This window comes from Schistocerca nitens, chromosome 1 (genome assembly GCF_023898315.1).
Source record: "Schistocerca nitens isolate TAMUIC-IGC-003100 chromosome 1, iqSchNite1.1, whole genome shotgun sequence".
NCBI classification, from domain to species: Eukaryota; Metazoa; Arthropoda; class Insecta; order Orthoptera; family Acrididae; genus Schistocerca; species Schistocerca nitens.
The window spans coordinates 1244930831-1245219188 of NC_064614.1; the positions used below are offsets into that span (position 1 = coordinate 1244930831).

At 43.6% G+C, this 288358-nt stretch overlaps 1 protein-coding gene across 2 annotated transcripts; it reads left to right on the plus strand.

The window, feature by feature from the left end:
* The first annotated feature begins 82900 nt into the window (after positions 1–82900).
* Positions 82901–232249, plus strand: LOC126201848 (leucine-rich repeat-containing protein 15-like). Of its 2 annotated transcripts, none has more exons than XM_049936818.1 (3): positions 82901–83045; positions 211735–211983; positions 229780–232249. In XM_049936818.1, the coding sequence occupies exons 2-3, from the start codon at positions 211735–211737 to the stop codon at positions 231724–231726; spliced, it is 2196 nt and encodes a 731-aa protein (XP_049792775.1). In that variant the 5' UTR covers positions 82901–83045; the 3' UTR covers positions 231727–232249. The 2 variants fall into 2 exon arrangements, with proteins under 2 accessions (XP_049792775.1, XP_049792774.1); XM_049936817.1 differs by lacking the exon at positions 82901–83045 and adding an exon at positions 128027–128159.
* Positions 232250–288358: the final 56109 nt, after the last annotated feature.

Sequence of the window (288358 nt, forward strand, 5' to 3'; positions counted from 1 at the left end):
ATGGAAATGACTTCAACAACAGGGTTCAATTTCGTCAGTGGGCTCAGAAACAACTTCTGACTAATCGTAATTTCTTCTCAGATCTTCCTTGTTCCAATTAGGCGTCATTTTCCAACAAAGGAGAACTTTCAATGTGAAAAATATGCATTATTGGTCCATCAACAATCATCGATGGCTCAGACAGGTGGAGCATCAAAGTCCATGGAACGCTAATGTTTGGTGCGGGATTATTGGGGATACCAATTTCATTGTAACTGGCAACTAAAACGGCAGACAATATGCCTGAATTTTAAGACACACTCTTCCTGTTCTCTTGTACGCCGTACCTCTGAATCAGAGGATGGTCATGTGGTATCAGCATGATGAATCCCCTGCGTACAACACCTTTCGAGAACAAGGAATTCTGAACTGCAAATACCGTGGAAGATGTACTGGAGGTGGGGGGTCAGATAGTTGGCTTGCCTGACCTCGGGACCTTACACCGCTGGATTTTTTCCTGTGTGCAGCATTCAGGGATGCTGTCTAGCTAAACGTTCCAACAACACCGGAAGCAACGCATTATTGATGCATGTTCAGCCATCATAGAGGAAGTCGTACCACGATGTAGGGCGTCCTTCATGCACAGAGTGACCCTATGTATGAATGCAAATGGTCACCATTTTGACCGTGTGACGTAAATGTTCTGTTTTTCATGTAGTGGTAGTATTACAGTAAAAGTTACTACAAAGGGCCATGGTCCTTCTATGTTGTCGTAAGTACTGTGATACTTTACTGTACAGTAACAAGATCCAATTACTGTGCAGTGTAATACTGTTGCATTCAATGTTTATCGGTAATTTCTAATATGTTCAAACGCGCTTTGAAGAGGTTAAATAATTTACTTAATGAAATGCACTGAAGTGATATTTAAATTAGCCATAGCTACTAGTTTCGTGGATAAAATGGTACAGTGTGATACATTGTTGAATACCTCTTGGAGAGGGTGAGTTTACTCTTGAATACAATGTACATGGTTCCATTTAAAAAATTTAACCTCTACCCCGTTGTTTTTTGTTTTGGTCTTCAGTCCAGAGACTGGTTTGATGCAGTTCTCCATGCTACTCTATCCCGTGCAAGCTTCTTCATCTCCCAGTACCTACTGCAACCTACATCCTTCTGAATCTGTTTAGTGTATTCATTTCTTGGTCTCCCTCTACGATTTTTACCCTCCACGCTGCCCTCCAATACTAAATTGGTGATCTCTTGATGCCTCAAAATATGCCCTACCAACCGACCCCATCTTCTAGTCAAGTTGTGCCACAAATTTCTCTTCTCCCAAATTCTATTCAATACCTCCTCATTAGTTATGTGATCTACCCATCTAATCTTCAGCATTCTTCTGTAGCACCACATTTCGAAAGCTTCTGTTCTCTTCTTGTCTAAACTATTTATTGTCCACGTTTCACTTCCACACATGGCTACACTCCATACAAATACTTTCAGAAACAAGTTCCTCACACTTAAATCTATACTCGATTATAACAAATTTCTCTACTTCAGAAAAGCTTTCCTTGACATTGCCAGTCTACCCCGTATCTCCTACTATTGAGGGGATACATAAAACGTATACCCTCAGTAAGAACTACCCAATTATGTTAAAAAATATTGAGTGAAACAAATTTTCATTTAATGTATCAGAAAGAAAGTTATTTTCGGTGAGCAAGATAAATGAGATAACCTGTATATTATACAGCCGCATGAGTGAGGGCTACTGCAAATTAGCTATGAAATGATATTGCAGTACCTTGTAGAAAGAATTTAAAGACATAGTTTTTAAAGAAAGAGCAAAATATTACGATGAACGACACACGGGGTTTATTGTTCAGTACATCAAGAAGTACTTCGCCCTAAGTTTGCAAACATGGAGAGCGTGATGGATTTGGTGGTACGAATAGTAAAATTTCTGAAGTCGCATGCTTTATCCACTGTCGGCCGCAACGGTTTTCGATAGAATTAAAGGAAGAGTATGGAGACATTACATACGTGGTGAGTCACGTAAGACGTAACACCCCTTTAATTTCGTGAACGGCTACACATATCGAAACGCTGTTTTCGATAAATGTTAGAGCGTCGAAGGTCACGTAATTTTTTAACGCCGGTATCAATTGAGGTATTGAAGTAAGTATTTTTTAATGGTACCGTATACTTTTAGTAACTGTATTCGGTAGCTCTCAAATGGTTCAAATGGCTCTGAGCACTATGGGACTCAACTTCTGAGGTCATTAGTCCCCTAGAACTTAGAACTAGTGAAACCTAACTAACCTAAGGACATCACAAACATCCATGCCCGAGGCAGGATTCGAACCTGCGACCGTAGCGGTCTTGCGGTTCCAGACTGCTGCGCCTTTAACCGCACGGCCACTTCGGCCGGCCGGTAGCTCTCGTGACGACAATTACAGTGATATAGCGTTTGTTAATGATGACGTTGAAACCTGTCGTAAAAAAATTCTAGAGATGTTCTAGAACGTGAAGCATTTTGGCCGAAAATGGTATTTGCGTCTCGGACTAGGCTGTTATATACCGTAAGGCAGTCCTGCGCTACGAGAATAAAGCTTTATTTCCCCTTGAACCAACCTACGACCTAGATGCTGGTTCACCTACGAATATTGTATGTGGAAATACGACGTAAGCTAGAATCTTGCGTATCACAAAGGTCTTAGGAAAACTGTACCCTCTCAGATTTAAGCTGAAACAGAGAAATCAACTGTTCATGCTTCAAAAATAAATTGGTCTTTTACGCTGCAAAACGATGAACAGATGTAATTACAGTGGATGATATGGGAGAACTTGTACTGGCAATTCGACGACACTTATCGTCTGATGTAGTTGGGGCTTCGACATGCACTGCATCACTGAGTGCTCCCGACAGAAATAAATCAAGAGGAGTCAAATCGGGGGACCTCGCAGTCCATTTAGCAACAGAATTCTGTCATATCCAACGTCCACAAAAGTTCTCATTCAGTATTTGCATTTCTACACGGGACGAGTGAGCTGGACAAAGGTCGCGTTGTAGCCACACACACTGTCGAATATCAGGCGGTACCCGTTCTAGAAAAACCGCCAGAATGTTCGCCAGAAAGTGTGCGTGCGAATGTCCATTTGGAACGCCTGAGATGAAATAAGATCCCACAGTGTAATTTCCTATGATGCAGCACCATACTTTTACGCCCACATTTATCGAAGAGTTATGAACTGCATCTGTACCATTGTAAATCACTTGCCGTTGTGTCTGAAATCATAGCACGCAGTTGCGTCGCAGCTTGGTTCTTTACCGCTGTTCCCTTCTGTCAATGATCCATCATCATCACTCAGCGCCGAAGTTGTTCTTGGTCAAACAGAATTGCGCTGGTGTGTGTCCAAGACTGCGATACTGTGCCGTTCAATGGGTCTAACAGACTCCGATGTGGAACTCTTGTACACTAGTCCTCATCCAGAATGGTATAACCAATAAAAACCAGTGATTCGGCAATAGCATCCAAGGATTCTATTACAACTTCGCCTGTAGACTGAATTAGTGGTACTACTCTGGATGCCACTTACGTATTCGAAAATCCTTGCGTCAAAAACTCACTGATAATGACAAATGTTCAAACGCTGCATTTGATATTGAAGTAGTACTGATTTCTAAAGGACTGGAGGTCTCCACAGAGGCTATGACGTCCGTGTGTGCCTCATTTGTTGTTGCTGTTTCTTCCGTCAGAACTGATATTAAACCACTTACCACCTTGAGTGATACCAACGAGAAGTTGAGACGTAAATCCTCAGGGTCGTCTGGAATCCTGCCTTGAAGGGGCAGAGTGGAAATGTAACTTACTAGGCAGTGTAGGCAAGAGCATACGTTGTGGGAACCGGTTGTATTGCTCCCTGAGGGCAGATGCTGGTATTGGGACGGTGAAAGCATTTCGGGCTCATTTGAAAGTCTGAAAGAAGGGCAGGGAATACTGCAACGGCGTCGATGACATCAAGGATTGAAACTTCCTGGCAGATTAAAACTGTGTGCACGACCGAGACTCGAACTCGGGACCTTTGCCTTTCGCGGGCAAGTGCTCTACCAACTGAGCTACCGAAGCACGACTCACGCCCGGTACTCACAGCTTTACTTCTGCCAGTACCTCGTCTCCTACCTTCCAAACTTTACAGAAGCTCTCCTGCGAACCTTGCAGAACTAGCATTCCTGAAAGAAAGGATATTGCGGAGACATGGCTTAGCCACAGCCTGGGGGATGTTTCCAGAATGAGATTTTCACTCTGCAGCGGAGTGTGCGCTGATATGAAACTTCCTGGCAGATTAAAACTGTGCGCACGACCGAGACTCGAACTCGGGACCTTTGCCTTTCGCGGGCAAGTGCTCTACCAACTGAGCTACCGAAGCACGACTCACGCCCGGTACTCACAGCTTTACTTCTGCCAGTACCTCGTCTCCTACCTTCCAAACTTTACAGAAGCTCTCCTGCGAACCTTGCAGAACTAGCATTCCTGAAAGAAAGGATATTGCGGAGACATGGCTTAGCCACAGCCTGGGGAATGTTTCCAGAATGAGATTTTCACTCTGCAGCGGAGTGTGCGCTGATATGAAACTTCCTGGCAGATTAAAACTGTGTGCACGACCGAGACTCGAACTCGGGACCTTTGCCTTTCGCGGGCAAGTGCTCTACCAACTGAGCTACCGAAGCACGACTCACGCCCGGTACTCACAGCTTTACTTCTGCCAGTACCTCGTCTCCTACCTTCCAAACTTTATAGAAGCTCTCCTGCGAACCTTGCAGAACTAGCACTCCTGAAAGAAAGGATATTGCGGAGACATGGCTCAGTTGGTAGAGCACTTGCCCGCGAAAGGCAAAGGTCCCGAGTTCGAGTCTCGGTCGTGCACACAGTTTTAATCTGCCAGGAAGTTTCATATCAGCGCACACTCCGCTGCAGAGTGAAAATCTCATTCTGGAAACATCATGGATTGTTTACTGTTTGCAGTACCACTGAGAAGTTCGTACGAATGAACGTAGGCTGCCAGCTGGTCCTTATTGTAAGTTCACTAGGTTTTACAGCTGGGTTAAGTAGCTGAAGACTTTTACATACCTCAGCACCAGTAAAACAGCTGTGTGACGAGTGTTACCTGTAATATGGCTACTAAATACTGTTCCAACTGTATAATGTAGTCACGTCACTGCACCAACTCCTCATAAAAACTAGGAAATGGTGGAGTCGGCGACATTCTTGCCTGGGTTGGGTAAGAACCCGGGTGGGACAACTTTCCCAAAAGAAGCTCCTGTTCCCGTTGTATTCTCTGTAACCAAAATAGTACGTGTCCTAGTTATGTGTCAGCATACTGAAATGCGAGAGCGTCCATTTAGAACAGTTTTGTAATAATGAGGAGAAAACAACTTATCACGAAAATTGGAATGTGTGGTATCACTTAAGTGCAAACAACCTCGTCGCCATTTATGTTGCGATGGCAGGCACTGAATGTGGTATCGTACACACAGTTGACAGTTACACTCCTGGAAATTGAAATAAGAACACCGTGAATTCATTGTCCCAGGAAGGGGAAACTTTATTGACACATTCCTGGGGTCAGATACATCACATGATCACACTGACAGAACCACAGGCACATAGACACAGGCAACAGAGCATGCACAATGTCGGCACTAGTACAGTGTATATCCACCTTTCGCAGCAATGCAGGCTGCTATTCTCCCATGGAGACGATCGTAGAGATGCTGGATGTAGTCCTGTGGAACGGCTTGCCATGCCATTTGCACCTGGCGCCTCAGTTGGACCAGCGTTCGTGCTGGACGTGCAGACCGCGTGAGACGACGCTTCATCCAGTCCCAAACATGCTCAATGGAGGACAGATCCGGAGATCTTGCTGGCCAGGGTAGTTGACTTACACCTTCTAGAGCACGTTGGGTGGCACGGGATACATGCGGACGTGCATTGTCCTGTTGGAACAGCAAGTTCCCTTGCCGGTCTAGGAATGGTAGAACGATGGGTTCGATGACGGTTTGGATGTACCGTGCACTATTCAGTGTCCCCTCGACGATCACCAGTGGTGTACGGCCAGTGTGGGAGATCGCTCCCCACACCATGATGCCGGGTGTTGGCCCTGTGTGCCTCGGTCGTATGCAGTCCTGATTGTGGCGCTCACCTGCACGGCGCCAAACACGCATACGCCCATCATTGGCACCAAGGCAGAAGCGACTCTCATCGCTGAAGACGACACGTCTCCATTCGTCCCTCCATTCACGCCTGTCGCGACACCACTGGAGGCGGGCTGCACGATGTTGGGGCGTGAGCGGAAGACGGCCTAACGGTGTGCGGGACCGTAGCCCAGCTTCATGGAGACGGTTGCGAATGGTCCTCGCCGACACCCCAGGAGCAACAGTGTCCCTAATTTGCTGGGAAGTGGCGGTGCGGTCCCCTACGGCACTGCGTAGGATCCTACGGTCTTGGCGTGCATCCGTGCGTCGCTGCGGTCCGGTCCCAGGTCGACGGGCACGTGCACCTTCCGCCGACCACTGGCGACAACATCGATGTACTGTGGAGACCTCACGCCCCACGTGTTGAGCAATTCGGCGGTACGTCCACCCGGCCTCCCGCATGCCCACTATACGCCCTCGCTCAAAGTCCGTCAACTGCACATACGGTTCACGTCCACGCTGTCGCGGCATGCTACCAGTGTTAAAGACTGCGATGGAGCTCCGTATGTCACGGCAAACTGGCTGACACTGACGGCGGCGGTGCACAAATGCTGCGCAGCTAGCGCCATTCGACGGCCAACACCGCGGTTCCTGGTGTGTCCGCTGTGCAGTGCGTGTGATCATTGCTTGTACAGCCCTCTCGCAATGTCCGGAGCTAGTATGGTGGGTCTGACACACCGGTGTCAATGTGTTCTTTTTTCCATTTCCAGGAGTGTATTTCCATGTGGCTACCGACAAATAAGCACATTTATTTATTGCTCTGTGCACATAAAAATGGTTCAAATGGCTCTGAGCACTATGGGACTTAACTTCTGAGGTCATCAGTCCCCTAGAACTTAGAACTACTTAAACCTAACTAACCTAAGGACATCACACACATCAATGCCCGAGGCAGGATTCGAATCTGCGACCGTCGCGGTACCAGACTGTAGCGCCTAGAACCGCTCGGCCACCCCGGCCGGCTCTGTGCACATACTAATAGCTCTTAGTGCATACAGTTACAAGTTCTGTAATCATGTTGAGGTGCAATTTTACAAGTAACAGAATCAAATTATCATTTTAATTGGGAATCTATGATCATTCTGACGGTAAGACCAGATGTGGAAGTAAAGTTCACATGCCTACCCAATCCAGTTCATGTACGTTAATTAATCATACGGAGGCTAAGTGTAATACAAGGTTAACTGTTCACCTGGAGGCTAAATACAAGTAGAAGATAACTGTTTACTTGGTGATTTTGGTAATTAAGTCTAACGAGGCATTGGTCGCTGATGAGAACGAGGGCTTCACACAGGCGACAGCTTGGCTGTCCACTGGCTTGCTGGAGTAGAGTGTTTCTGGGACTGGCTCCACAGTTTGAAATGGCTGGCTAGGTGCTGGGTGGCCCATTAAGTACCCAATGTGCGGAAGGTTACTATTTCCGTTCCAAGACGGCCTCCTTGTCAGGCGTAGAGGAACAGTCCGGTGGTGGTGGTGGTGATGGTGATGATGCCGTGTGACCTTCGGCAGGGAAACATGTTTTCTTTACCTGTGTTTAATACCTACTGGGCCGGCCGAAGTGGCCGTGCGGTTCTAGGCGCTACACTCTGGAGCCGCGTGACCGCTACGGTCGCAGGTTCGAATCCTGCCTCGGGCATGGGTGTGTGTGACGTCCTTAGGTTAGTTAGGTTTAAGTAGTTCTAAGTTCTAGGGGACTGATGACCTCAGATGTTAAGTCCCATAGTGCTCAGAGCCATTTGAACCATTTGAATACCTACTGGTGCGGCGACCTGTCAAGTCTGAGTGTGTTACACTGAAGCCGAGATCCTAGGGTACATCATCCCACATACAAGCGGTGGAAAAATATAGAAATACCAAAACCGCAACACATTACCATGTCCAATACAGTGCAGTGAAACAGCTGGCATTTAAAACAGCTTCCTGTCATATCAGAATGGATGAATACAGGTCCTGTACGGTTTCCAATGGTAGATCGTGCCATTCTTTCTGCAAAATAGTGGCGGGTTCAGGTAACGATAATGGAGGTGGACAGCGATTACACACCCTTCTCTCCAAAGAAGACTACAAAGGTCTAACCAGCCTTGGATTATGCGAGCTATGTGAACAGGGGCCCTGTTGTCTTGGAACACTGTATCACCATTGGGGAACAAACACTATGCCGTGCGATGGACCTGATAAGCCAAAATAGTCTTATAAGTTGAAACGTCTCTGTGAAGTTGTTTCATAAGACGCTTGTCGAATTCGGTACAACTTATTCACTTTACTACCTAATTTTAGCTCAATGCATGAACTCTTCCAGAAAGAATGAGCACTCAAACAAGGCCTATTGAATATTATATGTGTGTTTTAATGTGGGGTTTCGGTTTTGTTTTGTGGGAAACGCTGAAGTGGTCATCGTCTGCTGGGAGCAGGCGATGTTGCTTCTCGTTTGAAGGACAGCACAGCATGACCAACTTAGGTTTCCAATACCTGAACAGAGAGGTTTACCCATCTTAGTCGAAGGTTGTGTCGAAGGCTGTTTTTGTGTGTGAGGTTGGTGACGTAGGGCTACCCCTCTGGTAGCTTCCGCTGCACGGGGAGCTAGGTAATCTCGTGAGAGAAAGCGGCACTCTTCGATGAACGCTTGGTGAGTACGGATAGTAGCTGCTAAGGGGGGTTTCAGCTGATAGGAAGCAGGTTGAGTTAGGACCTCGTTATGTTTAACTGGTGAAATACTTAAGAACTTCAGCTTAACTGAAGCGTGTAAAGCGAGTAATTTTTAATGATTTTTAATCTTACATTTTGTGGAAATTGCTTTTGTCTTTGTGTATCGATTTTGTGCCACGTGTTTGGTAATCAGTGACGCTTCTGGTCCACCACGGCACCGCAATATGCTTTATTTTAACAGTTTGCTTGTTTAATGAGCTACAATTTCTGCAAGAATATCTGTTCTATCGTGCGCTTTCTACAAAGCAGCACAACAGTTTGAGTCACAATGCACCATGTGCTCTAGTTCGGCCGTTTGCAAGCAGCAGACGCAATTTGTATGTTAAATAATTATCGCACAGACTTGTGTACTGGTTCAACCTCTGTCCAGAATAGTGCATGCGTAGAATCGTAATGCCGGCCGGTGTGGCCGTGCGGTTCTAGGCGCTTCAGTCTGGAACCGAGTGACCGCTACGGTCGCAGGTTCGAATCCTGTCTCGGGCATGGATGTGTGTGATGACCTTAGGTTAGTTAGGTTTAAGTAGTTCTAAGTTCTAGGGGACTGATGGCCACAGATGTTAAGTCCCATAGTGCTCAGAGCCATTTGAACCATTTTTTGAAGAACCGTAATGCAAATCTCACTTAGATATTTTTATGGTATTAACGCAAAGGAGATGATAGCATAATTGTCTCCCACCCCCGTCTTCTGTTTCTTCTTGCTGTAGTTAAATTGTGCTCTATTTCATTCTCACGTAATTCTTAATTAAATATTTCGATTCAGGCACCAGTTATGTGTAGTTAGGATGTGCAACCAAATATTTAGTCACAATAAATAATCTATGGAAAGATAAATTCTTTGGTGTCGATCTTACCCCCTTACTCCGATTTCCAATCCTGAATTAGTCAAGTTGATTCATGCACGACATGGAGTGCTATTTATCTGGCTGCTTAAAGAAATTTCCGTACTTGTAATTAAATTATTAAAGTAATTAAACTAATAATTTTCCAGCTCGGTTTTTTTCTAAATGGTTAGGTAGGGCTTGGGCTGGTGGCGACCCTGTATTTCTGAATTTTTATCATTAATTGTGTGAGAGAAGCAGCTAGAAATGCGAGACAACGTATATGGCTCAATGAGCAACGTCGTAAACATAATAATACGTTACAAAGTCTTGACAGCAATGTGACCTTGCAGACTAATCGTGGGCCCATGGAATACCACGATAAGCCTGCCCAAATCATCACCGAACGCTCACGATGTTTCGCTTTTGGGATGCAAGGTCGGCCAGAAGTTGGAAATAGTGTGAAATAAGACTCATCTGACCCAATGGTTTTCTTTCATTACCCCACAGTCCAGGTTTTAGGGCTTCGACACCACGTTTTCCTGTTACAGACATTTGCATCGCTGTTGAGTGGTTTTAGAATTCCAGCTCGCCCTCAGTTTCCTGCTTACGGAGCTCCCTTTATGTTGTTTTGGTGCTGACAGGGTTCGCGAGTGCGACATTCAGTTCTGCAGTGACTTTTGCATCTGTCGTCCTCTTATTTTTCGTCACAGTCCTCTTCAATAAAAGTCTGTCATGATCACTCAACACACACTTTCGTCTGCCTTGTGACTTAGCAGACTACGTTTATCTGGTCTCTCTGTATGCGGTATACAGAGTGATTTTTTCCACCGTGTACGAACTCCAGGCACTGATCGATCAGACGATACGGAACAAAGAAGGCCTATACTTACGTCCGCAAATGCACGGTTTCCTTGCTAGAGACCAATTATTCAATAATACACTACTGGCCATTAAAACTGCTACACCAAGAAGAAATGCAGATAATAAACGGGTATTCATTGGACAAATATATTATACTAGAACTGACATATGATTACATTTTCACGCAATTTGGGTGCATAGATCCTGAGTAATCAGTACCCAAAACTACCACCTCTGGCCGTAATAACGGCCTTTATACGCCTGGGCATTAAGTCAAACAGAGCTTGGATGGCGTTTATAGGTGCAACTGCCCATGCAGCTTCAACACGATACCACAGTTCATCAAGAGTGTTGACTGGTGTATTGTGACGAGCCAGTTGCTCGGCCACCACTGACCAGACGTTTTCAATTGGTGAGATATCTGGAGAACATTTTCTGTATCCAGAAAGGAACGTACAGGACCTGCAACATGCGGTCGTGTACTATCGTGCTGAAATGTAGGGTTTCGCAGGGATCGAATGAAGGGTAGAGCCACGGGTCGTAACACATCTAAAATGTAACGTCCACTGTTCAAAGTGCTGTCATTGCGAACAAGAGGTGACCGAGACGTGTAACCAATAAGCAATGGCACCCCATACCATCACGCCGGGTGATACGCCAGTATGACGACGATGAATACACGCTTCCAATGTGCGTTCACCGCGATGTCGCCTAACACGAATGCGACCATCATGATGCTGTAAACAGCCATGGTCTCCGAGCTGATAGTCCATACTGCTGCAAACGTCGTCGAACTGTTCGTGCAGATGGTTGTTGTCTTGCAAACATCCCCATCTGTTCACTCAGGGATCGAGACGTGGCTGCACGATCCATTACAACCATGCAGATAAGATGCCTGTCATCTCGACTGCTAGTGATACGAGGCCGTTGGGATCCAGCACGGCGTTCCATATTACCCTCCTGAACCCACCGATTCCATATCCTGCTAACAGCAATTGGATCCTGACCAACGCGAGCAGCAATGTCGCGATACGATTAACTGCAATCGCGATAGGCGGAAACGTGATGGTACGCATTTCTCCTCCTTACACGACGCATCACAACTACGTTTCACCAGGCAACGCCGGTCAACTGCTGTTTGTGTATGAGAAATCGGTTGGAAACTTTCCTCATGTCAGCACGTTGTAGGTGCCGCCACCGGCGCCAACCTTCTGTGAATGCTCTGAAAAGCTAATAATTTGCATATCACAGCATCTTCGCGTCAGTAGCACGTCATCTTCGTGGTGTAGCAATTTTAATGGCCAGTAGTGTACTTTGTCACAGAGACTGCGGTCTAATACGCGCTGTACCATGTAGCCATAGCTACATTATGCATGGTTTCCTCCTAGACCCTAGCGCCCTCTCCTGTCATGGTAACAGGTAATGTCGTGTCTGATTCACTTCTCCTGCTGACTCACCTTGTAGTGGATGTGATACAGTACTGTACAAATTGGTTCTGTATTCGAATCGAGAGCTTGCCGACATGGTGTTTACTTACGGAAAGGCAAATGGCAACGGGCGGCAGGAAGCAAGGTTGGCTCCAATGGCTCTGAGCACTATGGGACTTAACATCGGAGGTCATCAGTCCCCTAGAACTTAGAACTACTTAAACCTAACTAACCTAAGGACATCACACACATCCATGCCCGAGGCAGGATTCGAACCTGCGACCGTAGCAGTCACGCGGTTCCGGACTGAGCGCCTAGAACCGCTAGACCACCGCGGCCGGCGAAGCAAGGTTGTATCATACCTATCCCCACAACAGTGTTTCGCCGTTTGTCTGAGATGGGTCATTTCAGGCAGCGGGAAATCATTGAGGACGTACCCGAAATGTTCTTATACGGGACTTAAGAAAACCGTATGGAACATTCTCCGCGACAGTTGTTACTACCCTCATCACTTACAGCGTGTGCAGGGTTTACTAGCGACAGATTTCCCACAACGGGGGCGGTTTTGTCTGGTTTCTTCGCCAGGCAACAACGGTTCCGGGATTTGTGTCCTCCATGCTATTCACATATCAGGCCACCTTTACACGGTATGGTATCTACAACTTTCGTAACAGTCATGTCTGGGGCAGTATACAGAACCCTCATGGTGCGGTGACACCGAATCATCAGCATCGGTGCAGCCAGAATGTGTGGGCCAGGATAATTGACAACTGTTTTTTGGGTTCCAGTTTTCCTTCCATGTCGCCTAACAGGCGGAACCATCGGCGTTTTTTTGAGGGTGATTTTGCCTCATCTGCTGGAAGAGGTGCCATTGATGACTCGAAGGGTTATGTGGCTGCTGCATGATGGTGCTCCAGCCCACTTCTCCGTTAACGTCCGGATGCAGTTCAATCGTGTCTTCCGTGGTCGACGGATCTGACGAGTGGATCCAGTTGCAAGGCATGCTCGTTCACCGGATCTCAACCCGTACGATTTCTGGTTTTGGGGCCATCTCAAAAGTATCGCGTTTGCAGGGGCCATTCCAGATGTGGAGACACTGGAGCAGCGTATTCATACTGTCTTTGACACTGTTCGGATGCAGTCTGGCCGATATGAACGTGTGAGACAGAGCATGCTACGGCGCGTACACGCATGTGTTTAGGCACATGGAAACAATTTTCAACACATACTGTAACTGTGACTGCATGGTACAGCGCGAATTAGACCGCAGTCTAACAATGTATGACTGAATAAATGGTCTCTAGCATGGAAACCACGCATTTCCGGACATAAGTTCATTAGATCTTTTTTGTTCTGTATCCTCTAGAGGATATAAAATGTAGACTGGCAATGGCAAGGAAAGCTTTTCTGAAGTAGACAAATTTGTTAACATCGAGTATAGATTTAAGTGTCAAGTCGTTTCTTGAAAGTATTTGTATGGAGTGTAGCCATGTATGGAAGTAAAACATGGACGATAAATAGTTTGGACAAGAAGAGACTAGAAGCTTTCGAAATGTGGTGCTACAGAAGAAAGCTGAAGATTAGATGGGTAGATCACATAACTAATGAGGAGGTATTGGAATTGGGGAGAAGAGGAGTTTGTGACACAACTTGACAAGAAGAAGGGACCGGTTGGTAGGACATGTTCTGAGGCATCAAGGGATCACAAATTTAGCATTGGAGGGCAGCGTGGAGGGTAAAAATCGTAGAGGGAGACCAAGAGATGAATACACTAAGCAGATTCAGAAGGACGTAGGTTGTAGTAAGTACTGGGAGATGAAGAAGCTTGCACAGGATAGAGTAGCATGGAAAGCTGCATCAAACCAGTCTCAGGACTGAAGACCACAACAACAACAACAACATCCTCTCGCAATCCCTAGAGCTAGTACATGGGAAAAAAACACCGATACAGTGTCTCTTGAGACACTGAACAGTTCAGGTACCTTTGTTACGGAAGCACCCACCACAAGAGCACCAACAATGTGCCCACGCTCGAATTCGCTTAGCTCCGGTGTAATACACTCCACAAAACGGTAATCTGATCACAATTGATACTTGCAACGTATTGAGGGCATCACTCCAGTTCCGTTCGTGGTCAAATACAACAGCGCAACTTGCAGGTTTTCCTAGCAACTGCATTTATGTCCAGGCATGATTTCCTGCTGTATAATTTTTTGACCACTTTCTGTAGTGTCAGGATATAGGCTCAAACGCACTCACTCGGCGGATTTAGATTGCAAGACTAAATCCGTCGTCCTCACAGGGGACGTGTTTCTCGTCGGTTAACACGACAGACGTACCTGTATCGTGACTAATGTAAGCTTAGAAATGACCTGGTACATCATACAGAACGTGCTCCTCATCATGATTTCCCACCGCAGCGTTTATCTGCGGTAGTTATCTGCTGTATTTGGCTCTGAAATCACATAATTTGTGTACGAAAACTGGCCACCGTAAAATTTCTGTGTTAGGTTTACTAAAAAGTACATTTCTCCAACTATCAATAAGCTAATCATATTCTACAATCTGAACTATGCACAAGTAAAAAGTTCACAATTCTGAACATGTTATAAGGCAAAACGAAAAGTTCCATGTCCACTCACTAAGGACATCAGCTTAGACATCAGCTTATAAAAGTTCCGAAACAAATAGTACCATACACATTTACAATACTCTTCCACATAAGACAGAAATTATTTCATCATTCTCATTTTTTAGAAAAATCCTTAGGTCATTCCTACTAGATCTCTGCTTCTATCCAGCATCGGAATTTTTAGAACGTGTGAAATACAAGACTTGAAACAAGGAAGTGCAAAATATCGTACTGCAAGTAGTGCACGATCTCTTAGAGATAGCAAATATACGTACAGGGTGTTGCTGTAAGAGCGCGCAAAAATTTAACAAGACATAGAGATTGCTCCAAGGAACAAGTTGAGGTAGGGAACTTGGGGTCGGGGATGCCAGCTTAAGGAGATAATAGGAATAAAATCACATTAATGTGAACTTTTTTTATTTACATTAGTTAACTGCAAACACCATCACTGACACAATTAACTTACCATTTGTGCTGTATCTTACAAAATGTGCTGAAATTGACGGCCATCAACCTCAATGCAAGCATGATATCGGCGAACAAGTTTCTGACGCGACCTGACAAATATTCCTGGTGTGTTTCGAATCACATCGCCGGCTGCTGCAATTCTGGCAACTAATTCCATCTCCGTGTACACTGGGGTCTCATAAGTGACTTTAGATATCTCCATAGGAAATAATCAAGAGTAGTCAGGTCAGGTAATCTCCAGGCCATGGAATAGGATCTCCCCTTCCAATCCAGTGACCAGGAAATGCCGGCCGGAGTGGCCGAGCGGTTCTACGCGCTACAGTGTGGAGCCGCGTGACCGCTACGGTCGCAGTTCGAATCCTGCCTCGGGCAAGAATGTGTGTGATGTCCTTACGTTAGTTAGGTTTAAATAGTTCTAAGTTCTAGGGGACTGATGACCTCAGAAGTTAAGTCCCATAGTGCTCAGAGCCATTTGAACCAGGAAATACTGTATCGGTACTGCTCCATCGCACTGTACTGTACGTGTCCGAATAGCATCTACATCTACATCCATACTCCGCAAGCCACCTGACGGTGTGTGGCGGAGGGTACCTTGAGTACCTCTATCGGTTCTCCCTTCTATTCCAGTCTCGTATTGTTCGTGGAAAGAAAGATTGTCGGTATGCCTCTGTGTGGGCTCTAATCTCTCCGATTTTATTCTCATGGTCTCTTCGCGAGATATACGTAGGAGGGAGCAATATACTGCTTGACTCCTCGGTGAAGGTAAGTTCTCTAAACTTCAACAAAATCCCGTACAGAGCTACTGAGCGTCTCTATTGCAGAGTCTTCCACTGGAGTTTATCTGTCATCTCAGTAATGCTTTCGCGATTACTAAATGATCCTCTAACGAAGCGCGCTGCTCCGTTGGATCTTCTCTCTCTCTTCCATCAACCCTATCTGGTACGGATCCCACACCGGTGAGCAGTATTCAAGCAGTGGGCGAGCAAGTGTACTACAACCTACAACCTTTGTTTTTGGACTGCATTTACTTAGGATTCTTCCAATGATTCTCAGTTTGGCATCTGCTTTACCGACGATTCATTTTATTTGGTCATTCCATTTTAAATCACTCCTAATGCCTACTCCCAGATAATTTATGGAATTAACTGCTCCCAGTTGGTGACCTGCTATATTGTAGCTAAATGATAAAGATTCTTTCTATGTATTCGCAGCACATTACACTTGTCTGCATTGAGATTCAATTGCTATTCCCTGCTACATGCGTCAATTCGCTGCATATCCTCCTGCATTTCAGTGCAATTTTCCATTGTTACATCGAGGAATGAATGTGTCTGTCATTGATTCATAGCACATTCTGCCATGGGACAATGTAAATAAGATACAACAGACCACCGTATGGACAAGTAAGGTAAACAAAAGCTGCATCATGACTTCCTGGCAATGGGGCTTATCCTTGTTTGTTTCCTTGCAGGAAATAAATAATGTACATGTGAATAAACAGCAATATAAAAAATGGTTCAAAGGGCTCTGAGCACTATGGGACTCAACTTCTGAGGTCATTAGTCCCCTAGAACTTAGAACTAGTTAAACCTAAGGACATCACAAACATCCATGCCCGACGCAGGATTCGAACCTGCGACCGTAGCGGTCTTGCGGTTCCAGACTGCAGCGCCTTTAACCGCACGGCCACTTCGGCCGGCTAAACAGCAATATATATATATATATATATATATATATATATATATATATATATATATATATATATATATATATATATATATATATATATATATATATATAGGGGATATTATATATTGCTGTTACATTTTATGTACTGCTCTTGCATTCACTGGCAACAAAGCGAAAATCTGGCTCTTCTTAATCATTCTCTTTCACGCTAAGGTATGCTGTGGAACGTGAAACTGCCCGCTGTGACGTCACAGAACTCTACTATCTCCTCATCCACAAACGCTTCCTCGTCCAGAGTGAAGAAAGCTTAAGGTAAGGAGCAGACAAATTTTAATTGCAGACTGTCTGTGAAAAGTGAGTAACAAACAAAATCATGCAAATAGTCAGTCTATAACTTTAATATTCGTCTTAAATGTCGTCAACCAAAGCATTAATAGTTGCAGACGGTAAACTGCAGTAAAAGCACGGCTATGTGAACCAAGGCATAGGGTCACATAATCAGTCAACTGCTAAACTCCTCAGTAAATTTTTTTTTTTGCTTATTGTGACCTTCTCCAAACTTTTATGTACTTTTTCTACTCATTTTAACAGTAATTAAAAAGAAGCGCTACTAATTATGCAACAGTTGTAAGATACGTATTGGTAAATGTAAACAGGGTAAGCAAATTGTTTGCCTCAAGGTAATGACCAAATTACAACACATAATTTTATCTTCATTGACTTTCCTCACCTACAGAAGAGAAAAAGAGGCCTACAGTTTCTCGTATTATTGCGTTTCAGCGTGGATGCAGGCTGAAATAAATGTGAAAGCTCCACACTTATCTTAGAGTAAACTGCTTCAGAAGTACTCATATAGATGACCCTATGCGCTTTTGAAACGAGTGCTCTTTAGCACGTGTGGCTTATCGTTCATGAAGTACTGGCGATATGAAAGGAAACGGAGAAATGACGAAGACAAAGTCCCTGGGTACCGTGCTACGTGACAAATGCACGTCAGTGAAGTTTGACTCTTTGACTCTAAGAAAAAAGTGTTTCTCGGTGACTTTGCGGCTCCGTTGCTGTCTACATACTCGTATATATACTTGACAACTCACTGTAGAGTACATGGTGGAGGATACCATTGCCGTAAACTTTCTATCCTGTTTCATTCACCTATGGAGCGAGGAAATAGTGAATACCCGAACACATGTGAGAGAGAAAACCATCACCCCTGTCTTAAAAGCAAAGAAGGATTGCACAAAACCAGGTAGCTATCAAAATGCGGCTCTCTCCAGCTGAATTGGGAAGACTTGCGAATGCCTGATCAACTGCCACTTAGTTTGCGCCGTTGAACCTAGGAAGCCTCTAGGCCAACTTATGTGTGGGTTCAGGAGGCATCGCTCAACACTGGACAACCTGACCCTTCTGGAGGCGGCAATACGGGAGGCCTTTGTACCCAAGAAGTAGTTATTAGGCGTGTTTTTTTTATGGTTTAGGATACAATCTGGACACATAACATCTTACAACAGGTAAACGTTTGGAGGTTTCGTGGTCGCCTCCCAATTATATTGCAAACTGACTTGCTGAACAGCGCTTCATATCTCGAGTTAGTAATGATTTTTCCTTTTGGGACCGATAGTCCCTAGTGTGTCACACATTCTGCCATACCAGTCGAGAGGATAGGTTCAGCTGTAATGAGTTGTGTCAATAGTTTTTTATTTGTGCACTTCGTCGCGATCAAATGACGCTGAGGAGATCTGAGATTTGTGGGGAAGCCAAATGTTTTATATCCTCTGCTGAAAAAAAGTTGTATGTTAATTCCAATCGTACGTATCATGTTTTCAATGAACCGCTAATGAGACTAGATGATATCATTCTCAGCTTTAAGGAAATAGTTAAATCCCTCGGTCACGTGTTTGACGAAAAACTTAGCTCGTTACGATATCGGAGAAATTTTAAATCAAGAACTTTGTAGTCTCCAAATATTTTTAAGTATCTCAGTGGCATGACTTGATGACCCCATAGGTCTTTCCTCTTCCTCTCTTGGAGAGCCTTCTTTCGATATCATCTTTACTACGACTGCATGATCTATGGATCAGCAAGAAATTATTGTGTAAGGTCGTTAGACAGCGTCCGCTATATCGGTCCTCTTCTGGCACAGAAAAAGTCGCAGACACAGCAAACGCGCTTTAGATGGTAAGACACCGCTCCCCATCAGCCGAAAATAGCTAATGAGGCGACATGCCCACAAAGTAACGCTGGTTTAATCTCGCTCCCTGGACGTCATCTGAAGCCTCCTTCCCAAATGACAGAGTAACAAACAGAACGTTTGAGAGCCGAGCAAAGGACCAACCCACAGATTTATGATGGGCAGTCAAATGAAAACCACACACACACACACACACACTTCCGCCATAAGCCTTAATTTATACGACCGGGGGCTCGCTCACCACGAACACAATAACTCTTCAGTATATATGTTAATTGAGGTGTTGTACACTGATAAGCGAGAATGTTATGATCACCTTCTTAATAGCCGGTATGTTCACCTTTGGCACGGATAACAGTGGGACGCGTCATGGCACAGCCTTGGTAGGCCGCTCGAAGGAGTTTGCACCACATCTCCTCAAACACGTCACCTAATTCCCGAAAATTCTGGGGAGGGGTGTGATGAGCTCTAATGTCACGTTCTATCGCATCTCGGATGTGTTCGATCAGGTTCAGATGTGGCTAGTTGGGAGGTACCTGTACATTAACTGGAGCTCGCCACACTGTTCCTCTAGCCATTCATCAGACTCCTGGCCTTGTGACGCGACGAATTATCTCGTCAAAAAATACAACTGCTATCGGGAAGCATGATCATGTGAGTAGTGGGGCGATGAAAGTACCACCCCAATTTTTATATCAAATGGATATCAGATTCATTATGCAAATTAATGAAATTGGTCAATTAATCGCCCTCTATCCCATTATGATGTCATGAGTTTTCCCCAGCTGGCACGTGGGTTCCGTCCTCCCCCCCCCGCCCCCCCCCCCACCCCTCCTGCCTGGAAATGATTGGATATTGAAATTTTTGCGAAAAATACAAATTTATTGCCGGGACTACGAAATTTTGTGTGTTGACCCTGAGGTTCAGAGACCAACTGATCTAATTCACATCATCACCACCAGAGGGCGCTCTAGGCCCATGGCCCCCTCCCCTCTCCTACCCGGAAATTGGAAGGAAAAGTACAAGTCTGTGCTGGTCTGTTGGATATGGTGGACATAAGTTTTTATGTTGTACAAAGTGCAGTACATTATTTATTTCAACAATTAGAGTTGCCAATGATCAAGCACTAGACAACAGCTTTTACAGTTTCGTGAATAAGTACTGCATGTGGAGTGGATATTTTCACTATTAGTCTAGCCCTAGAGGTATTCTCCAGCCAGTCTAGCCAAAGTGGGTGGAGGGAGTAGAGGTGCACTGTCACGGCGCAGTCGCTCTCATTCTGACGCCGTCAGTTTGCCTGTGTGTGTGTGTGTGTGTGTGTGTGTGTGTGTGTGTGTGTGTGTGTCAGTTCTTTTGGGGGAAAAAAGAACTGCACGAACAGTTGCATCAGCGTCAGCGGCGAGTGACATAGAATTGAAGAGTGCGAACTACCATGTAAGTACATAATAATTTGTTTTTGTAAATATGTGATTATGGCGTTGAAATCGTGAAAAAAATTTCGTTTGTTAAAAAAGTCGTGTCAGTAATTTCGTTTCATTTCCCTCGTTACAACGCAACTCCAGGATTTTATCCCGGAATGCAGGGAAAGACGGGAGGAGGAGCAGCGAACTCTCCCTATGAAAAGCCCACAACCAGAAGTGCCATGTGAGTATAAAAAATCTTCATGGTAGTAGTGTAATTTGCTCTTGTGTTGAATCGATGGTTTATTTCTTGTTCTTGTTATACTTTACGTAACTGAAACGGAAGCCAATCTTGTGGTGATGCTAGTGGTTGAAAAAATACATCAGTTACATGCTGTGGAACAGTCTCCAGCAGAGAAAACACAGCAGCAACAGTCGTGTAAGTATAGAAAGAAATATCTATGTAGTAGTAGTAGTAGTAGCTCTGTAATTACAAAAACTGTGTTCAATCTTGTTACGTAGCTCTACAGGCACTAGACAGACAGCCGGAGACTATTCACCAAATGCAACATTCTCCAATGAGACAGCCGAGCACTCCCGTAAGTGGAATCTGAATATATATATATATATATATATATATATATATATATATATATATATATATATATATATATATATATATATACAGGCAAAATGGATAGGCGGCACCACAGATTCTGATGAGGATGAGATGCCTAAATGGGTCGGGGAGATGGCTCTAGAGGAAGAGCTGCAGAGACAGCATGACCTGGGCCTTTTAGAGGATGATGACTTCTCTGAAAAGGGTGTTAGAGGTACCCGACAATGTTGATGAACTGCTCGCACCACGGACAGAGAGCAGGAAAAGTAATTACGCACTCTGCTTGTATATAACGACAATGTGATCGCACTCTGTTTGTATATAACGACAATGTGAATGTCTGTATTCTTGCTTTCCTTGCGGCAGCAGGCGATGTACTTAATTTTTTCGTTATTCTACTTCAGTCACATCTCCACAGCCGTGGCGCGGGTGCCAGTGGCAGTTATGTCTGCCTCGCCAAAGTGTGGCCCAGTGAGACACACCTCACTGGCAAGAGTGCCACTACTTGTGGTGCGAGAAGCTGTGGGCACCGCCACCAACGCCCCAGCACTGATACGGCATCCATGGATCAAGCAATGAACTACCATCCCTCAGGCTAGCGAGTCAGACATTCCAATACAGCAACATCGGGAGCCATCACTGCATCCAGGCTGCTCCCACTGGCATGACCCTGTAGCGCCACATCATCCTCGTCAGAATCGCCGACATCACAAAGTATGTGTGCCTCAGCGCATACCTCTGTGAACCTCCCTGACGCCATCATCCACCAGCTGGGCGTAGCTGTCGGCTACATCTACTAGACATAGTATTAATGATAGTGTTAATAATAATGAAACTGTGGCTAATAGAAGTGGTCTCTCCCTCCCTGATAGTGAAGGACATCAGATTAGCGGCGTCATGACCCCTCCAGCCGGCCGCGGTGGCCGAGCGGTTCTAGACCCTTCAGTCTGGAACCGCGCGACTGCTACGGTCGCAGGTTCGAATCCTGCCCGGGCATGGATGTGTGAGATGTCCTTAGGTTAGTTGCCGGCCGCGGTGGCCGTGCGGTTCTGGCGCTGCAGTCCGGAACCGCGGGACTGCTACGGTCGCAGGCTCGAATCCTGCCTCGGGCATGGCTGTGTGTGATGTCCTTAGGTTAGTTAGGTTTCCGTAGTTCTAAGTTCTAGGGGACTTATGACCTAAGATGTTGAGTCCCATAGTGCTCAGAGCCGTTTGAACCGTTTTGAACCTTAGGTTAGTTAGGTTTAAGTAGTTCTAAGTTCTAGGGGACTGATGACCTCAGATGTTAAGTCCCATAGTGCTCAGAGCCTTTTGAACCATTTCGACCCCTCTAGAATACTCAGCAGTTGCTTAGGCTTTTGAGACGTGTATCTCTTTCACTATAATTAAGAATCCGGCCTAGGGTATTGCGACTCAAATGGTTCAAATGGCTCTGAGCACTATGGGACTCAACTGCTGAGGTCATTAGTCCCCTAGAACTTAGAACTAGTTAAACCTAACTAACCTAAGGACATCACAAACATCCATGCCCGAGGCAGGATTCGAACCTGCGACCGTAGCGGTCTTGCGGTTCCAGACTGCAGCGCCTTCAACCGCACGGCCTATTGCGACTCAGTCGGGTTTCTAGAAGCATGCCTCCTGGTGCTGGACATGGGGCTACTCAAAGCCCTAGGTGATCCAAGATTTAATGCCGTTACATGTTATGCAGTACTCTGCTGTGAGTTGACTCACGCTCCCAAACAGCAGGGTGCTGGTAAGGAGAAAAGCCTGGAGTATATTTGGAGCGATAATGGCATTCTGTTTGTGAGCTCACCAGTCACTGAGTAGTATCATGAACCACCACAGTGCTTTACTGGCCCAGTTTTCTGAGATGGAAGTAAGAGGGTTGGATAAAACACTCAGCCAAATAGCAAACCCCAACATCCGTATTCATGTCTATGATCCTTTAAAAGGAAGGTCCAGTTATATAAAGCATCCTGAGTATATTAGCAACAGACAGGCTTGTATTAACATTGAAAATAAAAAGGACAGTGCTTGTTTTGTATGGTCTTTCCTGTATTTCCAGAGAAATTAGCATTATAGATACCATCCCAGGCACACATTCCAATACAGAATAGGCCTTAACATTACACCTAAATTTGGGGCACAAAATCCTAGAATATCCACGTTTATGGCCAGAAGAAGCACAAATTTAAGCCATATTAAGCTGATGATGATGACAATCAGAAACATAAATAGGACAAGGATACTGTAGTTCGATCACTCCATTTTTCGAAATACGTAGGTGAGCACGATCTACCTGTAAACATGCTGCTCATCTCCGAAGGTGATAATTGGCATTAAGTATGGACCAGAGACATGTCTTGTCTCCTTTCATTTTAACTGAGTAAACACACTGGTAAATGGTATATTTGCATCAGGTGTCTAAATGCCTTTTATCGAAGAAAAGTATTTGAAAAGGCATCTGAAGGGCTGCGTATTCAAGGAACCAGTATGTGTTGTTACGCCTACAGAAGAAAATAAGTTCATTAAATCAAGAATGCTCACCACTAGGAGCGATGCCCATTTTATGTATAAGCTGACTTCGAATGTCTTCATTGGCTGTGAAGGTGACCCTGTAGCCTCACAAACCACCTTCATGCAAAAGCACGTACTGTATGTGTCAGCATATCAGTTTGTGTGCTCATATGATTCAAGTCTTAACTGATATGAATAATCCTGCAGTTTGGTTGCTTACTGAGCTCAAACAGCTTTCATTGGATGTTGACAGGTTTTATCGTACCAACATCCCCATGACCGAAAAAATTATACAATGATGGGTTAACAGTCATATTTGTGGGCTTCTGTTAGATAGAAAAGCTGAAACTCCCCATAAAGATCAATGTCATCTTACAGGGAAATTCTACGATGCAGCTCACAGTGCATGCAACTTGAAGTTACCATGGCACACAGCTGTCGTCTTTCACAATTTGAGTGCAAATGATGCTAACTTCCGAGTTCAGCAATTGGCTAATTTCGGTATCAAGAAAGATTAGGTCAACGTCCTGCCTGAGAATATGGAGAAGTACATTTCTTTCTCGAAACGAATGATGCTTGCTTTGCTCTTTACATTTCATGCAGATTTCACCCCTGAAAGTTGACACTATAACTGAGGAGGGTATGCACATCACCTGTTCTGCATACCCCAATGGGGAAAAGTTTCAACTTGTGATTAGGAAAGGTGTTTTCCCTTATGAGTATCTAGATAGTATGGCAGAACTCGAAAACGTCAGGCTACCTGACAGATCTGCATCTACTAGTACTCTCACAGGCAATGCCATAACTAAGGCAGATTATGAGCATGCAGTGAATGTCTAGTGCGAATTTAACAGTTCCAATTTGGGTGAATATGCAAGACTATGCATGACCACCAACGTGTGCTGGCTTGCGGATGTTTTTGAAAAATTCCAGAGTTCCAGAGTGTATTCATCACCATATGCTCTCTGGACCCCATCTTTTATTAGAGGGCACTTGGGTCACACTAGGATGCAATGCTCAAGAAAACAAGGCACAGCATCACACTTTTGACTGATACTGATATACTTTGATCTACTGCTTTTCTTTGAGTGCAGGACCCATAGGGGACTTTGCAAGTGTGTCCATAGATATTCCAAGACAAATAACCCACTTATGGGTGTGGGATTCAGTGCATCACGCGATTCAAGTTATATGCTGTATTTGGGTGTGAATAAGTTATATACACACACCATGATGCAGGGCTGCTGGTTGGTGGATTTCAGTGGGTGTCCGAAAACGAATTGGAGGGATTAGGTGAAAAAATAATGGGTCTGCAACTGATTCTGATGTAGGGTAAGTGGTGGAGGCAGACCTCATATACACTGTTAGTATAGTATGCATGAAATAACAAGCTACTTGCTGTTATGTTTAGAGCAACAAATTCCACGAGGAAGCACTGTCCCTAAACTGATGACCACTGTTGGGTACAAGCAGAGGTATATAATTCATTGTCATAATCTCCAGTAGTGTCTCAGGGTTGGAGCTACTTAGAATCACCTGGGCTATCTCCCTCAGTCACTTCCCCAGGTTGAAGGAGCATATTGAATTAAATACCGAAAAGAGGACAGATGTGACTAGTGATCTTCAAAAAGATTTTTATAAGTTAATGAATAATTCCACATTCCGTAAAACCATCATAATGTAAGAAATGAACATGATGTTTTGATTAGGACCAACTGAGAGGGGCCATGGACATAAAAATGTGCATCACGAAACCAAATTTTAAGCAGATCACTCTTTTCATTGAGAACTTTGTTGCTGTGGAGATGGCGAAGGTTTCAGTAGAGTTTATGAAACCTATCTATTTGAAGATGTGTATACTAGATATCTTCAAATAGATAGGTTTCCTAAATTCTACTGAAAATTTCGACATCCCCACAGCAACAAAGTTCTCACTGAAAATAGTGACCAACTTAAAATGTACTGGTTCACCATGAATTTTCTAAAACTAATTCTGTGGAACAAAAGTTACTTTTTATGAGCACACCATGCATTTTCTAAAACTAATTCTGTGGAACAAAAGTTACTTTTTATGAATACAGATATGTAGTAATGATGTGTCACAGCAATGAATTCTACACATCTCCATACACAGCTGATAATGCTTATGGTATTGTTCCTCACAACAAGAAGGTTATCAGCATAATGAAAGATGAGGCGAATGGATTGTCGATTGTGGAGTTTGTGGGTAAAGATTCAAAATGTATGCAAATTGTACAATATACGGAGCCACTCAGAGGCAGGCTAAAGGTGTGTGAAGTGCAGCATCAAGTGTCCTCGACGTCAAAGACTACTTGCAGTAATTGTACATTGGTGTTCGTGGTGCTTCACCGCAACGTCTGCATATGGTACGCAAACTAGTATTTGATCATGGGGTCTAAAGTCAGATTGATGCCTCATGAAGATATTCTCCTGTACTCAAACTATTTACTTGAAACATGAGAGGGTTGGGGGCTCTGACAATGTGAATGAGAGAGAGAGAGTGAATGACTGGCTGAGTGAGAGATTGAGCCAAATAGTATAGCTCTTTTATCATAGTGTAAATACTGCATGTGTATGGTGTGCATACTTGTGTGACTGCTTATATGTATGTGTATGTATGCATGTGAGTGCATTTGAGTGTGGATGCTTGTGTAAATATGTATGTCTGCATGTAAATACACTCCTGGAAATTGAAATAAGAACACCGTGAATTCATTGTCCCAGGAAGGGGAAACTTTATTGACACATTCCTGGGGTCAGATACATCACATGATCACACTGACAGAACCACAGGCACATAGACACAGGCAACAGAGCATGCACAATGTCGGCACTAGTACAGTGTATATCCACCTTTCGCAGCAATGCAGGCTGCTATTCTCCCATGGAGACGATCGTAGAGATGCTGGATGTAGTCCTGTGGAACGGCTTGCCATGCCATTTCCACCTGGCGCCTCAGTTGGACCAGCGTTCGTGCTGGACGTGCAGACCGCGTGAGACGACGCTTCATCCAGTCCCAAACATGCTCAATGGGGAACAGATCCGGAGATCTTGCTGGCCAGGGTAGTTGACTTACACCTTCTAGAGCACGTTGGGTGGCACGGGATACATGCGGACGTGCATTGTCCTGTTGGAACAGCAAGTTCCCTTGCCGGTCTAGGAATGGTAGAACGATGGGTTCGATGACGGTTTGGATGTACCGTGCACTATTCAGTGTCCCCTCGACGATCACCAGTGGTGTACGGCCAGTGTAGGAGATCGCTCCCCACACCATGATGCCGGGTGTTGGCCCTGTGTGCCTCGGTCGTATGCAGTCCTGATTGTGGCGCTCACCTGCACGGCGCCAAACACGCATACGACCATCATTGGCACCAAGGCAGAAGCGACTCTCATCGCTGAAGACGACACGTCTCCATTCGTCCCTCCATTCACGCCTGTCGCGACACCACTGGAGGCGGGCTGCACGATGTTGGGGCGTGAGCGGAAGACGGCCTAACGGTGTGCGGGACCGTAGCCCAGCTTCATGGAGACGGTTGCGAATGGTCCTCGCCGATACCCCAGGAGCAACAGTGTCCCTAATTTTCTGGGAAGTTGCGGTGCGGTCCCCTACGGCACTGCGTAGGATCCTACGGTCTTAGCGTGCATCCGTGCGTCGCTGCGGTCCGGTCCCAGGTCGACGGGCACGTGCACCTTCCGCCGACCACTGGCGACAACATCGATGTACTGTGGAGACCTCACGCCCCACGTGTTGAGCAATTCGGCGGTACGTCCACCCGGCCTCCCGCATGCCCACTATACGCCCTCGCTCAAAGTCCGTCAACTGCTCATACGGTTCACGTCCACGCTGTCGCGGCATGCTACCAGTGTTAAAGACTGCGATGGAGCTCCGTATGCCACGGCAAACTGGCTGACACTGACGGCGGCGGTGCACAAATGCTGCGCAGCTAGCGCCATTCGACGGCCAACACCGCGGTTCCTGGTGTGTCCGCTGTGCCGTGCGTGTGATCATTGCTTGTACAGCCCTCTCGCAGTGTCCGGAGCAAGTATGGTGGGTCTGACACACCGGTGTCAATGTGTTCTTTTTTCCATTTCCGGGAGTGTACATTGTGCTTATTTTCTTCTTAATAAGTAGCATACTATGTATGCAAGATTATATAAGCACCATATGCTGGAGAAAGTTTTAAAAACTATAAAAAATTTTTTTAAAATAGGCAAAGTACAAATAAAAAAGTTAAAAAATTGTAGAAAAATCATCAAAAAGTTTAAAAATTGAAAATGGAGAAAAAATATAGTTTTACAGTATTTTTCTCTTTTGCACTTCATGTGTGTGTGTGTGTGTGTGTGTGTGTGTGTGTGTGTGTGTGTGTGTGTGTGTGTTGACTGTCTAAGTGCATGTGTAAATAGAACAGTTTTAAGTTTCACCTACTGCTAGCTGTCAAAGTCATACAAGTTTTAAGTTTGAGTTCCAGCCAGTTGATTTTAGTGCAGCTGTATGGGATAGACGTTTTAAGGCGCCCACTTCATTATATTATTGAATTATTTCAGCTGCTTGAGGTGGAAAATGAGCCTCTCAGTTCAACGTATAAATTAAGTCATCCGTTTGGGTGTAATTTCACTAGTAATAGTAATAGAGGAAGAGGAACTGTACCTCTGCAATAGCTGTAATAAATTACTGTAACGCAATGTAGAAAATTTCACCCATTACTATTAGTGATGTAGCAATATTCAGTCGGTACATCACTGTAAAGTAAAATTTTTTGTCAACCAATACTATTATTTGTAAAACCAAGAACTGTGAATGTGTGTAAGCAAATTTCAAAAAGTAATAATAGCTGTGAATTTAAAAGTAGTATTATTTCATGCATTGTGAAAACAACAAGATTTGTGAATGTAAAGCAGTATTGATAATGTGACTATCTGTGTCTGAATACAAAAAATTGTTATTCATTACCATACGGTTTTCCTGTTATTTCACAAATCCCTATCCTCACAAATGTATACAAAGGCTGTGCAAGATGCACAAGATATTAGTTCAAAGCATGTGGGAGGTGACATTTAAGCTTGAGAAAAACAAAATACATGAAATGGTGACATGGAACTTTGCCTATCGTGCTGCATGTACTGGGTTATGGGAGCAGGAAGCACGTGACGGTGTCCGTTTCCAGAGACATATACCAAACGTGTCTAAAATTATATCTCCTTTGTTTGAGGGAAATCACAGTTATAGTATTTGGGCTAAGCTACGTGGATCAGGGTGAAGAGAAATCAAATACAGGTTTGAGGTAAAAAATTCATTTATTTCTCATCCAACTTAAAAGTAATTTTACATTTTCATAAGCAGACACTGTCCTGGGGTAACCACAAACGCTGGAACGAAGATGCGGAATGCAAGAGCAGAGAAGGCTGTGGGGAAACGGCGGCCAATGGTGCGCGGAATTGGATAGCGCCGCTCCAGGCACGCCTCATGCAGCAAGTACATATAAATGACGCTCCTGATAGCCTCGTTCAGCTCAAATCGACCCGAGTCTGCAACGTGATTAATGCTACACTTGTCGTGTACCATAACAATTGTTTCCTTGGACTCTGTGTATAGCAAGAACTGTTCTGTTTTCATGTCGCCTCTCGCTAACGACATTTGTTATAGTCAAGTATTGTCAGTTTGCTTTCTGGAAGTAAAACTACTAATGTTACTTGTTTGAAATTGTTGTATAGCATTCCGAGAACGCTGCATCCCATAGGCACCCTATTAGCGATGAGTGGGCAAGACCGCACAGGCACACCACTGTTTTCGCACTTCTTTGCCTTGAGCCGATGGAGAGCAGGACACCCATCGAATTAAATAGCAGTATGCTTGAAGATTTGATGCATCCATGTGATCTTCTCCTTCCCCTTCACGTAAATGATGGTATCCATGTGGTCGAATAAGCGAAGCGATGTCACCATATCTTTATAGCGTATACCAGGATCATCCCAGTGAATTCCATGGTAGTAATGTGCTAACCACTTTGCACTCCTCTGTGTTTTAGCACACTTCACGTCCTTGAAAGACCTTGGTGGTGCAATCTTTGCTGAGAATGTCTCTACCATTCTGGCATCTTCTATGCTCACTATGAATGAAACATCTTTAAATATGAATTGGCTACACTCATCATCATAGAAACCCTGAGTATCTGCAATGATGTACGAATCTTGAGATGACATTGTGGAATGCTCTAATTATGGTGCAGCACCTGTTCATTTGCAAAGCTCGTTGCATAACACCAGTGAGCGGACAGTAGTTAATCACACAGTCATGTAGAACTAGAGCATGTGCTCCAGTATGTTCTGGGAAATTTACTGAAGATTCAAATTCAGTTCGTACATCTAGAGGTCCAGACTTAGTTATCTCGTTCTGTTTTGAGTAGTCTATTACGATGATTGGCGCCAGCTCCCTGAATTTCTGTGGACTGAATAGATATCCTTCCTCTTCATAGTATGAGACACGGAACCTTTCATACATGTCATATGGTAGACTGTATGCATTTTCATCCCACTGAGGTGTAATTTATTGTACGGGTAGAGTTCTGAGTTCAGGTAGACTCTGGCATTAGTTAATTTGCAATTATCAGATCAATTATCAAATTACCAAAACTTGCAACTATCAGGGACCACAGCACAACTACGATACCTGAAGATGGGCTTGTAACAGTCCGAATATCCCCCAGACCATAATGGCACCGCTGCCAGCTTGTCTCTGTCCTGTAACACAGGTGTCAAGGAAATGTTCCACTGGAAGACGACAGATTCGCGCCCTCTGATCGGCACGATAAAGAAGGTATTGGGATTCATCGGACCATGCAACACTCTCCCACTGTGCCAACGTCCAGTACCGATGGTTACGTGTCTATTTCAGTCGTGGTTGACGAAGTCGTCATGTTAACACTGGCACATGCACGGGTCGTTAGATGTGGAGCCGCGTCGTTAGAAGTGTTTGGAGGACTGTGTGTTCAGACGCACTTGTACACTGCCCAGCATTAATGTGCGATGTTAGTTCCACCAAAGTTCGCCGGCTGTTCTGTTTTACCAGTCTGCCCAGCCTACGACGTCCGTCATCAGTATGAGAGGTCCCTGCCCGACCCCTCGACGTCCGGACGTAGTTTTACCTCGGTTTCGCCACGTGTTGAAGGCCCTCACCACAGTACTCTTCGAACACCCGACAATCTTGTGGTTTCCGATATTCTCGTGCTGCGCCCAGTCCATCACAATCTGCCCTCACCCAAACCCCAATACACCACGTACCTTGCCCATTCTAGGTACTAACAGGCAGCACGCTCACTGATATTACGTGTACTGTGCGTGTGTCTTACTAAGAGTCATTCCTCGTCAGGTGACGCTGCTATCGCCTGGACGGGTTTATATCGATAGCAGGTCGGTGGTCATTGCATTCTGGCTGATCAGTGTGTATCAGCTTTGGTTGCAAGGCATTTTTTTCCAAAAAAAGTTATTATAGTTTGTATCCAGATAACTTTTGTATTCAGACGGTGACGTAAGCTTGAGAGGTGGCAGAAGCCCCCTCTCATATTTCTATCTTACTCTAATTCGATTTTCCTCTCTAATTGCATGTGGTGAAAAGTAGCTATTCCTTCACACGTGGACTTTCCACGCAGTGTCTCTCGTCACCCGGGTCGTCCGGTGACAGGCGGGCTCTGCTGATCTTGAAACGGTTAAGCCAACGGGTGTGAGGGAGTCGAGTGAATGCTTTCCAGACGCCGACATATAATAGCGGCGGAGACATGCCCGCAGGGGCCTGAAGGAGCGGCTGGGCTAGAGATTCCGTTACTTCGCAGAAACTTAGCGAAAACACTTTCTGGCGGGCTACCAGCGAGGCGTGGGAATGACTTGTGTTCCCAAGCAGTCTTCGCAGGCAAATTCCCGCGTGTTCTGCAAAATCGTAGCTGTGATTGGCTTGCTCAGGGCATAACTCCGTGACGTAGCAAAATCGGCGCAGAAATTGGCGCCAAGAATCTCCATTGGTGGAATGGTGGTGCTTCGGCAATAGAGTGGAATTTTCCGCCAGTTTTCAAGTTGCTGATTGGAACTTTTAACCACGACCACTGTCGTGGGGGCAGGAATGTTCTGTGTTCGGCTTGTACGGGTGCTCTAGAGAGGGTCGGCTCTCGCCTTTCCTCCAGAGTAGGTTACAAGACTGAGCTCTAGCTGCTCTGGACAGCCTGACTTCCGTTGGCTGTCTAATATACTTTTATTTGATTGTAACTGTTTAACGAAGTTGCTGAAGTTTCGACTTCAACGTAACTTTCTGAGTACAGTTGGCAATTGAGCGTTCTGCGTACAAGCGGCCTATGTTGTCTGTCTTGGGCAGTTTTGGCTAAAGTTGACTGTATCGGAGTTACTGTGTGACTTCGCTTGTGAAAATCAATCACTGTATCATCAGTGACTGTGTGGCGAGCCTTCTTCGTCTCCCTCAGAGGCGCATTTGTATTGATAGGAAGTCTTCAGTCTGGAACAACCAGACCAGGACAATTTGTTTCGGGCTATACTCGCGACATTATCATCACCACGACGGGACGTCGAAGCAACCAGCCATCGCTTCCAGTACGCCAGATCGTGTCCTTGCAGCTAAGAAGACAGCTTGGTAATGTATGTCCGCAGCACCGGCAAAGCAGGCATTTTTGCTAGGCAATAATCAGAGCTGAGCAGAGCGCGCCTGTTCGTCTTTTCTAACTTTGTTCTGTCTTGGATGTTCATTGTCTGAGTTCTCACTACTGTAGCAGCAATTAATGTTGGGTTGGCTGTGTGTTTCTCTTAAGATTTGAGTTGCAAGGAATTGGCTCCACATACCACTTCGTCATAAATGTCACAATCTAGTTTAGGGACAACTTCACCTTCACAGCATTTATTTGAGTATCCAATTTGAGCCAATTTGATGTATTGTAAATGTATCATGTGTTTTGTTTATTATTTTGAGTTTAGTAATAATAAATCAAATTCTTATTTTGGACAGAACTTTCATTCTGTTAATCGGTAGAGCAACCCTTTCATTTCTCACTACGTTAAATTATTGCAGGTGCCAAACTCTTTTCTACTCCACTTGCAGGGTCGATTACAGTCAGTTCGCGTTTCTTCTTAATCCATGTGCAACAGCAAAAGTAGGAGTTAGAAAAGGGGGGGGGGGGGCTTAGAGCATCATTTCCATATGAAAATTCGAGAATAATTTAGTGTTAAATACACTGCTAGCCCCGGCACCTCGCATAAAATAGCGACCCTTAGCTTCGGATCTTTCCTGTGAATCGCTGATAAGCAAGCAGTATTATCAGTAGGAACACTCAAAATTTTTTACTTAATTTTTTATTGATTAATACCCATGTTTTTTCTGGTAGTTTCGCGTTTAGTTTTTAAGTAGCGGCGCATGATTACAGTTTTTGTTGTCAGTGTATATATATTTTTTTGTTCATTGTTTTTTGTGTTTCTTTGATGTTGTGTCTGTATCACATCACACTTTGTCGGGTTTGTGTGCGGTTTCTGTACCACAACAAATCGTGCATATAATTAGAGCGTTGGAAAGGCGTTGTTCAAATTTTATGTCTATGTGCGAAAATACAGGGAATAGATTATTTTTAGTGTTCATTTTAGATAAATTTGTTTTTCATGAATGATCACGAGAAGTAAGGCACGACTATTAGCGAGCGAAGCTAAAACAAAAGAGGATTGCATAATGGATAAGGGGCAGGTTATTGCCGGGGATAGGTTCGGAGATGAGATGGGCACATTTTTAGCAGCACAGGGCGGCAGGTTCATTGATGAGGAAGGTGATTTGGACGCGATCTTAGAGCAACGTCGCGGCCGTGATTATGATAGTGAGCTAGAGGATGAAGCAGAGACAGGCACACAGGTCGAGACGGTAGCAGAAGTTTATAGTCAAACGAACGAGAGCAGACAGAGGCCAACTTGGTCACGTCAGAGCTCTAGCGCTCAGGTGTCCAGAGTTACATCGCCCATGTGTGACGAGGATCAAAAAGATGACATTAACCCAATACTGAGCTTGCTACGATCAATGAAAGAAGAGGCTGACGAACAACGTAAGAAGGAGAAGGAAGAAGATGACGAACAGCGTAAGAAGGACACTATAATTTCGCATATAGGAGCAATTCGTGGGGAATTACTAACAATAAAGAAAGAATGTGGAGAAGCAAAACAAATGTCAATGGTAGCACAAAAAGTAGCAGACCTAGCCAAAACGGCAGCAGCAGGGGCAATGAAAATCGCAAAAGTAACTTCTCAACTCGCAGGGCGCTTGCGACGTGCAACACAAGCTCACTCAAAATCCCTAGCGTTCTTAAAAACCCAAGGTAATATCGCGGTTACGAACATCGCGAAACGAATGAAAGAAGTAGAGAGTCGGATAGCAAAACTAGAGAGAAACGGGCACACGAGCACTGCGCGTTCGGATAGCAATGATGGAGTACACAGAATTGTGTCTCCGACGAAAAGCTCGCCGTGCTCTAGCCCAATGACCGAGTGCGGAACTAACAATGCACACGCAGAAACAGCGAGTAATAGCTCCAATAATTGTAGCCCACTTAGGAGAGTGTATTCTGAGTGCCACTTCCACTGTGATACAGAGGTAGCAAATCACAGTTATCAGCAAGATAGATCAGGACACTCAGCAGACGTGCAAGTATCGGAAACGAGTGACAACACCAGTGCGAGGATCAGACAGGATTTTGATCACAATCACTTCCTGTCGATACTAAAATTCCAGAAGTTCAAAGATAATGGAGGGTCGATGCATCCGAAGTACTGAGTGATGCAGTTTACAAATTCATTACCGTCTTCATGGCCAACCCAGGCAAAATTAGAATTCATGTGTGGACACATCGAAGGCCAAGCCGCGGAAAAGATGCGGGGTGTGGCAGCGACGTGTCGGACTTATCAGGAATTTGTTGGTGCATTCCTGCGGACCTACTGGTCAAAGGAAACGCAAGACAGGATTAAAGAGGAAATAATTTGTGTCCTGAACTGGAAGTGTCCGGGCATAGGAGCGCAACCAAATTTTTTGATGATTTACTCAAGAAGAATCAGTTTTTAGATAGTCCATATAGCAACGGAGAAATCATCAAATTTTGTTTTTCCAAATTGCCACTTAGGTATCAACAGACACTTGTCGGGAAGTGTGGATCTGACATAGAAGCATTCAAGAGTCTATTGCGCGAACTCGAAGTAGTCTTTGATAAACAAGACGCAAAGGGCAGGAAGAAGGCGCAAAATAACAAACACCACGGGCCAGCAAGGGAAGACAACAGATTGCATAATCGCACTGGTCAGTTAGGAAACCAGGGTTACGGAAATCAAGGTTACGCTGTTCAAGGTTATGGAAACCAGAGACACGAAAACCAGAACGTCAGGGAACAGGATCAATCTAGACAAGGAATCTGGGACAGGAGGAATAACGAACGGCAAAGCGACTGTAATTGGAGAGAGCGAAACCAAGGACAACAGGAGAACCAGGAGATTGAAATTAGACCTGCAAATCCTAATGCATGTCAGAGGAGGGGGAGTCTGACAAGGGATTGGCGCTAGTCCATAGGACTCCACCACGTGTCTCACACAAGGAAGTTCGTGGAATAGTAGTAGTGTAAGTGGTGTGCGTAGTAGAATGGGCAAATACATGAACCTTGCTATAGTAGCAGTATAAGTGGTGTACATAGTAGAATAGGCAAATATATGAACCTTTCTTCGGGGAACAATAATCGTTGCATTAATAGATTAAGATTGTTAAAGTATTAACACGCTGCGTTTTCTCGCATAAGACTTTACTGCTGCTAACTTTTTGTTTTGCTTATGTTCGCGACTTCCAATGTCGATAGAGTAGGAGACACTACATTTCCGCCGGCCAAAGTGGCCGCGCGGTTCTGGCGCTGCAGTCTGGAACCGCCAGACCGCTACGGTCGCAGGTTCGAATCCTGCCTCGGGCATGGATGTGTGTGATGTCCTTAGGTTAGTTAGGTTTAACTAGTTCTAAGTTCTAGGGGACTAATGACCTCAGCAGTTGAGTCCCATAGTGCTCAGAGCCATTTGAACCATTGAACTACCTTTCCATGAGCAATGTTTTTGTCCTTTCCTGTCTGGTGTCCATGTTGAGGGATAATGATGAGTGAGGAGATGTCGCACAAACGGGCGCATACAAGAACGTGCTCTTAGAAGTGTTCTGAGAAGTCGTGATACGCTCCATAGCGGCCACAACCAGTTCGTGAGACGTCCATACCAATGCTTGCAGGCACGCGTCAGTGCACTGCAAGATTGAGGTATATTGTGTGATTTCGAGGATGAATTTGGGCAGTATTGTTTTACAGTGATGCGCCAGCATCGTGTCTTGCAAGTCGGGGTGAACCTGTGAGCGTTTGACTCCAATGGTGCCCTAGACGGTAGAAATGCGGCCATAAAGTCTACCATGCCAATGTGCTGGTTGGGGATTTAGCGTGCTGCTTGTGACTGGCACAGATGAATAACCAGGGACTTATACTTGGATATTCGTGACATACTGTGTAGCTGATGTGTGGTGGGCGACGCAATCCTCAACAGGAACCAGTCCTGGCTTGGTCATATTACATTGCCTCTGGAAAGGTGTGCTTTGATCGCGAAAACCGCATGACATAGAAAAAGAAGTTGCAACTATAAATTTATTGTCTTGTATAGCCATGGCTAACCCAGTCTCTGGAATTTCAGTGAGGCGTAGTGAGAACTCGGAGGCCATGTCGTACGGCGCGCACATCACTGTCGTCAATAGCGGCGAGCAGCGAGACATCTAAGCGTAACAGGAATTATGTAAGAGTGTTGTATAAGGTAAAAAAAAAAAAAAAAAAAGGGAGAGAGAGAGAGAAAAGAGAGAGAGAGAGAGTACCATATACTAGGATAAGTTAAACTTTAGGATTTAACAATAACTAGATCCTTAATATTGTGGTGGTTTTCTACCACAAGTGTTTGGCGCGCGCCTGTTGGGATGCTATTTTTCAGGTCACCAAACCACAGACCCGAGATGGAGGGACGACGGGCGAGCGAAAGTAGAATAGTTGCGTGTTCTTTATAGCACAGTAAAACTTCGACCTGCATAACAACATAATTTAATCAAAAGACATAGAATGTAGATCGTTGGCAAATGGTAGATAATTCCTAAGCATGTCTACTGTCGATCTACACTCCTGGAAATTGAAATAAGAACACCGTGAATTCATTGTCCCAGGAAGGGGAAACTTTATTGACACACTACTGGGGTCAGATACATCACATGATCACACTGACAGAACCACAGGCACATAGACACAGGCAACAGAGCATGCACAATGTCGGCACTAGTACAGTGTATATCCACCTTTCGCAGCAATGCAGCCTGCTATTCTCCCATGGAGACGATCGTAGAGATGCTGGATGTAGTCCTGTGGAACGGCTTGCCATGCCATTTCCACCTGGCGCCTCAGTTGGACCAGCGTTCGTGCTGGACGTGCAGACCGCGTGAGACGACGCTTCATCCAGTCCCAAACATGCTCAATGGGGGACAGATCCGGAGATCTTGCTGGCCAGGGTAGTTGACTTACACCTTCTAGAGCACGTTGGGTGGCACGGGATACATGCGGACGTGCATTGTCCTGTTGGAACAGCAAGTTCCCTTGCCGGTCTAGGAATGGTAGAACGATGGGTTCGATGACGGTTTGGATGTACCGTGCACTATTCAGTGTCCCCTCGACGATCACCAGTGGTGTACGGCCAGTGTAGGAGATCGCTCCCCACACCATGATGCCGGGTGTTGGCCCTGTGTGCCTCGGTCGTATGCAGTCCTGATTGTGGCGCTCACCTGCACGGCGCCAAACACGCATACGACCATCATTGGCACCAAGGCAGAAGCGACTCTCATCGCTGAAGACGACACGTCTCCATTCGTCCCTCCATTCACGCCTGTCGCGACACCACTGGAGGCGGGCTGCGCGATGTTGGGGCGTGAGCGGAAGACGGCCTAACGGTGTGCGGGACCGTAGCCCAGCTTCATGGAGACGGTTGCGAATGGTCCTCGCCGATACCCCAGGAGCAACAGTGTCCCTAATTTGCTGGGAAGTGGCGGTGCGGTCCCCTACGGCACTGCGTAGGATCCTACGGTCTTGGCGTGCATCCGTGCGTCGCTGCCGTCCGGTCCCCGGTCGACGGGCACGTGCACCTTCCGCCGACCACTGGCGACAACATCGATGTACTGTGGAGACCTCACGCCCCACGTGTTGAGCAATTCGGCGGTACGTCCACCCGGCCTACCGCATGCCCACTATACGCCATCGCTCAAAGTCCGTCAACTGCACATACGGTTCACGTCCACGCTGTCGCGGCATGCTACCAGTGTTAAAGACTGCGATGGAGCTCCGTATGCCACGGCAAACTGGCTGACACTGACGGCGGCGGTGCACAAATGCTGCGCAGCTAGCGCCATTCGACGGCCAACACCGCGGTTCCTGGTGTGTCCGCTGTGCCGTGCGTGTGATCATTGCTTGTACAGCCCTCTCGCAGTGTCCGGAGCAAGTATGGTGGGTCTGACACACCGGTGTCAATGTGTTCTTTTTTCCATTTCCAGGAGTGTATATAATTAATAGTAATATTAGTGTGAGCCCGCACATTTAGTTGTTCATCCAATACATAGCATCAGTTGTCACACACCATATACTAGTGAGATCCGCCTCTACACAAATATCAAGATAAATTATTTCCATGTCTACATTAGATACACCAAGATTTTGTTATAATGAAGCCATAGATTAATAACTATAAAATAAGAGTGCCTGAAATGACAGACCATCAATGTGTCGTTATGTAAATTTATTATAACATAGAAGGTCATCGGAAAAAGTTAGGCATAAGATTTTTGTCAGAATTGTGCAGATGACGGGTATCGTGGCAATGCAGAGGCCAGCCGGAGCAAAAACAAGAGGTCTTTGGCTACCTGCAAGAAGGGGGGCGTCAGCGCGCCACCTAACGAGAAGGGCGCGGGAACGTCTGGTCCTGCAAGCTGACAGTCACCGGGCCGTATACCTGTGGGATTAGGCGGGATCCTTGCACAAGCGAAAGTGAGGCTGGCCGTTGACACTGACACGCGACCAGCCCGCAACAGCCAGCTAGCTCTCCAGACGCGGCAGCCGTTTGGAGGGATTCCCTGCGGCAGACCACGTTGTCGTGAGTACACGAAGATCACATAAGGTGCCAGAACCTGCGCCTCATGTGCCTCAGGACAGAAAGGGACGCTATATAATCACCTATTTGAGTTTTCACAACTCACTAGCATTGGCCGATCTGCATACACAAACCAGTATTGTGCCACAAACTCTAACAAATGAATTGTCTCTTTTCTAACTTCTCCTCTCACTTAGAGAGCAGTTGTAGCAATCGTCGCTCCTAGTTCGATCCTGTCTGGATGACCTCACACACTTGTAGAGTCACTCCAGGTGCCATCATCCCTCGTCGAACTGCAATATTGGGAAACGTAAAGCACTGTCCAGGGAGAGAAGAGACCTGGACTAGTGATGTATCCCAACTAGTAGACCTCAGAGACAATAATCGACGTGAGGAGAGCCTATCATTATGTCTTCTTACCGTACTGCCATGATCATATGCGTGGGTCTTGCTACAATCTCAACAGAGTACTGCAGATGCTCCAGCACACCCTATTGCTGTTGCAACAACGTAGCAACAACAGCCGACATTTAGCCGTATGTTAGGTCAGTACTGTGGCCCCATCCCAACAGCCCGCCTGCGATGCTCAAGACATGGAACCACGTGCATCAATGCATATGACTCAACATACCAACACCCTCAGAGAAACTAACGAATTTGTGAAGTGCTTCGAATATTTCTAACAATGTGATTTAGTGCCTCATTCTCAGCACAGTCATGAACATAGTGCAATGTGCAAGCACAACTTGACACACCATGAACCTTGTTTCTTTTCGTCAACTTCTTTCTCAAGTGTTGTTTTTGTAATGTATGTTATACCTTGTATGTGTTTGTGAATTTGCCCTGTAATTCTTATGTAAGTGATAGAGTAGGGCGCACAAATTACAAATTACGGTATTGTTCTCTACACCATGTTTTTTTTTTGTATTCTGAATTTTTTGTTGTGTGTATGCAAACAGTGTGCCTGAAGTCCCCATAAACTGAAGCAGATACCACGACTGTCATTGTGAATGGACCATCAGTTCAGGGAACATTTTGTAAAGATTATTCTTGCTGCAGGGAGACAGAATGAATCGGAGGTTGTAATTAGATTCTGAAAGCTCACAAAGAAATTGTTAACTTAAATATTATCATGTGTGATTGAGTTCAGGTTAGTTTAATGATTGAAATTGTTGTAACATTTGTGCATTTAACTGCGGAGCACTCCAAATCTGATTGTAAAGAATAAACTGCTCCATATTTGGCTCACATGCCCGGGCCATATTTAGAGCGTGAATGTGTGAATCGGTGTTTGGAAGGGGCTCCCTGGGTATGGATGTGTGATGTGAGTGTTAAAGTTCCATATTAAGAAGTTGAAGTTGGCTACATCATAAATAATCCTCCCTCTATGAACTGCATTTTTCAGTTGCAGTGATTTTTTTTTATAGAGTGCGGCATGTGGATTCAGTTTGTAAGATTGTTCTTGGGCGATTGACTCACTACCTTGCCCCTAAGTGAGCCAAACGCTCACCAATTACAATCTAAAATGGCGTAGGGGCTATGAGAGGTGGCAGAAGCCCCCTCTCATATTTCTATCTTACTCTGAGTAATTCGATTTTCCTCTCTAATTGCATGCGGTGAAAAGTAGCTATTCCTTCACACGCGGACTTTCCACGCAGCGTCTCTCATCACCCGGGTGGTCCGGTGACAGGCGGGATCTGCTGATCTTGAAACGGTTAAGCCGACGGGTGTGAGGGAGTCGAGTGAATGCTTTCCAGATTCCGATATATAATAGCGGCGGAGACATGCCCGCAGGGGCCTGAAGGAGCGGCTGGGCTAGAGATTCCGTTACTTCGCAGAAACTTAGCGAAAACACCTTCTGGCGGGCTACCAGCGAGGCGTGGGAATGACTTGTGTTCCCAAGCAGTCTTCGCAGGCAAATTCCCGCGTGTTCTGCAAAATCGTAGCTGTGATTGGCTTGCTCAGGGCATAACTCCGTGACGTAGCAAAATCGGCGCAGAAATTGGCGCCAAGAATCTCCATTGGTGGAATGGTGGTGCTTCGGCAATAGAGTGGAATTTTCCGCCAGTTTTCAAGTTGCTGATTGGAACTTTTAACCACGACCACTGTCGTGGGGGCAGGAATGTTCTGTGTTCGGCTTGTACGGGTGCTCTAGAGAGGGTCGGCTCTCGCCTTTCCTCCAGAGTAGGTTACAAGACTGAGCTCTAGCTGCTCTGGACAGCCTGACTTCCGTTGGCTGTCTAATATACTTTTATTTGATTGTAACTGTTTAACGAAGTTGCTGAAGTTTCGACTTCAACGTAACTTTCTGAGTACAGTTGGCAATTGAGCGTTCTGCGTACAAGCGGCCTATGTTGTCTGTCTTGGGCAGTTTTGGCTAAAGTTGACTGTATCGGAGTTACTGTGTGACTTCGCTTGTGAAAATCAATCACTGTATCATCAGTGACTGTGTGGCGAGCCTTCTTCGTCTCCCTCAGAGGCGCATTTGTATTGATAGGAAGTCTTCAGTCTGGAACAACCAGACCAGGACAATTTGTTTCGGGCTATACTCGCGACATTATCATCACCACGACGGGACGTCGAAGCAACCAGCCATCGCTTCCAGTACGCCAGATCGTGTCCTTGCAGCTAAGAAGACAGCTTGGTAATGTATGTCCGCAGCACCGGCAAAGCAGGCATTTTTGCTAGGCAATAATCAGAGCTGAGCAGAGCGCGCCTGTTCGTCTTTTCTAACTTTGTTCTGTCTTGGATGTTCATTGTCTGAGTTCTCACTACTGTAGCAGCAATTAATGTTGGGTTGGCTGTGTGTTTCTCTTAAGATTTGAGTTGCAAGGAATTGGCTCCACATACCACTTCGTCATAAATGTCACAATCTAGTTTAGGGACAACTTCACCTTCACAGCATTTATTTGAGTATCCAATTTGAGCCAATTTGATGTATTGTAAATGTATCATGTGTTTTGTTTATTATTTTGAGTTTAGTAATAATAAATCAAATTCTTATTTTGGACAGAACTTTCATTCTGTTAATCGGTAGAGCAACCCTTTCATTTCTCACTACGTTACTGAAACATTCCTTTATTTAATTAATGTCTATCAAATTAAATTATTGCAGGTGCCAAACTCTTTTCTACTCCACTTGCAGGGTCGATTACAGTCAGTTCGCGTTTCTTCTTAATCCATGTGCAACAGCAAAAGTAGGAATTAGAAAAGGAGGGGGGTGGGCTTAGAGCATCATTTCCATATGAAAATTCGAGAAGAATTTAATGTTAAATACACTGCTAGCCCCGGCACCTCGCAAGCTATCCAACTAAAGAGTTATACATTTGTAACTGAACACTCAGACGAAAACAAGCGCCTGACGCAAAACAAACGGCGGAAATGTGTAGTGGGACAGTGCAAAGGGTGGGAGTGTACACAACCATAGTACAAAAATATTCGCAAACTCCTTCTCCATTGCCCCTGTCTGCCTCTGGAACGAACTACCTTCGACTCACCACATAATTAAATATTCCGTTGCGTTTCAGAAAAATCTGAAGGACTTCTTTTTGTCAGCCTCTACCTTTTCCTTCAAAACTGGACATGGCCATTTTTCTCTATCAAACAGTGAAGCATACATTCAATTCTTCTCCCAGTTACGATTCTTCCCCTTTGCGTGTCTCAGTCAGTCACGCCACATTTTCCCCTCTCTCTCGAATACTGGTGTCCTACCAAGTTCCTCTTTATCTTGCTCCCCCATCTCTTCTCTCACGTTCATCGCGCCCACAATCCTAATCTACCAGCCCGTCAATTATCTTGATTATTCTACTTTTCACAATCTAGTACAATTTTTTTTTGCTTTTTTCCTATACATATCACCGTTTCTACTATTTCTGTCATTTCTTGTATTGGTTAACATATTATATGTTTACATGTAAGTCCTCTTGCAACATCAACTATTAGCGAAAACATTATGATCAGAGCTTAATAATGCGTTGGACTACCTTCGGAATGCAATAAACCAGCTACTCGGAGTGACACAGATTTGACAAGTTCTTGGTAGATTTCTCGAGGTATGTTGAAATGCGGCAAGCATTTTGCATGCCAGTTTCATTACTAATTATAACATACACTGAAGAGCCAAAGAAACTGGTACACCTGCCTAATATCATGTATGGCCCCCGCGAGCACACAGAAGTGGCAGAGCACGACGTGGCATGGACTCGACTAATGTCTCAAGTAGTGCTGGAGGGTATTAACACCATGAATCCTGCAGGGCTTTCCATAAATCCGTAAGAGTTCGAGGGGATGGAGATCTCTTCTAATGAGGACGTAGCAATAGATCTCAGATACGCTCAATAATTTTCATGTTTGGGGAGTTTGATAGCCAGCGGAAGTCTTTAAACTCAGAAGAGTGTTCCTGGAGCCACCCTGTAGCAATTCTGGACGTGTGGGGTGTCGCATTGTCCTCGTGGAATTGCCCAAGTCCGTCGGAATGCACAATGAAAATGAATGGATGCAGGTGTTCAGACAGGATGCTTACGTACGTGTCACCTGTCGGAGTCGTATCTAGACGTATCCGGGGTCCTATATAAATCCAACTGCACACACTCCACACCACTGAAGAGCCTCCACCAGCTTGAACAGTCCCCTGCTGACATGCAGGGTCCATGGGTTCATGAGGTTGTCTCCATAACCGTACACGTCCATCCGCTCGATACTATTTGAAACGAGACTCGTCCGACCAGGCAACATGTTTGCAGTCGTCAACAGTTCAGTGTTGTTGTTGACGGGCCCAGGCGAGGCGTAAAGTTTTGTGTCGTACAGTCATCACGGGTACGCGAGTGGCCCTTCGGCTCAGAAAGCCCATATCGATGATGTTTCGTTGAATTGTTCGCACGCTGATACTTATTGATGGCCCAGCATTGAAATCCGCAGCAATTTGCACTTCTGTCACGTTGAACGATTCTCTTCAGACATCGTTGGTCCCGTTCTTGTAGGGTCGTTTTCCGGCTGCAGCGATGTCAGAGATTTCATGTTTTACCGGATTCCTGATATTTAAGGTACACTCGTGAAATGGTCGTACGGGAAAATCGCCACTTCATCGCTACCTCGGAGATTCTGTGTCCCATCGCTCGTGCGCCGACTATAACATCACGTTCAAACTCATTTAAATCTTGATAACCTGTCATTGCAGTGGCAGTAACAGAACTGACAACTGCGCCAGACACTTGTTGTCTTACATAGGCGTTGCCGACCACAGCGCAGTATTCTGCCTGTTTGCATATCTCTGTATTTGAATACGCATGCCTGTGCCAGTTTCTTTGGCTCTTATTTCTGAGCCTGATAGCAGGGAAATTCGTGTGGAAAATGTTACTGATATCATAAAACACGGTGACTAGCAGTAGGGTGCCATGTGTAATTTTCATGTCTCTCCTTATTAACTCAGAGACGGTTTTTAATGAATGATGAATGCCTGGGGAGCGTGCGAATGCGCAGAGGACTCGAGACATAACGACAGGAAACGCTTTGGCCGAGCCGGTCGGTGACCGGTGCACTGGATCGCATCCTATGTGGCGTAAGATTCTGGGAAGCGATGTCGGGCCTGTACATACAGGGAGCGACAAGCATTGTCCTCTCACAATGGCTGCTGACGCCCGAGGTTCGGTCTCAGGCGGTACGGCGCCGAATGCAGAAATCGAGGACTACTTTTCCAAGTTTTTCTGACTTCTTTAGAAGGTTAGTATCTGCCGCCACCGGAAACATGCTCTAACCTGGTAGAGGTTCTCTCTGAATTTCTCGAACCAGGTTGCGAGGCCATTGACAATGGTGTAAAAGCCCCCGTAAACGATCAACCATTTTGTCGAACTTAAGTATGCTTGCCAAATATTTGACCGTACACGGTGCTGTTTGACGTATTTGTCAAGCGTAGATCCTATTTGTCGTGTTTGCCAGATTGACGGAAAGTTTGACAAGATGGCGGACGTTATTTGTGACGATGTTTCGTTGCATATGTTATTGAAAAATTGTTTTATTACAATGTATCTCATTATATCGCGAGTTCCCACAACCATGGAAACTGCGGTCAAGTATAAAAACAAAATATCACTGACAGTTACCAAAATGGTAGAGGTATAGTATCTTTCCCAGCCATATATTACGCATGAAAAGGTTATGAACAAAATCGATATTTTACGCATACAGTCACATACAAGCGGAAGTGGAATGATTTAAAACAAAGCGAAGTTCTCCGGTCCTTCCACGGACGATGCGGGCTGTGTGTTCCTACGTTGTGGTATTTTAATGAAATGTCTTAGAGGATTAAGTAGAAGAGAATAAATTTCCGCATTCTTGTGTCTTCTTTCTCAGTGTGAGGACGTAGTAACGTTAAACAAGTTATTGAATGTTTCACTGTCCATCCTCAGGAAGCTGATGTAATCATAAGGTTCTGACTGTAACATTTCCATTAACAGTTTTTCAGTTGTATATTTCTCATTTAAAAACCATTCCCGGGACCGGTGTATTGTTTTCTTCTTCTTTCAACACAATGTCAGAGTCATTGTTGTTGTTTCTGTGGTCTTCATTCTGAAGAATGGTTTGATGCAGCTCTCCATGCTACTATTATCTGCATTTGTAGCAATTCCCACTGACACCAAAATACGGCATACACGAAAAGCTTCTGCTTCAAAAGTAAGGTTAAATTGACAAGCTTTCTTGGTACTTGTACGGGCGTATTTAACACATCCGCGAAGTTTGATCCTTTAGGAGGGCTTTAACAAGTTCTAGAAATTTCACTGTCCATTCGAAGAAAGTTGACTCGCCATCGGGTTCTGAGGGCAATATTTCCTTTAGCAGATAGTCATGGAAAAATCTCTCATTTTAAGCCATTCATGAACCAGTCTTTTCTTCTTCTTTAAACACAGTGATAGAGTCAATGCCAGGACTGGTTTGTCTGCATTTGTGGCAGTACTCACTACTGTCAAAATACTTACAAAGACGACAGCATCTGCTTCAAAGTGTAGTTAAACTGACAAATGTTGCTTGGCAAATCCGTGGCTAGATAAGAGGGGATTTTGTCAAACACGTTTGATCGTTTACGTACAGTTGGTGTAAAGATGTGTGATTTCAGATGGCAGCGTTGAAATTACTTTCTGGTAGTAGGAGAGAGTTTCACATTGTTTTGGAGACTGAACAAAAAGCGCTACTTTTGGCGGGATTCCCTGTTGGTGGGAATCCTTGTCGTTGGACCGCAGTAGTTTGTAATTTTGTCATTGGCGACTGGACACGTTTTGGCGGCAAGGAAAATGCAGGTCGTAAGCAAGCTCGAGAACGGGCCGGTTGTGCGAGGCAGTATCCGTATCGCAGAAGCTCTTGCGGGTAGGAAGCAGAAGTGCCCGGATCGACTTAGAGTGACAGCGCCGTTGAGAGTGCCGCGTTTTGGAGTCCTACTCAGGAGACGATGATTCCGTCTTCACGAAGGGGCTTGCACGTCTGCACCGCGCAGCTCGGCGCATCGTAGTCTTACTCACAAGGGATAGGCCTTGAAAAACTGAACACAGATCAATCGAGAAAACAGGAAGAAGTTGTGTGGAACTATGAAAAAAATAAGCAAAATATACAAACTGAGTAGTCCATGCGCAAGGTATGCAACATCAAGGAGAGTGTTGGCTTACGAGCGCCGTGGTCCCGTGGTTAGCGTGAGCAGCTGCGGAACGCCAGGTCCTTGGTTCAAATCTTCTCTCGGGTTAAAATTTTAATTTTTTATTTTCAGATAATTATCAAAGTTCAGGCACTCACTCATAATCAACTTCGCTCTCCAAAATTCCAGGAAATGTTCAGATTTGCTTGGACATATACAGAATTTAAGACAGAGATTTAGGAACCAGGTTTTAAATTGTAAGACATTTCCAGGGGCAGATGTGGATTCTGACCACAATCTATTGGTTATGAACTGCAGATTGAAACTGAAGAAACTGCAAAAAGGTGGAAATTTAAGGAGATGGGACCTGGATAAACTGAAAGAACCACAGGTTGTAGAGAGTTTCAGGGAGAGCATAAGGGAACAATTGACAGGAATGGGGGAAAGAAATACAGTAGAAGAAGAATGGGTAGCTCTGAGGGATGAAGTAGTGAAGGCAGCAGAGGATCAAGTAGGTAAAAAGACGAGGGCTAATAGAAATCCTTGGGTAACAGAAGAAATATTGAATTTAATTGATGAAAGGAGAAAATATAAAAATGCAGTAAATGAAGCAGGCAAAAGGGAATACAAACGTCTCAAAAATGAGATCGACAGGAAGTGCAAAATGGCTAAGCAGGGATGGCTATATGACAAATGTAGAGGCTTATCTCACTAGGGGTAAGACAGATACTGCCTACAGGAAAATTAAAGAGACCTTTGGAGAAAAAAGAACCACTTCTATGAATATCAAGAGCTCAGATGGCAACCCAGTTCTAAGCAAAGAAGGGAAGGCTCAAATGGCTCTGAGCACTATGGGACTCAACTGCTGAGGTCATTAGTCCCCTAGAACTTAGAACTAGTTAAACCTAACTAACCTAAGGACATCACAAACATCCATGCCCGAGGCAGGATTCGAACCTGCGACCGTAGCGGTCTTGCGGTTCCAGACTGCAGCGCCTTTAACCGCACGGCCACTTCGGCCGGCAAAGAAGGGAAGGCAGAAAGGTGGAAGGAGTATATAGAGGGTTTATACAAGGGCGATGTACTTGAGGACAGTATTATGGAAATGGAAGAGGATGTAGATGAAGATGAAATGGGAGATAAGATACTGCGTGAAGAGTTTGACAGAGCACTGAAAGACCTGAGTCGAAACAAGGCCCCGGGAGTAGACAACATTCCATTTGAACTACTGATGGCCTTGGGAGAGCCAGTCATGACAAAACTCTACCATCTGGTGAGCAAGATGTATGAGACAGGCGAAATACCCACAGACTTCAAGAAGAATATAATAATTCCAATACCAAAGAAAGCAGGTGTTGACAGATGTGAAAATTACCGAACTATCAGTTTAATAAGTCACAGCTGCAAAATACTAACGCGAATTCTTTACACACGAATGGAAAAACTGGTAGAAGCGGACCTCGGGGAAGATCAGTTTGGATTCCGTAGAAATGTTGGAACACGTGAGGCAATACTAACCTTACGACTTATCTTAGAAGAAAGATTAAGAAAAGGCAAACCTACGTTTCTAGCATTTGTAGACTTAGAGAAAGCTTTTGACAACGTTAACTGGAATACTCTCTTTCAAATTCTGAAGGTGGCAGGGGTAAAATACAGGGAGCGAAAGGCTATTTACAATTTGTACAGAAACCAGATGGCAGTTATAAGAGTCGTGCGACATGAAAGGGAAGCAGTGGTTGGGAAGGGGGTGAGACAGGGTTGTAGCATCTCCCCGATGTTATTCAAACTGTATATTGAGCAAGCAGTAAAGGAAACAAAAGAAAAATTTGGAGTAGGTATTAAAATTCATGGAGAAGGAGTAAAAACTTTGAGGTTCGCCGATGACATTGTAATTCTGTCAGAGACAGCAAAGGACTTGGAAGAGCAGTTGAACGGAATGGACAGTGTCTTGAAAGGAGGATATAAGATGAACATCAACAAAAGCAAAACGAGGATAATGGAATGTAGTCAAATTAAATCGGGTGATGCTGAGGGGATTAGATTAGGAAATGAGACACTTAAAGTAGTAAAGGAGTTTTGCTATTTAGGGAGTAAAATAACTGATGATGGTCGAAGTAGAGAGGATATAAAATGTAGACTGGCAATGGCAAGGAAATCGTTTCTGAAGAAGAGAAATTTGTTAACATCGAGTATAGATTTGTCAGGAAGTCGTTTCTGAAAGTATTTGTATGGAGTGTAGCCATGTATGGAAGTGAAACATGGACGATAGCCAGTTTGGACAAGAAGAGAATAGAAGCTTTCGAAATGTGGTGCTACAGAAGAATGCTGAAGATAAGGTGGGTAGATCACGTAACTAATGAGGAGGTATTGAATAGGATTGGGGAGAAGAGAAGTTTGTGGCACAACTTGACTAGAAGAAGGGATCGGTTGGTAGGACATGTTTTGAGGCATCAAGGGATCACAAATTTAGCATTGGAGGGCAGTGTGGAGGGTAAAAATCGTAGAGGGAGACCAAGAGATCAATACACTAAGCAGATTCAAAAGGATGTAGGTTGCAGTAGGTACTGGGAGATGAAGAAGCTTGCACAGGATAGAGTAGCATGGAGAACTGCATCAAACCAGTCTCAGGACTGAAGACCACAACAACAACAATACAGAATTTGACGGTCTACGCACGGAAACATTTGAAAACGTAAAAAAACATATGTTTTGACAGAGCACAGGGAAAACTGTGCGACTCTGAAACTGTTGCATTCATTTGATGCAGTTTATGTGACAAACTCTTATGTTTTCATCACTTTTTTTGGAGTGATTATCACATCCACAAGAAAACCTAAATCGGGCAAGGTAGAAGAATCTTTTTACCCATTCGCCAAGTGTGCAAGATAGGTGGGTCGACAACATATTCCTGTCGTGTGACGCACATGCCGTCGCCAGTGTCGTAAAGAATATATCAGACGTGTTTTCCTGTGGAGGAATCGGTTGGCCTATGACCTTGCGATCAAATGTTTTCGGTTCCCGTTGGAGAGGCACGTTCTTTCCTCTACTAATCGCACGGTTTTGCGGTGCGGTCGCAAAACACAGACACTAAACTTATTATAGTGAACAGAGACGTCAATGAGTGAACGGACAGATCGTAACTTTGCGAAAATAAAGAAAGTAAAATTTTCACTCGAGGGAGGACTCGAACCAAGGACCTGTCGTTCCACAGCTGCTCACGCTAACCACGGGACCACGGCGCTCCTGAACTCACATTCTCCTAGATGTTGCCTATCTTGCACATGGACTACTCAGTTTGTATATTTTGCTTATTTTTTCATAGTTCCACACAACTTCTTCCTGTTTTCTCGATTGATCTGTGTTCAGTTTTTCAAGGCCTATCCACTGTGTCAATTTATAACTAAATCTGAGGGGGGTGCGATGGGGAGGTTCCCTTGTCAGGGTGAGCTTACTTGGCAGCACGGCAGAGTAGCTAAGCTGATTTCACACGTGGAATCCAGGACGATCGCCTGTGTCACTTCCTTTGCACTGGCAATGAATGTGTAGTCTTCTGGACTTCAGTCACCAACTTTCAGTCACTGTTCCGATCGAGCTTTATGAGATTCAGTAGAGGTCAGTTGTTACTGAATCTCAGGAGAGAGTAATTTCTTAGGCGGGCAAGAAGCAATAACTGATGGGGGACTGACACTGCTTTCCATGTAATCTGGTTAAAGATAATTAGCACAGTTATTGGTTATTCATTAAGTTTTTTATCTCATAAATGGGTTTAGGAATAAATAGTACTGAGTTTAATCGTTGTTCCTGTTCGACTCCTTCACATTGAAAGGGTCCTATAGTCCCCTTTCATTATAAATTTATTTGATTTCCAGTGCACTTTGCATCCTACAGAACAATTCAGGTGCTTTCGTTGCTAAATTTCCTACCAGAGAAGACTGAGCTATGATTCAATCTACGATTTACAAGCATCATATGGCTGTTATGTTGGTTCTTCTCATACTTGCAAATGCGTCTACAACGCCGTTATAAGCCTTCCATATTTTTATGTGTAACCCAACTCACGACTGTGATTCCATAAAACGTTATACCTTGTTCTCCTATTCCAAAACTCTCTGGCATGCGTGAGTGAATGAAGATGGGTGTGTTTCATTTTGCTGTCCGGTGGTTTAGTCTGTTGCAGAGAATTAGCGGTAGTCTTACAGAATGGCCAACCCTTGTAGTTTTCAGGTAGGCAAAGAGGTTTCTTCCCCTTGTGTGAAAGTTGCCAGTGTTAGGCTGGTGGCGGAAGCCTCATCTCTGGGTTCTCCTGGCCACAGGGTTGTGTGGGAGAAGTTTTAGTGTCAGATGGGCAGTCTGCTTCCAGCTCTCCGAAGGTCTGATGACGAGGTCTCTTCGAAGAATGATGTGCTGCTTTGTCTCATAGCGAGAGGGGAGCTTTTTGTAATTCAGTCTCACGTTTTGTCTTATAAAGATTGTTTTGCTGAGTCGCAGCAAGGAATGCAAGGCTTTTGAAGACTATCAGTTTGATTCCCAAAGCAGACTTTGATCCGCAAGAAGAATGTAGTACAACGGTGTTGCATATGTTGAAGTGATCTCACGTAGGAAGTGCGCCCTCGGTTCTGTGTGAACATTTGTGTGCCTGCGACTGCGTGTGTATACATTCTAATGTTTTCCGAATCTTGATAATTTTTGCCCCTCTGTGAATTTTCTTTGTTTCATTACTATATGTCCGTTGGAAACCATCCGCGTGGGTTAATATTAGAGTTTGTTGGCCCTCTGCCGTTACCCTTTGTCTATTCAAATGTGTCCTCTGTAAAATGTTACTTGTTCGCGGCTGCGTGGTTTAATATTGCTAAAATTTGGCCACGGTACGTAGAAATTGTGTCTCCGCGAACCATGTGACCACACGAGTTAACTGTGAGCTTACCTTTCCTGTGGCCCCCTGCCTCTGTCCTACAGTTTACTTACTGCTCTGATTTTGGAATATTAAATATATCCTGTCCGGATTATTCAGTTGTGATTGTGGTTTGTGATTTCATGTTAAGCGCGTAAGCGTGTATGTGTGGCCCTTGTTGAGGCCGTTTCTCCAAACCGGGGTTCAACTTTAAATGCAACCGTGATATTCAGATTTGCTCTTTTATTTAATCATTTCTCAATGCAGCGGAAGAAACCTCCTAGCTTCGTTGCATGTTGGTGTTGGGGCCGTCCTTTGAGTGAATGTGGGTCTGAATGCGAGTATTACACCTTTCCCGTCCCTCTGTAATTACGATCGCGATTCTAAATTAAGAGATTCTGTTGTGAATCATAAAGCGTTTCACAAGCAATCGTACGTAGTTACCAGGCATCAGCAGTTATATAAATGCCATATATCAATGTCTTAAGAAATAAATAATTTTGTTTCAAGTCGTATCCAGTGTACCAATGTTACGTCTCCTATACCTAAGCCATTTACCTTGTAGTTTCCTTTTTATCCCATCCATAGCGTTTCCATACGCACAGGTACAATAATTAGTGTTAGTTTTTTATTTAAAACTAATTCTTTTGAATAGATCTTATTTTCAGGAATGTAGCTGCAAGCAGTTCTTATGCACAGTGTTCACACACTTCTACTTTATTTTAATATTTGATTCATGTGAACAATCCCTGGATCATATTAATAATTGCATCCCATTTTTCATGAGTGACATTAGAATGAATGTTCCTATAGGTAAGTACTTTTCCAACTCAGTCGAACCTCCTGTTTGTCGTGTGGCTAGACTTGGCGGCGACCCAATCTTTTACTTTGATTTTAATGTGAGATAGCATTTCCGTGTGGCTCTTTTAGCCACCAGGATATACACTCCTGGAAATTGAAATAAGAACACCGTGAATTCATTGTCCCAGGAAAGGGAAACTTTATTGACACATTCCTGGGGTCAGATACATCACATGATCACACTGACAGAACCACAGGCACATAGACACAGGCAACAGAGCATGCACAATGTCGGCACTAGTACAGTGTATATCCACCTTTCGCAGCAATGCAGCCTGCTATTCTCCCATGGAGACGATCGTAGAGATGCTGGATGTAGTCCTGTGGAACGGCTTGCCATGCCATTTCCACCTGGCGCCTCAGTTGGACCAGCGTTCGTGCTGGACGTGCAGACCGCGTGAGACGACGCTTCATCCAGTCCCAAACATGCTCAATGGGGGGCAGATCCGGAGATCTTGCTGGCCAGGGTAGTTGACTTACACCTTCTAGAGCACGTTAGGTGGCACGGGATACATGCGGACGTGCATTGTCCTGTTGGAACAGCAAGTTCCCTTGCCGGTCTAGGAATGGTAGAACGATGGGTTCGATGACGGTTTGGATGTACCGTGCACTATTCAGTGTCCCCTCGACGATCACCAGTGGTGTACGGCCAGTGTAGGAGATCGCTCCCCACACCATGATGCCGGGTGTTGGCCCTGTGTGCCTCGGTCGTATGCAGTCCTGATTGTGACGCTCACCTGCACGGCGCCAAACACGCATACGACCATCATTGGCACCAAGGCAGAAGCGACTCTCATCGCTGAAGACGACACGTCTCCATTCGTCCCTCCATTCACGCCTGTCGCGACACCACTGGAGGCGGGCTGCACGATGTTGGGGCGTGAGCGGAAGACGGCCTAACGGTGTGCGGGACCGTAGCCCAGCTTCATGGAGACGGTTGCGAATGGTCCTCGCCGATACCCCAGGAGCAACAGTGTCCCTAATTTGCTGGGAAGTGGCGGTGCGGTCCCCTACGGCACTGCGTAGGATCCTACGGTCTTGGCGTGCATCCGTGCGTCGCTGCGGTCCGGTCCCAAGTCGACGGGCACGTGCACCTTCCGCCGACCACTGGCGACAACATCGATGTACTGTGGAGACCTCACGCCCCACGTGTTGAGCAATTCGGCGGTACGTCCACCCGGCCTCCCGCATGCCCACTATACGCCCTCGCTCAAAGTCCGTCAACTGCACATACGGTTCACGTCCACGCTGTCGCGGCATGCTACCAGTGTTAAAGACTGCGATGGAGCTCCGTATGCCACGGCAAACTGGCTGACACTGACGGCGGCGGTGCACAAATGCTGCGCAGCTAGCGCCATTCGACGGCCAACACCGCGGCTCCTGGTGTGTCCGCTGTGCCGTGCGTGTGATCATTGCTTGTACAGCCCTCTCGCAGTGTCCGGAGCAAGTATGGTGGGTCTGACACACCGGTGTCAATGTGTTCTTTTTTCCATTTCCAGAAGTGTAGCTCACGGCTCCACTCATTTCATGAACACCACTTAAGTGAACGTCACTTACAACATACATAAAGTTGCAGGCTTCTACATTATGTCCTGGAGAATATTAGTGATCAGCTCAAAATCATCACCACCATACTATTTCAGTCAGATAGCGTTAATCAGAGTAAGATATTTGTTTTGGAAATTCCCCAATTTAAGAGGTATACCATAATTTCCACGTGCACAGATATTTAGAGATTAGTTCTTAAAGAGGTGCCCTGCCAACACTTAGTTTTGGAGGGTTCAGAGAAATTCATCAGCTTGGCGTGTTGCCATCTGACGTCAGATGCTTAAGCACAGGTCGCGTAATTGTTGTAAATTGTGGGTCGGTGGTTTGTACGCGCAGAACCGATGTTCCGTAGCATCCTAGATGTGTTAGATTGGATTCATCAGGAGAATTTCTCGGCCAAGACATTAACATGAGTTCCCTACAACGATCCTCAAACCAATTTAGCATGCTACTGGCGTTGCAACAGAGACAATTGTCCAGCTGGAAGACAACATTGTTGTCGCGCAAGATATAAAGCATGAATGGATATAGATGTTCCGCAATAAGTTGGTCCACAGCTGTCACGGTGCCTCCGTTACTACTACTATTACAGAAAGTCAAAGTGAATGTCCCTCGCAGCTTTTTATTGCTCCCACAGACCAGTGTTCATGGCACTGCGCACATGTAGAGAAAATGTTTGACAGAGTTCGGCACGCAACCATCCAGCAGGTGTAAGAAGAAACGTGATTTGTTCCACCAGACAACTCATTTCCATTGATACACTGTCCAATTTCGATAATTCTGAGTCAATTGTAGTTGATGATGTCGTTGGGTCAAAATCTACATGTACATGGATACACCGCAAATCACGTGTCTGGCAGAGGGTTCATCGAATCACCTTCGCAATAGTTCTCTATTATTCCAGTCTCGAACAGCGCGCGGAGTAAACGAACACCTATACCTTTCCGCGAGTGCTCTGATTTCCCTTACTTTATTATGGTGATCGTTTCTCCATCTGTTGATCTGTGTCAACGAAATGATTTCTCATTCGGCGGAGAAAGTTGGTGATTGAAATTTCGTGAGAAGACTCCGCTGCGACGAAAAACGCCCATGTTTTAATGACGTCCACGGCAAATCCTGTATGATCTCAATGACATTCTCTTCCCTATTTCGCGATGATACAAAACGTGCTGCGCTTCTTTGAACTTTCTCGATGTACTCCGTTAATCCTTTCAGACCGCGCAGCAGTACTCCAAAAGAGGACGGACAAGCGTGGTGTACGTAGTCTCGTTAGTATATCTCTTAATTTTTCTAAGTGTTCTGCCAATAAAATCCAGTCTTTGGTTTGCTTGCCCCACAACATTTTCCCATGTGGTCTTTCTAATTTAAGTTGTTCGTAATTGTAATTCCTAGGTATTCAGTCGAATTTACGGCCGGTAGATTGATATAGTGTAACCAAAGATAACGGAGTCCTTGTAGCACAGACGCAAATATTTAAACAAGCCCAAACGAGTATTAACTACACACACTTTCTGAGAGTCTTCATCGTGCGGAAATCAATTTTTGAAAAGTAGCGACCATCGCCTAATTCGTCCATGAGATGCTCTGGGCGTGCCAACGGATAAGTATCAATCACAGTTTGTGGGTTGACTGTAGAATTAGTCAACACAGAGGCGAATGCGACCTGAAAGTTTGGGGAGCAAAACCAGTGCACTTGCCCGTTGACTAGCTTGCATGGGCGCAATAGCTCCGCTATCTTGCAATTCTCTAAGTTCAGCAGCGACGTTGTCCCGTAATGCAATGGGAAGTAGCCGGGCAAAATTTCGGCTGAGCATTGTCTTTCGTAGTAAAATGTGTAACAAAATTGTTAGCCTTGCATAAACCTTCAGAAAAGAGTTCTGGGAATTCTTTTAGCAAGCTAGCTACACTGTCTTTTGCATGGAATCCACACACTGACAACATGTTGTCCTGAATGTTAAAGCCAAATAAATCAAATGAATCAAGACGAAATATGCTCTCAAAATTCCGTGGTTGTAGCACAGTAAAAGTTACTGTTCGCATATGCTAGCGATACATGGGAGGCAAAGTACACTTTCAGGGTACGGGGAGGTCTTGTCCATTATATGCCGTCAATTACGTGGTTTTTTTTTTTTCGTGTGCTGTCTGATGCAGGACTGACGTGTAGACTGGACAAGTGTGGCTTTTTTAAACCTGAATTGCAGTATCTTGGTCATTTCATAAACAGTCAAGGTGAACATCCTTTTCAGTCGCATTTGTTAGCCATACGAGATTTGCCAGTTCCTCGCAATGTCACCGAATTGCTGTCAGTCTTAGGTAAAATGAACTATTGTATTCATACTGAATGATGCACACATCGCGGCTCCATTGCATCGCTTGCGTCGCAAGAATGTCCCTTTGTCTGGACCGACGGCTGAAAAGTAACCTTTCAAAAACTTAAAGATGCATTGCTGACAAATCATTTGTCTTGCAGGTTGACGCTTCCTCTTACGGAATCGGTGCAGGGCCTATTCCTTTCGCATCAAAAGTGTTGTCCAAAGCTCAGGGTAACTATTCTCAAATGTGAGATCCTGCCCACTCGTCTTTTATAGGGTGCCTAGGAAGCTGTTTTCTCGGATAACTAGACAACATACAAGCAAATAATATTAATGAAGTTTATTACAATAATTGAATTGACAATACTTAACTTTCATTTCGATATGATGGGTCGCAAGCAATTGGCGACATGTAAATAATCCATGTCATTTGATAGATACAGTTTCCATGCAAGCTAATCACACAAGTTCATAAGTCACTGCTATCGTTAATATCACTGCGGCTCTTCTAGTGCTCTCTTCTGTTGCGCGCCTTCTGCTGTCCGGCCGCGGCTAGGAGGCGCGTCGATTTTATTCTCTTTGTGTGGATGCCGCTCGTGTCGTGTTGACGTCCTAGTCAGCGTGCTACTGGCTGACGTCATCTCGCAGCCCCCTCTGCTGCATCGTTCTTGATCTTCGTGCCGGTGATTGTCGTTACGCCGGAACAGGAAGGGCATTACTGTATCCAGTTGAATGTAAGTCCAGGATGGCTTGCCATGAAGGGCAACAAAATGGGGCGTAGAATGTCACCAACGTACCCCTGTGCTGTAAGGCTTCCGCGCATGACGGCCAAAGGGGTCCTGCTGTGAGATGAATTGGACACAATCTGGCACGATTTCCCTCAGAAGAACATCCGACAACCGTAGTAATCAATGCCAATTCGAATGGCTGCTTGCGTACGGGCCAGAGGTGGAAGAACGCATTATTGACTTTCTCAATTTGTGTAGCTGTTTCGCTTGAATGAATCATACAGCTTTTTCTGAAATTGTAATTATTTGTTTGTCTGTATATTTCCGTTCAATTCGGAAAATTCCTTCGTGGTGCGTAGTATCTTTCTTTCTTTTTCTTAGAACGCCCTTTCACGTGCTTCAAATGTGATGTTTCTTCCACATGTGTGCCAAGTTTCGAACAGATAGCAGAGCCACAGTAAACCATCAAAATGGTGTCTTCACAAAACACTCATTACAGTTAACGTACTGTAATTTTATTCTTCTAGGTCAGAAAGGAAGGTGAGGTGAACATCCATAAACGTTTGTGGTAGTGATGTACTTTATACTGTTGGGTTATGGGTAAGGAGAGTTAAATGTCAGCAATTCCAGGGAGATGTCTCCATTTTCTCCACTGTGCAAATACTGTCAGCGTACAAAGGAGATTGCTTACAAAACACCCAAGAAAATCGCTGAAGTGTATGGGACCTATACCAGATAAGACTAAGGGGGGATATTGATTGCATACAAGAAATGACAAGCATATCGTAAGGAGTACCCTAGGGAAGTGTGATAGAACCGCTCTTGTTTTTAATTTTTATTTTTATAAAAAGTGGTCACGAACAGTCTGAAAAGCTTCTAAGGGTATTGGAGGGCAGGTTTTTCTGAGAAATAATTGTTAAGAAAGAAATTCGATCCACTGGGTCGTTTCCGAGTTAATTAGCATTGAAGTTAGCCAGTCAGGCCGTGCGCTAAGAAGAGAGCTGCAAAAAAAAAAAAAAAAAAAAAAAAAGACGGGGCATGGGACAGTACTAAGGGTCGAACCCAAACCAAAGACAGGGCGGTCTGTGATCTACGCTATGAGGACAACTAACACTGTATCTGGCGGGCCGCTTGAATTTGCTTACAGCGGTCTGGTCGGCTAATTTTAATGCTATTCAACTAAGAAAAGACGTAGCGTATCGAATTTTTTCTTAACATTTATTTCTCAGCACAACCCACCATGCAACACCCTTACAAGTTTCTCAGACTGTTTCGGACCAACCTGTATGAATTATCTGACCGATAGCTTACAAAGGAAATCGCTTACAAAACATACCAGAAAATCGCTGAAGACGACTGTTTGCCGATGACGCTGAGCTGCTGTAGATGGTTACAGGGTGACTTAGATATAATTTTTATCTGGGGTGATGAATGGCACCTTACTCTGAATGTAAGAAAAAAATGTAAGTTAATGCATATGAGTAGGAATAACAGTCCAGCAATGTTCGAATACGTCATTAGTGGCGTACATAGATACTCCGCAAGCCGCCGTACGGAGCGTAGCAGAGGGTACCCTGTACCACTACTGGTCATTTCCTTTCCTGTTCCATTTGCAGAGAGAGGGAAAAATGACTACGTATATGCCTCTAGCCCTAATTTCTCGTATCTTCGTGGCCCTTATGGGCAATTTATGTCGCCGGCAGTAGAACTGTTCGGCAGTCAGCTTCAAATTCCGGTTCTCTAAATTTTCTCAACAGTGTTTCTCGAAACGAACGTCGCCTTCCCTCCAGGAATTCCCATCTGAGTTCCTCAAGCATCTGCGTAACACTTACGGTTGTTCAAACCTACCGGTACAAAATCTAGGAGCCCAGCTTTGAATTGTTTCAATGTCTTTCTTATTGGTTCGGATCCCAAACACTCGAGCAGTACTCAAGAATAGCTCGCACCAGCGTCCAAAATGCGGTCTCCTTTACGGGTGAACCACTGTTTCTTAAAATTCTCCTAATAAACCAAACTCGGCCATTCACCTTCCCTACCACAGCTCTTGCGTACTCGCTCCACCTCATATCGCTTTGCAACGTTACATCCAGATATTTAAACGACTTGACTGTGTCAATCAGAACACTGGTAATACTGAATCGGAACATTAGAGATTTTTCTTCCTACTCATCCGCACTAACTTACATTTTTCCACATTTAGTGCTAGCTGCCGTTAATCACACCAACTGCAATTTTGTCTTTGTCGCACTGGTTGACACAGTTATGTCGGTCAAATACACTACTGGCCATTAAAATTGCTACGCCACGAAAATGACGTTCTACAGACGCGAAATTTAACCGACAGGAAGAAGATGCTGTGATATGCAAATGATTAGCTTTTCCGAGCATTCACACAAGGTTGGCGCCGGTGGCGACACCTACAACGTGCTGACATGAGGAAAGTTTCGAACCGATTTCTCATACACAAACAGCAGCTGACCGGCGTTGCCTGGTGAAACGTTGCTGTGATGCCTCGTGTAAGGAGGAGAAATGCGTACCATCACGTTTCCGACTTTCATAAAGTAGCCTATCGCGATTGCGGTTTATCGTATCGTGACATTGCTGCTCGTTTTGGTCGAGATCCAGTGACTGTTAACACAATATGGAATCGGTGGGTTCAGGAGGGTAATACGGAACGCCGTGCTGGATCCCAACGGCCTCGTATCACTAGCAGTCTAGATGACAGGAACCTTATCCGCATGGCTGTAACGGATCGTGCAGCCACGTCTCCATCGCTGAGTCAAAAGATGGGGACGTTTGCAAGACAACAACCATCTCCACGAACAGTTCGACGACGTTTGCAGCAGCATGGACTATCAGCTCGGAGACCATGGCTGCGGTTACCCTTGACGCTGCATCACAGACAAGAGCGACTGCGATGGTGTACTCAACGACAAACCTGGGTGCACGAATGGCAAAACGTCATTTTTTCGGATGAATCCAGGTTCTGTTTACAGCATCATGATGGTCGTATTCGTGTTTGGCGACATCGCGGTGAACGCACATTGGAAGGTGTATTCGTCATCGCCATACTAGAGTATCACCCGGCGTGATGGTATGGGGTGCCATTGGATACACGTCTCGGTCACCTCTTGTTCGCATTGACGGCACTTTGAACAGTGGACGTTACATTTCAGATGTGTTACGACCCTTGGCTCTACCCTTTATTCGATCCCTGCGAAACCCTACATTTCAGCAGGATAATGCATGACCGCTTGTTGCTGTTCCTGTACGGGCCTTTCTGGATACAAAAAAATGTTCGACTGTTGCCCTGGCCAGCACATTCTCCAGATCTCTCACCAACTGCAAACGTCTGGTCAATGATGGCCGAGCAACTGGTTCGTCACAATACGCCAGTCACTACTCTTGATGAACTGTGGTATCGTGTTGAAGCTGCATGGGCAGCTGTACCTGTACAGGCCATCCAAGCTCTGTTTGACTCAATGCCCAGGCGAATCAAGGCCGTTATTACGGCCAGAGGTGGTTGTTCTGGGTATTCTGGGTACTGATTTCTCAGGATCTATGCACCCAAACTGCGTGAAAGTGTAATCACATGTCAGTTGTAGTATAATATATTTGTCCAATGAATACCCGTTTATCATCTGCATTTCTTATTGGTGTAGCAATTTTAATGGCCAGTAGTGTATTTAAGCGTAACGTTGCAAAGCGATACGAAATGGAACAAGTACGTAAGGACGGTAGCAGGGAAGATGAATGGTCGACTCTAGAGCGTGTACAGAAAACTCGTGCAGACCATTCTTGAGTACTGCTCGAGTGTTTGGGATCTCACCATGTCGAAATAAAGGAAGACACCGAACCAATCCAGAAGCTTGCTGCTAGATTTGTTACAGGTAGATTCGATCAACACGCGAGTGTTACGAAGAGGATTCGCGAACTGAAACGGGAGTGCTTGGAGGGAAGGCGACGTTCTTTTCTCGAAACACTATTGAGGAAATTGAGAGAACAGGCATTTGCAGCTTGACTTTAGTACGATTCTACTGCTGCCAAGGTACATTTTGCGTTAAGGACCGCGAGACAGGTTAAGAGAAAATTATTATGGCTTGTACGGAAGCATATAGTTATTCGTTTTTCCCTCGCTACGTTTGTGGGTGAAATGGGAAAGGAAATGACTAGTAGTGTTACAGACACCTTACGGTGGCTGCCGGAGCAAGTATGTAGATTTAGAAAGTGGGTTAATGATCTCAGGTTTCTTTAACTCGCAGGAGAGTTGGCAGCATCTTGAACACAGACGCCAATAATTCCACAAAAACCTAATAATAAAGTTTCAAGAACCCAGTATTAAATGCAGAATCTAGAGATATTCTTCACTCCATTTTCTATTGTTACCGTAGGAATCGTGAAGACAAGATTTAACAAATTATAGCACCCACAGTGGCATTTAATCAATCGTTCTTCCCGTGATCTATGCTCGATTGGTACGGGAAGAGATTCTGAGTTGTGGTGCCCTTTTAAGTTCCCTCTTCCACGCCGTTCACAGTGGTTTGCAGAGTACGTGCGTAGGTGTAGAAGCAGGACCCGCTCTGCTCAAAGGATTCAGCCACGAAACCTTAAATAAGGGAAAATTTTTCTGGTGCACCTTTTGCCGGTGATCTCGTTGTCAGCCGTTAGAGCTATCTGGCGCTATCGGTCACAACACCTGGGAGACGGCCCACATCATGTCAACAGATAAGGTAACCCGGCGACAACCAGAGGCGGACAGCTGGGCTGGTGAACATCACTATACAGCAAACAGCACCAGAAGCTGCTGTTCATGCAAGTGACCAACATACGAGGGCAGTTCAATAAGTAATGCAACACATTTTTTTTCTGAAACAGGGGTTGTTTTATTCAGCATTGAAATACACCAGGTTATTCCCCAATCCTTTAGCTACACAACACTATTTTTCAACGTAATCTCCATTCAATGCTACGGCCTTACGCCACCTTGAAATGAGGGCCTGTATGCCTGAACGGTACCATTCCACTGGTCGATGTCGGAGCCAACGTCGTACTGCATCAATAACTTCTTCATCATCCGCGTAGTGCCTCCCACGGATTGCGTCCTTGATTGGGCCAAACATATGGAAATCCGACGGTGCGAGATCGGGGCTGTAGGGTGCATGAGGAAGAACAGTCAACTGAAGTTTTGTGAGCTCCTCTCGGGTGCGAAGACTTGTGTGAGGTCTTGCGTTGTCATGAAGAAGGAGAAGTTCGTTCTGATTTTTGTGCCTACGAACAAGCTTGTTTCTTCAATTTCTGAAGAGTAGCACAATACACTTCAGAGTTGATCGTTTGACCATGGGGAAGGACATCGAACAGAATAAACCCCTCAGCGTCCCAGAAGACTGTAACCATGACTTTACCGGCTGAGGGTATGGCTTTAAACTTTTTCTTGGTAGGGGAGTGGGTGTGGCGCCACTCCATTGATTGCCGTTCTGTTTCAGGTTCGAAGTGATGAACCCATGTTTCATCGCCTGTAACAATGTTTGACAAGAAATTGTCACCCTCAGCCACATGACGAGCAAGCAATTCCGCACAGATGGTTCTCCTTTGCTCTTTATGGTGTTCGGTTAGACGAGGGACCCAGCGGGAACAAACCTTTGAATATCCCAACTGGTGAACAATTGTGACAGCACTACCAACAGAGATGTCAAGTTGAGCACTGAGTTGTTTGATGGTGATCCGTCGATCATCTCGAACGAGTGTGTTCGCACGCTCCGCCATTGCAGGAGTCACAGCTGTGCACGGCCGGCCCGCACGCGGGAGATCAGACAGTCTTGCTTGACCTTGCGGCGATGATGACACACGCTTTCCCCAACGACTCACCGTGCTTTTGTCCACTGCCAGATCACCGTAGACATTCTGCAAGCGCCTATGAATATCTGAGATGCCCTGGTTTTCCGCCAAAAGAAACTCGATCACTGCCCGTTGTTTGCAACGCACATCCATTACAGACGCCATTTTAACAGCTCCGTACAGCGCTGCCACCTGTCGGAAGTCAATGAAACTATACGAGACGAAGCGGGAATGTTTGAAAATATTCCACAAGAAATTTCAGGTTTTTTCACCCAAAATTGGCCGAGAAAAAAATGTGTTGCATTACTTACTGAACTGCCCTCGTACATTACAGCAGTCGTCAGTTTCAGGTTACACTATGGAGAGATCGCGTGTGGAAAAAAAAAAAAAAAAAAGAAAGCACTAATGGGAAAATGAAAACCAACTAAATTATGGGGTCGCTTGCGCGATTACCATGTCCACACTATAAGATCTCATTTTGCACCAAGTCTATGTCTTCACAAATACTCTGAATGTCACGGTGGAGAGCGAGACGGACTTTATTTGGTTCATTATTAATCGATCAGTTTCCTGTTCCAGTCTCTACAAAATGTAAAAGGAAATGTCCTGATTGATTCACGGACTCACCATCGCCAGCCCCAAACCGCAATGGATAGAAACTTCAGATTTGGAGAGGGTATTGATTTTATAATTTAGGCACCGTTTAAGAAGGGGTTTTTCAAAATTCCATCCCTAAGAGGATGAAATGTAATTTTTAAAATATGTCGCTATGAAGGCAACTTCGAAGCTAGCACTCTCTACAACGTTAATTCAAGAGAACGGGCAGGTCAGTCCATTCGCTGAATGTCCTCTCGTGCCAAGAGCTCCTCCACATGCCTGTTCGATGCAGTATATTACGGTTTGTATTTTTGGCTACGGAGGTTAGATACGCCTACAAAAATCGAAGGCTCAAGTTAACATCAACCTCGTCCAGTTTACGTGCTCGGCAGAAAATTACAAGTTTTGCTTGCAGTGGCGCCAAGGTGAAAGGAGTTTCTTCTCGCCTACTTAACCGCAAAAGCAACTCGCAAGAACGCTACCATTCAATTTCTCTTCGTCAGGCGCAGGTGAGTCAGAAGGCGTGTTCAAGTACCCTCCAGCACACGCTTAGACGAAAAGAGCCAGAGTTGCGAACGTACGGAATATCCGCTAGCAATGTAGTTCGACAATGCAGCTATGGAAGTTGAATCGTAACAAACGTCCTGCAAGTTAAAATTCTATTCAGTTCACGGAATTATTAATTTAGCTTCTGTAAACAAATCATTCCAAGCTCTTTACGATTTCTCATATGAGTAATCTGAACTCTTCTGTCCTGAACTGAACTGCGTTATATACAAGACCCATTTTCTCATTTTGTCTTCTGCAACAGCATGGGTCCTTTGAGCTAATCCGATCCGATATACACGTGAACAAACTGTTAAGGGTCAAATGTACTTCCTGTTTTCCTTTTCCCTCGGTGCAATTAATCAAATCTTACAGTGTCAAATTTCATTGAAAGTTTTGAACCTTTTTATACAGCAGTGTGGAATGTAACTCCTGCGATGGAATTAATACATGACTACCTTAAAAAACACGCCTTGCTTCGACTTTTATTTCCATTTGTTTTCTGAATCGAAAAAAGTGCAATTAATCATCTCATTTGTAAGCACTTAACTTATTCTAAGTAGACTGTTATAAACTACATTTGATATTTTGCTTTCGGGTGCAAAGACGAATGATTGCTGTGCCTGTCTAAACCGCGAATACTCTACGTTTAGTTGTCCATGCAAGAAGCAAGCTTCATTCCATAACACTGGACTGTTTACTCTTGTGCTTTATTGATAGTTATTCCATACGCTAATGTTTTCCAGATAATATCTTCGCTTGTATGATGTTGTTTAGAAGTTTTTTGTGAGGGTGCACTGGTAACCTGGCGTGAATTTAGGAAATCTGGTAGAAAATTTACGCTTTCGTCTTGGTTCATCCTGACGTCAATGGATTTAAACACATTTTCTTCCTCTAGTATCGTGTTCTGTATTCGCTGATTTCTTTGTTGGACTAGGTCATTTTTTGTTATTAACATTGTTCGCTCTCACAATCATTCTTTGTTTTCGTAGTTTTTCACTGTAAGAGGATGCGCTTTTTTGAGGAATTGTTCCTTAGACTTTACTACTTGCTCAATTCATCGATAAAGACAATTTTGCCGGTGTGCAGATCGATGCGATATATGCGATTTTCAAGTTGTATTCTGTAATATTCGAGAATATTTTAGGACACATTAAAAAGTCGAATTTTTCACCTCAAAAATAAATCGACATAAAATATGTCCTCGGGACCACTATGATGTCATGGCGAGCACTTCAAACACTCATATCACCACAAGCACAACAGCCACCACCTCACAACCAGTATAGCGCGAAACATAGGACTCATGGGTATCACCAGACACAAACACTAGTGACTATCAGTGTCTTGGTTTTGGAGGTATGTTCAACTTCACCTAAAATCAATATACACACTAACTTTTTCGCCGTGGCTTCGCCTCACTCTCTGACCATATCTTCCTCCTCACCCCCCCCCCCCGACCATATCCCCCTCCCCCCTTCTCTTTCATCTCTGCCTAAACCTCTCCCTTGTCCACCTCCCACTGCTCCTCTACGCCTACAACTGCATCATATATTTCCCCCACCACCCCTCTCTCTGTACATTTCCTCCTTCCCCTCACACCATCCATCCCCTTCTCTAGCCATCTTTAAGCTGTCCCCATCCACGCTCATCAGCATGCGTAACTCCTGCAACACACTTCAATAAAGCAAGCGAATATTACTCACACAACACATCTGACAAGCAGGGCAGACTACACATCAGAGGCTTGAAAATCATTGATTTGCCACTGGCATACAGGATATCACGCAAAGCAGGTCGATAAAGCAGGCCGATACAACACAACCCACCTGTCATTCAAGACGTTGGGATCCGGAAAACCGTATCTTACCCTGCCCTGAAAAGCAGATTGATTTGGTGCTCCGATACTGTTCCCATACAACATGCCTATTGTGCAGAGCAACCTATGTGCCGAAGGCTCAAAAAACCATGTTTTTGCCCATATCTCTGCTGCTATTGGAGCTGGGAGGTTATAAACCTCACAGTGCTGGTGCTCGAGAGGCCTGCGGTTTCTGTGCCGGTCTAGGGATTTTGTAACAGGTCCCAGATATAAACGCATGCGTATCTAACAGACCGCTGGCGTGTTATGCTGGTCACACCACCTCATTATTCGATCACTCCATTTCATTAACTGATTCTTCCAGTTAATTGATTTGATAGGTGTTTCCTCTCACTTTCTGCCATTATTTCACATCTTACTGCACTGAATCCACGCAACCTACTGGTACATACACACCACTTCACTTCTGTGACTTACGCTACTGGTTGAGGGTCACATGGCCGCTTGGTACCAGTTCTACACCATCTGCAGCGGTATAAAGCGGTCGGTGTGAGCTTTTAAGTGGGTGTAATATTTCGTCTGGTGAGCTTACCATCAATGACAATATGTGCCGTTTGGTATTTCCACATCTATTTACAGGGCTATTACAAATGATTGAAGCGATTTCATAAATTCACTGTAGCTCCATTCATTGACATATGGTCACGACACAATACAGATACGTAGAAAAACTCATAAAGTTTTGTTCGGCTGAAGCCGCACTTCAGGTTTCTGCCGCCAGACCGCTCGAGAGTGCAGTGAGACAAAATGGCGACAGGAGCCGAGAAAGCGTATGTCGTGCTTGAAATGCACTCACATCAGTCAGTCATAACAGCGCAACGACACTTCAGGACGAAGTTCAACAAAGATCCACCAACTGCTAACTCCATTCGGCGATGTTATGCGCAGTTTAAAGCTTCTGGATGCCTCTGTAAGGGGAAATCAACGGGTCGGCGTGCAGTGAGCGAAGAAACGGTTGAACGCGTGCGTGCAAGTTTCACGCGTAACCCGTGGACATGCTGGAAAATTGGCTCATGCCACAACTGGAGACCGACAGCGCCGACTTCATCTTTCAACAGGATGGTGCTCCACCGCACTTCCATTATGATGTTCGGCATATCTTAAACAGGAGATTGGAAAACCGATGGATCGGTCGTGGTGGAGATCATGATCAGCAATTCATGTCATGGCCTCCACGCTCTCCCGACTTAACCCCATGCGATTTCTTTCTGTGGGGTTATGTGAAAGATTCAGTGTTTAAACCTCCTCTACCAAGAAACGTGCCAGAACTGCGAGCTCGCATCAACGATTCTTTCGAACTCATTGATGGGGACATGCTGCGCCGAGTGTGGGAGGAACTTGATTATCGGCTTGATGTCCGCCGAATCACTAAAGGGGCACTTATCGAACATTTGTGAATGCCTAAAAAAACTTTTTGAGTTTTTGTATGTGTGTGCAAAGCATTGTGAAAATATCTCAAATATTAAAGTTATTGTAGAGCTGTGAAATCGCTTCAATCATTTGTAATAACCCTGTATATGACGAAGAGTTCCATATGGTGATTGATAGCATTTACAGCCCTTTTGGTTTAAGAAAACGATAGCTGAGCAACTCAGAACTTAACGGCCCTTCCATTTTAAATAGATACCACAACGATTTTTTTATGTTCAGCAAAAAATCGGCTAAAGCAACTGCCCAATATCAGCTGCTACCCCCAGGAGTACTGTGAGAGTCTTGACTCCGCTTTTGATTCCCTAGAGGTGAAGTGTTTCCATTAAGACTGGTGGATGGATGAGACTAAAACAGAGTCAAGACACCCCACGGTAGCTGCCCTACCATACGAAACATAAGCCAACGCCTATCTGGAGTACAGTTTGCATTTTTACCCATGTGCTTGGACCCCATTAGTCTGTACTCGGCTATTGTAATGATCATGCAACCGGCTCTGTGAAGTTACTCAGATTTTCAGCATGTATACGTCAGTCGAAAAAGTGCATACAGTTTTCGTTTATGTCAAATGTTGTCGAACAGTTAGAGCAGCTGTGTGACCAGCTGCGAGATACCCCGATCATTCGAGGCCCTCACGAAACTGTCTTTGCAAACAGATTAACAATAGTTCAGGGAACTGGAAGAGCGGAAATTAAAATACATCAGTGAAAGAAGAACAGCAACTGATGAGAGGAATGCAACTAACACTTTAACAACACCGATACGCAATCTTCATATACTATGAGGCAGCCTGACCTTTCCAGTTGGATCAGCATAAGAACTGATCTATGAATACCACATTTCATCCTTTCTTCATTTGGCTCCATCAACAACTTCACTGCAATGGTTTCCCTAATCGGTTACAGTTATCTGACTGGTGTGTACGAAAACTGCAGAGTGATGTGGTGTTCCTATGCAAGATTTTGATTACGAATGAAACACCGTTTACAAATCAAGCTTCGCAATATGATGTATATTCACGCTGGCTGAGAGAAGAGGATGGGCCTTGGTCTGTCATTGTTTGGTGTAGGCATTTCAAGAATCACATCATTGCTCCCTGCCTTATTGCTGAGACTCAAATCAGCCACATGTATCGTCAGTTCCAAACAAATATGCAGCCGCAGTCAATTGGAAGAAATCCAACTGGATATAAGGCAATACGTGTGGTCCAGAATGAGATTTTCACTCTGCAGAGGAGTGTGCGCTGACATGAAACTTCCTGGCAGATGAAAACTGTGTGCCGGACCGAGGCTCAAACTCGGGACCTTTGCCTTTCGCGGGCAAGTGCCCTACCATCTGAGCGACCCAAGCACGACTCACGCCCCGTCCTCGCAGCTTTACTTCTGCCAGTACCTCGTCTCCTACCTTCCAAACTTTACAGAAGCTCTCCTGCGAAACTTGCAGAACTAGCACTCCTGAAAGAAAGGATATAACGGTGACATGACAGCCACAGCCTCGGGGATGTTTCCAGAATGAGATTTTCACTCTGAAGCGGAGTGTGCGCTGATATGAAACTTTCTGGCAGATTAAAACTGTGTGCCGGACAGAGACTAGAACTCGGGACCTTTGCGAAAGACAAAGGTCCCGAGTTCGAGTCTCGGTCCGACACACAATCTGCCAGAAAGTTTCAATACGTGTGGTACCTACATGACAGATATCACGCCCATTTCGCGCAGATAATTACGGACCTTCTCCACATAACATTTGGAAATTGTTCGATCAGTCGTTCGGGAAACGAACAGACTTGACAGGCTTAACACCTCTGGACTTTTATCTGAGAGGAAACTTACGTGAAATAAAAGTAACTAGGATGTGTGCTGTGGTACAGTAAGTCCAAGTGACATTCGATGAACAGTGTTGTCTGTATTGATTCGCTATATAGCATGTATGAGTGATCAAGGTCAATAATTTCAGTGCTTGATATGACAGTCATCATAATAAACGCAACAGCCGTACCTGAGTCACGTGTCTCATTACAGTTGGTACAGAACAGTAGACGTATGTGGGGCCTATTCTCATGGCGGGGGGGGGGGGGGCGTGGTTTGCGGTGAGTTTGTCTTGTTACTATGTTGACAACATCACATACGAGTATGCAATATCGTTCAAGTACTCTTAGAGCATTCATTTCAATGATACATAAAAAACTACGTGGCGCCATTAACATAAAGCTTGAGAGGTGGCATGAGCCCCCTCTCATATTTCTATCTTACGATTCTCCTCTCTAATTGCATGCGGTGGAAAGTTGCTATTCCTTCACACGCGGACTTCCCACGCAGCGTCTCTCGTCACCCGGGTGGTCCGGTGACAGGCGGGCTCTGTTGAATTGGAGAGGGTTAAGCCGACGGGTGCGAGGAAGTCGAGTGAATGCTTTGCAGACGCCGACATTGTCAAGAGACACGCCCGCTGGTGCCTGAAGTAGCGGCTGGGCTAGAGGTTCCGTTACTTTGCAGAAACTTAGCGAAAACACTTTCTGGCGGGCTACCAGCGAGGCGTGGGAATGACTTGTGTACCCAGGCAGTTGTGGCGGGAAAATTCCCGCGCTTTCTGCAAAATAGTAACTGTGATTGGCTTGCTCAGGGCATAGCTCCGTGACGTAGCAAAATCAGCGCAGAAATTGGCGCCAAGAATCTCCATTGGTGGAATGGTAGTGCTCCGGCAATGGAGTGGAATTTTCCGCCGGTTTTCGAGTTGCTGATTGGAACGTTTAACCACGGCCACTGTCGTGGGGGCGGGAATGTTGTGTGTTCGGCCTGTACGGGTGCTCTAGGGAGTCGGCTCTCGCCTTTCGGTCGAGGACGTCGAAGCAACCAGCCATCGCCTACGAGACGCCAGATCGTGTTCTGGCAGTCAAGAAGACAGTTTGGTAATGTATGTCCGCAGCACTGGCAGATAGGGATTTTCCTAGTCAATCAGAGCTCAGCAGAGCGCGCCTGTTCGTCTTTTTCTAACTTTGTTCTGTCTTGAGTAGCAGCAATTACTGTTGGGTTAGCTGTGTGTCTCTCTTGAGATTTGAGTGGCAAGGAATTGGCTCCACATACCACTTCGTCTTAAACCTCACGATCTAGTTTAGGGACAACTTCACCTTTACAGTGTTTGTATGAGTCTCCAATTTGAGCCAATTTGATGTATTATAAAGATTTCATGTGTTTTTTTTATTATTTTGTGTTTAGTCTTAATAAATCATATTGTTATTTTGGACAGAACTTTCATTCTGTTAATCGGTAGAGCAACCCATCATTTCTCACTATGTTAATGAAACCTTCGTTTATTTAACTTATTTATCAAATTAAATTATTGCAGGTGCCAAACTCTCTTCTACTCCACTGGCAGGGTTGATTAGAGTCAGTTCACGTGTTTTTTATCCTTGTGCAACAGCAAAAGTCGGAGTTAGAATAGGGGGGGCTTAGAGCATCATTTACATATGTAGATTCTAGAAGAATTTAGTGTTAAATACACTGCTAGCCCCGGCACCTCGCAAGCTGATGTCGTAAATGTCCAGTTGAAAATTACCCGTACTTAGGTACGTCCTAAAATTTGCCACGTCGTAGCCCGTAACTTAAAAACAGTACGTCAGTATACGGGGGACAGGAAAAAAAGTATGAAATCACCACATCACCATGCCTAACGCGATGTAGTAAAACCGTTGGCGTTCAAAACAGCTTCCAGTCATCGTGGAATGGATAAACACATCTTCCTGCAAAACAGAGCCAAGCTCAGGTAACGATGATGGAGGCACATAGCGATTACGCAACCTTCTCTCCAAAGCAGACCGCAAAGGCTCAATAATATTAATATCTGATGACTGTGGTGGCCAGGGGAAATGTAATAGTTCATCCTCGTACTCACAAAACCAGTCCTGGATAACGTGTGCTGCGTGAATAGGTGCCCCTTCGTCTTGGGATATAGCATTACCATTGAGGAACAAACATTGTACCATTGGATGTGCCCGATTAGCCAGAATGGTCACATAATCCATGGTAGTAATGTTACCTTGCAGATTAGCAACGGGGCCCATGGAACAGTACTATATAACTGGTCAAACCATCATGGTTCAATGGTTCTGAGCACTATGGGAAAACATCTGTGGTCATCAGTCCCCTAGAACTTAGAACTACTTAAACCTAACTAACCTATGGACATCACACACATCCATGCCCGAGGCAGGATTCGAACCTGCGACCGTAGCGGTCACGCGGTTCCAGACTGAAGCGCCTAGAACCGCACGGCCACACGGGCCGGCAAAATCATCATGGAACTCCCACCTTGTTTCACTTTTGGGATGTAAACACGGGCAGAATGACTTTCTCCCATTGTTCCATAGTCCAGTATTTATGGCTTCGACATCACTTTTTTCTGTTTCGGGGATTTACATCATCCATGAATGGCTTCGCAGCCCCAGCTCGCACTGCAATGCCCTCCTTACGGAGCTCCATTCGTGTTATTTTGGTTTTGATGGGGTTCGCAGGTGTGACATTGAATTCTGCAGTAACGTTTGCAGCTATCGTTCTGTTATTTTTCGTCACAGTCCTCTTCAATAACCGTTCGTCACGATCACTCGACACACACTTCCGTCCTCGTTGTGACTTAGCGTATGACGTTTTCCGCTTTCCCTGTAAATTGGAATATTTGTGCTAAGGTCTTATGGGACCAAACTGCTGAGGTCATCGGTCCCTAAGTTTACACACTGCTTAATCTAATTTAAACTGACTTACATTAAGGAAGACACACACACCCATGCTCGAGGGAGGACTCGAACCTCCGACGGGGGTGGGGAGGCGCGCGGACCGTGACAAGACGCCCTAGACCACGCGGCTACCCCGCGCGGCGGTTTCCCTGTATGCAGTGTAAATCTTCGATACGGTGCCTCTTGAAATACCAAACATCCCGGCTACCTAGCTCACGAAAGCACCCACCAAAAGAGTAACAACATATATAATGCACTCACAACTACAGAGAACACTATTCTGATCAGGCTGACACTTGCAACATACTGAAGGTACTGCACACGCCGAATACAACAACGCCATCTGTGGGCTTGGCTGGCACATGCAGTTATACTCAAACATACATTTTTCGCTGTTTTCCATATTGTTGTCCAATCCCTGTATTTGTTCGTCCTGGTTACACTTGGGAGGGCTTCCCCTCTCTTCCTCATTCTGCGTGCATTTTGACTGCTTCGCCACACCCTGATACTGGTTAGAACGCTGCTACTTCTCAAAAAGGAGTGAGTAAAATTTCTCAAGGTCATGCCCCACTACATTTGGATGTTGCGCTGCAGTCATCTCCCCACCTTTTTTCTCAATGAATTATCCTAAGATGGCGTTGAGAATTCTCACACCTAGAATCTGCTGTCATCTGGGAGTCACTATGCTGATTTTGACGGACACCAAGTCCCTATATCTTGTCTGCACGCAGACCACCACCACTGAGGCCTCAGATGCTAATTTAACGAAGGTATTTGCCACAGACGGTCTGCCACTTGATTTATTTACATGAGTGGGCAGCTGTGGACTCTTTGACAGTAGAGTCTTAGAATGAGATACTAGGGAGAGGAGTACAGGTGTGTGACTGTATAAGAATCATACAACACTCATTTATTTATTATTATTTAACAGTTTATGGTGCTCCACATTTCTTCTAAAATTTCTTAACTCTGTTAACTTCACTCAGTATAGCTTCTTGGCTGATAATTTTTCTTCACATGCAACAATAATGATCATAGAGCATTGCTCTATTCTGCACTTCTTTTAGTGATTGACGTTTATCTGCACCGAGGCAAGTAATACAATATCATACATTTCCCTCATGAACATGATGGGGGGTATCCTCCACGGTATATAAATTCTGTAATGATACTTAAAAGAATTACAGAATTTATATGTAATGACACTTAAAAGAACCTCCCACCCCATGAACCATGGACCTTGCCGATGGTGGAGAGGCTTGCGTGTCTCAGCGATACAGACAGCCCTAACGTAGGTGCAACCACAACGGAGGGGTATCTCTTGAGAAGCCAGATAAACGTGTGGTTCCTGAGGAGGGGCAGCAGTCTGGATGATTGACTGATCTGGCCTTGTAACACTAACCAAAACGGCCTTTCTGTGCTGGTACTGCAAAAAGGCGGAAAGCGAGGGGAAACTGCAGCCGTAATTTTTCCCGAGGGCATGCAGCATTACTGTATCGTTAAATGATGATGGCGTCCTCTTCGGTAAAATATTCCGAAGGTAAAATAGTCCCCCATTCCGACCTCCCGGCGGGGAATACACAGGAGGACATCGTTATCAGGAGAAAGAAAACTGGCATTCTACGGATCGGAGCGTGGAATGTCAGATCCCTTAATCGAGCAGATAGGTTAGAAAATTTAAAAAGGGAAACGGACAGGTTAGTTAGATATAGTGGGAATTAGTGAAATTCGGTGGCAGGAGGAACAACACTTCTGGTCAGGGGAATACAGGGATATAAACACAAAATCAAATAGGGGTAATGCAGGAGTAGGTATAATAATGAATAAAAAAAATAGGAGTGTGAATGAGCTACTACAAACAGCATAGTGAACGCATTATTGTGGCCAAGATAGATACGAAGCCCACGCCTACCACAGTAGTACAAGTTTATATGCCAACTACGCAGATGAAATGTATGATGAGATAAAAAAATTATTCAGATAGTGAAGGGAGACGGAAATTTAATAGTCATGGGTGACTGGAATTCGATAGTAGGAAAAGGAAGATAAGGAAACGTAGTAGGGGAATATGGAATGGGAGTAAGAAATGAAAGAGGAAGCCGTCTGGTAGAATTTTGCACAGAGCATAACTTAATCATAGCTAACACTTGGTTCAAGAATCATAAAAGAAGGTTGTATACATGGAAGAATCCTGGAGATACTGGAAGGTCTCAGATAGATTATACACTCCTGGAAATGGAAAAAAGAACACATTGACACCGGTGTGTCAGACCCACCATACTTGCTCCGGACACTGCGAGAGGGCTGTACAAGCAATGATCACACGCACGGCACAGCGGACACACCAGGAACCGCGGTGTTGGCCGTCGAATGGCGCTAGCTGCGCAGCATTTGTGCACCGCCGCCGTCAGTGTCAGCCAGTTTGCCGTGGCATACGGAGCTCCATCGCAGTCTTTAACACTGGTAGCATGCCGCGACAGCGTGGACGTGAACCGTATGTGCAGTTGACGGACATTGAGCGAGGGCGTATAGTGGGCATGCGGGAGGCCGGGTGGACGTACCGCCGAATTGCTCAACACGTGGGGCGTGAGGTCTCCACAGTACATCGATGTTGTCGCCAGTGGTCGGCGGAAGGTGCACGTGCCCGTCGACCTGGGACCGGACCGCAGCGACGCACGGATGCACGCCAAGACCGTAGGATCCTACGCAGTGCCGTAGGGGACCGCACCGCCACTTCCCAGCAAATTAGGGACACTGTTGCTCCTGGGGTATCGGCGAGGACTATTCGTAACCGTCTTCATGAAGCTGGGCTACGGTCCCGCACACCGTTAGGCCGTCTTCCGCTCACGCCCCAACATCGTGCAGCCCGCCTCCAGTGGTGTCGCGACAGGCGTGAATGGAGGGACGAATGGAGACGTGTCGTCTTCAGCGATGAGAGTCGCTTCTGCCTTGGTGCCAATGATGGTCGTATGCGTGTTTGGCGCCGTGCAGGTGAGCGCCACAATCAGGACTGCATACGACCGAGGCACACAGGGCCAACACCCGGCATCATGGTGTGGGGAGCGATCTCCTACACTGGCCGTACACCACTGGTGATCGTCGAGGGGACACTGAATAGTGCACGGTACATCCAAACCGTCATCGAACCCAACGTTCTACCATTCCTAGACCGGCAAGGGAACTTGCTGTTCCAACAGGACAATGCACGTCCGCATGTATCCCGTGCCACCCAACGTGCTCTAGAAGGTGTAAGTCAACTACCCTGGCCAGCAAGATCTCCGGATCTGTCCCCCATTGAGCATGTTTGGGACTGGATGAAGCGTCGTCTCACGCGGTCTGCACGTCCAGCTCGAACGCTGGTCCAACTGAGGCGCCAGGTGGAAATGGCATGGCAAGCCGTTCCACAGGACTACATCCAGCATCTCTACGATCGTCTCCATGGGAGAATAGCAGCCTGCATTGCTGCGAAAGGTAGATATACACTGTACTAGTGCCGACATTGTGCATGCTCTGTTGCCTGTGTCTATGTGCCTGTGGTTCTGTCATTGTGATCATGTGATGTATCTGACCCCAGGAATGTGTCAATAAAGTTTCCCCTTCCTGGGACAATGAATTCACGGTGTTCTTATTTCAATTTCCAGGAGTGTATAATGGTAAGACAGAGATTTAGGAACAAGGTTTTAAATTGTAAGACATTTCCATGGGCAGATGTGGACTCTGACCACAATGTATTGGTTATGAAGTGTGGATTAAAACCGAAGAAACTGCAAAAAGGTGGGAATTTAAGGAGATGGGGTCTGGATTAACTGACAGAACCAGAGGTTGTAGAGAGTTTCAGAGAGAATAATAGGGAACGATTGACAGGAATGGGGGGAAAGAAATAAAGTAGAAGAATAATGGGTAGCTTTGAAGGATGAAGTAGTGAAGGCAGCAGAGGATCAAGTAGGTAAAAAGACGAGTACTAGTAGAAATCCTTGGGTAACAGAAGATATATTGAATTTAATTGATGAAAGAAGAAAATATAAAAATGCAGTAAATGAAACAGGCAAAAAGGAATACAAATGTCTCAAAAATGAGATCGACAGGAAGTGCAAAATGGCTAAGCAGGCATGGCTAGAAGGCAAATGTAAGCATGTAGGGGCTTATCTCACTAGGGGTAAGATAGATACTGTCTACAGGAAAATTAAAGAGACTTTTGGAGAAAGAGAACCACTTGTATGAATATCAAGAGCTCAGATGGAAACCCAGTTCTAATCAAAGAAGAGAAAGCAGAAAGGTGGAAGGAGTATATAGAAGGTCTGTGCAAAGGTGATGTACTTGAGGACAATATTATGGAAATGGATGTAGATGAGGATGAAATGGGAGATAGGATACAGCGTGAAGAGTTTGAGAGAGCACTGAAAGACCTTAGCCGAAACAAGGCCCCAGGAGTAGACAACATTCCATTAGAACTACTGATAGCCTTAGGAAAGCAAGCCCTGACAAAACTCTACCATCTGGTGAGCAGGATGTATCAGACGGGCGAAATACCCTCAGACGTCAAGAAGAATATAATAATTCCAATCCCAAAGAAAGCAGGTGTTGACAGATGTGAAAATTACCGAACTATCAGTTTAATAAGCAACGGCTGCAAAATACTAGCACGAATTCTTTACAGATGAATGGAAAAACTGGTAGAAGCCGACCTCGGGGAAGATCAGTTTGGATTCCGTAGAAATGTTGGAACACGTGGGGCTATACTGACCCTACGACTTCTCTTAGAAAATAGATTAAGAAAAGGCAAACCTACGTTTCTAGCATTTGTAATGACAATGTTGATTGGAATACTCTCTTTCAAAACTTGAAGGTGGCAGGGGTAAAATACAGGGAGCGAAAGGGTATTTACAATTTGTACAGAAACCAGATGGCAGTTATAATAGTCGAGGGGAATGAATGGGAAGCAGTGGTTGTAGCCTATCCTCGATGTTGTTCAATCTGTATATTGAGCAAGTATTAAAGGAAACAAAAGAAAAATAATTCGGAGTAGCAATTAAAATCCATGAAGAAGAAATAAAATCTTTGAGGTTCGCCGATGACATTGTAATTCTGTCAGAGACAGCAAAGGACCTGGAAGAGCAGCTGAACGGAATGGACAGTGTCTTGAAAGGAGGGTATAAGATGAACGTCAACAAAAGCAAAAAGAGGATAATGGAATGTAGTCGAATTAAAACGGGTGATACTGAGAGTATTAGCTTAGGAAATGAAACGCTTAAAGTAGTAAATGAGGTGTGCTATTTGGGGAGCAAAATAACTAATGATGGTCGAAGTAGAGAGGATATAAAATGTAGACTGACAATAGCAAGGAAAGCGTTTCTGAAGAATAAAATTTGTTAACATCGAGTATAAATTTAAGTGTCGGGATGTTGTTTCTGAAAGTATTTGTATGGAGTGTGGCCATGTATGCAAGTGAAACGTGGACGATAAATAGTTTGGACAAGAAGAGAATAGAAGCTTTCGAAATGTGGTGCTACAGAAGAATGCTGACGATTAGATGGGTAGGTCACATAACTAATGAGGAGGTACTGAATAGAATTAGGGAGAAGTGAAATTTGTGTCACACCTTGACTAGAAGAAGGGATCGGTTGGTAGGACATGTTCTGAGACATCAAGGGATCACCAATTTAGTGTTGGAGGGCTGCGTGGAGGGTAAAAATCGTAGAGGGAGACCAAGAGATGAATACACTAAGCAGATTCAGAAGGATGTAGTTTGCGGTAGGTACTGGGAGATGAAGAAACTTGCACAGGACAGAGTAGCATGGAGAGCTGCATCAAACAAGTTTCTGGACTGAAGACCTCAACAACAACAACTTAAAATAAAACGGGGATCTCTTCATAGCAGGTGTAGGTAGAACAAAGTATATGCAATGACAAAAAAAACTTCGCAACACCAAAAAGAAGTCGCGGGACATAAACGATAGTTGGAAGGTGAGTTTCTACATCTGAAAGATGATATCTATTCAAATTCCACGTCAGTCGCATAAAAGTGGCGCTGGTAGCGCCACTGTGAGAATGCAATTCAGGTATGCTTTAAACGGTTGGGAGCGTTAGTTACTTTTTAGAACTAACGCGGTGAGTTGTTATCAGTCAAGAATTCCTTTAAAGCCGGCCGAAGTGACCGCGCGGTTCTGGCGCTGCAGTCTGGAACCGCGAGACCGCTACGGTCGCAGGTTCGAATCCTGCCTCGGGCATGGATGTGTGTGATGTCCTTAGGTTAGTTAGGTTTAACTAGTTCTAAGTTCTAGGGGACTAATGACCTCAGCAGTTGAGTCCCATAGTGCTCAGAGCCATTTGAACCAATGCCTTTAAGGCGACAAAGACGCTATTATCAACATTTCACTCACTGTGAACGATGTCCCGTAATAGGGCTACGAAAAGCTGGATGTTCCTTCTGTTGTGCTGCAGGGAAGACTTGGCAGAAAAGTAGCCACTGTATCTGATTACTGGCAGTGTTCTTCAGGAGAACGTACGGTCGCAAGAAGACTGGCACTATTGACGAGGAAAAGTCCCTATCGTAGCCCCCTCAGATTTAATGAGAAAATGGTCAAGTGGATAGTCCATCAGAAACTGAACACAGACCAAGCATGAAAACAGGAAGAAGGTGTACTGAAATGTGAAGAAAGATGCGAAATGCCGCAAAGACCTCTCACAGAAATGAAAAGAACAAATAAACGAGTCTAACTATGTTGCAACAAAGGGATTCATGAGTCAAAGCTTCCAAAACGGAATACAAGAGTCATAAGGTGTAGTACTTGTATAGAACAAATAGGAGGTACGTACGTCTGGAGGCCCCTTCTTTACAACTCGCTGTTGCAAATGGACGTTACACCACGAAACAGACACAAATTTGAATACAGCGAACAGACACACAGATGACCGGACAGACAGTTCATAATTTTGCGAAAAAGAAATTATGGAACACGAGGGTGATTTGAACACGAATCTCGCCTCCTCAGTCCAGCTCCGTGATCACAAAACTATCCAGATTCGCACGATGTTGCACGTCTTGAGCTTGGGCTGTTTACTGTTCCTATTTTGCTTCTTTTTTCACAGTTCAGTACACCTTCTTCCTTTTTTCATGCTTGGTCTGTGCTCACTTTTTGACGGGCCATCTACTGGGCCATCTTACCACAAAATCTGAAGGGGTTGCGATGGGCAGTTTACCGTGTGAGAGGAAAGTTCATCGCGTACGGCGTATGGCTGTGACGCATCGTACTGCATCTTCAGCAACAGCCGGAGCAGTAGTTGGCACCACAGTGATGCAACGAACTGTTACAAATCAGTTTCCTCAAGGACAGCTCCGAGCCAGATGTCTTATAGCGTCCTTTCAAAATTCAAATGGTTCAAGTAGATCTGAGCTCTATGGGACTTAACATCTGAGGTCATCAGTCCCCTAGAACTACTTAAACCCAACTAACCGAAGGACATCACACACATCCATGCCCGAGGCAGGATTCGAACCTGCGACCGTAGCGGTCGCGCGGTTCCAGACTGAAGCACCTAGCGTCCTTTCCACTGACCCCAAAACTACCACCATTTGCAACTCCAGTGGTGTCAAACGAGAGCTCTTTGGAGGGCAGGGTGGAGCTCTGTTGTGTTTTCTGATGAAAGCTGGTTCTGCCTCGGTGCCAGTGATGGTAGTCTGTTGGTTACAAGAAGGCCAGTTACAGCCTCCAATCAACCTGTGAGAGCGTTAAACACACTGGACCTACACCTGGAGTTAAGGACTGGTATGCCACTTCGTATGACAGCAGGAGCACTCTCTTGGTGATCTCACGCTTCTTCACCAGATATTTGTAAGCCAATCTGATGACAATACCTGGTGTGCTCTCATTCATGCACAGCATACCAGGGAGTGAAACTTCCTGGCAGATTAAAACTTTGTGCCGGACCGAGACTCGAACTCGGGACCTTTGCCTTCCGCGGGCAAGTGCTCTACCAACTGAGCTACCGAAACACGACTCACGCCCCGTCCTCGCAGCTTTACTTCTGCCAGTACCTCGTCTCCTACTTTCCAAACTTTACAGAAGCTCTCCTGCGAACCTTGCAGAACGAGCACTCCTGAAAGAAAGGATATTACGGAGACATGGCCTAGCCACAGCCTGGGGGATGTTTCCAGAATGAGATTTTCTCTCTGCAGCGGAGTGTGCGCTGATATGAATCTCCTGGCAGATTAACCGAGTCTCGGTCCGGCACAGTTTTAATCTGCCAGGAAGTTTCATATCAGCGCACACTCCGCTGCAGAGTGAAAATCTCATTCTGGATACCAGGGAGTGTTTTCCAACAGGATAACGCCCGTCCCCGGTACCGCTGTTGTAACTCATCGCTCTCTACAGAGTGTCGACGTGTTGTCTTGGTCTGCTCGATCACCAGATCTGTCTCCAATTGAGCACGTATGGGACATCATCGGAAGACAACTCAAGCTTCAGCCGTCTCTGTACTCACCGATCAAGTGCAACATACAACGAACTCCACCCCGCAAATTGACATCTGGCAACGGTACAACATCATGTATGTACGTTTGGATGCTTGCATTAAACATTCTGGCCATTACACCGGTTATTAATGTATCAGCATTCCACATTTGCAGTGGCTCATCTTGCGCTTAAATTGATCTGTGATCTTGCAAAGTTAACCACGGAAGCATGCTACCTAGAGAAATGTATTCTAGAAATTTGAGTACTCTACACTAATTATCTTTTTGGTGTTGAGATCTTGTTCCGTCAGTTAGTACATGTAGAGAGACAGGGAGAGAGATACGGTGAACGAAACGCGTTTGATTTTCAAGAGGCCGGTACATGAAGCCTTCAGTGTTAGCCGTAGCAGTGTCTTGTCGAAAGGCCTCTCATAAGATAAAAATATATTCCGAACACATACAACACAATGATCTTCTCCATGACAATCAGCACGTCCTCGTAATATGAAAACATCTATCATCCCATTCTCTCATGACATCGTGAAAACCATAGATCAAAACTGTCATGTGTATAAACTATTTCTTGACTTCTGAAATGGATTTTACTTTGTAACAGACCAAAGTTTATTATCAAAGTGCATTTATGAGGTATCAATCAAAATTTATGACTGGACTGAGAATCACGGTAGAGAAAATGAAACATATTATCTAGAATAGATGGTTATCGATAGAAATAGGGGTAACTTCAGGCTTGCCCCAGGGAAGTGGCATATGATAACGACTTAGAAACCTCAGAACTTTTGTAGAAGATGCAGTTATCTATAATGTAGTACCTATGTTAGAAAAGCTGCGTGAATATCGTCAGATTTACTTATATTTCAAGGTAATGCAAGGATTAACGACTTGTTTTAAATGTACAGAAATAAAATTTTGACTTCCCATAGCGAAAAAGCGTAGTATCTTATGATTACAAAATCAGTCAACTCACACAAATACCTGGGAGTAACAGTTTATAGGGATCTTAGACATGGCTGCGCTTCAGAAAATGTATAAATTTGAAGAGGTTGAAAAAATCAGCCAACCAGTTGCAAACCAAAGGTTAATTAACCCTTGACCTAGGTTTCGATATTTATAAAAACAAGAAGATATTTTTATAAATATCAAAGCCTAGGTCAAGGGCTACATAATCCTATGGTCTTTAACTAGTTGGCTGAGTTATCAATCTCTTCAAGTTTATAGGGATAATAAAATTAATGATTACGTAGGCTCATTCGTAGATAAGACAACTGTAAACTTGATTTATTAGCAGGATACTGCGAAAATGCAGTCAGCCTTCAAAGGAGACTGCTTACGAATGATCTCGCGTCCCATCCCTGAAGTGCATGTGCCCAGTATCAAATAGAGCAAACAAAGTATATCGAGCGTATGCAAAGAAGATTGGTACAAATGGTCACAGGATGGCTTGAGTCACGGGCGAGTGTCATGGAAATGCTGAAAAACTGAGTTGACAAGCTGTCGACGATAGACGCCAAGTCTTTGCTTTCTGTTTAAGCACGACAGAGATGGCAATAGCGGACATAAGTCCGCAATAGCACAGAAATTGTTATAGAACATCAATTATATCTATTGTGGACTATCTTGTCCGGACTAATAATTAATGAAATTGCGTAACTGCATGCCATGTTACAAGAAAATGAAAGAAAAAAATAACAACAGAAAACGACGATTATAATTTCACAGACAGCAGCAATATCGAATGAATACTCATTATCAAACTCTGTGTGTTTACAACATTAACGAAACGAAAACAAAAAGAGTGATAATGAGACTGCCTTAAGCTGAAATACTTAAGAGAAGATGACGATCTCAAAGCAGACTGAAATCGGGCATCAATGACAACTGTTTCCATGCATGCGCATGCCTGCAGTTGACTAGAAATGATTCGCTACGAAAAGCTTTTGAACTGTGGGGCAAGATACTTCATGAGTTAATGATTTGAAAATTTTTGATGGGCAGTACAAGCTGCGAGGAGAAGAGTATACAAATGGGCACGATCTACAGTCAAATACAAAATGAAGTTCAGATGACTGGCGAACAGCGCCAAAAGCTTTTCGTTAGTGGTTCAACTATTAATGACTCCGAAATCGACGGTGAGACTTTCTACGAAAAACAAGAGAAACAGGGGTATGAGGTTGTGACCAAACGAAGTGGCTAGGAAACCAGGGTTTAGGGAGTAGGGCTTAATTCAGGCGTCATCGTCAACCTCTGTGAGTTTGAAACTAGAGTTGAGATTTGTTAAGAAGTATTAACGTATTTAGGTGCTGCCTTCAACATGTTTGTTTTTATTTAGCTTTAGTTCCATGTCATTTTTGACTGGTTCTGTGGCGATAAGGTGTGAACTCGTAAGAGTTTCTTATATACCGCCGGAACCAAACACTGAGCAAAGATGCTAGCATTCTGAGCCAGTGCGCTATGCGTGATCATCTATGGTTTGAAATTCCCCTGCGTAGCCACGTCAGTAGTCACACTAGAAAAAAAAACCGCTGTTGACAAAGGAAAAGAGAGAAAAAAAACATCCTCTGTTGTGTTTGTTGCGCGGCGTGTGAAAGATGCGCTGCGTAATAGGAAATTGCGTCCCTCATAGCACGGCGGGCGGAGTGTGCAGTCTTTCCGCTGAAGGTGTTTGAAGGACGATAAAGGCAGAAGACAGGAGGGGGGAACCTGCAGCTAACCTTTAGAAAAGTTGTCAGTCGTGGAGAGCGAAGTGTTGTGTGGAGAGGTGTTTGTCTCCTTCCCGAACCTGGCTTTTGCGTGCATCTTGGAAATACTGCCAGTAATCACGGTAAGTATTTTTATCTCAGCCGACGCACTTTAAGCTACATCTTTGGTTAGATCTGCAAACAACAATCAGGTACAGCCATGCGTACGTCAGCGCGGTCCTGAGATGCTGGAAAGAAACGCTCAGATTACCTATCTTCCAAACATTTGGTGTCTTAATGTCTGAATCTATAAATTTGTCGCCTGAATCTCTCGCTGAGTTTCAAAAGCGTTGTCACTAATTTCCGAAGGATAGGGAAATAAATGTAGCTGCGGAGAGAAAATTATTTGCATTTGGTGATATACCATGCAATAATTGAACACTTCTGTCATACACCGAATTATTAATCTTATTTTGTGCGCAGCAAGCTCGTAATACTTGCATCAACAGTAGTTCAAAACTGTTAAGAAGACCGTCATTTTCATACGAAGCGTCTGTCTCAAAACGTTTCGAGATATTGCAGTGCGTTCATTAAAATTTCAGTACGAGATTCGCCCACCTTCACGTGGTCCAACAATATCACTGATGGCATAATTTTATAGCGCAATAGCGAGATAACATCAACGAGGACAATATAATTTCCTGGACACGTTGTCCACTGGAAAATAATGTTACTTTTCACTCAATACGTAGTTCAAAGCGAAAGCGAAAAAGATTGCAGTGACCGTTGTCGTGATTGGTATATCATCGGAAACATGAAATACGTGTACTTAAAGAATTGTATCCATCTACAGAATGTCAGCGACACATTATCATGATATAGAAACGTGCATTTCTTGAAATTGATGGTTAATAGGTCACTGCTTATCGAAAATGTTTGGATAAATACATGTTCCAATTGCACATATTTAATTATGTAAAATGATAAATACAGTTACAATTATTTCATCTGAATCTATTCGCTGCAAACCACTCTGAAGAGCATGGCAGAGTTTTTCTCTCATTGTACCATATACTAATGATTCTTCCCGCTCCATTCGCACATGGAGCGAAGTAGAATGATTTTTAAATGCCCCCTGCGCATCTAATCTTGTTCTTAGTCCAACCTTGTCCTCGTGAGCCCTATGGGAGCAATACATAAGGGCTGTAGTGTAATGTTATATTCTTCATTTTACACTGTTCACTGTAACTTTATGACATGCATTTCGCGAGGTAATTGGCATCTTATCTTCATACGTCTGCTACTTCAGGTTTTTCGGCATTTCTGTAACGCCCACCCTTGAGTCAAGCAGACATATGGCCAATTGTATTAGGATGACCATTGTATTAGGATGTTTTTATAGACCACCAGCATCCGCAACAAACGTCGCAAAACGTTTCAGGGAAAGTCTTGAGTATATAGGCAGTAAATATCCAAATTATCCATTAGTTATAGGTGGAGACTTTAATCTAGCATCTATTGACATACAACCTTGAGCAATTGGTTAGAAAACCAACTCGAAATGGGAACATATTAGATATCTTGGCGACAAACAGACCTGATCTTTTTTTGGAAGTTAATCTAGAAGAAGGTATTGGCGACCATAATGTCGTTGTGGCTTCTATGTCAGTGGAAGTTGCAAAAAAAGAAAAAAAATAAATAAATGAAATAAAAAAATTAAAAAAAACAATGAAACAGCGTTGAGTTTTTTTGTGTGTGAAAGCAAATAAAAGTGTCATTAATGAATATCTTCGTAGTCAGCTCCAAGCATTCACCGCGGGACACAAAGATACTGAACATGTTTGGTCGGAATTTAAAGTATTGTCCACCATGTGCTAGAGAAGTATGTGCCTAGCAAAAGTGTAGGTGAGGGAAAGGACCAACGTTGGTACAACAAACATATTAGGAAGTTGCTGAAAAAGCAGAGAATTTTGCACAGTCGTTTTAAACGTAGTCACTGCCCCACTGACAAACAGAAATTATGCGAAATGAAAACATCTGTCAGAAGGACAAGGAGAGATTCTTTTAACGAATTTGAAACCAATATTTTATCTGCAGATTCTAAAAATAACCCCAAAAAATTTTGGTCGTACGTAAAATCTATGAACGCTACAAATAATTCAATACCTTCTCTTGCTGACAGTACGGGTAATGTAACTGATGATGATAAACAGAAGGCCGAAATTATAACCCTAGCTTTCAAAAACTCGTTTATGGTAGAGGAGTGCAGCACCATTCCCCCTTTCAATTATCGAACAAACGAAAGGATGGCTGACATAGTGTTTAGTTTATCTGGGATTGTAAAACAGTTAAGATCCGTAGACGCCAGGAAGGCATCTGGCCCAGACGGTATCGCGGTAAGATTTTATGTTGACTATGTGTCAAATATAGCACCATTCTTATCCATCATCTGTATCTGTCAGAGATCACTGGAACAGCGGATGCACATAATTACCGGCCAATTTCACTGACATCGATTTGTTGTAGAATCATGGAACATATTTTGTGTTCAAACAGACTCTGAGAAGCTCATCCGCAGAAACCAGCACGGTTTTTGGAAACAGCGGTCATGCGAGACACAGCTGGCCCTCTTTGTGCATGATATACAACAGGCTCTAGATACCGGCTCCCAGGTTGATGCCATATTTCTCGACTTTCGTAAGGCGTTCGACTCAGTTCCGCACTGTCGCTTGCTACAAAAAGTGCGCGCTTATGGTCTATCCGATGACATATGCGATTGGATAGAAAGTTTTCTAATAGACAGGGATCAGTATGTCGTCCTGAACGGGGTGACTTCAACAGAAACAAGCGTAACTTAAGGTGTGCCCCAGGGCAGCGTAATAGATCCTCTGCTTTTTACGATTTACGTAAACGATCTGGTTGATGGTATTGACAGCTCTGTCTTAGACTGTTTGCCGATGATGCTGTAGTCTACAGGAAAATAGTGTCACACTAAAGTTGTGAACAAATCAATGAGGATTTGCAGAAAATAAATGCGTGGTGTAATGGCTGGCAATTATCTCTCAAATATTAGTAAGTGTAACCTACTGCGTATAACAAGGCGAAAATCCCCATTAATGTACAAGTACAAAATAAATGCCCAGTATTTGGAAGCGGTAACGTCCGTCAAGTATCTGGGTGTGGCTATTCGAAATGATCTCAAATGGAATGATCAGATTACACAAGTAACGGACAAGGCGGACTCTAGATTGCGGTTTATTGGTAGAATCCTGAAGCGATGTTCAACAAAGGAAGTAGCTTACAATACGTTAGTTCGGCCAGGTTTGGAGTATTATTCGTCTGTATGGGACCCTTACCAGTTAGGTCTGATTCAAGAGATTGAGAAGGTCCAAAGAAGAGCGGCAAGATTCGTGACTGGTGCATTTAGCCATCGCGAGAGCGTTACAAATCTTATAGAAAGTTTGAAGTGGGACACTCTTCAGATAGACGGCGCGCTAAACGGAAGGGGCTGCTCACTAAATTCCGAAATCCGATCTACACCGAGGATGTAGAGCATATATTATTACCACCAACTTTCAAATCGCGCAATGATGACCATTCAAAGATAAGGGAAATAGGAGCTAGTACTGAGGCGTTCAGTCAATCGTTTTTCCCTCGCGCGATCCGCGAGTGGAACAGAGAGGAGCAAATATGACTTTGGCGCGATTTGTACCCTCCGCCACACACCGCATGGTGGCTAGCGGAGTATATATGTAGATGTAGAATTGTTCTGTCTTTTCGATACCTTCAGTATCTCCTGTTATTCCCATCTGATATGGATTTTAGGATTGGACGCACAGGTATGTCTCCTTGAGTTGACTGGTTCCAGTTATGGCTTATTGATCTTATAGTCATAACTTATATTTTGAGAGGTATAAAAATTTACACTTCTGAACTTTGAAGCTAATTGCCAGTGTTTGCTCTGCTTTTTGAAAAAAGCTTTTCAAAGTCTGACTGCATATTTGAGCAGCTTTTTTTTTTTTTTTTTTTTTTTTTTGTTTCCAGATAGGACTTCATCGAAACTTGATGCGCAAGTTGCCGATGTGGCGTCAAATACAAAGACTTGCACCCGGCGAACGGTCTACTCGACAGGCGGCCCTAGTCACACGACATCGTAGAAACTAGCGGAACCTGGTGGTCTTGTGGCAAAGCGCTTGTCTAGAAACCGAAAGCTCATGGGATCGTCTGCTGGTTGGGGCAGGGAATTTTTCATTCCGCCAGTAACGTAGCCTTCGCCCACAGTGATCTGAGAATTCTGCGGGAACTAAACGTGGTTCGGATTTCACGTCTCACTGTAGATCCCCCGTTCCCCAGTTTTCCCCAGTACGATTACTCGGGTGGTATTAGAAAGCAACTGTCATATTTTTAATGGCTTGACATGTGCTGATGCACAATTGTGCAATAATCCACTTGATAATGGCCACGCGATCGAAGCTGCAATATTGGTTTTTAACAACATGATTTTACAGGAAAAGGCCATGGTTTCCTTTAAAGAATTTTACTTGACTGAACTTCAGCAACGAGACATTACTCTTATAGATAACTACATCGACTGCAGAATATCTTCAGGTTATTATTAATGTCGGTTAAACGACTTTTGTGGGAACATAATTGCCGGTTGGTAATACTGTAATTCAGTGAGCGTGATAGGTCCTAAACAAGATCTGTGAAAAACAGATAATACTGAAACGAAAGACTGCCCCAATATAATCAAGATAATATTGCCAGCTACAGGATTAATAACAACGGTGGAAAATTTTCATACCCATTTTCACTGAAAGGCACCACCTTGCTAGAAGTCCGGACTTCATATTACAGAAGATGCGTTATTAATACGGAACTGAAACACTGTTTCGCAAAAAGACACGTTTCTCTCTTTTGGTGTGTGTGATTTGTCTTATTGGAATTTGAATTTGCCGATCTTTGCGTTGGATATTTTTAAGAGTATTCGGGTGATTGTTATTCCTACTGTAAACAGAAAAAGCACACACTATGAGAACATGCGTGTCATCGGATAAGATAAAAAGACACTTGCATTAACTCACTTGTCTTGCGTAGGTTAAATTTAACGTAACTACCGCATAGTAATAGATCCCAAACAAGAGTAGGCGCCTCTGCTGAACGCATGTATACATTCGTGTTTCTTTTTTTTTTTTTTTTTTTAACTGCGAATTACGCAAAAACCAATTTATTTCAGTTTACATACGCATATATGTGTCACCTTCTATGGTATCTCGAATTATTTATGATATTAAATCATTGTTAAATTGGCCTGTTTCTATGCTTTTTAATCGTTTCGACAGCATGTTATGTTTTCGGTGTTTAGAACCCGCAAGAGACGCACACCTGGACGATACACATGAAATGACGTGACGTGCTGTCAAAACGATAAAAAAGCCATAAAAACAAGCCAAGTAATATAATTTCAAAAATAAATCGAGACCCACAGAAGATGACACATGGATGTCGAAATACGTTTGGGTAAAGGAATGTTCAAAATGTTAAATAGAAATACTTCGTGTTTTTGCATAAGAGAGTGTTTAAAAAACCTAAATTTAATTCGCAAATATGGGAGAAATGTCTTCCGAAGGGACAGATTATGTGTGAAGTGTTGAGTGTAGACGAATATAACGAATGTGTGGAAAGTATAGTACTTCGTTGGTGATTATGATTGAAGCCAGTATAGAAGTGGGCCTTTACCATCCAGTATCGTTGCGTTGTTGATGAGGATTGTGGCAGACAAGGAAAAACTACTTTGGGGCGTTGTTACAGAAGCTGCAAGGGGTTAGGTACCATTATTTAGTGTTGTCATCCGACAGGCAGACGGTTACAACACTCACTGCACTACACTACAAAGGTTTCGACGCTGGATTAATACGAGAGAAGTTCAATAAGTAATGCAACACTTGTTTTTTTCTTCTGCCTATTTCGTTTGAAAAAATGCGGAATTTGTTGTGGAACGTCATGGAATATTCCCGCTTCAGCCCCTGTAAGTTCATGAACTGGCGATAGGTGACAGCGCTATTCGTACCCTTCAAAATGGCGTGTTGTAACTGAGGTGGGTTCCAAGCAGACAGCTGTCATTGAGTTTTATTTGGCGGAAAACCAGAGCAATGCTGATGTTCACAGGCGCTAACAGAATATCTACGGGTACCTGGCAGTTAACAAAACCACTGTAAGTCGTTGGGCGAGGCCCATGTCATCATCGCCAAAAGATCGCGCAACCCTGTGAGGTCTCCCGAACACAACTGTGATTTCTGCAATGTTGCAGCGTGCGGACACTCATTCGAGGTGCTCGACGGATTACATTCAAGCACCTATCTGCACAACTGGACGTCTCAGTTGGTAATTCCGACACACTCGCTCACCAGGTGGGGTACTCAAGGGTGTGTGTCCGCTGGGTTCCTAAGAGAAGACCATAATGAGCAACGAAGGACCACCTGTGCGGAATTGCTTGCGCGTGCGTTAGAAGCAGATCGTGACAATTTTTTGTCGAACATCGTCATATGCGATCAAACATGGGTTCATCACTTGTAACCTGAAACAATACAGCAATCCATGGAGTGGTGCCACACCATCTCACCTCCGAAGAAAAAGTTTAAAGCCGCACCCACAGCCGCTTAAGTCGTGGCGATGGTTTTCTGGGACTCTGAAGGGGTTATTCTGTTTGATGTCGTCCCTCATTGTGCAACGATCAAGTCGAAAGTGTGTTGTGCTGTCCTTAGGAAGTTGAAGAAACAAATTCAGCGTGTTCGTCGCCACAAAAATGCAATCGAACTTTTCCTTCTCACGACAACGCAAGGCCTCACGCAAGTTCCCACTTCCGGGAGGAGCTCACAAACCTTCATTGGACTTTTGTTCCTCATGCACCCTACAGCCCGGATATTCCGACTTGCATCGGTTTGGCCCATTGAAGGATGCACTCCACATGAAGCAGTGTGTGGATCATAGGGAGCAAGACGTTGGCCCCACGTGGTACTACGTGGGCTTACAGGCCCTCCCAATAAGGTGGCGTTAAGACCGTCACATTGAACGGAGATATGTTGGAAAATAGGACTTAGCAGCCAAAAGAGTGAGGAATAAAATGGTGTATTGGAACGCTGAATAAAACCAACCTGCTTTCAGAAAAGAAAAAATAATTGTGATGCATTATTTACTGAAAGCCCCTCGTAAATAATAGAGGAACGTTAAGATGGTGCCATAAATACTACAAGTGTTTGTTCAACATAGTCTCCCCCTCCCCCACTTGAGTAGAACGCACAGCACGTTCATACAACCACGTGAAACTGTCAGAAAACTCCTTCTTCTCCAGAGAAGAACTGTCTGCGTTTTGCATTTGAATAGAGTAGCGGTAGAAGTCCACGATTCGCTGCTGTTGTTCGCCGGCCAGAGTGGCCGAGCGGTTCTAGGCGCTACAGTCTCGAACCGCGCGACCGCTACGGTCGCAGGTTCGAATCCTGCTTTGGGAATGGATGTGTGTGATGTCCTTAGGTTAGTTAGGTTTAAGTAGTTCTAAGTTCTAGGGGACTGATGACCTCAGCAGTTGAGTCCCATAGTGCTCAGAGCCATTTGAACCATTTGCTGCTGTTCGGGAGTCAAGGAGTGCGAGGCAGACTTTGCACACACTTTTCTCTTCTTCGAAACATTCTGGAGAATGTGTTCAACACTTGATGTAGGAACGTTGTCCCACTGCGAGTAGTGACCCAACGACGTTCATCCACTACATGTCGCACGTCCAGTAGTATAGGACAGACGTAGGGCAAAATGCATTCTTGTACTTAAACATACATCTCCAAAAATGATACAGCTAAAATAGTAAAACTTGAGAGTACCACGTACAACATAATTCTTCATATTCTGTCCAATTTTTGTTTAAAAATGCGTACCGACATACATTTTATAAGGATTTGAATTTTTAATTATCATTGTTTCTATAATGTACCTTTCTCTATTAACCTAACCAAGCAATGAAACTGGAATTTCGCAGTTTACATCGGCATAAGAGGGTAATAAAACGTGTTGAACAGATCTTTGTTTAAGGTCATAGCTGCTTTTAAATTATTTTTTTAGTTTTCTCAGATTTTAAAGGAGATCTTTTCTCGGAGAAAGATAACGAAAATGTACTGCACAGCATTATTCAGTAAGTAATCCCAAATTTCAGGATGTTAACTTTCCTGAAAAAAGATACATAATAGCTCAAAAACTCAGTTTACGGCAATTCGCATTTAAAGTTTTTATTTTCAGTTTTTGACAATATCACTATACCTCTAGTATACATCCATAATCTTTATTCTCTTTCTCGTCTTTATGGAGAAATCTCTTCCCCTGCCTCCTTTGCCTGGCCAGCTTTTGCATTTTTTTCTTCTGCTGCCTCATTTTTATTTTATTTATTCGTATGGCTCATAAGCAGTTTACAAATACAGGTATATGACATCAGTAATACTATATGTAACAGGAATATGAGAATACAAAACTACATATAAAACTAAATGTCAATATCTAATTTCCTAAGCCAGGCAAGAGCCGGATCATCGGCTTTCATGGTTCAAATGGCTCTGAGCACTATGGGACTTTAACATCTGAGGTCATCAGTCCCCTAGACTTAGAACTACTTAAACCTAACTAACCTAAGGACATCACATACACCCATGCCCGAGGCAGGATTCGAACCTACGACCGTAGCGATCACGCAGTTCCAGACTAGCGCCTAGAACCGCGCGGGGCCACCCCAGCCAGCACAGCTTTCATGAGGTCGTTCAAACTCGCTTGGTAGGAACGCAAGGGGCATTCATGTCTAATGTGCTTGATTGCCTGGTTCGGAGCCCTACAGTCACAAACCGGAGACTCCGTAGCACCCCATTTGTAAGGAGAGTCTGCACATCGTCCATGCACAGTGCAAGCTCTCTTCAATGTGACCCATAGTTTTCTGTCGATTTCTGTGCCAGCAGCATAATAGTTATAATTTATAACATACAGGCAGCCAGACCAGATATTGGATTTCCTGGCTTCAAACATGCACACAAATCAAAATCTAAAAATTTGCTGCCTGAGCTTTGGCCAGTCGCGCTCCATCTGTGCTTCTGAGTATCTTCAGCGTGAATGCACCTGGGTGGAAGCCTAATCTCTGCAGGCACTTAATCCTACCTACGTTTCCACTATTGAACACTAGACAGAAATCACATGCAGTTATCTTCACAACAAAGACACAAATACTGTTTTCAACGACGCGTCCATATAAGGTGATTGTAGCTCTCATTTGTAATCTGTGTTTTCCCACGTACACATTTTTTCAGCAGTTTGGGATTGTCCCGGTACCTGAAAGTTGGTTTTATAACACCTAAAACAGTAAGTGGCAAACCATGTTTGTGGCTTTATACACTCCTGGCTCAAATGGCTCTGAGCACTATGGGACTCAACTGCTGAGGTCATTAGTCCCCTAGAACTTAGAACTAGTTAAACCTAACTAACCTAAGGACATCACAAACATCCATGCCCGAGGCAGGATTCGAACCTGCGACCGTAGCGGTCTCGCGGTTCCAGACTGCAGCGCCTTTAACCGCACGGCCACTTCGGCCGGCCATATATATACACTCCTGGAAATTGAAATAAGAACACCGTGAATTCATTGTCCCAGGAAGGGGAAACTTTATTGACACATTCCTGGGGTCAGATACATCACATGATCACACTGACAGAACCACAGGCACATAGACACAGGCAACAGAGCATGCACAATGTCGGCACTAGTACAGTGTATATCCACCTTTCGCAGCAATGCATGCTGCTATTCTCCCATGGAGACGATCGTAGAGATGCTGGATGTAGTCCTGTGGAACGGCTTGCCATGCCATTTCCACCTGGCGCCTCAGTTGGACCAGCGTTCGTGCTGGACGTGCAGACCGCGTGAGACGACGCTTCATCCAGTCCCAAACATGCTCAATGGGGGACAGATCCGGAGATCTTGCTGGCCAGGGTAGTTGACTTACACCTTCTAGAGCACGTTGGGTGGCACGGGATACATGCGGACGTGCATTGTCCCGTTGGAACAGCAAGTTCCCTTGCCGGTCTAGGAATGGTAGAACGATGGGTTCGATGACGGCTTGGATGTACCGTGCACTATTCAGTGTCCCCTCGACGATCACCAGTGGTGTACGGCCAGTGTAGGAGATCGCTCCCCACACCATGATGCCGGGTGTTGGCCCTGTGTGCCTCGGTCGTATGCAGTCCTGATTGTGGCGCTCACCTGCACGGCGCCAAACACGCATACGACCATCATTGGCACCAAGGCAGAAGCGACTCTCATCGCCGAAGACGACACGTCTCCATTCGTCCCTCCATTCACGCCTGTCGCGACACCACTGGAGGCGGGCTGCACGATGTTGGGGCGTGAGCGGAAGACGGCCTAACGGTGTGCGGGACCGTAGCCCAGCTTCATGGAGACGGTTGCGAATGGTCCTCGCCGATACCCCAGGAGCAACAGTGTCCCTAATTTGCTGGGAAGTGGCGGTGCGGTCCCCTACGGCACTGCGTAGGATCCTACGGTCTTGGCGTGCATCCGTGCGTCGCTGCGGTCCGGTCCCAGGTCGACGGGCACGTGCACCTTCCGCCGACCACTGGCGACAACATCGATGTACTGTGGAGACCTCACGCCCCACGTGTTGAGCAATTCGGCGGTACGTCCACCCGGCCTCCCGCATGCCCACTATACGCCCTCGCTCAAAGTCCGTCAACTGCACATACGGTTCACGTCCACGCTGTCGCGGCATGCTACCAGTGTTAAAGACTGCGATGGAGCTCCGTATGCCACGGCAAACTGGCTGACACTGACGGCGGCGGTGCACAAATGCTGCGCAGCTAGCGCCATTCGACGGCCAACACCGCGGTTCCTGGTGTGTCCGCTGTGCCGTGCGTGTGATCATTGCTTGTACAGCCCTCTCGCAGTGTCCGGAGCAAGTATGGTGGGTCTGACACACCGGTGTCAATGTGTTCTTTTTTCCATTTCCAGGAGTGTAGTTGCCACCACTGGCTTCTGCCTGAAGATGAAGTCGGTGACTTTGTCGAAAATAATTGTTCTTCACACTTAGGAGCAGCATCTGTAACACTGTTCTTTAAATTTCCTGTACCTTTTAGAAGTGAAATTCGAGATTTTCTCACGTTTTTGAACATGCGTCCACTGTTGCGATCCAGTTCGAACGAAACAGGTTGACATGTGCAAAACTAAACACTAATAAGTTTGTAGCACGTGTTATTCAAACAAACGACGGTGTAAACAAAGGAGCAAGCGAAGGTAATCTTCCTCACAGCCTTCTCGACTCATCTGCAGCACGTTTCGACGAAAAATTAAAGCACAAGAAATTTCTAGCGTAGAGAAGGTGTGGATCACAACGTAGAAAAGGGGGCGTGGCAGGCGCAGACGCCCAAACAAACTGGTTTAAAATATATTTCTGGCCAGAATCCGATTATGAAAGGTTGCGATCTTATTCTTAAGGAATCAATCTAATAAATTCGGCAAAAAAAATCGATTTTTTTTTCGCAGTTTTGCCCTACATCTGCCCTTAACACTGCCTGCTCACAACTACCTGGTCGAATGCATTTCTCTTACTCACTTGTTATTCGTAGTTCGACCTGCCACTGCAGTTACTGTGTTGATGCAGTTTGTAGGCCAGAGGTAAAATCTGTCTCGGAACTTTTTGGACGGACGGTGTAATAACACGGTTTGATAATTAAGGCCGGTACGCTACCTTTTACTGCCCTCGAACACGGAAGCGCCTTTAGTGGAATACTTTTATGGCAGTTGGGTATCCAAAAAAGAGAAGTCAAGCGAATAATATGTCGTTACGTAAGCACAGAGTTGCGTAAGAAACGGTCAGACAATGCGCGTTGCTGTAGCTGTCTGCGGTTTAATTTGTGGCCGCGCGTGCTGTGCAGTGTGTGTATGAGAAGAAGTGGCAGGAGGGGGCAAATGTCAACAGAGGCGAAACAAGCGAGGCGTCCCACGGCGGCCTTTTGTTCTGCAGACGCGCGCGTGAACGCATTCAGGCCGCGCGGCGGTCGTCGCACGATAAGCGTGTGTGTTTTCGCCAATAGGGCACTTAGGGAACGACAGACCGACAGCGACTTGCGCAAGCGGGAAGTCCCGCAATGGTAATAACAGTCTGTCACCTTGGCGCGGTTACACCTGCCGGTTACACCTGCACTTGTCCGTATTGCACCGAGAGCGAAACAGGTTGCACAGCAACAGAAATGTAATGGTAAGAATACACTTGTATACAGAATAGAGCAATTTGCTATAGACATTGTAGAGCGACTGTCTGTAAACATGTAGCTAGACACTGTATAAAGACAGTCTAGGTACTTTGTGTCGGGCACACTTTTGAACGCCTTGTTCCTTGATATCTGCGAAAAATGGCCTACCTTGTTGGGACCGCGGCTTTTGCAGTGAGAATAGGTAGCGAGATAAATCGAAAGAGTAGACGTTGGTGGAAATGTGAAATGTCTGCGGAAGGGCCTCCTTTCGGCAGTAATTTACTTTTGACTATCAAAGTGTTCTTTTTTTTCCAACGTCACTCACTGATAATATCTTTGGCCAGCTTTGTGAAAGGGCATCGTTTCGGCAAAATTTTATTTTCGACGTTGAAGACAGCATCATTCACTGGTACTGAATATTTTTTGGTCAGCTCTTTGATAACCAGCTTCTTGTTGTTGCGATTTTCATATTCGAAATTACGAGGGTGAGTCAAATGAAAACCTTTAATATTTTTTTAAATATTATTTATTGTGCAGAAGTGGTACAAAGCTGTATCACTTATCAACATAATCTCCCCCACGTTCAATGCAAGTCCTCCAGCGCTTACAATGTGCATAAATTCCTTTAGAAAAAAATTCTTTTGGTACTCCGCGCAACCACTCATGCACCGCGTGGCGTACCTCTTCATCAGAACGGAACTTCTTTCCTCCCATTGCGTCTTTGAGTGGTCCAAACATATAGAAATCACTTGGGGCAAGGTCTGGTGAGTATGGTGTATGAGGAAGACACTCAAGATGTAGGCCTGTGATTGTTGCAACTGTTGTACGGGCAGTGTGGGGCCTTGCATTGTCATGTTGCCAAAGGACACCTGCTGACAGCAATCCACGTCGCTTTGATTTGATTGCAGGCCGCAGATGATTTTTTTAGATCTGTGTGTGATGCACTGGTGACAGTGGTCCCTCCAGGCATGTAATGCTCCAAAATGACGCCTTTTTCGTCCCAAAAGAGAGTCAGCATAACCTTCCCTGCTGATGGTTCTGTTCGAAACTTCTTTGGTTTTGGTGATGTGGAATGGCGCTATTCCTTGCTCGCTCTCATCGTTTCCGGTTGGTGGAAGTGAACCCAGGTTTCGTCCCCTGTAACGATTGTTGCAAGGAAGCCATCACCTTCTCGTTCAAAGCGCCGAAGAAGTTCTTCACAAGCATCAACACGTCGTTCTCTCCTTTCAGGAGTCAGCTGCCGTGGCACCCATCCTGCAGACACTTTGTGAAACTGGAGCACGTCATGCACAATGTGTTGTGCTGACCCGTGACTAATCTGTAAACATGCTGCAGTGTCACTCGGCGGTTTTCCTTCACTATGGCTTCAACTGCTGCAATGTTCTGTGGAGTCACAACTCGTTGTGCTTGACCTGGACCTTCCACTGAAGTCACACCATTTGCGAACTTCCTACTCCATTCGTAGACTTGCTGATGTGACAAACATGCATCACCGTACTGAACTTTCATTCGTCGATGAATTTCAATAGGTTTCACACCTTCACTACGCAAAAACCGAATAACAGAACGATGTTCTTCCCCGGTGCAAGTCGCAAGGGGGGGGGGGGGGCATCTTTATACTGATACTGCGACGGTATGTGTGCATCTGCACTATGCTGCCACCTACAGACCATTCTGCACGCTGTTTGTAGCACGCTTAACAACTTACAGGATAACGGCGCGAAATTTCGATTTGTTATTACAAATTTAAGGTTTTCATTTGACTCACCCTCGTATTAACTACCCACAAACATGATGCAGCATGAAAATCTTCAGTCTCGTGCAACACGTTTGCCGTTGGCCACGTCTTGATAAGTGGTCTTCAAAAAATAAGAAAAATAAAAATAATAAGAAACAGACGATGCTTTTTACACAGCGCAAAGAGAATATCTGGGGGCTATACGTCCCAACACGTCCACACCACGAAATGTTGTGCAACTTAGTATAAGAATTGTCTCGTGTCTCCAATTTCGAACGGGAGTCAGAAGTCCCGCGATTTTGTTGCAAAAACAGAAAGCGAACTGGATTCCGCAAAAACCGATCCTATGAAACTTAATTCGTTCTCTTTTTGCATAAAATCACGACAGCCCGAGGGCAAACGGCAGTGCCAACAGTGGAATCACCCCACATCTCCCATGCCAAAGAGATCCAAAGCTATCCACACAACGTTCCGATAAGGTCATGGCGACCTCCTGTCCTCCTTCGACTGTAGAGGGCTCGACGAATTCCTCTGGAGTGGAACCACAAAATTAATGCACAACGCTGTAAACACTCTTTGCAGGTAAAAGTCAAAATGCCCAAGAATGCTGTGGGATGGAATTATCCTGTTGCACGTTAACGCCCGACCCCGCACGGCACGTCACAAGAAGACTACGCTTCAGCGATTTGGTTGGCGAACACGGCAGTTTCGTCCGAACAACCCTGATCGTTTACCGTGTGCTTCTCACAACTTTGGCGAGCTGAAAAAGACATGCGTAGATCGCGGTTCAAATGGCTCTGAGCACTATGGGACTTAACTGCTGAGGTAATCAGTCCCCTAGAACTTAGAACTACTTAAACCTAACTAACCTAAGGACATCACACACATCCATGCCCGAGGCAGGAATCGAACCTGCGACCGTAGCGGTCGCGCGGTTCCAGACTGTAGCGCTTAGAACCGCTCGGCCACACCGGCCGGCCGTGGATCTCGGTTTCAGCTGGACGAGGAAGTGCAAGAGTTTGTGGGGTTGTGGATCAGTCAGCGGTCGACCGCGTTCTACGAAACGTGAGTTGGTCGTCTCGTCCCCCAATGGGATAAATTCCTTAACACGTGTGGTGGTTACTTTTGAATGGAACAATTCAACGGTCCCGTTGTGGCAGGTGTTCTGTTTTCATTTGACTCCACCTTGTATTTTAAAGTGTGAGACCGTTTTCTAAATATTTTCGAAATCCCAGTATTTACCTACCTGGATGTGGGGAACCGCGTAAAATTCGCATCCAGTCTGGCTTGCTGGCTGGCTCACCACGCCTCGTCGTTAATCTGTGAGGCGAATTCGATCCTGGATAGGCTTGGCTCCCCATATCGCAGAAGTGGCGCGTTAACGTCCTCGGCTACCCGGCCGGATGAAACAGTGAGACGTGACGCAATGTTGTTTTGCTGCTTCTGTCCTCCTCCCCCCTCCCCTTCCGCCCCTCCCGTGAGACCACCTAGTAAGTCTGCCGTGATTTCACTAAAACGGCACAGGCGAATGCGGGACCGGCTGCTTTCAAACGACATCACCAGTTTCCTTCTCCCGTTTCGAGCTGGTCGTCGATGGGACGTTAAACTTTGTGCACCCCTTTTTTGGACGAGATCCACAAGGCAGTAGATAATAGCTTCAGGGTTGATGCTCTGTTCGTTGATTTGAGGAGGCCGTCAGATTCAGTTCCGCGTCGTTACGTAGTGATGAGATCACGAATCCGCGGAGTATCGGACCAGCTTGATGACTGTATTGAAGAGTTCCTCATCAGTGGAACTGCGCATAACCGGCAGAAATCTGTCTTCCCTCGCACCTCTACCCGCCACCCCCTGCCCCAACCTGTTACATCACCAGGACACAAATTTTTCCTTAATGCGGCTCTAGTAGACAGGGGACAAACATTTATTCTTTGAATGAACATTAATTTTATACCGTTAAAACAATATGATTAATAATCTGCGATCTATCCATTGCAACGCGGAGACTATTAGTCCTAGCGAAAAAGTGAACAGGACCTTTTTTGTAGGAAATGACACTCCCACGTAGCACTGTGCTAAAATTTGCGACCACACGATCATTACCCTTCTACATTCCTGGAAATTGAAATAAGAACACCGTGAATTCATTGTCCCAGGAAGGGGAAACTTTATTGACACATTCCTGGGGTCAGATACATCACATGATCACACTGACAGAACCACAGGCACATAGACACAGGCAACAGAGCATGCACAATGTCGGCACTAGTACAGTGTATATCCACCTTTCGCAGCAATGCAGGCTGCTATTCTCCCATGGAGACGATCGTAGAGATGCTGGATGTAGTCCTGTGGAACGGCTTGCCATGCCATTTCCACCTGGCGCCTCAGTTGGACCAGCGTTCGTGCTGGACGTGCAGACCGCGTGAGACGACGCTTCATCCAGTCCCAAACATGCTCAATGGGGGACAGATCCGGAGATCTTGCTGGCCAGGGTAGTTGACTTACACCTTCTAGAGCACGTTGGGTGGCACGGGATACATGCGGACGTGCATTGTCCTGTTGGAACAGCAAGTTCCCTTGCCGGTCTAGGAATGGTAGAACGATGGGTTCGATGACGGTTTGGATGTACCGTGCACTATTCAGTGTCCCCTCGACGATCACCAGTGGTGTACGGCCAGTGTAGGAGATCGCTCCCCACACCATGATGCCGGGTGTTGGCCCTGTGTGCCTCGGTCGTATGCAGTTCTGATTGTGGCGCTCACCTGCACGGCGCCAAACACGCATACGACCATCATTGGCACCAAGGCAGAAGCGACTCTCATCGCTGAAGACGACACGTCTCCATTCGTCCCTCCATTCACGCCTGTCGCGACACCACTGGAGGCGGGCTGCACGATGTTGGGGCGTGAGCGGAAGACGGCCTAAGGTGTGCGGGACCGTAGCCCAGCTTCATGGAGACGGTTGCGAATGGTCCTCGCCGATACCCCAGGAGCAACAGTGTCCCTAATTTGCTGGGAAGTGGCGGTGCAGTCCCCTACGGCACTGCGTAGGATCCTACGGTCTTGGCGTGCATCCGTGCGTCGCTGCGGTCCGGTCCCAGGTCGACGGGCACGTGCACCTTCCGCCGACCACTGGCGACAACATCGATGTACTGTGGAGACCTCACGCCCCACGTGTTGAGCAATTCGGCGGTACGTCCACCCGGCCTCCCGCATGCCCACTATACGCCCTCGCTCAAAGTCCGTCAACTGCACATACGGTTCACGTCCACGCTGTCGCGGCATGCTACCAGTGTTAAAGACTGCGATGGAGCTCCGTATGCCACGGCAAACTGGCTGACACTGACGGCGGCGGTGCACAAATGCTGCGCAGCTAGCGCCATTCGACGGCCAACACCGCGGTTCCTGGTGTGTCCGCTGTGCCGTGCGTGTGATCATTGCTTGTACAGCCCTCTCGCAGTGTCCGGAGCAAGTATGGTGGGTCTGACACACCGGTGTCAATGTGTTCTTTTTTCCATTTCCAGGAGTGTATTTTCCTTCGTTGGCGTGACTACTGTTCGCGTAGCGCGATTGTCGTGGCGGTAGAGGTGTAACTGTGAGAACACAGCAGTTATTATACGCGCAAACTAAGTTGACGCTTGGCGCGGTGACTGTAAATGGGAAATATCTTTACGGCCGCTCCCAACAGCTGCCGCGCCGCTTCATTTGCGCGTATACAACATGCTCCAGCAGGTGATGCCATCCGCAGCGGCGAATCTGTATTCCGGCGAGACAACTTGCTAGCGCTGGCCGGTTGCCGCTGCGTCAAGCCGCACTCCTGACAAGCATTTCAACGATGCGGCTTGGTCGCCGCGTCACAATCCCACTGGCCTTGGGAGACAAGACCACGTGCATTCGGAACTCGAGCGTCTAAATGTGGATAACCGTAAGATAATGCTTATAATAACGGGAAAGAACGCGATTGTATCTGACTGTAAGATTAGTGGTGAAAATCTGGAGGACTTCACATCGGTAATACTAAGAAGCTACGTCTGCCTCAGGAGGTGAGTGGACAGGGTCACTTGTTACCATGCGGAAGATACGCGTTAGATTCCCGGTACTGACAGCGAGGTTTCCTTGGTGCGAAGACTGGAAGGAGTGCACCGAGCTTAGCGATTGCAATTGGAGAGCTATTTGACCGAGTAGTAGCGGCTGCAGGTCACGAAAACTGACAACAGCCGGGAGAGCGGTGTGCTGACCTCACCACCCTCCATACCACATCAGATGGCGCCATTTGTCTGCGACTATTTGCAAGTAGTGGATGAATCGTAGCATTCACTATTTCCGCAGGTTGGTCGCTCTACGGAATATAATCATCAATGAGTGGCTCCAGTTGGAAGCGGAGAAACTTGTCGATTTCTTCATCGCCGATTGGAAGCGATTTTCAAAACAGGAAACAAATGTTACAAGGTATTAGTGTGATTTCTCGAAAGTGTGACTTTTTTTTTTTGTTTGGTGTATGTTGGCTACATACACTTTAAGGGAGAAAAACAAAGACTGACCACGAAGGAATCATCCGAGTGGGTCAGAAATGAGTAGATGCGTGTACATGTACAGACAAGCAAATGATCACAATTTCAGAAAAATTGGATATTTATTCAAGAGGGAGAGAGAGAGAGATTCACAAAGTGAACAAGTCAGTGATACGTTGGTCCACCTTTGGCCCATATATAAGCAGTTATTCAGCTTCGCGTTGACTGTTAGAGTTGTTTGATGCCCTTCTGAGGGCTATCGTGCCAAAGTCTGCCCAATCGGCGCACTGGATCGTCAAAATCCTGAGCTGGTTGGAAGGAAGGCTTTGTCCATAATGCTCCAAACGTTGTCAGTTGGGTTGAGATCCGGCGACCTTGCTGGCCAAAGTAGGGTTCTGCAAGCACGCCGTGCGCGGGCGTACATTATCTTGCTGAAGCGTTAGCCCAGGATGGCTCGCCGTGAAGGGTAACAAAACGGAGCATAGGACGTCGTCGACATACTGCTGTTCTGCAAGGATGCCGCGAATGACGACCAGAGGTGGCTCATTACCGAAGACAACATTCAACTCCATCAATGATATTCCAGGCCGGAGACGTATCTGGAAACGCCCCGGACAGCGGTGGGATACCAACCTCACTGTCGTGCGCCGTACGGCCCGACAACCAGGGGTGATGATGTGGGGTGTCATTTCATTTCATAACAGGACCTCTTCTGTTGTCGTCCGTGGTACCCTTACAGCACACCGGTACCTGGACGATATTCTATGCTCCGTTTTGTTAACCTTCAGGGTGAGCCATCCTGGGCTAACGTTTCAACAAGGTAATGCCCGCGCACACACGGCAAGAGTTTGTACTGCTTGTCTTCGTTCTTGCCAAACTGTACTTTGGCAGCAAGGTCGCCGGATCTCTCCCCAGTAGATAACGTTTTGAGCATTAAGGGCAGGGCTGTCCAACCATCTCAGGATTTTGACGATCTAAAGCGTCGATAGGACAAAATTTCGGAAGATATTCCTCAGGAGGACATCCATCAACTCTTATCAGTCAATTTCAAGCGGAATAACTGCTTACATAACGGCCAGAGGTGGACCAACGCGTCATTGGCTTGCTCCGTTTGTGAAGCTCTCTCTCTTGAATAAATATCCAATTTTTCTGAAATTTGGATCATTTGTCTGTCTGTACGTGTATATCACACCTACCGATTTCCGTTCAAAAATTGTTCAAATGGCTCTAAGCACTATGGGACTTAACATCTGAGGTCATCAGTCCCCTACACTTAGAACAACACTCATGCTCATAAATTAAGGATAATTGCAGAATGTGGTGCCACAAAACGTGACACTACTCAAAACCGGCGCTAATAGCGTAGGTACATAGGGAAAACACACGACACAGATCTGTAAGTCCACGGTATTGGTGATAAGTTGAGAAAACCGTCCCGAAACACATGTGCTACAAAACGCCACTGTTTCCTGCCCATGTACCCCGACATCAATATGGGATATGATCACCATGCACACGTACACAGGCCACACAACGGGTTGGCATTCTCTGGATCAGGTGGTCGAGCAGCTGCTGGGGTATAGCCTCCCATTCTTGCACCAGTGCCTGTCGGAGCTCCTGAAGTGTCGTAGAGGTTTGAAGATGTACAGCGATATGTCGACCGCGAGCATCCCAGACGTGCTCGATGGGGTTTAGGTCTGGAGAAATGGCTGGCCACTCCATGCGCCTGATATCTTCTGTTTCAAGGTTCTCCTCCACGATGGCAGCTCGGTGAGGCCGTGCATTATCATCCGTCAGGAGGAAGGGGGGACCCACTGCACCCCTGAAAAGGCGGACATACTGGTGCAAAATGACGCCCCGATACACCTGACCTGTTACACTTCCTCTGTCAAAGACATGCCGGGGTGCACGTGCACCAATCATAATCCCACCCCACACCATCAGACCACGACCTCCATACAACTCCCTTTCAAGGACATTAAGGGGTTGGTATCTGGTTCCTGGTTCACGCCAGATGAAAACCCGGTGAGAATCACTGTTGAGACTATACCTGGTACCACTTTTCCAATGACCATGCACTGTGTTCTTGACACCAGGTTTTACGGGGTCCCCCGTGACCGGGGGTCAGTGGAATGCAGGTCTCCGAGCGAATGAACCACGTCTGTTCAGTCGTCTGTAGACTGTGTGTCTGGTGACAACTGTTCCAGTGGCTGCACTTAGGTCCCGAGCAAGGTTACCTGCAGTACTCCGTGGCCGTCTGCGGGCACTGATGGTGAGATATCTGTCTTCTTGTGGTGTTGTACACTGTGGACGTCCCGTACTGTAGCGCCTGGACACGTTTCCTGTCTGCTGGAATCGTTGCCATAATCTTGAGATCACACTTTGTGGCACACGGAGTGCCCGTGTTACGACCTGCTGTGTTTGACCAGCCTCCAGTCGCCCTGGTATTCTACTCCTCATAACTTCATCAATATGTGTTCTCTGAGCCATTTTCAACACACAGACCATTAGCACGTCTGAAAAAGTCTGCACACTTACTCGCTGCACCAACACACCTCTGCGTATGTGGACTGCTGCCAGCACCACATTGCCACGACCGCAGGTCAAATGTACCGCATGGTCATACCTCGAGGTGATTTAAACCCGCAAACCGGCCACCAGAGCGTTGTTTCACCTTGTATCAGCATTATCCTTAATTTATGAGCGTGAGTGTACTTAAACCTAACTAACCTTAAGGACATCACACACAGCGATGCCCGAGCCAGGATTCGAAGCTGCGACTGTAGCAGCAGTGCGGTTCCGGACTGAAGCGCCTAGAACCGCTCGGCCACAGCGGCCGGCCCGATTTCCGTTCCGTTCGCATTAGTTTCCTCGTGTTGCGTTTATTTTTTTCTTAGATTGTATCCTGAGAATTGATATGCATGTCACGAGGTGTTGAGGGGTCGTAGGAGGAAGGATGCATACACACAACCACGTTGCCCGTGTTTGGAACTCAAGCGTTTTGCTTGGTGGTTCAACGAACAGAAGAACGAGCTGTAAAGATGAATCATCCCGCAGCCCACGCGTGGTCTCCATGGCGCATTTGGTGTGGTGAACATTCGAATTTGCCTCCCAAACAGGCGGTGGTTACGGATGCTGTTGCTTTCTGCCCACGTTCTGTGTTAGCTGTTCCGTACGCCACGTTTTCCTGACAATGCGCGTCTTGTCAGAGATTGAGCAAGTGGCTCGTGTGTGGTGTGGCGCACGGCTCGGCCGTGATTGCCTGTGATGGGTACGATTCCGCGGCTTCCTCCCGAGCGAAGGCAACTCGCCGTGTGGGCAGCCAAACGAGTTAGCGGCGCGCGCCTAATTGAGTCTAATGGCCGTGGCGAGCGACGTCAACAACAGGGCAAGGGGCGGGCACGACGCGCCGCGTCCAGCTTCTGCCACGGCGGTGTTCATAACAACAGTCACCGCGTGGCTCAGTGGCCAGAGTACACAAGCGGCATGGGAGGAGCACGTGGCCGGGCGTGCTCGTTTATCGAAATACGACCCCACGTCTCTGGGAATCGTATTAGGACAGTCAAACCGGTTATAACGACGTCGAAGGGACCGACGGTTTACGGTCATTATAGCCGATAGTCGTGTATAAAGCGGGTTTTTGCATTGTTTCTTTGATAATTTCGTATCTGCAGATTTTAGGCTGCCTCAGAGTTAGCTCTTCAAAAAGTAGAAGAAATGCAATACACCTGTAGTATTCACAATAGAGTATTTGTGGAGATGGACTGAAGGGGAATCATTGTGTTTATGTAGTACGTACAGCAATAAAATTCCAGAAAAATGTATAAAACCTGTTATAAGCGAAGGAAGTAGTAGCAGCAATGTAAGTTGTTCAGTATTATCGAAGGCGGTCTTGGATAATGAATGAGATAAAACGTTGAGCATGTTTTAAATGTACTGTAAGTGCAGGATAGTACAATTGTCTTGAATGACATATCTTCGTTTAAGTTGCCGTGTTACAGAAATTAATCGACAGCACAAAAATGGACAATGTTCTATGCATAAATTGCATGAAGGCCTGCACTTTGTCCTATGGTTCTCTGTAAAATGTTGCACAAATGTGGTGTACTGTACTGACTCATTGAAAATATTCAACACACATAACCGCAAAGCATCAGTAACGAATACGTTATTATTCCACTTTTGTGCTTTGAGAAAAAAAACATATATTGGAACTTAGTTGTCTAGTTTTCTACAATCACAGCGAAGATAGTGTGGTCTGGTTTTTGAACCAGTTGCTTTAACTTTCAAATACAATGCCCGCATCTCGTGGTCGTGCGGTAGCGTTCTCGCTTCCCACGCCCGGATTCCCGGCGGGGTCAGGGATTTTCTCTGCCTCGTGATGGCTGGGTGTTGTGTGCTGTCCTTAGGTTAGTTAGGTTTAAGTAGTTCTAAGTTCTAGGGGACTGATGACCATAGATGTTAAGTCCCATAGTGCTCAGAGCCATTTGAACCATTTTTTTCAAGTACAATACAACAAAGTATATTACAGTATATTGTCCTACTTAAGGTAGTCAATTACCTTTGTCTCCTTTTTACATTTGAGATGTGCGTACGCGTTTTGTATCTGACGCTGCGATCGTTTTAACGCCTCATTTGAATCCAGCAGAAAACAAGATTTTGAAGATAAGTGTCCTGTTGTCGTTAATAATGCTATAAGTGTCCTGTTGTCGTTAATAATGCTGAAATACGTAACAAACAAAAATGAACATTGGACGATATAGCCGACACGTTTCTCGTAAAATTTAATAAAAATGCGTTGTTTTGTACGATAAGTCGCAATAAGCGATGTCGTACTAAGCGATTTTTTTAAATATGACGTTTGCATGGGATTTAGACGGGACTGTTAGATTTCGCTGTTGTAGCCAATACGCCGTTAAAAGCCATGTTACTATGCGCTGTATTGACTGCATTTGTACCTGTATCACACAGAGCGACTTCCGCCGCCGTTTTATGCAACATGTAGCGTTATATGTGGCCGTCAGAAACCACGCGCGAGATTTTTATATTCTCTCGCTCGCTTTTCATATTCTCTCGCTCGCTGCGTGCAAACTATTAGTCCTACAGAAAAACAACATACTAGAATCCTGACCGCTGGGGACTGAGTTTGGGATTGGGATTGCGCTCAAAACCCACTTTTGTACGTTTTTCTTGAGTATCTCGAAAACCGTGGCTCCAGCGAAAATGTATCCAGTACAAAATTTAACTACATTCAATTTCCTACTAAACAGCTGTGATATTGCGGCTAACATAAAGCGACATCGGTAGTAGCAGCTGAATCACCGTGTACTCCTATGTGGTGTGCTCAATGTTATGTGATAAAAACGGACAATCTTTGCGAGAGAGAAGAAAATATTCCACTCTGAATTCAGTAAATATTAGTTCTGTTTCCGAATCAGGCAGAGCACAATCCAATCGTGACGGCATCTGACATTAGAGGAAGCCTTGAACGACTTTTCTGGCACTGTTTTACGCACAAGAACATTTGAACGGGCTTTAAATAGTGCCGGTTACAATGCCCGTGTTCACATCTACATCTACGTGATTACTCTGCTATTCACAATAAAGTGCCTGGCAGAGGGTTCAATGAACCACCTTCATGCTGTCTCTCTACCGTTCCACTCTCTAACGGCACGCGGGAAAAAATAGCACTTAAATTTTTCTGTGCGAGCCCTGATTTCTCTTATTTTATCGTGATGATCATTTCTCCCTTTGTAGGTGGGTGCCAACAGAATGTTTTCGCAATCGGAGAAGAAAACTGGTGATTGAAATTTCATGAGAAGATCCCGTCGCAACGAAAATCGCATTTGTTTCAATGATTGCCACTTCAATTCACGTATCACATCTGTGACACTATCTCCCCTATTTCACGATAATACAAAACGAGCTGCCCTTCTTTGTACTTTTTCGATGTCACCCGTCAGTCCCACCTGATTCGGATCCCACACCGCACAGCAGTACTACAGAATAGGGCGGACAATCGTAGTGTAAGCAGTCTCTTTGGTAGACCTGTTGCACCTTCTAAGTGTTCTGCCAATGAATCGCAGTCTTTGGTTTGCTCTACCCACAATATTATCTATGTGGTCGTTCCAATTAAGGTTATCTGTAATTCTAATCCCTAAGTATTTAGTTGAATTTACAGCCCTCATGTCTGTGTGACTTATCGCGTAATCGAAATTTAGCTGATTTCTTTTAGCACTCATGTGAATAACTTCTCACTTTTCTTTATTCAGGGTTCAATTGCTTCTTTTCGCACCACACAGATATCTTATTTAAATCATTTTGCAATTCCTTTCGGTCATCTGATGACTTTACAAGACGATAAATGACAGCATCATCTGCAAACAATCTAAGACGGCTAGTCAGATTGTCTCCTATGTTGTTAATATTGATCAGAAACAATAGAGGGCCTGTAACACTTCCTTGGGGAACGCCGGATATTACTTCTGTTTTACTCGATGACTTCCCGTCTATTACTACGAACTGTGACGTTTTTGACTGGAAATCACGAATCCAGTCGGACAACTGAGGCGATGCTCCGCAGGCACGCAGTTTGATTAGAAGACGCTTGCGAGGAACGGTGTCGAAAGCCTTCTGGAAATCTAAAAATATGTAATCAATTTGACATCCCCTGTCGATAGCACTCATTACTTAATGAGTAAAAAGAGCTAGTTGTGTTTCACAAGAACGATATTTTCTGAATCCATGCTGACTATATGTCAATAAATCGATTTCTTCGAGGTACTTCATAATGTTCGAATACAGAATATGTTCTAAAATCCTTAGTAGGAGGAAACCACACGTAAATCGCATGAGCGTGAGTGTACTTAAACCTAACTAACCTTAAGGACATCACACACAGCGATGCCCGAGCCAGGATTCGAAGCTGCGACTGTAGCAGCAGTGCGGTTCCGGACTGAAGCGCCTAGAACCGCTCGGCCACAGCGGCCGGCCCGATTTCCGTTCCGTTCGCATTAGTTTCCTCGTGTTGCGTTTATTTTTTTCTTAGATTGTATCCTGAGAATTGATATGCATGTCACGAGGTGTTGAGGGGTCGTAGGAGGAAGGATGCATACACACAACCACGTTGCCCGTGTTTGGAACTCAAGCGTTTTGCTTGGTGGTTCAACGAACAGAAGAACGAGCTGTAAAGATGAATCATCCCGCAGCCCACGCGTGGTCTCCATGGCGCATTTGGTGTGGTGAACATTCGAATTTGCCTCCCAAACAGGCGGTGGTTACGGATGCTGTTGCTTTCTGCCCACGTTCTGTGTTAGCTGTTCCGTACGCCACGTTTTCTAGAACGCGCTAACCAGGACTTGTTGAAACCAACAGAATTCTACGATCCCGTTCTCTGGTCGGACGAGAGCAAATGCTGCTTATGCGAGGTTGGTGGACATGTTACAGTGTGGCGGCTACCAAATAAAGAATGTGATCCCGAGAACGTGGTCGCTACAGTGAGACCTGGAGGCAGCAGTGTTGTGGTATGGGGCTGTGTGGCTTCATCAGACGTTGAGGAACTGGTGTTCATGGGTGGGATTATGGACAAGTTAGCAGACAAGAGAATTCTCGAAAACGATCTTAAGGAGAGTGGGATTAGAAAACGATTATTACTTCCAGCAGGACAATTACCCAAAGCATACTGCTGTAACTGTGAGGGTTTGGCTCTGGTAAAGCACCCTCACACTTTGAAGACATTGCCCCAGTCTCTAGATTTAAATCTTATAGAGGTCATCTGGCATGAACTCGTAGGTCATGACAGGAAACATCAGAGCTGGAGTAAGAACCATCTGAATAAGATTCTGAGTAGAGACCAAAAAACATGTACAGTCAGTGTCCAAAAGATTAAGGGCAGTAATTCGTAGAAAACACTAGTTGTTCTCTGTTCGAATACTTATGTCCAGACGAAGAGATGATTAAAGTATTTCATTCTTTCTGGTAGTGGAAATATGTTTTAGTTGCTTTTCATGAGTTTACGAGGGGGTACACATAAGAAAAACCGGCATAACGTTGCCGTAGGCGGAGCTTGTGCAGTACACGTTTCTGCCGCTAATTGCCAGTTCTGGCCAAGCGGTTCTAGGCGCTTCAGTCCGGAACCGCGCTGCTGCTACGGTCGCAGGTTCGAATCCTGCCTCGGCCATGAATGTGTGAGACGTGCTTAGGTTAGTTTGGTTTAAGTAGTTCTAAGTCTAGGGGACTGATGACCTGAGATGTTAAGTCCCTTAGTGCTCAGAGTTTGTTCCACCCGGTCAGACCGTCAATCAAATCTTTTATTTGGAACTTTTAAGTAGATTGCGCAACAGTGTCCGTGAAAAAGATCCGATCTGTGGTAGACAGGAGACTGTTTCTTCCAACACGACAATGCGTCTTCACACATAGCCACGTCTGTCAGTTTTTGGCTGAAAATGGGACGGTTCTGCTGCCCCACGCACCTTATTTACCTGACCTGGCACTTTGTGACTTTTTCTTATTTCCACTCATGAGAAGGCGCATGAAAGGATACCGGTTTGACAACATTGAAGAATTCAAGAAAAAGCGAGGAAGGAGCTGTCAGCCACTTCTAAACTTGAGTACTAGAAATGTTTCGAGCACCGGTGGGACAAATGTATTAGTTGTAATGGAGAGTATTTTAAAGAGGATAAGGTTGTTTTGTAAACAATTTGAAAATATATAGCTTTTAAAAAATAATTCCGTTTTTTTGGTAGCCCCTCGTGTTTATTTAGTGGAAGACTCAACTTTATTTTGTACCAGTTGCATTTATGTCTACTTTCTTCGCATATCTATAGAAATGATAGAACTAGTAAACATGATTTATGTTCGAATACTTATGTCGGCCTCTGTATTTTAGAAGATAAATTCGACGAAGGCAAACCTCTATTTATAACAGTTGTGGATTTAGAAAGAACTTTAAACAGTATCAACTGGAATACATTCGTAGAAATTCTGAAGATACAGGTATAAAATATAGAGAACGAAAGGTTATTTACAACATGTATTGGAAAAAAATTGTTCAAATGGCTCTGAGCAGTATGGGACTCAACATCTTAGGTCATAAGTCGCCTAGAACTTAGAACTACTTAAACCTAACTAACCTAAGGACATCACACACAACCATGCCCGAGGCAGGATTCGAACCTGCGACCGTAGCAGTCCCGCGGTTCCGGACTGCAGCGCCAGAACCGCACGGCCACCGCGGCCGGCCATGTATTGGAACCAGACTGCCGTTATAAGAGTTGAAGGACATGCAAGGGAAGCAATGGTGCTTTTTCACCAGTTACTGTGGAGACCGCGTTAAACTCCAACAATTCCATTCTTTTTCTCATCCCGTGAGCAAGCAAACATATTGGTATTACGCAATGTATGCCTAAAACCTCGGAAATGCCGAAATCGCACAGTCTCACAAGTTTAACTCAACAATAGTCAATGACGCTATAAATCTTCGGCCGAAGGTACCGCCTATTTCGTTTAGGAGACCCAGAAGCATCCTGTTTGATGCTTTGTTTCTCGCCTTGAGGAAAGCTGTCTGCACACTTTCAGATTGCTGCATGCTAGAAAGTCATAGATCATGTATGTGAGGATTGAATCCTCCCATTTCTATCTTTCTAATTAAAATGACATGAACAAGTGACATCTTCCCTATTGCATACTTGGAATTTCCGCACATATTCACAAAAACATTTGCTTAAAAAAGTCCGTTATTTTGCTACTTTCGCAGGTGTAATTCCTGTGTAATTGATTTATAGCGCCATTTTACCAAACCGCGTAAGGACGGTAGTCAAGTAAGTGTCTTGTCGATATTAGTAAAGCCGATTACGGCGTTTTAACATATCACTTGCCGTTTCAGCCATCAAAATATGAATATGTCTTTTTCACGTTCGACGATGATCCTAAGAATTTCACCTTTTTTAAAAAATAAAAAGCAGTCCCCATCGCAGTAAGCTTTCATTTAAAATTCTGTTTACCGATTTCGGTCCACAAGACCATCCTCAGACCAGTGCTGCAGATGGCTTGAGAAACCGGTGCATGAAGCCGCTGTGTAAATATACTATGAGATTTTGTTTTGGCATATCGGAATTTGATTTATAAAACCAAGGTAAATGTGTGTGTGTGCGCCATTTTATGGAAGCGAACGAGTTCTGTGGAAGCAGCTGTGTTTTTATCGAGGACTATGCGCGTTTGTTTGAAGGACGCACGTGCGACTTTCCCCCCGCGGTCTGATAAACTAAATACGTGATGTCGCGCTGCAGTTTCTATCGACCTTAAAGAAAGGAGAAAGTTGTTTTCACAAACTTTGTTCTCTTGTATACAAACAGACATACGTGTTTGAAATAGCTTCCATTCTAAAACGCTAAAAATTAGCACATGTTTAATTTAAAAAAAAAAATAATAAAATTTAGTCTGCGTCTTTGGAAAACAAAGTAGGGCAGCGTGGAAGATAAGCTTACCATTTAATGTCATAATTCCTCTTACTGCGATTCCTACTCTAAAGAAGTGAAATTCACGTCATAAAACGTTTCCAAGCTGCTCGTAAAATAGGTGTTGGTGGCGGTGGTATATTGCTTTTCCTAGGTATCCAGTAACTAAATTTCTACCTGCTGTAAATTCAAGTATACTCCGGAAATATAAAATGCACCGAACAAAAGACGAGCTCGCCGAGTAAGGGACCAGCTATGTTACTGAAATCATGACTTCCTAGTCGATGGGAGCTAAGTGCGTCCCGTTTAACATAGTGAAACCGTTTTATGGATACGTAACTACATAACTCCGGGAGTAGGCTAACGAAGTATTACAGGGGTCATTACTATTCGTATATGTAGTAGTTATGTTGCGGATAACGTCGCAAGTTCCGTGAGGCTGTTGGCGAATGCTCCAGAAAACTAGCGAAATGCAAGATGTGCAGAGCACCGACGATTCGTGCAGGGAACGCAGTTCATTCTCGATGGAATGACCAAAAATTGAATGGCTGTAGAAAACCAGTTCTAGGAAAAGGAGATGCTAGATTGTGTGTATGTGTGTGAATTACTAAGGGACGAAACTGCTGAGGTCATCGGTCTCTTGACTTACACACTACTTAAACCAATTTAAACTAACCTATGCTAAGAACAACACATACACCCATGCCCGAGGGAGGGCTCGAACCTCCGTCGGGAGGAGTCGCGCAGTCAGTGACATAGCGCCTCTAACCGCGCGGCCACTCCGCTAGATTCAGAGAAGCCTAAACGTGTGAAGTAAGTAGCATACCGAACCTTTATTGGACTGAGTTTTTTTGTTCGGCAGTGTGATGCTGCTACCAGGTGGGGTAAATACATGAGACACAGAAAATCCAAAGAAGAAAAACGCATTTCCTGACAGGTTCGTTTAGAACGCGTGAAAGTGGCAAGGGTACTATTGAAATTTCGATAGCGTACTTTCTAAAACAGCGGTTCCCAACCTTTCTTAGATCGTTACCCCTGAGTACAATCAAACATAAGCTAGTATCCCCACCCTTACCCCCTACTATCTGATATCCCCCCCCTCCCCCGGCCCTTCCCCCACATCATCACCAGCTTTCGCACCTAACTAAACTGTAGAATGAAAAACTTTTCTTGGAACACTTATTTTTAAAATGATGAAACATGAGTTATTTTTAATTTGTATGTGTGTGTGTGTGTGTGTGTGTGTGTGTGTGTGTGTGTGTGTGTGTTTGTTTGTTTGTTTGTTTGTGCGTGCGTGCGTGTTAGAATGAAATGGCGATGGAATTAATGGTTCATCGCAAATGGTACCCACAACTCCTTCTCAGATAAGAAAGCTAACTATTCACAGTGAGTGTAGACACTTGTTACAAAACATACATCCCCTGCATTATTTCTCTTCATTGCGGCACTTGCTGGATCTGCAACTGCAACCCCACTTCGAATCAAGCGGGTTGAGATGTGTGCACTATGCTTACAGTTCATGAATGACTTGATTGCTGCATGCCTTATTTCTGAACTGGCAGAAATTTGATGAATTAAGGTTGTTAACGCTTTGTGTCTAACCACTCTAATAATAATAACAATATGTACAGCACTATAGTAGCCCTTATGTAGTTACTGCTGTGTCGTGCTGTCAATTAATTCATTTCTGTGTTTCTAAGCGAGTAATGAAGCAATTTCTGGAGTACTGCAACTATTATCTGCTACTTGGTGAAGACATTTTCTTGAGATATTCAGTATTTGTTACATATATGTCTCACCTTTATCATCAGCGATGTACGGGACAAAGCATAACATATGTGTGCAGTGAGTGGACTATGTGAGGAACCTATAGCCTCCATCGCATTAGAGAAAAAGTAATTATTGATAACTTACGCAGCCAATACTAGAGTCTCACAAAATTGTGATAGTAATAATGATCTTTTGAAAATAATTTAGTTTCATAACAAACAGAATCGAATAGTTTGGTTTTTACCCCTCAGAATATTTCATTTTAGTCCTCAGCTGGAAACCACTGTTCAACGAAGAATCAGACGACATACTACGTCCTGGGTAAAACTTTGTAGTATTTCTGGATCTCTACAGTAATTACAAGGCGACCGGCGTCAGCAGTTACGTGCAGTCATGCTTATCGCAGCAAATCGTCAAGAGTTGTCAGATCACCACTTAAGGTATGACAAGTGGTGATTAGACAACCATGACGGTTTGCCGTGATAAGCATTGTACGGCCTGAAGATGACCGCGTATAATGGCTGAATCTGGCCTGCTTGTAACAGTTGAACAGATCTAGAAATACTAAAACGTTTTATGCATTGCACTGAGATTGCGTGCTCCTCAATTAACTACCATTCGTTATTATTAGTTACTGTCACATACGTGGGTTATTTGGGTGAAAATCTTAAAAGTTTAATAAAATTCCTATAAATTGTACGGTCAACTTGCAGTTCGCTGCGTTATCCTTGACTTTCGACAAATAACCAATAACTGGAAGTATGAATGTAGTCTTTCCCTGTGTATATTGATGATGAAATCTTCTTGCGTTGCATCCATGTGGCTGTGTTGAAATACAACCCAGCCCCTCGGATGGAAGCGCAAGATTTCGTCAGCTGGCAGCCTGTTGTTACACACGGAAAAGGAAGCTGTGTCAGAGTAGAGATGGCCGACACATTGTCGATTTGCATTGCACTGGAGCAACTAGCTGTGATACTTTTTTTTTTGTTTTTTGTTTTTTTGGATAGTGAAGCCTGTAAAGTTGTGGAAACTCATATCAGGACGAAAGCACAGTATGGCGATTCGTGTGTCTCTGGAGCAAGAGTATGAATGATGCGGAAACTCTGGAAGAGGCGTAACTTCTTTGTAACACGCTCCACGCCCACACCAGACACACCGCGTAGTGACGCAGTAAAACAAAGCCGCAGTGAAAGAGCTTGTGAAGGGTAACAAGCGTAAAACTGTAAACGAAATATACACTATTTTGGATATTAGTGTTGGTTTTTAACGCAATATCCTCCGTGAAGTGTTGCGTCAGTTTACTGTAGAGTTGATAGATCGTTGAATCTCTGCTTATGAGGCACTTTTTCGTCGTTTCCAGGTCGTTGGTAATGGATTTTGGGACGGAATTTTTACAGAAGAAACCTGCACTCCTAGCGGCCTCAGACTAAGAGATCAGACAAGTACTGACGCCATAGCTCTACGATAAAGAGGTCGAAATAAAAGAATTCTTCTCGCGAGGATACAATGCACCCCTCATACGTCACGGGGACTACATCGAAAATCGATATATCTGCAAATGCTGTGCATTGTCTCATTAGAATGATAAAAAACAGTTTTCAGTCAATCATCCTCGAACATCTCGCGAAATGACAGCTACGGGAAAAATCGGACTAATTAGAGCTCATGTGCAATTTAACCGACAGCCATTTTCCTCGCGCGCAATTCACAAATAGAAGAAGAAAAAAGGGAAATGTGTGTGATAACGGAAGTACCCTCCATCACACACCGTAAAGAATTTTACGGAGTAAATACAAATCGCAGCTAAGGTTCACTTTCCTTTACATGCCACGCTGGATAACGAAAACGTCGCTCGCTTAAAATACGAGGGTCACTCCAAAAGAAATGCACACTATTTTTTTAAATCCATATTTTATTCCACATGTTTGAAAGTTTTACAGTGTGTAGATACATCCTTTAGGAACAATATTTTCATTTCTCCACACAATTTCCATACCTCGCAACTGCCTTACGCCATATTGGAACCAGAGCCTGCATACCCGCACGGTAGAATTCTGGACCAACCTGTTAGAGCCACTGTTTGACAGCGTGCTCATGGGAGTCATCATCTTCAAATCTTGCTCCACGAAGCGAGTCTTTCAGTTTCCCAAAGAGATGATAGTCACATGGAGCCAGGTCTGAACTTCAAGGCGGGTGTTTCAGTGTTGTCCATCCGAGTTTTGTGATCGCGTCCATGTTTTTTTGACTGACATGTGGCCGTGCATTGTCGTGCAACAGCAAAACATCCTGCTTTTGCCGATGTGGTCGAACACGGCTCAGTCGAGCTTGAAGTTTCTTCAGTGTCGTCACATATGCATCAGAATTTATGGTGGTTCCACTTGGCATGAGGTCCACAAGCAAGAGTCCTTCGGAATCGAAAAACACCGTAGCCATAACTTTTCCAGCAGAAGGTGTGGTTTTGAATTATTTTTCTTGGGTGAATTTGCATGATGCCACTCCATTGATTGCCTTTTCGTCTCTGGTGAAAAATGATGGAGCCATGTGTCATCACCTGTCACAATTCTTCCAAGAAATTCATCTCCACCATTCTCGTACTGTTCCAAAAATTCGCTGCATACCATTTTTCTTGTTTGTTTGTGAGCCACAGTCGTCATCCTGGGAAGCCACCCGGCATAATCCTTTTTTAACGCCAACACTTTCAGTATTCTGCAAACACTTCCTTCCTTTCTCGCAACGTAGCGTGACAATTCGTTCACTGTGTTGCGTCTGCCAGCAGTCACCAATTCGTTAACTCTCTGCACATCGTCTGGAGTGTGTGCAGTACGAGGCCTGCCACTGCGAGGACAATCCTCAATATTGCCGTGCCCGCTTTCATCACGTAACCTGCTTGCCCACCGACTAACTGTATTGCGATCGACAGCAGCATCTCCATATACCTTTTTCAACCTCTTGTGGATGTTTCCCACTGTCTCGTTTTCATAGCACAGGAATTCTATGACAGCACGTTGCTTCTGACGAACGTTAGGTGTAGCAACCATCTTGAATGAAGACACGCTGTGATGACGCCACTAACGGAAACAGGTTCAACTAAGTTTGAAAACAAGCGGGAAGGACGTATCTACTACACACGGTAAAACTTTCACACATGCAGAATGAAAACTGTATTTTCACAAAAATAGCGTGCATTTCTTTTGGAGTGACCCTCGTGTGTTATACTCTATTCCTAAAGCGAAACACAAGGTTTACCAGCTACAACGCACCGCAGAACAGTGCACGTGATAACGACAGTGCCTTTTATGTGGACAGGTGACAAAAGCAGTAGAGATGTTACGGCACGAGGTCACGATGTGGAGTGACTCAGCGACAGAGGTGCGCAGTGGAGCACGCTGCCCTGTAACACACTGGCCGACACATTCCTCCCGAAGTCCTTCCCCAGCGTTACGCGAGGGCAGCGGCACCGTTGCGTTCCGTTGCACTACGGGAGTGCACAGCGTACGAGCATGACGCACCTCGAAAGTATGTTCTGTGATATGAGACCTGCAACTCACAGAAGACAATGTGTCGCGAACCCGCTGCGGGAGAGCGTGAATAATGAGCCTCGAGGGTCGCGTGGAAGAAAAACTTCACATTCTTGTGCAGTTCCTTTTCTTCCTCTTCTCTCGTCGACAGTGGGCAACTGTGGACAACGTAAAACAGTAACTTAGAGGAACTGTTCTTCTGAACGATGTGCTTATTCCCATCTCCCCAACAAATTTTCATTTCCCTCACTGCTGTTGTTATTCTTCCTGAGTGAACATACTTCCACTTCTCTTTTTCTTCAAACACCTTGAAGTTTGTTGTTTATGTTCATTCCTCCTTCATATTTATTTGTAGAAAGATTATTAATCTTGTCATTAACATATTTAAGAGTAATCCTCCCATCGAAACAGAATTTGTTAAACCAGATTTTCATTGTATCTTTTGTAGTGCGCATATTTATTTTAAGTAACAGTTTTACCTCATTCTTGTCCCGAGTAGGCACAAATTTAAGGTCGTTAAATGAGTCCGCGATCATGTTATGGCACTTTGTTTGTAAAGGTTAATCTAGATCACACAAATTTTACAATTCACGGTTATGAGTTTCGGCTACAGCCATCTTCAGATCTGTTAGAAATAGGAAAACAGTGGTGTAACCAACTAAGTTCGATTAGCTAAATCAAAATCTATAACAGGTCTGGCGATGCATAAGAAAAATAAAAAAAAATATTTACGTGATTCACAGCAATGCGTGCCAGCCATACGTACCATAAAGTTTTAAACATGTCTGTTACTCAACAACCGTATAGGTGTTTCAATACAGGATTAAACGCCAACCGGTTGCGCACAATTGGTAGGTACATTGATGTAGATTTCGACATCTATTAGGGGTGTCTCCATCAGAATGAAAACTTTGATAAATCGTAAAATTACATTGCTAAAAAGCAATGGTCGGAATTTAGAGCAACTATTTCACTTTTGACATGAGCATAGATGCTCTAAATTCTGACCATTGCTTTTCAGCAATGTAATTTTACGATTTATCAACATTTTCGTTCTAATGAAGACACCACTAGCAGGTTTCGAAACCTAGGTCAATGTACCTACCAGTTATGTGCAACCGGTTGGCTGTTTAACCCTATGTTGATACCATAAATTATTCTGATTGAGGAATCAATGTCAAAATCTTATCTACGTAGGTACATAGTAAATGCTGGTGATGGCATGTATGCGTCCCGTTCAAATGGTTCAAATGGCTCTGAGCACTATGCGACTTAACTTCTGAGGTCATCAGTCGCCTAGAACTTATAACTAATTAAACCTAACTAACCTAAGGACATCACACACATCCATGCTCGAGGCAGGATTCGAACCTGCGACCGTAGAGGTCGCTCGGCTTCGGACTGCAGCGCCTAGAACCGCTCGGCCACCTCGGCCGGCATGCGTCCCGTATATACACTAATAACAGGGCACTATAGTCAGGGCACTATATTCAGTCTATATGATAACCAGTGTCGTATATTTACTAGTTAAAATGCAGTATACGTTGTCGTTAAGTCTCCTCCGTCTTTTCGGGTCTAATGATCCACTGACTGGTTTTTTTATTACTGAAATATTGCAAGTATCGCTTAGTTAATCAATTATGCTCAATTGTTTTACATGACCAAATGAACTGAATCGCCTCCTGCGGATTGTGTGTGAGAGTTTCGGAAGTTTTTTGTTGTGTTCTTTGTTACTCCTTAATTTGTAGTTGCCAGTTCCGTTTACAGTGGGTCTCACAATCTCTGGAAAGATTCTTTTCCCCTTTTTTTCATGCACTCATCCGCATAGAGCGACTGCGGTTTTATAGCCATTTCATAGAGTGTAATTTTCGCATTCATGAAGATCGATTTTTTACTCCAGATGTTCTTGCAGAGTTAAAACGTTACCTTATTCCCTGAAAGTTAGCTTAAAAATTTGGAACTCAGTGTATGAAGAAAAAAGCTTTTAGTAAAATGCTTTTTGGGAGGGGGCGGTGTCATTACGATACTCACCATTTCCCCCTCCCCACTTTGTCAACAGTGTAGCCGTGCATAGGAAACACATACGGAAGCGTTTGTGTGGTGTTAGGCGGGCAGCGGGAAGTGGGGAACTTCTGTTTTCTGTCATGGCTGGTTGTTTGTTAGCAAGGAGAGCTGAGGCATACACATCTGTAGTTGCGTGCCAAGACATTGTAGAATCCACGTCGCAACGTATTGCTGCCGTTTTCTTCTTCTTTCACTGGTGCCATGTCCCGCGCTGACGTTGGGTCGGCATTGTTTGGAACGGATTTGGCAAGGTTAGTGTTGAAGGGGTGGCCGGATGCCATTTCTGACGCCACCCCGTACACCCCCCCCTGGACGGAATTAGTGTACCCCAGCTGTCTGCGTCTAGTGTAATTCATGGAATAGTATGAACGTGTGCAGATATCTGCGAGTCATGTAACTGAGGCGGAACGTGGGGACCAGCCCGGTATTCACCTAGCGGGATGTGGAAAGCCGCCTAGAAACCACATCCAGGCCGGCCAGCACGCCGACCGAAGCCGGTTATTCGCTGGGCGGATTCGATCCGGGGCCGGTGCGCCTACCCTAGTCCAAGAAGCAGCGCATTAGCTCTCTCGGCTAACCTGGCGGGTAACGTATTGCTGCAGTTTATGGTATGAAAAACTTAAAGGTCTGGTTTTGGTGAATCCACGTCGGAACGTGTTGGTGCCGTTTATGGTACGAAAAGTATACAGTTTTGGTAATTCTTCCAATCCATATGTGGCATACAGCAAACCAGTGCTTAACAGTATTGGTTAAGAACAGTCTTGGTTGCAATTTTCTTTTTTTTCTTTTTCAACGACGCGTTTCGCCTTATTTAGGCATCTTCAGGTTATCATTTCTAGATGGACGCGAGAGGCGCCAAGATCTGCATAACGCGTTTCCGTTCACAGGAGCGAATAACAGTAAGATGGGGGCTCAGGTAGTTATTGTTACTCGCTCCTGTGAACGGGAACGCGTTATGCAGATCTTGGTGCCTCTCGCGTCCATCTAGAAAATATAACCTGAAGATGCCCAAATAAGGCGAAACGCGTTGTTGAAAAATAAAAAAAAACTAAAATTGCAACCAAGACTGTTTTTAACCAATACCGTTGTGGTGTTGGTGTGTGGTTCTAATATTCTCAGCCATCACTGTAGCTCTGGTACTTGACAACTGGGTTCACCCCTGCTGAGGTGGGCTGCAGTTGGCTTGGGCTCTTGTCACGAGCCCCTTGAACCAGGTACGGATGCTGGTGCAGGCTGAGACCCACAGAACCGGCCCGTGGCCATGAGGCAGCTGGAGCACTCACTGGCTTCGACCACGGCAGCTAAGGCGATGCCCGCCCACCTGTTGCCTCCCCCGGTCTGGGCCCCCGCGTCAGCTGTTTTGTGTGCGTCACGCGCTACGCAGCCGCTGGCAGCCGAGCGACGCACGCCAAGGTGGAGACGTCCGCTTGTCTCCTACCAATCCCCCCCCCCCCCCCACACACACACATTCAAATGCAAAAATCTATCGGAAAAAATCTCGTTTCCTTACAAACTGAACACAAGATTGAGACTGAATATCATTAATAAGAGGAACTTCACTGTTGTCTCGTATCGCTTGAGGTGACACGGGAGAGAACATTACTGTTAAATTTCGCGGGCGATAAATTTTGGAAATTTTTGACCCTTAATTGCGTTAAGATAGTACCTGTTGAGTACCGACGGGGCCATTTTATCAGATTTCGTCGCTTTGCCGCAGCTTCTGAAAAAGTGGGAGGTTTAAGTTTAACATTTTGTGACAATTGGGGTAGAATGGCCGCCCTATAAACCAGAATTAAAGAGTTCCAGTCTGCGACATGCGTAAGAATGTTAAATGTGTCATTTCTGTGTGTCCATATTGAGATAGAGCTGAAACCCTATTATTTAAAACAAATAAATAATAGTGGCTATCAAACATCCTGGCAGATTAAAACTGTGTGGTGGACCGAGACTCGAAATCGGAACCTTTGCCTTTCGTGGGCAGTTGGTAGAGCACTTGTCCGCGAAAGGCAAAGGGCCCGAGTTCGAGTCTCTGTCCGGCACACAGTTTTAATCTGCCAGGAAGTTTCATATCAGCGCACACTCCGCTGCAGAGTGAAAATTTCATTCTGGAAACATCCCCTAGGCCGTGGCTAAGCCATGTCTCCGCAATATCCTTTCTTCCAGGAGTGCTAGTTCTGCAAGGTATGCAGGAGCGCTTCTGTAAAGTTTGGAAGGTAGGAGACGAGGTACTTGCGGAATTGAAGTTGTGAGGACGGGGCGTGAATCGTGCTTGGGTAGCTCAGTTAGTAGAGCATTTGCCCGCGGAAGGCAAAGATCCCGAGTTCAAGTCTCGGTCCGGCATACAGTTTTAATCTGCCAGGAAGTTTCATATCAGAGCACATTCCGCTGCAGAGTGAAAATTTCATTCTGAATACTGGCTATCAATAACCTCCGTATCGCCCGCATCTCGTGGTCGTGCGGTAGCGTTCTCGCTTCCCACGCCCGGGTTCCCGGGTTCGATTCCCGGCGGGGTCAGGGATTTTCTCTGCCTCGTGATGGCTGGGTGTTGTGTGCTGTCCTTAGGTTAGTTAGGTTTAAGTAGTTCTAAGTTCTAGGGGACTTATGACCACAGCAGTTGAGTCCCATAGTGCTCAGAGCCATTTGAACCATTTTAACCTCCGTATCAAAGGAAGCATCACAGGTTTCCGCTGCAGCAATTGAAGAAATCCTTGGAGAACTCAAATCTCGCAATATGGATGAGGAATTTGAACTCCGCTCTTCCTAAACGTGCGTCCAATGTCGGGTAGGTAATCGAAGACAAAGGTATATGTAACATTTTGTAGAAAGAAACACTGTAACATTCGAAATACACAATTTTGTTTTACGGCCCAATGGGCCCGCAGCGTTGGAGACATCGCTTGGAGACCCAGTCCAGGAAGCAGCGCAGTTTAATGTTTCTATTGTGATGGATCCATTTCCACTAGGTTGCCATGTACGGACCCTATGCGAAAGTTACGTAATATTTTTTACTTCATAATAATTTCGCAGGTGGTATGAGGTTGGTACTGTTGCAGAAATAAATCCATAATAATAAAAACATTAAGCTACTTAAGCAGCAAACTGTATTTTTTTGCACAATTTTTTTTGTATTGCAGTTCATGTCAGCTTTGTCCTTTTTTTATTCCAAGTGCAACCGTCTCCGCTGCTATCCACCGTCTCTAAAGCGCCTCACCCGCCTGCCACTGTACACTCAAACTTGTATCTCAAATTCGCCCTTTTCTATCCACGGGTTTGTCGGAGAAGCCCGTGCACGTACCAACAAAATTTGTCAATCTAACCTCACTTCTGAAGCAGGCGCTGTTCATGTCGCCAAGTATTTTGATACTGGTGGGAAGAAAAATAAAACCATAAAGAAGAAGAAACGTTGGTCCAAGGAATGGTTGATACTGAGAGGGAAATATACCCATGAAAATCTGCTATAATCAGAAGCTGATGTTTACATCAACATCCTCCGAAGGAGCAGTCAGAGTTTCAGTAATTCAGTTACTTTGCCCTCACACTGAAAAAGAAGATCCAAGTGTGCGACAATGTATTCACTTCTACTTGGTCCTGTAATGACAGTTCATTAAAATACCGCAACGTAAAAACATATAAGTACCTCGTCAGTGCAAGAAATGGAGAGCTTGCATTTTTTATTGTATCGCACTCCGTCTTGTATGTTGTGTGTAGAATTTTGATTTTGCGTAATATATAGCTGGGAAGACGCAAAAATTGTACTATTCTGGTAATTGCGAGTGGTGTTTTTTTGTCCTTGATTGCAGTTTCCATAGTTGTGAAAACTCGCGATACAGCGAGAACTCCTTTTAGCTAAACATGCGCGGCGAAATATCAACACAAACAGCATCCGTCATCTTGTCAGATTTCCTGTCAATCAAAATTTCTATGAAACACGGCAAATATGCTCTATATTTGACAAACATAGGAAACAGTGTCGTACATGGTCAAACATTTAACAAATCTAGTAAAGTTTGACGCTTTGTCTCATAGTGCACGGAGCCTTAAAGGCACACCTAATGATCAAAGGATTCAAGATGTTCGAATAGCGTTAATCTTTTATGGCTGCCTTTTAGGCCTAGGTATTGGAAGAAAGGTGGTAGTACAAACGTAACTGTGAGGAACTGTGAAGTGTATTTAGAGGCAGTTACAGATTTATATGTTGATAATGAACGGACGCAGGTACCGGCATGGACATTATGATCTAAGAAAACGCAGATGCACGCCGCTGTGGTATAACTATTATAACTCCCCCCACCGAAACAAAAGAACGTGAACGTGGTGTTGGAGAGACGGGGAAGCAGACCTAGTCATGGCACCCTAATATGACACCGATGCCATAGGCACAAGAGATGGCTTTTTTTATCCAAAAGGCTGTGACAGGAGATATTCTTTCCAGTTACAACGTTCAGACCCTATGAAGCTAAAGCAAATGTATTTGACAAGCTACCCACTTCCCTTATGTATTTTTAATTGTCCTCAACCAAGTCCCAGAGGAGAAATTTTGTTTACAATTTCTTTTAATTTTTAAATTGTTTTTAGGAGAATTGTCTTTAGCTTTATACGGGCCTCCGGAGGAGTATTTGTGGTGAGCGTAAAGCGGCGCTGAAGGGTAGGAGAAGGTCCTTTCAGTAAAAGGAAAATTGCAGACTATGACTCAGACTTCACAGGTTCGATACTCTGTTGATCCTCGGATTTAGTTTGTGTGACAGTTAGTGCATCTTCCTCTATTGCATGTTTTGTGTAGGTGAAAAACTCAGGTTGCGCTGCTCTTAGAATTCCACGTTAAACTATTAATGTTGGTTGGGAGATGTGGTTTACAGTTACACTGGTGAACCAAAGCATTGTGTTCACCGCCTATCGCGAGGGGAATGCGTACTGGCGGCGTTGCGCGGACATAACACTCCAAAGAAAGTATACAGGGTGTATCATAATTAATGCCGTAAATGCATACAATTGAAATTAGACGATACTAGAAGCAAAACAGAGACTTTTCGGTTACCGGCCGCCGCCGACTTGATTGTTTAAATTTCAGCCCAGTAAGGAAAAGGTAATAACACTGTACAACATTTAAAAAAGTTATTAGAGATTCTTTGATGCAAGCACAGGTGTTTTGAATGAGCACGACAACTGTTACACGACAGTATTCGTAGTTAAAGGAGCTGTTCAAAGTGTCGTCTTTGTACCTGGATGCTGGCCTGTACCCGTTGCCGCTATGAGTTTCTAGCCCTTTCAAACACGCCTGGATCATTTCGAAATTCTTGAAAAGCACTGACAAGTCCCTGCTCCATTTCTTCAATTCTTAGCCGGAGTAGGGTACACTACACCGTTAGGGTGGCGCTCAAACACAGGAAACCATCGGGTTCATATCAGGTGATCTTGACACCCCGCAAACAACTGACGTGAGCGGCACTCTGCCCATGTACTGTACTGTCGTGTGAATTGTGTTTCTAATGTAAACAAGGACCGCATTAAGGATCGGCAGGATCACGTCTGTGGTGGCTGGTGACCACGAAGTCGCAGTCGAGACTTGTTTGCTTATAGTGCCTCGAACTTTCAACTGCACGCATTTAAGCCATGAATTATGATACACCCCGTGGAAGTGGAACAGAGTCGAACGAGGAATCATTCTGGCGACGATGCGGGCCTCATATGGGGAAAGCCAGTGACGTAAGAGGGCAGATTGTTACAGTTCGGTGCCTGCGAGCCAGCATCTCGGAAACAGCGAAGCTGATTGGCTGTTCGCTTCCTGGTCTCTGGAAGCGTCTGCGGAAAGCGGTTGAAGTACAGGGAAATCGCGTGTAGGCGACGAGGTGTTGGGCGTCCACGCCTCATTAGGGCTCAGGGCTTTGCCCGCTCTGAGAAGTATGATAGGCTCAGATCCGTGGCAGATCTTTACTCTTCAAGTGGAGAAAACAAAAGATTAATGAGAAGCTGTCATTCCCTATGGGTAGTTTATTCTGTCCTTGAGACATTAGATCAACTACACCTGAGTTACAGGATTTCCCCATTACGTCCAATACTGGGGTGCTGTCCAATGCCGGAGAGCCTCGACAATAGTGACGGGTTACAAAGGGGGAAATAAGCTGAAGATGTGAAGTTTGTCGTAGAGAAGGCATTGGACTTGGGTAGTTCGTGCAGCAATGTTAGATTTACTGCTGCAGTGGCGTAATGGCTAGCATTCCTGCTTAGTAAGCATGGAGACCTGGGTTCAAGTTCCGGGAATGGCACAAAATTTAATTCATCTCTTCAGCTTCCATCATTATCGTAGGTTGAACTTCATTCAGATTTTACAGCAATGGAATATAGTTCGAAGCTGGATGACATTTAGGAAAAGAACGAAGTACCGACAGATTGTGGAATACGCACAGGACAGAGCAAAGTGGAGAGAGTCGAATCGACACGTATCGTAAGACGTATAAAGTTAGCTGGAAGTCGCTAAGTGGTCTCATTCTCAAACACTGGACCAATACAGTCAGGGTCATACGCGTGCCTTGAGTTTCCCTGGCGTAAGACTTAAATTACCAGCAGTAATACTTTTCTTAGTTTATTAAAACTGAAACTCAACTCCGGCCGAAGACGCCGTGAAGGCCAGTGGTACCAACCGACCGCCGTATCATCCTCAGCCCACAGCCGTCACTGGATGCGTATATAGAGGGGCGTGTGGTCAGCACACTGCACTCCCTGCCGAACGTCAGTTTACGAGACCGGAGCCGCTACTTCTCAATCACGTAGCTCCTCAGTTTGCCTCACAAGGGCTGAGTGCACCCCGCTTGCCAATAGCGCTCGGCAGACCGCGTGGTCACCCATCCAAGTGCTAGCCAATCCTGGCAGCGCTTAAGTTCGGTGATCTGACGGGAACCGGTATTACCATTGCGGCAAGACCGTTGGCTCTTACTTTCTTAAACATAATCCTCTGTAGAGCCAGAGAAACGGCCTGCCTAATATCGGTACGGCCCCCGCGAGAACGCAGAAGTGCCGCAACACGACGTGGCGTGGACTCGACTAACGTCAGAAGTACGGCTGCCCATGAACCCGTAAGAGTACGAGGGGGTGGAGATCTCTTCTGGACTGCACGTTGCAAGGCATCCCAGATACGCTCAATATTGTTCGTGTTTGGGAATTTTAATGGCCAGCGGAAGTCGATAAACTCAGACGAGTGTTCCTGGAGCCACTCTGTAGCAATTATGGACCTGTCGGGTGTCGCACTATCCTGCTGGAATTGCCCAAGTCCATCGTAATGCAGAATGGACATGAATGGATGCATATGATCAGACAGGATGCTTACGTACGTGTCACCTGTCAGAGTCGTATCTAGACGGATCAGGGGCGCCATATCACTCCAACTGCACGCGCCCCACATCATCACAGAGCCACCACCATCTTGAACAGCTCCTGTTGACATGCAGGGTTCCTGGGTTCATGGGGTTGTCTCCATCCGCTCGATACTATTTGAAAAGAGACTCGTCCGACCAGGCAACATGTTACCAGTCATCAACAGTCCAATGTCGGTGTTGTTGGGCCTAGGCGAGGCGTAAAGCTTTCTGTCGTGCAGTCATAAAGGGTACACGAATGGACTTTCCGCTCCGAAAGCCCATATCGATGATGTTTTGTTGATAGGTTCGCACGCTGACACTTGTTGATGGCCCATCATCGACATCTGCAACGATTCGCGGACGGGTTGCACTTCTGTCACACTGAACGATTCTCTTCAGTCGTCGTTGGTCCCGTTCTTGCAGGATCTTTTTCCGGCCCCAGCGGTATCGGAGATTTGACGTTTGACATTGCCTACCTCAACGCCGTATTCTGCCTGCTTTCATATTTCTGTATTTGAATATGCATACCTATAACAGTTTTTTTGGCGCTTCATGATTAAAGTTGTATAAGCAACATTTTTAATAAAATAAAATACAAATTGAAAATTAATTAACATTCACATAACGACTGAAAATCTCCCTTCATTATTTCTCAGTTTCAGGAATAATCACTGAAATGCGAAGTAAATAGTTCAAACTGATATTCGTGTAAATCGCCGGCTACCAGCTAACGAAAAACGTTTTTGCCAGCCTTAGCGCCGCATTTTCCCAAGCAGAAATCCTAAAATCTCGCTGTGACCTCCTTCTGAAATTTGCTAACAAGATATTATTGTCTCTCTGTATTTCTCGTACTTCTGTTATGTAGATACTTCTTTACCTACAGTCGCTTTTGTGTTTTCTTTTCCTGCCTCGTTTTCATCCAATAAATGCAGCACAAGCTCGTAAGCAAAGACGGAGAACCATAGCAGGCTGATCGCGCCTTGAGGCAACGTGTGGATACCAGGACGCACATGCGTACATGCGTTCTTTCCACTATTTTCCATGCCCTGTTATTCCCGTGCCCCAGCAGACGCGGGAAGAAGCATCGTGTGGACATAGCTTTACTGTGCCGGAACTACTGTGGCATGTGAATCCCCGACACTATGCAATAATGCGGCAGACCACTGCTCGAGGTGGAGGAGGAGTTTCTGAGGGGAGCGAGGAAAGCGGCTTCCCGCGTCACCCTTTGCAGCCGACCTGAGCTGCTAATTGCAGGTGTGTACACAGAACAGATGTAGGTTCCTCGGTATCAGTATAGGGGCTTCCCCCTCCGCTCCCTCGCGGACACCTATTGCGGAGCAGCAGGCTCGCTGAGGACGCGCGGTTGCGCAGAGGCGCCTGGAGTGTTTTGCAAAGCAGCTGGAGGGGCTCCCCAAGGTGACGCGTCCGGACACAGCTGTTGGCGCCGCCATGTTGCCAGCCCTGACCGCCGCAACGCGAGTCCCCAGACTGGCGGCGAGAGCCGGTCTGTGCAGTGCAGTTGCCGGTGGGTGCCCGAGCGAGTTGCAGGTCTACCTTCCGCTGTCAGAGGTACGTGACTACGCCGCGTGTCTTTGTACTGCGGAGAACCGAGTCACTGTTCTCGAATCACCTCGAGGAAAACGGTCTCCTAACACATAGCACGGATTCATAAAATATCAGTCTTATGCATCGCAAGTAGCCCTTTATTCGCGCATAATAATGAGTATAATTCCAGTTCCAGAGAAAGCGGGCGCTGACAGGTCTAAATACTACCGAACTTTCCGTTTAATAAGTCATGCTTTCCAAAATATTAATACAATTCTTTGCAGAAGAATAGAAAAACTTCTAGAAGCCGATCTCGGGGAAGAGCAGTTTGGATTTCGGAGAAATGTAGACCAAGCGAGGCAATACTGTCCCTACGACTTATTTTAGAAGATAGGTTAAGGGAAGAGAAACATCCGTTTATAGCGTTTGTAGACTTAGAGAAAGCTTTTGACAACGTTGACTAGAATACTGTCTTTGAAATTCTGAAGGTACCAGGGGTAAAATACAGCGAGCGAAAGGCTATTTACAATTTGTACAGAAACCAGAGGGCAGTTATAAGAGTCGAGGGGTTGAAAGGGAAGTAGTGGTTGAGAAGGGAGTGAGACAGGGTTATAGTCTACCCTGATGTTATTCAATCTGTACAGTGAGCAAGCAGTACAGGAATTTCCACAGAGGAATTTGGAGCAGAAAGTAAATAAAGTCCAGGGAGAAGACAAAACTGAGTGGTTTGACGAAGTCAATGTAATTCTGTCAGAGACTTGGAAGAGTAGTTGAATGGAATGCCCATTATATTGAAAAGAGGATATAAGATGAACATCAACAGAAGCAAAACAAGTATAATGGAATGATGTCGAATTAAATCAGGTGGTGTAGAGGGAATTAGATTAGGAAGTGAGACACTTAAAGTAGTAGAGTTTTGTCATCTGGGCAGCAAAATAACTAAATTTTTTGAAAACATTGTCAGCGATCTCTAAAATTAACATTTAAAGATGCAACTTTTTATTTTTATTGTAGTTACCGGTTTCGATTCGATTTAAGAACCATCTTCAGACTCCAGAACGGTGGGTGGACTTCGTGCTGCAAGTTGCGCCGAGCCTCGACGCTGGGGGCAGTTATTCCAGCGTCGAGGGTCGGCGCAACTTGCAGCACGAAGTCCACCCACCGTTCTGGAGTCTGAAGATGGTTCTTAAATCGAATCGAAACCGGTAACTACAATAAAAATAAAAATTTGCGATCAAGAGTTTTTAATCTTTAAAAAGCAAAATAACTGCTGGCGGCCTAAGTAGAGAGGGTGTACTATGTAAACTAGCTGTAGCAAGAAAAGTATTTATGAAGAAGGGTAACTGGTTAACATCTAACATAGATTTAAATTGTTAGCAAGAGTTTTGTGGAAGTATTTATATGGCGTGTAGCCAGTTGTGGAAGTGAAACATTGACGATAAGCAGTTTAGACAAGAAGAGAACAGAAGCTTTTGAAATGCGGTGCTGCAGAAGAACGCTGAAGATTAGATTGGTAGATCACGTAACTAATGAGGAGGTACTGAATAGAACTGTAGAGAAAAGAAATTTGTGGCACAACCTGACTAAAAGAAGGGATCGGTCGATGAGACACGTCCTGAGGCATCAAGGGGTCACCAATTTGGTACTGGAGGGAATTGGAAGGGGGTGACGGACGGATAAAAATCGTAAAGGGAGACCAAGAGATGGATACAGTAAGCAGATTCGGAAGGTTGTAGGTTGCAGCGGTTATTCGGTGACGAAGAGGTGTACACAGGATAGAGTAGCATGGAGAGCTGCATAAAACCAGTTTTAGGACTGAAGACCGCAACAACAATGAGTGCGATCCACATCTCAAATTGATTCCGTATGTCTACATTTCCAAAAGGCCGTTCCTCCCAAGAGACATGTGATTAAGTTGCGTGCCTATGCAACAATCGTATCGCTTCAGCTGTGAGACTGGATTCGTGACTTCCTGTCAGAGAGGCCAAGTTCGTAGCAGTCGACGGAAAATCATCGAGCGAAACGGACGTTCCCCATGGAAGTGTTATACGCCTTATCCCGTTCGTCATCTATGTAAACGATTTAGGTGACAATCTGAGCAGGTCTCTTAGACTGTTTGCGGATGATCCTGTCATTTACTGTCTTGTCTAGTCATCAGAAGAGCAAATCCAGTTGCAAATTGACTTAGACGCTATATCCGTATGGTGCGAAAAGTGGCAATTGTTTCTGAATAAGGAAAATCAGGAAGCCTTCCTGATGAGTATGAAAAGAATCCTTTAAATTTCGGTCACATGATACATCACAAATATTTAAAGGCTCTCGATTAAACTAAGTACCTAGGAATTACAGTTTCGAACAGCTTAAATTGAACGATCACATAGGTAATGTTGTGGGAGAGGAAAACCAAAAACTCCGTTTTATTGGCGCAATAGATAGGAGATGCAATAGGTCTACTAAAGAGACTGCTTACACCAAGCTTTTCCGTGCTATGCTAGAGTACTGCTGGGCGGTATAGGATCCTTACCACGTAGGACTGACGGAGGACAAAAAAAAGTCCACAGAATATCACCTCGTTTTTTACTGTGGTGAAATAGGGAGAATGTGTCACGGATATTATACGGGAGTTGGGGTGGAATAACAATTACGGCTAGATCTTTTCACGAAATTTCAATCACCAGCTTTCCCCTCCAAAACCTTCGTAACGGAAACTTACCATCGTAATAAAATAGCGAATTTGGAGCTCGCAGAGAAAGATTTAGATGTTCGTTTTTCCTATGCGCTGTTAGAGAGTGGAGCGGTAGAGAAAACCCCTGAAAAGGTTGTAGACAAAGTTACAGAATTTTTTGAACAGATCTCGTATATAGATGACCTAGTGGTTAACGCCGTAAACTCCAAGAGGTCCTTCGGATAATACGTCACAACGGAAGAAAACTGTAGCGAAATGTAGGAAGACCTGCAGAGATCGGCGCTTCGTGCTGGGATTGGCAGTTGACCCTCGACAAATGTAACACAATGCGCACAAATATTATTTGATTACATGAATGCCGAAGAATCACTGGAAACAGGAACAACCATTAAATATATGATTGGCCTTCTATATAAACAGATGCGACGTATTGCCGATTAGCAGGCAGAAAGACCCGACCAATGACTGGAAAGTCAACATTCGTTAAATATTTGGGAGTATGCACAAGGACCAACTTAAAATGGTACGCCCAAAAAACTAATCGCACGAAAGGTAGATGCCGCCAGTCTGATATTCATTAGAAGAATCTTCGGGACTGATACTTGGGCATTGCTCTGCATTCTGGGACTCTTCCGAGGCAAAATTGACAGAGGAAATACGTTGTTGTTGTCTTCAGTCCTAAGACTGGTTTGATGCAGCTTTCCGTGCTACTCTGTCCTGTGCGCGTCTCTTCGTTTCCGAGTAACTACTGCGACCTACACCTTTCTGAATCTACTTACTGTGATCATCTCTTGGTCTCTCTCGACGATTTTTACCCCCACTGTTCCCTCAAATACTAAACTGGTGATCCCTTGATGTCTCAGAATGTGTCCTATCCATTCTTTTGATCAAGTTGTGGCACCAATATCTTGTCTCCGCAAATCTATTCAGTACTTTCTCATTAGTTACGTGATCGATCGATCTAATCTTCAGCATTGTTCTGTAGCAGCACATTTCGAAAGCTTCTATTCTCTTTTTATCGAAACTGTTTATCGTGAATGTTTCTCTTCCATTCACGGCTACACTCAAGACAAATATCTTCAGGAAATACTTCCTAACACATAAATTTATATTCGATGTTAACATTTCTCTTCATCCGAAATTCTTTTCTTGCCATTGCCAGTCTACATTTTATATCCTCCATACTTCAGCCATCATCAGTTATCATCCTGCCTAAATAGCAAAACTCATCTACTATTTTACGTGTATCGTTCCCTGATGTAATTCCTTTATTTAATTGGACTACATTTCATTATTTTTGTTTTGCTTTTGTAGACATTCATTTTTTATCCTCCTTGCAGAATACTTTCCCTTCCGTGCAAATGCTCTTCCAACTCCTTTGCTGTGTCTGACAGAATTATAACGCCATCGGCAAACCTCAGAGTTTTTTATTTCTTTTCCCTCAATTTTAATTCGTACTCCAACTTCTTGTTCCGTTTCATTTACTGCTTGTTCAATGTACATGTTGAATAACATCGGAGCCGGCCGGAGTGGCCGTGCGGTTCTGGGCGCTACAGTCTGGAACCGAGCGACCGCTACGGTCGCAGGTTCGAATCCTGCCTCGGGCATGGATGTGTGTGATGTCCTTAGGTTAGTTAAGTTTAATTAGTTCTAAGTTCTAGGCGACTGATGACCTCAGAAGTTAAGTCCCATAGTGCTCAGAGCCATTTGCTTTTTGTCTCACTCTCTTTTCAACCACTGCTAGGCTACAACCCTGTCTCAATCTTTCAACCACTGCTCCCCTTTCAAAGGACTCTTATAACTGCCGTCTGCTTTCTGTACAAGTTGTAAATAGCCTTTCTCTCCCTGTATTTTACCGCTTCTACCTTCATAATTTCGAAGAGTATTCCAGCCAACATTGTCAAAAGCTGTGTCTATGTCTACAAATGCTATAAATGTAGATTTGCCTTTGCTTAACCTATCTTCTAAGATAATTAGTAGCGTCCAAACTGATCTTCCCCGAGGTCGGATTCTACAATGTACCATAATTTCCAAAGGAGGGGAGCACTTTTGGTCACGGATTCGTTTATAAGGCGCGGGAGTGTCACGAAGATGGCGATGCAGCTCCTTCCAGCGGCGGACGCTAAGGAATGGCGTTGTTTATCACGGTGTGGTTTAGTATTAAAGTTGCGGGAGCGTCATTTGCGAGAAGAGCGAAACAAGTTCTCGACGTGGGGGAGGAAGTCAAAGCTGGTTTTCGGGACAGTTATCCTGTGATGCCCACACTTGAATCAATATTTTAGAGTCAAATGCGTACCAAAAAGGGGTTGCTTATCTCATAAATTCGACTGTACAGTTGTGCAGTGCCTTGATCAGAACTTACGCTGGCTTGTGTACAGCGATGTCATCGTCATTAAGTGGTCGCGCGAGTCCACCAAAACGGAGGGATGTAACAGCAGACGGGGCAGCCCATATTTGCAATCGCGCTGCTGCCTGCTGATAGGCTCCACAATGGCGCATTGTGAGTCACAGGCGACCCGTTCAGCGCAGACGGCCAGTGTATTGTGATCGCTTCGTGACCGTCGCGTGGATACGTGCCGTCTGCGGCCGTATGGCGCCGTTCCATTTCCATTGTTTCCGGCTTCTGAGAAAACCACTCGAAATGTAATCGCGGCCGAGCAGTGGGGGAAAAAAAGAACTCCATAGCGCAGACCAGCAGTGACCGAAGTGCTAAAGGACGAACCAAGTAAAACTACAAATTACTCAATAATATATCCACGCAGGTGGGAATTTTCTACCTGTAGGAACAGGTCATCCCGAGTACGGGTATTGCGCTACCCGTAGAACACGTCGGTCTTGTGGGTTGCAGCAATGTAAGGAACCAAATAACCTAGTTACACTTCTGGCCATTAAAATTGCTACACTAAGCAGAAATGCAGATGATAAATGGGTATTCATTGCACAAATATATTATACTAGAACTGACATGTGATTACATTTTCACGCAGTTTGGTTGCATAGATCTTGAGAAATCAGTACTTGGATGACGTGAACAGGTGCAGCTGCCCATGCAACTTCAACATGATACCACAGTTCATCAAGAGTAGTGACTGGCGTATTGTGACGCGCCAGTTGCTCGGTCACCATTGACCAGACGTTTTCAATTGGTGAGAGATGTGGAGAATGTGCTGGCCACGGCAGCAGTCGAACATTTTTTGTATCCAGAAAGGCCCGTTCAAGACCTGCAACATGCGGTCGTGCATTATCCTGCTGTAATGTAGGGTTTCGCAGGGATCGAATGAAGGGTCGAGCCACGGGGCGTAACGTATCTGAAATGTAACGCCCACTGTTCAAAGTGCCATCAATGCGAACAAGAGTTGACCGAGACGTGTAACCAATGGCACCCCATACCATCACGCCGGGTGATACGCCAGTATGGCGACGACGAATACACGCTTCCAATGTGCGTTCACCGCGATGTCGCCAAACACGGATACGACCATCATGATGCTGTAAACAGAACCTGGATTCATCCGAAAAAATGACGTTTTGCCATTCGTGCACCCAGGTTCGCCGTTGAGTACACCACCGCAGGCGCTCTTGTCTCTGATACAGCGTCAAGGAAAACCGCAGCTATGGTCTCCGAGCTGATAGTCCATGCAGCTGCAAACGTCGTAGAACTGTTCGTGCAGATGGTTGTTGTCTTGCAAACGTCCCCATCTGTTGACTCAGGGATCGAGACGTGGCTGCACGATCCGTTACAGCCATGCGGATAAGATGCCTGTCATCTCCACTGCTAGTGATACGAGGCCGTTGGGATCCAGCTCGGCGTTCCGTATTACCCTCCTGAACCCACCGATTCCATATTCTGCTAACAGTCATTGGATCCTGACCAACGCGAGCAGCAATGTCGCGATACGATAAACCGCAATCGCGATAGGCTACAATCCGATCTTAATCAAACTCGGAAACGTGATGGTACGCATTTCTCCTCCTTACACGAGCCATCACAACAACGTTTCTCCAGGCAACGCCGGTCAACTGCTGTTTGTGTATGAGAAATCGGTTGGAAACTTTCCTCATGTCAGCACGTTGTAGGTGTCGCCACCGGCGCCAACCTTGTGTGAATGCTCTGAAAAGCTAATCATTTGCATATCACAGCATCTTCTTCCTGTCGGTTAAATTTCGTGTCTGTAGCACGTCATCTTCGTGGTGTAGCAATTTTAACGGCCAGTAGTGTATATTCCGGGAGGTCCCTCGTTAGACGCGAACGCTGTCACATGAGTTCTATGTTGCAGGCTTTTCTTGTCGAACGGTGAGATTAAGTGATTAAGTATACAAGGGAAGCATTCGCAAAAGAAAAACAAATTTCAGGGTGGTAGACGCTGCTCTTACTTGTCTGTGCCAATTTGTGACTTATTTGTTGACTCACCGTCGTATTATAGTGTTGCGAGATGTTACTGTAGTTCTCTGGAAAAGAAAGCTGCATTGCTCACATACCTCTGAGTTGTCGCAAAGACAATAACTATTGCTCCTCGAGATGCACCAAGATGTCCACCTGAAGAACGGGTTCCTGGCAATATTACTCTAATCACGCAGTACGTAAAACTATTCACAGGTGGAAAATGTTATGAATGACGTAGGTGCGTCGTCTTGTTATCGACAACATTACGCTGCACTAGATGCTGCTCACAGGTTGTCTAAAATCCGGTGATAACAATTCTTCAACCAGTTCTGTTGGAACTGGTTGTTATTTCGTTTCCGCTTTGCACGTCACTAAGACTGAGAGCATAGTAATGCATGTTCTTAGTACCCAGGGAATGTTCAAACTGTAACTGATTACGGGAACAGAAACTCTAATGAATTATTCAGTGTTATCGAATATCGGTGTTCTGCTTATTCTTTTGCACTTCAAAGTCTAGGCACTTGTGCCTGTTCCACCTTCATTTGTCACTGCCAGATCGTTCTGGGTCTTCCTACGTCCCTTCTCTCTCTCGGCTGGTGAAGCATGGCGTGACGTGGAAATCTGCACTCATTCTTTGTAGCTGATATTATCATAATGTTTTATTCTCTTCAGTCTTTCCATTACTATTATAAATATCTATTTAAGTCTGCGTATCATCATTTGCTTTACGGTCTTCCTTGGCAGCATCTCTAACTCTTATGAAAAATGTCATTTCTGATGCATATAATTTACTTTGATAGCAATACAGATGTAGCCATGATTTAAGAAAATTTCAATTTTGTTTATTTCCGTATTTTGTTTTGAAATTCTTTGTTTATCAAACCGCATATTAATTGATATTAGCCTTGTCCATGTTATAGCTGATATCGCATCCTAGAAAATTAAAGCTGGAAACCTGCTCATTGGAGTATTATCTGTTATTATTTTTGAGCAGGTGTGGTATTTCTCCTGATATTACTTTTCTTTATTGAGAAGGTTATATTCTCTTTTTCCTAACTGATGTCGTTTATACACTGCTTTTTGTAGGTCATCTTCACTTTTTCCAAAATTGTTACATCATCTGCACGCATGATGAAATTAACACGTTTATCTGGAGTAATCTGTATACCCAGACTTGCTTCCTGTGTCCAACTGTAAATAAAATCATCTGTCTTACATATTACACAAGGTTGGTGACAAGCTACAGCCATTTCCAAGTCCCATATTGGATGTTTTGTTATTGTCAACATTCATTATTTTCTGTGTCCTTGGATAGGCTTTCTATAGCCTCAGTAACACGTTAGTATATCCAGCTTTACTCATTAAATGCCGTAATTTCTTTCCGTTCACACTGTCGACAAATTTTTCGAAGTCAGAGAAAGGTATATGTGCCTCTAAACTGGCTCTTTATCGTTTCTCTGAAATTATTATTGTGGTACAATCTGACAGCATCACTGCATATCCACATTATATAATGTATAAAGGGTGTGCATGGAGTGCGGGAACGCTTTCAATTATTTATTGCACAAGAACTAAGCATTGTACAAACGTCATACAAATTGCATTTTGAACAGAAACTCTGCAAGTTTTTTTTTTTTTTTTTTTTTTTTTTTTACAAACATTTGATATGCGAAACATGAGTGACCTTCTCGTATACTCACCCGGAGCTCTGCTACATCATGTGGTAGAGGCGGTACATACACCAGATGTTTAATGTGTCCCCACAGAAAAGCGTGACACGGAGTGAGATCTGGTGATCGGGGAGACCATTTCATGAAACAGCTGTCCCCTTCTGAAGCATGGCTGATCCATCGATGCGGCAGCTCCGTGTTCAGGTACCCACGAACTTCGCGAGAAAAATGGGGTTCAATGCATTCGTGTGGATGCATTGTACCCAGGATTGGACAAATTATGCCTGTTCACTTTCCCATTAGTGTGAAAAGTGGCTTCGTCGGTAAAAACTAAGCGACAACAATGTCATCCCCATCCTTATTCAGTTGCAACTGTGAACAAAACTCGGAACGCTTGTCTTTGTCGCCGTAATTGAGTTTCTGCACTGCCTCCAATCTGAATGGTTTCATAGACAACTTCTGTCGCAGGACTTACCACACTGTCACTGGAGCCATTTCGAGTTCACGGGATGTACGACACACCGATTTCTTTGGACGCCTTATGAATGTCTCTTGTACGCGCTCCACATTCACTTCATTCACACTGGGACGTCCGCTTCTCTTTGCCGGGCACAAGCAACCCGTCGTAACGAATTTGTTGTGCCAGTGGTAAACGGACTTCCTTGTTGGGCGCTTCTTACCGTACTTGGTTCTAAACATCCGTTGAACAGCTGTAGCACACTTTTTTTTGTCGGACTCCAACACACAGAAAGCTCGGACTCCAACACACAGAAAGCTGCCTCCGCACTTGAACTCGCCATGTTTACGACTAGCGCTGACTATCGGTAAATTACCAAACTACACAGTGGCGGTATACATGGAAAAAAAAACTTTCAGGGTTTCTCTTCAAAATGACATGTGTATGATATATGTACAATTTTTGGTTCTTGTGCAATTAATATATGAAAGTGTCCCCAGACTTTATGTACCCTGTATATTGATTCTTTTTAATGCTATTTGAACCGAAGTACATAAGTGTTTGCCTGTCCAAGGCCTTGATGTATAAGCTGCACTGTGGCAACAGCAACAGTGGTAGAAACAATATCCACCTAAATATTGGGGTGCTAAACCACAAGTGATAGAAACAACATTGGCAGTTCGACACTCTGCCGACGAATACGTTCTTCCCGTGTGTTTCACACATAAAGTCCAGAACATGGTTAGAACTGTAACCCTACAGTTCTAGGGAAACAACTGCCTGCAAAGAGGGAATGAAGCCACTTGATTGCAGACTTATTATTTGGTATTTGACCAGCTACTCAAAAGGCTGACATTAAGAAGCAACTGAAGACTATGAATACCAAACTCAGCCTTCAGTGGAGATAATGATCAAAAGACTGCATCCGGATGAAACCGTCACAAGAAGTAGCGTCTGACAAGTGTCGTCATTGCAACCGGAGAAAAAGAGGACAGGGAAGTTTCCATATTGCGCCGAGTAACGCCGTACTGTAGCGGCCTACTTGAAAATGCCAGGAAGTCTGTGCTCTGACCAGTGCCTTATGTGTGTGCGTGCGTGCGAGTGTGTGTGTGTGTGTGTGTGTGTGTCACACGAGCCGGCCTTCTAACGTTACGCGAGGTGTCTACCTGGGAACAACTCCGTCTTGGGTTACCATTAGCGAAACACCTGCGTAATAGGTTATCCCGCGCCCACCGCAAGCTGGCGCCGGCATTTAAATTCACTGTCCGCCTTGTGGCGAGGCGCCAGGACGCGTACCGCCATACTTACTGACGTCAGAATGCGACTGCGTTGTCCTGATTGGCGCACCACCATCAGTCGATTGTACTTTCTTCCTGTCACGTGGTCCAACAGACAGAGAAAAGAGCAGATTCTGAAATAAGGCAAATCGACTACTGTGCACTTCTTCAAATTATCAAGTACATGGAAGTAACGTTTCGTTTGAGTAAGATCTTTTTCCGATTATAGTATTTAGCAGTATCCGTATGAAACAAATGTGATTCAAGTCAATATGGGAAATTCAAGTAGACCGCAGGAAGCGGATAAAAATATACAAACACCACAAACGCCGGCCGAGGTGCACGAGCGGTTCTAGGCGCTTCAGTCTGGAACCGCGCGACCGCCTGCCTCGGGCATGGATGTGTGTGATGTCGTTAGGTTAGTTAGGTTTAAGCAGTTCTAAGTTCAAGGGGACTGATGACCTCAGATGTTAAGTCCCACAGTGCTCAGAGCCATTTGAACCATTTTTGATATATAAAACAACCACGTGCAGTTACTGATACTAATCTGAATCTGTATAGATATGTGTAACTGTTTACTGTTCCCTAAGCTCACAGAACAATGTTTTTGTCCTGGCCCTGAGAATAATTATTGCCTGTACAACAAGGATAACGAACCTCATCGCTGCTGTTCTGCCCTACCTTCAATGTAATACTTTACTGCACGTTGACCTAAAATAAATCACACCGTGTTTGCTAGAACGCTGTTAATCAATCCTTATTAAATGAATCACGTAAGGCGCAACGTGTGTGAACGTGCTTCAAATCTCTCAACTGTGTAAATGCGTGTGATCATGCCAGTATTTGTTGGTTTTCAGTCAGCAGACGGAAATGTGAAGGTCCAGAATTAAGTAAATCAAAAGTCTATTTCAATTTGTATCCTGTATTTTAACTGAGAAACCAAGGAGGGTTAAAAGATTAGACTTTCAGAGTATAAACATGTCTCGATTAAACACTGTTCAACTAACTATCACGCGCTAACATAAAACTGTGTTTGTACATCAAGCAGTTTTAACTACATATAGTTTCTGCATAAAGTGCATTTTAAAGGGTGAAGAGTGGTGTAATGTTTTCCTGAGTACGTGCATGGCTCAAATGGCTCTGAGCACTATGGGACTTAACATCTGTGGTCATCAGTCCCCTAGAACTTAGAACTACTTAAACCTAACTAACCTAAGGACATCACACACATCCATGCCCGAGGCAGGATTCGAACCTGCGACCGTAGCAGTCACGCGGTTCCGGACTGAGCGCCTAGAACCGCTAGACCACCGCGGCCGGCTCAGTACGTGCATGATAATCATGAGATAGCTACCCAGACAACGTGCTGTTCACCAAGAATTTCTACATTATGACTAGAAAAGTAAAAAATCTACTCCGCCCGAGCTCAAAAGTTAGTAATCTCATCAAACGCAAGTAACCGAGTTGGAGTAGACGGTATCCAGAATATAAACCAATACTGACAACAGTACAAACCAAAGTAAGGGGAGCGCGCATGGTAAGAAGCCAGTCAGCCAGCCAGCAGAAGACAGCCATTAAGTGACGTCATCTACCCGTAACATTAACTCTGGTAGCCCAGAGAGATCTCTTCCATCCATGTGTTCAGGAACAAAGCACCCTGTGGCAAAGATTGCAAAAACTACTGCCAATTCTCCTCAGGCATTTTTACAAGACGAACAAGACACTGGGTGCCATTTTCACGAGACTTCGGTGTGTGTGTGGGGGGGGGGGTTAGGAGGGGAAAATGAAACAGCCCAAAGAAGCAGCATGTTGATTGTGTACTGTGTTGAATGAGCTAAGTCGTTGACATGGACATCTTTCCGCAACGCTTCGTCTTGACCATCTCCTAACATCGTCAGGGGATTTCGGAAGCATGATCCTGTGTCTGTCTGCAACTTATAAGGATAATCTATTCCTACATTCCTCCAGAACCAAAACTGATCATCCCCGAGGTCGACTTCTGCCAGGTTTTCCATTCTCTTGTATATAATCCTTATCAGTATTTCGTAGCCACGACTTCTCACTGATATTCCGGTAGTATTCACACCTATCAGCACCTGCCCTTTTTGAAATTGTAGTTACCACACTATCTTTGATGTCTGAGGGTATTTAACCATTGTTTGTTACTATTTGTTTTTACTTTGTTTGTTACTATTTTCTATTGCATTACTATACGAAGGCCTTGTTGGCCGACAGTCTTTTTGTTGTGCCTATCTGCGACACAGCATCTCCGCTATGTGGTGAGTAGCAACTATCCTTTTCATAATATTGCTACATTCCATTCTGGGTTTTTCATTGTTTGATTTTGGTATTTAACCATTTTATATATCTTGTATACCGCGTTAAATAGTTCTGTCATCGCTGGATCTGCGAAATACCTTAACTAAGATGTGACATCGTCTTCTCCGGGGACATTTATTGTTTCCACTTAGGGCTTTCAGTGCTCCATCAGAGTCTTCTCTCACTATGATAGCTCCTGTCTATCTTCTCCTTCTATATCATTATCTTCAGGTTCATTTCCTTCACGTAGCACATGCCTTATGTTTTAAAGGTTCCGTACCACAACTGGTAACAACGGAGCCGTTATGGGACCACGTTGCCTGTTTAGGCGCCTTTTTTCTCCGGAACAGGTAGACATATAAAAGCGAAATTTAGCTCTACTGTCCCTTCACGATGAAAAAATTTAAGCTTCTAAGTCAGTACAATCAAAAGCTATGACCATGAATGTCATACTTTGATATCGCAAGCTGACTCATCAAAATCTGATGAAATATCTATATGCGTCATTAAGTTTGTACGGAATCTACAGAAGGAGAATCTTTTAATCAGTTATCGATGCGCCTTCGATCAGTACAAAATATTGAATGATTCTGAAATGTTTCTGTGACAAATGGCTTTCAATTCCGAGGCCGCTGTGAAGATCGTTTAGGTGTGGCGTCAGTAGGAGCTGTCACAATCTTTCTGCAGAGGTGCCCAAGCATACGCGGAAAGAGTTTCTCTTCACGAATCCGACTGTGGCTTGTAGCATGGCTGGGCGGTCCGGGGGAGGGGGCGAGAGTGGTGGGGTATTTGGGGAGGGGGGCAGCGAGGAAAGCTCCAGCGTTGAACAAAGCTGACCTTGTTGGATGCAGAAGCCTGCGTCTTCTGCCCAGTTGCAACACGCCTGTGGGCGCGGTACGCTACGACTTCTAATTATTGACGTTACGTTAGTGTGAAGTTTAACCCCGTCTCGCGAGACAAAGCGAGACCGACCACCCTTATCCAGGAAGATTTTACATCAGCAGCATTGTAGTTTATCCAGGACTGCCAATAAATGATCCAGTGTGATCTCTCCCGCACGCCGCACGTCGTGGATGCCAGAATTCTGGACACGGGCGCGACACAACGGAAACTTCAAGAACGGACGGAAGAAGTTTTTCAGTGTGGGTGATGATATATTTGCTGAGTTACCGAACTGCTTGGTAACAAAGTCCCTGTACGAGGTCTGTAAAAAAAAAAATCCGGAACTTTGTCCACAAAATTTTTCTACGCTTACCTTTTACTTATTGTGCATGGTCTCCTTCGAAATGCTCTTCTCCACAATCGATACACAGCTCCCAACGCCGTTTCCACTTCCGGAAGCAGTCTCAGTACGCCTCTTGCTGGATCGCGCGTAGCGATCTTTTATTTCGTCAATCGTTGCAAATTTTCGTCTTTTCAACGGGGTTTTCAAGTTTGAAAATATAAAAAGTGTTTTGTATAAGACCTGTTGCGAGTGCAGTTAAATATTAACATAGAAATGCAAGTACAATCTTTTTTATCATCCCATTTTTAAAGATGTATTTTGTCTTTGAACATTTACTCTGTTCTCTTCCACGCACTACATCCCTCCTTGCATTACATTCTGTTGCCAACTTAGCTTCTCTTTTCTTTAGTTATACCCCTCCCCCCTAATGTAAAATAAAACAGGCTGTTCTTTCTGAATATACTACTTTGTATGTGTGTTTGGCATCTCCACAGTGCTACGTTTTGTAGTTATTTGTGTCGTATGACACGTAATTTATCTTTAACCGATCCTAGATTTGTCACACCAATAACTGTTGTGTTTAACGTAAACAAAAGTGTAGTTGAAGGATATATTTCGTTTAAAAAAAACAGTGTACGACAGCATTATTGGGCAGATGAATATTCAATAAAAAATACTTCTAGACCGGGAATCGAACTCTAATATTATAATGTAAAAATCTACACACTGCACCTCCTTCTTTTTATGGGTGGCGGGGTAGGGACTACTTCCTTCTCTTGAGCCCTTCCATTCACTCGACCATGAGGCCTTCTTTGGGCTGGCTTCATCGTTGTTTAGGTACGTTAGATGTGTGACGTGCATAGAAAATCCTTCTAACTGAAGAGCCTCTGCCGATACTTCGTTGAAACGTCACAAGAAACGACGTGCACGGTGTAATGTAATGCACATAAAAGCATCTTCTTGGAATACAATTGGGTATCTGCTAAAGAAAAGTAAAATATAATGAATTTAGTTTAAGTCTGCTGGTGCCTAAAACCAGCGCCTTCAAAATTTTTGTTCTGTTTTATTAATGAAAGAGATGAACAAAGCCATGTTCGTGAAATACAGTGTTCCCATCTTCCGCAGATGTAAACAGCTTTCCTCGTTTTCCTTAGCCGTAACCGTGTAATAAATGCTACAGTGAAATTAAACAGATCAGTAAAGGAAATCCACTTGAAATGAGAGTTATCGCCGGCCGGTGTGGCCGTGCGGTTCTAGCGCTTCAGTCTGGAACCGCGTGATCGCTACGGTCGCAGGTTCGAATCCTGCCTCGGGCACTGATGTGTGTGATGTCCTTAGGTTAGTTAGTTTTAAGTAGTTCTAAGTTCTAGGGAACTGATGACCACAGATGTTAAGTCCCATAGTGCTCAGAGCCATTTTTGAGAGTCATCGTCTCGTCACACTCGCATTCTCGTCATGACTGCCTCGCCGTCTTCGTTTTTTACATCTTAAAAAAATTGTAGAATAATAAATATAAACTTCCTTTTGTACATCAATTCAAAATCCCGTTTCCTTTGATACATGTCAGAGGACCGTTGTTTTTCAGAGGTCCACTGAAACACAGTGCTCTAAATAAGTTTTGCCTATTGCTGAACCTTTTAATATTGAAAGTTGTGGTCTAGAAATAAGTTATGATATGGGTACACCGGTTTGTTTTCGGTCGCAGGTTCGAATCCTGCCTCGGGCATGGATGGGTGTGATGTCCTTAGGTTAGTTAGGTTTAAGTAGTTCTAAGTTCTAGGGGACTGATAACCACAACAGTTGAGTCCCATAGTGCTCAGAGCCATTTGAACCATTTTGAACCGGTTTGTTTGTAATGCAATTCTAGCACGAAACAGTCCATATCTGTACCGCGAGGGGGCAGTATTTGTAGTCTGTGGTAAAAGTGTGACCTGTACACATTGGGGTACCGGGGATGTGTGTGATAACGAGAGTTGTGTTGCTTCAGGGTGGTTCCGACAACGGTAACGTATGATCAGAGGCTCTGAATAGTCAATCATAGCAGGGAGTGAGACAAGTGGACATCGCGGCGAATGTCACCGTGAGTTAAAGTGATATCTCTAGAATCTGGAACAGGTTTCCCGCTACAGGATCAGTTGAGGTTCGTCACAGAACTGGCCGCGGAAGCAAAACAATACGTGTGCGGGACAGATATTTGCGTGTAACAGAAATCAGAAACCCTCAATACACTGCCACGCGTCTACGGCGGCAGTTCCAAACAACTATAGGAGTGCAGCTGTCAACAGAAACGACGCGAAAAAGGCTGCTTGAGCTGAGATTACATGCCGGAAAACTTGTCAAGGCCCATCCTTTAAGTCGGGTTCAGAGAGGGGCTCGTGTCGCATTTGCACGAAACCACTCTTTGTGGACAACGTAGCAGTGACACACAACGCTCTAATTTAATGAGACCCGAATTAGTCTTCACCTTGACAATACTGATACTCGTGTGTGAAGGCAACCAGGACGACGTTTACACACTGTTTCGTAAACCGCCACCCTTATCAAAGTGGTTTAGTCATGTTTTGGAGCGGAATTATGTACGGCCGCAGAACACATATGGTGCCAATACATGGGAGGATGACTGTTGTAAAATATAGGGACAACGTCATTGCACACATTGTGGCTCCATTTGATTAACACTGGAGCGGGATTCATGCTGATAGACGCTTCTGTGATCACAAACTTATGAATACCTTCCTAGTGGGGCGTGGAATCAGTCAGATGGAATGGTCTGCATATCTCCAGATCTCAGCTGGATTGAGAATGCTTTGCCCATGTTAGAACGAGGGGTTTGCAATCGTCCTGTCCCGCCACATACCTTACGGGGCATCGTCGGAGGAACGGGACAGTACCCCACTGGCATATCTGAAAGATCTGACTATGCCTCACCGCATTCAAGAGTGTCTCCATTTATGAGCAGTTTTAACTGATTTTGTAAACAGTCTTATGTACGATGACAGTGAGAGGAAACAGTAGACCCAAGTGTTAGCAGTCGATTCTTTTGCAAGGTTTTGTTTTTGTTTCTGTTTATCAAGTAGAAATGTGTTTATCTTCTCTATTTTCGTTTTCTTGTGAATATACCCGACAGAACAAATCAGTCTTGTCTCTTTGTCCAGTTTGTTGTTGTTGTGGTCTTCAGTCCTGAGACTGGTTTGATGCAGCTCTCCATGCTACTCTATCCTGTGCAAGCTTCTTCATCTCCCAGTACCTACTGAAACCTACATCCTTCTGAATCTGCTTAGTGTATTGATCTCTTGGTCTCCCTCTACGATTTTTACCCTCCACGCTGCCCTCCAATGCTAAATTTGTGATCCCTTGATGCCTCAAAACATGTCCTACCAACCGATCCCTTCTTCTAGTCAAGTTGTGCCACAAACTTCTCTTCTCCCCAATCCTATTCAATACCTCCTCATTAGTTACGTGATCTACCCACCTTATCTTCAGCATTCTTCTGTAGCACCACATTTCGAAAGCTTCTATTCTCTTCTTGTCCAAACTGGTTATCGTCCATGTTTCACTTCCATACATGGCTACACTCCATACAAATACTTTCAGAAACGACATCCTGACACTTAAATCTATACTCGATGTTAACAAATTTCTCTTCTTCAGAAACGATTTCCTTGCCATTGCCAGTCTACATTTTATATCATCTCTACTTCGACCATCATCAGTTATTTTACTCCCTAAATAGCAAAACTCCTTTACTACTTTAAGTGTCTCATTTCCCAATCTAATCCCCTCAGCATCACCCGATTTAATTTGACTACATTCCATTATCCTCGTTTTGCTTTTGTTGATGTTCATCTTATATCCTCGTTTCAAGACACTGTCCATTCCGTTCAACTGCTCTTCCAAGTCCTTTGCTGTCTCTGACAGAATTACAATGTCATCGGCGAACCTCAAAGTTTTTACTTCTTCTCCATGAATTTTAATACCTACTTCGAATTTTTCTTTTGTTTCCTTTACTGCTTGCTCAATATACAGATTGAATAACATCGGGGAGAGGCTGCAACCCTGTCTCACTCCTTTCCCAACCACTGCTTCCCTTTCATGCCCCTCGACTCTTATAACTGCCATCTGGTTTCTGTACAAATTGTAAATAGCCTTTCGCTCCCTGCATTTTACCCCTGCCACCTTCAGAATTTGAAAGAGAGTATTCCAGTTAACGTTGTCAAAAGCTTTCTCTAAGTCTACAAATGCTAGAAACGTAGGTTTGCCTTTTCTTAATCTTTCTTCTGAGATAAGTCGTAAGGTTAGTATTGCCTCACGTGTTCCAACATTTCTACGGAATCCAAACTGATCTTCCCCGAGGTCCGCTTCTACCAGTTTTTCCATTCGTGTGTAAAGAATTCGCGTTAGTATTTTGCAGCTGTGACTTATTAAACTGATAGTTCGGTAATTTTCACATCTGTCAACACCTGCTTTCTTTGGGATTGGAATTATTATATTCTTCTTGAAGTCTGTGGGTATTTCGCCTGTCTCATACATCTTGCTCACCAGATGGTAGAGTTTTGTCATGACTGACTCTCCCAAGGCCATCAGTAGTTCTAATGGAATGTTGTCTACTCCCGGGGCCTTGTTTCGACTCAGGTCTTTCAGTGCTCCGTCAAACTCTTCACGCAGTATCTTATCTCCCATTTCATCTTCATCTACATCCTCTTCCATTTCCATAATATTGTCCTCAAGTACATCGCCCTTGTATAAACCCTCTATATACTCCTTCCACCTTCCTGCATCCCTTCTTTGCTTAGAACTGGGTTGCCATCTGAGCTCTTGATATTCATACAAGTGGTTCTCTTCTCTCCAAAGGTCTCTTTAATTTTCCTGTAGGCAGTATCTATCTTACCCCTAGTGAGACAAGCCTCTACATCCTTACATTTGTCCTCTAGCCATCCCTGCTTAGCCATTTTGCACTTTCTGTCGATCTCATTTTTGAGACGTTTGTATTCCCTTTTGCCTGCTTCATTTACTGCATTTTTATATTTTCTCCTTTCATCAATTAAATTCAATATTTCTTCTGTTACCCAAGGATTTCTATTAGCCCTCGTCTTTCTACCTACTTGATCCTCTGCTGCCTTCACTACTTCATCCCTCAGAGCTACCCATTCTTCTTCTACTGTATTTCTTTCCCCCATTCCTGTCAATTGTTCCCTTATGCTCTCCCTGAAACTCTGTACAACCTCTGGTTCTTTCAGTTTATCCAGGTCCCATCTCCTTAAATTCCCACCTTTTTGCAGTTTCTTCAGTTTCAATCTGCAGTTTATAACCAATAGATTGTGGTCAGAATCCACATCTGCCCCTGGAAATGTTTTACAATTTAAAACCTGGTTCCTAAATCTCTGTCTTACCATTATATAATCTATCTGATACCTATTAGTATCTCCAGGATTCTTCCAGGTATACAACCTTCTTTTATGATTCTTGAACCAAGTGTTAGCTATGATTAAGTTATGCTCTGTGCAAAATTCTACAAGGCGGGTTCCTCTTTCATTTCTTCCCCCCAATCCATATTCACCTACTATGTTTCCTTCTCTCCCTTTTCCTACTGACGAATTCCAGTCACCCATGACTATTAAATTTTCGTCTCCCTTCACTACCTGAATAATTTCTTTTATCTCGTCATACATTTCATCAATTTCTTCATCATCGGCAGAGCTAGTTGGCATATAAACTTGTACTACTGTAGTAGGCATGGGCTTTGTGTCTATCTTGGCCACAATAATGCGTCCACTATGCTGTTTGTAGCAGCTAACCCGCACTCCTACTTTTTTATTCATTATTAAACCTACTCCTGCATTACCCCTATTTGATTTTGTATTTATAACCCTGTAATCACCTGATTAGAAGTCTTGTTCCTCCTGCCACCGAACTTCACTAATTCCCACTGTATCTAACTTTAACCTATCCATTTCCCTTTTTAATTTTTCTAACCTACCTGCCCGATTAAGGGATCTGACATTCCACACTCCGATCCGTAGAATGCCAGTTTTCTTTCTCCTTTGTCCAGTATGTCCAATTATTTATGTCCAGTATTGATACAAAGTAATGCAACATTTATTTTTACTGGTGTTGTAATATTCGGTTTTACGATGCTCTTCTGTAATATGAAATGTTTCCTGTAGAGTGGATGCTTTGTTTTCTGTGACGAAGGGCACAAAATGCTCCGTTAGGCAACTTTTTGTTTTTTGCACTTGGGTTAAGGTTCCAATAGGGATGAAGGGCGTCCATTCCCTGATACGTGGCTCTCGGCGCTTCCGTTCAGCGCAAGTACTAAGTGGGCTCCACACTAACAGTGTTAAATGATGGTACTGCGGAAGATACTTGACGGGCGTCTCATTACGGTGTTACCAATTTTCTTACTTTGGTGTAAATTTTCTACCGAAAATATGCACGGCACGAAATTTTCTTTGAGACGTTTTTGTCCTGTTGGTACGCAAAAAGTCCAGTTGTGCCGTCAGAGTGTTTTGTTCACTCTGTATGTCACCAACAGACCGATAGATTTGTGGTAAGTTCGTATGGGACCAAACTGCTGAGGTCATCGGTCCCTAGGCTTACAAACTACTTAATCTAACTTACGCGAAGGACAGTACACGCACCCATGCGCGAGGGAGGACTCGAATCTCCGACGGGGAGAGCCGCGCGAATCGTGACAAGGCACCCTAGACCGCACGGCTAGACCGATAGATTTCGAGCTCAGTCAGAGGATTACCATAGTCGTTCCTCCCGCACCCCACCCGCCACTGCAACTGGAAAGGGGGGAGAGGGGGGGAGGAGTACATAGCAGTACACGAAGTGGCCTATTCCACACACGGTTAAGGTGGCTTTCGGAATGTTGGTGCAAGTGCAGGTGCCCGCACACCGGAAGAGCCAGTGTGTATGTCGCTGCCGACACTACCTGGCGGCCGTTAGCAGGTGGACAGGACGGGGGCCTGGCTAATGGCTGCCGGCAGGTGTGGTCCGGCCAGTGACTCGGCGTCCCCGGGCACAAAGGACAGGAAGCGGCGGCGCCCGGCGCTGCCCACAGCCCCGTGTTGCGTGAGCCTGGCCGTGCTCCCGCACCGCGCGCTACAACTAGCAGAGACAAGGAACGGCATACCGGCATCCAAACGCTCCGTCGTGCACAGACTGACATCGAGAAACATTATCTGAATTCTACATCAAAATAATCACTTTTCAGTATACTCACAGTGTTCCGGCATAGGGTTCATCAAACCACCTACAAACTAATTCTCGACCTTACCTCTCTCGAATAGCGCGTAGGAAAGATGAACACCTTAATTTTTCCGTACGAACTGTGATGTCTCCCATTTTATCATGATGGTTATTTCTCCCTTAGAAGGCGGGCGCCGCAAAATACATTCCAAGACTAAAAGAAAAGAACGACGAACCACGGAGAAATTAACCGAATGGGACGGAAATCGCTAGGTGTCATGCACAGACAGACAAATCATTACAATTTCAGAAAATTGCATGATTTAATGAAGAGAAATAAATTCACAGATTGAGCAAGTCAAAAACGTCATGCTTCTTCCCCTCTGGCTCTTATGCAAGAATTTATTCGGCTTGGCACTGATTGATGGGTTGTTGGATGTCCTCATGAGGGCTATCGTGTCACATTCTACCCAATTGGCGCGTTAGATCGTGAAAATTACGAGCTGGTTGGAGGCCCCTCGCCATAATGCTCCAGAAGTTCTCAATTGGGCACAAGTCCGGCGGCGTTGCTGGCCAGGACAGGGTCTGGTAAGTACAAAGACAAGCAGTTGAAACTCTCGCCGTGTGCAGGCGGGCAGTATCTTGCTGAAATGAAATGTAAGCCTAGAACGGCTTGTCATAAATGACAACAAAGTGGGGCGCATAATACCGTCCTGTGCTGCTGTGATGTAACGCTGTGCAGATGACAACCAACGGGGCCCTGTTATGAAATTAAATGGCACCCCAGATCATCGCTTCTGCTTGTAGGGCCTTTTTGGCGGGGCACAGTTACGTAGGTATCCAAGTGCTGTCCGGGCGTTTCCAGTCTTCGGCCTGGGAGCTCACAAGGGGAGGCCACGACGTTTGGAACGCGGATTTACTGCAGACTTCGTGCACTCGTAGTACTACATGAGGACAACAAAACGTGTAAGCAGTAGCGCGTACTTCTCAAGCGTTATTGAGAAAATCGCAAGATAATTTCGGTCGTCAAATATATACCTGTGCGTGGCCATTTTTACCATGAAGTGGCGGCAGCCAAGTGGTTAGCGTTCAAGGCCCGTAGTCACTGGATCGAGTCCCGTTCGTCTGTTTTTCTTTACTGTTTGTCTTACAATTGATATAATGGGGAAAATACGTGTAATCGGATGAACTTTTATTAAATTTACGATGTTATTTGGCAGTCTATTAATTTTTGTTTTCACAAATAATGTAATATTCATAACTATCGACTAGTAAACGACCAAACGCATAAAGTGATACTGAAAATGTATGCTTGTCCGTGATTTGAGAAATCCCTTATATCTGGAAGGAGCTCGAAACGACTTGTTACCTCCAAGTTTTGACCGGCACAGACGGCTTTCGAAAGATGTACAATTAATCGTCGCTTTCGCCGTTACGAGTACAAGTTGCAGGATGGTATTTTTCGTAAAAACATGGAAAACATAAAGTTAAACGGCACAGCTGCATTGAATAAATGCTATGTTTTCGCAACCACAAGGTCTTTTGACGTTTTCCGTGGAAAAACAAACCGCGTTAACATTCGCAAATCCTCTCTTTCAGACGATAATTTGGAAGCAAACCATGCATAACGCAGTATTTCCTTAAAAATTGGCACTGATAACTAGTTATGCAGTATCGAGTGTATTTCAATAGCGCATTCTGAGAAGCAATTTCTCGTTCTCTTTCGATTAAACAAGAACAGTTTTGAAGACACGGACAAGTATACATTTTCAGCATCTCTTTGTACGTTTGGTCGTTTACTAGTCGATAGTTATGAATATTATATTATTTGTTATAATAAAAATTAGTAGACTGCCAAATAACATTGTAAATTTAATAAAAGTTCATCCGATTATACATATTTTCCCATAATATCAATTGTAATATAAATAGTAAAGAAAATGACTGTGTTGAAAATTAAAAAAAAAACTGACGAATGGAACTCGATACAGCAGCTTGAACGCCAACTACTTCTTAAAAAAAAAAAAATTGTGCTGTATTGTTCGTTGAATTTGTCCAGGGCGGACGTCGGATGACACCTGTTCAGTTTGTTTGTTAATCCGTTCGGTCAGTGTATTTTATTAGAAAAGGCAGCTAACGGTATGACCGATCACGCTGACCTACCGTGCCGGCACCACTCGGCTGCAGCCTCTTCATGGTAAAAATGACCGCGCACAGATATATATATTAGGCGACCGAAATTATCTTGCGATTTTCTCAGTAACGCTTGAGAAGAAGGCGCTACTGCTTACACATTTTGTTGTCCTCATGGAGTACTACGAGTGTATGAACTTTACAGTAAATCCGCGTTCCAAGCGTTGTGGCCTCCCCTTGTCAGTGACTGGAGTGGAATTTTCTTCAGTGATGAGTCCCGCTTCGAACTGAGCCCCGATGAGTAGCGAAGACCTGTCTGGAGACGTCCCGGAGAGCACCTGCCATATGGCCCGACAACCAGAGTGATGGTCTCGGGTGCCAATTCATTTCACATTGGAACCCATTTTGTTGTCATCCGCGCCACCCTTACAACACAGCAGTTAGTCGGCGATATTCCACGCCCCGTTTCTTCGAACTCCATGGCAAACCATCCTGGACTTAAGTTTCAGCAGAATAACGCCTGCCCGCACACGACGAGATTTTCTACTGCTTGTCCTCTTGCTTGCCGGGCCCGACCTTTGCCAACGAGGTCGCCAGATCTCTCGTCAATTGAGAACGTTTAGAGCATTATGGGCACGTCCCTCCAACCATCTCGGGATTTTGACGATCTAACTCGCCAATTGGACAGAATTATCACGAAGGAAGGGCATCCAACAACTCTATCAATCAATGTCAAGCCCAATAACTGCTTGCATCAGAGCCAGATGTGGACCGACGGGTTACTGACTTGCTCATTTTGTGAAGCTCTTTGTATTGAATAAATCATCGAATTTCTCTGAAATTGTGGTCATATGCAGTTTTTGTCTTAAGGTATAGTTTACCATTCGGAGAAGAAAGCTGATGACTGTAATTTCGGGAAAAGATCTCGCCGCAGTGAAAAGCGCCTGTGTTTTAGTGATTGCCACCCAACTCGCGTATCACAACAGTGACTCCTGTCTTCCGTATTTCGCAGTAATACTAAACGAACTGCCCTTCTTTGAACTCTTTCATGTCCCCCGTCAATTCTATCTGGTAAGGGTCCCTTACCACTTAGCAGTACTCCGGAACAGGATGGACAACTGTAGTGCAGACTGCCACTTTCGTAGATTTCTTGCAGCTTTTAAGACGTAGCTGGACATTCAAAATTGTTTGGTAGTCTACACCAGAAAATTACATTTACAGTGGAATATGTACAAGACAACAGCATCAGTTTACTTAAACCTAAATATCACAAAACACAATACACACGCATTCGAAATTTGTAGGAAGAAGTCCTTATTCAGTACCGCAATGCCTGTAATTTGACGTCACCTAAACATTCATAAACAAGCAGCATGTAGGTCAGTGTTGCACGGGGAATTAAAAAAAGCTTTGAACGAAGAAAATGTTCAACAGGCAATACTGCAATTGCCAATGCCTATACTGAATTCTTGGTTGGCTCAGTACTAGGCAGAGTAGAAAAGATCCAGACGCAAAACACTCCACAGAACATAAAGACAAAAACGAGTATATATCAGCATCTCTTACATTGGCAGTGTATCACCAAACATTGCAAATATCTTCAAAACTCACAAAGTAAAAATTGGGTTTAATAAACTACAACAAATACTAATACACAACGTAAAGTGTAATCATCAACCATATTCACACTCTGCAATACACGAAATAAGATGCCACAAATGCTCCATGTTCTACCTACGACAAACACGTGGAATTTACATACCACGTATATAGAGAACTGTAAAGCATAGCCGAGCGGTTCTAGGCGCTACAGTCTGGAACAGCGCAACCGCTACGGTCGCAGGTTCGAATCCTGCCTCGGGCATGGATGTGTGTGATGTCCTTAGGTTAGTTAGGTTTAAGTAGTTCTAAGTTCTAGGGGACTGATGACCTCAGAAGGTAAGTCCCATAGTGCTCAGAGCCAATTTTTGTAAAGCATACACACATAAACACACAACGTCGGCACTAAACACAACACAAGACACCCGTTTGGGAAAGCAGAGATAAATGTCAAAGCACTCCACCGACTGAATAAAGTTCAAAAACGCATGCGTTGGGAGAATTCACATTACAGAAAATGTTAAGATAAAGTATTTGACGAAGAGCTGCAAAAGTGAATCGCTGAATTTCTTCAGATGCTTCGACAGTAGATTTAAATAAAAATGGTGGAACACAGAAATAAGTAAATGTAGTCCGCCTGCTTAGCTGGGTGGTAACGTGCTCGCTTCCCATGCAAGCGGGTTCGGGTTCGAATCCCGGCCGGGTTGGAAATTTTTCTCTGCTCGGGGACTGGGTGTTGTGTTGTCATCCTCATCAGCGGCCCGCAAGTCGTCCGATGTGGCGTCGAATGAAATAAGACTTGCACTTACGTTAGCGGCCGAACTTCCCTGAAAAGGAACGTCCTGGCCAACGATGCGATACGCTCATTTCATTTCATTTTTTGATTACCTTTGTAAATATACAGGGTGTTTGGCGTATAGGTATTGATATTGCGATCATTGGTACCTTAATATGTACCAATCTTAGCTTCTTAATTTCTTTTTTCTCTGTGTGTAGCGATCTTCCTGCCAACACATCGCTTAATTTACTGCCCGATGTTTTCTTTAAGGTCGTAACTGCATCGCGAAGTGGACTATGCTTGCCAGTATAGACTATCCTTTTGGCTCCACACATCCACACTTCAGTACCTGACCTGATACCCATGGAAAATACGCTTTAATGGCATGCTTGTGCCATACCTACTAACCAACCTAAAAAGATACTACTCGTAATAGCTATAATTATTAGTCCACAAATGAAGTAAATATTGATGTAATGTTGTTCAATACATTGTACTCAGTCATCACTAGAAATGACTGTACTTATAGACCTAATGCACTGTATATTCGCAAATAGTGATCCAGATTATTAAGATACATACTCCGTATATGAAACTGTTGATATTATGTGGACGACCCATAGCATTATATTTGTTATCTACATGAAAAAACATGTTTGCAATTCGATTTTGTAATCCATTTGCCAAATGCACAGTTTTTCGCACTCCTCCCCTCGACGATTGTGTCTTGAAAACTGAGAATGAACAATTGTTTGAAGCAATCATCGACTTAGAGGGACGACTGATTCACTCCAAAGTTTTTATCAGTCGATATCCAGTCCTACGGTGTCATAGATCTTTTGGAAATCTACCAAACCAATCTTCTGACAGATAACTGCTTTTCTTTATTAAAATAGATGGTATAGTCATCGGTGACAATGATAGTTGTAGTCGCGATGCAAAACTATGATACTCAGATAGGATTACTTTGGACGGAGAGCTCGCTTTTGGTGATAAGCATGTCCAAGCAGTGTAGTGAAAGAAAAGAAAGTGGATGTCCGAATTTTTTGGGCAAGCGTGAGAGACCTGATGGCAGTGAACCTTATCACGGAAATGTAGCTCACTCATTACCCTTATTCGAAAACCTTGGACAGCAGTCAATATTTACTGCTTTGTCACTAGAACTGGGGAGAAAATCGAAAAGCAGGACTGATGACAACAACAAAATTACCCGTCGGTAGTTAGTCTTTTTGACTGGTTTGATGAGAGCTGCTAAGATGGCTATTGCACCGACCTCTTCATCCCCTCTCCACGTTTTTATTATTTGTCGGATATTTTGTAACCTATATCTTCCGCTGTACTTGCTTTCGTTCTGTGGCTCCCTCTTGTACCATGGAAGTTATTCCCTGATGTGTTAACATGCTGTTCCTTCTTGTAGCCAATGTTCTCAATATATTCCTTTCTTCGCTTATTCTTCGCAGGACCTCGCTCATTTCTTATATTTTATCAGTTCACCAGATTTTCAGGATCCTTCTGTAACAGCACATTTCAAACGCCTCGGTTCCCCTATTGTCCTGTTTTCGAGCGGTATCAGCCGAAAAAAAGAAGCTAGCATCTGCGACGCTGTTCGTAGCGGCTGCACAGAGTTACACTAGTCTTCGATAGGCCTAATTATTTCGCATTTGACCTACTGTCACGCTTTTATTTTTACCTCGTAATTTTCTAGAGTTGCTTGCTATTTTCGAGACAGTTTTCATCATAATTTATTCTCCCAAAAGGAGCTCTGAAATTTGCAAGTTGAAATATGTAAAAATATAAACCCTTCGCCTACTTTTTTTTTGGGGGGGGGGGGGGGAGGAGGGGTTCGTCATCACAAGTCCTTGGACCCGCGCCACGTGTCTTACGTGAAGAGAACGGGTGGTGTTTCAGACGACGGATGCTTCCTGAATTCTTGCAGCTACTGAGAGAGTATGTTCCGTTTGGGTAGGGAACTCTAGCCCTAAAAAAATTATATCGGAAGGTCGTGCTGCAGGCAGACGTTCTGACTACACCGCCGGTTGATTTAACGTTGCTTGCAGGTGAGTGAGGGAGCTGTCGCTGGCGACGCCTGTGCGTCTACGCACGTACGCGGCACGCATATGGCGCGGTGAACGACCCCAGCATGCACGGGCCTGCTGCAAACTCAGCAGGGAGTCACCCGACACTCGCAAGTCAGCGGTGCGCGATTGCTCACCATTTAGCAATGTAAAGCCAAGTTTCCGCTGGTTTGAATTAACTTGCACGTGTATGCGCCCACCACGACTCGTGTCAAGTCAGCTTACATGTTGAAATATCCAACTTGCTCACTGTCGTGTCGACTTACGCTTCAGTAACGAAAATTACAGGTTGTTTTACTTTCTTGCAAGAAGTCGCCTCGCGCACCATCGCCTACGAGATTTAGCAACTGCCGCTAGGTAGATCTGTCCTCATTCTGCTTTTTCTCGTTCGACAACAAGGGTCGTGGATTGTTTATGTACGCGAACACACAGAGGTGACAAGTCATGGGATACCTCCTAATATCATGTCGGACCTCCTTTTGTCCGCCGTAGTCCAGCAACTCGACATGCTATGGAAAAGTCCTCGCAAGCCCCTGCAGAAATACTGAGCAATGCTGCCTCTATAGCCGTCCGTAATTGCGAAAGTATTGCCGGCGTAGGAGTTTGTGCACAAATTGATCTCTCAATTATGCCCCATAAATGTTCGATGGGATTCATGTCGGGCGATATGCATGACCAAATCATTCATCCGAACTGTCCAGCATATTCCTCAAACTACTCGCGAACAATTGTGACCCAGTGACATGGCGAACTGACATTCATGGACATGCCATCGCTGTTTAGCAACATGAAGTCCATGAGTGGCGCAGGTCTCCAAATAGCCGTAAGGTTCAGTTGGACCAGAGGACCCCGCTCATTGCATGTAAATACAGCCCATAGTATTGTGGAGCCACCACCAGCTTTCACAATGCCTTCTTGACAACTTGAGTTCATGGCTTCGTGGGATCTGCGCAACAGTCGAACCCTACTATCAGCTCTTACCAACTGAAATACGGACTCATCTGACCAGTCCACGGTTTTCCTGTCGTGTAGGGTCCGACTGATAGGGTCACGAGCCCGGAAGAGTCGGTGCAGTCGATGTCGTGCTGTTAGCAAACACACTCGCGTCGGTCTTCTGCTGCCATAGCCCATTAACGCCAAATTTCGCCGCACTGTCCTAACGGATATGTTCGTCGTACGTCCCTCATTGATTTCTGTGGTTATTTCACGCAGTGTTGCACTGTTTCCACTGAAAACTCTACGCAGACGCCGCTGCTCTCGGTCGTTAGGTGAAGGCCTTCGGGCCAGTGCGTTGTCCGTGGTGGGAGGTAATGCCTGAAATTTGATGTTCTCGACACACACATGACACTGTGGCTCTCGGAATACCGAATTCCTTAACGATTTCCGAAACTGAATGTACCATGTGTCGATCTCCAACTATCAGAGTCTGTTAAATCCCGCCGTGCGACCCTAATCACGTCGTAGACCTATTTACGTGACTCACCTGAGTACAAACGACAGCTCCGCCAATGCACCGCCTTTTTATACCTTGCGCACGCGATCCTACCGTGATTGGTATATGTGCATATCGCTATTCCATGATTTTTGTTACCTCAGTGTAGTTATGATGCCAAATGACGAGAATAGTCGTCAACTAAGTAAATAAATATTTTGTAAAGTGGCAAAGTGTTCATATACTCTGCCATAGGGATCACATTCTAGAATTCAGAAATATCACTTATTTGTGATAAAGTAACACAGCATCGTTAGAACTGCTGAAACGGATTGGAAAATTATTTTCGATGACACTGTGGACTTGATGAGGTTCATATTACTGCAGAACAGTCAATATTGTGAAGGTATTTTGTATTTTAATATAATGATGGTAATTTTATGCTTTAATGATGAGTGTCAATATTTCGATGAAGTAGAAATTCAAAACGTACCTTTAGAGATTTAAAGTTGCTCTTCACCCTAATTACGTAATTACAACAGTGATCGTATTGGCGCAGTTACTGAGTAGTGACTGTTCTGCACAGTAGTACATAGTTTGTTTACAAAATTATGTACTGTACCGGTAAAGAAAACATTACACAGGGTGCCGCAGGAGGAATGGTCAGTATTCGGGGATATGACAGCAAAGATCGTTCGAAGCAAAAAAGTGTAGTAAACATAGGCTCTAAAATAGATAACGTCAGCCGGCCGCGGTGGCCGAGCGGTTCTAGGCGCTTCAGTTCGGAACCGAGCGACTGCTACGGTCGCAGGTTCGAATCCTGCCTCGGGCATGGATGTGTGTGATGTCCTTAGTTTAGTTAGGTTTAAATAGTTCTAACTTCTAGGGAATTGATGACCTCAGATGTTATGTCTCATAGTGGTCAGAGCCATTTAAATCATTTTGAACATAACATCAAGAGCAGTGAGTACTTCTTGATACTGTGAAACAGATCTCTTCTATTGCAAGCTCTCTTTGCTTTCAATTTTTCGGGAAGGTCTATTACGGTCCGTAAGAAGAAAAAGACTGCCCAGTAAACATGGGTTTTAATAAGCATACCTCAAAATGTTTGAGCACTTCTTCAGTGGAAGAGTTGTGTTCCGCAGCAGCGAAGAGAAACAAGTGCTCGTAGCTCTTATAGTATGCGTCTGGGGGCCCATGTTTACTGATTTTTTTTGCTTCGAATGATTGGTCCTGTCATAACCTTCAGTATTGACCATTCCTCTTGAGACACGTTGTATTTACGATACTTCTGACACATCAGAACCTTGACCAACACTAAAAATAAAAACAAAGTAGAACTCCTAACACGAAACCTTATTTACTGATATACCTTCGGTGTATTGTAGGTAGCATCCGTTACCTCACGTAAAAATTTAGAAATAGTCTTCTTGCCAATGTGATATGTATATCGCAGTGATGATAAAGCGTCTCCAGTTGCCAGATATCGTCATGTTACTCGCAGTTTAATGCGCGCTGGTTGGCACGGCATCTCTCATTTGTGTATTACGCTTACATTGCGCTATTGGGATGTGACGTTGCTATTGTTCGAAAATTTAAAACAGTGGCACCTCAGAAATTTCCCGAGTTTTCTGTCAGCGTTTAAAAAACGGTGCTGTGGAAAAAAATTGAAATTTTACGCGAAAGATTTTGTTGAATGAGTTTTTGATATTCGTATAGGCTTTACTCTAGAACAATGCCTCAAACCGCTTCATTCAACTTTTAGCAATCAGTCACTGCTTGAAACTGAAAAAGTCATGATTCGCCGCCAAAACCTACTGATAAAAATTTCTTTATTATACAGTACAATAAGTTACGGTCCTCGAAGAATCATCAGATATAATAAAATATTTACAACAGCTTACAAGGCGATATAAATCAATGGCATCGAATAATAAAAAATTTAAGATTAGTCCCTGTCGTCAAACAACAATATAAATTAAATCGTCAATCGTAAAAATATGCCAGACACTGGCTTTTACATATTATACTACCAGTCAGCTTACAACGTTATGAGAGGAGGCACTCTACATAGTTTTATATCGCATTGTATGCTGGTGTAAATATTTTCTGATACCTGATAATGGTGTGTGACCGAAACTGGCTTCAGAGTAAAGAAATATTTATCAGCAACTCCTGGCAATGAGTCGTGAGGTTTTTCAAATATTTACGAGCTGTGGGACATCAAGTTCTTAAAAGGTATTGCTTGTAATTGGTTTTCAGGATTTCGCGTTGCTAGTGATTCAGTAGGCGATGAACTGCCTGAAGGTCGACCAAAACCGGTTGCTCTTCCATAAAAAATCGACGCTGTACGCAATGTGAGTGACGGGAATGGGCGTGTGCCTCGACGTCAGATAGCGCCATCTTCAGGCATATCAAAGGCTGCTGTACACTGATCGTGCACAAACATGTAGCTACGAAGAGATCTGTACGCGGTAGATTGCACAGAATCTGACCGAATCTCCAAAACAGGCACGTTTCAACCGCTGTGTGGATTTGCTCAAAGACTTCCATCGCTAATGCAAATTCCGTTTACAACATCGTAGCAGCAGGTGAAAGTTGGAGGTATACGGAACAGTTGGAAGCAAAGCAGAGACGGAAAATGGAAATGAGCGTTTGGCGTCATTGGCCGGGAGGCGCTTTACGGGGCATTCGATGCCACATTGGGCGACCTGCGCGCCGGATGGGGATGAAATGATAATGAAGACAACACAACACCCACTGCCTGAACGGGGAAAATCCCCGACCCAGCCGGGAATCGAACCCGGGCCCGTAGGAATGCAATCCGTCACGCTGACCACCCAGCTACCGGGGCGGACAGCAGAGATGAAATCTTTGGATTTTCCAAGATAGACCGAAAACATGAAGAATGGATAGATTGCGAAGCACTTCCAAGGAAAGTGATAGCTTGTTTCTGTGGTTACATTGTACATATCGTGACCATTTTTAGCCACCGCCCACTTTCGTATCTCCGGTAGTTATAAATTTTCTAACCGCCCACCAGTTCAACAGTAATGGTGATTTATAAAGTTGGGAAGTAACTTTACGTTACAAAATTTATAAAACAGAGTTACAGCAGATTAAAGCATATAATAATAATTATTTACCAAATACTTCTTGCGAAAACCTAATGAAAATATATTTTAATCGCCCACCGCGAGAAATGATAACTGTGACGCCCACTAATGGGCTGTAGGGACCAGGGTGGCTACCACTGCTGTAGATGGTCGAACAACAGTTAATTTGAATGGTATACACAGATTTGTTTCACAAAACTCGCCAATGAAAACAGGAAAAATATTCGGGACCGTCACATCATTCATCATCATGTCAATGCCTGGTGTTACACTGCAGGTGAAACATTTGACTCTTCGACCGATGGAAATGGAAAAGCTTCTAAGTGCCAAATCGCACAAACATCAGCAGAATAAAAAAACAATATATCTGTTTTCGTGCGTAATTTATTTGCATAAAAAACTGAAGGTATCCTGGTGCCATAGAATTATGCTGCCGACCTCATCACTGTAGAAAATATTGAGACAAATTAGAAAATAAATAATGTATTAAGAACATTCTAAGCGCCGATAAGAAAATTATTGTTTAAAGCGCCATTAATAGAGAAGCATTGTGTTTTATTTGTAATGATACAGTAGCAATTTTATCTAGTGGCATTGTAAACAAAAAATCAGTCCTTTCCTTTAGATTTTTAAAAAGAAAATTACAAAATTAAATTCAGGAAAAAAAAACTCTTACTGTTGGTTTCTTCTATAACTACATTCTTGAGATCAGATGTTCGTCAACAGGTTTATCTGTTTTGTAACTGCTAATCACAGCTTGTCTTTCCGATGAAGTACGGCACGACATATATCTACTGACATCTTTCCTGCTTTGAACAGAGTGACATTTTTCCTATCTCCTCTTTCAGAGTAAGAATTTTTAATAGCTATTTGAGATGGCTGAGAACGAGACACTTTGATCATACCACATTTGAAGAGCCTACACGCCGGCATTCACAAGAGTTTGAGAAGCATCTTTAAAATGAAAGAAATCCGTTGTATACATTGGAATTACAGGAATATGTTTACAGCTTTAGGTGACTCTACACTCTTGGGTGAATCTTGCGGAACAAACGCCTTGTTTACCTCTCTTTGTTTCTCTATAATAGCAAAATCTCTGTCGAAGCTCAAAAAGCTATGTCCACTCGCCAAAAACTTGTGTGTCTCTTCGTTTTCCATTCCACTCGTCATTTGACAGAGGAAGGCGTCGAATTAGTGTCTCCTTGCCCCTGTTCACTTGATTTGTCGGTTTTTGTTGCTGTGTGCCGAAACAAAACATTCGCGGACAGCGACTTTCCTTACCTCACGAAGTTGTTAAATCGTCCCAAAAACGTTTTTTGAGGTACCAACATGAGAGTGGCAAAAGTTTTTTTCCAGAAGTGGTTCGATCCCATGCAAAAGTGTGTAAATTTTGAAGACCAATATTTTATGAAACAAGAAAACGTTTCGAACCATTAAATATTTTTTACTGTTTTTGTAAAAAGCCCTACAAGATGGCCATCGCAGGCACTAGCGTTTGTGAAAATTGCAACGTGGCAGACGATTAAGTTGGTTTGAAATAAACTTAATACCACAGGTTCGGTACATGTCTTTACACAAATCACTAGGATTACAGAATTGTACATGATCTCCGACTTTGAGAGTTCACTGCGCTTTGAATCCCCCCCACCCCCCATATGTTCCAATCTGCCACCATTGTATGGAATCACAAAGGACCAACATGTGAGCCTAGGGGTGGATGATCTTCCTCCACTGGTTTGTCAGAGTGTTCACGCGGTGTAAGCTGTGGCTGCCGCAGGTCTGTGACGAATAAGAGGCCGACCAACGGTATCTTGCACGTATTCGATGGACAACGTGCCGCCGATGCCGATGCGTGCGGGTCATAACGAAAAGGAATGAAACGGAGTAGTACGCCAAATCGTCCCACAGTGAAACTCCCTGTGGGTTAAAACTGTGTGCCACTAGGGACTTGGAGCTGGGACCTTTCGCAACCAACTCCTATACCGACTGAGGTGTTCACGCAGCTTTACTTCCACCAGTACCTCATCTTATAGGTTTCGAAATTGAACAGAAATTCTCCTCCATACCTTGCGGAGCTAATACTGCCGGAAGAAAGGATACAGAGCAGGAAATGGCTTAGTAACAGCCTAGGAAGTGTATCGGAAGTGAACCTGTGAGAGTGGATTGTGAGTCGTGCTTCGATAGCTCAGAGTAGAGCACCAGCTCGCGAAAAGGGAAGGTCACAGATGCAAGTCTCGGCCCGGCACACAGTTGTAATCTACCAGGAAATTTTAGATCAGCGTACGCATCGCTGCAGAGTGTAAATTAATTCTGGCATCTCACAATGCAATACAAATGCCGAAATTTGCACAAACCGTCAATGCAAGGGAATCGAACGTTCGAAAGTGACTCTCGGGAAGAAAGTTTTGACGGCGATGGCATCTGCTAGCATTGAAAGTAAGGTAGTCATACTGCACTGTCACTCGTGTTCGAGTGGCCGTTATAGGAGTGGGATTTGTGTTCCTGTGTGTGATTTTTTGCTTTGTTTTCGTGACGTATTACCAACGTTTCGTGGAAGCTTGATACTTTGCCTTTAAGTGTTAACAGAGACCCAATATCTGACAACTAAAAATAATTCATATTTTGCTATTCCTGGACAAGCCGACTGTTCAAAATAAGAAGGTAAAATCTTTTTTTTTTAACAGAAATGGCGTCAACAGTGAAACAGCTCCATCGAGGTAGAAAAATACAGTTGTTGGGGCATTCGAAAGAAAAAAAGACTACTCCAAAGAATAAAGCAGAAATATGATTTTTTGTGGAGAATACACTTATCAGCCAGGAGATTATGACCACCTACGTAATAGCCGGTATGTCTGCTTTGGCACTGATAACAGCGGCTACGCGTCGTGGCATGGTCGCTGGAGCGAGCTGGCACCACATCTGCACACACAAGTTACCTAATTCCCATAAATTTTGGGGAGGGGGGATGAGCTCTGACGCCACATCCAATCACAGCCCAAATGTGTTCAATACGGTTCAGATCTGGCGAGTCGGGCGGCCAGCACATCAGTTGGAACTTGCCGCTGTGTTCCTCGAACCATTCCATCACACTCCTGGCCTTTTAACGTGGCGCATTGTCTTGCTGAAAAATACCACGGCGTCGGGAAACACGGATCATCATGAAGGGTTGTACATGGTGTGCAACCAGTGTACGAAACTCCTTGGTCGTCCTGGTGCCTTTCACGATCTCGACTGGACCCATGGATGCCCAGTGCATACTGGAGCCGCCACCAGCCTGCCTCCGTCGCACAGGACACGTGTCAGGGAGCTGTTCCTCCGGAATACGACGGATTCGCGCCCACCCATCGGCATGATGAAGAAGGTATCGGGATTCATCAGACCATGCAGCACTCTGCCACTGCGCCAACGTCCAGTGCCGATGGTCACCTGCCCATTTCAGTCGTAGTTGTCGGTGTCGTGGTGTTAACATTGGCACATGCACGGGTCGTCAGCTGCGGAAGCCCGTCGTTAGGAGTGTTCAGACACACTGGTACCTTGCCCAGCGTTGAAGTCTGATCTTAGTTCCACCACAGTTCGCCGCCTGTCCTGTTTCACCAGTCTGCCCAGCCTTCGACATCCGACATCTGTAATGAGGGGCGGCCGCCCAACGCCACGACGTCTGAACGCGGTTTCACATTGATTTCGCCACGTGTTGAAGACACTCACCACAGCACTTGCCCAACACCCGGCAAGTCGTCCAGTTTCCGTAACGCTCGTGCCGAGCGTCTGGGCCGTCACAATCTGCCCTCGCTCAAACTCAGATATTGTGTGTCGGTAAACTGAAGAGCGAGCGAGCGAGTTCCCACTCTGCCTACCTTGCTACGTCACAGGGCGCTTCTACAGGCTGTTTCACAGCGTAGTACAGTCCCTGCCGCGGCGCCCGCTTTAAATCTGTGGTGACGCCGTGTACAGATACGTTCCGGCTGCGTTTATTTTTAGACAAATGCGTTAAGAGTATAAAGAAAACAAAAGACGATAGCTTCTTCGAAACAAAACACTATACAGTAAATAATATTAACATATAATAATACTAAGGGAAGTTAGGATTCTACTACAAACATAGAACCTAATGCCTGTTCATGTGAATGTATGTTCCTCTGTCCGTAAGACGAACCAGATATAGTGCAATCAATCTGTAGAATTTAAGGCTTATTCTTACTTTGTGTTTTTACTAAAAGGTAAAAGTTTTCTTTGGAGGGCTGCATTGAAACTTACCAATTCTTGCAACACGAAGAGTGTTTAAAAAGTAACCGGAAATTTATAATTTCGTCTGTTGTATTACTTCGATTCGCACTGCTTTTTTTTTGTCACTGTCTTCGTAAACATGTCTGAAAAGTATTTGCAGGTAAATCCCATTTCACGCATTGTCTTGTGTAAAACATCTTTCTTTGAAGGAAAATGTATTTTTTGTTTCACGGCAGTAAGTAATTTCCATAACGTGGGCACTATTTTTTGGTTTATGTAAAAGTCTGCCATCGTTTGTCGAATGACCGATGTTGTGAAACTGGCTATAACGATGGGTTTCCTCCCTAAATTATTAGTTTTCCTTCGCAGCGATTCCAGTAAACCATGCGCCTTGTTTTCGCATTCCTTCCTTATGCGTCCTATTGTGGGGAGGCTGACGTTTGCATAAACTGCAGCCCTTTGATTGGGGACTAATAACCTCAGCAGTTGAGTCCCATAGTGCTCAGAGCCCTTTGATTGGGACTGGTAATATTAGCCAACAGTTCTTTTTGTGTCGCCTCCTTAACACACGCTGTAATAACGTTAGAGACGATCTAATGCTCGTTACTTCGCAAATACTTCCTCTTCTTCGTATTCTGCACATTTTTTGCAATGCAGGAAGATTATCCATCACTTCCGGATACTGAAGTATAATAGTGAGTACACAAAGTCAACTGACTGACACTGGCAACTAAGATCCTACGAACAGAAACGACGTATATCACTGCACGCCGAGCTACACCGCTAGGCAGGCAACGGGCAACTGATTTTGGGTGGCCCTGTAGGCGAGTGGCAGGGTTCTTCCGGGAAAGGCCACTTCCCCCACCAAAAGCGCTGCTCGCTCTTGAGTTTACAGACAGACTATAGATGGGGGGCCCCTTCCCCATTCTACACACGGACAGTGCGCTCACCGATATTACATGCACCATGAGTGTCTGACTAGCAGTCATTCCTCACCAGGTGACGCTGTTATTGCCTGGAAAGGTTTACATTGATAGTAGGTCAGTGGTCATAATGTTCTGGCTGATCATTGTATGCAGCGTAAGTTTCGGTTCGCCACGGATAGACTCTACTACCATTACTAATCCCTTAAATGCTGGTGCTGTATTACCAACTCCCGTACAGTGGACTTATGCTCATAACTTCACCGTTAATTACGTAATGTTCTGTTAACATTCCCCTCTGATCATGCTGTTTCTTTTAGTTGGCGTCCAGTCAGCATCAAGACTAGGTTTCCACATGAAGTGAAACTTGCACATACAGGCGCCCACAGCCGTTCGTATTAGTCAGTTTGCGCCTCTAAGAGCCATACTGGCACAATGGTACGCAAGAGGGAAGTCGACCATTGACTGGCGGACACGTCGGCTCGAGCTGCCGGCCACTCGCATCCCACCCTATTGTGTGTGGGTAGTGACTCACTGCTCGGGTTTTCCTCTACCTGTTGCAGACCTTGTTATTCTACCTGCGCTCCCACTTTGTAGAGTATCTGGGCAGAGCGGTCCACGTCTAAATGGAGACCTTTTGTGTGTAAGCAAGTAAAGCACAGCTTTGTCATGACGCTCGCCGAAACTGACGAAAATTATCTCTTAAAAGATAGTTTTCGACCACTTTTAGAGAGAAGCCTGCGCGGGCAAGAGAAATACTGTCCGTAAGCCCCTTATTTTCAGCTGCTAGTCATTTTTGCCGGAATCCGAGGATATTAAAATTTTCTAAACCACTTAAATCCGTTCGATACACAGTAGGCTTGCGCCTGACACGAATTTTCGTCTGCTGTAACTGGACCTCGTAATTTACGTTCCATTGACTCAAGTAAGTAGAAGCTCAGCATGAACACATTTTAATACACTATAGCCTTTCATATTCTTCATACTTACAGTTTATTGAAATCAATTTTGTGTGTATTTCCTTCGAACGTTTTCCCGATACTGGTAAGTCAAATAAAGTCGTTACAAGTTTCCCTCTCTTTTAATATATGCTTTACAGAAACGTCGAGAGCTTCACCGACTTTATCTTACATGTACGAAAGATAGTACCACAGCTGCATTTACTGGTTTTGTTCATACGCAGCCATTTTCGGTGTTACAGTTCAAATGGTTCAAATGGCTCTGAGCACTATGGGACTTAATATCAGTGGTCATCAGTCCCCTAGAACTTAGAACTACTTAAACCTAACTAACCTAAGGACATCACACACATCCATGCCCGAGGCAGGATTCGAACCTGCGACCGTAGCAGTCGCGCGGTTCCGGACTGAGCGCCTAGAACCGCTAGACCATCGCGGCCGGCACGGTGTTACAGTGTTCAGGCCCCTCTGACCCGCAGTGATCATGTTGATATCGGGAATCATTATCAAACTTTGTATAGCTGAAGCTTCTTGCCGCCTGTGGTATGCATGGTGGTAGTACGCGCCTGAAGATGGTCTAACTGTAACACTGAAACCGGTTGCATATAAATATAACCAGTAAATACATCTAATGGTGTCATCCTTGTAACATATAAGATACAATAACAGTTGTTGTCCCAATATCCACCAGAGGATGGATGTACGGAGATATCGGTGACTTTATGTTGTTGCTGTCTTCAGTCCGCAAACTGGTGTGATGTAACTTTCCAAGCATCATTCCGCAACCCACCTTATGGTGTGTGCTAGAGAGTACTTTGCGTACGCGTGCCACTTTCCCCTTTTCCTGTTCCAGCCGCTTATGATTCACGGTAAGCGCGATTCCTTGTAAGCCCGCATCTCTCTTATTTTATCTTCATGGCCTTTTTGCGATATATACGTAGCAGGAAGCAATATATTGGTTAACTCTTCTAGGTACATACGTTCTCGAAGCTTCTACAGTAAGCTCACAGTGATGTATAACGTCTCTTATGCCGTCTGCCACTGGAAGTGACAGAGCATCTCCCTGGCACTTTCGTGATTACTAAGTGAACCAGTAACGAAACCTGCTGCTCTTCTGCGGGTCGTCTCTATTTCCACTATCAATCCTATCTCGTACGGATCCCAGACTGACGATCAATATACAAGTATTAGTCGAAAGAGTATGTTGTAAGCTACTTCTTTTATTGATGGGCGATATCTCCTGAGGATTCTTTCAATGAACCTCAATTTGGCATCAGCCTTTCCAGCGATTAATTTTATGTGATCATTCCACATCAAAACGCTCCGTACGCATACTTCAAATGGTTCAAATGGCTCTGAGCACTATGGGACTTGACTTCTGAGGTCATCAGTCCCCTGTAACTTAGAACTACTTAAACCTAACTAACCTAAGGACATCACACACATCCATGCCCGAGGCAGGATTCGAACCTGCGACCGTAGCGGTCGCGCGATTCCGGACCTAAGCGCCTAGAGCCGCTTGGCCACCGCGGCCGGCCGTACGCGTACTCCTAGATATTTTAGGAAGTAAATGGTTCCAGTGATTGTTCTGCAATCATGCAGTCATACAATAATGCGTCTTTTTCTGTCTGTGTAGGCTGTACGCAATACTTTACATTTGTATACGCTGAGGGTCGATTGCCATCAAGAGTCGATCCTCAGCAGGTCCTCTTGCATTTCGCTACAATTTTCTAGCACCGGGACTGCTCTGTATATAATAACATCATCCGCGAATAGCCTTATGGAAGTTCCGACGCTATCTACCAAGTCATTTGTATATACCTATTGTGAAAAGTTATGGTGGTATTAAAATAGTCCCGTAATATTCCCTTAACGCACGCCCGAAATTACACTTACGTCTGAAGGTTCCTCTCCGTTGAAAACATGTTCTGTTTACTAGAAAGTTTTCAGTCCAGTCTCACAGATGGTCTGATATTCTGCACGCTTGTATTTCGTTCATTAGGCGGCGAAGCGTAACTGAATCGAATGCCTTTCGGAAGTTAAGGAACACGGCAGGAACCTGGGCCCCTGTATCCACTGATTTCTGGGTCTCGTGCACGAAGAGAGCCAGCTGGGTTTCATATAATCGCTGTTTTCGAAACTCAAGTTGATTCCTAAAAAGGAGATCTTCTGTCTTCAGAAATGCCTTAATTCATGTGCATAATAGATGTTCCAAAATTCTACAACAGACCGACGTCAGAAATCTAGGTCTATAGTTTTATGCGTCTGTTCGACGCCCCTCTTGAAAACGAAAATAACCTGGCTTTTTTCCCCAATCATTACGGACGCTTCGCTCTTCCAGACCTACGGTACATAGGTGCTAAAACAGGGGCGAGTTCTTTCACATTCTCTGTGTAGAATCGAAATGATGTTCCGTCAGCTCCCGTGGCTTTTTCTCTCAAGATCGATTTCAGTTGCTTTTGTATCTCTTAGTCACTTATTTAGATATCTGTCATTTTGTCGTTCATGTAGCGATTTAAAGGAGGAACTATAATGCAGTCTTCCTCTGTGAAACAATTTTAGAAAAAGGCGTTCAGTATTTCATCCTTTTCTGCGACACCCTCTGTTTTAATGTCATTATGGTCGCAGTGTGTCTGGGCAGATGGTCTTGGTCCGGTTACTGAAGTAACCTTTTAAATGACAAAAGTTTTTTCCAGCATAACGATGAAATTAATGTCAGCATCTACTTTTTGGCAATAGAAATAAGAACATACGCTCAATATTGTGTGTTTCTAAGTCTACCTCGAGTTATGGCTTGGTTAATATTCACACCAATAAACCAGGAGCGAAAAAATTATACATGGTAACTCCAATGGTACTTAGTGGGTTAACGTAAGCAAATTTTCTTTGGATTTTGTTTAGACTCTGTAAACAAAATTGTGCTTTCGAACCAAACTCACCATTCCTTGATGCATCAGAATGTATCCTTTTAACAGATCGCTTATTTTAATCAAGTTCTGTAGTAAATATACACTCCTGGAAACTGAAATAAGAACACCGTGAATTCATTGTCCCAGGAAGGGGAAACTTTATTGACACATTCCTGGGGTCAGATACATCACATAATCACACTGACAGAACCACAGGCACATAGACACAGGCAACAGAGCATGCACAATGTCGGCACTAGTACAGTGTATATCCACCTTTCGCAGCAATGCAGGCTGCTATTCTCCCATGGAGATGATCGTAGAGATGCTGGATGTAGTCCTGTGGAACGGCTTGCCATGTCATTTCCACCTGGCGCCTCAGTTGGACCAGCGTTCGTGCTGGACGTGCAGACCGCGTGAGACGACGCTTCATCCAGTCCCAAACATGCTCAATGGGGGACAGATCCGGAGATCTTGCTGGCCAGGGTAGTTGACTTACACCTTCTAGAGCACGTTGGGTGGCACGGGATACATGCGGACGTGCATTGTCCTGTTGGAACAGCAAGTTCCCTTGCCGGTCTAGGAATGGTAGAACGATGGGTTCGATGACGGTTTGGATGTACCGTGCACTATTCAGTGTCCCCTCGACGATCACCAGTGGTGTACGGCCAGTGTGGGAGATCGCTCCCCACACCATGATGCCGGGTGTTGGCCCTGTGTGCCTCGGTCGTATGCAGTCCTGATTGTGGCGCTCACCTGCACGGCGCCAAACACGCATACGACCATCATTGGCACCAAGGCAGAAGCGACTCTCATCGCTGAAGACGACACGTCTCCATTCGTCCCTCCATTCACGCCTGTCGCGACACCACTGGAGGCGGGCTGCACGATGTTGGGGCGTGAGCGGAAGACGGCCTAACGGTGTGCGGGACCGTAGCCCAGCTTCATGGAGACGGTTGCGAATGGTCCTCGCCGATACCCCAGGAGCAACAGTGTCCCTAATTTGCTGGGAAGTGGCGGTGCGGTCCCCTACGGCACTGCGTAGGATCCTACGGTCTTGGCGTGCATCCGTGCGTCGCTGCGGTCCGGTCCCAGGTCGACGGGCACGTGCACCTTCCGCCGACCACTGGCGACAACATCGATGTACTGTGGAGACCTCACGCCCCACGTGTTGAGCAATTCGGCGGTACGTCCACCCGGCCTCCCGCATGCCCACTATACGCCCTCGCTCAAAGTCCGTCAACTGCACATACGGTTCACGTCAATGCTGTCGCGGCATGCTACCAGTGTTAAAGACTGCGATGGAGCTCCGTATGCCACGGCAAACTGGCTGACACTGACGGCGGCGGTGCACAAATGCTGCGCAGCTAGCGCCATTCGACGGCCAACACCGCGGTTCCTGGTGTGTCCGCTGTGCCGTGCGTGTGATCATTGCTTGTACAGCCCTCTCGCAGTGTCCGGAGCAAGTATGGTGGGTCTGACACACCGGTGTCAATGTGTTCTTTTTTCCATTTCCAGGAGTGTATTTTTCCGCATTTCTATTCAATACCCCCTCACTAGATACCCGGTGTATTCGTTCTAATGTTCAAAATTCTTTTGCAGCTCCACAGTTCAGAAGCTTACACAGTATTTTCTTCTTGTTTATACTACTCGTCGCCCACGTTTTAATTCCGTAGAAGGTCATCATCAGTTATTTTCTCGGCAAATAGCAAAACTCATCGACTACTTTAGCGTGTCATTTCCTAATCCCATTCCCTCAACACCGCCCGATTTGATTTGACTACTTGTCATTGTTATAGTTACCGGCATACTTTCTTTGGTGTTGTAACCTGTTTTCAAGACACTATCTATTACGTTGAACTGCACTAAACTGTGACAGAATTATAATGTCATCGACAAACCTGATTTCATCTCCCATTCCCTTTCCAAATTTCTCCTTTGTTTCCATTGCTGCTTTCGGAACATACACAATGAATGATATGTTTTCCTTTCATGTCCTTCCACTCTCACAACTGATGTCTCGTTCTTAATTGCAAAAAGAATGTAGTGCACACAACACAGCCAAAACCGTTCACTAGATCTGCAAATGCTATTAGTGTAACTTTGCCTCTCTTTAAACTGTCGTCTAAAATGAATCGTTGGGTCAGTGTAACCTCACGTGTTCCATCATTTGTCCTTCTTACTCGAGGTCGGCTTCTACTAGTTTTTTCATTCTTCTATAAATAATCTGTGACGTTATATCGCAACCATGAGTTAAAGTGGGGGTTCCGTAGTGTTCACGCCGGTCAGTAGCTGCCTTGTTTAGTTGTATACCGTGCATTATTTATTCTGCGTGTGAAACACAGAAAGGTGTCAGAACAAGGAGTGAGAGTAAAAACCGATGGAGTGTCCTGTAGCAGCCTTTAAGTCGCTTTGTGGCACGTTGCGGTAGTTCCACCTGTGACAACTGTTAATGTAAACGCAGCAGGAATGACTCCGACTTAAGGCAGGTGCTTTTAGACGGAAATAGGGTTTACAGTAGCCAGCTGAGGAGTAAGCTTATGAGGGTGACCTAGGATAGCGGGAAAACCGCCCTACCCTTGATCCCTCCCACCCCATCTGTTCCTGTGTCACAGTTACTGTGTTGGCGTAATTGCATTCAGGGATATGTTACTAGAATGGCGCGTACTCTTCGGCTGTAGAAGACGTCACAAATGCACTTCCACGACTCGCCGCCGCGTTGCAGCCGCGCGCTTTCTCCTCAGCTGCGCACAGTGGGTGTAGTCGTGCGGAAATCCAGCAAGAGATGCAGGTCACCATCTCCAGTCTTTGCAAGTATCAACAACGACTCTACGCCCTCGAGAACACTGCGTATTTAAGCCAATGCGTTACCACTTCGGTATAACAGTAATGACTTCAAACAATAATAATTATTACTACTGATCGTAAATAAGCCAAATAGACGAAATTCGTAATGTTGACGCTTTTAACCACAAAGTAGGAGGATGTGCTGAAGAGTAATGCCTCCGAATTTTATTGTGTGAAAATTCTTGAAGCTCTTTTAAATAAACCAAATTTCATTAACATTCTACCTCTGTATTCTTCATGTCTACATATTTATTTCTCAGCATACTCACCTTGGCGTCGAACACATATCTCCCAACGACAGATCAGTTTGTTGATACTGCCGCTATGGACCGTTTCATTCTGTTGGCGGAAGCACAACTACACCATTGCTTGTTCCGCTTCGTAGCTACTAAAGTGAAGTTTTGGAAACAGATGAAAACCGGATGGGGTCAAGTCGACATTGTATGGAAGGTGATCGACAGGGAACCGAAGACGTGGGATTACTGCAGAGTTCGCACGCTCGTATGTAGTCTGGCACTTGTCATGCTGAAGGAGCCGTTGCTCCATGTGTGGACGATATCTTCGAAACTAGATTAGAGCACGCTCTTTCTCACGCACCGACACACCGTCACGTCACAGCAGAGTGTTGCAACTTGCGTCAGCGAAGTTCGAGACAGATTAAAAATTCGGAGACATTACTTTTCAGCACGCCCTCGAAATTATCATTACGGCTATCCAAAAATATAAACGTGAATATCGGAACCATCGTGGGCTTGAATCAGCAACCGCGGCGGCCTCTTAATTGCAGTGTTTTGCCGGTATTTGATGATATTGTTCGAGACATTGTAGTATCAAAAATCGTGACATAAGAGGGGGTACCCAAAAAGACCGGAATTATTTTTTGAAAGCTGTGTATTTTCAAATTGTTTACAAAACAACCTTATCCCCTTCAAAGTACTCTCCATTACAACTAATATATCTGCTCCACATACTTGCACTGTGCGAAACATTTTTTGTAGTCATCTTTGGAAATGGTTGACTGCTTCTCCCTAGTTTTTCTCTTGACTTCCTCAGTGTTGTCAAATCAGCGTCCTTTGATGGCCATTTTCAAGAGTGGAAACAGAAAAAAATCGCACGGAGGCAGGTCAGAAGAGTAGGGTGCGGGGGCAGCGGAACCATGACACTTTTAGCCAAAAGTATCTAACAGGTATGGCTGTGTGTGCTGGTGCGTTGTCGTGGTGGAAGAACCAGTCTCCTGTCTGTCACAATCTTCTGCTAAAATTCGCTCAATCGATATTCAAGATGAGCCGCTAATCTCTGAAAGTTGATCAATTGTCTGTCGACGGTCCGTGAGCACAAGCTCTCGAATTTCTTCGATTCGGGCTGGTGGTGGACGTCTAGAACGGGGTTTATCATCAATCGACATGTCACCATTTTTAAGTTGAGCAAACCACTCGTGCACTTGTTTTTCCCATTGCATCATCTTTGTAAGCTGTTTTCAAAATAAAAACCGTTTCAGTAGTACTTTTACCGAGTAGGAAACAAAATTTCACAGCTGTTCGTTGTGCACCTAAACTTGCCATCATAAAAAAAACTTAACAAGAACAACACAGCGCTAGCAAATACAATCACTGCAGATCAACGGAATAAGCCAGGTGTACAACACAGGTGACACAGAACTGCCAATGAGTTGTGCCATACACGCCTAGCGGCAGAAATGCGTATTACACAAGCTCCGCCCACGCGAATGTTATTCCCGTTTTTTTTTTTTACCGCTTCTTACCGCAGTCATTTTAGTATCGTGCTTTTAAGATAATCGTTGTGGCTTTTTATTATTTTTTCGTTAATATATTCTGCAAATCGACTAGGTGCTTTGAGAAAAATATTTCTCTACTGCTAACTCTTTTTCACTTATCTCTGACGAAGATTGAAAATAAATGAAAAGATTACTCTCTCCATTTGTCTCTCTCTCTCTCTCTCTCTTTCTCTTGTTGAGAAGCATATCAAGCGGTCGCAAACTGAAAACGTGCTCGCATTATCAATTGATTTAGTGTATTAAACGGCGTGTGATAAAAATACTTGTATTCTCCACATTACGTCAAGTATCACCTGATATTCAACGATGTTATATGTTATAGCATATTAGCAGCAACCAGTCCAGTAGCCCAAAAGCAATAAAAGGGAAGAAGGAAAGAGATTTTATGTTCTAAGATCCTTGACGAGAACTCTGCGAAAAACTGGACTTCCTCTCACAACACCGAGGGTTGCTCACACACGTGACAGCACTCGCATTAATTGGTTTCAAACGCCTGACGGGAGATTATAAGGTATTAAAAGTTGCTGGGAGCCGAGAAAAGAAACTTTATCACTACTTTGTGAGCACAATAGTTGCAATACAGAGATATCAGTCAAGTATTGGCAGCGTGGAAAACGCCTCTCGATACCGTCCTTTTAACTTTGTAAAGACCGAGTTTCGCAAGTAATGAGTCGTTATCAGTCTCTAAACGGACTTTCAAGAAAAAGTTTCCCACTTAGCACGGTCGGGAGAGGTTTCGCGTATCTGCGTTGCGACAAGAGACCTCTTGAACAGCACACATTGTGTGACAGTTGCTGGAATTCTGCTGCGGCTGGCGTGTTACACGAAAATGTACCAGCCTGCAGAATCCATAAGAAAATGCGCGTAGCGTATCGAATACTTCCTCACGCGCCTGTACGCAGAAACTGGAAGGCCATTGTAGCCTTTAGTTCGATACCAGCATCTTTCAAACAGTGGATTTTTTGATACTTTAACAGTGTCCTGTTTACTGTCCTCAGTGAAATTTGCATCCAGAAAAGATCGACCATGTCTGATTTCGCAACTTGCCGGGCTCTAGGCGAGTTGACACCGGGCGTATTTTACGGCAATGTGTGGCCGCAAGGCCAGTGTAAGTGGTATTACGTGTAAAAAATTCGTTTTGTGTGTGTGTGTGTGTGTGTGTGTGTGTGTGTGTGTGTGTGTGTCTAGAAGACTATAATTAGAGTAGAGGAAAGCTGATCTAATTTTGTTTATAAATACTCTGTGCGCTGTTATTTTTCGATAAGATGCCACGTAGTTAAGAAGACTGTAGCGTAGCAGGGCAGTTTTGTGCAGCTGTTAGCAGCAGAAAAAAAGTGGTTGTTTCCTGTTGACATGAGTATTATGGGTTCTGGGTAAAAGAGTGCGATTTTCAGTGTATTCTCGTGTCATCATAAAGGTGTATAATACTTAATTTTTTTCTTCTATAATGGAAACTAATGCCACCTTCAGCGAATCGGAGCTATGTCCAAGCTATTAGGAACGATAAAAAATAAAATTGATGTAATCAGAAAAGCCAGTATGGTGAACATATCCTTACAAAGCTTCTACTTATCATCATCTTCTTCACGCCTTGAAAAACTGACAGGATATTCTCAAAATGTCAGCGGTTATAAGTGCAGATATTTCTATCTGTGGTGTCGTAATATGTACACACATTAGTGGTTTTCTTTTTTCTAACAGTCTTCCAAAATACATGTCACAAACTTCACGACCTGATGTTTTGCGCGCAGTCGTAATTGCACCACTAAGTGGACTATGCCTGGTAATGTAGACTAACCGTTTTGCATTCACACTTCAGAACTTAACTTTTCGCCCAAGGGAAAATAAGCATTAATGGCTTGCTCTTGTTACATATGACTCGTAATAGCGGTAATTATTAGTCTGAAAATAAAGAAAATACTGACGTTATGTAGTTCAGTACGCTGTCCTCAGCCACCAATACAAATATCTACACTTATATCCATTACACCCTGTATATTATAAATCAATTTAGATATATCAGATAATCAGGCCTGGAATAAATGATACTATTGTCAAATTAACTGATGGAAATAATTAAGGACTAAAAGTTCTGCAAAAGCTATGTGTGAAGGCTGGCTGTTATACAGTAAAATTTTACTTGAAGACTGAGATAATCAGTGAATAACAAGAACAGAGTTATAAACTAAAAATGTGACTTACGAGGCATTATACCGAGTAGGAGTAGAAAAGTAAATCTGGACAGCGCAGAAGGTGAGAAGGAATATGCTGTGTTTGTGGTCGTTGTAACAACATTTTTTATTCATCTTGCGGTCGAAGCTCTTTTGTCTGTGTTTGCTTTGACAATAACAAAACATATATTATTTTTATTCACTTCTTGCAGTTGCTGCTTGTGGAAAAAAAACTTTATTTTTGTGATAAATGACCAGTTTTCTAGAGAGCTGCTTGAGCTTGAATTTTTTAGTGTATGTTCCTAACGTTATTGCGATACTGTGGTCCTAGAATACTAATTATATTTGATATACATGTAGGCTTTGTTCTCCTGTCTTCAGCTGTAATTTGTCTGTTTACAAATCTTCTTTATTACCCTGCGGATAAGGGTCAATTTTTCTAATAGTGTTTAACATGTCGATTCTGTGCTCCAGCAACAACAACGCTCAGCTACAGGCAACGTACTGCTCTGATGTGGCAACCACATCTAGTCTCTGACTTGCTTCATCTACTTGCAATTAGCACACGAAGAGTTTAGTGCTAACGCAGTTTCTGTTAGCATGTGTTTGGCGACATCACTGGCTGGCACAGCTTCCTGCCACCGCATGACATTGAATGCTTTTATCGTGCACTGTTGTTAATAGCTAAGTATAAACAAGCAACAAGGTGATGCCATGATTAGTCATGCATTTCTTACGTCACTATCAATGTATATTTTAGAGACCCCAAAAGAGCGAAATAGTGCACAAGGCGAAAAGTAATTCAGGCTCAAAATACATACAGCCATACATGTTATAAAAATGTGTGTACGTACGAGGGTTGCCCAGAAAGTAATGCACGGCATTTTTTTCTTCAGCTATTCTTTATTGAGTATAATGAGAATTACGCACACGGAAGAATGGTGTTTCATCTACACATCCTATTTTTCCACGTAATCTCTGTCTAGTTCTATGGTGTTCCTCCAGCGCGACACAAGGGCATGTAGGCCCTGGTGGAGGAGCCATTGCTTCACTGTGTGAAGCCGCGCGGGGTACCCGCGTGGTTTAGGACGCCTTTCCATGGTTCGCGGGGCCTCACCCGTTGGACGTTCGAGTCCTCCCTGGGGCATGGGTATGTGTGTGTTGTCCTTAGCATAAGTTATTTTAAGTCAGATTACGTAGTGTGTAAGCCTAGGGACCGATGACCTCAGACGTTTGGTGCCATAGGAACTTACCATCACCACCACCTGCTCATCGTCCTAAAAATGTCTTCCATGAATGGCATCCTTTAATGGCCCAAACAAGTGGATGTCGGAAGGGATAGATTAGGTGTGACACCCGTGGATGGTATCTCCGATCGCTGCAAATCGTGAGCTCCGCCGAACCGCCTTCTGATGATCTCACCTTCCATGCACAGCGACTAACTGTACTTCTGTCGACAGAAGATGCTCCATAAACTTTGCACAAACGTTTGTGAATATTCCCCTCAGTTTCTTTCTCTGCAGTGAGAAATTCAATGACGGCACGTTGCTTGTAACGTACATCACCTACAGACGCCATTTTGAAACTGTTCTGCAGCTACATTCTCTGTCGGAAGTGACGGAAACTTGGCGCGTTCACTCAGGAGACTTCACATAATACATACGTAACGTTTCGGATTCGTATCATAGTTTTCGGCTGAGAAAAAAATGCGGTGCATTACTTTCTGGGCAACCCTCGTGTGTATGTATGTACGAATGTATGGTTCACATCTCCTCCTAAAACACTGTATCGATTTCAACCAAACTTGGTACACGTATCCCTTACTGTCAGCAACTCAGGCAACAATCGTTGTGTACATAAGAACTACTACATATCATAGTTCAGGAGAAATGACGTTATAAACAATGAGATGCGTTGGAAAGTGTCTCATTGTGCATGACGTTTAAATTTATTGCTTATTTGCTACTAACTACTCGTATATTCGCGGCACATTTTGTAGACAATATCCATATATGCCGCTGAATGTACGTACAACATTAGATCATTGTATGACACAGAGATGACGAGAGAAGACGTCATAAAAACTGAGATGCCAGAAAAATTGCCGCGTCAAGAATCCGTTTAAATTCATTACTTCTTCGATACTGACTCCATTCGCAACATATTTCGCAGATATCATCCACACATGTCACTGAATGTACCTACACAAATACATAATTGCACGACACACAGTTCAAGAGATATGATGTTATAAACACTGACATGGGTGAAAAAAATGCCGCATCATGCATGAAGTTGTAATACATTTTTACTCTTTACTACTAAGACACGCCTACGGTCGAGTCAACTTACGGAAATCCCTCACACCTGGCAGCGCTTTTAAACTTTCTCAACGGCTCTAACCGAAAATAATAGCCGTCTATAGAGCTACTTATACATTCGTGCGTTATGCATTTTTCTTTGTACGATTGTTCCATAATTTCAAATGTGGTTTCACGAATACACGGTTCAAATATGGCTCCAAGCACTATGGGACTTCACATCTGAGGTCATCAGTCCCCTAGACTTGGGACTACTTAAACCTAACTAACCTAAGAATATCACACACATCCATGCCCGAGGCAGGATTCGACCCTGCGACCGTAGCAGCAGCGCAGTTCCGGACTGAAGCGCCTAGCACCTCTCGGCCACAGCGGCTGGTCAACGAATACACGGAAATGACATTTTTTTCTCTCGATATTACACTATAGACACAGTTCATATTTTTGCTCTCGTTTCTAATAGAAAATTGACAAAATGAATGCCCGAGAAATGCCGGGTTCTTAGATAATTAATTAATAAAAATTATGCTGGGGTGTCCCAATGCCGTACGCAGCTCGTGGTCGTGCGGTAGCATTCTCGCTTCCCACGCCCGGGTTCCCGGGTTCGATTCCCGGCGGGGTCAGGAATTTTCTCTGCCTCGTGATGACTGGGTGTTGTGTGATGTCCTTAGGCTAGTTAGGTTTAAGTAGCTCTAAGTTCTAGGGGACTGATGACCATAGATGTTAAGTCCCATAGTGCTCAGAGCCATTTGAACCATTTTTGTCCCAATGCCTTTGATCAGATAGTGTAATACCACAGTCAGAGGACTCACGACCAGTAAGAAATGAGCAATGAACGTCAAGAGGAAGACAGTCTACTACACCAGTGAGTACTGACGGTTCTCCACACAAGTAAAATGGCCCACATTTCTAGTAGTATTTGTTACCCATCATTTGTTTGTATACCTTTCTTTCTAATTTTAACCAGTACTACCTCTTGTAAGAATACGGAGTTTTTTGAAATAGGTTGTATAGGATGGAGTTGGGTTTTTCTCGCGAGGAATCTATTTCTTTTCTACTATTTTCGCACATTCGTTCAAAATGTCTATGATGAACCGGGTTATTATTACTGTCAGCCTTTCTCGTTTGTATGGTATTTGTTTTGAGATTATGCCAGGCAGCGACATTCAAAAACTTTCAAACGTGTGTAAATTCCTAAGGGACCAAAACTGCTGAGGTTATTGGTCCCTAGACGTAGACACTGCTTAACCTAAGTTACGCTAAGAACAACACACGCACCCATGCCCGAGGGAGGACTCGAACCTCCGGCGGGAGGGGCCGTACAGTCCGTGACATTGCGCCTCATACCGCGCGGCCACTCCGCGCGGCAGCAACGGTCATTAACGTGTTCACACACGAAGAAATGTTGTGGTATCGTGTTTATCAGGCAACAAGGTCGTGTTCCGTCTATGCAGTGCTTTACACAGAGGGTGTTCTGGGCGCTGTTCCTGCTTCCCAAACGAATACGTTTATCGTGCAGACAATCTTCAAACTGTCCAATACTGTGAGTACATAAAGGAGTACGGTTACTTTGAATGAAAGGCGAAGTCTGCGAGATGTATAACTACTTTCGGCTCGTCCTAAGTATAGGGAGGTAGGAAAGAATGGTATTTTGGACTTCACATCCAAGAGTCCTCCCCTGGCCGTGGGAGTGCGTCTTACACCACGCATCCGGCCGTGTGGCATTCTTAGGGTGCCACAGCCGTTTGCCCGTCCTCCATTTCCTGTCGACGATAGGGTTAGCGTCGTAAAGCGCAGCACCATAAAGATAACCATGATTACACACCGCGGGCCTGCGTAGTGTGCGGTCGGTTGGGGGGGGGGGGGAGAGGGGAGGCGGCAGGAAGACCTTGGCTCACAGCTGGTCTGCGCCGTATGGTGTATACACACTCGGCTGTAGGCGTACGCCTAATTATGGCAGGCATGAATCTACTACAATTGCAGCAAAACTCTGCAAAACACTGTGTGAACTGCATGGTAAGGGGTAATTCACTCTGGCGGTATTAAGTCCCCTTTACTCCGAAGCGAGCGCAAGCGAAATTGCCACAGTGAACGGGAATTGTCTCTGGTAATAGCTAGTTGCAGTAGAGGTAGCATTCGTCTGCTTTTGTTGTTGTTCATGTGAGCTGTGTTAGTCGTGGAGTGATCCAAAGAGAATGTCATGTTTATGATAGAAGATATAGATATCATACGTGCTTTTAGGATTCAAAAGAGCCACAGCACAATGCGAAAGGAAAGGAAGTAAGATTGGTAGAAAATAGTCGAAGTACTCAACGGTGCATATGGGAACGTGAGAAGGACAATAGTGTCATTAGATCCTTCCATCAGGCGGGAACAGAGTGAATGACAAATGAATCTCAGTGTAGATAAGTGTAATGTGCTGCGAATACATAGAAAGAAATATCCTTTATCATTTAGCTACAATATAGCAGGTCAGCAACTAGAAGCAGTTAATTCCATAAATTATCTGGCAGTAGGCATTAGGATTGATTTAAAATGGATTGACCACATAAAATTAATCGTCGGTAAAGCAGATGCCAGACTGAGATTCATTGGAAGAATCCTAAGGAAATGCAGCCCGAAAACAAAGAAAGTAGGATACAGTACACTAGTTCGCCCACTGCTGGACTACTGCTCACTGGTGTGGGATACGTACCAGATAGGGTTGATAGAAGAGAGAGCAGCGCGCTTCGCTACAGATTCATTTAGTAATCGCAAAAGCGTTACGGAGATGATAGATAAACTCCAGTGGAAGACTCTGCAAGAGAGACGCTCAGCTCGCTACGGGCTTTTGTTGAAGTTTCGAGAACATACCTTCATCGAGGCGTCAAGCAGTATATTGCTCCCTCCTACGTATATCTCGCGAAGAGACAATGAGGATGAAATCAGAGAGATTAGATCCCACACAGTGGCATACCGACATCTTTCTTTCCACGAACAATACAAGACTGGAATAGGAGAACCGATAGAGGTACTCAAGGTACCCTCCGCCACACACCGTCAGGTGGCTTACGGAGTATGGATGTAGATGTAGAATCTATTTTTATTAAAATGGAAAACCACAATAAATTTCCTTGAAACTAAAAAGTGCGAATATGTACCTATTATGCTAATTAGAATTAAATACAAAAGACCTGATCATTCCTATCGTTCATGGTAACTAAAATTACACAACTGATGTCTCACTGTTGTGGAGATTTTTGACGATAAATAAAATAAATTAAAATAATTTACCCGGGAGCACGCTATCTGCCCTGTTACAAACTATCTAATTTTTATTAGGTATCTTGTCTGATAGGTCATATGTATATATTTCACAGTTCATTTATTGGAATTTGTTTCTTGTTTGTATTTCAATCAAAGCAGTACTTCGCATATGTCACAGCAAACATGAGAAACAATCTTATATATAGGAGGTACTGAAATGTGAAATTGTTACTAAAGTAAAAGTCCCCGGTTGCTAAAAGCCAGACTGTAACTGTTAGCCTTTCATCAGCGTATCTTGGACGTCGGTAACTAATGTTCTGCTTTTTATTTTCCTACTCAGTTGTAATAAGAAGTCAGCGAAAGGCGTCACCGGACATACGCGCAAAGTTGCGGAGTATTGCCAAGAAAAGCTGGAGCTTGGCAAAATGTAGCGATAAGGTGGCAATAAAATTTCTTTGCCTAGTTACCGGCGACTTTTATACCAGTTTGAACTATTTATTTCGCAGGAAAAAAAAGCATTTCACTCAGTATTCTTGAAACTGAGAAATACTTAAATGATATTCTTCGTCGTTACGAGAAATTTCATTAACTTTCAATGCATCATATGTATTTTTTTTACAAAAAAGTTGTTTACACAACTTTCATAATTAAAGGTTATATGTGCATTAACATTCCTGGAATCGGAAAATATAGGAATTTCATAGATGCCAGAATCCACTAGAACGGAGGTTGTGTTTTCAAATTTCGCTTTCTTTTTTGCATCATCGGTGTCCGTCATTTCTACTTCTAGTAGTTTGTTGAGGAGCCACACATACCCCGTCATTTCTATTGTTGAGACGTCAGACACCTCAGCTGCTGTGCTATTAAGTCGTCATAGCATGAATATTCGTCCACAGTTTTCATGTTCACTAAAAAAAAAATGGCTCTGAGCACTAAGGGACTTAACTGCTGAGGTCATCAGTCCCCTAGAACTTAGAACTACTTAAACCTAACTAACCTAAGGACATCACACACATCCATGCCCGAGGCAGGATTCGAACCTGCGTCCGCAGCGGTCGCACAGTTCCAGACTGTAGCGCTTAGAACCGCTCGGCCACACAGGCCGGCTTCATGTTCACTTTTCATTAATTTCCGGATTATGCTTATGTTAACTTACTTCGAAACGGTATTTATTCTTTACAGTAATGTGACCAGAGACTTTTTTTTCTAATGTTTAACGATCAGAGCAACATATCTGACATTTTTATGCGAATGATCTTCAGAAGCGGGATTCCATACGACTTCTCTTCGTCCGTAATCCATACGTTCTAAACAGTGGGATGCGTGAAAGAGTGCTGCATCATGCGTGGCGTTTAAAGTTATTACTTCGGTGCTACTAACTCTATTCGCAGTAAGTTTCGCAGACAATATACACATATGCCGCTAAATGCACTTACAAAATTGTATCATGGTACCACAGGAGATATGACGTCATAAATACTGAGATGCGTGAAAAACTGCTGCGTTGTGCACGACGTGTGAATTTCTTATTTCTTTGCTGCTAACTCTTATTCGCAGCAAATTTCGCAGGCGGTATCCACGTACGCTGGTGATTGTATCTACACAAATACACTCCTGGAAATTGAAATAAGAACACCGTGAATTCATTGTCCCAGGAAGGGGAAACTTTATTGACACATTCCTGGGGTCAGATACATCACATGATCACACTGACAGAACCACAGGCACATAGACACAGGCAACAGAGCATGCACAATGTCGGCACTAGTACAGTGTATATCCACCTTTCGCAGCAATGCAGGCTGCTATTCTCCCATGGAGACGATCGTAGAGATGCTGGATGTAGTCCTGTGGAACGGCTTGCCATGCCATTTCCACCTGGCGCCTCAGTTGGACCAGCGTTCGTGCTGGACGTGCAGACCGCGTGAGACGACGCTTCATCCAGTCCCAAACATGCTCAATGGGGGACAGATCCGGAGATCTTGCTGGCCAGGGTAGTTGACTTACACCTTCTAGAGCACGTTGGGTGGCACGGGATACATGCGGACATGCATTGTCCTGTTGGAACAGCAAGTTCCCTTGCCGGTCTAGGAATGGTAGAACGATGGGTTCGATGACGGTTTGGATGTACCGTGCACTATTCAGTGTCCCCTCGACGATCACCAGTGGTGTACGGCCAGTGTGGGAGATCGCTCCCCACACCATGATGCCGGGTGTTGGCCCTATGTGCCTCGGTCGTATGCAGTCCTGATTCTGGCGCTCACCTGCACGGCGCCAAACACGCATACGACCATCATTGGCACCAAGGCAGAAGCGACTCTCATCGCTGAAGACGACACGTCTCCATTCGTCCCTCCATTCACGCCTGTCGCGACAACACTGGAGGCGGGCTGCACGATGTTGGGGCGTGAGCGGAAGACGGCCTAACGGTGTGCGGGACCGTAGCCCAGCTTCATGGAGACGGTTGCGAATGGTCCTCGCCGATACCCCAGGAGCAACAGTGTCCCTAATTTGCTGGGAAGTGGCGGTGCGGTCCTCTACGGCACTGCGTAGGATCCTACGGTCTTGGCGTGCATCCGTGCGTCGCTGCGGTCCGGTCCCAGGTCGACGGGCACGTGCACCTTCCGCCGACCACTGGCGACAACATCGATGTACTGTGGAGACCTCACGCCCCACGTGTTGAGCAATTCGGCGGTACGTCCACCCGGCCTCCCGCATGCCCACTATACGCCCTCGCTCAAAGTCCGTCAACTGCACATACGGTTCACGTCCACGCTGTCGCGGCATGCTACCAGTGTTAAAGACTGCGATGGAGCTCCGTATGCCACGGCAAACTGGCTGACACTGACGGCGGCGGTGCACAAATGCTGCGCAGCTAGCGCCATTCGACGACCAACACCGCGGTTCCTGGTGTGTCCGCTGTGCCGTGCGTGTGATCATTGCTTGTACAGCCCTCTCGCAGTGTCCGGAGCAAGTATGGTGGGTCTGACACACCGGTGTCAATGTGTTCTTTTTTCCATTTCCAGGAGTGTATTATCATTGTACGACACGTAGTTCAAGAGATGACATCATAAGCACTGAGCTGAGTGAAAAATGCTGCGTCCTTTATTAATAAGACACTCCTACAGTTGGGTCAACTTAAAAAATTCCCTGACAGCTGGCTCGCTTTTGACAGTTTTCAACTGTGACGCGCAAATGGCTGTAGGCGGTAACAAACAGCCGTCTGTAGAGCTATGAAGATGCGTTGCCAGGGAGACGTTTAGAAAATCGCGCTTTAGACAAACTAACCAGCTGCGTCCAGCGTACAAAAACTGTCCGCATCTCGTGATCTAGTGACTAGCGTTGCTGCCTCTGGATCACGGGGACCCGGGCTCGATTCCCAGGCGGGTTGGGGATTTTTCTCCGCGCGGATTCCGGGTTTTTGCGTTGTTCTCATCATTTCATCATCATTCATGGAAATGGCGAGACTGGACTGAGTAAAGATTGGGATTTTGTACTGGCGCTGATAACCGCGTAGTTGAGCGCCCCACAAACCAAACATCATCATCTACATTCGTGCGTTACGCATGTTTCTGTGTTCCATTGTTTCGTAATTTCAAAGGTGTTTTCACGGACACATGGAAATGAAAATTCTTCGCTCAGTTCATTTTTCATTTTCGTTTCTAATAGGAAAATGCAGAAATGAAAACTCGGGCAGTACCGGGTTTGTCAGTTAGTGACCTATAAATTTAAGTGTGCTTTAATTAAGAGTTCAAATGTTCAAATGTGTGTGAATTCCTAAGGGACCAAACTGCGTAGGTCATCGGTCCCTAGACTTACACACTATTTAAACTACCTTAAACTAACCTATGCTGAGAACAACTCCCGGGGGAGTACCCGAACCTCCTGCTGGAGTTTAATTAGAGTCAGTTGCACATGGATCGCTTCACAGCATAACATCAGTACACTACACAATGAAATATAGACCCTAGCTGCTTGAAGTATACTAAACAGCACAAGCAATGCGCTTTATGCACGTTCTCAATTTGAAGGACAAATGCTGATGCATAGTTGCGGTGTTGGAAATTTATGCACATGCTCGAAGTTGATCAGAAAAAGGCATCGAGTGGACGCCCCTCTGTGTCGTTTCCGCGCCAACATCCGTTGGTTCCTCACTTGGTACTACTTCTTGAATCTTTGATAGCAGGCTCTCGCGGGGTGGTGACATCTGCTTTCGAGCGTCCGCCAGTTCAAGTCTTTCAGCATTGTGTGACGAGCTCTACCGTTTGTGAAATAAATCTGTATATATGACGATAGTAACTGTTCTTGAAAGAACAGATACCATTGATGACCTTGCAGCTTCTCTAGAATAAATGATAATTAATTGAAACCCTCAGCTGCCGACAGGTGTTGTTGATATACCTCGATGGGGACAGTCGAAGATGTGTGCCCCGACCGGGACTCGAACCCGGCATCTCCTGCTTACACGGCAGACGCTCTATCCATCTGAGCCATCGAGGACACAGATGAATAGCGCGACTGCAGCGACTTATCCCTTGCGCGCTTCTCGTGAGACCCAGATTCCCAACCGGCTGGCGGTTGTAGGCAACTTAGAGTCAACTTTCAAACTTCTGCACTTGGAGACAGTCACAGTAGGCTTAGGGCAGGAAAGACATTTGGCATACGAACCCTGTAACAAGTCTAACTATGTTGTTGGTTTTGAGGTTAGGCTGTGTGCAACTCAGTAAATGCTACGTACTTATGACTGTCACAGGCATTTCACTTCAATTCATTGAAACTCTTCAGTGGCATGAAATACATACACATTCTTACTTGAACGCAACACTTTTAATTTATTTTGTAGGGAGCACATTGTGGTCATGTGGGAGCGATCTAGATGCTTGAAAAACAAACTGGTAGCCAAGATCGCAGGAATACTTTTTATTCCATGATTACCGGTTTCGGCGAAACTAAAGCCGCCATCATCGGATCTTAGGACACATACAGGTTACATCAAGGCAAACAATGGTGATATTAATAGTTGCCTATAACACGCAGGCCTTACAAAATTGTCGTAAGTAGCACATTGGCGTCCCAGAGAGATGACATTATAAATGTTAAGTGTCTCCATCACATAAAAGCGCAAGCTAGGTACTACACTTCCTTCTATGTGATGGAGACACTTAACATTTATATTGTCATGTCTCTTGGATGCCTATTTTCTACTTACGACAATTTTGTAAGGCCTGCGTGTTATGGGCAACTATATTAATATCACCATTGTTTGCCTTGATGTAACCTGTATGTGTCCTAAGATCCTATGATGGCGGCTTTAGTTTCGCCGAAACCGGTAGTCATGGAATAAAAAGAATTCCTGCGATCTTGGCTACCAGTTTATTCTTTCAATTTATATTTTAAATTACATTAATTTAGTTGCATACAGACGTAATCGAGAAACAATTATGCTCTTACCTTATAAGCTATCCAGACACGACTCACGGACCCGACCACACAGATTCACTTCTGCCAGTACCAGGCTGAGCCATTTCTCGGCGATATCCCCTCTTCCAGTAGTGCTAGCAGCACCAGGCATGGACGAGCTCGGAAATCTGGGCATTGGTACTGCCAGAAGCGAAGCTGTGAAGTCGCGTCGTGAATCGCACCAGGATAGCTCACAAGGTAGGAGCACTGCAAGGCTCCTGGTTGGGCTCCCGGCTCAGGACACAGTTTTAGACTGCTAGGAAGTTTCAAAATGTGTAGACTCCATCGCAGAGCGATGTAACACTGAAGGCTGAACCGAGTCGTGGGAGGAGGAATGGCGTAATAAAAACACGAGCCCGTAATAAACTGATGACGCCGAGGACGAAACAGAAGAATAAACACGAGGTAAAGAAAGAGGCAGTTTGCTTTGTAAAGTGAAAATAAAAGCTGGGTTATGACGGTGGAATTTCGTGTTAGGAGATAGAACGGGGAGAGGCTAGGTGTTCAATGTCAGGCGGGTGAACGACGAAGCTGGCAACAGCGCGCGTTCGCCATTGAGAATGCATTTCGGCTTCCGTCGTGAATCACTTAATGAAGACAATGGAAGCTACACCTGCTGTTTGACGTGACACTCGTTCGCTCCGTGCGGTTGGAGAGTCGAAGCACGAGAGTTACGCGAAAGGCAGCAAATACCGTATACAACACACGGAGGAAACAGTCGAAGCAGAAGTTGAAGGTTGGGTTTTTTTTTCTGCGGATGGCCATTCATAGTGCGAAACGAAAGGCGTGGCCTGTTTTCGGTGGTGCAGTTTCATCACGCAATACACGCTGTCTGTTTCTGTCGCTCTTTTCTATTTGCTTTCATGCAGCCCCTCACCGACTCCCTCTCATGTGCCAATCCCTTCATTTCAAAGTAGCACTTACAACCAACAACGCCCTGAATTATTTGTTGTGTACATTACCATCTCTGTCTTCCCCTACAATTTTTGTTCCCTACGCTCCCCCTACTACCACTCAAGTTATTCAAATGGCTGAAATGGCTCTAAGCACTATGGGACTTAACATCTGAGGTCATCAGTTCCCTAGACTTGGAACTGCTTAAACCTAACTAACCTAAGGACATCACACACATCCGTGCCCGGGGCAGGATTCGAACCTGCGACCATAGCAGCAGCGCGGTTCCGGACTGAAGCTCATACAACGTCTCGGCCACAGCGGCCGGCACTCAAGTTATTCCACGATGTCTTATCTTAACACACGCTGTCGCTTCTTCTAGTTGGCGATTTTTCGCTTATTCCTTTCCGTGCTGATTTTTCGGGGAACGTCCTCATTTCTTATCTTATCACTCTGTCTATTTGATTTTTAACACCTTCCTGAAACGCTTCGGTTTTCTGTCAGCCCATGATTCACTTTTGTACAATTCTGTGTTCCAGGCGTCCGTTCTCAGAAGTTTTTTTTCTCAGAGTATGGGCTGTGTTTGATAGTGGATTTCTTTCGGCGAGGAGCGCCCTCTTTGCCAGAGCTAACCTGTTTCCTTCCTCCTACTTGCCTCGCCCCTCATGCATTACTTTACTTCCAAGGTGGCAGAATTCTTTCACTTCATTTACGGCGCAGTCCCCATCTGTGATGTTAAGTTTATCGCTAATCTCGTTTCCGCTACTGCTCTGGTTTATTCTGTCCATATTCTGTGCTCATTCAACAGGTCTTGTAATTCTTCCTCCCTTCTCCACAGGACAGCTACGACATCAAAAAGTATGCTATTCGTATCCATTCACCCTGAATTTTAAACGAACTTCGTTGCTTCTTCGGCTTATATGATGAACAGTAGAGGAGGAAGCCTACATCCACACCTTATGCTAATTTTAATACGTGAGAACTTTTCTGTTACACTCCTGTGGTGCCCTCAACCATCGATGCCAAACCAAACAAAACCTGATCAACGATAGGTGGAAAGTTTGATTTCATACGTCTTCCAGTTCTCATACGCAGGTAATTCTAACGTGAACTTGTATTGCGTAGCAAGTTTCCCATATCAGTAATATCTTTCCGTTTTGTCCGGTTTGTAAGTTCACGAATGTAAGTATTTCTTTTTTATTTAGTTTTTTTTTTCCTAAATGTTTCAACTCCTATGAAGCATTGTGTTAGTGAAAAATTCCAAATCTTCAAAATCTTACTATGCTTCATATACCATTAAATTGTGGAATCCCATGTTACCGTCGGAAAGCGACCATCCTGCCAATGGACCACGCCCCTATTTTTCTGGTTTGATACGGCACGCCACGAGTTCCTCCACAGACCCATCCTTTTCATGTCAGAGTAGCACTTGCAACCTGCCTCTTCGGTTATTTGATGGATATATTCCAATCTCTGTCTTCCTCTAGAGTTTTACCATGCCTAAAGGACTATAATGCTCAAATAACCATAATTAATAAATTACACCATTGTTTAGTGTTGTCAGTCCTTCGGGGCAGTGGTATATTCTTTACGTAGCCTGAGAGTTGGCTATGAGCAGATTATTGTTGCAGGTAATGAATAATCTCCTCAAAAAGTCACTTGATTGAGTTTCTTTGCTGATGATCTGAACCCGTGACGCTGTCATCCCTCACTGTGTAATTACCATTTTTATCCTAATTTCCCATATCACGCACACACACACACGCACACACACACACACACACACACACACACACACACACACACACACACACACACACACACACACATGCGCGCGCGCGCGCGCACACACGCACGCACGGATACAGAGGCGTGTTGCTAGCTTTATTACCGGTAGAGTCGATCAACGTGTGAATGAACTGAAACGGCAATCCCTGCAAAAAAGACGACGCTCTTTTCGCGAAAAAATATTGAGAAAGTTTGGAGAATCGACATTTGTGACAGACTGCAGAATGATTCTACCACCACCAACTTTCACCTCGCGTAATGACCGCGAAGACAAGATGAAGAGGAATAAGATGTCGCACGGAAGCATATGGGGGACAGACGCATTTTCCTTCGCTCTGTTTGCCAGGGGAACGGGAAAGGGAATGTAAAGTAATGGTACAAGGTACCCTTCGCTATGCACCGTATGGTGGCTTGCGGAGTATGAATGTAGATGTAAATGTAAACAGAGAACATAAAGAATCACGTGGCAGTTTTGGCTGGGACACAAGTTCATCCTCCAAATCGGAAATGTTTTTCTCCCTTCGCACACATAGTTTCCGTTCCACATGGTATCTGAGAATTTTGTCTGTAGAGTATGTTTTGAAGAAAGGAAGGAAGAGTGGCGTTTAGCGTTACGCCGACGACGAGGTCGTTATAGATGGAGCTCAGGTTCGGATTGTGGAAGAACTGAGAAGGGGATGGGTCGTTCCCTTTCAAAGAAACCATCTCGGAACTCGGCTTAAGCGACTGAGAGAAGTCGCGGAAAACCTAAATCTTGATGTCGGGACGGAGAGTTGAACCACCATCCACCGAACTGCAACACTGCACTATTTCGCTCGGTGTGTAAACAGAGTGGCGGAAAGACGCGTCAGGGGTTTTCCCAGCTGAAGATGTGCCGTGAACGACGGAAGAGTGTTGCGGCGAGATGTTCCGTATGGAGAGAGTGTAAACATGATGCCTGAGCAGTCCGTCGCTGATAGGTGTGTTGTCAACACGACATCACGTCCTGGCTGAACCAGAGCTATATAAATTCTCCTTCCAACCTGCCAGTCCCTTTCTCCGCCACAACCATTAAAGCAGCTCAGCCTGTAGCAACGGAGACACGAGACTACATGTGTACTGAAGCACAGCGGTTAAAGCAGGCCACTTGGGTTTCCGCAAGCCTGACAAGTTTCACCGGATCCGTTCAGCCTGATGCGCCTGACAACGCTTTGCGCTGTAAATTCAACTAGCCAGGTATATTTACGTAGATAGTTTTCTCTGCAGCTCGTAACGATGGGAGCAGCAAAGTGAACAAAGCCAATTAAAGGAGACTGAGGAGAAATTAAAAACTGGGAAATATATGGTAGTCACGAAACAGAGCTCGAGTCCATCAGGGGGAAAGTTGTTGTGTGTCTATGAGGCAGCTTCAAATAAACCGGTATGTGTCTCGAAATTCAAACTGCTTAAAAGGTTACTAAACACTCGTTTGAGAACCTCGCGTATGCTATAACATGCCTGCAAGTTTGACCAGCAATCTCCCTACTGCAGAAATATGTTGAAAGAGGACAAAGACTTAGTGGCTGACAAGTGTGTAGAAATGTGTGCTAAGGAAGTGAGGTCATTTAGCAGTATATAACCTTTCTAAATTTGGGGCAAAAAGTGGTCAAAATAGGGAAAAAATATGACTTGGCGGATGTGCAAAACCACAGTCTTGTGGTATACAACGTGGTACGAAGAAAGCTTAGAGTGAAAGACATGTACTTTTCAGACTAACGTAATATGAAAAACGAACTGCGTGTTTGCTAAAATGAGTTTAGGTAATTTAGAATCAACTACTTTGGCCACTGAATGAATTCAGTGAACCTGCAATATACATCCCGGAAAAAGTAATTATAACTGGTGTAACTGGGTTCACATAAGGCTTGAAGACACTGAGGCTACAGAAACTAGACTTTCAAAAATTACTTCAGTTGGCGTTGCAGTGTAATAGGCAACTTCAGGTTCTTAGACGCAAAGGATATAGACTTTCAGAGATGATTTTGCTCACTAAACGTCTACTAGAGGAGATAAGATGATGGTTCGAATTGAGAATAGCCAGTACTGGTCAAAGAGAGTGGGAAGTCACAGGTATAACCGTCCATATCGAAATAAATAAATAAGTTCGAAATAAAGCCGAAAAGGAAAAAAAACGGACAAATAAAATCCACCATTTTGTGGCCTACGATGACTCAAAAATTTCATTGGGCCTCGTCTTGTGATAACTCGTGAAAAAAAAAAAAAAACAAAGAGTGAGAGAGAGCTTGTTGTCAACTTCACAACCCTTCTCCTTACACTACAATGAAAGCGTAGAGAGTAAACTGCTGCGTAGCTTAGCACAGCGGGAAGACGGGCAGGCAAGCAGGATTCGTTTAGCCTACTTGGATTGGGCATAGCTCGGCTTGGATGCGAGTAAGGCAGCCTGCCCGTTCTACTGCTAACGTGCGGAAACTTGCCTGCCTGGCTGAGTAAAGCGTGCTCAGGTTAAAAGCGGAATGTATCCTCTGGACTTAACCTACGTCGAACGTTGGACGATGATCCGTACAAGACGCATGAGTCGTAGCAAGTCGGAGATTACACAAGAATTCTAGGTTCGTAGATCAACAGTGTATATGGTGACTCTTCAGTACCGTAGATATACTTTTTCAACACACGTAAACTTCCGCACAGCTCGATCACCGGTGTTTGACGAACTTCTATACCAGGATTGTACGGTGGAAAATGGAGCGCATAGCCTTCAGCAGACGACGACGGATGGGTCTTACAGCGCCTTTCCGTTTTTTTGGCTACTGAGTGTATACCTTGATGGTAGGCTGACTGCAATGTGTGTGTGTGTGTGTGTGTGTGTGTGTGTGTGTGTGTGTTTTTTTTTTCTTTGTTTTTTGAGAAGGTGAGAGAGAGAGAGAGAGAGAGAGAGAAGAGAGTGAAAGGCGGTGCCAGCACACAGCCCAGCCCACTCCTCACGAATAGCACCTAGGGGATGTTCGGGTTAAAAGTTCTCATCCAATAGACGTATCACCACCAACACTTGTGCTCTGTACATGAGACAGTCCTGAGAGATTTCAAATTTATCAACGACGTTGCCGCAAAAGCTAAGTCAGAAACTTTACGCGTCCACCTCTTCTCCCATTGCCGATGCAGCACTGGTTGTGAAAATTTTATCCACTACCAAGATTCGAATCAGCTACCTCCGTGTCGAGCACCATCGCAGACTGGTTTGACGCAACTCTTCAAGTATTTGCTGTTTTCATCCCTCGGTCTCCTCCTACAATTTTTAGTCAGCCCAACTGACGATTTCTTGATGCTTCAGGAACTGTCATGTAATCCAATCCCTTCTTTTAGTCAAGTTGTCCCATAAAATTCATTCACTTAGATCAGTAGGCCTACCTCCTCGTTAAATCTTCGATGTATCCATCGAGTCTTCATCATTCGTCTGTAGCACCACATTTCAGAAACTTGTATTCTATTCTTGTCGGAACTGATTGCCGTCCAGGTTTCACTTCCGTACAAGACTGCTTTTCAGATACCTACAGAAAAGAGTTCCTAAAATTTAAATGTGTATTAGATGTGCTATAGCCAATCTACATTTTATATGTTCTGTCGTTAGGCCACCTCTGTTATTTTGCTGGTCAGATTACTTTTAGTGCCTCATTCACCGATCTAATTCCCTCCGCTTCGCTCTGATTTAATACGACTACATTCCATTACTCTTGCTTTACTTTTGTTGATATTCATCTTATAACCTCTTTACAAGAGGCTATTCATTCCGTTCAACTGCTCATCAAATTCCTTCAGTCACTGACACAATTACAGTGTTATCGACAAACTTAGAAGTTTCTTCTCGATGAACTTTAATTCCTTTTCCAAATATAGCCACAGATTCCTTTACTGCGTGGTAAGTATACAGACCGAATAACGCCAGGGAGAGACTATAACCCTAAATCACTTCCTTGTCAAACACAGCTACAGTTTCATGTCCTTCGACTCTTATATTTGCAGTCTGATTTCTGTGCAAGTTGCAAATAACCTTTCGCTCCCCGTATTTTATCCCTGATACCTTCAAAATGTCAAAACATTGTTAAAAGCTTTCTCTAAACTTAGCAGTGTATTATCGTTGGTCTGCCTTTCTTCAACAAACAGGGTGGCAATTATTGAACTACATGAAAAAAAAAAACGTAAATTAGTTACAATGTATGGAGTGCACACACAGATATTCTGAATTAGTTTATGATATGTTCGACATGCCTGCCATCATCGGCGATGATATGGCGCAGACGAATAGCGAAATTCTGCATGACCCGCTGAAGTGTCGGAACATAGATGCTGTTGATGACTTCCCAATGTCTTCAGCTCAGCAGTGGTTTCTGGATTATTCCTGTACATCTTGTCTTTAGTAGAACCCCACAAAAAGAAGTCACATGTGTTCAGATCCGGAGAATATGGCGGCCAATCGAGGTCCATGCCAGTGACCTTGGGTTCCTCAGAGCCATAATGTGGTCCCCAGCGTGCTCCTCAAGGACACCCAACACTCCTACTTCGATGGGATCGAACTCCGTCTTGCATGAACCACGTCTTGCCGAAATCAGGGTCACTTTGGATAATGGGGATGAAATTATGTTCCAAAACCTTCACGCACCGTTCGGTAGTGACCGTGCCATCAAAGAATATCGCACCGATTATTCCGTGACTGGATGTTGTACAACACTGAGACCGAAGAGACTTCTCGATCGTGAAATGCGGATTCTCAGTCCCGCAAATGCGCCAGTTTTGCTTATTGACCAACTCATCCAAATCAAAGTGGACTTCGTCGTTAAACCAAACCATATTCATATCAGAGTCCTGTTCGTCAATTCTGTGGACAATAGTGACGGTGAAATACAACCGCTGCTCCATGTCCCTGGGGTTAAAGGCTGATGGGTTTGAATTTTGTATGGGAAGAGATACAGGTCTTCAATAACAATTTGTCGCAGTGTCTCCCAGTTGATTCACACCTGTTGTGCAGTTCGTCTGATCGATTTCCTGGAGCTGGTTTGAAACAAAGCGCGTGTCTTCTCTGTGTTTTCACCCTTTTTGGACGACCGACGTTGCCAACACCATCATCACGAACACTACCCATTCTCTCAAACTTAGGAATCAAATTCTTGTTTGTTTGCACACTTGGACCAGTTGTCTTCAGCTAGAACTCGGTGTTAATCTTCGTTTAAGCCGCAGTTAGCCGGCCGCGGTGGCCGAGCGGTTCTAGGCGCTACAGTCCGGAACCGTGCGACTGCTACGGTCGCAGGTTCGAATCCTGCCTCGGGCATGGATGTGTGTGATGTCCTTAGGTTAGTTAGGTTTAAGTAGTTCTAAGTTGTAGGGGACTGATGACATCAGATGTTACGTCCCATGGTGTTCAGAGCTATTTGAACCATTTGAGGCCGCAGTTGGGCTGTTATTACTCGCACAGTAGGCTTTCGCAAGCGCTATACGCTGAAGCACGCTGTACCGTGACATTTTCACGTGCAAATGGCTGACAACAACAATACGCGCGCGCATATGGATATTGATTCCCATCATGCCACGCGGCCAAACGTGCAATTTGAACGTACTAACGCCAACCGTTCACAGGCTATGACGATTATATTTCACATACACTACTGGCCATTAAAATTGCTACACCAAGAAGAATTGCAGATGATAAACGGGTATTCATTGGACAAATATATTATACTAGAACTGACATGTGATTACATTTTCACGCAGTTTGGGTGCATAGATCCTGAGAATTCAGTACCCAGAACAACCACCTCTGGCCGTAATAACGGTCTTGATACGCCTGGGCATTGAGTCAAACAGAGCTTGGATGGCGTGTACAGGTACAGCTGCCCACGCAGCTTCAACACGATACCACAATTCATCAAGAGTAGTGACTGGCGTATTGTGACGAGCCAGTTTCTCGGCCACCGTTGACCAGACGTTTTCAGTTGGTGAGAGATCTGGAGAATGTGCTGGCCAGGGCAACAGTCGAACATTTTTTGTATCCAGAAAGGCCGGTACAGGACCTGCAACATGCTGTCGTGCATTATCCTGCTGGAATGTAGGATTTCGCAGGGATCGTGTTACGGGTCGTAACACATCTGAAATGTAACGTCCACTGTTCAAAGTGCCGTCAATGCGAACAAGAGGTGACCGAGACGTGTAACCAATGGCACCCCATACCATCACGCCAGGTGATATGCCAGTATGCCGATGACGAATACACGCTTCCAATGTGCGTACACTGCGATGTCACCAAAGACGGATGCGACCATGATGATGCTGTAAACAGAACCTGGATTCATCCGAAAAAATGTTTTGCCATTCGTGCACCCAGGTTCGTCGTTGAGTACACCATTGCAGGCGCTCCTGTCTGTGATGCAGCGTCAAGGGTAACCGCAGCCATGGTCTCCGAGCTGATAGTCCTTGCTGCTGCAAACGTCGTCGAACTGTTCGTGCAGATGGTTGTTGTCTTGCAAACGTCCCCATCTGTTGACTCAGGAATCGAGACGTGGCTGCACGATCCGTTACAGCCATGCGGATAAGATGCCTGTCATCTCGACTGCTAGTGATTCGAGGCCGTTGGGATCCAGCACGGCGTTCCGTATTACCATCCTGAATCCACCGATAACATATTCTGCTAACACTCATGGGATCTCGACCAACGCGAGCAGCAATGTCGCGATACGATAAACCGCAATCGCGATAGGCTGTAGTCCCACCTTTATCAAAGTCGGAAATGTGATGGTACGCATTTCTCCTCCTTACACGAGGCATCACAACAGCGTTTCACCAGGCAACGCCGGTCAACTGGTGTTTGTGTATGAGAAATCGGTTGGAAACTTTCCTCATGTCAGCACGTTGTAGGTGTCGCCACCTTGTGTGAATGCTCTGAAAAGCTAATCATTTGCATATCACAGCATCTTCTTCCTGTCGGTTAAATTTCGCGTCTGTAGCACGTCATCTTCGTTGTGTTACGACCCGTGGCTCTACCCTTCATTCGATCCCTGCGAAACTCTACATTCCAGCAGGATAATGCACGACAGCATGTGTAGCAATTTTAATGGCGAGTAGTGTAGTTCAGTAATTGTCAACCTGTATCTTCTAAAATAAATGGTGTGGTGAATGTTGCCTCGCGTGTCCTGCATTTCTGCAGAACCCAAAGTGATCTTCGCCGAGGTCGGCTTGTACCAGTTTTCCCAGTCTTGTGTAATTTCTTCCAGTGTTTCGCAGTTCTTCGTATGCCGGTTCAGAAATTGCACTTCTCTCTGACGTTCGTGCCGTGCGAGAACCCGGTGTCGGTGCTCACGGTTCCTCCACAGTATTCGGACGGCTTGGGAGCGGTATGAGGCGGACAGGCGGTCCTGCCTGTGCCACTGCAGGCTTTCCCAAAACCACGCGGTTCGCCACTTGTCGCTCCCGCCGCTCTTCCAGAGAACGCGGTCACCTCACGAGTTTGCTGCCGCGCCCACCTCTGCTGCGGAATCGAGACCCCGATAAGATAGGCGGCGGACCTTTGCGCCGCCAGATGAGTCAAGCCGTGTCGCCCGACCGTTACCAGGTGCGGCCGACCTGGCGTCCGTTGTCCTTCTGTTTCACACGCATTTCGTGTACATACCATTGTTGATATTTTTCAAAATATCGGGAATCCGATGTATCGATATTAAAAAACATCAATACTGACTTACTGCATATCGAGAAAAGGTATCGATGTGTCGAAAGAAATACTATCGACGCACTTGCCTATAAAAACATCGGCTACACATTGTAAATGTACTGCTGGTTTTAGAGCTGCGTATTTAAGTATTGAATTATTATTAGATGTTCGGATACATCAACAAGCTACCAGCCTGCCTATCCACCTTACAGGAAGAATTGAAAGGAAAACGATGCACGTTCACACTTGGCTATAACCGCTTTGCCAGCAATGGTAACTGGGTGTAAGTGGCACGATAAAATGTTTCCGATGGGTCCGTCGTTCGGATTCGTCATATATCGCATTTGTCCGAAACACTTCATGTCGACTGCCCTGTTTTCTCTTTTCTGACGACACTTGCGAACTAGCAGTTGTAGTGTTAGAATTACGTAGTGAAGCTAAACGTTACAGTTTCTGCTGGTAGCGCGAGCACAGATTACGTCAGCATTTCCCCTTTTCCCTCGTACGTCTCCGCGCACCGGAAAGACCAATGTTGACATTTAAGTTTTTTTCGTCATTTTCAGCGACTGTTTTTGAAGACGCCGACGTGAAGAAATTGTTTTTTAACGCAAGTGGTGTGATATTTCTTTACGTCGGAAATCTTGTTTTTCCATTCACACTGCCCCCCCCCCCCCCCCCCACTTACCCCGCAGTGCAACCGGACTACTTCTTTTGTACCACACTTGCTTGCTTCACACAGTGGAAGAGAAAGATTGGACGTGATGAAAACTCAAAAAGATAATACGACTCGTTTACATAGTGAAAGTAAAATTATGTTCTAATACAATTTCAAAAGAACAACTTCAAATATTTACCGAAAATTGTGGAAAAAATATATAAAAAGATTTGACAGTCAATATTGCCATTTACCTATCGATATATGTTTGTGAGTTGTGCCACTGACATGTATCGACATTCTTTGTGAATGATATCGATATACCTGTATACTGGTATTTTATCAACAGGTCTACTACCGTCCAGTCAGTAGCCTATTAAATATTTTAAAAACAACGCTAGACGGCGCTGCAGGGATCTGCGTGTACATTATGAAGCGCAAGCCACCTAACGGTATGTGGCAGAGGGAACCACTGATTCCCCTTCCCTGTTCCAACGTGAATGGCGCCTGGGAAAAGTGATTGTCGGTAAGCCCCTGTATTGGCTCTAACATCTCGAATTTTCTCGTCGTTGTCATTTCGCAAGATGTGTGTTGGAGGAAGTAATATTGTGTCCGACCCTTCCCGGAAAGTGTGCACTCTCCAGATTTCAGTAGTAAGCCTCTACGTGGTACGCAACGCCTCTCTCGTAATGGTCTGTCACTGTAACGCTATCGCGCCGACTAAATGATCCCGCGACGAAACGCGCCGCTCTTCTTTGAATCTTCTCCATCTCTTCTATGAGTCCTGCCTGACAGCAATCCGATATTGATAAGTAATACTCAAGAATCGGTCGAACGCTTCCTTTGTCGATGAATTACATTTCCTTAACATTCTTCCTATGAATCTCAGGCTAGCACCTGCTTTTCCTACTGTTTGCCTATTTCGTCATTCCACTTAAGGCCGCTCTGGATAGTTACTCCTAGATATTTTACGGGAGATACTGTTTCCAGCATTTTGTCATCAATAGTGTAGTTCTACAGTAGTGGATTTCTTTTCCTGTATATGCGCAATACATTATATCTACTTACATTCGAGGTCGACTGCATCAGCCTGCACCATTCATCAGTCCGCTGCAAATGGATACTGTTTTCTGGCATTGCTACTTTCTTATAGAGGACTGCATCATCTGCGTACAGTGTTAAAGAGCTTCCGACGCGTTGTACTGGATAAAAGTATGTCCAGACATGAGCTATGTATAACAAGAAACGTTATTAATTCGACCAGACGACATTTCTCTTGTCGCCATGTTACAGTTCGCTTCTTTTGCCAAAACAGTGGAGCTACGGACGCAACTGTGAGAGAAATCTGAGACAGTGGTTTATTAAGTGAGTAACTGAGGACAAGTGAGGCCAATAGCTTCTGAAAAAGCACATCCTCATCACAAAAATAAACGTTAATCTCTTCACTTTTGTTGTTCCAAAATCTACATCATTTCTCATTTCACCAGCTATCAATGGCTCTTTAAATCTAGTCTTTTATCGTTAAAGTCTGTAGTTGAGGAACAAGACAGTAGGTAATGAAAATTGTGTAATAATCATGTAGCAAAATACTCTCCTCTTTTGGTACTATCATTTGCCAAAATTTGATTTCGGTATCTCAAATCGTTTATGAAATATGAGGATATTTCATTCTGGCTTTATCACTGTCACCCGCGATCACAAATGTGTATGCTACATCAGATCAATTTTCTCGAGAGTGGTGACAGATAGAGATCTCCACCAAAGTCTAAAGAAAAGTTTCAGTATGTTAGCTAAATTTCATACACAGCAAAATGCTATGTAATATGCGCCAAACGCAAAATCATAGTGACCCCTGTTTTTCATTACATACTTTTACGAAATTCGTGCACTGTTTTACATAACTGCAAATATCACAATAACTGTGGCCATTAACGAAATGATGGGGATGTCATCATGAAGCTGACATAAAAGTTATTAGCAACGCAGAAAGAACATTTTTAACCGAATAGTTTCTGTAAAATCGTTTGAGGAACATTACAGGGCGTATGCCTCTGTCATCGCAGCTCATCGCTGGCCGGCCGAAAGCAGGAAATCATGTTGGCCTCCCCTTCCAAACAAACCAATGAACTCGTCCAGCGCTCTGGACGGAAATTGGTCACTGCGCATCAGGCAAGGGATTGCTGTGACATTCGTGTATTTCCGACGTGTATGCTGAAAATTCGGAAGCGTGATCTATGGCGATGTTATTACCAAATGCATCCAAACAGGACCAACATGTTGTTACTACTTTCTTGGCAGCCGAAGCACAAACATCGGAAAATATCCGTCGGAGAATGGAGAATGTTTGTAGGGCTGTACGCCTGCCGAAAACCACCGTTGTGGTATGATGCACCAACTGCCGTGCTGGTCGGTATTCGACACAAGATCTGAAAGGCCAGCATGACCTGGCAGACTCTAGTGGGACACACTCGAGCACCCGCCCTTATAGTCCTGACCTCTCTCCATGCGAATATCACACCTTCGGTCCCTTGAAAAAGGCATTGAAGGGTCGACGATTCCTGTCGGACGAGGATGTGCAACTGGCAGAAGGACTTGTTGCCGCGGCAGGACGAGGTGTTCTACCAGGTGTTCAACCTGGTGCGTCAGCGGTATGATTGTCTCAGTGCTTATGTCGTTTTTTCCTGATTGAAATATCGATCCTGGACAGTACGGTCTTCAAACGCAAACTTTCTGATCGCCCATTATAGTTAGTTTATTTTTGCGATGCGCATAATGAAGCAATTTCCAGTCTATTGCGGGAACTACTTAGGACTCGAGAAAGTATTTAAATGATACATTCAGCATATGTGACGGATATGTTTCAGTTGTACTGTCATTGGTGCATCGTACAAAGTATAGTAGTGTAGTGAATGGACAATGTTCATGCATTCCTTTCACAAGCTTCAGCCTCCAACACATTATGGCCGAGCGGTTCTAGGCGCTTCAGTCTGGAACCGCGCGACCGCTACGGTCGCAGGTTCAACTCCTGCCTCGAGTATGGATGTGTGTGGTGTTTTTAGGTTAGTTAGGTTTAAGTAGTTCTAAGTTCTAGGGGACTGATGACCTCAGGTGTTAAGTCCCATAGTGCTCAAAGCCATTTCCAACACATTGTGTCGCATGTTAGTGTAAGTATCTGGAAAAAAATTATAATTATTGGTAACCTTTGTAATCAATAACGCAATCGTACGAAATAGTGGTAATGGTAATGATGTCTCCAAAATAATTTTGTTTCGATATTACCCCTGAGGTGTAAATAATTACCCCCTGACCGGGAACCACTGCCATAGATACGGCAGTAACACTTGAGCAGCCGAGTACATTAGCTCTTCTTTCGAGATGCTCTGTCCAAAGACGGTTATCCCAGTGGATTCTCCTGTTTCTGTACCACAATCGCTAGAATGATTCCCTATTTTCGACCTTTACGGTCAGTGGAATGATTCCCCATTCGTCCGTGCTCCGCCCTATATACGGTACTTTCTTACCGCGTCTCGTTCCCGCAGCCCGAGCAGTAGGCATCCAAACTCACGGTGGGCAATCTGGAAAGTAGAGAGTGGAGTGCAGCATATCAGAATATGACGATACGGGTCGGGGGTAGCTGCTCACTTGATTAATGGATCCTCCTCAATTTCTGTGATGAAAGATAAGTAGCTCCGACCTCGGTTTCGGTCTATTCTTCTAACGAAAGGGGACACTGGCATTGCTGCTTCATGCTGATCGCCGTGTCCAGTACTTCCGCATGTACTCGCAAGCCGATGGTGACGTAAATACAGCTGTTGTTCCCCCTTCCGCTGACGCAAGCGCAGCACCGATAGCGAACGCAGTACGTGTGAGGCGTCCAAATGCAGCTCCTAGTGCCCATTTGCAAGCAAACGGACACCACGCCCAAAAGCAAAGAGCCCGTCACACAACGCAGTGGCTGCTGCGCAGGGCTGAATTAATTTTCCGAAAATAAATCGTAAAACACACAGACCAAGTAACAAAATTCAAAAGTATACAAACAATTCATCGAATATATAAAACAAAACACAGACTGGAATTCTGTGAAAATACTAAAACAAGGGAAACAGCCAATTTAACTGGACATATTGTGGACGTCTACTAAATTTTCAGAAAAACTAATACTGAAACAGTAAAACACATCACAGTTCTAAAAGGACATCTGTAAGAAATACTACGGTTACACTTAACAGAAAGTACAAGATAATGTAGGTAGTGGGGAGCAGGCGTGGTAATTACGACGATAAATAATTATTCGCACCACCGTCACTTCCTATGAATACCTTTATTCTCACAGCGGAAACACAATGCGTTTAGCATAGGGCGCGTACAGTGATCTACAACCTGGATGTAGAAGTCTGGTTTCTGAGTATAGAACTGCAGCGTGTCTGCAGATACACGTGCTTTGCGTCGTTCGCCATGTTGTAGTTTGGCAAACAAATTTCCATCGTTCTGCATGTGACAAAGAATTGCAGGCTGATTTCTTGTTTTCAACTTTATGTCAACATATGATGTAATAGGCTGATGAGGAAGCGGAATTGAAAAGTATTTTCTTTGCGTGTTCTAGTGACATTTCCTAGCAGCCATGTTGTAGTTTGGCAAGAAACGAAATATTTGCATATATGGCTGGCACGATTAGATAGATGAAGTTCAACATCCAGGTAGTATAGAGATCACTGGGCGCGTACTACAGAGAACTGATCTGCCAAAGATACAGTTGTTCTGCGATTTATTGAGGGGTAGAGCCAGTGGTTCTGCGTCCTCACAATACAAAAAAGTTTTGACAGAAAATTAACGACTTGAAGGTTGACCAGATGGAAAAATCAAGAAATTTGGTACTTCTTGGTTGGATCATATGGAAAGAATCAGTTCTGAAGAATGAAAGTAATATGGACGCCAAAGAAGAGTAAAAGGAAATTCTGAAATGCAATTCGTTGTATGTTTCGTAGTTCAGAAAGGCAGAACAACAACAATTATAATACAACTTAAGAATAAGTTTGTTCATTAGAATTTGCGTGGTAGGATAGAAGAGGTGGTGATGGCCAAATTGCATGTCATTGTTTCATTCTGAATCTGCAGTGTCTTTACATTACAAAAGCAAGCTATTCATGGTTCGTCTGGAGGTTGAGGACGATAAATATAGGCAACATTTTTGGTCTTAGCACAAGTGGGTTACATATTCTCACTATAAACTATACAGTACTCACAGCTCTCCAAGGGGACATGCTTATAACAAAAACTTTCATGTTGACTCCAAGAAATATATCCTCAAGCGACCTTTGCCAAAACATCATTAAAGTGTTCTTTGAATTTTTCAGTTTTTTTGATTCATTTGATGTGAATCACAGACAGGAAAACAGTGCTGATACTTGAGAGTGGGGAACATAAGCAGTTCGTTAAGCTTAAGCTTTCTCAGAGTCTCTCAGATGAATCACAGTTCACAGATAGCTGCTGGTGATGCACGATTTGTGTTTTCCCATTATCTATTAGGGGTGATCAAAGAGTCCAGAATCGGTATGTCAGTCTCACAAAATGACCATGAGCAGTGAGGCAATCATCCCACCAATGCACCAGGTTCAAGGTACCTTTTTGGTAAAACATCGTGTCATACTTGTAAAGAAGTCCATAAATGCCTCCTGCATGTCCTCATCCAACAGAAATCGCTGACCCTTCAAGGCTCTTTTTAAGGGACTGAAGGTATAATGTCACATGGGGAGAGGTCAGGACCATAGGGCAGGTTCGTGAGTGTCTTCCGCTTAAGGCTGGCCTCACAAATAGACCAGCATCTTGTGTTGAATTGCAACTGTTGTGACTTGGCAAGACATCCAAGCCACTATGAGAGGAAGCCGAAAGGCACGCGTTTAAGCTCACGCAGGCTGGCGTGAGGTCTGGAACAATTAAAGGAATAGAGACTAGCAAAAAAGGTACGTAGCTTCTGGAATACTTAACTTTAATCCATAATTGGTGAACATCGGTCTGACGGTACATGCATCACAAGATAAATAGCAAATGATAATGGCACCTTGCTAGGTCGTAGCAAATGACGTAGCTGAAGGCTATGCTAACTATCGTCTCGGCAAATGAGAGCGTAATTTGTCAGTGAACCATCGCTAGCAGTCGGCTGTACAACTGGGGCGAGTGCTGGGAAGTCTCTCTAGACCTGCCGTGTGGCGGCGCTCGGTCTGCAATCACTGATAGTGGCGACACGCGGGTCCGACGTAACTAACGGACCGCGGCCGATTTAAAGGCTACCACCTAGCAAGTGTGGTGTCTGGCGGTGACACCACAGCAACCAACACATAACTTGGCACACCATTCCACAGTGGTGGTTTTTGACACTCATGCTGCCCCACACACATTCTTCATTCTCCAATGGATGTTCATTTCTACTTCAGCAGCCAAGGAAAGGATAACAGTACACTGGTCCCGTTGAGATGCATTTGGTAATAATATCACCAAAGTTCACTTTCCCACTTGTACCACATACACGTCGGAAAGACTTCAATGCCCAACTAATCCATTGCATACATGTGGGTATTTACATATACGCACATCAGTCATACTGTGTTGCATGTATGCGGCAGCAATGAGCTCAAACGGAAACTTTTTGATCACCCCTTACACTATTCTAAATAAGTAGAAAAGACAAAAGATTTGTCTCCACCATGAAACATCACACTGTTGCTATGTAAAACACCTGTAGCCTTGGTAATGGCCTCAGTCTGGCGAGGAGAGTTCACAAGTGTTTCTCCAGGTTTGTATGTCCAGCTGAACATGCTCATTGATGATTAGATCCTGTAGGACTACTAAACTGTAGGGATGTTCATTGCTACTTTCCACCTGCTGTTCCAGATACTCCTCGAAATGTTCTGTAGGATTAAGATTGGGCATTTAGCGAGCTGTTTGTGGTGTGATAGGGAGCTTGAGTGTTCATGGAAACCAGGAACGTATGTATACAGCTTATCAGAAGACAGGAGTGTCTGCAGCATAGTCTTCGTGAAGAAGGAGAACAAATGGAAACACTTGATTACTAAGTACATTACCTTCATTAATATTCACAGAAAGTTGAATGAGGGGCTCAAGGCATATTAGTACAAAAAAAGACACCCACAAAACATCATAGATCTACCACCAGGCTGAACTACATCGTCCTCACACTTCAGGTTAAATGGCTAATGGGGCTGTGGTTCACTTGAAGTTTTATTTTATTTGTTTATTTACACGTCATGTTCCGTAGAACCAAATTGAGGAGCAAATATCCAAGCTTATAGAATGTGTCAGTACATGAAATTACAAGGTAAAAGTAATAACAGATTAAAATAAAATGTTTATGAACCCAAAAAATTCAAGCCATAAGTTTAAGTAAACACAATCAACAATACAGCATAAGAATCAGCTTAATTTTTCAAGGAACTTATTGAGAGAATAGAAGGAGTGACCCATGAGGAAATTCTTCAGTTTCAATTTGAAAGCGCATGGATTATTGCTAAGATTTTTGAATTCTTGTGGTAGCTTATTTAAAATGGATGCAACAGTATACTGCACACCTTTCTGCACAAGAGCTAAGGAAGTCCGATCCAAATGTAGGTTTGATTTCTGCCGAGTATTAACTGAATGAAAGCTGCTTATTCTTGGGAATGACCTGATATGTGTTAACAAGAAATGACAGTAAAGAATATATATATTGAGATGCCAATGTCAAAATACCCAGACCCTTGAACAGGGATCGACTAGAGGTTTGCGAACTTACACCACTTACTGCCCGAACCACCCATATCTGAGCCAAAAATTTCCTTTTAGAGTGGGAAGAGTTACCCCAAAATATAATACCATATGATATAAGTGAATGAAAATAATCAAAGGGGTTGACTAGAGGTTCACGAACTTACACCGCTTATTGCCCGAACCACCCATATCTGAGCCAAAAATTTCCTTTTAGAATGGGAAGAGTTACCCCAAAATATAATACCATGTGATATAAGCGAATGAAAATAATCAGACTAATTTTCATGTTGAACGATCACTTACTTCAGACACCATTTGAATAGTAAAAATGGGAGCATTAACTCTTTGAACTAGATCCTGAACTTGCGCTTCCCACAACAGTTTACTGTCTATCTGAACACCTAGAAATCTGAACTGTTCAGTTTCACTAATCATATGCCCATTCTGTGAAATTAAAATGTCAGATTTTGTTGAATTGTGTGTTAGAAACTCTAAAAATTGAGTATTTTTGTGGTTTAGCAGTAGTTTATTTTGTACAAGCCATGAACTTCTGTCATGAACTGCACTATTTGAAACCGAGCCAATGTTACTCACAACATCCTTTACTACCAAGCTAGTGTCATCAGCAAACAGAAATATTTTAGCGTTACCCATAATACTAGAGGTGTGCCCCGCTCAGACCCCACATTGCAGCCATTTCCAACACTGTGAATAATGACCTTTCGCTTTATGTTGCTAAAGTAAGAGGTGAACCAATTGTGAGCTACTCCCCATATTCCATAATGGTCCAACTTCTGGAGCAATATTTTGTGATCAACGTAAATGAATGCCTTAGTTTAATAAAAAAAAATATGCCTAGCATTCGAAACCTTTTGTTTAACCCATCCAGTACCTCACAGAGAAAAGAAAATGTAGCATTTTCAGTTGTTAAACGACTTCTAAAGTCAAACTGTACATTTGACAGCAAATTGTATGATACAAAATCATCACTTATCCTTGCATACACAGCCTTTTCGCTTTTAGCAAACACTGATGGAATAGAAATAGGTCTAAAATTGTCTACATTAGTTTACTACTGAGTACTTTAATCATTCAGGGGACTGAACAGGGCCAACATGTGCAGCACAGTACTTTAATATTCAGCTAGGCACTCCATCACATCCATGAGAGTCCTTAGTCTTTAGTTATTTGATTATTGACTCAGTCTCCCCCTTGTCTGTATCACAGAGGAGTATTTCAGATATCGGTCTTCGAAAGGCATTTGCTAAGGGAGTTATATGATTCCCTGCAGAAACTAAATTTTTATTTAACCCACCAACAATGCTCAGAAAATGATTGTTAAATATTGTACATATATCTGATTTTTCAGTAACAGAAATATTTTTAATATGAGCTGATTTTATGTTGTTGAGCTTGTGCTGCTGACCACACACTTCCTTCACAAATCACCATATGTTTTTAACTTTATCCTGTGAATTAGCTATTCTATTTGCTTACCACATACTCTTTGCCTTCCTAATAACATTTTTAAGCACCTTACAATACTATTTGTAATGGGCAACTGTAGCTTGATTGTGACTACTTCTAATATTTTGATTTAATTCCTGCTTCGTTCTTCATGATATCCTTATCCCACTAGTCAGCCACCAAGGCTGCCTTTTACTGCTAGTACCCTGTTTAGACTGTTCTAATGGAAAGTAACTCCCAAAGAGAATGAGAAATGTGTTAAGGAAAGAATTATATTTGTCATCTATGTTATTGGCACTATAAACATCCTGCCACTCTTGTTCCTTGATGAGGTTTTAAAAACCCTCTATTTCCAATGGATTAATTTTCTTACATAGTTTGTAATTATATGTGACATTTGTTTGAGTACAAAAAACTTTTATTGTTAAAATTTGTGCATCATGGACTGAAAGGCCATTCACCCTTTTACTAACAGAATGCCCATATAGTAATGAAAAATGAATAAAAATATTGTCTATGGCTGTGCTACATTCCCCTGCACCCTAGTTGGAAAAAAATACACTCTGCATCAGATCATATGAATTTAGGAGATCTACCAACATCCTTTTTCTTGCACAGTCATATACGAAGTTATATTGAAGTCACCACATATATCTAATTTCTGGTACTTTCTATAAAGTGAATCAAGAACCCTCTCTTGTTAGAGCAGAAATGCTCTGAAGTCAGAGATATGGGACCTATAAACAACAAAAATTAGTTTAGTTTCACTAAATTCAACTTCCCCTCCACAACTTTCAAGTATCTGTTCAGTGCAGTAAATGAAATGTCGTGTGGCTAGGGCCTCCCGTTGGGTAGACCGTTCGCCTGGTGCAAGTCTTTCGATTTGACGCCACTTCGGCAACTTGCGCATCGATGGGGATGAAATGATGATGATTAGGACAACACAACACCCAGTCCCTGAGCGGAGAAAATCTCCGACCCAGCCGGGAATCGAACCCGGGCCCTTAGGATTGACAGTCCGTCGCGCTGACCACTCAGCTACCGGGGGCGGACTTCAGCGCAGTGCCATGATATATCTATGGACTCAAATGGAATACTGTTTTTTACATACATGGCCACTCCCCCACTCCTCAAGGAACTCCTTGAAAAACAGCCAGCTGATCCGTATCCTGATAAAGGAAGCCTCTGAATTGTCAAATTATTTAAGTGGTCCTCTGATATACCAATAATTTCAGAGTCAACATCTATAAGCAGTTCACTAATCTTATCTCTAATACCTCTTATATTTTGATGAAATATGCTAATTCCTTCTCTCCTTGAAAACATAAATTGCACCACTGCAATGTGACCCTTGCCCTCTGCCATCAGTGTCTTCTCCAGCTCCATGTTAACATGCCTAACAGCTGCATTAAGATGAGGCCAATCATGACACTGAAACAGCTACATGAAATGCACATTAGTGCCACCAGTTTGAGTAGCTATCTTTACCAAGCCACCACCTATATTATATTCTCCATCCCTATCAAGACTGTTCCCAGCTCCACCCACTATCACTACCTGATCCTTCTTCATAAAATTCTTACATATCTCCCCAATGCTGTCAGTCACCTGAGCCAACCCTGCACTAGGCTTCACTATGCTGGTGACCTGGTACTCACTCCCAACACTTCCTGCAACTGCTGGCCTACACCTCGACCGTGCGAACTTACCTAACAGAGGCCTTCTAACTGCTGAGAACTGCTGCATGTTTCTGACACCTACAGCTGCAAGAAGCTCCTCTCCACTCAGCTCTGACAATAGGTCAAATCTATTGCACATACACAAAGTACAACTGTCTGAACACCTCTATCTCCTACCTGCTTTCTTGTCAATTGCCAGTTCCCATTCCCCAGCACTCTTCACCCTCCTCAACCTATCTAGTTCCTTGTTTGCGTATTGTAACTGCACCTGAAGGGCACAGATCTTAGGCTCCTGCTCCTTCATCAACTTATTTCTACTACAAATTCTGAATTCTCAGGAGGGGATCTCGCTAGAATGCCCACTGGCTTCCCCACTGCATCCCCCCAATGAAAATACTTTGAACAAATCCCACACCATAACCCACTACTCACAAACCTATGACAGAGCCCACACTTCTCACTCATGGTAAAATTTTACAGTTACTGAAAAAAACTAAACATCTACATTACCTAAGTTCAGTTACAACAGTAGTCTTGCATCATTTGAAAAGAGGCGAACTTGTGACTGGTTGGACCACACTAAGTACCCATTTAAGATGTGCAGTCATATGTACAGCTGTGATCAGTGGCCTTTTGAAAGGTACCAGACTCCAGTCCCTGTCAGGTAAGATATTTTTATTATCACTTTCTTACGATATGTTACATGTTTGCAAATGGCACACCATTTCTTATAGACAAGTTCAACATTCCATATTTGTACATCAATAAATTGGACAACTACATTCACAGTGTGTTCATGGACATGTCCAAACACATTAGCTCCATTTTGCCATTCCGTCTCATCTCCATGTTGACCCAACTCACTGTTGCTGATTGGCACTTAACTTCACTACCATGAAATATGTCAAAAGTGGAGGGTCACATCATGGCATGCTACTAGTTGTACACCACATAGTATTCCAAACTGATAAACTTATCAACAAAACTAATTAATTTTTGATAATGCAGGATAATTGGATAGATAAAAGAATCCACTCACCAGGCAGCAGTAGGAGAAAACATATAAAAATTATGGAAATGTGCAAGCTTTCAGAACCAATGGTCCCCTTCTTCTGGCAAAAGGGGTGAAAGGAAAGAAAGAGGGATCAAGGAAAGTGACTAATGCAGTTTCAGCAGTTTTATTCCAAATTATTTACTAAATGCAAATTTTATGACATCAGCTGCAATAGGTATAGATGTTTTACACAGTTGTGACACATGAAAATTTGTGCCGGACTGGGACTTGAACCTATATTTCTCATTTACCATGACCTGTCTTAACCATTTCGGCTATCCATGCACACTCCTGGCTCGATCCAAACCTCCTTATGTTGCTGTCCACGGCTGTTATTGTAATCTTATGTACTTCTCCCTTTAAGGTCATAAAGTTCATAACAATACTTGATTCCCACTTGGGGAGAATGACACTCCCACAAGGAACTGTGACCATTTTTATCATTCAGGTGTATGAAATATTCCAAATTATTCACTGAATGTGAATTTTATTATATCATTGGGTAATACATCTATATCTATTGCAGCTAATGTCATGAAATTTGTATTCAGCAAATAACCTGGAATAATATTATTCACCTGCTGATCATCAAATCATATGAGGGTGTGTCAAATTTTTATGTGAAAACTCTTAAAGCTTTTTAAATGAAACAAATGTTATTAATATTCTAAATATTTATTCTTTATGTCTACATATTTATTTATGAGAGGGTGCTCTGTATGGACAAATTCATTGAATTCAAAACTTAATGAAATCACTCTGTTCCTCATGCACTGACATAGTTAGGCTACATACCTCCATGTTAAATGCTACAATATGGAGCCCTCTGGTGACAGAGGACTGCAAATATGTAGACATGTGGAATGTTGATAAAGTTTGTTGTATGTAATAAGCTTTAAGAGCTTTTCTATAAAAATTTGGAACCATTATTTTCTAGCATGCCCATGTATCAAAGCTCAGAAGTTTATTGAGCTTGCTTTTGCTACAAGTCATAACTTTCTTCTGTTTGTTGTTATCACTTGTTCTGCATATCATAACTTCTTTCTCATGTTAAGAAAGTGTCTTAATTAGGTCATTCGCATGGGTTGTTTGTGTAACTGGTATTAGGTCTGAAATGGCATCAAAAGATGATCCAGTGAAATGTAGTTTAGATTCCAAATCTGGAGTATTTTTCTAATCTAGTTTTTTTTACTGATATTCATGATTCATAGCATTGTTTTGTTCCTACAAAATGGCTGTACAGCTTCAGCAACATTATCAGTGGAACAGATGTTTAAAATATTAAAAACATCAGCTGTTATCACTATGTATTTTTAAGTGAAGTGTTTTAGTTTCCTGTTGATGAAGGTGAATTACTATTACATAGCATTACTATATTGGTAGCATTTCCTCTGTTGCAAAACTTAATTGTACTCGGTATTTTCCTTTGCAGATGCGGCAGTTGTATCTGCTGCTGTTGGTAGGGTTGGCGCTGGCGGCAGACCCACTGTCGTCATGCCCAGAGGATTGTGTGTGCACGCGGCGAGCTGGACTCTCCGAGATGGTGGCACGCTGCACCAAGTTAGACCCAGCAAGGCAAGTGTTTGCTGCTGAGGTGCGCCATCTTCACGTCAGTGGCGTCCCCAAGGAACATGGCATAGTGCTCGACCATGACACCTTCAAGAGGATGGGACTGCAGCAGGTGACTGAATTTTCTCATGTTGAGACTACTGAAGGGTGATCTGTTTTAATTGATAAAAATGATTCAATAGCCAATACTGCATAAAATATTTCTTTATTTAAGACAACCAGTTTCAACAGACTTTGATGTAATCTTCAGGTCTGTAAGAAAGTGTATACACATGTAATATGCCTCATAAGTTAAGATGTAACATTTGATATAACAGTTTTAGTTTGGCATTACAAAAGCAGGAAGTGCACCTGTACATTTACATACCTTAAAAATCATTTGTTGTAAAATGTGTTTATTTTATGCTGAACCTCACACCAAAATGCCAAGTTAATAAAAGTCAGCACATCATAAAAGGTTTATTTAAACCTTAAATATTTAAAAATGTAATGCATCTTGGCAAAAGTCCATGTCCATATACATACTGCTCACAGATGTTTGTTACATCATCACACGAAGATGGTTCACAATTGCACATCTGTTTACAAATGCTGGACATATTCTAAACAGTGCAAATCCACTTTAAATGGCATATAAGGTACAACTGACAAGCATTATAGCAAGGATAACATTTGTATAATATGTTGCAGCCACTAGATGGCTCTTAGATCCAAACCATGTAACAGAGCGTAAATAAGTCACTTTTCATATTTAAAATCAACTGCTTTTGTGAGTGGCCTTTAAGAACAGTAAAGATTACAAAACTGTACTTTCTTAAAAACTAAAACATGTATTTAATTCTCACAATCCTCTTTATACATGCTTATTATTGCTTGCATAATAGGAAAATTAAGATAGTTATTACTTTGTTGTTGTTGTGGCACTTCACACTACAGGTTGGATCCCCGAAAGTGTTTTCTTGTACAATTGTGTTTCTGTGTCGTATCATTGCACTTTTCACCGTATATCACCATTGTTTACCTGCCTTTTCAGCATTGGTAGTTCATAGTTTTTTGCCCCAGATTAGTTGGGAAGTTTGTGGTGTGCATAGTTCTCCCTTGCTGGACCCCTGGCTACATCAGGCTGATCCCTGTCTACCATGGATGAGCCTGAAGAGCATCCTTTGTGGCTCTCCAACACTTCCACTGCCACCCCTTGTGGTGAATCATTTTGGAAATGCTGCTCACCCTGGCTTCCAGTCGCGCCTGATGTTCCGCCCAACTCGCAGTAGGCAAAGGATCATTTGAATCACGCCAACTGCCACAAATTGTCTGTGGATATCACCGGCACTGAAACCTATCACCATGACGACTGTCCACCATCCCATCACAGGGACCGTTCATCCATGACATCATTGTCTGACTACTCACCTGACTGCTGTCAGCTGTGTCTGACAACCACCTGGCTGTACCTATGAGTGCACCTCTTCCTACATTGTCCCACCACTGTGGCGAGTCTTCTGGGCACCCTGACCCACTTGGAAAGTTGTCTGGCCGTCGCTCAAGATGCTCCTCTGCCCACGCGGGCCATGGTGACAGCAGATCAAGGTCCAATATCTCCCTCCCAGGGGACGTTGCACTGCATGGTCCTGTGGGTCAGGAAATGGCTCCTGCTCCCAACCCTCCTTTTCAAGAGACCCCGTCAAGCCCTCTGAAAAAAGATAACCCTATTGTGGTGTATAAAGTCACTATTTATACAAAACTGAACACTGAGCTCCAGCGGCTCATCTTCGGCCAATTGTGGGCTGTTTACCAAAAAGATAATGTGAAATACCTGCACAAAAGTAGGGATGACTATCTTACCATTCTCAAATTTGTCAAATCGAGGTCAATGCCTTACTTTACCCATCAGACATTGGGAAATTGCCAAACCAAAATCGTCACCAAGTAGTTGCCACCACAGGTTACACAGGTTACTGCAGAGGAGGCCAAGTAGGAACTGCTTCGGCTCCGTTTCAAGGACCCTTTGGTCCACTAGTATAGCTAGAGAGATCCTGAGACCCAGGTGTTGATCCCCTGCAGTACCCATGTCGTCTCCCTTTCCTGGAGGGAGGACATAGAGCGGCTTTATCAAACCCGGTACCTTCTGTACACAAAGGTCTGGATTGTATCAAATGAGTGTCAAAACAGGCTCGTCATCTGAGGCAAATGCCAACATCTATGACATATTGGAAATTACTGCTCCCTGCCATTGCGGTGTGTTAAGTGGGCCAGCCCACATTTCGGGGAGAACTGCATGCTCCCCGCCTCGGAGAAACCTACATGTGCCCTGTGTTTGGGCATGACCCATGATCCCCATCACATGGCATCCTGGAGGGGGTGCCCTGTTTACCAGAAGGCACTGAAGGCTTCATATCATCCCAAAAAGAAGCTAAGGACAAATCAACCTCCCCCACCGCAACGGGACACCGTCAACTTTCCTGTTTTGCGGGGTCAGCTTGGTGCGCCTTCTCAGCAGCTACTGTGGTACCAGCCTCTCAGGCACCAGTCGTTTTGAGGCACATGTGCCCCCTTCTGCCCAGACTCCCACGACATCCTTTGCTGCTGCAGCCCAGTCTCCTTCTCATTGTCCATGATGGCTTCCACTGCTCACCGACTACAGGAGCCAGCTGCAGCCCCTTCCAGTCCACCTGTGGCTGTATCCCAGCTGTCTCACCCCACCCCCCACTCTGCCTCCTACTACACTGGCCCCCCTCCAGGTCATCTCCTCCTTCATGAAACCCCACATCCAGGCTGTTATTCGTGACACTGCACACAAAATCAGTCAGAGGACGGTCTCTCCAACGTTGTTGCCCTAGTGGAAGGGCTTAGTCACATATTGTTGTAATGGTGAATCAACCACGACAACCCCGCCAGCCCCCTCAGAATCTTGTCACTCGCATTTTTAATGCCCTTGGTGCCATTACCTTTCCAGCAGTCTACTTGAGCCCAAACAAGCCACTGCTTGAAGTGGACCTTTGCACATTGACAAGGCCGACTCCTCCTTGACCTGGAGGATGCTTTAGCACTGTCAGTCTATGGCCCCCGTGAACCTACCCATATACCAGTCTATTGCAACTGCCAGCCAGATGTTCTGGATGTGGCCCTGTTCAAAAACATCACCACTCAGTTTTTTCACTGTCAGATCTCCATGAACTGGCCTCTGACTGTGACCCAGTACTCCTGCACCTTACCGATGCTGCTCTTTCATTTGATGTTCATTCCACTGTGACCCTCACTGATTGGGACAGTTTGCCATGGTACGTAATAATACCACTTGGCATGACGTCGACTTAACAACACTGGCCAACATAGTCCATGCTGTGGATTACCTTCCCGCCAAAATACAGAAAGCAGTGAAGCTCTCCACCTTCACTGTCCCTTGGGCCTTAACCCCCCTGAATGATTTGCCACCCCTTCTATGGGAGCTGAAGGTGGAAAACAAGTGCTACCACCGACAGTGGAAGCAGTTCCATGGTCCTTGGGACAAATGTGAAATGAGGCGCCTCCAGAGCGAATTCTGCCACCGGCTCACCGACTGGAGGTCCAAACAATGGGAGGATAGGATGTCCACTTTCCTCCTGCACCATAAGTCTGGCTGGGCTATCATTCGCACCCTGTGATGTTCTGTGCCACCGACTGCCCATCCTATTCGCACAGCAGCAGGCTTGTCGTATGATAACCTCCAAATTGTGGAAATGCTGGCAGATGCGTTCAAGGCCCAAAACCACCCCCTTGTTCAGGAACTTTCTCCGGACGAACTACAAGATGAACACAATGTCCTGACAGCTGTTGCCACTTTCCACAACCATCCACCTCTGTCTGCCTTCCCACCTGATGTCCATGGCAGAAGTTCAGAAACGTGGCCAGTCAGCCACTGTTTTGGACAGAATTTTAAATGAACTTCTTTGCCACCTACCATGCATGCCTCTAATCTTGTTCACTGACATTGTCTTTAATACTTGTCTTATGTCTGGCCTTTTCCCCCCTCAGTGGAAGCAAGTGAAGCTCATTGCGATCCCCAAGCGGTTCAAGGGCCCTACTGTTCCCACCAACAGGCCCATCAGCCTGTTAAATACCATGGCGAAGGTCCTTGAATCTGTGACCCTCCAATGACTTTCTCAACCTCTGGCTGCAACGATCTGACCTGGTTAGGATTTACTTCGCATGTCTCTGCCGAACTTCAGGTTCTTCAAATCACTGAATACTTCAGCAAAGGCTTCAACACCGCCAAGTTGACAGCTGCCATTTTTCTGGACTTGCAGAATGCCTATGATAAGATCTGGCATAACAACCTAGTGCACAAGATGCTGACACAGGCCCCTATACCGGATATCTATGTCAAGAATGTGGATGACTTCCACTGTGGTAGGACTTTCCTAGTGGCTCAGTGGGGAATGCGTTCCGGCATTTGCCCATTGTCAGCGGGCACTCCACAAGGATCGGTGCTGTCTCCAAATGGTTCAAATGGCTCTAAGCACTATGGGACTTAACATCTGAGGTCATCAGTCCCCTAGAACTTATTACTACTTAAACCTAACTAACCTAAGGACATCACACACATCCGTGCCCGAGGCAGGATTCGAAGCTGTGACTGTAACGGTCGCGCGGTTCCAGACTGAAGTGCATAGAACCGCTCAGCCACACCGGCCAGCGGTGCTGTCTCCCATTCTTTTTAATATCTATGTGACCAATATTCCCAACATCCCTGAGTGCCACCTGGCACAATATGCTGATGACACAGCACTGTATACCACTGGTCATATCACGGGTGCTATTGTCATCCACCTCCTGTTATAGGTGGACGCCAACATCACTTGTCACTAGACAAACAAAATAGCTCTTAATGCCACCGAAACTTTGGCTGTCTATTTCATGAAACAGCACCTAATCCTCTGCCGCAATATTTTGATTGCAAGCATGCAGGTGCCATGGCCCCGGACAACCACATATTTCAGGGTCCGGATGGACCACAAGCTGCTATTCCACTGTCATACGGAGTATGTCACCAACAAGGGGCAAAAGCTGACCAGGGCTTTGTATCCCCTCTTCCGCGGTAGGTAACTTAACCTGCATACCAAGCTTCGCATCTACCGAGCAGTTATCCTGCCTGCTCTCACGTATGGCTCCACTGCATGGGTCACAATTAGTGTCACCAGGATGCTGACATTGCAGCGCCTGCAGAACAAGGTTCTCAGGTGGAATCTGCACGTCCCGCCACTCACGAGCATTGTGACTCTCTGTGAGTAAGCAGATATCGTCTCCCTCAAGATGACCATACGCAAGAATGCGCGGCGGCTCTATGAGAAAGTGGCTGCCCTGCGGGACACTGTCCATGAGCTACACTTCCACGCTGCTGGCATCAACATCCGGTTCCTCTAACCATCCTAGAGGAATCGGATTCCAACCACGGCTAACGATAGGCCTGGTACACCAACCACAGATGCATCCTTTGGCAGCACCAGTCCCCCATTCTACGTCCACTACTTTCCCACCCTACCTGCCCATGTCAGACTAAGTTTTTATGCCTGACTGATGTAGGACTGTCACTGTTGGAGGGTGGTATGGGACTCCCAAGTATATTGCAGTGACACAGCGTCACTGCCCTGTGGTTAAATTTACTGCCTCACCAACACAGTTAGAGACCATGAAAGACCAGTAATGCTGTATTGTACCGTATCACATGAAAAAAAAAATAAATAAATAGAAATGTGGCACTTACCTGCTGCAAACATGGCAGGGGCACAAGCACACTGCTGCAGGTAGGACGGAGGCACTGGGAACATGCCCCCCAGACACTGAAAAAGCAAAATTCACATATAATCAGTCACACCTAATCAATTACTTGTAGAAGTGGTCACAAAAATTGTATATTTCTGGACATAGGTTCCATTTCAAAATATTATCTACTCACTTCTCTCTACAGGTCCTTGAAGTTTATGATAGGAATTTCTAAACCTCTTATATATTCATAGACAATAATTACACTGATTACATTATGTTGATTGCCTGAACATTACAAAAGATGGGTCATGGTTCTTAGTAGGGAGTGTGATCCTCATTGATAGCAATACGTGTTGTACAACATTACTGTCCACAAGACTGGTAAGGAATTGTTGTTGTAGGGCATTCCATTCCTCCACCAGAGTGGTTGACAGATGCTGAATGGTTGTTGGTGCATGTGTATGGTCTACAGCATGTCTCCCCAATGCATTCCACATGTGCTCAGTCCAGTTTAATTCATGGGAATGGGCAGGTCAGTCCATTCACAAAATAGCCTCTTGTTTCAAGAGCTCAAATGGCTCTGAACACTATGGGATTTAACTTCTGTGGTCATCAGTCCCCTAGAACTTAGAACTACTTAAACCTAACCAACCTAAGGACATCACACACATCCATGCCCGAAGCAGGATTTGAACCTGCGACCGTAGCGGTCACGCGGTTCCAGACTGAAGCGCCTTTAACCGCACGGCCACACCGGCCGGCTCCAAGAGCTCCTCAATCTGCACTGTTCCGTGCAGTCCTGCACTGACATCCATAAAAATGAATTCAGGACCAAATGAGCCCCTGAAAAGGTGCACACCACTATTCAACTTAATGAGCAATTATCTGAGAAGAGAACCTGACTGACTTAAATCCCCATGCTTTGGACATCACTGCATATCTTTGAACATGGTACGCTCACCTGTCAGTATTATTGTGGCGCTGTACTCCTTCCCCGTGTATGTCTTTCCAGGTATGCAGTCCACCCTAGCGTAATTTTTATAGATGACAATGTGTGACCGCATCAAACAGAGCAGGTGGAGCAGCACTTAGAATGAGAGGATATTTGGCAAATGGATTGGCATGCCTGTTCCCCTGACTTAAATCCCATGCATTGAGGAGACATATTGCAGCATGGCCACATGCACTAATGACTGCCAAATGCACCAATGGACAGTCCTGCAGTAGTCAGCCACAATGGTGGAGGAATGGAATGCCCTACCACAAGAACTCCTTACCGACCTTGCAGCCAGCATGGGAGCAAGTTGCACAGCATGCATTGCTGTCAGTGAGGTTCACACACCCTATTAAGGTCCATGCCCCACCTTTTATAAAGTCCAGGGGACCATCATAACTTGTGGTGACCTCAGTGTAATTACTATCTTTGAATAAAAGTGTCATTTCTGTTAATTTCATTGTATATTTCTTTCAGCTATCTTCTGCACTGTACTGTAATAGTTCTTTCTATGCATGGCACACGTTTCATGACTCTGTTGCCTGGCAGTGACACGTGATGTGAAAGTTACTTTCATCCTTAAGTTTTGCACACCAGTGTATTTACTTACGTCTGTAAATACTGAGTCCTATTTACAGTACTTTACTACTTATTGTGCAGCTTTACAGTGAACACTGCTATTTGCCATGTAGCTGATAGAACTTTTCAGTCCCTGAATCCAGCAATTCACGTATTTTGTGAAATGAGTGGCTAATGAGGCATGTTTTTAATTTTCTTCTGAACTGATAGGAACTCCCATTTTCTTGCTTTTTGTTAGACAGGAGTCTGTTGAATACTTTTCCTTCAGAGTATGTAAACTCCATTTTGAATCATAGACAAGGAGACAAAATTTACATGAAAATTGTTTTTTGTATTGTATTATTATGTGAAGGCAAAGTCTAATAAAATTTATTTTACTAATTTAAGTATAAGAGATAGTGTGCACATTGATTTTTGGATCATGATCTGAGGAATATAATCAACATTACTCGAGGTACAAATCATTCTTGACTCTCATCAACCTCACTCGCACAGTAAGAAAAAAGTTACCAGTTACAAATAACATGTCCCTCTCCCATAAAACTGAAATATGGTATTTCATCCACAAAGTACTTTGGTAGCATATACACTCAAGCTGGCAAAGTGACCAGGGAGTTCTTACTCTTGTTTTCACTAAGATGTTTATCATTACTCGAATTAGTGGCAACAGAACTTGCATTTGCCTGCCAATGCAGGTTTTCATTTGTCTTGAAATCATATTCTTTATTGCACCTCACATTAAAAAATAATGTGTATGTTGTGAAGAAAACGATTCCCAGGGGTTGTGTTTTGTGAGATTACAGACCGTGTTTATACAAAGTCTTGTGAAAATAACGCTATTGAGAATGTATCTAATTATATCACCCCAAAAGAACCCATTTTACTTCTGAATTGTGTGGAACAAAACATCCCTCAATGAACTAGTCTCCTAAATGTGTAAATCCCACACAGCTCTATTAATAATCCCATAAATGCTGAAGGTTTAGGCTTTACATCTCTACACTTATCCCTTATGATCATCAAAAATTGATGTTTCTACTCATGATAGTATGGTAACATGACTGAGTATGAAGCAAACATAGCCTGTGTTGTCTGACAGCTGTCACATTCAAATTTACCCTCAGCGCAAAGCTTGCACCAATAGTGAAGAAGTAGCTTTAATCCTATTGGTCGGTGCCCACAAACTCATGGCGGACACTGCGATTTACGTGCGTGAATGTATCACACAATGATCTTTGCCTACTCACTTTGGATTAATACTACACTCACTTTTATAACACTTCCCTCCAAAAGGCACACAAACATACATGCAAATGCAGCAGCATTAACTAAAAATGAAATGCAGTTTAAGTGAAAGAAAACTGCTTATAAATAATGGCAGGTCAACAATACCTACAATGAAAGCTAACAGTTCAATGAAAGTTGTTTTACTATCATAGGCAAAGTTAAACAGATTTATGGTTTTAAATGGAAACGAATGAATTTACAAGTTCATCTGCTGAACTACTGTTTAGTTTTTCAATAGGGAGAGCGCAAAGCATTGCATCTTATCTTTTCATTGTTGATATGTTGAGATGATGGTAATATGTTATGATGCTGAAGATGATGTTACAGCAGCTCGTCAGTAGAGGCAGCGTGTTGGATCAGCTCTGTTGATTGAATGAAGACTGCTGATGATCTTCTCATGTGGCAAATGAACTCCATGCAGCCGAGTTGATGTCAGTGGTGTATTATAGGCCACTGGCAGACTGTATGTCATTGTTGTTGTTACCTACACTCAGACTGGCGTGTGCACGTGATTTCACGATATTTGCGGTAACACTGTCCATTTCACAGTTTTAAAGTTTTCTGATCATGTAATTATAGTTCATTAGTTACATGAAATCACCACACTCAGCAGGAATCAGCACGGGTTGTTCTCAGCCACAATGCGAACACACATTGAAGTTCTGAAACTTGCAAAGTGCACGCAATACAGTCAAAGCGAACACAGTTCACCTCAAAACCTGTAACTACAATGTCATCCATACTCGGTTGTACTGTCATCGTTACACGACCCAGTTCAGTTGGCTGTTTTACACAGACCAACTTCTCTGTCTTGCAAAGTGCACGCGATACAGTCAAAGCAAACACAGTTCACCTCAAAACCTGTAACTACAATGTCATCCGTACTCGGCTGTATTGTCGTCGTTACACGACCCAGTTCAGTTGGCTGTTTTACACAGACCAACTTCTCTGTCCACAATAAAGATTTTCAGAATCCAGTACAGAAAGAACAGCAACATATATCATCATTAACGAGTTCTGTTTGCACCAATTTGCAAGAAAACAAACACAGACATCAAATCATACGTGTTCACGCCACCTCCTTCTAACACAGACTCTCTCTACACACTGTTCGACCATCACTATCGGTACTCCCAGATCACTCTCACTCTATGTATATAGTATCTCAACATATTTTTCATTGTACAAACTATTTTAATCACATTAAACATTTTCAGCGATGGATGGGCAAAGAACCAAAACATTTTATCTACTCAATAAACAAGAGAAATGTATTTACTCATGAAGAAAAACATGAATTTCAAAAACATATTATCTCTAACAAACACAGGACAAATATACATACACATATACATATGAAATAGAAAGAAAGAAAGAAAGGAAGGAAAAAAACATATTTATGTCCTGCAAATAGTCTAATGTTTAGAGATTTGGATATGACGGACTTCAGCACCGTACTACATAGTTCCACATGAAGCAGTAAAATTTCAGCATTTGATGTGACGGTCTACCAATAAATGATTTTAGGTGAGCTTTCTGAATAATATATAGCAAATAGTTGCTGTTGACAGTACTGTGGCACAAGTTTGGAATAATGCACAGCAGGGTATAGGGGAACAGAACATGCAAATAAATCTCTCATGCTGATTGTTAGTATGCAAAATTTGGTTTAATAAGATATATATATTATTAATGGTTCATTCCCTCAAAAAGATAATAGGCAGTATGATGTGGGATTCCTGATAGCACAGGGCCCATAGCATTTCCTAGATGCCACTTCCTTATACACAAATATTCCGCACGTCCAGGGCCTTGCTGCGATGGAGCATTTCCTTTCACGCCGATCACCTGCCACCCTACCTAAAACCTCTTACCTCATCACCTTAGCCAGTTTCATCCTGACCCACAACTTCTTCACTTTTGAAGGCCAGACATACCAACAATTAAAGGGAACAGCCATGGGTACCAGGATGGCCCCCTCGTACGCCAACCTTGACATCTCTGCCCAAACTCTTTGCCTTTAAATATGTCTGCTTGTGTCTGTATATGTGTTGATGGATATGTGTGTGTGTGTGCGAGTGTATACCTGTCCTTTTTCCCCCCTAAGGTAAGTCTTTCCGCTCCCGGGATTGGAATGACTCCTTACCCTCTCCCTTAAAACCCACATCCTTTCGTCTTTCCCTCTCCTTCCCTCTTTCCTGATGAGGCAACAGTTTGTTGCGAAAGCTTGAATTTTGTGTGTATATTTGTGTTTGTTTGTGTGTCTATCGACCTGCCAGCGCTTTTGTTTGGTAAGTCTCATCATCTTTCTTTATATATATATATATATATATATATATATATATATATATATATATATATATATATATATATATATATATATATATATATATATCAAAAAACAAAGATGATGTGACTTACCAAACGAAAGCGCTGGCAGGTCGAAAGACACACAAACATACACACAAAATTCAAGCTTTCGCAACAAACTGTTGCCTCATCAGGAAAGGGGGAAGGAGAGGGAAAGATGAAAGGATGTGGGTTTTAAGGGAGAGGGTAAGGAGTCATTCCAATCCCGGGAGCGGAAAGACTTACCTTAGGGTTATTTAAAGACAAAGAGTTTGGGCAGAGATGTCAGTCGAGGCGGAAGTGCAGAGGCAAAGATGTTGTTGAATGACAGGTGAGGTATGAGTGGCGGCAACTTGAAATTAGTGGAGATTGAGGCCTGGTGGATAACGGGAAGAGAGGATATATTGAAGAGCAAGTTCCCATCTCCGGAGTTCGGATAGGTTGGTGTTAGTGGGAAGTATCCAGATAACCCGGACGGTGTAACACTGCGCCAAGATGTGCTGGCCGTGCACCAAGGCATGTTTAGCCACAGGGTGATCCTCATTACCAACAAACACTGTCTGTCTGTGTCCATTCATGTGATTGGACAGTTTGTTGCTGGTCATTCCCACATAGAATGCATCACAGTGCAGGCAGGTCAGTTGGTAGATCACGTGGGTGCTTTCACACGTGGCTCTGCCTTTGATCGTGTACACCTCCCGGGTTACAGGACTGGAGTAGGTGGTGGTGGGAGGGTGCATGGGACAGGTTTTACACCGGGGGTGGTTACAAGGGTAGGAGCCAGAGGGTAGGGAAGGTGGTTTGGGGATTTCATAGGGATGAACTAAGAGGTTACGAAGGTTAGGTGGACGGCGGAAAGACACTCTTGGTGGAGTGGGGAGGATTTCATGAAGGATGGATCTCATTTCAGGGCAGGATTTGAGGAAGTCGTATCCCTGCTGGAGAGTCACATTCAGAATCTGATCCAGTCCCGGAAAGTATCCTGTCACAAGTGGGGCACTTTTGTGGTTCTTCTGTGGGAGGTTCTGGGTTTGAGAGGATGAGGAAGTGGCTCTGGTTATTTGCTTCTGTACCAGGTTGGGAGGGTAGTTGCGGGATGCGAAAGCTGTTGTCAGGTTGTTGGTGTAATGGTTCAGGGATTCCGGACTGGAGCAGATTCGTTTGCCACGAAGACCTAGGCTGTAGGGAAGGGACCGTTTGATGTGGAATGGATGGCAGCTGTCGTAATGGAGGTACTGTTGCTTGTTGGTGGGTTTGATGTGGACGGACGTGTGAAGCTGGCCATTGGACAGGTGGAGGTCAACATCAAGGAAAGTGGCATGCGATTTGGAGTAGGACCAGGTGAATCTGATGGAACCAAAGGAGTTGAGGTTGGAGAGGAAATTCTGGAGTTCTTCTTCACTGTGAGTCCAGATCATGAAGATGTCATCAATAAATCTGTACCAAACTTTGGGTTGGCAGGCTTGGGTAACCAAGAAGGCTTCCTCTAAGCGACCCATGAATAGGTTGGTGTATGAGGGGGCCATCCTGGTACCCATGGCTGTTCCCTTTAATTGTTGGTATGTCTGGCCTTCAAAAGTGAAGAATTTGTGGGTCAGGATGAAGCTGGCTAAGGTAATGAGGAAAGAGGTTTTAGGTAGGGTGGCAGGTGATCGGCGTGAAAGGAAGTGCTCCATCACAGCGAGGCCCTGGACGTGTGGGATATTTGTGTATAAGGAAGTGGCATCAATGGTTACAAGGATGGTTTCCGGGGGTAACGGATTGGGTAAGGATTCCAGGCGTTCGAGGAAGTGGTTGGTGTCTTTGATGAAGGATGGGAGACTGCATGTAATGGGTTGAAGGTGTTGATCTACGTAGGCGGAGATACGTTCGGTGGGGGCTTGGTAACCAGCTACAATGGGGCGGCCGGGATGATTGGGTTTGTGAATTTTAGGAAGAAGGTAGAAGGTAGGGGTGTGGGGTGTCGGTGGGGTCAGGAGGTTGATGGAGTCAGGTGAAAGGTTTTGTAGGGGGCCTAAGGTTCTGAGGATTCCTTGAAGCTCTGCCTCTCAATCCTTCTTAAAAAACCTTAATCCTACTCCCAACATCACCACTGCTGAAGCCCAGGCTATCCGTGATCTGAAGGCTGACCGGTCCATCGTCATCCTTCCGGCGGACAAGGGTTCCACGACCGTGGTATTTGATCATCGGGAGTATGCGGCTGAGGGACTGCGTCAGCTTTCAGACAACACCACATACAAAGTTTGCCAAGGTAATCCCATTCCTGATGTCCAGGCAGAGCTTCAAGGAATCCTCAGAACCTTAGGCCCCCTACAAAACCTTTCACCTGACTCCATCAACCTCCTGACCCCACCGACACCCCGCACCCCTACCTTCTACCTTCTTCCTAAAATTCACAAACCCAATCATCCCGGCCGCCCCATTGTAGCTGGTTACCAAGCCCCCACCGAACGTTTCTCCGCCTACGTAGATCAACACCTTCAACCCATTACATGCAGTCTCCCATCCTTCATCAAAGACACCAACCACTTCCTCGAACGCCTGGAATCCTTACCCAATCCGTTATCCCCGGAAACCATCCTTGTAACCATTGATGCCACTTCCTTATACACAAATATCCCACACGTCCAGGGCCTCGCTGTGATGGAGCACTTCCTTTCACGCCGATCACCTGCCACCCTACCTAAAACCTCTTTCCTCATTACCTTAGCCAGCTTCATCCTGACCCACAAATTCTTCACTTTTGAAGGCCAGACATACCAACAATTAAAGGGAACAGCCATGGGTACCAGGATGGCCCCCTCATACACCAACCTATTCATGGGTCGCTTAGAGGAAGCCTTCTTGGTTACCCAAGCCTGCCAACCCAAAGTTTGGTACAGATTTGTTGATGACATCTTCATGATCTGGACTCACAGTGAAGAAGAACTCCAGAATATCCTCTCCAACCTCAACTCCTTTGGTTCCATCAGATTCACCTGGTCCTACTCCAAATCGCATGCCACTTTCCTTGATGTTGACCTCCACCTGTCCAATGGCCAGCTTCACACGTCCATCCACATCAAACCCACCAACAAGCAACAGTACCTCCATTATGACAGCTGCCACCCATTCCACATCAAACAGTCCCTTCCCTACAGCCTAGGTCTTCGTGGCAAACGAATCTGCTCCAGTCCGGAATCCCTGAACCATTACACCAACAACCTGACAACAGCTTTCGCAACCCGCAACTACCCTCCCAACCTGGTACAGAAGCAAATAACCAGAGCCACTTCCTCATCCTCTCAAACCCAGAACCTCCCACAGAAGAACCACAAAAGTGCCCCACTTGTGACAGGATACTTTCCGGGACTGGATCAGATTCTGAATGTGACTCTCCAGCGGGGATACAACTTCCTCAAATCCTGCCCTGAAATGAGATCCATCCTTCATGAAATCCTCCCCACTCCACCAAGAGTGTCTTTCCGCCGTCCACCTAACCTTCGTAACCTCTTAGTTCATCCCTATGAAATCCCCAAACCACCTTCCCTACCCTCTGGCTCCTACCCTTGTAACCGCCCCCGGTGTAAAACCTGTCCCATGCACCCTCCCACCACCACCTACTCCAGTCCTGTAACCCGGAAGGTGTACACGATCAAAGGCAGAGCCACGTGTGAAAGCACCCACGTGATCTACCAACTGACCTGCCTGCACTGTGATGCATTCTATGTGGGAATGACCAGCAACAAACTGTCCATTCACATGAATGGACACAGGCAGACAGTGTTTGTTGGTAATGAGGATCACCCTGTGGCTAAACATGCCTTGGTGCACGGCCAGTACATCTTGGAACAGTGTTACACCGTCCGGGTTATCTGGATACTTCCCACCAACACCAACCTATCCGAACTCCGGAGATGGGAACTTGCTCTTCAATATATCCTCTCTTCCCGTTATCCACCAGGCCTCAATCTCCGCTAATTTCAAGTTGCCGCCACTCATACCTCACCTGTCATTCAACAACATCTTTGCCTCTGCACTTCCGCCTCGACTGACATCTCTGCCCAAACTCTTTGTATTTAAATATGTCTGCTTGTGTCTGTATATGTGTGGATGGATATGTGTGTGTGCGAGTGTATACCCGTCCTTTTTTCCCCGTAAGGTAAGTCTTTCCGCTCCCGGGATTGGAATGACTCCTTACCCTCTCCCTTAAAACCCACATCCTTTCGTCTTTCCCTCTCCTTCCCTCTTTCCTGATGAGGAAACAGTTTGTTGCGAAAGCTTGAATTTTGTGTGTATGTTTGTGTTTGTTTGTGTGTCTATCGACGTGCCAGCGCTTTCGTTTGGTAAGTCACATCATCTTTGTTATATATATATATATATATATATATATATATATATATATATATATATATATATATATATATATATATATATATATATAGTTATAATAGAGGGAAAAATTCCACGTAGGAAAAATATATCTAAAAACAAAGATGATGTGACTTACCAAATGAAAGTGCTGGCAGGTCGACAGACACACAAACGAACACAAACATACACACAAAATTCAAGCTTTCGCAACAGACTGTTGCCTCATCAGGAAAGAGGGAAGGAGAGGGAAAGACGAAAGGATGTGGGTTTTAAGGGAGAAGGTAAGGAGTCATTCCAATCCCGGGAGCGGAAAGACCTACCTTAGGGGGAAAAAAGGACGGGTATACACTCGCACACACACACATATCCATCCACACATATACAGACACAAGCAGACATCTCACAAGCAGACATATTTAAAGACTAGCTCCAAAAACTCTTTGTCTTTAAATATGTCTGCTTGTGAGATGTCTGCTTGTGTCTGTATATGTGTGGATGGATATGTGTGTGTGTGCGAGTGTATACCCGTCCTTTTTTCCCCCTAAGGTAGGTCTTTCCGCTCCCGGGATTGGAATGACTCCTTACCTTCTCCCTTAAAACCCACATCCTTTCGTCTTTCCCTCTCCTTCCCTCTTTCCTGATGAGGCAACAGTTTGTTGCGAAAGCTTGAATTTTGTGTGTATGTTTGTGTTCGTTTGTGTGTCTGTCGACCTGCCAGCACTTTCATTTGGTAAGTCACATCATCTTTGTATATATATATATATATATATATATATATATATATATATATATATATATATATATATAACAGAGGGAAACATTCCACGTGGAAAAAATATATCTAAAAAGAAAGATGATGAGACTTACCAAACAAAAGCGCTGGCAGGTCGATAGACACACAAACAAACACAAATATACACACAAAATTCAAGCTTTCGCAACAAACTGTTGCCTCATCAGGAAAGAGGGAAGGAGAGGGAAAGACGAAAGGATGTGGGTTTTAAGGGAGAGGGTAAGGAGTCATTCCAATCCCGGGAGCGGAAAGACTTACCTTAGGGGGAAAAAAGGACAGGTATACACTCGCACACACACACATATCCATCCACACATACAGACACAAGCAGTCTGCTTGTGTCTGTATGTGTGGATGGATATGTGTGTGTGTGCGAGTGTATACCTGTCCTTTTTTCCCCCTAAGGTAAGTCTTTCCGCTCCCGGGATTGGAATGACTCCTTACCCTCTCCCTTAAAACCCACATCCTTTCGTCTTTCCCTCTCCTTCCCTCTTTCCTGATGAGGCAACAGTTTGTTGCGAAAGCTTGAATTTTGTGTGTATATTTGTGTTTGTTTGTGTGTCTATCGACCTGCCAGCGCTTTTGTTTGGTAAGTCTCATCATCTTTCTTTTTAGATATATATATATATATATATATATATATATATATGGGTAAGCCACCTATGACTGTAGCACGACGTCCCAAACTACTCTGAGAAGGACAAACATGCTATATAAGCGAAACACTGTGCTATATATTTAAATAAAGTGGACATTAAAATCATGAAGGAGGGTTTGACTAGTCTATAGCATGGTCTTATTGCTCTAGTAGTTTTTTCATCATAACTTGGTAACAGAAATCTTGTGTGCCTGACATTACTTTTATAATATTTTCAAAAAATGTGTGCAGTTAGTACAACATGTGAGTCTAAAACTGCAGTTACCTCACCATTAAGGAGGAAGATCAGATATGAATCTGAAATGGGCAAGGTGGCGAGATGGAAATATAAAATATTGATCTATGAAATCAATGATGTAGTCAGTCACTGAGGTAGGAGGAAATACCATTAAGCAGGCTTTGCGTTGGAGGCGTCCCTATGACACATGATATCTTCTGGTGAGAAGACTTCATAGTGTGTTTTAATTGTAATAGCTACTTACTGGTGCTACACATTTAATTAGACCATGGTCTGTACACTGAGAAGAAAATATTGCTAGAATTTTCTAATCCTTTGCTTCTGAAGTTTGGTAACAATGAAAAAGAGGGAAAGACTCAATTATTGACAGGTCTTAGATTTTAATGTCTAAATTGTTGAAAAGTCTTAGATTTTAATCTGTATCAAAGTGACTGATCCATACATCATTTACTTAACAGTCAGCCAGGTATTGGTTGTCATTTATTGTTTCAGTCCTCATACTAAAGTAAATAATTACATAAAACTTAACTGTTTGCCAAAAACTGAAATTACACTTACTTTCATCTGCCTTTATTGTATTGGAAAATGTCACAGAAGTCTGAATAAATATTCACCAACCACAAACTGTGGCAAAACAAGAAATAAGTGTGTTGTAAGGCAAACACTGCCTTAAATTCCAATTTATGGATTATTTAAAGCTGAAAGTGAATAGTTGCATCATGCTGTAAATGTGGACACCTGCATGCTTGGTGTCTATTTTCTTTATTCTCCATAGCTGATGCTATTGTTTTCAGTACAATTATTACATTAGCCAGTTCACATATATATTATTTTTATTCCTTACATTAATAAAGTAGTTCATAAGTGAGGATGTAATTGATGTGTGCTTCATTCATTCCCATCTCATTGTTACAGGTTACGAATCTTCGCATCATTGACAGCTCATTCCGACGAGTGCATGAGAATGCATTCTCAAACCTACCAGGTCTGATGCACCTCAACTTAAGTGGAAGTGACCTAATACTCTTGCATCCTGACATGTTCGCCAACAACACACAGCTGGAAGTTCTTTCACTAAGATACAACCAGCTACGTCTGATGGAAAGTGAAAAGTCTCCTTTTGCAAATTACTTTCTGAATATAGATTCCCTCAGAGAACTTGATCTCTATGGCTGTAGTCTCGGTAATCTTCTCCCTACTATGTTTACTCGCATGCCAAATCTTGATTACATTAATCTGGGATCCAATGGGATCAAAGTTTTGCATAAAGATATTTTAAAACCTATCTATTCACTAAGTGAGCTTGATTTATCTGAAAATCTAATTGGAGAGCTGGACCCTGAAGTTTTCAGTGAGAGTGAACTGGTCTCACTAAACATCAGAAAAAATCCTTTGAGAGCATTACATAATATCTCAATACCAGAATTGGAAACTCTTGATTTATCTGAATGTAAGTTCAGTGAAATCACAGGAGACATGTTTTCTGGCTTCCCAGATTTAACGAAATTAAGTCTTGAAGGAAATGCCATAAATAGGATTGAAGTAAATGCATTTGCCCCTCTAACCCATCTTCAAATTTTGGATCTTTCACACAATTCTCTTGAGGGACCACTTCCAGAAAATTTATTTGTAAACAATGTAGAACTGCTTCATCTTGATTTATCAAACAATCCTACAATGAAATTATTACCACCAGGTGGATTTGAAGGTGAATTTTCAACTCTAGAAACTTTGGATCTTTCTCACTGTGGACTAGAAAAATTAGAGGTGTTCAGTCTCAGAAATATGAATCGTCTCACAATTCTGAAATTGGCAGGCAACAATCTGAAGGTCCTACCACATGGTGCAATTGGAAGTAATGTGAAAATACTGGATTTGTCTGACAACCAGCTGTCATTCATAGAAAAATACAATTTCCCTGCTGACTCAAGGATTACAAAACTATATTTAAAAGGCAATCCTCTCCTTGCTGTCTCACCTTTCGCCTTCTCAAACCTCCATGCTCTCATGGATTTGGACTTAAGTTCCTGTGACCTGACAACATTCCCATCTCTGACGGATACCAGTGTATCAGTTTTCAAAAGCTTGCGCCATCTGTACCTTTCTGGAAATAGGATCACTTCCCTAAACAAAAATGATCTTGAACATATGCCAGCACTGGAAATCATCGATGTCTCCAAGAACCCTCTAGATTGCCACGTGATGAAAAATCTTGTAAATTACTTGGCTCGAGCTGATATTAAGCCACTGCTGTCTGTTGAGCTAACAGATCCATCCGTGCAACTGTTTGATGATGACATCATAACCTTTGGTGGAAATACACGACATGCCTGGGACTTCTTCCTCAAACAACTTTGTGGAGAAGAAGGTGCCACCATAAACTATGAAACAGTTGATGATGTTAAAGACAATTGGTCATTTAGTGATAATGATGAGAAAATTGATAGTTACATCGAAGATACATCAGCAGGAGAAATCCACATCAGTTCTAATCAGATTTCTGATGAACCAAGTACATGGACCATAGTTGTGGCAACTACGACTTCATTTGCTATCATCTTTATTATAATAATTCTTTTTGCTGTCATTGTTCTGTGTATTCGCCAAGAGAATGCTACAAAAAAGGCTGTCAGGAAAGTGAAAGCATACAAAACACCCATTTTACGGCATGGGTACTTGGGTGACTATAAGAAACTCCAGGAACAGCACAGTATTCCATCAACACCAATAATGAAAGACAGAAACATACAGCTACATAATGAACTGGTTGCTAGTAAGGAAGGCAGCACAGGAAAGAGCAAGATAGAACAAATGGTATACATGGGCAAAGGAGATAATGCTGTAATGCCAGAGGCTGTATAATTGCATTGTTAAGGATTCATAACAATTTTGGACAGCTAATACTTTAACAGTTATTTGTGTAAGTGTTACTTCATCATTAGGGAGAAAAAACTAGGTTATCAGCCTAGTGCCTATACTTTGGTGCAGTTTTGCCAAATTTGTGGGAGTTGATTCTAGAAAATGTGGGATGATCGTGTGAATAATTGTGTAGTGATTTTGTACAGACTATGTTTATTGTAATTGTATAATATTTAAAGAGCTGTGCTGTGAAAGGCTGTAATAATCAGTTATGTGAAACGCTGTGTAGTAATGATTGGTCAGTCACAACTCTTCCTTCAGATGGAGTACTGTGCATAAAATATACTTTTGACTGTAAAATGCTCTGAGAAAAGCAGAATGTGAAGCTATTTTTCAATTTTTAGAAGAAAGTATGCTAACTTTATGATGAAATAGTTGAATGTGAGACAAAAGACATGAAGTAATTAATGTATAAGAATTGTAATTGCACATGCAGTATGTATTAAAGTTATTTTTGGAGAATAAATGTTTTTGTTTAGATCATTTAGTTTCTCCTCCTGCAGACTATTACTTCTTTCAAAGCAAATCTGTCTGTTTCCAGGAAAGAGAAGGAAAAAATTTGAAAAGTGACTTCCAGTTATCTTACCTTTAAAAGCATTTAGAATTACATAAAAAAATATTTTGTTTACAAATTTTAAATTGATTATTAGTATTTGCATTTTTGTTATTTAAATATGAGTCATTCAGATTGCCACTAAAGTCATACCATTTAACCAATATACAAAAAAATTAAAATGTACAGTTCATCATAATGTATTAATATATCCAACTGAAGTTATTATATTGTAACTATTACCTAACACAGCTGGCCGGTTTGTTACTTTGACACTACATACAAATTTTTAATTGAATTAAGGAATACATATATCACCTCTAAGGGATAGCATATTTTCTTAATTTTTTTTATTTTATTTTATTTTTTTTTATTTATTTATTTAGATTAAGTCATCTCAAGTGTAACTGCATGTATTGTATGCAGTGTTCAATATCCTGTACAAGAAAAGAATGTCAAATGCACTACAATACACAGAAACATTACTACACCTTGGGGGTTTATTGGGACAAGTTTATAAAAGAATTTTCTTGCACAATTCTCTGTGTTAAAAGTTTATAAATGTGTCTCTTGAAGTCTGAGAGCAGAAATAGTGCTATGAAATTAAATAAAACTCTTTCAGATTTCCCCTCATGCCCCCAATCCTCGCACCACCACCAGAGTTGGCCACAAAGGAGTGTCCCCTCCATCACCAAGTATCACCCAAGACTGGAACATCTGAATCATAACGTTCACCAGGGCTTTAATTACGTATCATCATGCCCTAAAATGAGGGATATCCTACCCGAGATACTTGTCACCCCTTCTAATATAGTGTTCTGTTGCCCATCCGACCTCCACAACATCTTAGTCGATCACTATGCCACTCCTAATCCCAACCCCTTGCCACAAGGATCATATCCCTGTGGAAGATCCAGGTGCAAAACCTGCCGAATCCCCCCACCTGGTACTCCTATTGTAGTCCTGTCACAGGCTTGTCTTACCCCATCAGTGGTTGCGCCACTTGTAACAGGAGCCATGTTATTTACCAGCTCTGCTGCAATCATTGCACAACTTTTTATATTGGTGTGACTACCAGTCTGTTGTCCACCAGGATGAATTGCCACCGCCAAACTGTGGCCAAGAGCAAAGTAGACCACCCTGTGGCACAACTTGCAGCTGGACATAACACACTTGATTTCAGTGGCTGCTTCACTATCCAAGCCATCTGCATTATTCTCTCCAGGTGTGAAGGAGGACATTATCCTTAAAACACATTTTCTGCTTCTGTAATCATCCCGGCCTCAACCTACAGTAACATACTATCCCCACACCCTCCATCCAGCAGTTTCCACCCCCTCTGTCCATCATCTCCTCACCATTCTTACTCTCACACTGTTTATTTGCAGCCCTCTGCTAACATATCCATCTGTCTTTTTCTCTGCTCTTCTCCTTTTTCACTCCTTTTTTCCCATCTACCTGCCCCACAACCTCCAGATGCTGTACCTGTTGGCAGTCTATTTTCTGCACACTCCACCAGGCAGCATTCATCTCTCTCCTCACCCCTACACTACTATCCCTTCCCCTTCCCTGCCCCCTCCAGATTGCTACTTGCATCCCATGTGATAGTTGCATTCTGCCCCGAGGTGCTGGGGTTCATGGTTTTGTGTGTGTGTGTGTGTGTGTGTTTGTGTGTGTGTGTGCATGAGGTATGCTTGCTTGTGTATGCGTTTGGTGTGTGCCTCTCTTTTACTGATGAACGCTGTGGCTGAAAGTTTTATGAAGTGCCTTTGAAAGCTTTATGTGAGTGTCTTTTAATTGTGCCTGTGTGCAACTTGGTGTGTCTTCTGTACAGTTAGTCTGGTGTATCTTTTTCTACATTGTTGGTATTCCTAACTGGAGTTTCCATTGTTTCATTTTTTCCAAATGTCTTCCTTCCATCTTACAACCCTGTGATGTTTTCCTTTGTTACTCTTCTCTATAGCATTACTCTTCTCAGTGTCCATTCTTTCTCTTCTTTCCTGTGTTTATAACCCACCTTTCAAACTGCATCTTCTCCTGAGCCACACTGTATCAACATTCATCCATGCACAACACAGACTTCATGACCACACCGATTGTTGATGCAGCATATAATGCTCCAGATTCTATCCTCCGATAGTTATAATTATATTTTTCCTATTGCTGGCACTTCATCCCTCATCCTGATGTACTTTAGTGTTTTGTTTTCCACACCTGCCCTTGCCATACGAACTTTTGATCCTTGACCTAACCCAGCCCCTCTCCCTCTCTCTTCGCTTACTGCAAACACACACACACACACACACACACACACACACACACACACACACACACACACACACACACACACACACACACGTACCTCATGGTTCCTTTTCACCGTGTTTCTGTACTTTTTAACGTATTTCTTCACATTTTTATGTGGTTTCACTATTTTTGCATATTTTTTTCGTATTTGTGCATAGTTTTATGACTCTGTGCTTATTTTGGCCTGTGCTTGTTTCTTTGTGTCTTTACATATTTTTTATGCATGTTTATGTGCCTTTCCACTTATTCAGCTTGTCTCACAACCATCACCTATTTTACCATTTCTGCATCATTCCTGTTCCCTTTAACCCATTCTTCCCACAATCGACCCTAGCTCCATTTTTTTGCATAAGTTCAGAAAAGTATCCCTTTCCCTAGTTAAAACACAGTCCAAATACTGTTTCTCAAATACTGCCTAAGTCATGGAATCCCCCCACCCCCTCCTGAATGGCCTAACTGTAAATATTCCTTTCTCTGGATCCCACCTCTCCTTTCACAATGATCTACACCTTTTCAGATTCCCCATATAGCTGGCCCTCACAAACCTAGTACTGCAAAAACTTCTCCATGGCACAGGTATACCAGAACCACCACTCCATACATCACATCTCTGAAATTGAATCTCTCACTCCCCAGCACCTGGAGGAGCATTCCAGGCATCACATCCATGTTATCCAACCTGCTGACATCCTACTTCCACCTCAGGGCACCACTGTCCAACCCCTATCATACCCATATTGTTCCTTCTCATAGCAGCTAAACCCTGCCTACCTTTTCAACTTGCCACATCCCCAAAAACTCCCTACCAACTCTCCACCAAATCCAGAGCCAAAACATTCCCATAACACTGTTATTAACCTTTCCACCAAACCCTCAGCTCCACAGAAGTTCCAGTCCTATTCAAAGACATCACATTTAGCCCTACACCCAAATTTAACCATGCTGGACCTACCAAAGACCTACTCTCCTTCTTACCCATCCCTGCAATGGAAGCACTTCTGTGCTGTCAATCCCTCCAACCAAAACCACCCTAATTTCAACATTGAATCATGCCTCTTCCTGTTTATATCACCATCCAACTGTGATCCTCCTTCCTCTCACTTAACCATGCACTTGTCTTTTTACAGGAATTCCTTACCTCAAACTTAGCCTCACCATCCTTTCCCAGGTCCCTTCTTCAGATCACCAACCTTTCAGTAGAAGAAAGAACAGCCATACAAAAACTCAGCACAAATCCTGACCTAATCATCCTTCCTGCAGACAAAGGTTCCACCATTGTTCTTATGAACTGGAGCGTCTACCTGGCATAAGGCCTCAGCCAATCATCTGACTCGTCCATCTATAAACTATGCCAGTGATCCCATCCCAGAAGTCCAACACAAGCTCCAATTCCTGCTTAAAGCTTTAGGCTCTTTGTAGAACATCTCCCCTGAATCCATTTCCTTCCTCACCCCCATGACACCCCACACACCCACCTTCTACATGCTCTCCAAAATCCACAAACCCAACAATCCTGGAGGTCCATTGCTCAGTATGCTGAGGGTCTCACCAAGGCCTTCACAGACAGCACTAACTCTCAGACCTAGTCCACAAACAGATCTCCCATGCCATTTCCCCTCATGTCCCCAATCCTCCCACCACCCTCAAGAGCTGGCCACAAAGAAGTGTCCTCTTCATCACCAAGTACCTCCCCAGATTGGAACAACTGAATGACATCCTTCACAATGGGGTTTGATTACCTATTATCATGCCCTGAAATGAGGGCTATCCTACCTGAGATACTTCCCACCTCTCCTAAAGTGGTCTCTCATCATCCACCTAACATCCACAACATCCTAGTCCTTCCCTATGCCACTCTCCATCCCAACCCCTTGCCACAAGCATCATGTCCATGTGGAAGATCTGAGTGCAAAACCTGCGAACCCATCCACCCAGCACTTCCAGTCCTGCCACAAGCTTATCCTATCCCATTAGGCTGTGTTCACACTGCTGGCCAGGCCGGGCTGGGATGACATGTACTGGCTTGGCTCATACCTAGCCAGCTCAGGCCGACGTGTAGTGCATCCACGTTGCGCGCCGTGCTGAGCCGGGACAGCGAAATGGGGGAAAATCCACTTCTCCGATTTTCATGTTTTAAAAATTCTTAGCGGTATATAAGACTTCGTCACATTGTTTTATGAACTTATTTTTTCCTTAAAAGTGTTACTTACATCGTGAAAAAAGAAAATGTCTACTTTTTGTTTCGCATGATCTCTTAGTTTCGTAATGCCTCCCAACCGATTTTGAAGAAAGTATGCGGCTAAAAAATCTGATTTTTGTACACGTGGTAGTGTAACATCTGAGCTTCGTATTGAATAATTTATCTTTCCATATTTCTTAACAGTCATTGTGAAATGATGCTATTTGTCAATGTTGTGCACTTGATTTACAAATCTTGTAGTGAAAAAGTTATGTAGCGGGTAGCTTACTGTTAGATCCGTTTTAGACCATACATTGTTGGGAATGAAATGTAGCTAATAGTACCAATAAGTTTTTGAAATGATAATGATACTGATATCTGTCTCTGGTCACAAGTAATGCGAGCTATTCAATGGCGTCAGTGCCACATTCGCAAGCCACAGAGTTCGCGTGGTTACAGCTTGGTTTAGTGTATTCATATAATGCAGGACAGAAAAAAACTAATTACTAGTGATCAGCGCAGACCTAGTGTTGGTCCCTCGTATTATTTTAATAGTCTCATTGTCTAGATAAATCCAAATGTATAAGAATTTTTCCCTCAGCTACTGGACAATCATCTGCTATGCTTTTATAATTGGCCACACGTTGCATCACAAAAGACAAACAATTATTTGTCATCAACATCCTACAATTAGTATAATGTACATTTCGTATTTCAAACTAAAAGATTAGAGTATATTAATCTAAGATGAGATCTTGCTCCTGATGCATTGTAATAAAAGCTTGCAACATTCTACATGATTCCTTTCTAGTTGCATATAATAAACAGCAGATGTTAAAAAATATAAATACATTTACAGATGTTTCTATGTCTAAGTTTGACTAAGGCGCAAAAAGTTCATTTTTTTTGTATTATCACTTTTGCAGTTCACGTAAGTGTAGTACCGCAAGCTGTAAATAATTACATTCTTTAGAGCGATTCTATCTCCACTTAGAAAGATCTGTGGATAGCTCTTACAAGTAGTCTATTTTAGGAAATGCATGCAATGAAACCAAGGCTGAGTGGGACAGAGTTTCAATCAACACTTTGCTGGATCATTTGACGATGAAATGATTAAGTTATCGTTTTCTGTAAGGTGCTGCCATTTCGATTTTTCTACTGTAACGGAAAGAAAATGTGCGGATTCAGCATAGCCTCAAGCACAGCAGTACAGGTTAATGATTTATTGTCAGTTGATGTGTTGGATTCTCGTCTAGTTCAAAGCAGTGTAAAGGATGAGATGTGTGTGTCACTGTTTGCTTCTGTGTATTTTTCCCCTTGGTGGTCTTGTCCCCAGTGGCAAAAGGATCTTAATTCGTTAGCAGCTGAAGGTTGAAGATAACACAGGTGCATCCAGAAGTTTTTCACCACTATCCAATTAGACACCCCCCCCCATGAACCATGGACCTTGCCGTTGGTGGGGAGGCTTGCGGGCCTCAGCGATACAGATAGCCGTACCATAGGTACAACCACAACGGAGGGGTATCTGTTGAGAGGCCAGACAAACGTGTGGTTCCTGAAGAGGGGCAGCAGCCTTTTCAGTAGTTGCAAGGGCAACAGTCTGGATGATTGACTGATCTGGCCTTGTAACAATAACCAAAAAAGGCCTTGCTGTGCTGGTACTGGGAACGGCTGAAAGCAAGGGGAAACTACGGCCGTAATTTTTCCCGAGGGCATGTAGCTTTACTGTATGATTAAATGATGATGGCATCCTCTTGGGTAAAATATTCCGGAGGTAAAATAGTCCCCCATTCGGATCTCCGGGCGGGGACTACTCAAGAGGATGTCGTTATCAGGAGAAAGAAAACTGGCATTCTACGGATCGGAGCATGGAATGTCAGGTCCATTAATCGGGCAGGTAGGTTAGAAAATTTGAAAAGGGAAATGGATAGGTTAAAGTTAGATATAGTGGGAATTAGGGAAGTTCAGTGGCAGGAGGAACAAGACTTCTAGTCAGGTGACTACAGGGTTACAAACACAAAGTCAAATAGGGGTAATGCAGGAGTAGGTTTAATAATGAATAGGAAAATAGGAATGCGGGTAAGCTACTACAAACAGCATAGTGAACACATTATTGTGGCCAAGATAGATACGAAGCCCACACCTACTACAGTAGTACAAGTTTATATGCCAACTAGCTCTGCAGATGACGAAGAAATTGAAGAAATGTGTGAGGAAATAAAAGAAATTATTCAGATAGTGAAGGGAGACGAAAATTTAATAGTCTTGGGTGACTGGAATTTGAGTGTAGGAAAAGGGAGAGAAGGAAACGTAGTAGGTGAATATGGATTTGGGCTAAGAAATGAAAGAGGAAGCCGCCTGGTAGAATTTTGCACAGAGCACAACTTAATCATAGCTAACACTTGGTTTAAGAATCATGATAGAAGGTTGTATACATGGAAGAACCCTGGAGATACTAAAAGGTATCAGATAGATTATATAATGGTAAGACAGAGATTTAGGAACCAGGTTTTAAATTGTAAGACATTTCCAGGGGCAGATGTGGACTCTGACCACAATCTATTGGTTATGAACTGTAGATTAAAACTGAAGAAACTGCAAAAAGGTGGGAATTTAAGGAGATGGGACCTGGATAAACTGAAAGAACCAGAGGTTGTACAGAGTTTAAGGCAGAGCATAAGGGAACAATTGACAGGAATGGGGGAAAGAAATACAGTAGAAGAAGAATGGGTAGCTTTGAGGGATGAAGTAGTGAAGGCAGCAGAGGATCAAGTAGGTAAAAAGACGAGGGCTAGTAGAAATCCTTAGGTAACAGAAGAAATATTGAATTTAATTGATGAAAGGAGAAAATATAAAAATGCAGTAAATGAAGCAGGCAAAAAGGAATACAAATGTCTCAAAAATGAGATCGACAGAAAGTGCAAAATGGCTAAGCAGGGATGGCTAGAGGACAAATGTAAGGATGTAGAGGCTTATCTCACTAGGGGTAAGATAGATACTGCCTACAGGAAAATTAAAGAGACCTTTGGAGATAAGAGAACCACTTGTATGAACATCAAGAGTTCAGATGGAAACCCAGTTCTAAGCAAATAAGGGAAAGCAGAAAGGTGGAAGGAGTACATAGAGGGTCTATACAAGGGCGATGTACTTGAGGACAATATTATGGAAATGGAAGAGGATGTAGATGAAGATGAAATGGGAGATACATACTGCGTGAAGAGTTTGACAGAGCACTGAAAGACCTGAGTCGAAACAAGGCCCCCGGAGTAGACAACATTCCATTGGAACTACTGACGGCCTTGGGAGAGCCAGTCCTGACAAAACTCTACCATCTGGTGAGCAAGATGTATGAAACAGGCGAAATACCCTCAGACTTCAAGAAGAATATAATAATTCCAATCCCAAAGAAAGCAGGTGTTGACAGATGTGAGAATTACCGAACGATCAGTTTAATAAGCCACAGCTGCAAAATACTAACACGAATTCTTTACAGACGAATGGAAAAACTAGTAGAAGCCGACCTCGGGGAAGATCAGTTTGCATTCCGTAGAAATACTGGAACACGTGAGGCAATACTGAACTTACGACTTATCTTAGAAGAAAGATTAAGGAAAAGCAAACCTACTTTTCTAGCATTTGTAGACTTAGAGAAAGCTTTTGACAATGTTGACTGGAATACTCTCTTTCAAATTCTAAAGGTGGCAGGGGTAAAATACAGGGAGCGAAAGGCTATTTACAATTTGTACAGAAACCAGATGGCAGTTATAAGAGTCGAGGGACATGAAAGGGAAGCAGTGGTTGGGAAGGGAGTGAGACAGGGTTGTAGCCTCTCCCTGATGTTATTCAATCTGTGTATTGAGCAAGCAGTAAAGGAAACAAAAGAAAAATTCAGAGTAGGTATTAAAATCCATGGAGAAGAAATAAAAACTTTGAGGTTCGCCGATGACATTGTAATTCTGTCAGAGACAGCAAAGGACTTGGAAGAGCAGTTGAACGGAATGGACAGTGTCTTGAAGGGAGGATATAAGATGAACATCAACAAAAGCAAAACGAGGATAATGGAATGTAGTCGAATTAAGTCGGGTGATGTTGAGGGTATTAGATTAGGAAATGAGACACTTAAAGTAGTAAAGGAGTTTTGCTATTTGGGGAGCAAAATAACTGATGATGGTCGAAGTAGAGAGGATATAAAATGTAGACTGGCAATGGCAAGGAAAGCGTTTCTGAAGAAGAGAAATTTGTTAACATCGAGTATAGATTTAAGTGTCAGGAAGTCATTTCTGAAAATATTTGTATGGAGTGTAGCCATGTATGGAAGTGAAACATGGACAGTAAATAGTTTGGACAAGAAGAGAATAGAAGCTTTCGAAATGTGGTGCTACAGAAGAATGCTGAAGATTAGATGGGTAGATCACATAACTAATGAGGAGGTACTGAATAGGATTGGGGAGAAGAGGAGTTTGTGGCACAACTTGACCAGAAGAAGGGATCGGTTGGTAGGACATGTTCTGAGGCATCAAGGGATCACCAATTTAGTATTGGAGGGCAGCATGGAGGGTAAAAATTGTAGGGGGAGACCAAGAGATGAATACACTAAGCAGATTCAGAAGGTTGTAGGTTGCAGTAGGTACTGGGAGATGAAGAAGCTTGCACAGGATAGAGTAGCATGGAGAGCTGCATCAAACCAGTCTCAGGACTGAAGACCACAACAACAACAACATCCAATTAGAACCGTCTTATGTAACAATGATTTCATTGTTATCTTAGTTACTTTTCACATTATGGTGACTCGTCGAATTTTGAGCACATTGTAATAGGGTGGACATTTACTCTCCCTAAGAATATCGACTGGCATTTAGTAAAGGTTTTTAATTACAACAATAAAGAACGTTCCTGAAAAACTTATTTATATTGCAGATTGAGTAATAACATGTATCACTATCAAAGAACATTTCAGGCAACAATTACAAAACGGAATACAGTTTCACATTAATATAATACAAAAAGCAAAGTTGTCTGTAATGAAGAAGTAAGTTGAATTAGCGCAGTCATTGTTTTGAAAAACCTGGCACTGCACTCACTGCCTCCAATTCATTATAAACAAGCTCTTGTATTTTAAGTTTCACTAACATTTGCCGCTGAACTGGAAGGGAGTTTATTGCCCTCCTGAGACTCATCAGGAAGTGGTATGTATCATCGTTTTGGGTCATGTCTTGATGTGCCTTCATCACAGCTAATTTTTCCTTTTTGAGCTTTAAAAATTCTTCAATATTTGGCCCACTACTTCTTTTTTTTCCCTTTGTGATACTGTGCTTGCCAGTGGCAACATTTCATCAACTGCCACTAATGATGATATATCAGACTGATCTCGTTCATCTTGTGGACTAGAGTGGTCGTTAGACAAAAATTCTGGAGATAGTTGAGATTGACTTGCTGGTTCCATTTCTGATGACAAAGAACTCTGCATTGCTCTTGGAATTAAAATATCCCTTAGGAAATGCATGTGTTGGAACCAAGGCTAAGTGGAATTGTGTTTCTGTGGGCTTTTTCCTGGGTCACCTGATCTAATGTTACCAAGTTTTTTAAGTTCTGCTCTGTAATTGTCTCTCAGATGTTTCCATTTAGATTTCGCTGTTTTAACTGAAAGAACAATAAAATGGTGCAAGAAAACAGGTTCCATAGTTCCCTACTACCACAGAAGTATGAAAATAGACTATGTAAATGTGTATTATATTCTCTAATAAAACTGTTAAAAAGCTTTCCACATTGCCACGTTTGAGTAGCAAGTTTATCAAGTTGCTTCTCAGCACATACGTGTCCAATGCCCTAAACTTTCTGGCAGCATGTTTTACAATTACAAACAGTATTATTCGATTGTACTCCAAGCAGTTGCTGATGCAAATTACAAATTTATAGCTGTAGATGTTGGTGCCTACAGTAAATAGTCTGATGCAGGTGTGTTTAAAGAGAGTATGTTATATAAGAAACTTACAAATGGGGAGCTGTTATTACCGCCACCAACAAGACTTGAAGGAATGTGTCAGGAACTACCGTACGTCATTTTGGGAGATGAAGCTTACTCCTTATTAGAGAATTTGATGAGACCTTTTCCTCGCAGAAATTTGGACAATGAGAAGATTCTATACAATGATATGCATTCCAGAGCAAGAAAAGTTGTCGAATGTGCATTTGGTATAATGACCAATAAATGGAGACTACTGAGGAAGGAAACTGAAACATCCATTGACGTAGCTGATCACATAGTCAAGTGCATTTGTCTACTTCATAATATTCTCATTGACAGAGAAGGATGCAATGTTGAAGCTTTAAAGTTTTGTAACAATGCTGATATGCAGACAGCTGGTGCCACATTCAACAGAAATTCCACATTACGTTTGAAAACTGTCAGGAACACTTTTGTTGAATGTTTCGTTAAAAATGCAATATAAAATAATTAAAAAACCTTTCAAAAATAAATTTTGGAAATGAAAGTACTTAGCTATTTACCGTATTTTTGTGTATCTCATTTCATTGTAAATAAAACAAATAAAATTATAAAGGAAAATAATTTATATTTGTGTGTGCTATCTGAAACACACTCCTTGGTTACTTCATTCCATAATCTGGAAACTGCATCATTACTGTCATACTAGCCGAATTTCTTATACCAAATTGATGGACACAAGTTAATGTCATGTATATGTTATTTTGCATTCATTAAAGTAAGAACATTGCAAAAAGATGTCGCAGACAACAGCTTATAGTAACGTGCCACAGCATGACTTTACAATGCATTGTCATCCGGTAGGGACACATTTCCATCCCTCAGTGACACTCATATCTGTCTCCGTTTACAAGTAAGTGCGAACTATTCAGTGGCAGCAATGCCGCGATCGCTGGCAAGCTATTGTTGTAAATGCATGTAAATACGGTAGATTAAATAAATGAAATAAAAGTAATTTCGCATGTATCATTATAATAAATGTAATTTTTCCTCACTGATTGTGAAACGTGAGGTAACATCTTAAAATAAAAGACGTGTGCACTTGTGATGAAAGCAGAAGAGAGACGAGTGATGCGTGTACTGCAGAAGCTGTAGTGCTGCTCCACAGGCTCACGCCTGGGTTGGCTTGCGCCGGCAATATTAAACACTCGGGATGTCGCCGGCTCAGCTCTGGAAGGCTCACACCGTGTCGGCGCGGCCCACCTGCCAGTGTGAACACCGCAACTCAAAACTATGTGTTTGATATCAAAGCGGGCGGTGGCCTGGCCGGGCTCGGCTCGGCCCGGCCAGCATTGTGAATGCAGCCTTAGGGGCCAGACCCCTGTGAGTGCAGCTGTGTGATTTACCAGCTCTGCTGCAATCATTACACAGCTTTTTCTAGTGGTATGACTACCAACTGGCTGTGCACTAGGATGAGTGGCCCTTGCCAAACTGTGGCCAAGAACAAAGTAGGACACTCTGTGGCACAACATGCAGGTCAACATAGCACACTTGGTTTCAGTGGCTGCTTCACTACCCAAGCTATCTGGATCCTTCCCTCCACCACCCACTTTTTTGTACTGCGCAGATGAGAGTTACCCTTAAAACACATTCTCCGCTCCAATGATTATTCTGGCCTCAACATACAGTAACATACTGTTCCAGACCCTCCACCCAATAGTTTCCACCCCCTCTGTCCATAATCTCTTTCCCATTCTCATCTCCCACCCTATTATTTTCAGCCCTCTGACAATGCATCCTCCCATCTTTTCCTGCTCCTCTCCTTTTGTGTTTCTGTTTTCCCCACCTCCTTGCTTCATGGCCTCTTGACACTGCACCTGTTGCTGATTTAGTCCCTGCACACTCCACTAGGCAGCGCTCATCTCTCTATCCACCAATATACTACTATCCCTCCCCCTTCCCCACCCCCTTGAGATTGCAAATTGCAACCCATGTGCCAGTTGCATTCCAGCCTGAGATGCTGGAATAGTTGGTCGTGTGTTTGTGTGTGTGTGTGTGTGTGTGATGTACTTGCTTGTGTGTGTGAATGGTGTGCTTCCCTTTTAGTGATGAATGCTGTGGCCATATGCTTTATGTAAGTGTCTTTTAACAGTGCCTGTCTTCAACTTGATGTGTCTTTTTTACGGTAAGTAGCAATCTGTATTTTCCTACATTGTTAATTTTAAGTTAACACAAGAAGAAACTTCAATTTAAGTGGACTTCTAGTTTCCTAACTTCACATTTCCTACAGATATAATTTTTGTGTGTAAAAATATATTTGTTGCCAAAGTGTGAAAAAGGGCAGAATTAGATGATGAGACAGTTGGAAATAACTTGAGTGTCTGCTGTACACAAGGTAAGTTGCTTTAAAGCTAATGGAATTGGAAATTCTGCAACAACATTCTTACAGTGGCTTGCAGAACATGAATATGATCATGAAAGTAGGTTTTCCTAGTTGGAAAACAAATTTATGAGAAATTATATGATTGTTACAAAAGACATAAATTTTAAATTAGTTGACATGTTGAAAATGATCCAAAACTTAACGGATGGCAAGAAATATCCAGAATGCCCATCTATCAGCACCAAACAGGAATATGCCATTGGTGTTTAATACACAATTATAGGAGATGTGGTGTCGATGGAAATTTCTATCATGAAAAGTAATAAATATGAGAGACCTGCTGGCCAGTACATACAGCAAGGAGGAGAAACTTTTAGTTCTGCTGATAGACACACATAAATAATACTATTATTCCAGAATGAGATTGAAATACTAAGGCATGTAAATATAAAGTTTTAGAAGAAATAAACATGAAGATATATTACTGCTCATCTCCTCAATATTGCATCAAGAGGTAACACTAAATCTTGACAATATTTTGATAATTCTCTGATGGGCACTGTTGAGAGATGGATGTGCAGGTGCCAAATAAGAGAAGGTATGGGGTAAGGGTCTTTAAAACAGTATTTGGATAACTGTTGATTTCATTGAAAAGCTGCTGAACTCTGAAGTGGAAAGTGTTGGATATCATACTCCAATTGTTGTAGTGTTCTCAGTAGTTGGTTTCAGCACATAACTGAGAATGGTCCTCAGATTAGATTGGATCAGATTAGATTAGATGCATTTTTCATTCAAATAGATCCATACTGAAGAAATCCTCCAGGATGTGAACCATGTAAGGAGATAGGAGTACAAAGTAAATATTTACAAAGAAAAACAGATATGGTAATGTACCTACCACAGATCCCAAGTGAAATGGTTCTCATGGATGAGGAATAAGTCAAATAATCTTAAATGTATTTTCGTTTGAAACATAATCAATAACTTGTCACAAAACACGTAAATGTGCAGTAAACTGAGGCCTAATGATCATTCTAAGGTTACTGTAGTGCTACATCATCAAAAAGAAAGATCATGTTACAATACTTATTTACAATGATTGTGTTACTGTACTGAATTTGTATAGAAGCCAGACTGTATGTAATACTCAATTTATTTGACATTTATTAGTAACAAACAGGGTGACTTCTGATGTTACAAATTTTCAGGGATGATGCAGAAGGTTAAAATGTATCAATTTTAGATAGTGGACCCTGGCTCAGAAATGGTCAAGTTGAATTTTATAAGCAAAAATTGCTCTGATATCTCTGACTGTGGGCTTCCATATTTTACGATATAATTTATAACCCATGAGCACTTGTTCATTTTGCTAGTGCAAAACATGTCTCTTCTAGTGAACTAGTGCTCATAGCTTGTAAGATATGCACTTTAGAGCCAACATTTACTGGATATATTTTCCTTGTTTTGGTTCATACTACCTCCTTGTAAAATATGGAAAGCCAAGGGCTTGCAGTAGAAGAAGTCTACTTTTAGAGGTATCAGAGCAATTTTTGCCTATAAATTTTGACTTCGTTGTTTCCAGAAAAGGGTCCCTTGCCTCAAATTGAAATATTTTACCCATCTCCATCATCCCATCACTGCTGGGAAGTTATTGATAATATGTCTTCCTGAATAATGGACACCTTTTTGGACTAATGTAAGTAACTTTAAACTTTGTGAAGGTTATTCTTATTTCTAGTACTGATTCCATTAACTGAGTTGTTGTTTGAAAAGAGATATATTATAATGACAAATTTCATTTAGTAATAAATATATTGGAATGTAGTAGTTAGCATCATCAGTTCCTTGAATTGGCCTATGCAAGACTTTTTTGAGTTTATATCACAAATAATCCTTATTACATTGAATTGAATTGAACTGAATTTTATTTGATCCTTTAGGATTACATGGTGTGCAATGAATGTACATGTAATATAGGACAATCAAAAATACAAAAACCTTCATTATTACATATTTCCAAACTATTCTAACATTATTGATTATAATTAACAGCATTTAAAATTTAATATGAGCAGTATTCATGAACGCTGTAAAATTCCTTTTCCACCAGACAGTCTTTCAGGTTCTTTGAAAACTTAGTGTTGTGTACTTTATCATGCACTTTTTTAGGCAGACTTCTTAGTAATTTGATACCTGAGTACTGGGGCCCTTTTTCAAGCATTGTCAGTCAGTGTGGTGTGCCTCGTATGTCATTATTACTCCGTGTGTTGTGGGTGTGTGCACTAGCATTTGTAGTCTACTCTGCACTATCTTTTGTGATATATAGTATAGTTTTACATACGTACAAGGAGAAAGGCAATGGCAAACCACCACTGCTAGGACCTTGCCTAGTAGGCAGTGCAGGTATCCCACACCATCCCCTACTCTCCTCATAGTATGGGACGTCATCATCATCATCCATCATTATCATCATCATCGTCATCACAAGGAGGAAAAAGTTAAGATGCCTAGTCTTTTGAAGCAGTTTCTGTATGTTTCAGAAGTATTTGTTCTTAATATGATTCTGAATGCTTTTTTTTGTAACATGAACACTCTTTTTACACCTTGAATGTTTGAGTTTCCCTACTCTACCACTCCGTACTGCAGCTACGCTTCAAAGAGTCTGTGTTGTGCTGTGCACAGAAGCTGTTTGTCTGCCTCATTATAAACAATATAAATAGAGCTGAGTTTCTTACAGACAGAATTAATATGTGGTTTCCATTACAGCTTGTTATTCACTGTAATACCTAAGAATCTAGTGGATTCTACTTCTTCTAGTCTAATTTCATCTACCTCTAAACCCACGTGCACAGCCTTCTCTTTATTTCTGAACACTGCCTACATAGTCTTTTTTTATATTTATAACAAGTCCATTTTCCAGGAGCCATTGATCAGGTATGTATGCTCTACTCTCAAGCTGTGCTACAGTTTGGTCATTGTTCAGTGTTGTCATGTCATCTGCATACAATATTTTCTTCTCTTTCTCTTCAGCACCTATGTCATTAACAAACAGATTAACCAGCAATGGCCCCGTTACCGATCCCTGTGGCACACCATATTTGATGGTTTTGGTTTCTGACTGATATGCATCCCCTATTGACACATATTGCTTCCTGTTGCATAGGTATGATTCTATCCACTTCCCTGCTTGCACTCAAATACCATAGTTTTCCAATTTTCTTATCAGTATTTCATGATCAATAGTGTCGAATGCTTTGAAGAGATCCAGAATCACTGAAGATACAACTTGCTTTTCCATCTAAGGACTGTATTCTGTCAGACTGGCAATTGCTTTTTCTGTAGATCCACTATTTCTGAAACCATGCTGTGATGGTATGAGAATGTTGTATTTGTCCAGATAATCAACTAATCTATTACACATAAGCATTTCCAGGATTTTTGAGAAACCTGGTATCGGTGAAATGGGCCTGTAGTCGTTGGGGTTGTCCTTGTCCCCTTTCTTGTACACTGGTACCTGTCCGCCCCAGGTAGCTGAATGGTCAGCATGACGGATTGTCAATCCTCTGGGCCCGGGTTCAATTCCCAGCCAGGTCAGAGAATTTTCTCTGCCCTGGGACTGGGTATTGTGCTGTCCTCATCATCACCCTATCATCCTCATCGACTGTAGGTCGCCAAAGTGGTGTCAAATTGAATGACAGGCACCCAGCAACAGTCTATCCAGCAGGGGGCAGTAGCCATACAATTAAATAAATAAATACACTGGTACCACCACCCTACTTATCTTCAGTTTTTCTGAAAAAATTCCATCTCTGAGAGAGCTGTTTGCAATGGTGAGATGATTTGCTCACTTACTTGCTTTATTACATGATTCATTATTTCGTCATCAGTAGCTGATTTCTTGGACCTCAGTTTCTGCATAATTTTTCTCAGTCTATCTTCTGTGAATGGTTTCAAGAACATAGTTTTGCTTGATTTTTGTGATAACTTAGTAGGCTTCTTTTGTGGATTATTTCTTTCTAGTTTTAAGTTCTCTAACACATTTACATAGTTGTCATTCAGTATGTTAGCTATTTCTCTACCATCAGTAACCACTGTGTTGTTTATCTTCATTGACCAGATATCTGTTTCTTTGTCTGATCCAGCTTTTTCCTGTCTTTCACCATTAATTGCATTCCAAGCTGCCTTTGTCTTGTTTCTTGAGTTCATTATGGTAGCATTAATTGCTCTTGATTTTGCCTCTCTTATTATTTTTCTATACATCTTTTGCAGCATGGTACAATTTTCAGCTTCACTCCTCTGTCTCAGATCCTGCAGCTTCATTTGGAGTTCTATTACTTTACTGGTAATCCACTTTGTCTCAACTCGCATCTTTTCTTGTCTCTTTACTTTAGGAAATGCTACATTAAAATGATGTGTAATTGTTGTAATAAATGAATCATATTTATCATTACATTCTGCATCTGTAGGACTTCTGTTTCCCTGTTTAATATTGTTCTAAAGATGCTAATATTTTGTTCACTGATCTTCCTGCTACCTTTGGTTGTATGTTTTTGTTCAGATATTATGTCCTTGCTTCTGCAGAAGCCTATCAGCTGTTCATAACGATCAGATAGTTCCATTTGGACTACATGTGACTCATAGTTATACCTACTAATATTAGTAATGATCTTATCATTAGCTGTCTGACATTGATAAGTCCCTCTTGTTGGTGCAGATATTGTTGCCTCCATATTGTGTTGTATTAACAATTCTTCAAAATCTTGTCTTGGCTTTGATTCTTTTCCCATGTCAAAATTTTCTTCATATTCATTCTTAGTAAGTTGGCCATTTTTCCAGAAAGATGCTAATCTTGCCACTTGTGATCTGTACACACAATAAAAAACCAAGTCATCACTCTCTACACCAGTAAATTTTGAAGTCTTTTTCTCTAGCTATAGGTAATCTCACCACTTTACTGCTTGCAGTCTTTAGGGGCTTTCATGTTTTAACATATATGGAAACTCCATCACCTTTATGTGTAGATCTACACAAATAACTGGATAAGATATTGTTGTTCTTGTGGTCTTCAGTCCTGAGACTGGTTTGATGCAGCTCTCCATGCTACTCTATCCTGTGCAAGCTTCTTCATCTCCAAGTACCTACCGCAACCTACTGTACAGGATGGCGGGTAAGGGCAGGCGGTGGACGTTATGGAATAATAGAATAATTTTTAGAGAAAGGCCATTTAGTGGCTAAAGCATGTTGAAAGGGGATACATAGGCCTAGGGAGGTGAGGGTGAGCCAGAGCTTACAATTTGGCGAACATTGTTCGCGAAGCTACCGAAAGTGGTTGTCTGCCAAAACTAAGTCCACAGTGCCGTAGCACCGGGAGAAGCGGGAGATGTTCAGTGCTACAGGGTGCGCATCCGACTCGTGGGTGAGCAAGAATACAAGAGAGCAGGCCCGGCGACGGGCGGCCGCGTATATTCGACGCACCACGCGGCTTCCTCCACCCTGATTGGTCAGGACCGAGCAAACCGTACGGACGGCATGGAACTTTCCAGAGCGTTGCCTGCTAAGCGACGCCTGGGGCGGCGTTACCTCGTAAGCACATGAGAGAGGCGCGTGATCAAGGTGCCCTTCCTCGGTGCTGACTTCCTGTTACTAGACCGTGGGACAAAAGAATTTACAGGCAGCTAACACTGCCGGCCGTAGCTTGGCCGCAATGGAAAAATGAAGTTACCGCGTTTGGGTGCTCATATAATAAAGTAAAATCCCTTATTGTCTGGCTCATCCTTTACACTACATCCTTCTGAATTTGCTTGGTGTATTCATCTCTTGGTCTCACTCTATGATTTTTAACCTCCACACTGCCCTCCAATACTAAATTGGTGATCCCTTGATGCCCCAGAACATGTCCTACCAGCTGATCCCTTCTTCTAGTCAAGTTGTGCCACAAACATCTCTGCTCCCCAATCCTATTCAATACCTCCTCATTAGTTATGTGATCTACCCATCTAACCTTCAGCATTCTTCTGTAGCATCACATTTCGAAAGCTTCTATTCTCTTCTTGTCTAAACTATTTATTGTCCATACATGGCTACACTCCATACAAATACTTTCAGAAACGTCTTCCTGACTCTTAAATCTATACTCAATGTTAACAAATTTCTCTTCTTCAGAAACGCTTTCCTTGCCATTGCCAGTCTACATTTTATATCCTCTCTACTTCGACCATCATCAGTTATTTTGCTCCCCAAATAGCAAAACTCCTTTACTATTTCAAGTCCTTTGCTGTCTCTGACAGAATTACAATGTCATAGGTGAACCTCAAAGTTTTTATTTCTTCTCCATGGATTTTAATACCTACTGCGAATTTTTCTTTTGTTTCCTTTACTGCTTGCTTAATATACAAATTGAATAACTTCAGGGAGAGGCTACAACCCTGTCTCATTCCCTTCCCAACCACTGCTTCCCTTTCATGTCCTCGACTGTTGTAACTGCCATATGGTTTCTACACAAATTGTAAATAGCCTTTCGCTCCCTGTATTTTACCCCTGCACCTTCAGAATTTGAAAGAGAGTATTCCAGTCAACATTGTCAAAAGCTTTCTCTAAGTCTACAAATGCTAGAAATGTAAGTTTGCCTTTCCTTAATCTAGCTTCTAAGATAAGTCGTAGAGTCAGTATTGCCTCACGTGTTCCAATATTTCTACGGAATCCAAACAGATCCACCCCAAGGTCGCCTTCTACTAGTTTTTCCATTCGTCTGTAAAGAATTCACGTTAGTATTTTGCAGCTGTGACTTATTAAACTGATAGTTCGGTATTTTTCACATCTGTCAACACCTGCTTTCTTTGGGATTGGAATTATTATATTCCTCTTGAAATCTCTGGGTATTTCGCCTGTCTCATACATCTTGCTCACCAGATGGAAGAGTTTTGTCAGGACTGGTTCTCCCAAGGGTGTCAGTAGTTCTAATGGAATGTTGTTTACTCCCGGGGCCTTGTTTCAACTCATGTCTTTCAGTGCTCTGTCAAACTCTTCACGCAGTATCATATCTCCCATCTCATCTTCATCTACATCCTCTTCCATTTCCATAATATTGTCCTCAAGTACATCACCCTTGCATATACCCTCTATATACTCCTTCCATCTTTCTGCTTTCCCTTATTTGCTTAGTACTTGGTTTCCATCTGAGCTCTTGATATTCATACAAGTGGTTCTCTTTTCTCCAAAGGTCTCTTTAATTTTCGTGTAGGCCGTATATTTGTCTGCTTGTGTCTGTATATGTGTGGATGGATATGTGTGTGTGTGCGAGTATATACCCGTCCTTTCTTCCCCCTAAGGTAAGTCTTTCCGCTCCCGGGATTGGAATGACTCCTTACCCTCTCCCTTAAAACCCACATCCTTTCGTCTTTCCCTCTCCTTCCCTCTTTCCTGATGAGGCAACAGTTTGTTGCGAAAGCTTGAATTTTGTGTCTATGTTTGTGTTTGTTTGTGTGTCTATCGACGTGCCAGCGCTTTTGTTTGGTAAGTCACATTATCTTTGTTTTTAGATATATTTTTCCCACGTGGAATGTTTCCCTCTATATATATATATACTGGAAAACTTCAGCTTGACTTGATGAGTTATCCCAAAAAATAATATCATATGGTATTGTGGAATGAAAGTAAAAAAGTAGCCTAGTATTTTTATTTTTACATCACATCTTGTTGGCTACATTTGCGTTGCAAATTTAAATTCATTTAGGTGCCTTAATAGTTCTCTGGTATGCTCCTTGCAATTGAATTTATTATCAAGCTGTGATCCAAATAGTTCAACACTTTCAACTTCTTCTATCTACTTGTCATATATTTTAGGCATATACTAATGTGAAAATTGTCACACTCTTTGAGCAATGCAATAAGCCGTGAATGAACATTCTGTTGAATGTGTAAATGCAGATTGTCAAGAGCCACTCAACAGGATCGTCATATGACAGCACCATACAAAGCATGGTCTACATCTGAATGTTTCTGATAATTTAGGAACCATTCAGTGGAACTGTAGTATTGTTCATCTAACCCCTAAAATTTCCAATGTTTTCAGTTGATCATTTTTAGTGCAAATATTACTGAAAGACAGAGATGCCATAAAACAATAGGTATGGTATAAACAACAAGTGACAAAACAAAAAGCTGCAGCTTGGACAGCACAAAGTATAAAAATCATTATACATGTGGAATTTTTCATAAAGACATAAGAAGCTTGTTGAATATGAATGGTGAATCTAAAGGTGTTTCTGGATATGTGTTTTGCATGGCAGAACATCATTTTAAGTTGCAGAAATTTAACAGATTCACCTACGTGTTACAAGTTGGTAATTCATTACTGTAGCCATAATATAAGGAAAAGGGAGTGGATACATACACAAAAATTTGACGTAAGTAGAAGACCATCTTTGAACAGCTCTTTGAGTTTTGTGCTTCAGTATTAAATTTGGAAACATGCAGAACAGATATTCTAACAGTGGAAATGTTTTGAACTTTATCAGAGAATTAGAGAGAGCACTAACAATATTTAGAAGAAATAACAGGGAAGATACTGCATTTGGAGAGTCTTGTGTTGATTCAATATTGGATAATTCTGATCAAATGCACCTAGAGTCACCAATGTCCAGCTTTGGTAAGTTATCCACAGTGTCATACGCCTTATCTGACTATGATGGTCAAATGGCAACAATAAAATATCTACACCAATCAGGTTTAGCTAAGAAGTGAAAGGTATACTTTCAAAGAATTATAAAAGCTATTTCAGCCGTACTGTTCAGAGAGATGTTCAGGGCAAACAATTGGAACACATTTGCCAAAGGCACACAAAAATGGGGAACTTTATTCCTTTTTAAATATATTCTTACAACACTATAATCCAGTTTTCCTTTAAGAAAGGTGAGGGCCAGTAAACTGAAAGCTTGGAGAAAGGGTGCATAACATCTACATCTATACTCTGCAAATCACCATAAGGTGCATGACAGAGGGTACATCTCATTATACGTTCTTAAAGTTTCTTTCTGTTCCGTTTACATATGGAGCATGGGAAGAATGTTTGAATGCCTCTGTGCATGCAGTAATTATTCTAATCTTACCTTCATGATCCCTGTGTAAGTGATACGGAGGGGGTTGTAGTATATCCCATGCTGAAATCTTATCAAGATATGACTGGATATTCATGCAGCTTCTCTCAGATAGTACTTAATTATAGATAACTGCATCATCTACAAAAAAGCCTGATTTTACTGTTAATATTGTTTGCAAGGTCATTAATATACAACACGAACAGCAAGGATTCCAACACACTTCCCTGGGGTGAACCCGAAGTTACTTCTACGTCTGATGATGACTCTCCAACCAAGATAACATGCTGTGTCCTCCATACCAAAAAGTCCTCAACCCAGTCACAAAGTTCACTTGATCCCTATATGATAGTACTTTTGACAATAAGCTTAGGTGTGGTACTGAGTCAAATGCTTTTTGAAATTCAATTCAGCTCTTGTGCCAGGAGTACAGCTCTCTTTAACACAGGTAACTAGCTCTAATCAAGACTTCAAGTACACTACAAGTAATACTGCCAAATTTTTCACAGTGTCTTTACAAATGAAAAAATGTTACATTATGAATTTTCTACCACCTCACACCCAGTGCTGTTTCCCTTTCTCATTATTTTCTAACACATTACTTTACTCAATGTCTGTCCATTTATTTTTCCTTCTTCCCCATATTTTATCTTTTGCCATCCAAACTGCTCACTCTCTGACTTACAGGTCCAAATGTATCAATGATCCCATCCACACACATCAAACGCCATATGTGACCACACAGATTGTTGGTGGAGCATCTCATGTCCCATATTCTTTCCACCAATATAATTAATCCATGACTTCAAGAAATTGATGACACTTCTTTCCTTAAGGGACAGACCAGGGTAGGTCAGCATCCTACAGAATATCAATAGGCAGTGCTATAACTGAATAGTCAAACACATTTGCTCTCTTTTGAGAAGCAGTCATGCATAACATAATAAGCATTTCAAACCTCTGTATAAAATATTTTGTCAAATCAATAGTAAACTATCTATCTAGCTACACTGGTTCTCACATTTCTAACTGACTATGACATTGGCAGATGCTGTCTCATGGAGCTGAGCTGTCAAACTGAGAAGATGATCTGCACTGATGAACTGGCTCCTGAACACTGTCGTTGGTGTCCTTTGTGCCAGCATCAGAGAGGGCACTGACAACATGTAGTCTTCCTGGGAGAGGAGGTGTGGACTTGGTTTGTGTACACTGCCACTCTGGCACCACCCCACCCCTCAGTGTCTGCAGATACTGACATTTGCACTGGCAGGCTTTTGATGGCCAGTGCTTTGATGCCTTATGATGACACCACAAATTGTGTAATGTGCAGGTTATGCAAGTTATGGAGATTGTCCCTTGTGAATTTCACTTCATCTGAGAATAAAACAAGAGCTGCAAAGTTGGATATCATAGCACACTGCTGCAGGAAGCACTGACAGAATGTTAATCTTGGAGGATAATCCACAGGAGACAAGGCTTGTACACATTGCAGATAGTATGGGTACAGCATGTTTTCATATAAATGTCTCACATGTGGCATGTTGCTCTGCAAGCATAATCATGCTGATTTGTGGACTTTTCTTCACAGTGCTGAGCAGAGTCTCCTTATCCTCTTGTGTCGTATGTCTTGGCTGACCCCTGATGCGTGGTGGTTGTGTAAAACTCCCATATTCACAGAGGTGGTGATGAATTACTTCAAATGACTTTTGGTCTGCTAATCTGCACAATGGGTAGCATCCTTGGTACAAGCAACATGCCTCCAGTGGATTTCCATCCCGAACTGTACATGAATCGTGAATTTGCAAAAGACTTAAGTCCACATTTTCGTGGTTTTGAGTTACGGGCACAGCAATGTTCCAATACCCAACACACATCGCTTAATATCAAAGAGACTTTAGTCCCTAACTTCTGTACATTATTTCCAGTAACGGAACAGCTATGTTCAAGTATTATGTTAAAGATTCAGACTAGCATATAGAGGTATGTAAGGAAGCCTTTCTCAGTGTTTATTGTGTTACCGAATCCAGGATGAAGAGACTGTGTAAGTTGCTGCTTCGTGACAAGTCTCTTAAAGACCAATGTCTCCAGGGAACACTTCTATTCATGCCCATATTGCATCATTTCCAACTAAACAAAACTGCTATGGAAAAACAGATGTTGTCTACTTAAACAGTGAACTAACTGTGAAAACTATGCATGAAATGTTTCTTGTCAAATATCCTGTCTTACCACTATTACCACAGATATTTCAGTAACCATTTCCATTTGAGATTTGGTAGGCCCAGTGTAGACACATGCATTATGTGTGAATAACTTAATGTTAAAGTGAAAAGCAGTGCACTTAATGATTGTGCTAAACATGTAGCTGCAGCAGAACTCCTACTTCACAAACATTGTAGCAAAAAGTTCTACAAAACACTTGAAGATGCAACCAAGTTACGCACTGAGAGAGAGGATTTTTCTTGCTTTGACTACATGCAAAATGTATGCTTGCCTAAGATACCAGTTCAGGATATGTATTATTATCATCAACTGACAATTCCAGTTTTTTCTGTGCATAACATGAAAACTAATTCAGTATCCTTCTACATCTACCATGAAGAGCAAGCTAAGAAAACTCCAAATGAGGTATGCAGTTTTCTCCTCCATTATCCAATATCTGTGTCTCATCTAGTGTTAAATAACTCTGGTTGTTTCTGTCCATGCCAGAATAAGAACAACACTTTCATCAGGTTTTTAATGGCTATAAGTGCTCAGAGGCATTATTTGAACATCAGACTTCTTTTCCCTATCAGAGGACACTCCTTTCTGCCAAATGACAGTGACTTCACAGTAGTGAAAAGTTGATTGAGGCATGTGGTCTGACTCTACACAATGAAGGACATGTGTGGACACATAGCACATAGTCAGGTCTAGTGCTAAAAGAAATTTCACGGTTACAATAACTGAAAGTGAGGATGTTTATGATTACAACAACTGGTGGCCACATTATTACAAAAGAAATGCCAATTCCATAGAGACGTCTGTTAAGGACATTCCTAGAGATAAAAAGGTATCTTTCACTGTTTCAACTTATATGGAATTCTGCTTTTCTGCAGAACAGATCATAATAGTTGTGACAAAACCATTCATAGGAGGAATAATTCAACATTCTTTCATCCTTGGGCCAACATATCCACACGTCCCAGAACTATCACACAGATAAGCTTATCCGAATGGTGTGTGTCCAATCAATGAAAATAAAATTAAAGAAATACGCAAAATGCTCAAGTACATTCCTGACTGTAATTAATCCAAAGTATTTTATGAGAAAATTGCAGCTTGGGAAACAAAGTCAAATGAGTAAAATTGCTATTTCATTTTGGAAATTTTGTCCTGTATGTTTATTTCCCTGGATGATTTACTGTTCTATGTGTTATGAATGTGTTTTAACAAAAACATTATGTGTTTTATGCCAGAATTTTATTACATAAGAAGCAAAACTGAAGTTAAATTGAAAAACAACTAAAGTCGTCCTTTTTTAAACCAAAATTTGAACATGAAGTACAAAATCATGCTTTTGTAATGACAGTGTTATGTAGTTTCAATGTATGTAACATATAATGCAATAATTTAGTGCAATATTTGCTTCAGTAAGATAATAGACAACTTTTTGTTGTTTCTGAAAATGTACCTCTAGGGACTTAAGTCGTTTTGCAGATTCACGATTTCCATTTAATTCACAGTTACAAACTCCTTATTGGTGCACACCTCCAGACTGCAAACCACTGGCATATACAATTACAAACCACCCCATACATGCCTTTGTTATGGCTACACACATTTGTGATCTGCATGTATCATTTCAGAGCAGATGACACACCATAGTTAGCTTATTATTTAGCTTCCAATCACTGTACTTCATCTGCGCATGCTGAGGGATATTCAGGCCCATTCACAATTTGATTACTTGTGTAACACTCCTGATGGGCAGTGTACAGTTTCCTTTTGCAAACAGTACTTGTCAGCATGCACTGTGTAACAGTAACATGTTTGAATAATTCGGTAACTAATTATTTAAGGACCCAAGCTGCCTTAGCCTTTTGTTTTTTCTTGTTATGTGAGGAATTCATTCCTGATGGTTTGCCATATAGTTTTGAAACATGCTATAAATTCTGTGTTTATGTATACTGGAGTTAATTATAGAGTGTATTATGATGACAAAGCCTGCATCATTGCAAGATGATCCCTGGATGAATAAACAAATAAATAGACTGTCTCTCAGGTACGAAACTAATCACAGAATTGGGGATCAGCACTGGAATCACTCTTGTTTCTAACTTACATGAATGAACTTCCAGGGACTTCAAAGGGCTGTTCAAAAATTGTAATGTTTTCTGACAATGCAAGCATACTAAGCAATGTTCCAAATTTGGTGCTAACACTTGTCTTTAGGCCAGCACAACAGGAGGTGCTTCTAAGGGCATAATGTACTAAACTGAGCTTTTTGATTAGTTCATCAGTATGCTAATTTATTTTAACTTGTCATGCAGCAGGATCCCAAGTAAACAATTCCCCATATAACAAGAAAAAACAAAAGGCTAAGGCAGCTTGGGTGATGACCACAAGTGGCTAGGCTGTATCGAAGGGACTCCTTGGTACGCAGTGAGTGGTAGCTGTTGAAGTGGGTGTATTGCTGGTGGTTATTAGGTTTGGTATGAATGGAAGCACTGGTACAGCCATCCTTATCATAGAGGTTAACATCAAGGAAGATGACTTGTTGGGTTGAGAAGGGCCAGGTGAAGTGAATAGGGAAGAAAGTGTTGAGGTTCTGGTGGAAAGTGGAGAGGGTGTCCTCACTGTTGGCCCAGATCGCAAAGGTATCATCAATGAATCTGAGCCAGTGACAGGTTTGGGGTTCTGGGTGCTTAGGAAGGACTCCTCTAGATGGTCCATGAATAGGTTGGTATAGGATGGTACCGTCAGGGTGTCTATTGCTGTACCAAGGAGTTGTTTGTAAGTGATGCCTTCAAAGGAGAAGTAATCGTGGGTGAGGCTATAGTTGGTCATGGTGACCAGAAGGAGATTGTAGGTTTGGAGTCAGTAGGGTATAGTGGCAAGGTCACTGGCATTGGGAATGTTAGTGTAGAGGAAGATGGGATCAGCACTGCTGAGGAAGGAAATTGTAGGCTTGGAGTCAGTCAGGTGTTGGTAAAGGTAGAGTTCAATAGCAGCAAGGGCACAGTGCCCAGCCACAGTGGGACATCCTGGGTGGTTGAGTTTATGGACTTCAGGAAGCATGTAGAAGGTGGGAGTGAGGGGAGTGCTAAAGGTGAAGGAGAGAGATAAGGGAGAGGTTCTAAGCACTGAGGAGGGGCTGGAGATCCTGTTGAATTTTTGATTGGGGTCGCTGTGGCATGGCTTGGAGGTGAATGAATCTGACAGCAGGTGGGTGGAGTCCCTCCACCAGGTAATCCCTGCAGTTCAAAACCACAGTGGCGGATCCTTTGTCAGCAGGTAGAATTACAAGGCCAGGGTCAGTTTTTAGGTAGTGGATTGCAGTCCTTTTTGCAGATGTAAGTTTGGTTTGCATGTTGAGGGATTTGGGGAATGGCAGTGAGGTAGAATTTGAAGTTAAGAAATTTTGGAATGAGTCATACAGGGTTCAGTATCGGTTCTGGATTGAGTCTGATTGGTAGAATTGGTGGCAAAAAAGTATTTCCACTGTAGGGGCATGGAGGAGAGATGGTCTTTAACAAATCCAGCACAACTTAATTTTGGAGTGGGGTGAAAGATATGGCATCTATAAAAGACTGTTATTCTGTGCAACTAAAGCTTTTGGGGGAAAGGTTCATGACTGTATTTCAGGTCTGTATAGGTTATGGTTTTTGTATGGTGGTGGGAGGGAGTTTCTAAAGGTGTGACAGATCTGTGAGGCAGGTTTTGTTGGCTATGAATGGATGTGGAAGATATTTGGAGGCTCTTGTAGAGGTGGTAGGTAGCAGTAGTCTAGGTGGGGGTAAGAGGTGAATAGGTTGGAGAGATTTTTGAGGTGGCATTGCACATGCTGCTCTAGTTCTTGGAGGACAAGAGTTTCAATGTGAGGGATGGGATACACGAATTTGGGACCACAGAGCAGGAGAATTTTACAGATGGATACAAGGTACTGCAAGGAGGTCAGATCTCGATTTACATAGTTTTACAGGACTAGGTTGGTGAGGGCTACTGACTAACAGAATTTGAACAGATACAGTCATTGTGGAAAGAGGGGTTGCAGCCAGAGAATTTGATGGTAAGTCCACTTGGGGGGGGGGTTCATGTATCAGACAGAATTTGAACAGATAGAGTCATCGAGGAAAGAGGGATTACAGCCAGAGAATTTGATGGTAAGGCCATTTGGGGGCGGATTCCATGAGTTAGACAATAATGCAGGAACGGTATGTGGGACTGGGCTCTGGCTAGGGACAGGGAAACTTTTCAGTGTTGGTACAGAAGGAAGGAGCAAGGATCCATGGTTGACAATAAAAAAATACATCAAAATAAGTAAAATACCTAAAAATACTGTGAAAAACAGTTAAAATGTGTAAAAATAGTTGGGTAAAACTCACAAAAAGGACAGAATGGATTAAGTAACTTGAGGGACTGGGGGTGATAGTGAAAGGCAAAAGCAAACTAAAATGATGTGAAAACACAACAAGATCAAAGAGAAAAATAAGTAAAGAGCTGATAGTAGTGGGACGCAGGTCAGAGGGTGGATATGTCTAAACAAAGGGGACGATAGATGCCATTGGATTAGACGAAGTTAGTATATGTATTCTGCAATATGGGCAGAGAGAGATTTGGCAGGGGGGAAGGGGACTGTTGCAAGTTAGTCTGTGAATTACTGTTGTGACCACCCAAGATACAACACAAATACCCATGCAGCAATCCAATCATCTCATCAATAGAGGTTCTTCTTTAAAATCTGGCAGCCATTGTTGGTGGTAGCTTGTTAGGACCCTGCATCCTTCAAGAGAGACTTACTGGACAGAACTACATGATTTTTTGTGAAGAAACAAGCAGTCTCGGTTGCAGTGTTAATTTTTTCTCCCAACGAAATGTTTCACCTTTATTTAGGCATCTTTGAACTGGCTGTGTGAATGTATGCATCCAGAATATTCAGTACACCTCTGGCATGATTATGACATAAAGCTATAATGTAGGCCTGATCCTGTTTGATTTGGACTGTGCCACATGCTGTAATAAGGACACCATCCAGTGTTTTCAAAAATTTGACAAAGGTAATTTACCTGCTCAGATATTTTGTGCTTGTTTTTTCATGTACCCATCCCTACCAAGCATCAGTTAATCTGAAGATGCACAAATAAACGTGAAATGTAATTGCGAAATAATTAAAAATAATAAAGTTTTAACAGTGTAACCAAGACTGCTTGTTTCCTTGTATCATACATACAGGTTGTTGTACCATCCCTATTAAGAACTGGAAAAAGTTTTTTTCCTTCTTGTTATATCAGGAATCCATTCCTGAAGCTTTGTCATTGAGTTTTGAAACACCCTGTATAAACACATTTATCATGTGACAAGTGCTGACCATGGCCTTGCTGAAGGAAGCCTTCTGGAATTGGCCTGAAATTATTTAGGAAAACCTCAGGAAACATAAGTTAAAATGGGCAGTCAGAACAAATTCCATCCTCTTTAATATGAAGTCAGTGTCTTAACAACTACACTGCCTCATTAGATTAGTCCCTATTGTACAATGCTCTCTTGGTCATACACAATTTGCACCAGATATATTGCAATAAAAACATGGTTTTGCACTGCACCACTGCACACATAATAGACACCTGCTGGTCACTCCTGCTGCAGCTGCACACCAGCTGGCGGCTCCAGGACCATGAACATCATGAACATGCATGTCTCCATGTTGTCGCTTCAGTCCATCTGGAAATCTGAGTCAGCATCCACTCACGATGAGTGAAATGTTGAGCTCAGAAGAATGACAAGGCATTACTACCATGCACTATAGGTATTGGCACATTTACTTGTAAAAGCTTTACATTGCAAGCATGTACTGTAATGTGACAGGGTGTTGTAGTTGTTCCTTTTCATTATTAACCCCTACTGTGAATTCTCTACACATTCTGTAGTTGTGACATATGCATTACTCATGAAGGGTATTTTACCTGGCTTTTTAAGCAGACATATTTTAGTAACCTTTTTCATCTCCTGGGACAGTTTATTATACAATCTTAATGCCTGGTAGAAAATCCTGCTCAAATTTTTTTCTTTGTTTTTCCTTGGTCAATGCAAGTCCAGACTGGCTCTTGTTCCATTATCATTGAAGAATTATTAATGAAATATTTACTAATATTGTTCTTGATATGTGCAACAGATAATTAGAAGTACAAAGTCTGTTAAAAAAATTTCAGAACATTCATAATTTCACGCCAATGGTGTGTCGGAGCAAAATGCAGCTGGCATCCCTGCACACGCCAGTGTTTAATGTGTAACTGCTGGAAGTTTCATTGTTGTATGTCTGCTAGTTGTTGTTCAGTGCTCTACTGAGTATAATACGTATGCTTTTGGATAGGGTCTGTCTTTAGCAAAACACAATTTTGTTTTTTAACCCAAACATGTTTCACTGCAGCTGCAGCATCTTCAGTGGGCTTTTATTTCTCATCTGTTAAAGATAAAGAATTTTCTTTACTGTCTGTATACATGTAACTGTTAGTTTTTAAATTGTAATTACAGATATTTGAAAAAAACACATGAATTATGAATTCATACCTTTTTTAATTCATGTGTTTTTTCAAATATCTGTAATTATGATTTAAAAACTAACAGTTATATGTATACTAACAGTAAAAAACATTTTTTATCTTTAACATATGAGAAATAAAAGCCCACTGAAGATGCTGCAACTGCAGTGAAACATGTTTGGGTTAAAAAACAAAATTGTGTTTTGCTAAAAACGGACACTATTCAAAAACATATGTATTGTTAAAGCAAACACAGAAAAAAGAGCTTCAACCCCAAGATGATTATTGAGTAGAATGTTTTGTTGCACAGTTTGTGAATTTCGAGATGGCAGAGTTAGAGGCTCAGTGCCTGTACATTAAATTTTGCATGAAACTCAAGAAAACCTTTACAGAGACACTCCAAATTGTGCAGGAAGCCTATAGTGATGAGCACTTAAGCCATTCTTGGTTTTACAAATGGGTCATGTGGTATAAAAATGGTCAGGTGGAAGTTAAAGATGATCCTCATTCAGGATGCCCTTTGACATCTACTGATGATGCTTATTTCAGGAATGTCAATGAAACTGTGTGTGCCAATTGAAGACTGATTGTCCAAGAGGTAGCAGAAGAATGTAATATTTCAGCTGGATCATGTCTTGAAATCCTGACACAGCATCTTGGAATGCATCTTGTTGCTGTCAAGTTTGTCCCATAGTTCTTGAGTCAAGATCAATAAGACCTTCGCCTCACAATATGTGAAGAGAATCGGGAATGAGATGTTCCTTAAGAGAATCATAACTGATGATGAGATGTGGCTCTATGGTTATGATGTTGAGACCAAGGTTCAGTCTTCACAGTGGGTTGGGAAAGGTTCTCCAAGACCAAAAAAAGCTCATCAGGTCAGGTCAAATGTCAAAGCCATGCTGATAGTTTTCTTTGACTTTGAAGGATTAGTTCATCATGAATTCATGCCACAGGGACAAACTGTTAGTTGATGGTATTATCAGGATGTATTGTGACACCAGCCAGAAAATGTGAGAAGGAAATGGCCTACAATGTGGTGAGACAACTTGTGGCTCTTGTATCATGATAATGCACCTGCACATTCATCCCTATTGGTGCGTGACTGTTATACAAAAACAAAAATCACTGCACTGCCTCATCCTCCGTATTCTCCAGAGTTAGCCCCTGCAGACTCTCTCTCTCTCTTTTTCTTTCTTTCTTTCTTTCTTTTTTTTTTTTTTTTTAATTTCCAGATTGTAAGATCTGCTGAAAGGATGAAGATTTGCAAGATAGATGAGATAAAAGAAAATTTGCAGATGGTGCTTTTTTCTTCGATCAGCAAGAGGCATACCAAGACTGCTTCCGGAAGTGGAAATGGCACTGGGAGCAGTGGAGGAGAGTATTTTGAAGGAGACAATGCACAGAAAGTAAAAGGTAACTGTAGTAACATTTTGTGGACAGTGTTCTGGAATTTTCTGAACAGACCTTGTATTATGTATGTATGCAAGCATATCCAGTTTTTTTTTTTTTAAACACAGTCCTTTACAATGAGACCATCTGCTGTTTTTAGTTATTATTCTTATGGCCTTTTCCTGCTGTTTGAAATCTGTTCATTGTTTTGTGTCTTTGTTCCCTATAAAAGACTCCCATAGCTAAGAACTGAGTGTATGTAGGAACAAGTATTTCACCAACAAGACATTGGCTGTTACAAATCACTGGTAGAATTCTGAGAGCAGCACATGTTGATGACGTTCTTCTTGCCAGTATATTTGTGTGTGCATTCCTTGGTAATTGACAACCAATATTCATCCCTAAAACCTTGGTGCTAATACACAGTCTATAGATTTATCATCTACGCTCAATGTGGAGTTATTTCTCTTTTTGTGCAGAAGTACATACCATTTGTTTTGTTCTTGTTCTGCATTAATTCATTATGTGGATGCCTCCTTGCAAACATTCTTGATAATTTTATTTGTTTTCTCTAGTAAGAGTTATCAGTGGCTATAATGTAGCAGTCACCAGCCAAGAGAACTTTTTCTTCACATCTTATAATGTGATAAGTATATATTAAAAATAGGATTGAGCCCAATACATTATTGTGAAGAACACCTATGTTTATATGTCTCTTGTCTGACTGTTGTTTAAGTAAAAATTTATCATCACCAGATATGTGAACTATTTCTACTTTTTACACAAAATTTCCTTGTAAATCTGGAAGTATCCATTTGCTATTCCTGTTACACATAATGGTTCTAGTTTATTTAATAGCATTTTATGATTAACAGTGTCAAAACCCTTGGGCAAGTCTAAGAATATACTTTTAACACAGTCATCTTTGTCAAGAGCTTTAAGTACCACTTTTTTGAACTCTTATGGCCGGAACCCAAACTGTGCTTCATTACAGAGGTTGTACTTTTTCATGAAACTCTTTCATAATTAATTCAATTATTTTTAAGAATTCTTATATTAATGAAACTCGCCTATAGTTTTTTGTACTCTCCACTCACCTTTCTTTAGTAAGGGCACAACTTGTGTATTAGTTACTTTGGAATAATGCCTGAACCAAATTATGCATTTATTATGTTTGTTAAGGGTATTTTTTATGCTGTCTATGCATGCATTCAGAACAGAGGCTGGAACCTCATCTACGCCTGCTGACTTCTAATATTTTTAATTTCTGTATCGTTTTCCTGATTTCAAGCTCTGTTGTGGGAAACATCACTGTGCTTGCAGTGTACTTCGTTGTGAGTCTATATGTTTTTTGGTAGATTTTCTTGCAAATTTTCTGCAGTACCAGAAAAATAGCCACTTACAAAATTTGCTAATTCCTGGGGATTTTCTATGATTCTACTACAACCTTTGGTTACTGTACTTGTGTCTACCTTTTTCAGCATGTTTTATGACATCCTATACTGAGATGCCTTCTCATCCAAGACAACGATACCGTCTGCACCCATATTCACCAATTTGGTCATTACATTAGATTCATTCATTCAGACATTTTGTTCTGTAAATCCCATTATGAAGAAGAGCCCTCAGGGTTGTGAAATGATTCAACTTATGCATTCACTGGAACGAGTGGCCACAGGTGGCTACTTCTGTAAAATATACCAACAATAAATTGTGACTTGTGTTAATCTATGCAAATGATAATTATAGAAATTACTTTATATATGATTATAATAATAGAAGAAAAACAACTACTCTGAAAAGATTTACTGCTCTTCTTCTGCTACAACTCGGTTACTGTTTTTATCTAATACTTCAAACAAGCCTTTGATGTAATTTAAGCATACTCCTAACAGCTGTCTATACACTAGATCTATTTGATATAAGCACAGTATTATATACTATTTACATTCCTGAGCCCAAATACTGATAAATTGCCGGCTTAAGGTATTGATTTACATCATCATAAACTTCTGGAAGGCCTATTACAGCAATGTTTATTACTGATTCATTATCTAACACTTCTGCAAAAATCTTGAGATGCTACTAGCCATTGTCTGTCACATGAACTTCCCTTTCTGATGTCATGCTGTTCGACATACAACTAGGACTCTGAAATGAGGTACATTCACTGGTATTCTGCTAAGAGGTGTTCCATTTGCTTGCATAATGTGGATGTGAGATTGGTTGGCTGCAGTTACTTACTCCAAACTTGGAACTGGATTCATGGATTGAGACAACTAGGGCTGCTTTCCAGTGTTCAAGTCGGTGTGCATTTTAAGTGTTGGATGAAGTAAAACACTAAACTGTATATAAACTCACTAAATATTTTCCTATTTTTAGGATATCTCCTGGTGTGATATATGGTCTTGGGGATATAGTAGCGTGTAGATTCTGCATGTGCTTCTTTAATCCAGAAAACTTCCTTCTGACTCAGTTTGCGATGACTAAATCAATGTTTTCATCACCTGCATGTATCCCTGCAAAAACATTGTTGAACCTCACATTTAATTCATTTGCCTTAGAAATGGAAAAAAACAATTATTGCTGGGCTATTATTTTCTTGGCCCCTTCTACATTTTATGTACTTCTAGAATCTAGTAGAACTGCCATTCTTTTTGAAAAGTTGGATCAATTTTGTTCCTCTTTTACACATTCAATTTGGATACAAGATTTTTTTGTAGATCTGTATGTGATTTAAATCACATTGTTTGCATTTGTATCTCTCTTGACTTGATCCTACTGTTAGAGTACTCTAGACACAAGTTTGTTGCCATCTTGAGTATGACAGCATTGTGATCACTGATCCCAATTATGCCAAATGTTTATGTATCTTGTAATCTCTCTCATGCCACATGTTTATATATCTTGTAGGCTCCCTCAGACAAGAAGAATATCAAGATAATGTTGTCCAGAGCTTGTTTAACTTTTGATGACATTAGTCTGCTCTGACCATGGGGATACTGAATTTGATGTTTCAAGACCAGTCCATGAAATATATAGCATGCTAAGACTTAGCAATAACTGTTGATCAATACAAACTGCTCCCCTCATAGGTTCAGTCAAATATGTAGTCTATTGCCAATTCATGATCATTGAACATGGCAACTACTTTTGCAACACTATGTGTATACTCATTAATTTATGAATACAGCCAATAGATATACTTTTGGAACTTGTATGTTCCTTCTTTCGGTAGGGGGGGGGGGGGGGGGGGGGGAAAGAAAAGAAAAGAAAAAAAATTTGACTGAGGAAGGTTGAAAAGGAGGAGCAGGTTGCTTAGACCTGAAAGAGACCTATCTCTTGTGAGGAGAAGTTATTTTGTGTAAATAATTTTCATTTTCTTTTGTGAGTTTCACTACACAAAATATTTGACACCAAAAAATACGGTACATTTAAATTAAGAAATGAAATTCTTGCTAAATTAATCTCATTTTTTAAACATTTTATAAGTAAATCTGTTTTAGAATTCTCTTGGGTGTTATGTTTCTTTGAACAAAGCTTTTTAATCAAATGCCTTTACTGTCACAATGGACACATGTACACAGCACCACAAAGTCATCAGAAATGGCAATTAGTGCAAAGACGGTCAGCATGAAGAATGATGCTGTTCACTTCAGGAGATGCATTGATTGTCACTACTGATTCAAAATAATGGAAAAAGAGCAGCTTACCTTGAAACTTTGAGTTAATGTGGCAGTGGTTCAAGAAGAGTTAGTTTTGTGAGCTGGAGTCTATGGTAGTAATGCTGGATCTAGGCCAGAAGATTGGATTACAGTCAAACCTTCCAAATCAGTGAAAAGATCTGGGAGAGTGGCCTCACACTAGGTGTCTCCAATAGCTTCAGTGCATTGGAGACTAACAACAAAAGCATTCAGACACCCCATAAAGTTCAGAAGCAGGTAGAAGCTAAGTGATCACTTCCTCAAATTAGCTGCAAACACTGAACTGTGTAATAAACAGCTAAATACAGATATGATAGATTTCCTTATGAAGATACTGCATTTACTGCTAACAGCCTGTAATTTAAAAAATACAACCCCTAAAGAGATTACAGAATTTATTGTGTAGTAATTCTGCTGGCTGTGATGGTGTTTCTATAAGAGGTAGAGGATAAAGAATGAACAAGACTTGAAACCAGCAGTGGAGTGCCATGATGAACCCTGACCACTGCCTAGTTAGTGGCAGCTGGTCTGTGTACCACTTCCCCACACATCTCACCTGTCTCCCGAACCATCAACAGACCCTACTATGTCCAGAGGAAGATTTGAACCCATCCTGACAAGCAAGAACTGTCACTGTGTGACTCCGTTTTCTCCACAGCTATGCCCAATGGGAATGATTCTGCTCACCGCTTTCAGTATTTGGTGACTGAATCAAGATGGTTGGGAGACTGATGGATCAACAGTGTCCAAGATACACAACATGGTGGTGGAAGAATTCTACAAGCAGTGATTCAATAGGGACAGCAAGACACATAAGCAGCAGCACAAACTTTTTTTTTTTTTTCTTTCATTCATGGGATTTTCTACAGTCTTTGGATGGATCTTTTCCTACTTTTCTCTATAATGTAGGGGTTGGGTACCACAGGAGTGTCTGGTGATGGACCAAGTGCTGAGTTTTTAATTCCATTTATATGCACCCATTGCAATTTACCTGAGCACTCTGCCCCTTGCACTGATTCACATCCTGTAGTACTTTGAGCTTGCCACAAGAAAGGAGATTGTGCCTGGCTCAGGCATGGGAAACCTTGAGTACCCCAAAAGCTCTGATAATTTCATAAGGATAAGCCACAATAGGGATAAGGATTTTTGCTATGAATAAGGAATTGTGCAAAGTAACTGTTTGAGGATGAGAAAGGATTACAAGAGTAACATGCATACCAGTAATTAGACAAAGGCATAATGTAGGATTCAAGGTCATGGCTGAGTTACAATATTAGGAGATACAATCTGGACAATGCAATGCCCAGGAAGAACAGTTAACAGGTACAACTTAGTTAATTAAGATAGGTTTAAGCCATGGTACAAGGCCAATGGATTAGAATTAGAAGAAAGAGTTACAACAGTATTGTTTAGTTATGGTTTACTGTCTTCACATCATGTAGAGTTGTCTCAAAATAGCAAAAGCACTGAGACACCACACAGAAGTGAGAAACGTCATTGGCTGTGATGTCATTAATTAATCTGCTCCAGATTCCTCACGAAGCATTGTTCATGAAAGTGATAAATCTACCAGCAATAGCTAACCAAGTGAAAGAAGCAAAGTAGTGGGAAAATCTATCATATGTTGGAAGAGACCTGGAAATAAAGACATTAAAGGGATTTTTTTATTGTACATCACACATGGGGCTGATATAGCAGAATCAGGGAGAATGATATGATTATTGTAAAGCACAGGTGAGGCTGATATAGTGCCTGTGGCTAGGGAAATGTTAGGGTTTTTGTAAAGCACAGGTGGGGTTTTTATGGCACCTGTACCTGGGTCCTTGGTAGAGGGGAGCTCTTGAAACAGGGCCACTGGCTAAAGCTATCAGAGTGAGAGGAACTAATTAAGGAATTAATATGGGGTGGAAAGAAGAAGCAAACATGGGTTCATTCCCAAGTAATAATTTATTGACGCTGTGACCAAAGCAAGATTACCATGGATCTTGTGTTGTTGAGAATAAACTTTTCTGAATTTCTAAGGTATAAGAATATGGGGCAATATGACAGTGTGCAACCACAGAGTTCACACGGGCTATTATTGCTAAGCAATCATTCTGTTTGTGTAGGTCAGTTTTGTTCCACCTAGGTTAAAGAAGAAGTTATCTTACAGTACACATATTCTCCTTATGAGTCATTAGCAACAAATAGTGTTATCAGTGTAAAGTTGCAGATAGATTTCATTACCTACTTCTGGGTCATAGTGATACAGTAGGAGGATAGTAAATATATAGGTTAATGAAAAGTGAAATGTACAGGTCAACAAGTGACTGATTTTTTAATGTTAGTGCTGGGTAGCATGTCATAATGTTTCTGTGCATGCAAAGTATGACTTAACATCATATTTGAGACTTTTATTCGAGTTTATAGAGAAATGTGATATCAGTAATAGTTGAATGTGGAAAACACAAATTTAGCATTGGAAAAAAAGCATAGGTAGGTTAGAATGTCTTCCTGATATCCATTATCATCCTACAACATGAAACAACATAGCTGCTATCAGGACAAATGTGGCCTGAAGCAAAAAGTGTGAAAGTGAGAATATATGAATTCAGTGGTTGTGAGAAAATGTAGAGGACAAAAATGATATCATGAGTGGAGGTGGAAATAGGAATCGGAAATAAATCAGTACGTGTTTCAGTAAAATTTAAGGATGAAGTTTCTTTCCAGATAAGAGGAAGTTGTAAAGGATAAAGTACAAAAAAGACTTGAAAACAACAGAGGAGTGGCACAGTGAAGTTAGGCTACTGACAGGATGGTCGCAGCTGACAATGGGACTGCATGTCAACTGCTTTGCAACATATCTATGATGACAGACCATACTTGCCACTGACACATTCCAGACAATTCATTGTGACACATTAACCAATGTAAACAGCAGAAATCAGCATGGAGAAGCAGTATTTAAGGACACAGCTGGATAGTAAGTGACACCCAGTCTGTCTCAATTGGAGCTTCAGCCATAACTCTGCTGATACTGGGTGCAAACAAGAGACCCCTGCCTGTCTGCTCAGTCTGGACAACCAGCACTCCACCAGCCAGCTGCTGATGCTGTCCAGCATTAACCCACAGGTCGACACTGGCCAATGTCATCCGTGTCACCAAGGATGCCAGGACCTGCTGTAAAGGCAGAAGATGCTGCTGGTTGGCCTTACTGTGCACCTCAGCTGTACGAAGCCTCATACAGTGTCTTTGTCACCATTGCTGAGTCAGCACACCAGGTTGACATTCCACTAAGTAAGCAGTTTGCCTTTCTGTACCACTGGCCATTACTACTCCTGTACTCATCATGGAACATTAAATGAAGAAGAAAATACACTGTAATTACTGTTCTAACTGGGTGGACTAATTAAACACTTGTTAACGTTCATTGAGGAGTCAAGTTGAATCATTAAACAGAGGACTGTGTGTATATCTACTGCTGGTCTGTCTGCTGCTACCTTGTGCATCCACATGTGTCTCCGAAACCATTTACAGACCTTACTACATCAACAGGAAGACACAAACCCATCCTGATAAGCAACAACTGCTTATGTTTCACTCTGGTTTCTCCACAGCTAGACCAGACCTACTACACATAATATTAAAATCATGTGCTGATGTGATATGATTATCCTAAAGTTGTCTTTGTAATCAAACAATGATTTGTGGCATGTTTCCTGACAGAGTTAAATATACTGTAGAAACATCTTCAAAACTGGAGAAAAGCAAATCACCACTAATTACAGACCTATACCACTCCTTCCAGTCTTCTCAAATGTGTATGAGAAAGTTGCCTTTCATAGAGCACTTACTCATTCAGCTGAGCAGAACTTCTTAACCATCTCTCAGTTTGGTTTTCATAATGGATTGTTCACATGGAAATCAATGCAAGACCTCACAAATACAATGCAGCTGATCTAAACAAGAACATTTTGGTGTTGTCATATTCTATGATCTTGGCAAAGCCTGTGATTATATGGACCACAAAATTCTACTTAGAAAATTAAAGTGTTATGGAATTAATGGCATCCCTCTTGCATAGCTGGAAAATTACCTCTTCAATAGAAAGCAGAGAGTCTCATTAACACACTATATCTGAGGCGCAAAGATAGTCTCAGAATGGGGAAAAACAAAATGTGGAAGGCCACAGGGACTATACTAGATCTCTCTTATTTCTAACCCACATAAATGAACCTCCAATGACTTCAAAGGGCAGTTAAAAACTTGCTGATGGCACAAGTATACCAATCAATGATCCAAACTCAGCCCTAAGGAAAACTGCTCAGATGATACCTGAACAGGCCTACAAGTGGTTCACAGCTAACAGTTAAAGTCTTAATTTCACAAAGATTCATATTACACAGTTTAAAACCTGCAATAATGATCTTTTGTCACTAGAAGTAGACATTAATGTTCACACAGTTAATGATGCATGATGTGTAAAATTCTGTAAGAACCTGCAGGATAAAAAGTTGAAATGCAGTCAATGCATGGATAAAATAATTGAGAAGCTCAGTACAGCACTGTAGTGCCCTTAGAAGTGCCTCCCTTTATGTTGACCTAAAAACAAGAGTGTAGGTTGTTTTGATTATTTTTACTTCCTGTTGTCGCATAGAATTATGTTCTGGGACAGTGTACCTGGAGTAAATAACGCACATGTCTGAACCCAGAAGAGACTGGGTGAAGCCAGAAGGCAAAAGGGCCACCTGCAAAGACAATGTGACTGCAAGTGGTATTCAAAGTAAATGCAACTGACTGACAGTAGATAGGGCACAGACAAGAACAAGTCCAAAGCAACCTATGAAATAGTCAGGTGAAAAGTGGAAACTTTCACCACAATGATGTCACCAGGTCAAGAGGAAAAGAGGGACACAATATGAATCATATGAGGGAAAGACCAAGGTTCAAGAAACATGATTGGCCAGTGTATTTATGGGGCAAGATGGGTGGCATGCTCACTGTGTGGCTGCAGCACTGCGGCCATACTATGTCTCTAACAGCTGTCTAGGTCCATTTCCTCTGCAGGATAGTCAACTTCTGCAGAGTGGGATACTAGATCTCTCCATTCCAAAACAGATGTAAATGGGCAGGAAGGCTCTGAACAGTGTCATACAGAGTGGAATTGAGGCATAGGCAAAGGTGAGTCCCATCAACTGCCAGCTGTGGGAAGGAGGATGTTTGGCAGCATCCATTGGGATGGGCATGCCAAGAGCTCCACTGAACCACATGGATGCAGAAGGGATTATCTGTGCAGCAGTGGGACATCATAAGTAGCCACTACGGATGCTGGCTGTGACACCACATTGTCACAGGAAGGTGGTGTAGGAGGTGACTGTGGACACAATGCCTGCACTTGAGGCCGGACTTGGTTGTGGTGGACGGCACTCAAGAGCCTTCTGTGTCTGGACCAACTTAACTCATCACCTGTCAGCCTCCACTACCGTCACCGCCACCCAAGCCACAGTACTCCCCTTGGAGTGGGCCCACACGGCCTTTCCAGTTGCATAATGATGGGAGGGACAAGAGTGAGGTTCTGAAGGGTGCAGGATCAGAAGATGAAGCATGGTCCACATTGCTGTTTATGGAGGAGCTCAGTGGGGCTATGATTGTTAATCAGCATGGCTTAGTAAGAGCTTAAAAATAGGTTAGAGCCATTGTAGTGACAAAGAATGTGACAGCTTGTTTTTCATCTGCTGCTTAAAAGTTTGAATGAGATGTTCTGCTTAATCATGTGAGAAAACATGGAAAGGGAGGCTGCAAATATGTTTTATACCATTGGCTTCACAGAAATATTTACGGCAGACATCACGAACTGTGGCCCATTATTGGAGACCAATGTGTGAGGCAACCATTCGATGGCCAAAACCTGAGCAAAGGGTGGCATCAGTCATAGTGGATGCCATGAGGTACAGCATATGGATACTTCAAGTAACGTCCCACAATGAGAAACCACATCACTCCCAAAAAAACGGCCAATAAAATCAAGATTGATACAGTTTCACGAGAGGTGAGGGGTAGGCCACGGGATGAAAGATTGTAGGTGTACTGCTTGGTGCTGTGCCCACACCATGCAGCCATGGGCCATTCTTTCAATGTCACTGTTGATCCCTGGACAGTGCAAATATTGGTGAGCTAATGTCTTCATGGGGGCATTCCTTAATGTCCTCCAGTACAGCAAGCTCAACACACACTTGTGCTATTCTGCAATGATGACCATGTGATGTCTGTCAGTTCCAGAAAGAATGACAGCAGCAACAAATTAAAGCCTGTGAGAAATACATTCTCAGAAGCTGAACTAATTTTCCAACTGGTGAGTGAGGTAAGGTAGCCAGCCATGTATCACATAGTGTAGGACCTGCTGCAATGTGGGGTCCCAGTGCCTGATGGGGGCAACACGAGCAGCTGTAATGGGGAAGCTGTCCAATATATGTTGCTGCTCATCATATACGTGGAACAAGAGGGCCTCTTATTGATTGGAATCATGCCCAGGCTAGCAGGAAGATACAAGAAAGTGTCTGCATTGGAACACTGCACTGTGGCATTATACCAGATTTATAATTGAACTCACTCAGCAACAATACTCACTGCAGGAGATGTTGGGCTCTCTGCTCCAGGAGCCTGGAGTGCAACCCAAATAATGCCACCAATGGCTTGTGATTCATAATTGAAGAGAACTATGTCCAAACAAGTGAAATGCATTTAACACCAAGTGCTATTACCAATGCCTTCTTTTTGATATGGGATTAGTTTTGCTGTGCAAGGGTTGATGTCTAGTACACTTTGGCTATAGGATGCTCAGATACATCTCCATTCCTATGAACAGAGACCATCCTCATGCCATATGTGGTTGTGTTGGCTGCCACTATTAATGGACCAGCAGGAGAAAATGGCATGAAGCGAGGAGTGGATTTCATCAAGCTTTTCAATTGGGTAAGTGCCAGAACACAGGCAGGAGTCAACTTGTAAGGCACACCCATTTTTCATGACTGATTGAGGGGCTGTGCATGTGGGTTACATGAAGTAACAATTTGGAATAATAGTTGATTCTTCCCAAAAACACCTGCAATTTGGGCAGGTTTGTTGGGCAGGGTAAGGAGTCTACTGTGGCTATGTTCCTATTAGTGGGCCTCATTTCCTCTTTGATGAGCTAGTGCCCCAAATACTACACTTCTAGATGAAGAAGCCTTCACTTCTCTTAACAATAATGCAGGCCTGCATCCAACAGGTTGTGAAGGTTTTGCAAATCCTCCTGGTGGGAGGATCCCATGACAATGAGATCATCCAAGTAATTCAAGCAAGCCAGAATATGCTGCATCAACCTTTGCAGAAATCTTTGGCAAATGGTGGAGGCTGAGACAATGCCAATTAGGAGCTGTTTGTACTTACAAATTCCAAAAGGTGTATTGATCAAGACATTGTTGATGAAAACAGTATTGATGAAAACAGTTATCTATTGGGTAACTGGAGTTACGTATCAGCAAGGCCACTCTTGATGTAGTATTCCCCTCCAGCATGTTTGGTAGGAAGTCTTCCATCTGAGGCATAAGATAAGTTTTCCCCTGTGATTGAGCACTGACTGTAGCCTTGAAATCTCCACACAGTCTGAGAGAACCACTGGGCTTTCTGATGATGACTAGCAGAGTGGCCCATGCACTAGATTTTGTCAGCTCAAAAACCGCAGCAGCCTGGAGACATTCTAGCTTCTTCTTCACAGCAGCATGTAGAGTAACTGGAATTGATCTAGTATGGTAAAAATGAAGTGTGGCATCCTGCCACAGGGAGATGTGTGCCTGAAAACCTGAGGCACACACTAAATCTGGCTGAAATAGAGATCAACCAGTTCCTTGGAAGGAACTACAGTTGATATGACTTTGACTTCATCAGAAATAGAAAATCCAACTAATGTAAAGGTGTTGAGGTGAAAAATGTTGGTAGCAGACAGGTGGTCAACAACAAATAACATGATGAGCTGCATAATGCTTTTGTAGCCATCAAATGTGATAAGGGTGGTGGCAACTTGGATGATCTCAGTTGTTCATATGTCACCTGATTTATCAAAGAGATGGTGGCCCTGTGTTCACATGGACTGGATGACTTGGTGAGAAATGCTAAGTGTGAGAAGCAGTTCCCACATGAATGGATTACCCAGAGGAACTACTGACTGCACACATAAACAGTGTCTAGGTGCACTCATGGAGCAGGATGTGAGTGGGTTGCATGGCTCTGACACAATGAGTGGAGTTGCCCCTCTGTGCCACAATGTGTAGAGGGCCAGCAGCAATCTGGACAGTCTGCTTGGGAGAGAGCGGAAAAATATTTTGGGCACCCATGGCCATCAATGAGGGGCGACCAGAGGCGCAGATGCCATAGAGATATAAGACAATGACATATCATGACATTGCTACAACCTGGAGCTGATCCTACACCTGCAATGTGGAGGTGGAATGTGTGGGGGGAGGGGGCACAACTTGTGACCTCACAATGAATTAATCATTAGCAACCAGTACATTTCTGAACAAGTGTGCAATGCACAAGATGTCTTCCAATGATGGGTTATCCAGTTTCAGTGCCAGTGTGTGGACCTCAGGATTGGAAGCCAGCTGAACCACTACATCACAAGTCAGGAGTCTGCATAGAAAGTCTTGCAGCCTCAATTGGCACAAGTGAAATTGCATTTGCAGCTGAAACCTTGCAAGACAGTGACCCAGGAATAGTACGATTGTCTAAGCTATTTATGGTACTAGCAAAACTCGAGACTGAAGGCAACTGCACGATATCTCTTGGAATACTGATTAGTCGGTAGAGTGCATATCTCCTGAAAGGGGAGTGCAACAGAGTCACACAGAGGCATAAATTTGAAGGGCAGATAAAATGTGTCTGGTGACACCTATGACAGAAATACCAATCACTGCAATGATCATCCATAACGGGAAATCCCATGAAATGTTGCTTAAGTCAATGCAAATATGTGTCCCAGTCCTCCATAGCTTCACTGAAAGGTGAAAACAATGGAATACAAATGGGGGCACTGACAGCAGGAAGTGCTGAGGCCTGGAGAAAATTGGCCTTGTGCACAGTTTGGAGTTTGTCCACCTGGAGCTATTGTGACCTTTGTAATAAGCCTATCTGAAGCTGTTACTGTTTCTTTAGCTGTTTCTATTGCTCCAGCAGGCAAACCAACACTATTGGCCAACATATTTATGCACTGAGACAGGTGGCAAGCTTACTGTGAGAATGCACAACTGTGGCAATACTATGCCCTCTTATGCCCATCTAGGTCCATTTCCTCTGGCAGGCATTTGACTTCCAAAGAGATGGATACCAGAGGTTCTTCAGCAGACATGACTAGTAAGAATATTGTGTAAAGTAGATAACGTTACATCTTGCAGAAGCCTTTTTAAACATCTTGGAATTCTTATACTCACTTCCCAATACATTTACTCTTAGTGGTTTTTGTCGCTGATAAAAAATCAGCTTCAACTGAACAGTGGTATACACATCCACAATTCAAGACACAAAAATAAGTTACATATATACTTTGCCACATTTTTAAGGTTCAGAATGGGACTACATACTCTGATGCAAAGTTATTCAACAAGCTGAAATTTAACATAAAGAAAGAAGTTGGGAATCACAACAGTTTCAAAAGAAATTTAAAAACTTACCTCATTAGCCACTTTTTGTATGAATTATCTGAATATCTACATTATGGGATTGAAAAAGTTTGTTAGAAATGTTGCACTATTTGTTATAAAGCAGTGTGACAAGCAGTAATGTATTATAAATAGGACTCACTATTTATAGATAGAAAAAATTTTTTCATTGAAAAGGAACATTGCAATCCAATAAATATTGAGCTGTTAATAGCAGATGAACAATTTATACACAGTAAAACATTTTTCAAAAGTAGCAGCTTCCTTATTAATTTATTTAATTAAATTTAGATGGCATAAGTAAGAACAGCAGTAAGCAGTGCAGATGATGGTTTATTGTCAATACAGCACACAGATTAAGTCCCTATATTGCCTTTCTCATATGTCAGTATCTACCTTGACTTGTTCCACAAATTGGGAATGTGCTCCTTCTGAATGGGATCTAAAGATGATGTCTGAATCAATGAACGATACAAGGATGGGAGACTACGGTGTGCTGGTCCCTCTTAACAGGTAGGTCTGAATGACCTGTCCATCACAAAGAGAGAGAGAGAGAGAGAGAGAGAGAGAGAGAGAGAGAGAGAGAGAGAGAGTGCATATTGGCCTATGTCTAATCAAAATGTTCTCGGAAGCCATTCATTTGCTGGTGGTAGACCATTATCATATTGTCGATTATGTTGCATTGTGAAATTGCTACTGCTAACCGTCTTGACTGAAACACTTTGCCACAATCAGCAATTGTCACACGTGGTGATCCATGCTTCAAAATTATTTTTACAAGACACTCGGAAATTTCTGAAGCATCAGAAGTTTGGTACAACTTTGGTGCCAGTGTAGTGGATGCGATGGTGGGCATTCCCTACAGTGGCTTACATGATGCCTGAGATCAGTAGATGGTGGGTAATGATACCAGATTCTGATTTTATCAAGTGTCTTCTCAAATTTCAGATGGCGTTGTGGGAGCATGGTAAAAATACTTAATTATTGCTGAGCACAAAATTGGGTAAGATGACTGTTGGATAGGAATTCCTTTCATACAAAGATCCATCTGTGCATTTGAACTGGACTGTGGTCTTCAATGATGCTGTAATTTAACCCTGTCCAGCTGTGTTCGTTAGTGCTGGGATGTCATAAGTGGTGTAATGTTCCTCCAATGGAGTCCAAGAAAAGCAGTCATTGTCACTGTCATTGCATCCATTTTTGGATACTATTGTAAATTTGTATTCTTAAAGCACAGTCACCATCATGGTAATTGTTCTAATGGACTTTTCAGGTTTGTCAACCAGCATAAACAATGGTGGTAAATCACGGTAGCGAACAGTCTGCCATATAAGTAGCATTTCATCTTCGACGAAACAATTGCAAGACACTCATTCACAGTTGTGAAATAATTCTTCTCAGGCTTGGAGAGTACTCTGTAGGCATAAGGAATCACTCAACGCCTTCCTAGATCTGCGTCAGTACACAGTTCAATTTCAACATTCTCGTATTCTCATCAAAAAGTGCCAGGACTGGTGGAGAGGTCAGCGTCTCCCGAACGATGCAGAGATCTTTCTTGCTCCTTGCTGCACAAAGACTTTTCGTCTCCCCGAAGTAGTTCCTGTAGAGGCTATGCCTCGGAACTAAAATCCTATACAAAATAGTTGTAGAAGGAGTACATTCCAGGGAAGCCTCCCATGTTATGGCCCTTACTTTTCCTGCATAAGGCAGAATTCTCTCTCTGTTAACAGAGTGCCCAAAGACGCTCATTTTTTGGGTTTTGAAGAGGTAGTTTCCCAGTTTCAGACGAAGGTCTGTGTCATGGACACACATCAGCACAGTTCTGAAGACGCATAAATGTTCTGCAAATTTCTTTAAAGAAACAACAGTGTTATCTAGATAACAAAGGCCTGTTCTCCATTTAAGGTATCGAAGCAGTTTGTCCATTATGTGTTGAAAAGTGGCTGGAGTCTAGCAAAAATTGCATGGCGTAACTTTGAACTCATAGAGGCCATCAGGTTTTATGAAAGCAGTCTACATCCGGTCAGTCCTGATCTAACAGTCTGTATACCGAAAGTGGAGAAATACTTCGCTAGCTTCAGGCAGCCGCAACTGTTGGTACTCGATGCAGGATCGCCATGTGGCGTGTTTCTCTTTGAGAAGGACTGCAGTAAAGGACTTTCTGACAGATGAATTGTGTCATCTTGTAGCAACTTCTCCACTTCCTTCTGAAATATCCGTCATTCGGCTTGAGACATTCGATATGAGTGCTAAGGTATGGGGATGATGCTAAGTGTTGATATGTCACATGGGGTAACTCCTGTCATGCCTACACTCTAAAATGCACCCAAAAATTCACATAGAATGGCTAATACTACCCAATGGTGATCATTAATCAAGCTGGGATCTGTTAGTGGATGGATAGTATATTCTTCCAGTGGAAAGTCGGTAGTGCTGCATGATTCTTCATCTGTGGCACTGGTTGGGCTATCGCTATGCACATACTCTTAGGGGTGGGTTATGGGCTGTTCATACCAGTTGCTGACACAGTGCTCTCCTTGACAGCTTCTGATGGTCATGATTTTCTGTGGCATATAGATTTCCTGTGTGGGGTCAGTTATCTTTTTGCACTTAACTAGAGCTTTACCGTTTAATTGAGCATCCAGATTACTGACTAGCATCCATCTCATTGGTGACAATAAGGCAAGTGTGTCTTCAGTTTTAAACAACCACATAGAGAAATTGCTGGTTGGGTGAAGTTGTTGTAACAGCTTCGTTCATCTCGAGTTCGTCTCCCACAGTCTATGATTGCCTGTGGCGCCTGCAAGAAGTTCCAACATAGCATTATACGTGCGTTCTGGTAAAATGACAAATTTGAAGGGCTGTGTTCTGTCACTGTCACAATGACCAGTTTAAGGTCGGTGGGGGGGGGGGGGGAGGGGAGGGGGGCTTTGAAACTGACGAAATGAAGGGACCCAATATAAAGATCTACTCATATATTTTTAAAATGTATTATTCTGCTCCCATCTAATACGTGACTGCAGCGTCTAATAAAATTTTATTTCACTAGTGCACGAAGATGCTATGCACTCTGATAGTTGAACCATCATCTGATTAATATATGTTTGTCAAGACACGATAGTTAACAAACTCAGTTGACTTTCATTAACTCCAGTCACACTGCAAGACAAAAAAAACACTACCTTATACAAATCAATAGTGTCAGCAAATGTTTCGTCTGTCTTCCCAATGAGGACACCGTCAACCCGGTAAGGTCACTATAGGGTAACGTTTCAAGATTGTTGGATTGTGGAAGCGAGTACTGTCGCTATTCGACCATACATCGATCTGAGACGCTGTAATATAACCGTTTTTCTGGAACTTTTTCTCTACTAGCGCAAACGTTTATGCGTAAATCCGATAGTGATCTATATGGATCAAAGACTCATTACGACTGCGATAGAGAAAGAGGTTATCTCTGACTCGTGATATAAACAGTCTATAGAATGTTGAACATTACATGTACTATGGACTTACTTACTTCTGATTTGGCAACTGGGGAGAGTGGGATCGCAGCTGAACTGTAATTAACGGCAGTGTTGTAAGTTGCCAGTTTCAATATGGAATGTAATTTGATTAATTATGATAAAATTTCATCTCATACAAGACGAAGATGTATCTTGAAATGTAGCTATGGATATGATTTATGGAAACATATAATTTCATCAATGGAAAAAGTACATTTATTTTAACTTCTCCCTTGTCTGTGGCTCGAAACATTATTTGGTGTGTCGTAACCCGTAGGGAACCTTGTATCCTGGAAATCAGTAAAGCCTGTACAATGGTCTTTTTTGAGAAAATTTCTGGACTTTTATCGAAATCAATGCGCAACTTCGACACTGATACCCATGCTGCAGGGTGAGCACGTCACAGCACCCAAGACGGCTTCCCCACGGCGTACGATTGTGCCTCTGACTATTTTAAGAATTTTCAGAGTCGACGATCGCCGGAAATCAGCAGAACCACACAAATTTTATTCCGGGTGCTGAATTCGAGAGGCAGACTGAGCCGTCCGTGGCTCGTGTTCCCGCCATCATGTACTTTACACCCCGTTTTTAACGTATTTCCACCTCACTACGTTAATTTAAATTACTACTGTCACTGAGTTGCTGCTTTGCCTGACCGTGAGTGGCGTTAGCAGCGCGTATCGTTACATCCCCTCTCGTAGTAGCAGTGGTTAGCATACTGGACTCGCATTCGGGAGGACGACGGTTCAATCCCGTCTCCGGCCATCCTGATTTAGGTTTTCCGTGATTTCCCTAAATCGTTTCAGGCAAAATGCCGGGATGGTTCCTTTGAAAGGGCACGGCCGATTTCCTTCCCAATCCTTCCCTAACCCGAGCTTGCGCTCCGTCTCCAATGACCTCGTTGTCGACGGGACGTTAAACACTAACCACCACCACCACCACCACCTCTCGTAGTATCTTTGCTCGACTGCTATTACTTCCTGGTCTCGTCTGTCGTAAGCCACTGCCGGTCGAGGGTTCGGGTCGCGAGTTTGGGCGGCCAGTCAGATGGAACGTGTCTGGAGCGCAGTCCGGACCTGCCAGTAGGGGAGTTGCAATGCGGCACTAGTGCAGTCGGGTTGGAGCAGTGAGGTCTGCGTCGACGCGGCCCGCTCGACCATTGCCGCCATGCATCACTTGAGCCGGGCAACGATCTTGGTAGATCGTCAGTCAGTCGTCCTACCGGGAGATGCGTTTTGGCTCGCCGATCGTTCATGAGTGGGCTGTGTGTGTGTGCATCGACTTCCGATTTGTCTTCGTGCATGCTCCGTTACTGTTAGGGTACCGTTCAGGTCTTCGTGCAAGTGTTTGTCAGGTTGTGTGTGTGGTTGCTGTTATTTCTACTGACGACTATTTTAGATGTTGTCGGCATTCTGAGGGGAGACGGTCTTTTGCTGTGCACCAGGGAAGTTCTCCGCGTGGTGCAGTCGGCTGGGTCTGCTGGCAGTTCCTGCGCAGTGTCGGAGCGTGTGTGGAGCCGTCCGATCGCTACGTGGTTCACCGACCCAGGACATCAAAGTTGAGTAGGAGTTTCAAGTACCCAAGCCACGTCCATTCATGTTGTGGTGGTTCGTTTCAGTGGTTCGCTGTTGGGGAGGTTTTCCTGTGAGCAACACAGAGTGTTTATATTGCTGAAATTTAGCCGCCATGCGGTGAAGTTAACTATAATGGTTGACTACAATTTGAGTGCACCAGCAGAATTTTCTGCCTTGTGGCTATTAGTTTTCCGGTTACCTGCCCTGGCCACTAACGTAATTTCAGGCAGCGTCCTTTCCTCACCTGTTGTCGCTGTCTAACATGGTGTGTAGTTTTGACAGCTTCATTGTGGATTATCACGTTCGTAACCTTTTGTGTTTGAGTTCTCATGTACTGATTGGTCCGTGGCTGTCCCCTGGTTGGGCTTCGACGGATCAAGTGTAGTTAGGCTCACCACCTGTCTCACCTAAGTGAACGAGGGCAGACCGACCTCCCTGGAGGCTTCTGAGTGCCGTTTTCTTTCTTTGCCCTTCTCACTGGAGTTTAATTGTCTGTTTATAATCTATCATAGCCAATGATTTTAAGATTCTTGTTTTTGCGGGACTTCATGTATTTTTGAATTTTGGAAAATCAATTGTGGGCCTTCAGCCGTTTAAAACCTTATTCTTGAAATTACCCTCTAAGCAAAAGCATTGCAGCCTTCTGTCTTAAAAGATTATGGTAATATATTTTAAAATTTTCAAATTTAGTTGTGGTCCTCAGCAGCTTGTGTTGCACCTTGCGTATGTTTGTTCTATCTACTTTTGCCTTGAGGCTTTCCAGCGTAGCTGTGACACCATATATATTTTAATTATTTTATTTGCTATTTTAACTGCATTTTTTTTTTAAGATTTCTTGTTTGGAGGCCCTCAGCCATGAAACAATTGCCTTTTTGAAATTCGTAGTTCTAAAGGTTCAACTATCTGCCATTTTGGTTTAAAGGTGTTATTAAATTACAATAAATTACAATTTTGAGTGAACCTGACCGACACCTTATTTGACCCTTTCCACAATCCTAATCACCTGTTCTGCCCTGCGGGTTTAGCAGGCATCTCATGGAATATGATTATGAAGTGTAACTGCCTAATCACTTTGTTTTATAGACATGAGAATTTAAACGTTCAGCAATTAAATTTGTACCTGGGAGTGTGGGGGATATTTGTGTTAAAATCTTGGGGAAGCGAGTTCTCTCGCAAAAAGGTTTCCATTCAAGTAACTAGATACACTACTGGCCATTAAAATTGCTACACCAAAAAGAAATGCAGATGATAAACGGGTATTCATTGATCAAATATATTATACTAGAACTGACATGTGATTACATTTTCACACAATTTGAGTGCATAGATCCTGAGAAATCAGTACCCAGAACAACCACCTCTGGCCGTAATAACGGTCTTGATACGCCTGGGCATTGAGTCAAACAGAGCTTGGATGGCGTGTACAGGTACAGCTGCCCATGCAGCTTCAGCACGATACCACAGTTCATTAAGAGTAGTGACTGGCGTGTTGTGACGAGCCAGTTGCTCGGCCACCATTGACCAGACGTTTTCAGTTGGTGAGAGATCTGGAGAATGTGCTGGCCAGGGTAGCAGTCGAACATTTTCTGTATCCAGAAAGGCCCGTACAGGACCTGCAACATGCGGTCGTGCATTATTCTGCTGAAATGTAGGGTTTTGCAGGGATCGAATTAACGGTAGAGCCACAGGTCGTAACACATCTGAAATGTAACGTCCACTGTTCAAAGTGCCATTAATGCGAACAAGAGGTGACCGAGACGTGTAATCAATGGCGCCCCATACCATCACGCCGGGTGATACGCCAGTATGGCGATGACGAATACATGCTTCCAATGTGCGTTCACTGCGATGTCACCAAACACGGAGGCGACCATTATGATGCTGTAAACAGAACCTGGATTCATCCGAAAATATGACGTTTTGCCATTCGTGCACCCAGGTTCGTCGTTGAGTACAACATTGCAGGCGCTCCTGTCTTTGATGCAGTGTTAAGGGTAACCGCAGCCATGGTCTCCGAGCTGATAGTCCATGCTGCTGCAAACGTAGTCGAACTGTTCGTGCAGATGGTTGTTGTCTTGCAAACGTCCCCATCTGTTGACTCAGGGACCGAGACGTGGCTGCACGATCCGTTACAACCATGCGGATAAGATGTCTGTCATCTCGACTGCTAGTGATACGAGGCCGTTGGGATCCAGCACGGCGTTCCGTATTACCCTCCTGAACCCACCGATTCCATATTATGCTACCAGTCATTGGATCTTGACCAACGCGAGCAGCAATGTCGCGATACGATAAACTGCAATCGCGATAGGCTACAATCCGACCTTTATCAAAGTCGGAAACGTGATGGTACGCATTTCTCCTCCTTACACGAGGTATCACAACAACTTTTCACCAGGCAACGCCGGTCAACTGCTGTTTGTGTATGAGAAATCGGTTGGAAACTTTCCTGATGTCAGCACGCTGTGGGTGTCGCCACCGGCGCCAACCTTGTGTGAATGCTCTGAAAAGCTAATCATTTGCGTATTACAGCATCTTCTTCCTGTCGGTTAAATTTCGCGTCTGTAACACGTCATCTTCGTGGTGTAGCAATTTTAATGGCCAGTAGCGTATTATTCACTCATAATAATTTAACATCAGTTTTAATGGGGAAAGAAGTTGAAGCGCTTCTGGCTGCCGGTGTCGGTGAGGTTCCTCGGGTGATCACCCGCACTCGTTCTGGGCACTGTCGGGATATATAAGGATTTCTACCTCTGTTACCGTACGAGGTGGCGCACTGGACTCGCATTTGGGAGGACGACGGTTAAAACCGGCGTCCGGTCATCCTGATTTGGAATTGGGCAAATGCCGGTATGGTTCCTTTGAAAGACTACGGCCGACTTCCTCCCGTGCCCTTCCCTAATCCCATGGGCCCGATGACCTCGCTGTCTGTACCCCTCCTGCAAATCAACCAACCCACCTCTGTTACACTTTAGACGCCGGCTGCGGTGGCCGAGCGGTTCTAGGTGCTTCAGTCCGGAACCACTACTGCTACGGTCGCAGGTTCGAATCCTGCCTCGGGCGTGGATGTATGTGATGTCCGTAGGTTAGTTAGGTTTAAGTAGTTTCTAAGTCTAGGCGACTGATCACCTCAGATGTTAAGTGCCATAGTGCTTAGACCCATTTGAACCATTTACACTTTAGACAAACATGGTCAATATACGCCTATATTAGAACACTATTACGCAGACAGATTTTCATGCATACAAGCACCTACAGGTCCAGTCATTAATAGTCGTGTTTCGGCAAGACACCCACAGTAAGACATATACAGTTTGTGCCACGTGTCTGAGCACTCTCATAAGGAGACAGAGCCGCCCACCGTCTAAAACCATACTCTGCCGACGCTCCCCCAAATCCTTTTCTGAAATTAACGTTTAAAACTGTGAGGACATAGTTATGTTAAACAAGGCTGCGTATTATTCATAAGCCAACTAAAATTAAGTGGAAAATTATGAGGGCAAGTAAGATGACAGTTACTAGTTTCTTAGGCCATTAACAGAAACGAAACATAGCTCATTATTCCGGGAAATGGAATCACTTGCAATTCAAGAATTTCTCACCTTGTTAACCAACTAAATACATTTACTGGCAGTTCGCGTCGGTTCATACCGAGAAATCACTAACCATTCGCTTTTTAGAACGCTTGCAGCCCAAAGACAATGTGACGAAGAGTTCCCAACGTAAGAATAAATTGTTATCTTTTCCCGCATATTTCGCAGCTTCTAGAAATTTTTGCACGACAGCGTACATGTTTTATCCAGGCTGAGTTTATTAGTAACATGGGAGCCGCGTAACAGGACTATCAGTTGATAGCGGGATAGAGTTTCACGCTGCCCCACTACTGTAAACAAATTAAAGAGAGTTTTTCAACCATAAACATACCTTCGGAAAAAATTATAGACACACATACACACACACGCACGCGCGCGCGCGCGCCCATCTGGCATTGGAAATTTGAGCCGGTGCTCGGTTGGCCTACCTAGTAAAAGCGGCCGCTGCCGAAAACCAGTAAATCCGATTTCGAATACCATCTCTGGGAAATTTTTAAATGGCCACGTCAATCACGCTGCAAATGTTCAGTGTCGTAAGCATGACATACCCATGTTGCCGTAAATTCTGAATAGAACCACCACGCTCTTTCTCTTGTAGATAACTAGAAAGTTCGCTCACATTTCTTCTGTCGGGATAAGCCTTGTATCAAGTTCAGAAAGTCTATTTAGACTACCGGAATAGTAAGTCTCTCCATCATAAAAGGGAAATAAAACTTTTGATCGGCTAGCTACTTAGAAATTTTTAAAATAGGTTATTGTCTGGCAAAGTCAAACAAAATTTTAATAAAAAATTACCGGTTTTGTATGCACTGATACTGACTAACTCCCAGAAACGTATTACTCTTGTGTTCAATAAGTAGGGAGAAAAATCCAGCCGGCGTTACTGTTTTTTATTTCGACTGGAATTACCAGCAATCAGACATATAATTGACTGGCTTGCCTAGTGGAAGACATATTTTCATATCTGCATCAGGCAGCAACATTCATAAATTGACACAGTATCTGCTTCAAGTATGGCAAACAATCCTTCAGATGATATTCAGAGGCTGTTTGCTTCCATGTCACAACTAATGCAAGAGTGTATTCGTGGCCGTGGGGTCACAACTGATGCTGATGTTGACGACGATCATCATTTCCGAATGAAAGTGTTTACTCATTTTATAACTATTAATTGATGAACATCTCCGTAAATTTTGATAGACTGGTGCTTTAAGGTGTAACACTTTTCCATCGGTGCACCAAGCGTCTAAACCACGTAAGAAATCAATAAAAATTCTGCAGTCACCATTTACCATCAACGGAGAACACATATTAGCCCCAAAACGTATAAAAGCTGAAACCAGAAGAAACTCGCGCAATGCGTCAACGTCAGATTAGAATCGAGCATGTTATATCTTGCAAAGTCTTCAAATCCCGCAGCCGTGGAAGATAAGATGAATAGATAGCACAGACGGCACGGGAAAGTGAAGTAACACAAAAACGGTGCACACGAAAATAACGGTCAGTACTTGGAGGACATCCCACCACATTTCGAGATTCATTAGAATGATCAGTGACCGAGATCGAAAGAAAATACAATGGAGTGAAAGTTTCAAATGCCGAAGGAAATTGTAACCAGAACTCCTGACGTTCGATCAGTGAAGCGATTAAGAGTATAATGTAATGTCCTCTGATAACTTTCTCACATTGCGTCATTATTAGCAGTCGGCTTAGTCTTCTTCAATCTGATGTAATCTGCCAACCATGAAGTATTCTTCTTGATGTATACCGCAGCATTGTAGCATGTTATAGATACGCTAGTCATAAAAGCTGTAACGTATGGTAACACGTACCTGCTTAGGTACTGAAGATAGAATCAATTGTAAAGTGGCACTAAACACTGCTCACCCTGCAATAACCTTCGAATCAGGTACTCCAATATGTATTGTTCTAC

Coding starts and splice junctions, on each gene's coding strand:
- LOC126201848 (XM_049936817.1), top strand. CDS start 128,040: ATGTTGCCAGCCCTGACCGCCGCAACGCGAGTCCCCAGACTGGCGGCG. Junction 128,160..211,734: donor TCTACCTTCCGCTGTCAGAG/GTACGTGACTAC, acceptor TTTCCTTTGCAG/ATGCGGCAGTTGTATCTGCT. Junction 211,984..229,779: donor AGAGGATGGGACTGCAGCAG/GTGACTGAATTT, acceptor TCATTGTTACAG/GTTACGAATCTTCGCATCAT.